Here is a 288,358-nt window from a genome sequence, read left to right as displayed (position 1 = left end):
ACCCTAAATGGGTTTCAAATCTCTGAGCTGGACTTTATTAGGATACAAGCTAGAACAGGAAGATCTCTCAGACAAAAGAAACTGGGACTTGCTGGGTGAGATCAAGGAAAGCAAAAGAGGTTGGGGGTGGACTTGGTTAACACTTTTGTTCCTGAAGGCCTTTCAGCAGCTCAGCCCCTACAACCAGGTATGCTCAGCTGCACCCGCATGTCCTATTTCAAGGTCAAAATCAACTAGAAAAGCTCCCAGTGCCCAGATTTAGACTGGAATCCAAAACATATGAGGGACGAGTTAATTTTGCCTCTGATAAAAGGGGAGGCCTGGCCAGCAGATTTTGCTGTCCTTTCAGTAGCAAGTGGAAAGGAAAGGCAAGAGCTATCCTCAGAGGAGACCTTATAAAGGTTACACAGTCCAGGTTTCCATTTGGTTGGAAATACGTTAAAGCTAATTGAATTTCCTTTGGGAAAACAGAAGCTTAAGTGAGAGGATGCAGTGTTTTACTGCACTTTTAAAGTAATAAAAACTGTTGTAGAGGCTCTGCAAAACGCCAAAGCAGCAGGTTCTCCCAAACCAACTCATATTGCAACGCGAGGTATTATGCAGGGAGGCAGACAGGTAGGCAATGCTAGAATGATGGAGAAAGAGATGGGAGGACATTTATAGATGAATAGGGATTTGTAAATATTAAATGTGAGTCTTAATGGACTTGTATTCTCTGCCAATACATTTACCGGGGAATAGGATTAGCGAGGAGGTTGGCACAAAGACCTCCATCTACAGAGCAGATAATCTGCAATTAGGAGGACCCATTCTTTGAGAAAAACATTTATTTGGGTAATCTAAAAGCTGTTGTTGAAAATCTACCTCTCACACACACATGCTGACTTCCAAAATACTTGCTTTTTTGCCTGCCACTGTGAGCAGAGACTGAGATCTGCCCCACTGGTCTGAAATAGATTCTGCCTCTATAAGGATGGTTTAAATGCTGTTATTGTGAAATGATACAGGTGTGCTAGGCTTTACTGTTGATTTCCAATAGAGATCTATGTGAATAATTGATTTTGCTCTGTTATTGCCAAAGGAGAAAATTTGAGGAGGAAGCAGAATATTAAATAAAAACTAATTTTCAGGGTTTTTTCCAACTCAGAGATGTGCTGTGCTTTGTTTTATTCTGTTTTTCCAATCGGTGTAAGTTCACAGCAAGCCCACTGGGAAAAGGAACATCTGTGTTAGTAATTGTGCGATGCCTGGGGGGAAGTCACTTTAAGGCACGAGATCTCGTTTGCATCCAGAGAGTGTCACCAGTGCCTGGGTGTAGGTTTTGGCTGGGATAGAGATCTGTTTCTTCATAGTAGCTCATATGGGGCTGTGCTTTGGATTTGTGACCAAAATAGTGTTGATAACACAGGGATGTTTTAATTATTGCTGAGCAGTGCTTACACAGCATCGAGGCATTTTCTACTTTGCTCACCACTCCACCAGCGAGTGGGCGGGGGGGCACAAGGGCCTGGGAGGGGGCACGGCTGGGACAGTGACCCCAGATGGCCCAAGGGGTATTCCATACTATATGATGTCATGCTCAGCATATAGAGCTGGGGGAAGAAGGAGGAAGTGGGGGACATTCAGGGTTACGGTGTTTGTCTTCCCAAGTCACCATTATGCATGACAGCGCCCTGCTTTCCTGGGGATGGCTGAGCACCTGCCTGCACATGGGAAGCAGTGAATAAATTCCTTATTTTGCTTTGCTTGTGTACGCAGCTTTTGCTTTACCTATTAAACTGTCTTTATCTCAACCCCCAAGTTTTCTCACTTTTACCCTTCCAGTTCTCTCCCCCGTCCCACTGCAGGGAGCGAGCGGGCGGCTGCGTGGGGCTGAGCTGCCCACAGGAGTTAACCACAACACTGGGAAATGGCATTTCCCCAGCAGCACTCCTGGTTCTCCACATCTCTGAAACAACTTGGCCGCTACCGTAGCCATCTCAGGGTTGCTGTAGCAACTTCATTAAGTTGAAGCTGAATTGAGCTGATTATGTCCCAAGATAGCAGCCACCTAACTTTGCATTCCCCACTGCCTGCCACAACTGTGACCTCCAAGCAAATTATTTCTTTTCTCAGTGGGAGGAGAAGCAACCACCCACGAGCCTCACAAGTTGAGAATTCGCTGTCTTCTTCATATGTATATTACAGAAAAGCTCAGCCTTGACTTCTTCTCTGCACAGTCTGAACTGCCTTTTTAATCAGCATTACTAAACTTTGCAGGAGCATGAAATGGTCACGGACCACAGTGAGTTTAGTTTTTCTACACTATTTTCATACATTCGGGCCCCTCATCTCTACCTGGGAGCATACTGGAACACAAACACCTCCTGGGCAGAAACAATGTTGCGGGGTTTTTACCCTCTTTCCCCCCCAAGTCAATTTTTATTTTGCCTACAAGATAAAATTAACAATCTGAAATCATCTGTTTAACAAATGGAAGCCATATATTTGAAGTAAGATTTGCTGCTTTGGTAAGCAGCAATTTCAGGTCTGCCAAACTTAAAATTTTTGAGGTATTTGGGTAGCTGTACATCATGTAGCCCTAGATGAGCACACCTAGAGTGTGTGCAGTGATCTGATCACACCCTTATCTGTCCATCTTTACCAAGGCAAAACTCATAAAAGAGTTTGTTCATGTTAGCAGATAACATGCTTTTAAGAAACCTCTCAAACTGCAGTTCCAAAAATACCAAATATCAGTTTGTTCCATTATATGAGGACATCATCACCATTGCACCAATGCTGTGTTTTGCTGCTGCTGTTATTAAGCCCTCCGATGTTTGCATAAGGTGAATTCACTGCACCTCAGATTACTTAACACCTACATGAAACCGAGTTTGTTCACCCCACCGAGTTGCTAGGCAGCCATTACCGAGCATCATGCCTTTCTGATGCGTTTGTTAGCAGGTGAAATTATCAAAGAAACTGTAAATAAAAAGAACAAAACTGAGTAGATACGTTTTTAGTCAGGCACCTGCCTAACACACATGCTTTAGTACTTGTGTAAACAGGCGACCGCATGTACTTCAAACGCGTAATTGTTCACGTGGGGTACCTAAACGTCCTTTGCATGGACAAGCATGTGTTGTCTCTGTCTCTGATTTCCATGCATGTTTATTCAGTTGCAAGCATATATAATCCTTAAGCTTTTAAAAATTAATGCAGAGCAGTGCTCGGAGGAATGCAGTGTGTTGTGGCACAGAGGGTTTCCCACCCTGGCACGCAGGGCACCTCCCGGGGCAATAATTAGGACCAGTCCCAATAAAGGATTAAGCATCTAAATGTGATTTAGGCAGGTTTAGGCACTGAAATTACTAGAAGGGAGGAGGCCAGAGGACCATCCACCTTTTCATTGCAAAATGGGCAACGAAACAGGTTAATTCAGGTTTAGTCTACTGGCTGCTTAACACAATAATGAATAAACAGCTTGAAGAACAGGAGCTGCAGCAGAGGACACCCTTCTCCTACAGGAGTGTGCAAACCATACAGTTCCTGGGCAGTGAGTTATGCAGCTAGCGAGCAATAATATACACCAGTTGCGACGCTGTTCTGAAACTTTTCACCATTTTTTTCCCTTTTGGAAATCTCAGAGGAAAGCAAGTTGCCACCCAGTTCCTTCCCACACCCCCCTAGGGAGCAGAGCCACAAGCGATCAGCTCCTTTTCTATTGCATGACATTCTCCAGAACAAGAATTTCAGTCTGGGAATCTTAGCAGTTTCAGAACAGCTCAGGTTTCTCATCTTACAAAGTGCACCATACTGGTAATTATCAATTAAATGGGGGGAAAAAAAGGGAAAATCCTTTGTACTGGCATAAGTTTTGCAAAGGCTCAAGAGCAGAGTACTGTCAGAGGAGACTTGAATTTAGCAATATGCCAGGCCAATATTATTTCTGATATCTTGTTTTGAAAAACATGTGCTGACCATACAAGTCATGATCCCACCCAAAAACTACCAGTTGCTAAGATAACCCTCCACACCACACTCTGACATAATTTACATCGATGTATGAGCAACAAGGTAGAGTTTATACTGATGAAGGAATCGGGGTCAGGGAGAAAGGTGCCTTGCTCTCCTGGGAAGAGGAGCATTTCCCTGCAGGGAGGTGGCTTGGCACTGGGTCCTCAGGGTCTGTCTTGTGAACAGCATCCTTTGCTGGAGCACTATGGGCTTGAAGAAGTCGGATTTATTCAGAATTGTTCTTCAGCTGCACAGTGATTATAATGAAGTGCAAAAAGAGATGTATGTCAGAAAATGTAGCAACCAGTCACTTCGTATTTTTTTGTTTTGAAATGTAAAATAGCTGCATTGAGCTCAGTCTGTCAGGACTGGAATTTTATCATAAATTTACAAGTTCTGGACTTGGAAGGAATATTTCATATTTATTCCAAGAATAAAAATTTAAAACCTTTCAAGAAACAGAGATTTGTAGAAATAAACATCATTCTGAATATGCCTTAACAACATGTCATTTTGTTCTGGTAGTACCTACAATAAGTGCTTTTCATCGATTTATTTGAAGATGAAAGAACACACTTTAAAGAAAAAAAGTTGGGTAATTGCTTTGGAAGTGGGGGTGGGCAAAAAATTATCTAAAGATGTGCCAGGTTTCACATGCAAATGACGGGTTTGTTTGAGTGAGTGCAAATGTCGGTGTCTGGTCGGTGCACCTCCCGGCACAGCCAGCACAGAGCAAAGCACTTTATGGTGTCCATGGCCTGGCTCCATCCTAGTGCCTAAAACAAGGTAGAAGAACAGTGCTAGAAGTGCCTGTCTCTCTCCAGTCACTTCAAAGGGAGTTTAGGGTGAGTAGATCTTCTGCAGTTGCATTTTGGAGGGGATTCATCTCATTTCAGTTCAGGTGCTGCCCCATAGCAAACATATGTGATGCATTTACCACCCTGCACCACACAGAGGTCACCCAACCACCCATGTGGGACACAGGGGCAGCTGCCTTCGGTGCACGGGGAGGCAGCGGGGGAGAGAGGCTGCGCTGCTCTGGGGTCTGGCCTGAAAGTGAATTGTTGGAAGATGCGCTCTGTCACTGCACCGTGGCCTTCTGTCTGCTGTATGACCTCATGCAGAGTTGTCTTATGCATCAGATATTTGGGAGATCTGAGTCTATTCAGCTATGCCATATAAGGGGATTTCAGCAGAGCATGCCTCCTTCATGCCTGTTGGGTATTATCTATATAACCCCTTCGGGCTGGATTATCTCCTTTACTGAAATCTGTTCCATATAAGGGGCTGGGAAAGGGCTGTGCTTCTCAATCTGCTCGTGCCTTGGAGTGGCGAAAGGACTGTGTGCCTGCGAGGAGTTGGCTCCAGCCCCAAAACATCCCCATGCCGAGATGGCTGGAGCAGTTGGCATGGGAGCTCATTCTCTCTGTCATTTGCCATCCTCCAGTCCTTCCTATGAAAGCTCTTCATAAAATGGGTAGTTTGGTCAAATAATGGCCTCTTGTGCCAGGTACATGATGCCAAAAGGCTGGACTCAGTGTATGAAATCAGCTCTGAAGTATGTTACAACTGGGAGAAGTCAACACTCGAACCTCACGTCCGCATCCAGGAAAGGGTATGGTCAGGTTTGTTGTCACGGAAATGCTGCAATTAAATTTTATGTATGGTAAATGCACTGTCTAATCTCCTTTGTACGTACTACAATTCAGTAACTATAGGTGAGATTGCTGTACCCCAGCAAAGGAGACTTTGCAAAGCAAAAGAGTTTTCCACTCATTTATGGGATGCATAATAATAAGTTAATGGCACAAAACAACCCATCATGAAAGCAACTTTCTCATCCCCCCCCATTAGTATGTGGTCTGGTTTGGATATAAGTGATTCATTATAGAATTTTACTCCCATAAAAGCTCTTATATCCTCCTTTTGTACATACGCCAAATGGCGAGGAAAGCCAGAGGCAATTAAAGCAAATATGGCTTGAATTACAGGCCTGTTCCCACAAGACCATGTGATAAAAAAAATGGGTTAAGATGTGCAATAAGGCAAAGTAGATGCTGTAAAGAGGCCAGCTTCTCAAAACTGGCATTGCTCCTGGGCTCCTTGCGCTCACCCCGCTCCCTCTGAGCCAGGGTCTCTCCAGCCTTGCTGCACCCCTCCATGCAAACCGGGTACACAGGACTGCACCTACATTCAGCCCCTGCTCCCCATCACCCTGCACTTGGAGCCACGGCTGCTCAAAGGCCAGGTTTTACCTCCCCAGACCAAATGCCAGCACGTAATTCCAAAGTGTTTTTTTCTGTGGTGCTGGTGGGAGAAAGCAAATAAAGAGCTCCAAGCTCGCAAAGCGGAGAAGAGAAAAGGAACATCAAAATAGCAAAGGATGAGGGAAAATGAAAAAGGTCTTCTGTCTTAGACCTCTGCTGTCACATCCGATCAGGAAAGGCAAAAAAGGTCAGCATATTTATTATTTCAATAATGCATTTCCTCTGGTGAACTTTTGGTAGTGTCTCCTTCTTCACTGTGATCAGATAAACGGACCAGGATCTGGGGGAACGCTGTGTCCTACACTAGCACTGAGAAAGGAATTAACTAAATGCACGCTTGCGCCTGTTCAAAGCTACAGGGTGTACCAAGTCTTTCCATTCTTTTTGGCACAGAATTGAGAAAAAAAACTTAAGAAATGCTGTAGGCAGAATGACCCCAACACAAGGATTGAACAGAAAAGAGTTAATGTGTGTGGACTGGCCTCTATGGCAGGGCATGAGGGTCCCTCAGAAGGTCAAGGAGAAAGAAATCATCTGGACATCACTGTTGTGCTTCTCTATCTCATGATAAATTTCTGTTGCACGCGATCTCCATTCTTTACAGTGTAGTGACTAATACGTTAAACCTGGTACTCGGCCCTTTCCCAGGAAATCCTGGGATAAACTCTGCACTTGGACTGTATTTCTGACGACTGGGTTAGATGTGAGTGGAGCTTGACATCACTGTGGGTCTGAGCCACCAGGAACCCTGTAAATCATCAGTGGAACTGATGCCGTGGCAGCCTGATTTAAATGGGGTCGCACTTCTGCATTTTCAGGACTATTTAATGTCCCCAAAAGTCAGGGCTTGGTCCACATCCCCTGTGCTGGTTGCTCTGGCATGGAACCATGTGAATGGATGAACTGGTAATTCCCCTCTGGCTTTTGACCAGAATTCTCCATAGGAAATTTTAATTTAGCTGACATTACTTTTTTTACAAAATCCTGGAAAACACGGTTTTTGAAAACCGGGAAAAAATGATGCCTTTGGAATAGTGTCTGTGCTTCCCTGGCTTGGGAGAGACTGGGAGAAGGAGAAACCTACAGTTTTGTTTAGCTGTCAATTAAATTTAACCAGGCAGTTTAATGTGCAAATGAAATGATAAATTTTATAATCAAAATAATTAAATTTTAAATTAATTATTAAGTATTAAATTCTATAATTTAATTTAATAGTCTAAATCAATGATATTTTAACATCTTTCATCATTTTTCCTTAAAAAGTGCTTACCAGAATCTTTCCTTCACTGTGATCTTGCTGTAAGCCTTGCACTCCATAGAGGAATGAGTCTCTGGGTAGGACACGTTGAGAAACCTGTTGCACGGTAGAGGGGGAAGGCAGCAGAGGGAACAATCTTACTTTTTTTGCTCTGTATTTTACACTGCAGCAAAGAACATCCCAGACTTTGATCAGTACCTCCACACTGGGTCAAAGTAGAAAAGTGACCTTAGAAACAGTGCAATGTGAGATTGCAAGGGTTTCGATCAGGGATTTTTATCTTTTATGTTTCCATTGCACTCCCGTTTAACACCCTTCTTTCTGCAAGTGGACTTTTCATGCATGCCTTCAAACCAATATTTGCTGGTGTTAAACGCTGACAAAGCAAGACCTGCCGATGCCGGTGTAGATGACACATTGCAAGGCTCCCGCCGAAGGGAGAAGGAAGGAGGGAGCATATGAGTATCTGAGTTAGAGCTGGCTCAAGTCTCACCACAGGCCATAAGTCTGGACAGCTAGGAAGGGGTGAGTGGGGCCAAAACCCAGTGAGAGTTATAGCTTATATAAACAAACAAATAAATCAACGTTGCTGACCTGTTTCCCTTTGCCAGATCTCATTGCTCATTGAAAACAGTCAGCAATGTTAAGTATTTAGTATACGTGCACCAATTTATGAGCCTTCCTCCACTCAGGCTGCTGCACCAGGGATGTTTCCAAAACTTTTGCTTACAGGGAAAATTTGTCCTACAAGCTAATTTGTGAGCTGGTCAACAGATGCTCCAGGTCTGGTCTCCCAAAACCTGTTTGCAGCATTAGTGCAGGGATATACTGCAATAATGCAACTCCTCCCAGTGCAAAAAATAGTGCAGTATTGTGCTGGCACACGAGGAGGTCAGGCTGTCCTCGTCTGACTCCTTCCTTTGGCAAAACAGTCTGGCTCAGGCCTGTACGACGCAGGGGTGATGACTCAAGTTATTCCAGTCTGGTCTTTAGGGACCCACCACATCTCTACTCTCTCTACCCACTCTTCTACTTCAGCAAGAAGGAAGTAACAGTCCCCCCAGGATCAGAGGTTTGTCTAGGGCACAAACAGTGTGATCCTATTGTCAATACAGCCCTATATAATCTATAGAAAAAATAAATCAATAAATGAATTGAACCTGGCGAGCCAAGGGATGTGCACTAGCAATGTTCCTGCTATTAGTACTCTTTTTTACCCTTTCAATGGTTACGTTATGCTGAGCCCCACAACGCCAATTTAGTCAGTCTCTAGTTCAGCTGTGGGTCGTGTGTGGGTCAATGCAGATTGCCCTGAGCCTTGCCATGCGTCATCCATCAGAGGTAAAACTGGGGGAAGATGGGCACCGACTGGAATTGTCATTATTGTAACTGAATGAGCCGGCACAGCCCTCTGAAGAGATTGGAAAGCATTGATTTTTACCTGATTGTTATTTATGCACATGCCTGTCTCCTGGAAATGGATGTACAGGCTTCAGCTGATCTACTCATGTGAGTAAAGTACTTCAGACCTTGCAGGCTTTGGGCCTAAATCCGTAAGAGCAAAGCATCTTGCCACATTCCCTGAACTCATCTACACCAGAAAACCCTTATTTCAGCTTGAAGCTTCCCAGACCCTCTGCCTGTACTTTCATAAGTGGATGACCTTAAGCCCTAGACATATTCTGTTGAAATGTGATTTAAAGTTCTGGCAGAAAGGCAATACTATGGGGTTTTTTTGCAAAGGAAGACACAATAAACAACCATAAGCTGCTGCCTTTCTCTAGCTCTTCACTTCTTCTAGTAGACGGATTCCTCGAGCAGACAGGTAAGACACGATTGAGTTTGTGAGCCTAATGCATATCAGTTCATGCACCCTAGACTAGCTCCCAAAACTGCACATCGCACCATCTGTCATGCATAGGTGGAGGGCAAACAGCAAAAAAAAATCTGCCTTGGTACACAGAAGTAAATCATTAGCACTGGAAAGGGGGCTGTTACCTGAAAAAAGGCAACGTGTGCCTCAGGGAACAAAAGCTCATTAGAGTGCTAGCCTCTGTTTCCTTCATCAGTAACCATCGTGGGTAAACATAAGCCAAAATGCCTATTTGAAGGATTACGATGCTCAGTCACACATAATTTTCAAGCTCTCTCTAGCTGTCTGTTCTTGCCAAAAGCTGTTCTTTCTTTCCTTCACGGCATTTAGGCTTTCCCTCCATGTTTCTCCATGTTTCAGCCTGTGGGACTCTGTAGCAACGTGTCTCTCTTTCATACTTCAGTTTCTCAGTCCACCTCCTTGGAAACCATCACCAAAAGCCATCGGCTTCCTCCCAGAACCAATCTCCACCATGGTGCAGCCAGACCCTGCACTGCCAATGCGGTGCAAGGAACAGCCCAGGCTTTACCGAGCAGGTTTCAGGGCAGCTGATATTACCGAAGGTACAAATTATGTCAGTCATGCATTTGCTAGAGATTACCTTATTCCACAAAGATTTCCACCAATTCCAGCTCGACTCCAACAGTTGAGTGACATGTTGTGCAAGGTTAGGACCGCGTTCCTTCCATACGGAACGGGGGTGCTGCTCTACCAAAATCTCCAACTGCCTGCCAGTGAGACAACTCCAGTGGGGATTATCGTTTTTTTGCGTTTTATTTTCATTCATCAGACTAGAGGATGACAGCATCCCCTTTTCATTTAAATGATTTATTTACGGACTCCTACCACTCACTCCATAATGAAGGCACTGATCAGAAATACTTGAGACCTTGCTAGTGCTGGATATAATTGAATCTTTGTTCTATAACTTGAAACGGATATCAATACTTATTGAAGCACAGAACATACACTTGCCCGGTGAATGCTTAAAAGTAACTTAGGTTATTATGTTGTGGTTGATTTACAACAAAACCACCTGAATTATGAACTGTGTGAAGAGGTAATTAGATTTGAGATGTTAAGGTCGCTGGTGCTTCAGACTGTGATAAATACTAAGTCAAAAAAGTCTTCCCCAGGGACGCTGGCATCAAGAGATGCTCAACTGCTCCACAGACATATGCGTTATAGTGGGACACATCTTTTATTGGCAAAATGGGATTTATCTTTTAGGGATGGTTCTTCCACAAGTTAAACCAGTAAGAGCTGCTACATGTTACAAAGGGAAAGTTGCTGAATGGCAAGAGAATTAAAAAACCAATCAACTCCTGCACAAGATTTATTTTTTTCCTTACATTTTAGCTCTCAGATTTACAGAGGCAGTTTTAACGAAGTGCCTACCAGCAACTTAACTCAAAACCTTAGATGCCAAGTGCTCTCTACACAAGTTTGCTGTCATTGTTACTGCTCAGCAAAGGCTAAACTTTCAAACTACATTATTAACTGAATCTAATAAATCATCAGTGGAAAGGGATAAATTCCTCTAGAGTCTGATTCATCCCGCTTATCTGAGATACCTAATTTAAGAGGGGATGAATTGTCCTTTGCGAGACACCTGCCTCTCACCACAGACTGCAAATGGACCTTTTAGCACCTAACTTTGTGAGAAATAATATTAAAGGAAATCCCACCTGGAAAGACTAACTGAGACTAGAGATAACCTCTTGTTCAGTCTGTGTGACTGGTCATCGCTCCTATCTTCCACGCTGCACACATATATCTTTCTCCTAGTGATAAGAGCTGCTAGTATATTGCCTGGTCTGTCAATACAGATAGTGGAAGAAATACAGAGGCACACGATGTGCAAGATTAATATCCTTCCAGCCTCAGTCATCTGCCATGCAGGCTCCTGCATCTCAGCTGGCAGAGCTCTCATTATAGTCAGTGCAGAGAAATAGGCACTTTGAGGACATGATTCATCTGACCTGCTTTAGAGGACAAGGTGAATTGTGCCTCCAATACCATGGATTCTTCCAACTCCCAGGCAGCATGGTCTATAAAAAAAGCAGGTGAATAGTTCAGAAAGGGATGTTTTCAATTGTGTAAAATGTTTAATCAGGTGTAACCCACCTTTACAGTCATCGCAACTGCTGACTAGGATAGATGCAAAGAACAGACCAGAGCAGGAAAGCCTTGGGCTGCTGCTCCTTGAGCAAGAGAGCTATTGAAATATCCAGAATGAGGAAGCATAGGTGTTTGCATCAGATTAATGCACTTGATGTCACATATTTATTTCAAATTTCTACATTATGGTACATACCTTCTGAAAATATCCTCATGAGGTTACTTCAGAGTCATTACACTTTTCAAACAAGTGATGGATGAGATACTTGCTTTCACTCATTTATTCTGTGTCTCTTACGCTAAAAACAAGACAGCTTTTAGAGGAAGGGAGGCTTTTGCTCTGATTCTGGCTCCCAGAAGCCCTACGCCTGGGAAAGATGAATTTTCAAGGTTTCTTTCAGCTCTATTTTTTTATGACTAGCTGATTTCTAATTTCTATGAAAAGGCACATTTGTCATAGACTTATCGCGCACAGTCGTCAAGATTGCAAGTTCTGTTCCTACTGCTTTTGGTGTTAGCAAAAATAACGCATAACTCCTGAAGAGTCATTGTTATTTGTGGACAGCTTTAAAGGATGTTTTTGTATTTCTTCCTGAATTAAAAGCTGCAGACATGGAAGCACAGCAACAAAACTTACTTCTGCAAATACATAAACCAGATGTTCTTGTGATTTCTAAGCTGACACATATTCACTTCAGCAGAGTTAAAGGGATTTCCTGGATGGATAAAGATTTAAGCCATTAACCCTGGTCATTCCCTCCTCCCAGCTTCCCAAAGTATCAGTTGTCCTCAATGCCTGCCTCCTCAAACCCTTCTGTGTTGCACCCTCTTCACCTCCGACTGGTGATCAGATTTTCCAGCTAGATATTTTGATGACTCTTACTGTAATACTTGTGCAGATGACAAAATATATCATAAATAATTTATTCTCCAAGAACCCTATCATAAAAGTATTATCGTGTGCCTGGGGATGGGTTTGTCATGCAGTGTTTCTGCCTCGCCTGGCAATAAAAACAAACTGCTGAGCTTGATGTACATGGGTACAAACTGCTGAGCTTGATGCATGGTACTCCAATACCACACGTCTGACTCAGGGTCCCCTTTGACCGTGAACCAACAGAGGGACACGTGCCCATGTCTGCAGCCTGCACCAGCATCAAAGGTGGGATTTCCCTCACCCTTATTAATCAGACTGGGATACTGGCATTAAAATCTGGTGATGGGACAACATTAACCATCTCATGCGTGAACCCACTGGTGAATAGAGAAAGGTTCAGACTGAGAAAGAAGTCCAGGACACAGAACTTTGGGGTCCGCCGCAGGAAAGCCAGTATAGATGAAGGAGCTGTATCAGATGAAGGAAAAAACAGATGGGAGAATAAAAAAGGGAAGAAATTGCAGTATCCTAAAATGAAGCAGCATTAAAGAATTGAACACCTATCTCATCACACAACTTCTGCTGAAGGAAATACTGTCTCACTGCTACAAACCACCTACTGGTACTGGTGATCTCCCTTTCTGCACCGTGGGATGAAGAGACCTGCTTGGCCTACAGATTGTTAAATATAAAATCCGATCTTCCTCCACAGGTGAATGTGATGCTCCTTGACCAGACAACATTAGAAATAGTCTAAAATGCCTAAAATGCATCTACACTCTTTGGATATTCCTGCAAATTGATCTTCCTCCAATCCTCTCCCCCAAAGTTTCTAGTTCCTGCCTAAAAACTGCACAAATTGAGGTTTCTCTCTACTCTGTGCCCATGTGCAGCTCGGAGCCAAGTTTTGCAATAAGTCTGACAGGAGAGTAGACCTCTATTAAGAGAGGTGGCGGCAAAGAACAACACAGTGATTAAATGCAAAATTGAAATCATAATGAAAATTGGGGCACTGAAAAGAAATTTTAATTAAGTAAGCAACTGCAAATCAAACAAATGTATTCATTATTTAATCAACTAGTGAGTGCAAAAATCTCAACTAATCAGGAAAGTCTCAGGGAGCAGATAAAGAAACAAATCGAGGAACCAATTTAAAAGCCATAAGAAAATAGCACACATCCGCACTATAAAAGAGCATTTGTCTGAGAAGCAGAAGGTGAGCTGCTTTTTTTTTTTTCCACAAACATCATCTTTCCTATCTTTGTAAGGCTGTATTGTTTTTTGTAAAAAAAAAAAAAAAAAGAAAACTTATGCTGGGATTTGGGATGTTGTGTCTTCTTGCATATTTACTTTTAATCTGTTCAGCCATAGAAAGAGTGACTGCCAAGTGAGGTTTTCCTTTGCCTGCTTCCACCCATTTTTCACCTGCTGCACAGACCCCCCTTGAGGTACCACGATAACGATTTGTTTGACAGGGAGGTAAAGCTTTGGGCGGCCCCAGCTACTGCTCAGCTCCGTGCACGACATGGCACATCTGCAGCGCGGGGCATCTGGGAAAGGTGGCTGGATCCACCTGGGCTGTTTCACACACGTGAGTAGGACCAGCAGAGGAATATGGTCCACTATTCACTAGAGCTTTGCCACAAATCTGACAACTTGCTCCCGCTTAAAAGACGGGAACTGAGCACCTCACCTGTATGATGAAGACCTGCATAAGACTGCACTGTTAGGCATGTTTTCACCCCAAATTTTTTCTGCCCCTGTGCATAAGGGAGCAGCACTGTTCACTTCAATGAACTCCTTGCCAAGTCAGCAAAGAGCTCAGCTCGAGCAGAGCCCTTTCAAGCCTCAGAGCTACTTCAGGGTAACCAAATGAGTCACAAGCAGCCAAGTAATCACTTTTCCAGGCTTCCTTACTTACGAATTTGGATCTGTGTACAAAAGCATGAATCCAGAGAGAATTGGCCGTCATACCTTGCAAGCATAGACTTGTTTGCACTTGAAGCAGTCGGAAGGGGCAGGAGATAAGTTAAAGAATAATACAAACAAGACATTTACTGCAGTCTTGTAAGTATAGCCTGTCTAGAGCCTGATAAAAATCACATATTTAATTAATGGCTTCATTCAGCATTCTGTGAACAGTGATTCACTGTGCCAAGCAAGAGGAGATGGGTGGCAAATAGACCTTGTACGAGGTATCTGAGAAAAAAAGATATTTTATGCAAAGAGTAAAGATCACCTGTATAACAAAGACCTGTGTGAAAACATGGTGATGCTTTTGGAACACAAGTGTATCAAACTCTTCTGTAGAACAAGCGGAAACCGAGTACATCTTTGCACCAAAGGGAAAGGAGTCTGATTTTACATCCAGCGTAGGGAACTGGAACACCAGATATTTGGTTTCTTATTCTTTCTCTGTCACTGGAACACAGCACAAACACTTTTCCCTTTCTATTTCTGCTCGTCTACATTATTTGGTTGCTCCTACTGCCGCAACTGCCAAGCACTTCATGCTTGTAGCATTTTTCACCTCATCACACCTGTTTTGCAGATGGAAGTGCCCAGCCGCACCTCCACACAGGGGTCCCGATAGCCTAAACACTGCTTGGGGCTCCAAGGGGAAAAGCTCTTGTTCTGCAGAGGCAGGGCTTAGGAGGCCCTTGAAGTCCAGAGCTGCTAATGTCTTTTTACATTAACATTTCCAGGTAGTTAAAGGTCTGCCGATAGCACTCCCCAGCACATCCCAGTCTTTGGAGGACCAAGTAGCCCAGCTCTTAGCTCATTCCTCAGGCTTATCATATTGCACAGTTAGGAGGTACTTGGTAGAGTTTGGGCTGCAGACATGTTCCAAGCACACTTGCAAGACCAGGGTTTGACGCCTCCAAAATTAAATGGTTCCCTGCTCTTCTCCTCTAGGTCCACAGCTGAGGAAGCTGGTTCATTTGTGGAAGACCAAAATTTGGTTCTGTCTCCACTCATGGGGAGCTGAACCCATTTTCTGGGCACCGTGGCAACAGAGGCTTAGGGGATACTGGAGCAGTGATGTGTGCTTCATTCCCTGATCTAGATGTTACTCTGGTCTCTTGAAATAATTAAATGGTAATTGAGCCGGGCTGGAAAGAAGAGAAAAGTGTGACTCTATTTCCATGATTGGGGTGCTCCCCTAGGAGGAGGGTAGCTGGCTTCCAGTCCACTTAATATTTTACTGCTTAATATTAAAGAAAAGGCTTTGCTCTCTACTATTCCCTGAGTGCCTCCGGAGAGACACACATCTTCCACCTCAGCCCTTTTGCCCAGCTGGGGCTCCAGCAGGGACGAGCAGAAGCATCGCAAGCCCATCCGGGTGCTGACTTGCACAGTGCCGGCCACGCCTGGCTCCAGGGGGTGCATGGAAGCATCTGCCTGTCCCGAGCCCACGGGCAGCCCCAGAGAAGCCCAGTTCAAGTTTCACATATATTTCGCTGAATCGGTGTTGACTCCTTTTAACGTGTGGAACTCGCAGCACAAAGGTAAGTTTAGATGGGTATCCTGCTGCTGAGTACTGCTGCTCAAAGCAGTCTCAACGTAGGGCATTTGATGCTTCAGTGATCCAGCATGAACATTGTTCTAATTTTATGATCAGGATGCAGCATCCCTCTGCCTTGCAAGCAGCAATTGCCCCCAAAGCCCAGCCTGCACACATGCTCTGGTGCTGGCTTCACTACCGCCAGCCAACATCCCAGAGCATCTCCTGCTCCCTCCTAACCACATTAGCGGGAGGTAATGACGTTGTTCAGATCGAAAGGAAACAGTAAATTCGATTGTGACTTACTAGCAGGATTGGCGGGCTGTCAGCAAGCACACGCACACGTATACGTGCACATGCCCACAGAGTGACCTAGGCTTACATAGACACCAGGGTTTGTCTCTCTGGAAACAAACTTTCTATTAATTAGCAAAGATCAGAACACGCCTCTTCGTCTACTATGGGAGATAATGTCATTCTGGCCTAGGAATAAATTTATCATCTAGAAACTAGATGAATAAGACTGATTTTAAGGAGAATGAGGTCATTTTTAGACTACATCATGCAGCCATGTTGCACCCCAATTTATATACTACGAGAGCATATAACAGTTTCAACTTTGCTATAAGAGCATATTTGAGTAAGCAATACCAGGAAAGAGGCTAGAAATCTTTCTATGCACAGAAAGCTGCTTTATGAACTTCTCCATCCCATAGCAAAGGAAGCGTTATTATCTCCAGAAAATCCATCTCCCCGAAATGCCTGGTTATATCTGGCGCTGGAGGTCTGAATTGTGCTTGCTAAAGGGAAATCCCACTCAGCACACATCTAATTACGTTTCTGTCTTCCAGATCCCGCACAGCAGTCCCTGATAAAAGAATAGACAGGAAAGAGGAATCAGTTGCAGCCTGGTCTCTGATTTTACATTATCAAGCCATTGGGGACTGCCAGGCAATGTGAGAGCTTAGTGAACTGAACTCTCTAAGACCTGTTAAGTACTCAGGAGGCACTATGCAAACCCACAAAACAGGAGCATTAGTCGTCAGGCAGACTTGTCAGGATACTCAATACATGAGTGACAGATGAGAATGGAGTGGAAAAGAGAATATGGAAGGGCAGAAAATAAGAGTTAGGAGGTTTCCACAAAATTTGCCTTAAAGTCTCACAATCATTCTTCAAAATTTTTTTCTTTTTTTTTTGAGTGAGACTTTGCTTTTCATTTCATAGGGGCAAATCCATGCTTTAGCACTGATTTCACTGGAATCACTCCAGATTTACTGCAGTGTAGCTGTACAGCATTGACTCTTTATAATAATATGCCTCATTAGTGGCTACTTACGGTGTAACTGAATTATAGGACGTTTAGTTCTGGTCAGTTGCTGCAAAATGGAGCACTGACGTGACACCTAATAAAGTACTTGTAAATGCCTTCTGGGAGCTATAATACTATATTATTTATGAAGTGCCATTGTTTTTTAAAGACAGAAGAACAGATGTTAAAATTTGTTTTATTTACACAGTGTCACCAAGGATTAAATCTATTGTCTTTACTGAGCATATCCCAATATATACAGTGCACATGTTGGCCTGGAGCATCCCTGGAAGCACGGAGGTCAGACGCGCCAGGGCACACCAACATCTTCTAGGGAGAAAGAATGGTTAAAGTGGATGTGTCCTGGTTTGAGCACCGAGCCAGATGTTAAAAACTTGTGCAAAAAATAATTAGGGAATGATATCCTTCCCAGACCTGACTTCCCACGAAGCTAGAAGCAGTAGGCTTTTTTGTGATAACTTATGCAGCATTTCTTGTAGGTGAGGAGTGCTCAGGGAGAGCAGGGCACCTCCTAAACAAACAGTAGTCCCTCATCGTAACTTTTGGAAACAAGTGTATTTCCACAAGGAGTTTTTTCCTAAGAAGCAAGTCTTCTTCGTATTCAAGCTCTGAATGTGTATTACAGACAATTCTGATGTGAGAAAAGCAATGCAGCGTAAACTTGAACCCCTACAGCAGTAACATGCCATAACCCCACTTGCTGGGTTTGCTGTTCAGTGCCTGAGGGCAGCACGTCACCCCAGTCCTGGAGCACATAGGCAGAGGTGTCTCCTGCCACGTAGGAAGTTTAGTCTGGTCCTACCCTGAGGCGCTGCCACCAGGCAACTGCAGCTGCAAACCAGCTGTCACATCAGCGGTGCTCGCCGGGGTCTGTGCTGCTTTGCTGCTTTGCAGCCCTGCAAAGACCTCTCTCTGTCCATAAAGGAGAGCCATGCAGAGCTTACATCGGAGAACTGACAGTGGAGCAGAAGCCTCTCCTGGGGAAGAAAAAAACCCCCAAATCTCAGAAAAGTAGATCTGGGAGGTTTAAGGACATTATCCTCCTTGAACCAAAGGGGACCATCTCTTCTCTGAAACCCACCTCCCTTCTTCCCATGCCGATCTCAAGCCTCCCACTGGCTGATCCCAAATGCTGCTTTTTCCCCAGGAAAGTACCACTGATCCCTTCACCAACCTGCAGCAAAGCCCCCCAAGGCTCTCCCAGCCATCACTGCTCTCTGAATTCCTGCTGAGGTCTCCAGGGACTTTTAAAGCTGGAAGTTTTACTAAAATAATTCTATAGGTAGAAGCTTTTAGTACATTTTCTATATGGAGCTAGTCTAAATTGTGAAATGTTTAAAACTCAAGACTGCTTTTTCTTCTACAGCCCTGGAAGAATGAAAACTAGAAATCCAGCGCTGCCTGAAAAGTTAATTTCCGTAGAGTGGGTTGCTGGGCTTAGCTCTGCCTTCCAAGTTATCCCTATGGATAGGGTTTTGGACAGGATTTCACAGTGGAAACCTCCAAAACTGAGAAAACAATCACGATAGCAAAGGCAGGGGCAGGGGTGAGGGCAATGAGGTTCCTCTCCAACAAAAAGGCCGGAGCTCCCTGCCATCACCCTGCCAGAGGCAGGAGTGGGCTCGCACAGAGAGGCCTCCTGGCCAGCTGGGATGGGCATGGAGTGGCACAGGAGCTCTGAGGAGCTTTGGATAGGACTAAAATCAGCCTGTGTTGTCAAAATGTTCCAACAGAAACACACTATAAAAATAATTGCTTTTCTGTGCTTTTTTAAATCTTTAACAAAACCAGTCCCATTTGGGGTGAACCTAAGAGTGCACCACCCTCCCATCGGGGAGACCCCTTGGGGTTTAATAAGTCTGGGACCTGGTCCCAACTATGGGCCATGTAGGTGGGATGGTCATTCTATATTCAGGATAGGTAGAGGCGGTAAATAAGTTTTTTTGCAAGGAAGATAGCTGAAGCTGCAAGACTGATCAGAAGAACATGTGAGGCTGATCAGAATTAAACTGTGTAAGAACCTGTCCTGGGACTGGATGCCAGAGCGGAAACCTGTGCACTGGTGCTGGCAGAGTGCTCTGTGTGCGTGTGTGCTTGGCTAGATGTGGCCAGCAGAAAAGGAGCAAGCAGGTGGCTAAGCAGAGCGAGGAGGCATTTACCGGATGCCCTTAGAAAAATAGCAGAGAAAGGTTGAGGTGCCGACTGGAGGAGGGAGCCTGGAAGAGGAGATATGTGCTCTTGTTTGGTTCCTGCAGCACTGAAGGACCAAACGTGTCCATCAGAGACTGCATCAGAGAAATACCTGATTATCGGCAGTTCCCATCCCTACTGGAAACAACCCGGGGATCCTTCGGCATTCCCTAGTTACTTGGCTCAAGATGAGGAACAGTAATTCCCAAGCTTCAGTGAGAGCAGTGCCACGTCTCTGATGGGTACGAAATGCTATCTCAGAGGTAACTTTGCATTTTTCAGGTTACAGCTTAACAACTAGTTACACATGGCTGTGTTATACATCTCTTTAAATACCATCTACTGCAGCGGTCTCCTCCTAGAGCCAGCTTAGCTCAGAGCCGGGACTTTCAAATAGCTGTTTGGGTGTACCACTGGCACGTAGCAGTATTTTTCTTCTGCCATAAACTCATGAGGACCTCATAAACTATGTTGGATAAATTAATCTTTGACTCAGCTCCAGTGGCAACAAAGAAGCTAAAGTAAGGATGAATTTAATCACGGGACGGTTAGTGTCGAGTGGCAGAAGACTCTCCCTTTGCCACCTTTACCGTGATGTGAAAAGCTGCCTCTGGCAATGCAGGTTGCAGGTGACATCGAAGAGATGCTAAGGAAAATGTTGTGTACTCCCTGTTCAAATGAATACAAACTACACTGGGCTCCATAGGCACACACTAACTGTTTCTGTAGGAACAGGGTTTCAGAGCAGCGATATTTTTCCCCTGAGGGTACCAGCAGGAAAGCGTGATATTTATTAGTTTCTGAAAGCAGCCCCGTTTGTAAACACAAATCGAGTTTGGCCTGGAAAAAATTTTCATTCAATTTTTCAATGTGTTTACCTTTAGAGACTGTTTTGCCATGGGGGCTTCCAGATGAGGCAGATCTTTTCCTAGCTGGGCTGTGACCCTGGGAAAGCTCATCCCCGGAGGGGACAAGCAGGAGCAGGGGGGCATGGGAAGCAGAGGGGGTATTGATTCCAGACCTACAGACTCCTGGCCAAGGGTCGGCTCCAAGGCCACGAGTGCCCTGTGCCCTGTGCCGTGCTACCAGCCGGCGTCCCCTTGCTAACCCGCGAGGCGCATTGCAGCGCTGCAGGTTTGTTTTGAGGTGGTGCGGGGGGAGGCAGGGAGGAGATCGAATTAACCTCCCTGGCATGTACACAGGGAGGAGGTGCACACGGGCACGTTGGCCCTCTCCTGCCTATCAGGGAGGGGTGTAAAAACAGCTGCCCCCATGCAGCTAATAATGAGAGCCATACGCTGTGCAACAAGCAGGAGAGGGTAGTGGGCACCTTCTCCCTCTTTCCAGACCCGTGGGTGCCCCGTGGATAGGACCAAAAAGCTGAACCTGTGAGCAGCTGTCTCCTGTGAAGCCTATAGGCTTTGTGACCCAGCTTCTGCTCTTGCTTGGTGCAGGGTAATTCCCCCAGCTGGGGAACAAACCACTTGGGGGTCCCTGCCGCAGGTCTGTCCCAGGGAGAGGCTGTGCACCCACTGTCTCCAGGGGCTCACATGGGGACTTGAGGCAGTTTTTCAGAAGAGGTGACCACTGCAACCACTCTCACGAGGTTCTCCAAACATATCTGAGCTTTAATGCGTCCAGGCATAAATCTGTCTCTCACCTCACCGAAACGCAGTGGGCCACCGCCATCACCCCACGGAGGACAGCAGGGAGAACATCAGGGACCAACTTGAGTTGCTTGTGCTCGTAATTACTATGTGTGTGCAAACACTGCCCTCTGCCTCCTGCAGAAAGGCTTTGTTGTTGCATTGGGGATCTACTGGGGGTTTAATTTTCCTCTGCTATGAAGCAGGATGATAAAACAGCATTCTCCAGCATGGCTGCATGCCAGCACACAAGGTGCTGAGAGCGAAACTTTGGCACCCCCATCTCGGCACTGATAGTGCCAGACAAATATTCAGAGCCATGGGGCGAGTGGGCTGTAAAAGTCTTCAGCCCTACAATGAATAAAATTTGGGGATTTTTCTTATATGTCTTATGAAAGGGAGGAGTTTGGGCTTGTTTTGCCCTGTAGGCTCATATTTTCAAGTATTTTTATCCCAGGGTAAAGGTTAGGAACATTTTTGTTGTTTTTAACTACGTTGAATCCCTCAAGGGAAAGGGAAGATAAAATGGCATCAGCCTTTATACCCAACCTGAGACACCTGGCCAGGCTGCTTCGGCAGGTCCGATTCCCAGCACATCCCTGGAGGACTGGCGGTGCAGGTGTGCAGAGCAAAGCCAAAGGTTGACCAAGGAGACGTAGGAGCAGCGCAGTGAAATGACCTTTCCCAAAGCAACAGCCAGCCCTGGGCATGGCCAGAAGTAAAATCTGTGCCTCTGCCCAGTCAGGGCAGCAGGATGAAGTACCAAAGCCTGCTCGCCTTGCAGATGGGGTGTCCCCATCCCTGCCCTGGAAGGGTACATCTGAGCTGTACCCAGACACCAGCGCTTCCCTTTGCCCCATGAGCCCTGAAGGGCAGCACGGACACCAGCTCCTAGGGACTTTCAGCAGGAGGGAGGCGCCTAGCTCCTGTTCACACCTTGGAAAATCCCCTTGGCCTTTTATCTGCATCGGGCCATATATGGTCCCTGATGGCTGAAGTGTCAGGGTTGAAGAGGCACGAGGGCAAGGAATCAGCAAGTCAAATTTGTGGGGAGAGAAGAAAAGGCATGAAGGTTGCACGCAAGCGGGAAACGAGCCCGTAGGAGCCAGCTGGGTCTCCCAGGCATGGCCTGCCCTTCTCCAGACTTTGGTTTCCCCATTGACGTGGCAGGTCTGCTCCTGTTTCATGCTGTTTTGGCACAGAGGATATCGCGGGGAACACTATTCTAAAGAAACGCATCCTTTTTTTTTTTCTTTCTGATCAATAAAGCTGCAGTTTGACTTTAGGGTGAAGATTTGGATCAATTCTTATTTTCTACAAAATGATTCTCTCTTATACACCAAGGAATAGAATTGAAAATGTAATCTATCTTGTTGAGAGGTAGAGTCAGGGTCATGAAAATTAACCCCCAAGTGCCTTTTAGTGTGCTTTTTCGTATGCCAGCAAATAGCAGGGAACATCTTTGGATTTCTAAACAGTAACTGAGAAAAAAATTAAGTCAGTTTTGTTCAGGCATCTGAAGGGATCCTGCCACCAAGTCACTTTTTCTCTGCAATGTAAAATAACTGAGAACAACCATTTTCAGCAATGATTCGCTAGCAAATAGTATTGCCAGGCAAAAACTGGGATCTGGGTGACTGTCTCACAGCATTATATTTTAATTAGTATTTGGCTATATAAATAGAGGCAGAACCGGGCTCCTTTATATTAAGCAGTTTCACTTCCGAATCAGCAGGATAAAAAGAAAAATAAGGAATAAAATATAATGAGCTCTTTCATGTAAGGTCAGGAAAACATGACACTTCAAAATGACCTGAACTGATGAAGAGAACAATCAAGTTCAGCTGTCCAAATGCAGAAAACTTGATGGAGGTGCCACCCTGATATTGCCTTTATACTTATACTTCAGACTTTATACTGCAAGCAGGGGTACGGGACGCAGGCCTTCAGTCCAGCATGCCACTTGTACAGTCATTACTGCTCATCACCAGAAAAGAGGTTGCAAAGGAGGCCCAGGCTGGATAAATGTGCATGGTGATCCACCAAGGTCTGTGAGAATCGCTGTGGTCCGTGGGTCTTTCCTCTAAAACTCATGGGAGCTACAGGAGGCGGTGGGAGGAGAGCACAGCGGGTGATGTGGAAAGAGTACCAAAAAAGCCAGTGCGAGGAAGGAGGACATTGAAATGGGTCAGAGACCTGGGAAGGCCTCCTCCTGGTGCGAAGGGTTTGTGTCAGTACTAGGGACCACCATGGGAACAGTTCTGCAAAGATCAGCTTGAATATTACCTGCGAGTCAGGCTGATCAGGTACCTTCTGTGAAATTCATTCAGCAACTGAGTGGTGGGGTTTTGACTAAATGTTTCTATTTATTAAAACCAAAGAGGATCTGCTTTCCATTGCTGTATCCTTTCTGTTTCGACTGATTATTTGAAGCAAGGAAAAAAAGGTCATTCAGAAATTTTCTGGGGGTGGACAGCAGGAGTTGATACCTTGTGAATCTGGCTTGGTCGCATCTCGACATACCGGTTCAGGATCAGCTTATATTCTGCATGATAACACAGGGAGAGGAAAAATGGTGATGCACTGCAGAGGTGCTTTGGGGTGTGGGTAGGGAAACATTTTTGGTTAAAAACTCAAAGTTTCAACTCTTTGCCAGAAAAAAAAAGAAATTCACAGTGGCACTGCGGACAAACTAGCTGAGCTGATGAACAACAGTCTTCAGTGATGAAGAACAAGGGTCTTCCGTTTTCATTTATCTGATGTATAAACCAGGGAGTTTTGAAAGAAACTCAACCCATTTTTATCCTCAGTGCTGAATGGGTTAGAAGTGGTCAACTCTAAATTACTATTCTTTTATTCATCATCTGAGTTCCTACAGCACTCAAGAGAGTCCAAGCTGTGGACCAGGATATCTTTGTTCTGGGGACTGTAAAAATGCCAAATAAAAAGCCCTCCTAGGGGTTTCCAACCTAAAGAAAAGACAACATTTAATAACGGCTGCAATAGATTACTGAAAATGATGAAGTGGCATCTGTCAGCATGATGACTGTGATACTCGTCCATCAGCGACTTAATCACTACCGAGGGCTCTCTTGCAGCAAAGGCAAGTTCAAAGGAGGGTAATGAGGACATTTTGCAGGTAGTTTCTAGGTGTCCTCAGGAAAACACAAAGGTGCTTGTTTGAAAATCATGTGAGTGGGAGCAGAGGCTGATGTGAGGCAGGGTAGAGCTGGGAATTAGAGGCAGCAGGCGACAGGCCACAGAGGCCGTAAAAATACAATCAGATTGCTGTGCTTGATGCAAAAGGCAAAGCAAACCGGTGAAAAGGCAAAAGCAGAGGGATGTGCCAGCCAGAGCAACGGGTTGGAGAAATGCTGTGAACAGGTATGTGCCCAGTAGGACTGTGCTTGCCAAGGCTACGGAAAAGGTTGCTGCAAATCTGTGTAATATAAACTTGGAGCAAACTTTTGGCTTCTAGCTCTGTGGGAGCATTAGGAAAGAGTGTATCTTGTGGATGGTAGGAAGAGCGAATCAGAACAAAAAATAACCTGTGCTGGGAGAACTTGGAAGGGTAGAAGATGACTCCCATTAAGGACATTGATAGGAACCCGGTTCGTGCTGTCCACGGAGACTCGCCAGGGATGGAATCAGCAGCTCAGTTTGGATACCAAAAATGCCAGTGAGATACCTAAGCCCCATGAAATGGAGGAATGTGTTTGTACACCTCCCTGCCTTTTGGTTCCGTCTTCATGCTCAGCAAGAGCATCTCTGCTCTGTTTTGCTCTAGCAAAAGCTCTCCCAGGGCAGAGGCACATCTGTATGGGAGATGTATGCACCAAGACACCCACCGACACAGCTGTAACACCCATGGGTGACAAGGAAAGATGCCATTCAGCACAAACCCATCATCCTCCCCGCGTCCCTGGTGGCCATTTCCCAAAGCAGCGTTGGTGTCAGCTTTTCCGCTCTCACAACAGCCACTAAAGTGCTGCTCTAGTACTTCAAAAGGGTCTGTTAAAGTATTGCTACGCCTGTCACCAAACAAGCCATTGCTATCTATCTTCAGGGATAAGATAAGACATCAAAGTGATTGATTCCCGGCTCTCCACGTCAGAGCTGAACATGGGGGCCGGCAGCAGCCCACACATCCCCCCCATCCCGCAGGAGTGTGGCTGCACGTGGGAAGGACTGTCAGATTCCCAGTGGCTTTATTTTTTTCCTTCAGTCAACTTTATCTCCTTCCTGTTGGCAACCAAGCTTAATTTGTGCTTTTGAAATTATTTCCTTACCTTTAAATAACAATAAGAAACACCCACAGAAAAAAGTCTTGGTGCCCTGACAAGCAGATTTACAATGGGAAATGGTGACCACCCAGCAGCAAAAAATGATAATTATAGGCACATAATCCATTCTATCAGTCCACCAATAACCGCAGCATGAAATGACCCCATTAACAGCCCCAAGACCTAATCATTCACCTTCCTCCAATGCCCTGTCAAATAAACAGCTCATGGAAACGCTTGTTATTTTGTTGGATGCAAAAGCCTGCCTGCTAGCCAGTGGAAAAATGAGAGAAAGTGGTAAATGAGAACTCTTCCCTGATTTATTTTAAATTTGCTAGCAGATAGTCGTCGATGGTCTACTTAAGAAGCAACTGTCAAGCTGTTTTGCCCTCCCTCTCCACTTTCCTCATTGCCTAATACACATGATATCATCCCTCCTCAGCAGGACTGGGAGGAAACCATATGTCACACTGCAAACCCGAAGAAAATAAGAACATCTCTTATCTGAGCTGAGCTACCCTGAGAAGGTGCTGGCTGATGGGAGATAGGAAGAGGCTTGCTTGAGGGACCTCTGAAAGCTCCTTATGGCCTGTTGTGAGGTATCCAGATATGGGCTGCAACAGGATGATCCAAGGGCTAGCTTAATTTATGACTTGCAAAGTTTTTAACAGCAGAAGGAAAGGTAAATGTGTCGTCTCTACTTCCCTCCAGAGTGTGTACTGGGCTGCCACAAGGGCCCTGGCTGATGGTTCTCCTGGTTGATCACTATTCCCACCAAGGAGGACCCAGCTTGCTGTGTTGGTATGGCATTTTGAGGGCCTCTTGTGGTTTCTGCTGCTTGAGTGAAAGTCCCCAGCCAACATTTCTTTCATATCCTTTCATTCTGAAGCCCCCGTTTCTGGGCCCCACCCGTAGACACATAGGAAACAACGCAACCAGGAAACAACTTCAGAAAATGCAAGTCTTTGTGCAAAGCTGAGGACAGAGGTGAATAGAGCTGGCCTGGAAAGCCAGAGCTGCATAAAACTGCTTGTTTTTCATCGAAGAAAGACATTGAGCTGGGACAATATCAAGCCCCCTAATGCATGGTTTGGAAGAACGGTGTGTTCATCCTAAAATCAGCTCCTGCTGCACAACAGCAAACAAATAAAAGTGAGAAATAAAGTCCTGAGGCTGATAGACTGGCAGAAGGAAAAGAAAAAGAAGAAAGAAACATTACAATCAATTAAGCAACAGAATTATTTTCCAAGGAGGCAGTCAATAAGGCAGAAACACCGGCGATACAAATAGCCTGGAGGAACACGCTGGCGGCTTTAGTGCAGCCGGCTCTTTTCCATTAGCGGAGAGGGATTGCTTAGCCGGACACGCGGGGTCACTTTCCGCTTTGGTTCCTCCCAATCAACAGCTAAACTAACAGGTGCAACCTGGTGTTTAAATTTGAATACGGATAATGGAGAGCCGCCAACGCAGTGACGAGAAAAACAGCGCGTCGGATGCCGACTGAGATGAAAGCGGGGATACCGGCGCAGGGGCTGCGGGGCTGAGCGGGGAGGAGGAGAGGTTCAGCCCATCCCCAGCGCCACGGCTGCTGGATAGCCTGTGTAACCTGAGTGGGGAATCTGAACACAATTACAAGAGGTCAAGTGTCCGCATCAGAAAGCTATGAAAATCACGGGAAGTGATTATTAATAGCCATAGCAGAGAGGCTGACGACTTAGCAGGTGGTCCTTTCATAAGAGGGACGTACCTGTTTTGTAGGGGAAGGAAAGCTCTCACCCCTTGGTGCTGTCAGTCAGACCCGTTCTGTCCAACAGCACAAGACTCAGTCGCAGGAAAAATATGAGGGGAGTGGGTAGGAGGGGTAGGTTGGGCAGGTTTCCTGCTCTGCCGCAGCCTTCCTATGTAGTCATGGGCAAAGCCACCCTGCACCCTACCATTTCCCATCTCCGACAAGTAAATAATAATTGCCTCTCCTTGTCTGGTGGCCAAGCGTTGGCCTGGGGAGGCACGTGGGAATCATAAGCTGAGATGGTTATTGAGGACCTGAGGAGCATTAGGTCATGCTTCATGCATTGTCTCATGACTCGTCAGCTCTGTGGGTAAAATCCATTTTTCTTACCCCTGAAAATGCAGGGCTGGGACCTGCTATGGGGTAGGGTTGGTCTGCGCTGAAGAACTGAACTTCCACTGTCCCCAGTAGGCATGAGATCCAGCAGCAACTCCTACTTGGGACTGGGTCTCCCACATCACAGGAGCTACCATGCCATAAGCCAGCATTTCGGTCACTAGTACCAGCAGGTTTCAGAGCTTTTACCCAGACGAGTAGGCTGGAGCACAGCGATTTTCCCTCTCCTGGTGGGTGGCTGCCCTGTGCAACAGCTTTGTGGCTGCAAATCCTGTCCTTGGCTTGCTCCCCTAACTCGGGCTCCTGTCTTTAACCTAGAATCCAGATACCTAAAATACTCAATTTTACAGCAACTAACTCTCCTGGAAGCCAGCAGAATGTAGTAAAGGCTTCAGCACAGCTCTTCTCAGTTAAACTGACTAATTTTCAAAATGGTTTAGGTTTTCGGGGGGAAGAGGACATGGGGCCAGACTCCATTCAGGAACAACCCCAAGGACGATGCCAGATTTGGAGCAGGTTGGTTCTCTGGCTAGAAAAATTCTCTCTCTTTGGGTGGAAGGGGGAGAAGATGTGGTATGTGCTTTTTTTAAGAGATTTGGGTGGCAGATGCAATCCCTGATGCTTTGTTTGAAATAACTCTCACTCCTTTGTGGAAATCGGGGAGCTCACAATATCTGCATTTCCAGTGCACCTTCTTTCTCCTGTAAACTGCAGCCCTTGACTGTTAACTTCATGTACAGTAAAATATGTAGACATAAAATGGTCAGAAAATTCCCCATTTCCTAAGCAACAAGTATGATCAGTGCTTCATTGTTCGCTCTGAGGGTCTGTAAAAAAGGGCCTAAAAATTTGACAATGTAGTTTACTAGCAAACCTTAAAGGTCATCTTTACACATAAAGCTTTTAATGAATTTCTGGAGTGATCTTTGCCTTAGTTCTTCTGGAACTGGATTATAATGATTGTATTTGCACCGTATGTTTGTTTTTTTTTTAAATAAAGTGTTTGGTTTCATTAAATAAACTAGGGACTTTGCTGCAGAAAGAGTGACTGGCTTTATGAAACTAGCTTAACTGCAACTAAAATATGGGCATATTGCTGCACTAATCATCCAGCTCCGTGATTGTTTCAGTAATTCAGATAGGCTGACATACAAGAACGGAAAGGAAATTTAGCTTCAAATTGAAGGCTACGTATGGTTGGCATATTTGACTTCAGGGGATATTTATAAGCAGGTTATTCTTGCGGAACTTCAGCAGGTATGACTAGGACTGCATTTTTAAAAGACACTCTGTACAGACGCCAAAATAAATGGTCAGTGCTTATGATAGTGCAGCCTGGAGATCCTCTGATAATGTAGGTCCAAACACTTGAAAACAGTCTGATGCAGGTCTTCCTTACACAGAGGGCATGATGTTTTTATAAATGGTTAAATCTGCACAAGAATGACCGCTAATTCCGACTTCAGAGAGCTACACTGAAAATGTGGTTATTTAAAATAGCAGTTCAGCAGTTCCTTAATTACAGTTTACAAAGCCTGAGTGCACTGGAACACCCGCTGGAAGACCCGTAATCCTTGTCAAAGGGCACAATTGAAGACATGGAGCTTTTTTCCCTGCTCCCTCTGAGCCAGCCTAGGGAGCCCATCCTTTCTTTGTGCCGCACTGAGGTATCAAACCTCCCCAGTTTCTGCATGCTGCTCCTTAGTGCCCGGCTCAAGGCTACGGGGTCCACAGGATGTCAAGGAAATAAAAAGTCAGGCTGAATATTGCAGCATTTAATCCAAGTAAGCCAGATTTCCAGGAGGATTTATGTCCTAGCACAAACTTCAGCATTTAGTCTCATAACATGTGAAGTTTCTGAAGCCTTATCTTCTTTTTAGCAGTTGAATAATATAAGCTTCTGCTTAGCCAGACAAAATGGGATTTTAATTGAATATTTCCTTTAAAAAATAAATGTCAGGAAAATGATGGGGTCAATACTGCATGAGCATGTCCTCAATCCCCCCCAAAGATGACACACGCACCCCCAAGCGCATCCATATAGGCAATTCAGCTCTGGTGTGACATGCAGACATGGCACTTCAGGCACGGTTTAGGAGACATGGTGGTGTTGGGCTGATGGTTGGACTTGATGATCCTAGAGGTCTTTTCTGACCTCAATGATTCTGTGAATCTATGATAACTGTAATTATAGTATTATTCTGAAATCTTCTTTCAGCTCATGTTTCCTTTGGCTATGGGTAGACTCACACTTGGGGACGGGGCACATAATTTTAAGTGTTGTTGCTGGTGCCCATCACGTCACCCCAAAAGCCTGGGATGGCTGCAGGAATCGCTGGGCACATTCTCATGCCTTTCCTTCACTGTGTAGAAAGGCAGATCAGATGATGGCCATGGTCTCTTCTTGTCCCTGCCCTTGCTAAAATAAAAGTCATCCTGCTCCTCACCCTGCGAGCGGTTCCCGAAGGCAAGTGCCTGCTCTCACATGGCATCTTAAAAAGCCCATGCATCGCAGTTTGGATGCAGGCTTTTGCCTGTCCTGATCTGATTGCAGAAGACAGCTGTCTGTGCAGCTGCATGGGACAGGGTTGTTTTTAAGGGCTGGCCTGGTCTTTAGTCTAAACAGAGTAAAAAATATCCCTCAAAATGAGTCTGAGGGGATGGGACTCACTGTAAGTCCTTGACTGATTCAGTGCAAGCTTTACCCATATACAACTGTCCCTGTTTTGGCTTTGGGCACCCTTTCTCTGCCAGTGACAGCCCTAATGGGACAGCATTAGTTATGGTGACCTGAACAGTAGTTTTGTGACAGTGTGCTCCCAGGGCAACTCAGATGACCCACCAGAATTACTTCTGCTCCATCTTATCTTCAGGGATGGGACGGGTATTTCCAGCTCAGCTTCTGCAGGGGCTTCACAGCAGGCATCTGCAGCCACAGGTCTCTGCTGCTGCATCTCTGGGCCCTCTCTTGTGCCCATCTTGGGCCACGGGGCTGATTCTGAGCCCACTGGTGCTCGCTAAAAGCTAAGCCCAGACAAACATGCTGTGTGCTGTAATTCTTGCTGGTTTTCCTTCCTGTGCCCCAAAAGGCACGCATCGCTGAATGTGATTTGCCACGCATGCTTTCAGCCCCTCACCGGGTTTCCTTGTCCCTCTACTGTGCACTCTTGTCTCTGCAAATCTGTCCCCTATCCTGCAAGTCCCCTCTGCATTTTCCACATCATTCCTTTCACTGTGTCCAGTTTTACCAGATTTTGAAGCTCTGGCTCAACTGGTACATTTTTTAGCTGTATCATCCCTCTAGAGTTAAATCCCTCTGCAGACTTTTCTTTCTTTTTATTTTTTTTAACCCGAAATAAGGATGTCTTTTTCTGGTTTAGCTTACACTGCTTGCATCCTGATTTGCTCCTGGCTACCTCTGAGCCACTTCTCAGTAGTAACAGCAAGAGAAGTATGTTGAGTGGCATGAGCAGAAGAGACAAAGGCTGCTGTGCAGCAGCATCTGCTTCTGGGACCACTCCATGTCTCCCTTGCCCCTTCTCACCTAAGAAGAGCTGTGCATGGATGACTGACAGCAAAAAAGATGTGTGCCCAGCACAGTCTGCACAGCAGAAATCTAACCCTGAGGTTGTGGAGTTCGAAATCTAAAGAATTTGTACCAAAATCAGGATGCAGTTATCCCTTTCAGATTTGCTGCCAATTCAGTGAGGATAAATATCAGGCATCGTCCAGGTCATTAGCAGCCTTCTCCAAGCTTTGCTTTCCAAATTTGCTTTCCAAGCCTGAGGCCCCAGGTATTTTCAAAATATTGCAGCAAGACAGATGCAGCTTCTGGAACACAGATCCCAGTTTTAACCTATGTAAAGAAGAAAACCTTTAAAAGTCAGTGTTTTGGTTGAAAACTCTGCTCTTCCCTTTAAAAGAGCAGTAACTATTAAAATCGGATGTTCTGTGGAGCTCATCGCTCTAGGATGGGCTGTTATTGCCCTATCCATGTTACAACGCATCAATGTCAGCAGCTTCAAGGCATATTCTCTCCCTTTCACCCACAGGCTTATTTTGCTTCTGAGCCGATGGAAGGAAATACAAAAGCTGGTACTTGGCTTTGGGGTGAGCTTTTGGGGGACCATGTGCTATCTGCTTTGCCACTGAGCAAAGTAAAGCTGTCGCTCTACATCCCCTCCGGTGTGTTTGGCTGAGTTGGTACCTGTGATAACCTCGCCAGATGCCCAGGCTTCTTCAGACAGTGCCTTGGCTGCAGCATCCATCCCCTCGGCTCTCCAGGGGAAAGGGCTATTAGAGAGAACACGCTTCCCTTCGACTTCACCCGGCTCGCTCAGCCTTGGAAAGCCTCCATTCACAGCTGGCTGTAGCAAAGGTTGGAGTTTTCTGTCAGGCTTTTTGATTCCCTCTCTCTGGCCTGGAAGAAAGCAGCAGAACCAGGGGTGATGCAATTCGATTAGAAGCTCCCGAGGCTTAAATTAAACAGAATTATTTATCAAATCTCTGGGCGATTAGCCCCGTCTCTAACAACAGCCATGCCATAACCACCCCCTCGCTCCTCCCACATCCATTTCCCGTCTCTTACAAAGGCTCAGCGAGATCCAATAAAACAAACAAGCAAATAAATAAATACCACCCCCCCCCCCCCTTCAGTTATAAAGAAGAAAGTAGCAATGACAATAACAAACAAGTGACCACAGCACTGGATGCCGGATGCTTTGTGCGTCGCTACGTGCCTCAGGCTGTGCTGCATCCCTGGGGGGGCAGCGCTGGGCCCCCCCACGTACGGGCCATGTGGGTGTTGCAAGGACAGCAGTGCTGCCCGCTGCTGTTGGCCATTCCCTCATCCTCTTCCTCAGCCTGCACAGCCAGCTAAACCTTCATCTGTGTAAATAAATCAGAGTCCTGGGGGGAGGTATGCCTGTGCCAGGTAAATCCGGGATGGTGCACTCGTGCATCCCCCTGATGCTCTTTCCAGGGCTGATGTTCCCAACACCAGCTTCCCCATCCCACCCCCCCACACCCCAGGCCCTGAAGAACCAAGATCTCATTGCTGAGACTGCATGCATTTCATTTTTTTTCCTTTCTAATTCATTTCTAGTTCTTTGATCCCTAGCTGATGAGAATTTAAGTTTCAAGAGAGAGGGACTTTCGCCTCAGCCGCAGCAGCTGGCCTTTATCTGGGGTGAGACCTTGTAATGAAAACCAAACTCCGCTCTGTCTCGTCACGGGTACCCGGACCACCAAGTCAAGTATCGACGTACAGTAAATCCACAGTAGCTGGCAATGTGGCAAAAGAGCTGCATGCTGCTGAAAGGAAATCAATAGACTGGTTGAGACTGGAAAATTTTACTTCTCTGGTTCTGGTATTTTATCCCATAGGTTCTGTTTGTCTGATGGTTTTTTTTCCTCTGGGGCAAAATCAGCCTGACAGACATGAAATCTGTTCCTTCCTTGTTTTCCTGCTTCAGCAAATTAAACATTTTAACTTTTAGTTGTCTCCAGCACACCTGTCCTGCATGAATGCTAGTGGTGCTATTTAAAGAGATAATGATGATGAATAAAAGAGCAGAACTCGTCCCTCAGAAATTTACATTTCCCCTACCCTTGGCTGGTTATCAAAGATTTCAGGTCTGCCTCAGTACTTCCTTCTAACTTTGCCCAGATTATTGTCTTGAATATTGCTTGGCTTGAAAGTATGTCAAGTTCAGTCTCCCCCATGGGAATCCCAGGACTTCTACTCCAGCCAGAAATACTGCGAGCGCAGCCTGCTCCAGGGAAAATAAATCACCTTCCACAAGGAAAACAGGCAGGAGAGACCCCAGAACTGCCTGTGTTTAACCTACACCAGTTTAACTGTTCCCAAATGAAATAATAACACAGTTAGATATAGTCCAGATCAGTTAGAAAAGGTAAAAAATGAGGAGGTAAGAAATCTATAGGGCTTTGATGAAGCCCTCTATTGTTATTTATACGTATAAAGACAAACTTTACATATATAAAGAAGATATCGTTTTATGATTTTTAAGGAAGCTGGGGTTGTGTTTCTTTTAATATTTAATTACAAATGTTACCCATTAAAGTCCTTCTAAACTCTTGTTTACTAATTGGAGGCCTATCATGATGCCCAGAAATATATTCAGAGTGAATCAGTGTTGAAACAAATAAATTAATATACATGATTAAGAAAAGTATAGCAATTGCCTAATTAGGTAGACAAGTAATATAATAAATCTTATTTGAAAGTATTTTCTGACTGCTTCCCGAGCTGTGCGGCAGTTAAAAAAAAGAAGAAAAAAGAATGAAAAATCCACCCAAAATGTAGCAAGCCAGAACTCTCCTTTTGACAAAGGGCAAATAAAGCTCCCAAGTTTTAGCGGTCACTTCTAAAGATAGAAAGAATTCAGGCTTTCCAAGTGGAGTCTGCTTTTGACAAAACAAGTCATCCCGTTTCTGCATTAAATCATAATCTGAAAATAAAGGGCATTTCAAATGTCACTTGATGTAGCGCTGACATGGCTATATTTCCATAAGAAACCTATCTTTGGCCAGATTTCTCTTAAAAGTTTGTACAGGACTCAGCATCCATTTGACGCTCTGCTGCAAGCACCACAGAGACAACCTTAATTCTGGCATTTCCACACTTGTGCGAGCTTGGCTGCGTAACCTTAAGACCTTTGTCTGTATGTGGCAAATACAGATCCTATTTCTCCTTTTCCCTGCATTTGCTCCAGTCGTTCATGTCCGTGCGAAGCAGGCGCAAAATGTCACGACTGCTCACGCAAATCATGCGAAGGTCGTTCAATGCCAGTAATGACGCCTCAAAGTTAATTACTCCCTACTTCCAGTGAGGGGGAGGGTAAAATTATGAATATAATCCTGAGTTTAACAAACATAAAAGAGCATTTAATTATTCTAGTTATATTGTTATCCCCAGACACTTTCTCGTTTTCGACGGGATCTGCTCCTCTAGGGCAGGAGGTAATTGCTTATTTCCTCGTACACTTCAGTGATTGTTCTGGTTTTCAGTGATCGTTAATGATTTATTAGGAGAGCTGGAAGTGTTCAGCCACTCCGCAAGTCAGCCAGCAGCGCTGTGTCCAGCACCTTTGATGCCGATAACAAAAAATTCAACAGCCCAGAATCAGGGCCACTAATCACGAGTGCTGCCAGACGGTGACATGGTGGTGATACAGGCTCTTTGCAGATTCCCCTCCTGAGAGATACCTGCGATGAGTCAGTCTCTGGGAAGAAAAGATAATTCTGGCATAGCGACATCTCTCCCACCCCGTGTTTACCTGCTGCAAAGCCTCCTCCAGGCCAGCGGAAGCACAGCTGCATTAGCACAAAGCCTGTGGTCTGGCTGGAACTCTCTCCAGACTTTCAGGTTGTTAAATTAACATTTGCATCAATTTAATTTTCACATGACTCATCATTAAGTGATTCAGTCTCTCTCTGAACAGCCTTCAAATAGAACTGACCTTTCTTTCAAAGCTTGACCTCAGGTGGGGATTTAGAGGAGGAAGAGGAGAGTGATTCAAATGCAGATGCCAGGGTCAGACAGCCTCGGCTGTTCAGGGTGTAGCTCACAGAGGAAGAGAGCTGTCGCTGCCCAGGAGACACTCACCATACGTGCTTTCCTGCCGCCTTGCATTGGTTTGCAGAAAGGAGAGCATGCATAGACATAGGGCAGGAAAGCAACTGCAAGACAGCAAAAAGCATGTACGTAGGACCCTAATGCTGAGATTGAAACGTATCTTGGAGGTAAGGCCTATGAGTTGTATGAGACTCACCCAAGTCCTGTATAATCTCTTTGCTCTGGTGTGTCTTTCTTGTCTGGAGCAAATTGGGACCTACTAGTGTTAAATATCAGCAGATGAGACCTCAGAGAAGCATCTGTAGGGGACACACTTCTGAGAGCATAAAGGCCCATCCCTTTTCAGCCTGTCTGTTAGCTTCTGCAGCTACGCGTTTTGCCTCCAGACACCTCTCTAGTGCACATAAGCAGTGATTCAGCGATCACCTGAGCAATCAGGCAGGTGAGTCCCAAGACTGGCCCCTGTTAAGGTTGCTTGTAAAAGCACTGTGTGCCCACCATTCCTAGGGAAGCACGAGGGGCTGCAGCGCGTGGTTTGATGAGGAACGCAGAAGCCAAACATGGTGCTAATATTTGTGCTTTGACAGAGGGGGAAGGCAAAGCTCCAGAGGGAGACAAACTCCAGAGCAAGAATCTGCCTACACCCAGGTGAGAAGTGCCAAGCCACCCTTCTGGAGGCATCTACTGCTCTTCCAAATCTTCGAAGGGAGCAAAGGCCTAAAATAGGTGGTTGGTCTAAAGGCTCCCCATTGCAAATACATGTCCCAAAGTGCTTAAATTTGGCTGGTCAAAGTTGGGGTCAGTGTGGGAGCTACCTGCTGAGTGCAGCGTGCCAGACTTACCCCACCAGCATCAGCTTATGGGCCACCAAATGGCAGCTTCTTAAGGATCACCTGGCAAAAGACCTGCATAAAGGTCTACATTCAAAGGTGGTCCACGGTGATCATCCTCCCCATCTCCCTTCCTTGTCCTTGTCATACATTCTATTATTTACAAAGGTGTAGTGTTAATGGTTGCTCCTAAACATCTTCTTCTTTATGCCATCCTTATAGGTTCAGAGGAAAACTCAGGTAGGAAGGGACCTCAGGAGGTCGTCTGCTCCAGTTCTGTGCTCTCCATCTCTGCTTCTTGGAGGGGACTGAAAGTCTTGCAAGGAGTAAGGAGGACCTGCTGGTTTTAGGAAGCTCCCAGAAAAAATTACTACCATGGGCCCACCTCACCAAGCAAAGTGAGGTCTCCTTTGCTCCAAAGGCAGGGTCAGTCCCCATTCTCAACACTGCACCTTCCTCACCATCTTTGTGCCGCACACCTGTAGTGCAAGTGATAATTCTGAAGACAAATGAACAGATGGAGTCTTCAGCATCTTCCCCCCTGCAGGAAGACTTGCTTGCCTGTCTCTTGTATCACCCAAAACACTTGTTCATCTCAAGTCTTTGGCTTATGCCAGTTTTGGGAGCCACCAGCAGCTGCCCAAGCTCCCTGCTGTGCCACAACCAAGCGGGGCACAAGCCTGATACAGAATGTCCTGGCTTCTCCTGAAGGCTTGCGTTTTTAGTAACTCTCCATTTTCAGAGGTTATCGGATTGCTCTTATCATGAAAGCTGCCCCTGGCAACACTCGTTCTTTCTTTGTACAAAAAACATCCTGGGCCTGAAGTTATATAAGTTGTCACATGGGTTTAAGGCATTTTTTCCCCACTCACTCATAAGTGTCAGAGTTTCTTATCCACAGGCTGGGAGTCCAGGAGCAGTTTGTGCGTCTTTGGCACCAGTATCTCATCACAGGGCACTTTTCACTTCAGAAATCTCTTTTCCCTTCTCAGGCTACTCCTCAAGTCAGGAGAAAAACTGTCAAGTGACGTCTGAAGGGGGGTCAGCCCAGCAGGAGGCTTGTTTTGTCTCTCTCCACAAAGCTGGAAGTCGGGGAGTATTTTAAGATGGAAAGACACAGGGTGCTGACCCTTTCATCTCACATTTCTTTGTAAGGGATTTGAACCGTTAATTTTCCAGTGCACCATCAAGAGGGATGCCAAGAAAAGTCCCAATTGCTAGAAACCTCATAGCAAGCTGCAAGAGTCCCCTTCCTTGTGAAACAACAGACTGTATACAAAAGGATACGGATAAGCATGAAAAATGTTGGGAAACAGATATGAAAAGCAGGAGAAAGAGAGTACCAGGCTGCCTCCATGCTAGAACACAGAGCGTCAGCAGCACATGCAGACCCAAGCTGGGAAAGCCCAGTGAGTCTTTGTCCTCTCTGTTGTGAGCACACTGCTCCGAACATGTTGCTAGAATTTCCTACAGGCCACAGCCAGAGCCACGGGTAACAGCAGAAAAAAATGCTTCCTTTCTCCTCCAGACATATCCTCTGCATCAAAATCAAAGATATCTGCTTTGGTTTGGACCGGAGCCATGTGAGACTCTCACAGAGCTGGAGGAAACCTCTCCACCCCAACCGCTTCCCCCGGACAGCTTTGTGGGAAGAGACCGCAGTGAAGTGTCCATGGCTGGAGCCCTGTTTTGTGCTTTGTGAATCTCTGCTAATGTATTAGCTTCCTCCACTAACGGCTCTTGATTTATAACATCAGTGGTCAAATTACTGTGCTTCACCGTTTGCCTCAACACCTCAGATCCTGAAACCTTAAGATCTCTTAAGTAGACACCATATGAGGGACTTCACCATTTGGCTTGCTGCTAAGATCTCTTTCTTAATACTCTGTCAATGATAAAATTCCTTAAATTGGTCATAAAAGAAACTTAGGCCTAGAAACAAGAAAAGGGGTGTAAAGTCGTGTTGGTTCCCCGTAACAAGCACAGGAAAACTACAAGCAAGAGTTAGACTCAAATTTCTCACAAACTCTACAAAATAAATAAGATGGGAAGATGTCCTCTTATTTTTTCCTTATCAGAAATAATTACATTTATAATGGTTTCAAGCAAGACTTTTTTAGAGGAAAGCACAATATTTGGATGAATATCTCTCATACCTCTGAAATTTGCCTTGCTGATCTATAAACTGTTCCCATGACTCAGCCACAAATTCCGGCTACGGTTTAATGTAGCTTTCTTTTTCCTCATGTTACATGTGCCTGATTCACCTCTCTTCCACCCAAAAAAATTCAGCTAAATACATGCAATATCACAGAAACACAGTTGCTGCCATACAAGAAAATACTTTCCAGCGCTGAGGTTTGTGCTCTTGTTCCCCCTTTCTCTGACATACTTACGGTGTACGGCTGGCAGAAAAGTTTAATATCTAAAATAAGGGTCCCGCTGTGGACCCTGAGATGTTAATGACTCACCCAGTGCACTTAATCCTTACAGCAGGGTGTAATGCATTACCTGGCTCTAGTTGAAAGAAATTTGATGTTTTTTTCTGATTCTTGGATCTTTTACAACAGCTTTACAGCCCACCACTAGGCTCTTTTGATGTGAACTGTCACTGATCAGCACTGATATAATACAGCAAAAGAGGGACTTGATGGGCTTCTTCGCATCTCAGTCATCCATATGCTGATGAGGGCAGTTCCAGATCAATTGTGTTGCTGCACATGAAACCATCTAAAATACAATATTTTCCTATATAGATTTTTTTTAATAGGCTAGAGCAATATATCTTGTTCAATATAAACTCAAAAAGAGGGGATAAATGTAGATCAAAGGAAACTTAGACCCTTGGGGCACTCACGGAATAGACAGCAGTTGAATTATAGCCTTGAGAACTTTGGTTATGTTGAAATCTGTGTCTTTAAGGTTTTGCTTTTAGGTTTTTGGTTAAAGTTTCAAGAGATTGAAATTCCCAATTCATTTTATTTCTCTAGAAGATGTTCATGGATCATTATTATATGCAGTTTATGAAGCAGGCAATAATAGCATTACAACAGGAAAAGAAGGGAAAAAAATCAGTGCAATAATTTAATCAAGTGGCTAAGCCTGCACACTGGGGCCAGGACTTCTGGGTTTCATTGACTCCACCTTTGACCTTGAGACAGTTGTGTCTATCTCTTCATTTGTCTTCAAAATCATATCCTGCATTACAGGTGTGCTGCAAATTTGCAGTCCCGCCGAGGAAGCCCACGAAGAGCATCTGATGAGCGGTACCTCCCTGGACATCACAAATAGAGTTTGTAGCATTGCTTACAGGGAAATCTTGTCACCAGAGATGGTGGAAAATAAAATGTTACTCATCCCACCCTAAAATGTGTGTGTAAAGGATTAGATGCACACACACCTCTCCACTGATTATAAATTGAGTTCGGTGTGGCTTGCTCGGCAGACGTCAGGGTTTCTTCCCTCCCTGGAAGAGCCTGCAGAGGATCCAGGCTTGATAGCCCACCAGGACATCCTCACGCTGTCATATGTAAGCCCGCTCTCTCCCAGGTGGTCCATGCACCAAGCCGCTTCGGGTGAGGCAGCTCTGCAGCAGAGGTGGGATAAGCAGGTAACCAGAGAGCTAAGCTCAAGCTGTGATTTTCTCTCTCTCAGGGCTTCATTAGCACATGGCAATGCCTGTTAAACCCAGTGAACACCTGGTTCAGACCCTGCTGTTCCTTCATTTCCATTCCTTTTAGTAAACTTGTAGCATCACCACTGATCATTCTGTTAATATGGGGCAGTAGCCGACCAGCACTTGATCAATTACCTGACCAGGCATCACACTCCATCACCTACCTAACTGCATCCCTGAAAGAAATGGTACTCAGCCTTGTAATGCTCTTCTTAAAGGTAATAGAGTTGTTCTGGAAAGCTGCTAATGGAGCTGTGCCTCAGTTTGAAACAACACAGCTGTTAAAAACTCATTTGGGAGGAAGGTACTGATGTTAGGTATTGAAAGGAGAAGTGATGTAAATCCTCTGTGTTTGCTGTTCTAATTATTAAATGCACAAAACCTGGCCAACGCTTGTCGATTATGTCTTTGTTTTAAAGACAGAGCCAGCAATGTGAGGGAAGACATGGGAAGATGGGGCCAACAGCCGCTGGCATGGGCTGGCACAGGCCCGACGGGGTCACCACAGTCTGGGCACTTTTTACATCAGCAGCAAATCAGACTCCATGCATATACCTCTTCCAAGGAGAGTGCCCTGGGGTGCTCGCAGATGGGAGACTGAGTTGACCGTAGAATCACAGCTTCATAGAATCTTTAAGGTTGGAAAAGACCTCTAGGATCATCAAGCTCAACCATCAAGCCAACACCACCGTGTCTCCTAAACCATGCCCTGAAGTGCTGTGTCTACATGTTTTTGAACACCTCCAGGGGTGAGTTTCTCAGCAGCAAGAAAAGGCTCCAACCAACAGCTCCTCTATTCCAGCCCTCCTACAGGCTGTGGGCATGCCAAGGGTCAAACTTCCTGCACGTCCAGCTCTGGAGGGGAGCTGGGATGTCCAAGATGCACCACATGTAGGCCAGAGAGATGGAAAATGAGACTGTCAGCCTACAGTGCTGGCCACACAGAGGACAGAACCTGGTCTCTCCTCTCAGGACCATTCCTGAGTTTTTCAGTCAATGACTGTCTCCTGTAAAGGGAAAAATGCGTGCTTGAAGCAGGGATCAGCACCCAAGAAAGCCACAAGAGAAGACTCAGCAGCACTCCAGGGTCACCTGGGCCAGAGGATCACCCATCACTTCGTAGTTAGGATGGCTTTCCCTGAAGCCTAAGTTTGATTTTCTTTGATGGCAAAATATGACATTTTCTTCCTGCTCTTCCCCCACAGACATTCCCCACCCTCTCAGATTAGAAATTCATAGCGCACAGAATAGGGCCATAATTGCTATTTTCCACATTCTGCTCATCATTTTCTTTAGTCACACCTCTGTGATGTTTAATAAGTCCTTATTGAATTTGACAGCAGTCGTATGCCAGAAGCACAGACATAGCATTAGTCATATTTCTTCTACTCTGGAGTAATCCAATAATGGCCAGGTAATTAAAGCCTGCCCCTTACTAAGGTGTTGGGCTTCATGCTTTTTCTTTTGTATATTCAAGATCTAGTCATTTTTCCCTGCAGATCAGCCCTGTCTTAGACAAAACCTTGTGTGCTGCATGGCAAAGGCAGTGCCACAACACCGAGGAATGAGGGAAGAACAAGTGAAATGAGAGTGAAAGAGGAAAAAGTACATGAAAAGCGGTAAGGTAGAGGGAAAAGTGGGAGGGCGACCACCTGCAAATCACAGCATCCTGGGACACTGCCCAGTGCCTTGCCTGAGACCTGCGCAAAGTCACCCCAAAAGTGAAATGGCAACACATGGTGCAAGGAAACATGTAATAGGACACACCGAACACATGTAGTAGGACATACGGACACATGTCAGGTAACATGGAATGAGAGTGATTTAGACAAGATAATAATCCGCACACAACATATTTTTGTCTATGTTTTGAGCTTCCTTCCCGTGCTCTGAAGTGAAGTGGCTGCAAGGCAAGAGAGTTACGATTGCTGGTAGACCCATGATAGCTGCGCCCTTTGTCATGGGTCCTCCTCACAAATTTCCTTTCTCATTATGTTCTTCCTCATCCTCTTTTTCTTTGACTTTCTTTTGAAAACCAAGGGCAGGATTTTCATATGTCAGTGCTTAAAATTAGGTCGTAAGCACATTTTAAAATAAATATCAGGTCAATAGCAGAACCACTTCAGGCTCCATTATCACTAAGAGCGATGACAAACTCATGCAGTCCACGTAAGTTGGCTTCTAATTATTTTGTGTCTGAGGGAGGAGAGTGAGGACCTGATCTCCCAGAGTGCCTCCTGAAAGTCAGATGAAGTAGGATATTTATCTCAGTGTACCAGCTGGCTTTTAAGACTTCTTGGGAGGCTTTACATTTTGGCTTTTACTGAGCTGGGGATCACCGAGCAGATGATGCAACACCATCCTCGGGCCATGTGCAACTGCAGCACAGACACTCCAACAGCAACTGCACCTCTTCCCCACTTGCCCAACAGCGTCTAACCTGAACACAGAATAGGTTTTAGCTGTATATGGTTCCTCATCCTCATGACGCAGCTGATGCTATGGAAAGGCCACAGATGAGCAGAGTAATTGCCAAGCTATCTCCAAGAAACGGACTGTTTAGGCAACCCTGCGACATATGACACAACAGAAGAAGGCAAAGATGTTTTATCAGCACAACATCATTTTGACATCAGATGCTTGATGATGAGAGCTCTGGGGACATCAAGACAACATCCTGAGCTGGGCTCCATGTACTGACCCTGCTCCGTTCCTACACTCGTGTTTTGTAGTGCCTGCTACAGCCAGCACTACCAAGGGCCCAAACCAGGATGGTGTCAGCAGCTGACAACCAGCTTGGGAGAGATGTAGCACCATTGGCTGGAGATGGAGGCAAAAAGCATGAAAACAGTACGGTGGGCCAAGGAGCCAGCTCAATCGAAGGTGAGTGCAGATCTACTCAACCCTGCAAGAAGTGCCTAAATGTGTAAATGTCCAAAGAACAAAAGTAACCTGGAGTACAGTAATCGTAAAAACAAGAGCACTTTCTCAGACCTCCCTGTCACAGAATACCAAACTTTCAGCCTAAATAATATCCTGAAGGTCAACAACAACCCCTTTAAATACCTAAAGTTAGGTATCTCCTTCTGTATCGGGATGCCTCAGGGCTTTTTGCACACCAAATATAGCTGAAGACAGCTAATATTAGGGCTCTAATTTTGAAAGTCTTGGCCGTCAAGCCCAATATATTAGTGCTTATATCGTTAAATGTATACCCTAAATTATATAGGTAGTGCACTGTGACTGACACAATGTTTTCATTTTCTACCTTCCCTACTCTAAAGAGGCAAAATACCTTTTTATGAAGAGTCCCCTTTGAAGTAAATGAGACTACTTGTGTGAATAAGGGTTTGTAGGATCATACCTGAAAACTCGTAAGTCATTTGGGTATGAACCTTGTCTTCTCATGCATACACAAGATGCAGGAAGAAAACACATAATCCTGTGAAATACACATCATAGTCAAGGCCTCTGTTCTGCCGTGTTGGCTCATTTGGAGCTATAATCTGCTCCATTATAAAGAGTAGGTCCTCTCCATAGCTAATAGAACTGAAAGTTTCATCTGATGTTTGCAGATACACTGTCAAATCAGAACCAGAAAGACTTCATATTTAGGAAGAAATCCTCAAGCAGGACTGTTCTTTCATGACCTTCAAGGCATGTTTAGCTATGTCTGGAGCAGGAAATTAAATAGCACGAGGCCTGGTTATTCCAAACAATGCAGAGTGGCTTGCACTAATATGTCTCTTCCCCCCCCAGCACTGACTACTGTTACGCAGGTTTCTCAAGGAGAAATGTCCTGGTCCCACGTCATCACCCTACCCATGTCCAGGCATCGAGCAGAAAAGTGCTAGATGGCACGGGCCAAGTCTGTGATAGACACTGTGCCAAATGTTGCACAGCCTGGATGTTGCCGGCCCCATACCCAGGCTCTGTCCTTGGACTGTGCATCTTCCTAGCACGCTTTCTGCTGCCTTGGAGTCCCCAGAAGCAGGTTCTCCAGCTCCCAGCTCAGGCAGCTCCACTGTCTGAGCTCAAGCCCCTCCAGCACAGAGATGCTCGGCACCCTCAGAGCCAGGCACAGAGCTGGTGTACTACCACAGAGCCTCTCGGCTGCGGCACATGCTCTTTGCCGTCTCTTGCCCTATCTCCACCAAGAAGTGGTGGACCTTTGCCACCAGGTGCCTGGAGGTGGTCTCAGGAGGGGCTGAGCAGGCGCTGCTGCTGAGTCCCAGCAGGTTGGTGTTGGCAAGCCCTGCAGGGGCAAGAGCAGCTCCTTTCGGGACTGAGCATGCTGAAACCACCTCTCTCCTGTGTCCCAGCTTAAAAACAAGATCATGCTTCCTTTTATAAGCCCACTCTTTCTTTCAGGTTCCCAGGGATTTCTGAAAGGTAGGTCGTGAAAGCTGCAATAACAGTCTTTAGTAATAGTAAAATGTTTCTTTTTAAGTATTTGTGTTATGTGTTGGACGTTGCTTACTAAAACATTCACCTGGAGGGAATGAAAACACCCCCTCAGACACACACACATACATCCCACGGATAAGAGCTCCTTCTAATTGCAGCAGGAAATGTGACATTTCAAACTGGACGGACAAAGGCACTAATCAACCCCGGGGAGGAACAGTCCTGCAGGGCCCAGGAGAGGGAGTGGGCAACCAAGCTGCTCCTTTCCAGTTCAGTGCCAATATGTTGTGAAACATATTTTCTTAATTTAATAACCAGCCCTTCCCGCCCCCACGCTACTCACTTGAGCAAACACAAAGTGGAGAGAACCTGTGTTGCAGCCAAGGTGGAAAGTCGGGATCGGTTTGACAAAGATTCTCCACTTGTTTGTGCCACGTGCAAATTTTCATCTGCTTCCAGGGTTGTTAAAGCGTCGGGTGGCTCATTGCCATCGACAGACATCTAGTTAGCTTTTAAATTTTTTTTTCTCAGAAGGGAAGAAATCAGTTTTACATTTATTTGAACACAAACATACATCTTAATTAGAGCGTACGTAAAGCTGCTTTACTGCCTGTTGTTGTCCACTCCCCCAGGCTGCCACAGTCCCTCCAGGAAAAAAAAAAGGTAAATCCAGTGTATGACCACCTATAAACAATGCCTTCCCACTTGTTGAAAGTAACTTCAAATGACACAATGCCTTGACATATGAGCACAGTCAATAAATTATCCAGCTCTGATTAAAAATAATCCCATCTCCCTTTTTCCCACCACTCCTTCTCAGGAACATGTTTGTTGCAGCATTTATATTGATTATTTTTTATATTATCATTATTATTCCTTATGCTACCTCCTTACACAGCCACAGCCCCGTGCCATGGGGTGGGAGCTGCTTAGAGCGAGGCTCGGTCCAGGTGTGCCCAGCGCCTGGAGACCCCCCAGCACCCAGCGCACAGGATGGGCACAAGGTCCATGAAAGGCCACCGGGAAGGGCTGGGTGCTGTGTGCTTAAACCTCACTCCTCCCTGAGGCTCGAACACACTGAAACCGGGACAGTATTGCCATCACTGGAGTCACAAGCAAAGACACCTCCTGTAAGCAGACGTTGGTTTAAAAACTCTGGCAGGGTGGTGCACCTCCTGACCCTCCTTCAGGCAACCCAAGAAACAGGAGCTTCATCTTGGACTCATCCTGGAAGATGCATCCTTCCCTGCCAAGCCCTCGCCGCAGGATGGAGGGGAGCGGGCAGCTCTCCCCACGCAGAAGAGCATCAGCAGCCTTTGGATGAGCGCGCTAGCACAGGATCAGGCACTAGGAACAGATGATCTCCAAGTGCCATTGGGACGCTCATGTGGAAAACAGGAGAACCTGTTCCATGGATTGAGGAAAAACTGTGCATTTCCTTCAGTGATCGTTCAGCGTGAAGTGGGTTTAACACCCAGGACCAGAAAATGCTTCACAGTTGGCACCAGCGGGCATGTAGCTCTGGGGCTTTCCCCACCCGAGAGGCACCAGTGGCAATTGGGGCAGAGGGGAGGGTGGCAGGAGGGGCGCACGCTCTCCTCTCCCCACCCACCTCCCCAGGCGGTTTGGTGACAGGCACAGACAGGGCACATCGGGAAGGGGACATCCCATGTGGGGGTACAGAGGAGGGGACCCCGGGATATTTGCCCACAGGAGATGCTCCTAGCTTAACCACGGCACCAGCAAATCTTGCCGGGGCCTGACTCGGTGGGAAAAGGGACCTGGGTGTTAAGTGGGGAGTATCACCGTGGGAGAGCGTGGCAGGCTTTGGGCTCGTGGGAGATGCACGTCTGTGCACTGGGGATAGCTCACGGCAGGGTGTCACTGCTGCCGGGTCCTGCCCTGACCCCTCTCCATCCTCACCTCACTGGCATCTTGCTTTTCTTGAGCTTCTCATTTCAGAGTCCAGCTGTACTTGAGGTAAAAATTTGTTGTCTTAGGGGAAAAAAAAAAACCCAAGTAATTTACTGTGAAGCACTGGCTGAAAATCATTTTCTGAACCACTGCACAATTTTAATCAGACGACCATACTGTATCCAATCAAGGGAGGATTTGCGAGGGAGTAGGGGGGTGTTTCACTGTGGCCTTCCCCAGAGGACAGTAAATCCAAGCTCTGCTCAGGAAGACGAGATGTCTCGGGCTTCTCAGCCTGCCCAAACCTAATTTGCACTAGAATTACATGGCCATTACTAATGTATACAGTGACTCAAATTGATTACTTTGCTATTAGTAAGAGCAACACGCTCGCTTTGGTGATGGCAGCTTCCAATGGGGGAGGAGTACAAAGGGGCGAGAACAAAGCGAAGCTGCTGCTTTGAAAGCGTGGGGATGAGGGTGATGAGGACCATAGTGGTGAGGAGGACCAAGGAGTGAGGAAGGTCATGCTCAGGGGAGAGTTCGGCATGCAAAAGAGCATGGGAATGGCCGGACTTCATGTTTTACATACTTAGCACACCTTGCATTAAAAAAATACCACCTGGCTTAGTCTTTGAGTCCCTGAAGTCTTATCACAAGTAATGGGAGTGCCTCTGGTTTTAATTCAGGACTCCTAAGGCCGTGGGAAATCCCAGAGCCCCCTGGGGCTCCCATTCATGCTTGCAGTCCCAGGGGTGCTGCTCTGTGGGAGCCCCAAAACATGCTCCTGCACAGTCCCACTGCTTCTTCGCAGCACGTACAGCCTCTGCAGGGCAGAGACTCGCACCTTGCACCACCGATAAGCTCTGCGGCGAGGACTGCATCCTCCATCACTGGCCACACAGCAGCCACAGATTCTGAGCAATTCAGGGACAGTAGAAACACTTTAGCAGGAGAGTTCCCTTCCCACTTCTTCCTACACCCCTTGGCGAATGTGTCCCCCCTGGGAGTGGGAACCTGGAGTTCAAATCTCTGGTGCAAATCGGGTTTAGGGGTGTTTGAATATTGGCCTCCAGTGTCTCTAATACATGCCTCTGCTTTTCATATACATGGTTTTTGCAAGAAGGACGTGGCCTGCCTTGGACACTTAACTCTGGGCAAGGGCTCAGGACAGGCAAGCCCAGAGGTGGCGAGGATGCTGCTCTGCTGCCAGTGGGACTTATCCTGATGGCAGGAACATCGATTTCTTTCCTGAAATCTCCTACTCGCTACAGCAGAAATTTCATGTAATGAAAACATAACCCGGGAGCCAAAACCCCTCTCCCACACAGCCACATGCCGATCCTAACTCCATGTGACCGTATGTTTTGCATTCCCACTCATGGGAATCTACCCACACGTTAAAACACCTGAAGACTGGAGCCGAGACAAGGGAGGACGGGGTGATTTCGCAGCAACCTTTCGCTGCTCCTGCTTCTCCCTGCGCAGTTTTTCCCTGTTAGACTTGCTTGACATTACAGGATGCCTGTGACAAAGACAAAAAGGAAAGGTTGAGGCATTGACACCCAGGCTAAGACACACTAAGCAATCACTCTATTTGTTCCTTAACCCTGGCAGGTATTTGCAGGGCTCCAAAGTCCCCCTGGGCAGGGGGTGGCAGTAGGGAAAGGCAGCCCTGTCACCAGCATGTCTCTTGCCATGAGGTCCTGAGCTCTAAGTGAGCTCTGCAGGATCTTCTGATTAGATTTCCCTCGACTGAAAAGGACAGTTAGTCTGATATACTAATAATATATCAATACAGTTAGTAGTAGTATAGCAATAGGAAGAGCAATACGGTTGTCTTCAAGCAGCTAAATCAAGTTAGGTGAGTCCCAGCACCTCTTTCTGGAGCTCCAGCTGCCCTACCTCACCTCTTGGGGTGAGCTCAGTTAGGTGCAACACTATGTCCCAAACAAATAAGCAGGAGACTGGTTTTGTCCTCTCCCCTTCTCTCCTCTGCAGGAATGCAAAAGGAGTGTTGCCTCCTTGCAGATGATGAAACTCAGCCTGTGCAGGTGTAGGCAAAGATAAAGATACACAAACGCTGAAGCCTCAGTACCCAGAACTGGAGGAGACTGAAAATGAAGTCACCTGTGATGAAAGGAATCAGACTGCCTGTGTAACAGATGCAGCGCCTGCAGGTGCCACCCAGAGAAGCCTGGGCAGGCTGGAGAGCTGGGCTGAGGGGAACCTCATGAAATTCAACCAGAGCCAGTGCAGGGTCCTGCCCCTGGGGAGGAACAACCCCCCGCACCAGCACAGGCTGGGGGGGACCTGCTGGAGAGCGGCTCTGCTGAGAAGGCCCTGGGGGTGCTGGTGGGCAGCGAGGTGACCCTGAGCCAGCACTGGGCCCTTGGGGCCAAGGGGGCCAACAGTGTCCCGGGGTGCATGGAAAGGAGTGTGGCCAGCAGGGCGAGGGAGGTTCTCCTCCCCCTCTGCTCTGCCCCAGTGAGGCCACATCTGGGGTGCTGCGTCCAGTTCTGGGCCCCCCAGTTTAAGGACAGAGAACTGCTCGAGCAAGTCCAGCAGAGAGCTATGAAGAGGATCAGGGGCCTGGAGCATCTCCCTTGTGAGGAAAGGCTGAGGGACCTGGGTTTGTTCAGCCTGGAGAAGAGAAGGCTGAGGGGGGGTTTAATCAGTACCTATAACTATCTGAAGGGCCGGAGTCAGGACGATGGGGCCAGACTCTTTTCAGCGGTGCCCAACGCCAGGCCAAGGGGCAACGGGCACAAGCTGGAACACGGGAAGTTCCACCTAAACATGAGGAAAAACCCCTTCCCTGTGCGGGTGCCAGAGCAGGGGCACAGGCTGCCCAGGGAGGCTGTGGGGTCCCTTCCCTGGAGACATTCACACCCCGCCTGGACGCGGCCCTGTGCCCCTGCTCTGGGTGTGCCCGCTCAGGCAGGGGTGGGACGGGGTGATCTCCAGAGGTCCCTTCCAACCCCTGCCATTCTGTGATTCTGTGACTTCTTGCCCATCTCCTTTTGGGACCAGCATATGTACATACATGCACAGGCTCGGGGCGATAACCCTACCCGTGTACCTCGCAGGGCGGCATCACAGAGCTGATGTTCTGCAGAAGGTCCTTCAGCTGCCACTGAAGCAGCTCACACTCAACCCAAGGGAACCGCTGACGGCTGAGGGACACGATTTGGCATCTTCCCCTCTAGCACTGCCATCAGTCAGGTCAGCTTCCTCGCCATGCTTTCGCACCCTTTAGTTTTACCTTACCTTGCATCTTGCAACACTCTAGGAATCAAATGCAAGCTCAAGCCCACTTTTACAGCCAGGCTGTCTAATCCAGCTATGGTTGTGTTTCACCACGCTTTGTGTCCCATTGTGGCTCCCCAGGGGTTTGGTCATGGACACCCTGCTTTTGGAGGCACTGCGGCACCAAAGAGCATGGGCTGGGTCCCAAAACAGCAGGGAGGGGAGGAAAACATATTTTTCATACTGCACGGGAGTAGAATGAGGTTGGCAGGGAGTCAGGTTGGTCTTCCCCCAGATGGATTCACCCACACAAAGATGGGGCAGGACTTCAGGGTGTTGAGCACCGGTTGCAAGGTGGGTGCTCCTGTTCCCTTCTTGGCTCCATCCTCCCTCGATGCCGAGCCCTGCCCCATCGGCTGCTGGGAGCTGCTCAGGAAGGCTTGCACGGGACTTTATTTGTCTCGGGAAATATATATTCTTTACAGAAACCAAATTTACTTCTGTGATCTGCTAAATACTTCCGCACCGTTTCTTAGGCAGAGTCGGAAGCACTTTGTTCCAGACCTGTTTTCTGCTTCTCTCCCCACCCGCTGAACGCACTGGCGGGGAAGCTGGGATGCCAGCCATTGTACCTCTCAAACCATCAAAAGCCTCGCGTTCAGCTCTTGCAAGTGAGTATTTTGGGAATATTATGTTGCCACAGCTGTTAATTTTTCACACAACAGGTGGGAAACCTGCTCTGTTTGAAGGGCACGATGGAAAAGGCCAGTTGCTCTGCAATATTTTACGACGCAGTAAGTGGGGGTTGTTTGTAGCCAGCGGTGAGTATCCGTCCCAGAGCATCCACACGGATACTTCAGATATTTTAAGCAAATACTTAAAGCTCTTGTTCGGTCTTTTCTTCCAAGCTATGGCAAAAACAGACAAGCCATTAATCGCACAGGCAGATGGCTATTAGGAAGCGTGTGAGAACTGGCTACACCACCACTGTGTAGGTGGAGCTGTTTAGATGGACCTGAATCAAAAAAAAGAAAAGAAAAAAAGAACATTTCCTACATTTCCTTTGCTGCGTGGTGAGAAAAGCTTTTCCCGTGTGACTGTAGGAGAAGACAATTCAAAAATACCAGCAAAATTGCTCCTTACTTCCCCACTGAGCCAGGTTACCAGCGAGAGCAGTTTGGGGTTTATATGTAAGCCTTCCACAGCTTCGCGGCCGGGCAATAAACTCACGGGAGCAGGATGGACACAGGAGGGTTTGGGGTTTTCTTCACACAAGCTGGCACGGGCTAAACACGTAAAGAGGCCCAGGCATTAGAGCACCAGACGTCCCCACTTCTCTGCCAAGTTGCCACCAAAAAACCCCTCCCTGTCCCTCTGCCATCCCAGCTTTAAGCAGCTCTGCTTTGTGCAGCTGCCTGGCCCTACCTGGGATGCATCTTTGGAGCTCCTTCACCCTGGAGACCTCCCACCAAAATGGTCACACAAGGCTGCCCTATTTCAGCAGCCCATTTCACCCACCAGATGGACGACGAGGGTGCCTGGCAGGCCAGAGACCTCCAAATTCTCCAGGGCTGACGTGGCTGCTTCTCTGGTGAGCTGCCCCGGGGACAGCACAGCCCTAGCCAGCCAGTTTGGTAGGGTTTGTACTGGAATTTTCCACTGGAAAGGCCATGAACCAAATCAAAGCAGGCTGTGAAAGCATGTCTGCTTAGACGCCTCGCTAAACAAGGTGGTTTAGGTAACTCTAATGGGTTTAGCCTGTCTAGCCAATTCCAGAAAAAGGCTCATGGCTGAAAACCCCCCGAGAAACCCAGTGCCCACCTCCTCCAGCAGTCACTGCTGCCCAGGTTAGCGGCTTCTGCTAATCGGGGGGTTGGTTACCTACTTGTCTCCATTTGTTTTACAGGTCACACAAGTGTCTGTCGGGGAGGTGATTCCAGTGACAGACGGACACTCAGAGCTGGGTGCTGCAGCACCTCTGATGCCCTTTGATGAACGAAACCCTCAAATTGCTGGGAGTGTGGCTTCTCCCCTTCCAGTTGTTGCCTGCTGTATCTAATACACGTTAGTATTTCAGAACTGGGACTGTTTCTCCACAAATTAGTGCCGCACTTAGCACAAGTAGCTAATGAGACTCATCTTTACTGCTTTTTATTAGTACCAAATTGCAAAATGGTGCTCTGAAGTGAACCAACCACACACAAAAAAGCAGAACTTTACACCCCCACACCCCCCCCCAAGTCGTGTTTACAGCTGACAACAGCAGCATTGCGAGGTGACAGCACAGGGTTATATCCCCACCTAGAATGAGATTCAGGAAGAAGCTGGAGTCAAAATTGCCTTTGGAGAAAATACACAGCTTGGGTGGTCAATCTAAAGGCACTTTCAGACGTTAGTGTCAAAACCCTTATCTAGGAAAAATCATTAGCTTCACTCTGCACTGTCAATACAACACTCGAAACAAGTCATTTTAAATGGATATCTTAGTATCACAAACAGAAAGACAGTTATTATGGGCCAGAGACATTTGATCCGTATCCCCCATCAGTTTTGGCCACCGAGGCTGACACTGTGGAAACAGCCTGCCCTCAAAAGGCCAAATACCAAAAGCGCACTGAGCAGAGCCGGTGGGCTGCAGCCCGAAGCAGCACCCGGCCCGAAGCGGGGTGCAGGCAGCTGCCCGGAGCCCTCAGCTCTCTCCCTGCATTCCCGTCTGCCTCCTATTTACCAACACATACACCCCGATTCAAGGCTAGCAGTAACAATGAAGAGCAGACAGTCAAGGGAATACCAGAAAATCACTGTATCAGGCTGTGGACAGCCTAGTCATCAACTTCCCTCGCGATTCGGTTATTTAGCTTTAAAAACAAGCATTAAAACAGTGGAGGAACAAAGGACTGGCTTCTCCACTTCCAAGACTCCTGCTGCTTAGCTGCATCACAGAGGTTCGTATTGTCACTACAGGCGCACGCAGGGAAGTGATTACGTGTGCAACAGGAATGACAGATGGACACGGACACGAGCACCGTTCTCACGGCGGATCTTGAGGCCATTACTTACGGAGGTGGCTCGAACAAGCGTGTGAAGCCTCACCCCTTGCTGTTACCTGTTTTATATTTTCCTATTGTAAAGAAGGCACATATGTTTTGCTGCGTGCCAGACCCCGCAGTTACTCCAGACGAGGAAACCAGTGGAAGACGAGCAGGAGAACGTACTCCTCAGCACAGAGCAGCGCTGGACGCGGTCTCACCGGTCACCACCTGCCACCGCCCTCCAAGGGGGGCTGAGGAACACCAGCCATGCTCAAGCAGACGTGAAAGTTATAAGGGAGTCTAGTTTGTGCGATAAGCCACGAGGCATGAAAATTATGGTAACTGGGGCTTGCAGGAACTCAAGGGGGCACACAAGGCCCGAGGAGGCCCTGAGTTAGGGAGCAGCTGGTCTCCACAGCAAGCCTCCGCAGGAGAGTCACACTCGGCACCTCCACTGCTGTCGTCACGGCAAGCCGTCAGCAGAAAGGGAAGGTACCTGGGGCTCCTCGCGTACAACTGGGGCTGCCCCAGAGGCTTTTTGCTATGGGTGGACACATATCTGTAGCGCTGCCATCTGTTTCAGCTGTTCACAGGTGTGCGTGAGCGCTGCGTGAGAGATCCGTAACCTCGCAGCTGAAAGGACCAAGAGGAGAAGGAAAGTGGGAGGCTGAATGAAAAAAAACCATAAATAATTCAAATAATGGGGAAAAGAGAAAGCCAATGCGAAGAGCAACGAGCAGGTACCTCTTCCAAAGGGTGACACCACCAGAAATGCCGCTTGGACTCCGGGGAAGCACACGCAAGGCCACCAGGAGGCAGGGGCAGTGTCTGGCACTTGGTTATTCCAGGCGGCACATGCTGACATCTCCCACGTTCTGCAAAGGGAGGGGTGCCTTGTTGTTTTACGATTCACTGTTTTGGCCTCATTTGATAGGATTAACAACCAAAATTCTGGGCTAAAATTGAAATGAGCAATGTCAGGATTTCACCCAATTTCTCTCTAATTTATGTGGGCAGGAAGCTTTTATGATGTCCTTAGCTGGTCACATTTCTCTGGTTTTAAATGTCTGGATTTTGTAAATATGTTTTTGGCAAACACGAAAGTGTCATGGGAACCGTAACTGCTTCAGAAAGTGATCTACTTTTGGATACTGCAACTGAACTGAGATGAAGGAAACGATACAGTTTTTAGATCACCCAGCCGACGATTCACAACATCCAAGTCACGCTCCAGATTCACCCTGTATGAAACAGCCCAGTTCAGCCTGGCACTACAGGGCCCTCCCAGAAACTATTAAATCTCACCTTAAAACTCCTGAAGGTGTTTTTATGGCACGACTCCATATTTATGTAGATTCTTACCATTACCAAAAAAAATTCTAAATACTTCCAGTTTTCACTCTTTCTTTCCAGATGAAAAATCTCAGAGGATAGAAGTGACGCTAATGTAACTCTGAAATTCGAGATGTATACACGAATAAATTATGAAACTAATGGAAAAAAATTTCATTATATCTCCTGAAGCAGATGCAAATCTGAGCAACTTCAGCGGCTGCTGACACAGAACTGGAAACGCGGCGTTAGTCAATGTTCTGCCTTCACGTACAAATTCTCTTGCGAAGTTTATAGACCAAAGACTGATGCTGGGAAAAAAGGAAAAGCAAGCAGTGCTCACCTCTCCCATCAAGCAATAAGCATGAAAACATGCTTATCCAAACTTAGTGGTGAAAGCGAAATATTAAGCTTACATTAATTTATGAAGACCCGACCTACACTGGCAGCAACCTGTGTAAACTCTGCTTCTATTGTTTTTTTTTTAAAAAATTGCAGAATTACACACAACTAGAAATCCGCTGCAAATGACGACGACTGACATGCTAAAGTTTCCAAAGCACACAAGGTCAGGAGAGGTAAGAGACAATCTGGTTTGGTTAACACAGCTAAGAAAAGACTGTAAGGGATCCAGGTTCTCTCTTACAGATCTCTAATAAAAGAAATAAAGAATTTATGAATGAAAGAAATGACTTTATAAATGAATTTATTAAATTCATGTTAAATGAAATATGTCTAAATTCATTTTTAAAAATCCCAGGAAGTAGCATTGCTTCTACAGCATCCCACTGAAAGACATTTGCAGGCGGAATTATATTTAAACACGTGCCAGCTCTACTCCCAAGGTGTCTGCTGTCTCTTTTTATAATATTCCTAGAAGGGATTCCATACAAACCCCAAGTCTGACGTCTCGCTTGGAAAATAGCGCGAAGCCTTTTCTGGAGGTCAGTAATCTATTCACGCCAGAAAGGGGTCGTTTTCGTTTCCCACATCTAGGTACTGCAGCAAACCACGTGTGTGCATCATGTTACACATGAATGAATGTTATTCCAAACTCATCGGCTTCCAAATGTTTCTTTATTGTTTTCGCAGTTCAAAAAGGAGAGCCTTGTCTTTGCGTTTGCCTCCAGCTCCTCTTTCAAAGTACAAAACCCCAAACATCTTCCCGACCAGGTACTCAGCCAGCTTTCCCCTCTCCAGCTGCTACTTGATTTTCCTGCAGAAGTTCTTCTTCCTTCTTCTTGTGAAGCTTTAGAAGATACTCGTCAGGCTCAATTCCTGCCTCCCTTAACTCTGACATAGCTCTCTCCAGCCGGTGCAATGTGCGGGCGCTCTGCACCTTTCGAGCGGTGATGTACAACGTGAATTCCTTGAAGCTCATCAGTTTACAGGTATCCACCTCACAGATATTTTTAACATCTTTGGTTTTGTCCACCTGGGGGAAGAAAACTAAACCTGACATTTTTTCCAGATCTTTAATATTTACTTGGAACTCAGTCAGCTGGTGACTGAAGCCTATGGGATTGTTCGGCACCACAAAAGCCCCCAGTACCAAGGGCTCGGTAGACCTTCTGCTCCGTCTGGCAAGGATCACCTTGTACAGGTGGGATGGCACAGCTACATCATCCTCTCCGATTACCTGTCAAAAGGAAAGTTATGTTACAGATACAGACCTTATCAATGGGGGGGGGCTGGGGGGGAAGGGGGAGAAGGTGTGACACTAATCCTGCTAGCTCTAAAAAGGAGCCACAGCACGTAACTACATGTCAAAATGATGTGCAGTGTTATCAGACTAGAATTATAGAATCATAGAATGCCCTGAGCTGGGAGGGACCCACAAGGATCATCGAGCCCAGCTCCTGTCCCTGCACAGGACACCCCAAATTCACACCGTGTCTCTGAGGGCCTTGTCCAAGTGCTTCTGGGATATGGCCAGGCTGGTGCTGTGATGCCTCCCTGGGGAGCCTGTTCCAGGGCTCCACCACCCTCGGGGGGAAGGACCTTTCCCTAATGCCCAGCCTAACCCTCCCCTGGCACATCTCCCTGCCATTCCCTCGGGTCCCAGAAGCTGAGGTAGGAAGCGCCTGTATTGGGTCTGGCTGAGATGGAGTTAAATTTCCCCACAGCAGCCCTCACAGCTCTGTATTGGCAACTAGAATGGTGTTTCACTGCTGAGCAGTTCTCCCAAGCATCAAGGCTGTCTCCAACATTCCCCCCTCACCGGTAGGCTGGGGATGGGCAGGATCTTGGAAGGGGGCACAGCCAGGACAGCTGACCCTACCTGGCCAAAGGGTTATTCCATACCATATGTCTGCTCAGCAATAAAAGCTAAGAGAAAGGAGGACAGAGGGCATTCGTTATTATATTTGCTTCCAGAGCAACCACTATGCGTCCTGAAGCCCTACTTCCCGAGAAGTGGCTGGACATTGCCTGCTGATGGGAAGTAGAGAATAAATCATTTCTCTTCCTTTACTTCTACACGCAACCTTTGCTTCTGCTTTATTAAACTGCCTTTATCTTGACCCACAAGATGTTTTCCATCTTATTTTCTCCTCTCCCCTGTCCTGCTGAGGAGGGGAGTGATGGAGTGGCTTGGTGGGCACCCAGTGACCAGCCAAGGTCAACCCACGCCAGCACCATTTCATTGCAGCTCCTTACATAGCTGGTCAGGAATGAGCTAGTTATCTGATGCCTGAATCTCTCTCTCAAAGAGGAAAAGCAAGGCAAAGAACACTTCACTGCAGGCTTGTTTGGCCACTGTTGGTAGGAGACTTTCCCAGAAGGTTCTCTGCCTTTCTCCTGTAACACCACTGACTTTACATTATACTGTTAAAAATAATGGTGCAGACAAAAGGTCCAAGATTAGTCAGTAATTGCCTACGTATTTGTAAAGACCTCTGACAAGGAGCTCTGGTAGAAGAACAAACTCAGCTGAAATCTCCCAAGCAGATGCAATGTCAGTTACAGCTGAAACTGAACTGGAACCAAATCTGAAAAACACATTTGGAAACAGGGAGTCGGCTAGGAGCCCAGCTCCCTAATCTTGGTGCAGATCTGTACGTGTAGCTGTCGTGAGGGGATGGCAGAGCTCCTTTCCCATACAGCATCACACTGTTAATGCTTGGAAAGCTGTTTTCAGCAACAGTGGCTCTACACTAAGTTCCTGACCTGAGAGTTACAAATCACATGTTTTTTAATATGCGTTTCAAATCAGCTCTAACTCTACCTTCTACCAGGTATTGTTTCTATCTCCCTTAACCCATACACAGGCTGTACGTAACAGCTACGTTCCTAAGCAAGCTTTTTTTTGAGGGGATGTGGATATCAAGTACATTCAGTGACCCAATATCTTGGAAAGGAAGTCTATCCAAAGAAAATGGATCTATTTCTTCCATAAATTTTCTATGATTCAACTTATGTACATGCTGGGTTTCCTGCTGTGTCACTCAGACCAGGACCCAGGAATTTAACGGAAACACCAGAAGGGGAGGATCAGGAGACTGAATTCATGTGAAAGCTGTTAAAAGCTCACACACGTATGTGTACTGTAGACACCCTACCCTGTGTCAGGAATAAGTCCAAGGGAATATACCTACTGATGAGAAATGTAATCTCTCCGGTATTCAAAAAGCGGTGCTCATGCACACGCTGTATTGGGCTTTTTTTTTTTCTTCACTATTGCTGAACCGAACCTGCCACGTAACAACGCGCAACAGGCTCACGCATGGAAAACCTGAGTTTTGCATAACCCTTCCGTACAGCTACGCTTCTAAAACTGGTACTTTTGTTCTAATGGCAACAGAAGGAAAAGTTGCAGACACCTTACAAAAACTACACAGGCATCTTGTTTTATACGTAAAATCCAGTAATTTGGTACTATTTCCAGTATTTGCAGCACCTGCAAAAGCAAAGGCTGCCTGTTTTGATTTTTTGACAGCTTTTGTTAGATACGGTTAAAATGCAGTTTCAGGAAAGCAGGTATTTGTTTCACTGCCACAACCAATCACATTAACTGAAAGTATTTTACAAACTAATACAGCAGATCAGTTCAGACATGTTTTACCCATTTACATATGCAGTTTAACTCAATCACATAAGAAACACTTCTATATATGCTTTATTCTGAGAGTATTCAGCACTTCTGCAGAAGAAAATGTTTTTAAAACCCAGCTTTGCCTGTGGCTACTGAACCAAGGTTCATGTCAGTCTATTCCAATGGTTAACTCATTTCAGTTATGAATCCTTTCAGTGCTTGAAGTGTGTCTTCCCCCTCTGTTGCCAGCTTTTAAAGTGACCAATCTTTAAATACACTGGTTAGACCAAAACCCTACTCCTAAAGGAAACCTCTGATAAAGAAAGTCTTTTCATGTTTCGTACAATAATTGAGTAGCAACGTTACTACTGCCTCTGGCAAACATGCTTAGATTTCTTTACTCTGTTACAGAGTATTTTCCTGCCCTTCTCTATACTAGGCTATTTAATGGCTTTGCTGTAGGTTTAAACTTTTTTTTGTGGGGATTTTGTTGTTTTTTTTTCTCTTAGAAAAGTTGTCTTGGTTATGCCACCAACCTTCTCCTAAATAAAGCTCTGCCTAGACATCTAACAGCCATTGAAACTGGTAAGCAATAAATACATGCCTTATGCCAAATCTACTTTCCCTTTCAACGACGACAGATGTCTTGATAGGGAAATTAAAGCTCCTGAGTGTCAAAGCACTTTGCATTTAGCATTCAGTGTGGGTGAAACCAGAGTTACAGCTCCTCAGGATCAGCTGCATAAATAATTAAAACTGGCTGATGCACAGGTGATTTTAAAATACACTAAAAAATACGCATCAACACACTGTTATACCTGGTGGGTTAAAACTGAAGTACAAAATGAATGGCGTTGGGAGTTTAACCTGAGATGGGCGGCACTCAAACCGGGGAGTACACGCAATGCTGGTGGTGAGAGGGAGGAAGCCAAGAAGCATGAAAAGCCCTGAGGGGGTCAGGGGGAGGCTCACATTTCCATATTCACCCAAGTGCAGGCAGCGACTGACACTGTCGAAGGCAGAAGGCTGGAGTCCCTTCTCCCCGCTGGAGCAGGAAGGCTGCAGCCAGGACTGCAACCCCACCTCCTGCACATTCCTAGGGCAGGTGGGAGAGAAGGAAGAGGCTGCGCACAGCTGCACCATGCCCTGAAGCTGCTCTGGCCTCCTCAGAGAAGGCAGTAGCGAGACTAAACCCTGTTCCCCAGATCCTCCCTTGGCCAGCAGCCTCCTGACCTGCAGCATTCCTGTGCAGTATGGCCCACACTGCCTTTTCCAGGACTCTTCACATACTTTTTCCCACTATAAATACACATATACGTACCAGGTCCTCCTTAGCTCAGCTCTCTCCCCTCCCCAACACCTCCCACACACATACACATAGCAGCATCCTCTGCCTGTTGTATAAAAGACTAGAGGAAGGGTGAATACGCAGACGAAGCTGCTACAAGTACCTCCAATTAGGGGGTGTATGGCAGATGTAAAACAAATAGGTGAGTGCGTGTTGAGTGAGAGTGAAGAGGGAACAGGGGATTGAGTCTGAGGACTGAGTGGGTGGATAGAAAGGCTGGGGAATGAATAGAGCAGCACATAGAATAGTTAGGTATGAAATGGAAATGCTGAATGCCTGAAGTGGGTGTTAAGGAAAACAGACACAGCGCTTATGTAATATTATGCAAAAATATATATTCTATGCAAAATAATGCACATCTACGCATAGTATATGTCCCTATGAAGGAGTGAAGGAAAGAAGGGAAAAGAGGGCTAGTTCAAAATTAAGGAAGGCTTAGCCTTTTGAGAAATGCAGCTCTAAATACAACTCAACTCTATACAGGCAATGGCCATACATGTAATTTATGTCCCATTCAGTTCCGTGTAAGCTCTTTTGGGGACTTAAATTTTACTTAAGTAGTGCTCAGGCTTTATAGTAGTCCTTTGAATAGCAGTAAACTACTTCTGTAATTACTTCATTGAGTTCTAATATTGTTACAGTGATTAAAACAAACTGCCAAACGGCCAGAGTCCACAAGTGTCCTTTCCTTACACAAAAGGTGCCATAAAAGTTCTATGCCGAGCTCACTCTGCCAGAGGAGAAAACCATCAAAGGAGGGGGCCTGATTTCTCTGAAAGAGCAAATATTAATGACAAAGAATATATATGGGTTTTTTTCTGCAGTGTAACGCTTATGTGAACCATGCACTGGATGCATCACCAACAATTTATGCAGCCAGTGTGACCTGTGAACTGTGAAATGCAGTCCTAGAGCATGCCGTAGTATGTCCATCATTATGCTCCGTAATACACCACAATTTGCTTTTTTGCGGGAGTAGATACAGAAGCTGCAGATGAGTGTCTCCATAGAGCTGCCCCCCTCCTCCCCCAGCTCCAGTGCCAGGACAAGCAGTAAAGCGAGATTCTGCAGAAGTGAAGTTTGCAACAGAAGCAGTAAGTAGGAAAACCAAACTCAACAATTCATTTCCTATTGCCACCTAGAGGATTTTCCTACCTAACTACATCAGGCTGAATCACTACTCTGATCTGCACCATCCCATTTATCTCAATGCATGCCTAACAGCGGCAGAGAGCATATGCTCCTAATGTAACAGAACAGAAAATGGGTTAAGATTATCCATGCACAGATGCTGACTTTGATTTGTGCTAGTCTATCCACAGGCAGCAGATGATCTTTCAGCAATCAATGCCTGAAACAGCTATCTGTCCCAGCTGGAAAAGAGCAACGATTTTTAAAAGTACCTGTGATTCAAAAAAAAAATCTTGTGTGCTAATACAAGCAAGAAAATACAGCAGTGGCCTGTTGTCTGTCCCACTCCCACGTGCTTTCACACCACGTTGATAAAAGGCCACAAGGTAAACTTTTGTATCATCCTTTGAAAATGTCCATTTTGCTATTCCTATAAAATTTTGCTTCCTCTTTCCAATTTTCAACCACCTCATAACAGGAATAAAAAAAGCATTCGAACTAAAAGCCTTCTTTTTATAGCATTAAAAATATTCCTTCCCCATCATCATTTGGGAAACCAATGTGAAATTTCAGATAGTATTTCTCTTTGTCGTCTGTATCAGTTCAACATAAAGATGTTCATTGCCGTAACTTTTTGCAGCTTATTCCTTTCACTTTCGCTTTGCTCTTGTGTTCTTTGGTGATGTGCTGCTGGCTGAAGCCCTGCAACTGAACCGGTGTCATCTAATAACGCAACATTAAGACAATGTCATTTTCAGCATAGTGTTTATTGGTTTTTATTATTATTGACATTGTTATTGACATTCCACAAGTGTGTATACATTTGTTATACTCCTCAATGCCCAATTAAATGTGGGCAGCTGTCATGAGGACGGGCCATTAAAATGTGTGCAATTCCTGACATTCAGAGATGTTTACATATTGCTAAAATAACAAACATGTTGGTAACATGAACATGTTATACAAACCTAAAGAGCTCACAGGGAGAGATAAAGATAAGGGCAGAAGCAATATGACTTCTTAAAACAGAGAGATCTCAGTGAGCTTTGATAAATTCAGTCTATAGCCAAGTCACTGGACGGGGATTTGTCTTAAGCTTGGCTTTCCTCATGACTTTGGGCAAATCATTAAACTGTTCTCAGTTGTGTTTTTTTAAAACTGGAGGAAGGACAAATCTGATCATATTTGTGGAATGCTTAAGTATCACAATAAGTAATGAAGACATTTGCTAATGGCGTCTAGGGTAAGTTTAAGCATATGGCATTAACTAATGTCACCTTCGTGGTGATAGTCAGATAAACAAAGCAGTCCCTAAAAATTACAGTTTGGAGTTTACGAGAAAGAAAACTTGATTCTTACATAAACAGGAGAAAAAGAATCTATAAGGTGTAGTGGCAGAACACCTGAGATTATATTAGAAGAAAACCGAAGCGTTACTCTTACTAGAAATTTTAAAACATGCACAAATCTTACCATATTTTCATTTTATACTGGACTTGTTACAGCTTCTCAGAGCGGGAAGAAAATTATCTTCTTTGAAAAGGGTAGGAATAATTTTTAAAAGAAAGGACTTATGAATCTAAAAGTAGTATTTTGCCACCTAGTGACTAGAAAATGAAAATCAACCGTGAAGAGAATTAGAAGGGACTCGCCTTTCATCAGCAAGAGCCAGCTCTGGATTGGCAATTATCTGAGATTCTCTTAAAACCTGATAAACAGAAATCACATTCAATCATGAATTACCTGCCAGCACACACTGAGCAGTCCCTGCATCAGAAGGTACCATCATCAAATACATTAAAATGATAGCTCCAGAAATTCCCTCTACACCCAGTAACCATTTCTTCCCTGTCTTTCTTTGTATAACAACCAGAGTTTAGAACAAAGCCATACTGCAAAACAGAACTGACTGAAAACAAGCAGCCACACAATTCTCTGTGTAACAATACCTCCATCTGCATCTGGCAATAAAAAAATTAAGACTTCTGTCACATTTCTTGATGGACAGAATTCAAGAACATCATTCCTGTCACCCCACATAAGACTGCAGCTTTTGTTTTGTTTTAGCTGTAACTTGAGGCATGATACTGACCAGGCCCATCAGGTGTTTTACTGTAGATAGTATCATTCCTGCTGTTATGGCCCCAGGTTTGACAGGGGCTTTATTATAATTTGATGCTAAATTCTGTATAGAAACAGACTTTCTGCCAGTATAAAAAATTCCTTTTGCTATCAGTATAGTTCTATTTACTTGATCATTGTGACAGCAATAACTGCCTTCACTCCAGTTCCTTCCAGATTTGTGTTAGGCAGCACTTATTCTGTTGATAGTGTTTTTTCCCCCAATATTTGGGAGAACTCTGTCAGATGGCACTGAGAAGAACTGAGGGGCGTGAAGGCAGACCTATCAATACAGAAAATAGAAAATACTACAGATAAAAATCATAATAACAATCTGCAACAACACTGCACAGCCACGAACTCCAAAATGCAAATGTGCGTACTTCAGGAAAATTTAATTTGTTATGGCTGGTCTGATTTTTATTGCCAAATCATTCGGCAATCCCAAAAAGAAAGAATTTAAAAAAAAAAAAAAGAGATGGTAAAGAAAAAGCTGTGCCTAAATACATAGTCACAGCGTAAAAAGACAGACACCCAATCCTATTTTTTTAATCAAGAGGGTGTGTATACGCAGTATGATACTGTACTTACATGATGACAGACTACTACTTCCACAGAATCCATTTAGGTTACTTAGCTCTGAATCCACTCAGTCCCTATCACCATTCTCCCTATAATAACAGAACCTTCGGGGTGGGTACAGTGCTAAATAAAAGCAACCCCATAAATCTATCCTGCACCTTTGGTGTCTCTTCTCCTCCAATCTTAAACCAGTGCCTATTATTTTCATTTGTACATCATGTCTAAATTTAGGGCTGACAGAGCGCTAGTCGCTTACACCAGCTGATCTAAGATCTGGCTCTTTGAACATAAGTTTTATGGGACAGGTATAATGGACCCAGATCCGCTAGGTGCCCGTGTAGCCTTGAGACCATTTGGAGCAGCCAACAAATAGTAATAGTCCTCAGGTTTATTTCCTCCTTTAACAAGGATTCCTTCCCCTATAGTACCTTGGCTAGGAGAAAACCTCTACTACTTCTGAAAGTTGACTGGGGAAAACCATAAAGCACAATTTGTTGTTATCTCCCACAGAAGTAGATGACAAATAAGTATATCTTCTGGTACACGTATTATGCATGTCTGGCTCAGCCTAGTCAGTCAGTTTGGGAAATTAAACAGCAGACACGGTTCCAGGATGAACCCAGTACATCATGAAAATGTACAGAAAAATGTCTTCTTCAAACAACGAACAATGTTATCCAAACTGTACTTTAATTTGCCAACCATTCCTCATTCTTCTTAAATGAGTATGTACTATGACGGCGTTGGGAATAAGAAGGGTGGAGCACTGAGCATGACGCAGTAAGATTACTGCAAAATTTGCATTTCGAGCTCCAAATCTGCTGACAGAGGAAAATCACTAAAGCGACAGTCACTGGAGAACAGTAATGTATAAAACAAGACAATGTCATTTTGATTTGATCTAGACAAAGATGAAAAACCTGGATCTGCCTCTCCAATGGCACGGAACAGATTTTTCCTGTTGGCATTCTATTTTACATATATTCTCAAAAGATGTTTTTCAGATACCAAGCACGGTCATCAATCTACTCTTTGCAATAAAAGCTTCCACTGGAGACAGATGAAATGACAGAACATATCTGAGGATACAACAAGTTCAGCCAATAGATAGAACAACGCTGGCATCTAAGGAGTTCAAGGTTAATTCCCTTTCTGGAATTAAACAGCAAATGGTACCAGAGTCCAAGCAGGAACTGGGAACAATGCCATGACCAATGCTCTGTTTTTCCTCTATAGTGATCTAAAAATAACCTTTTTGGATGTCTGATGAGAAAAACACCAGCCTGTAAAGCCATGGATACATATTTCACCACTCCTTTAGCCAAAAACGAGAAAACTAAGATTGAAGAGAGGATCTGAAACAAATCAGTGCAGACACATTCACTGTAGTACTCCTGTGTTTTCTTTTTTCCACAGTTCTAGTCTCAGAGGAGAAGAAAAAAACATTAGAAAGGAGCTCAGCCTAACCAGTCACACTGCCAGATTACAGGTTGTGAGTTTCCGCACTATTGTGTATACTGCAGCACTTCTCCTTAAACTGCACATACAAAGCAAAAGGACACCTTCTCACATCAGCTTCATAAGCCCAAACAATGGGGAATAAAAGCCTTTCACTTCTAAGTTGCTTGTTTGAACCTAGCAGAGTTCACTCGGAAAGACAGCTAAGAGGTACCTTCCCTTCTCGTTCCGCCGCCAGCTCTTAGTGTTTGTGGTTTAGGGGCAGAATCCCAGGCTGCCAAAATCAATGGCAACGACTGCAATTATATCCAAGGTATCAGTTTGAAAAGAACTTCCCTCCAGTGCTTTGACAGGTTGTGTTCACTCTTCTAAGTGTTTGCGTTGATGGAAGAAGGAAAAAAAAAAACCAATACATCGCTCCACTCTGAAGCCTCTCTCCCCAAAGGGCAACCTCAACAGCAAGCACAAGAACTTATACGTTATCAAGATTTCAAAATAATATAATAATTTACAGCCTGTATTTATTTACACCTAGGAGTGCATCCAAAGAGGACCCAAATCAAACAATTAAAACAAAACAAAACAAAACCAAAATCAACATTTTACCATTTTACTTCTCCCACCTGTAGACAGTGTTATCTGTACTTAAATACAGCTTAAATACAAATCAATTTACATAACGAATCTTGCCCTAGGAAGCTAAGTAAAGGATTTATGAATGTGGCCAAATGGTGAAATGAAAACATGAATACCATCATTCCACCATTTTCAGTCTCACACTGAACTTCACTTCAGAGTTTATATTAAGACCAAAACTGATAAAACATTCATAAAAGACCAGAGTTGTCATCAAACCCAAAGATGATGAAGACATCTTGGCAGCAGACAACAACAGAGCGATATGATAATCAAAGCAGCATGGACATTTTGTGCCACTATTATTCCATCATCGTATCCTAGTATCAAGTTACTTCGAATAAAAGCAGTAAGATGCAGTGCCTGCTCTTATTTTTACCTGTAGAAGACTAAAATTTACATTTCAAAACCAAAATGGAAAGCCAAAATCATTTTTCAGAAAATGTAATAGTTCTCTTCTAAGTAAACACCCTCTCTAGAGAAAAACTAGAAAAAGATGACCGAGATTAAAGTGAAGCAGTTGATAGATGATTCAAACGCTTCCTGGAAAATCATTTTCAGTTATAAAATGTTCAAGTCAGCTCAGGATTTTTAGTTCTTTGCAACGAATATATATTTTTAGGGTTAAAAAATAAATGCAATATCCTGACAGCTACAAGGAGGCAAATTCCAGCAAGCTATGTGCAAGCCTGGAGAACTCTCACGGTACCGTTCTGCATGACAGTAAGCCAAACGCTCAGCTCGACACTGCTGAAAGGGAACATTCCCCCCAGCTCCCAGCTATGCGCTTTCGGACGTGCCTCATGCTGGCACCAGTAAGTGCTGGACTCCTCTGTATGCTGCTCTATCTTTCTACAGCAGTAGGAAACAAGCCCAGTAAGCAAATAAAGAGTCGAGTATGAACGGTTTTCTATTGCATGGGGTAATTAAGCATCTTGTGGAAGGATCTGACAGTCATCAGCACTGGCAGACAAGGGAAAGGACTGGAAAATATAATGGGCAATAGCGAAATCAACACTCTCCCTTTGGGTGGCAAGGAACCGTTGGCAGCCTTAAGCTGGCTTTGCCACTAATTTATCACGTGGCATTGGTCATATCCCTTAACCACGGTTTATTTATCCATTTGAAAATGAGCACAGTTGTCACCTTCCTCACCAAGATGTGGTGAGAGCTGAGGTTTGGAACTGCCACTGAACATGAAAAAGATTAATTATTATTACTGCATTTGCATATGCATAACACGACTGTCTGGGAAAAAAAATAACAACAAACCCAAAACCAAAGCCGTGACTTCATCACAGTCAAGGTTACAAATGTGTGGGTGGGGACAGAAGGGACAGCTTTTAAAGAAGAAAAAGGTAAAGCGAACAGGAAAAATTATATTCTTTCACAACTGAGTTCCAAGTTCAATCAAATGGAAATCAGCTGTGTATTTATAATGGAGAAATAGTGCCTAAATTGTAGCGCTAAACAAGCCAGTGTTCAAAGCTGAACATCTCTCTCTTTTGTGTCTCTCATATCCCTCTGAAACAGGGGCTTGTTTACAGCAAGCTCATTCATTGCTCCTCAGAGAACTAGTTGGACAACCAAATCACTCGTGAGCTGAAGCTGCAGTTGATCTGAGTACTTATTTTCAAGGAAAAGTGTTTTTTCAAGAGGTGCAAAATACAGCATTTATTATTTGCATTATGCTAGCTTTCATCTAGCAACTGAAAACAGCAATAAAATCTCATTACAGTAAGGGCAGAAGGTAATATTCCCTCCCTTGAATACCTTACTACACTCAGATCTACAGATGTCTAAACACAGGCTTACAAAGAATAAGTCAGGAGAAGCAGTAATAAATTCACCTCTCAACTTGATAGCCTTTCCTACCTGTCTAGCAGTGACGGTTTCTAGAAACTGCATGATCAATCCTAAATCTGCAGAGTATTTTAAGCGGGTAATAAAAATGGTGGACCAAAAGAAGGGGGGTACCACTACCACAGGCCAGTGATTACACTGCATTCACCTAAAACCTGAATGAAGTCTGTCACTTGACTTTGCTATGCTCAGAATCTCAGTTAAAAGGCCTATTCTAAGGGATGCATATGGGATATCAGCAAATAATTGCTTCTGAAATTAATGGAGCACAGGCATTCCAATAGCCTATGTAGTTTTGAGAAACCCAGATTACCTTTGTATTGTATGGTTTCTAAAACAGATGCCTGTGCATCAGCAAAATCTACTAAATCTCTGCTTAGATACTGTCACGAATTACAGAAGTCAGAAAACAGTTTTACTGCATACTGCGAACAGACATTTAATAGATCTCTCTGTAAATCAGATTATTTTAAAATTATACTTTTCCACGTGTAGGCAAGATGTGACATTTCTACTGAACTTGTCCCACCTAATATTGGGTATTTCATACATTTTTTGCATGTTCTAGGATGTTTAACTTTTTTTTTAATCAAGCCACTATATAAATTTTAAATAAATAAATAAAGTATTACCACCACACTATTAACCCAGCAACATGCATACATACCTGGTAAGTAACACTCTTCTTTCCATCATCATTTGTTTGAGGCAAGGTCAAAGGTCCAGAAACTACCCAAACATCCTCAAATCTCTCGGTCAGTTCCCGACAATACATTTCCATTCTGGAACATATTTGTTAGAAAGGGTAAAGTCAGCTGAGAAAACTTAACGTAATAATCTTCGAAACATACTGTGAAGCACAAGATGAACTGCTGTCGCTTGGCAGCATTTTTCCAAACTCATGTGACTGACTTGCAAGCCAAAGAAGGTAAAATGCAGGCCCAAGTCACACTTCCCTCTTGTCCCAGGTTCTCTCAGATAGGCACGTGTTATCACACACATTTGGAAACGGTTTCTGTAGCCTTACCACCTGCCCTGAAAAATCTGAGTTCTCTACTCACTTCCACACTTGACACTAGAAAGATACTGTTGATGGTCACTTGGGATTAGTAACCTACTTCTTTTAAAGAGCAGGTTGTGGCATTCTTACTTTGAAAGGTTTTACCACATTACTGGACTTGTATGCTCCTCCCCAAGGAATGAATGTCTTCCAACAGACAGCTCTTTCTGTAGCTCAAAGTTCTTCGGAAAATTTCTATGTGCCATTCCCACGGAGTCTACTTATTGGTTTTTTTGTATAAAACTATTTAAAAATAAAGTAGTAACTCCAGAAATACTAACTTTTTTTTTTGCTTTTAAAACTAATTGATTCAGTTTACAGCATAAAATATTTCTCCAAATAAGAAGGTTTCTGGATCATGGCTATTTCACATAAAACAAAAGACTACAGTCCGTCTTTGACTGAACACCCCAAGAGTGATAGTAATCACATGCAGCGAGTACCCACTGGGCCTTTACTAAAGGTACAGTTGCACTTCACTCAAATGGACAAACAGACCAGAACATGCAAAATGAGCCCAGCTAATCTGGCTGCCTCTGAAAGGGGGAGGTTTCACCCCCTTCTCTGTCTCAGCCTTGTTTCTCACACCTCTCCCTTGGGCCACCTTTAGCACTCTTCATCTGTCAATAACCCTGAACAAAGCCAGCCTTTTTCTGTGCTGGGTTAGTGAGTTAAATCAGCTCACGCAAATCAGAATTAGCAGGAATGAGCCCTTTCTTCTTTGGTAATAGTGAGCTGCCATGTGACACGCCAAAGCATTGACCACGAGCTCATTTTTTTCCTGCTGTCGTCAGCTTTGCTTCCAAGCAGCTCCTCGGGCTGTCTCATGGCATGGCAATACAAACACCACCTGGCACAAGGAAAGAAGGGGAATAAATGCAGCTTGGGAGCAAACTGCTTTTGGTGGCAGCAGGGACAGAGATCAGGTTACAGGGACCATGAAATCACACTCAAAACAAGACAGAAAACGACAGTTAGACATCAGGAAAGAAAGAAACATGCATGCTGGTGGGATGAGAATGAGGAATAAATACTAAGGTGCAGTCAGAGCACACCACTGAACCAATCTAATAGCGTACTACCTAATAGCTTGCTGAAAGAAGCAGCCTTGCTCTCTCCCCTTTCCTACTGCTCCCCTTGTTTGCCCCAGCTGAACAGTCCTACTCCATCTTCCGCGTTGGCTCTGGCACTCATCTCACCAGTTGATCCAATTTTCTAATCCGGCAGAAACATAACCAAGCAAAACAAAATGCGAATCAGTTTAACTGGGTTAGCAAATGGAATTGACTTGCCGTGGTCAGACTACCAGAGCTGGAACTAGGAAAGCAGCAAAACCACATGGCTGGAGGGTGAACACCACTTTAAAAAACCAACAGATTGTTAAACTGCCTAAGTTGTATTGTCTGCCTGCACCTCAGAAGACAGTTCAACAAGCAAGCAATTACAAAAAGAGAATGGAAGAGAGTACTGAAGCCAGGAAGGAATACAACTCATGTGACACACAGTATCCTTAAAACTATTTATCATTAAACATGTGACTGACAAAACAAGTGGCACAAATACCTTGTTTGTCTATTTAAACTGTGGGGACAGGGTGCTGGGGTTGGGAGAAAGTGATAATAGCTCCTTAAATTACAGGGCTGAGTGTGCCAGGGGAAGTTTTCAAACACTGGCCACAATTTCCTGGTTAGGCAGAGATCCTGCTGAAGGGAAATAAAGAGGGTTTCCAACCTTCAGTTCGTACGAACGTCTAGCTTTGGTATAAGGAAATTTTATGCTCAAATACTTGAGGTATTAAAACGATACAAAAAAGAACTCTTAAAATGTTAGAGCATTTTATTTGTCTATAAAACAGTATAACCTTATTGAATGCCTCATATGATTTCATATGCATTCTTGTAAAACTGGAAAGCAGGGTGCAGTTGAATGATGATGCACTTCTGACAGACTTTTAGAACACTGTACAAAATTCTGCTAATCTTCCCTTGCGCGAACCTTGTGAAATTCATATTTTCCCCTTCTGTTTCTGAGCCTTAACATTCTGTAAGTCCTATGCAAGAAGCACCGGATGAATGCTACATTTATTAATGTTTTTCTCTGCTCAGAGGAAGGAAAGAATAAAAATCTTATGTGAAGAAAGTTTACATTTATCAACCACTCCCTTCACCTCAAAGCCGATCCAGCGGCGTTCACAAGTGACACAGAACCTGCCCGCCTGAGACCTGGAAGGATGCGCTTGAAGAAACGCCTAAGACCTGAAGTAGCCATGGCTCAGTGGGGAGCACTCCGTTCTCCAGTTCAAAGTGAACCAGTGTCCACATGCAGAGATGTGAATACTCTCACACTGGAAGTGCTTTTTTGAGGAAGAGATGTTACAGAAAGATCTAAACCCTTTCCTTGCTTCTACTGAGTTTTCCTTAAGGACAGAGATGTTAAGCCTGGTACCTCTACTCACATCAGCCAGAAGTAGTAATTTTACCTATTCTAAATAAATGTCCTCTACAGTTTGACTGAATAAAGAACTAAAGCAGTTTTTACACTGTTTTTGCACGGTGAGGACTGAGGTGCTTTTCATTTCAGAGAAAGTCGCTATCATCTCTATGGATAGCCTATACAGTGCTCTAGAATACTTTGATGTGAAGAAGTTTTGTAAATATAGCATTTTTGATTTATACCACTGCCTGATATTTTTCACTTAGTTTATGTACAAGTAATTTCTCACCTGTTCCAAAATCCAGCATTATTTTCATAATTCTGAGGCACAATGTTAGACAGATAAAACGTTTCAGCCATAGCTCTCTGCAGAGAGAAAGAAAATAACATAATTTCACTGAAACATTTACAAGCTGAAAACACCCTTTAGAGGTTTTTGGATCAGAATCCATTTCTAGTTTAGTCTTAACATTATCAACATGAAAGGTCAGACAAAACCTGAGTCAGAACATCTGCAAAATTATTTTGGATTAAAAGCTGCATAACGGGGGTGCAAACCCTGTAAAAAGTATCTACTGGTTTGGGTTTTTTTTCTGACAGAAATACAGCACAAAAATGTCCAGTTCTAGAGGCACAGGAATTACTATTTCACCCAGTGTCAGTTTTATAATGTCTTTGGAAGCAACTAGCTACTCTTCTTTTTGAATGGGAAGCATGCTTTCACCCATGCTTTTCAATTATTTGACTGCCTAATGGCAAGCTGCTTCTTCCCCTTACAAGAAAAGGTTTTAGTAAAAATATTCATTAATATTTTACAAATACAAATACATAACATGCAGGTGATGAAATGATTTATGAGACCATAATGGTCAAACATCTACATATCTGCTTAATTTTATCTTAGCTGTGTCACAGACCTCTCTGAACTGAAGCCCACATATCTCCAGATGCGAAGGACCTGGCGCTAAAAAACTACGCATATGCAGAGCAAGATAGGAGAAAAAAATTGCCAAGATCTTAACCCAGAATCTTCACAGGTCCTGTACTTGCCAGTATTTTTCACATACTACTTATTCAAAGTGAAGGAGCTGAGAGAACTCCTTAGGATAATGAGCAAACACTACCTGCACTAATTAAACTCTGAAATTAAATTATTATAGTCCTGTATTTGAAAGATTGTATCATCTCATTGCATTTCAAGCCAGGTACCGGATCTCTCTGCACAAGTAGCTCACCAGCAAAAAATCCCCAGATATCACAACTAAATAACCACAAAGACACTCCCAGTAGAAATAACGCGACTGGTTCTTTTATCCACCACGTGCCACTGCGCTGCCACTCTGCCCCACTGCATACTGTTCTGCCTGGCAGAAATATAAATTCAAACTGCCTCTTAATTGACAAATTGCTGCATTAGGCACATTTCACAAGAGGATCCAATAAATCCAGGGCTGCTTTGTTAGTCAGCCAAAGCATTAGGGCATGCCTTTCTTATAGCTCAAATAAATGGCAGGTGAAGACATTTTATAGACTGAAAGAACTATGGCAAAAGAAGGTTCTAATTTACCTCATACGCATTGCCAGAAAGGAAAAAGCCTTTTAAATCACCCAGGCAATCCCCTTGCCAATAGAGAACATTACTTAACAGCATCTCTGCTTTGCCCAATCTAGCCTTAAACATCTCAGCACGTGCTGGCCAGAATGAAGTCATCGTTCCCTGCCTCCCTTTGACTGAGCTTCGGAAGACACTTTCGAGGTTTGTTTGGTGAAGGTTATCACCTTCATTTTACAGGTACACAACATGACATACAAGAGGCTGAGACTTGCTTAACACTATATTGTACAAGACACACTCATATCACCTCTGCCAAACAAGGTAATCTGGGTGTCATTTAATGAAGAGAGGTATGGCACCAGACAATGCACCTGATTTAGACACCTGAAGCAGACTGAGCGCATCCTACAGTGCTCAGTCAGGAACAGACCTTGTACCTCCAAGTCCAGGACTGTGCATCAATAATGAGATCATGTTCCATCTCAAAACAAACTGCAAAAGGAACATTACACATTGCTTTTAAGGGTCTTTTGACCCTTTCTGACTGATAAACACAGAACAAAAAGAAAGAAAAAAAATCCTACTGTTGAAAATTTGTTATCTCCCGCTGGTGCCATGTGTCCTCGTGACCATCCGCTGCCAAGGTAGTCTTCATTGACAGCACTAAACATTAGAGGGATGTTAGGATCTGGTCTGAATTTACAGTGCCTTCGGTCTGCATTGCCTGAGGAATAACACACTAAACTGTTAGGTTATCATTAAACCATCAAAACAACAAGACAAAAAGAACTGGTTCTGTCATATCTTGCCAAATGACCCATGTTTAAGGATTCAACCCGTTAATCTAAATTGGGCGTTTTTCTCCTCAACCACAAAAAAGAATAATTCTGCTTAAGTAGCTGTGCTCCCGTTCTAAATTCTTCCCCACTATACGCTAGAAATTACAGCAGGCTTATTACAGAGGAAAACCAAAACACTTTTGCCTTATCATAAATACAGATCAATACTAAAGGCAAGATTACTAAAGATATAAACCAGTACAGATTCCCTTCTTAGGTCAATGAAGACATACAGATCTTCACCAGCTGCAATTCCATTTTTATGTTTGAGCTACTACAAGTATTTCTTGTTTTTTCCAAGCCTCGCCGGGAAGTAGAATGGGTGTCTCTTGGTAAAAGTTACACTTGCTAAAATAATAAACCCATTCAAGAGAAAGTCTTAAGTCATTTGTTCTTCGTGGGCGCAGAAATAAGTGTAGAGCTTTTCCTTTTCAAGATCCTCCTTCTGCCTTTCCAGACATTTGGGAATTGTGCCCCAAAATGACCAGGCCTGACGCCTTCTGGTAGACAAAAACATTTTGGGGGAAGGGTTGTGGGGGGAGCTAACTTAACTGTTGCAGAGATGGCAGCCCACTCTAAGATGTGCCTTCTTCCCTGGTTTACTGGCCATACACCTACATTTGTGTCCTTCCGCTGTGTAAAGACCCAGTCAGCTCCTTGGAAAAGAAATTACTCTGATGAGCTGCAACTCTGAGATCGCTTCATCCCAAACACCAACTGCTTCCTTGGGAAAGTGATGGCCAGAAGAGACTTGCATGAATTATTCTGGCACTGACAACCTCCAATAAGATACCATCTCTCTTAGGGAATGGCCTGGGACCCAAAAACATCCAGTTAAGGAAGGTGCTCCTGAGAAGCAGTGGAGGCATGTGCAAGGGCTGACTGTGTAATGGGTCAACAGAGCTGGAAAATAACTGGCTTAGAGCACCATCGCTCTTGTCCACATTTTTTTTTCCCCAAATGACAATATAATTCAAAGTATCTACAGCATATTGAATTTTGTTTATAATATTCAGGGTGTCATCTTAGGCACAATTTCACAGATGCACTATACAAGACCATTATATAGCCTCTTTTCAGTTAAGCATGTACACAACAGAGAGAATTTTCCTCAAACTTGGCACTTTATAAAGCACTTCCTGTTGCAATACAAAGTGAGGGGCAATTTTCAACAGTGATCACTGCTAGTTGTTAAAATTACTCTTTCCTCGAGAGCTGACTGCATACACACACAAACTGCACGCGCTCTGGCTCTTCTGTCACACCAGCTTTATGACTAAGCTCATACACACCCTGCGCTCCCTTGTGCTCCGTACTGAGAACAAAGCGTGGTACACGCTCTCCGCTTGGCACCCCTCTGAAGAGCCCAAGAATATGCAAGGACCACAGGGAAGAAGGGAAGGGAAGGGGTGGAAAATGAGTGCGCCTATGGCTAATGCATCTCTTGGAAGCCAGCACCTGTAAGCAATTTCCTCTTTGCTGGCCACCTGTGCATAGGTCCATGGAGATGACGTCCAACAGAGAGGTGGTCAGAGCATCTTTATGCAGCGCAGGTAGAAGGAGCTTCATTTTTCTGGTTTTTTTTTTTTGGTAAAGCATGTTACATGATACTTTAACATAGGATTGATGCTTAGGAAGCAACACTAAGAAGTTTATCAGCATGCAAAACAACACAATTCTTGTTTTTAAAAAATCGTATTTAATCTCAGTATTTAAGACAAAGTGTAATTTATCAATTAAACTTGAAAAATGGAAAATACATCCTCATTTAGTCTCTGTTCACTGCTTTGGTAAAAATGGATAATATCTTCTGTAATCAGATTTATACATCTCATTTCCATGTAAAGCTAATATCTTTCCACCATATTTTTTAAACATTTAAGTTCTTACCAATAAAACAATTTTTCTTTACATCACATGATTTCAAAACTCCAGCATGTGAAAGGTTTTCATGACCTTCCCTGAACAACACAGTTCCACCTCAAATCTCAGTTAGAGTAACTACTAGACATAAATCAGAGCTGAATGCCTCAAGATGCTTAATTTCAATTTGCAGGTTAATTGTATCTGATCATTTAGAAAACATTTTAACAATTCAGCAGTAAAGCCCACTTGAAAGTAAGCCAGGAATTACTGCTTTCTTCTCAGAAAGAACTGAAATCAAGGATGCTACTTAGGGGTGGGTTATAAATATTTTCAGGATTACGCTTTTAATTTTGAAAGGTAACTTGAAGACAGTGATGAAGATATATTTAGAGGGTTGCTGCATTCATAAACACTTTACAATCATCCAGTTACCTCCACTACTAATAATTTTTCTTATAAAAACTGAACTAATGCTATAAACTTAATTTACAATGGCTGTATACCACTTATATTTCATTCACCACTGACAGCAAAAGAAATCACTGAGCCTCTGTCTTGCATAATGGACAGGGTCTCTCCCCTCGTATTAGATAACGCACATCAGAAGACACAACAGAACTGCATCAGAGTAAATAATGGCTACAGTGAGGAGGTACGCCCTATCTAGCTTTGAACAATTACAGCTGTTGATGCCTTTTGCTCCATTTTTATCTCAGAAATGGACATTCATCTTTCTCCCCATTCTGAGCAAATCTCTTTACAATCTGTAGATGAAGCAGTCTGCCCACTAAAGGCTCTGACTCCACAAGCGTTCACACGCATGGGGCAGTACATAAACTGACATAAACTGGCCCGCAGAACCAGCTACATAAGCTGAGGAAGCAAGAGCAATTTTTATGCCCTTGACAAATAACACTGAACTTTGCAGGTCTGAATCAGGTTAAGAAAAGTTTAATTTTCAGTTTTTCATCTTCTCTGCATTCACGTTTAAAAGAGGTAAGTTTAGCTTCCCTCCTGCAACATGACTTACAGCGTTCACACTGACGCAGGTACGTTGATCTGGTGCTTACAGACTGTTTCATAAATTCATAACAGAAGGTAGCTCTAGCTCTAGCTCTTCTTCATTCCTCCCTTTCATACTCAGCCCTTGGGCCAAGTGTGTCTTGCAGGCCCCAGGATGTTGTATGCTCAGTACCAGACTAGTCCCAACAAGAGAGGACAGATCTCTTTTAAAGCACTGTCAACATCAGTCTTAATACTGTAATGAAACTGATACCCACCCAGAGGCCTGCTGCCTCCAGTCAGACTGGGAATGGGTGGAAAAATCCATACCTAGAGATCACTATGGCATTTTTCTCCCTGCCTGCTCCTGCGTCCACCTTCTGTGAACTGCAAAGCCCATTCTGGGTGCCATAAATGTTAAGAAAATAAATACCTACATACCCAGTATCTTCTGTTTTGAAATATGTTCTATCACCCATCTAGGCACCCGTTTTGCCTGGTCATAAGACAGTGCATGATTTGTGTAACATCTGGTCTCTGTTCCAGCTTCAGGGAATCCATATTTTTCCAGCAGAGACTCTTCTACTGGTTCTAAGGAGAAAAATAAACAGAAAGCCATCCAAAGATGAAATGTGATCAGAAACAAGACAGTAAGGAAAGCATCTCAGTGGATGCAAACATACTGCATAAAGAAATACTTGAGGTTACCAGCAAAATTAAGACCTAAAAAATTATTAAGAGAGCTTTCCAGTGAAACTTCCTTCTACTAAAAAAGCTGTGCTTTTTATCATGTCCTCACATGAGGGTCTCAGCTCCAGGACTAAATCACCCACTCTGATGCCTACACACGTCTACCTAGCAACTGTTCTGAGCTAGCCTTCAGAAGAAAAGCTATCAGATGTTAAGGGACAAATCAGTCAACACGGAGTTACGGACAGAGGAAATCAACACACGCATTTCACCCTTCAGAGCTGGAAATCACACTCCTCCGCTCAAACCAGCATGAGTCCTGTCCTCACTGGGAACGCTTACACTCTGTGGAATGAATGAAAGCTTCACTTTGGGATGATTTTTTTTGCAAGCAACATTCTTCTCTCTTGGAGGAACATTTACATCTGTCTTGTCCTCCAGCCATCTGGTCAACAGCAACTCACATTTTTAGAGCCCCTCTTCCTGTGCTTTCCAACACTTCAATACTTTTAAAGCCTTCATGCTGCAGAGAAAACCATTCATTCCTACCAGGCTCTGGCGACCCCCCACAGCCCCCTCCCCACGCCTGGCATCCCCATCAGCCCCCAAAGCCCCCACCCCACGCCTCCCACCCATGTCAGCCCCCACGGTGAGTGGGCCAGGGCATTCCCAAGCAAACAGCCACCGCTCCTGATGGCCTCGTCTCCCCAGCAAAGCGCAGGGGAAGCAACAGCTGAAATTTAGTTATGGCCTGACCGGAACTGTGTGTTTAAAACTCCACATACCTATAGCTGTGTGTTATTTACTATGCAGACGTTACCAAATCACGCAGGGCAACTGCTCACTGCTCCCCACTGCAACACGGGACATTTGCAGCCATCGTGGTAGCCACACGAAACGACTTTCCTCGCATGTCACCAACATTTCGGTGCGAGCAGGGGCAGCAAGGGAAGCTGCCTTTTTATGCAAGTTACAGCCCAGCATCCCCAAATAACCTCCTCCCGCCTCAGCCCGGCGCAGGCACTCGGGCGCTCCCCGCCCGCTTCGGGCACCCTAGGGTGCAGGCAGCGGGGAGAAGGCTGCTCTGAGGAGAGGGAGCGGTTTAGGGACTGGGAGAGGCGTCTGTGGGGATCGGGGCCGCGCTGAGGCGCCGCCGCTCCCGCCAAGCGGAGCCACGGGGCCGCCGCGCCGGGCCTCCCTTCTGCCCGCGGCTCTTACCCTCCAGCAGGGCTCGCTCAGGCCCCGGCTCCGGCTGGCTCTGGCTGCGGAGGAGCCGCCACGCAGCCCAGCACGACGCGGCGGCGCCCGCCGCGGCCCCGCAGACGAAGCCGCCCAGGAACCGGCGGTGGCGGGGGAAGGCGGCCATGGCGGCGGGCGGGGGGGAGGGCGGGAGCGGGGCGCGGCGCTGCCCCCGCAGCGCCCCCTGCCGGCCCGCCCGCGGCGGCGCGGGCACCGGGCTGTCGTGGCGGCGTCGCCTCGGCGCGGCGGGGGAGCGGCGGGCGAGGGTCGAAGGAAGCGGGGTTTGCCCGAGCCCTGGGACGAAAGGAGAGCGAAGGCCTGGGGCTCACCCTGACGGGGATGCAGAGACCGCCGGGGGGCGGGTGGCTAAACTACCAGCCCGATTATTACTATGTTTCCCTCACAGGTGCTTGTTCGTGTTCACTAACGTGTGCCCACTGAAAGCTTTTCCAACCCAGCACCAAGCGAGAGGCATTTTTGCTGAAAACAACAAAAAAATCATAGAATCATAGAATGCCCTGAGCTGGGAGGGACCCACAAGGATCACCGAGCCCAGCTCCTGTCCCTGCACAGGACACCCCAAATTCACACCGTGGCTCTGAGGGCCGTGTCCAAGTGCTTCTGGGATATGGCCAGGCTGGTGCCGTGATGCCTCCCTGGGGAGCCTGTTCCAGGGCCCCACCACCCTCGGGGGGAAGGACCTTTCCCTAATGCCCAGCCTAACCCTGCCCTGGCCCATCTCCCTGCCGTTCCCTCGGGCCTGGCGTTGGGCACCAGAGAGCAGAGACCAGCCCTGCCCCTCCTCCTGCCCTCGGGAGGGAGCTGCAGAGCGCCATGAGGCTGCCCTCGGCCTCCTCTGCTCCAGCTGAACAAACCCAGGGTCTCCAGCCGCTCCTCGTACGGTTTCCCCTCTAAAACCTTCCCCAGCTCCGTGGCCTCCTCGGGACACTCTCCAGTAGCTTTATACCCCCAATGTCCTGCGGCGCCCAACGCTGCCCCCAGCACTCGGGGTGAGGCCGCCCCAGCGTGGGGCAGAGCGGGACAATCCCCCCCTCGCCCGGCTGCGATGCAGGGCTCGGTGCCCCCCAGGGCACGGCTGGCCCCCTGGGCTGCCAGGGCACGCTGGGGGCTCGTGTTCAGCCTGCCGTTGTCCAGAGCCCCCAGGTCCCTGCAGAGCTGCTCCCCAGCCCCTCGTTCCCCAGCCTCTCCGTACAGCCGGCGCTGCCCTGCCCCAGGTGTAAAATCCGGCACTTGCCCTCGTTAAACTCCATACGGCTGGTGATGGCCCAGCTCTCCAGCCTGTCCAGATCCCTCTGCAGGACCTCACTGCCCTTGAGAGTGTCAACAGCAACAGGACCCTCAGAGTGTCTGTCTTCTCCCTCAAGAGCGTCAACAGTAAAAGGACCAGTTTAGCAATAGAATACACCAAAACACGAGGGCTGCGTTGCCATGCCATCACCTCACTGCAGGCAGCTTGCCTGGAGGGGTCCAGCCATGCTTCAGTTTGTGGCCAAGAGTATGTTCTTGCCTCATGTTGTGGGGATTACAGAGCTCAATGTGTTGCTACAAGTACAGGCATCTCAAGCTTTCTATTTTTTTTTTAATCTTTTTCCAGGTCCAGTCTCCCTGCCTCGCTGAATCTTGTTCGGTGCTCAGTTGAAGCAGGGAAAAAAACACCCAAACCAAAAACCACGGTGTATGGATGCTGCATGTCGGTCCCAGGTCTGATGCTCGCCCTGATGGCAGGTACCTCACGCTGAAGCTGTTTCCCTGACTGTGTGTTTGCTAACAGCCTCCCTTGCCCGAGGAAATACCCAGCCGTCCTCGCCAAGGACCTGGCTGTGCACTTGCAGTGGGCACACCATGAGCAGAGGCATGCTGGTTCACGCTGTTCACGGCTCTAATAGCAGCGGTACATTCAGCGTAACTTTGACCTCCTGCAACTGTTAAGGTATTAGCAGGCAAGTTTTCAGGTTGGAACCATTTAGGCAACTACTGTCCCTTGCTGCCTGCTCTTCCTCTCTGCTAGAGCTGGTGGAAAGGAAGGGCAGACGCTTCACTGCAAGGTCCTGGGATTTAGCTTAAACCCCCCCATCACTGGCAGTTGCAGCGACGTTGCTGGCCTTTGTATTGATACAGCTTAACGTGCACATAATGCTCTGCGCGAAGAGTTCTTCCCTGGGAATGATAAGCAGTGTTACCACAGTGCTGCAAGAGGCAACACACTTGAAAGAACACAGTGATCTGAGCTAATTCCCTCTTCCCTTTGGAGGAGTTAGCAAATGATGGGTAGTAGAGAGCTCAGCTATGCCTCTGCAGGGATTTTGTTGGGGATTTTGGATAGCAGAGATGCCATTAAAACACCAAAACATTGTTCTATAAAAGAAGAAATACTCCAGCTAGATGCCAAAGACAATAAAATAATGATTTTTAACGTCACACAAACAAGAGAAGCAATTATTTGTAATTTAATGTTTATTTTCATATACAAAAAGATAAACTTGAAATAGTTCTTTCTAGTTTTTTTCCTCCTATCTGTTGGGGTGTAGCTGCTTCACACAGGGCAAATACTACATTCATACTGGTTTATTCGGACACCCAGTGCAAAGCTGAAGCAGCGAAACTCCAACTTGGCAGATCTAATTTGAAACTTGAGACTCATTTCTAAAATACCACAGTAAAAAGGAACAAAGATCCACTGCAAATTCATGAACTATGATACAATGTTCTTTCCAAAATGTCTTCATTTCATAACTGCAATACAATGGATGTCTGCATTAGGCCATTTTATATATACATTTTATATATATATACTTTTGCAGAATATATATATAATATACATATATAAAAAATCAGCACACTTCAATTCAAAAGGGGTTACAGCAACGAGCTTAACTCTGTATACTTTTTTTTCTTTAACAGGATACTTTAGTATAACTTTTGTTAACTCAGTAGTACAAGCTATCTCTGTTCTACATTTTTATAGCTACAAGAGTGAAATATAACCTACAACATTTACATTTCACATATCTTGGTATACAAACAGTACTTATTGAATTTGAGCCAAGGACCAAAAGACTCTTTAAAAATTATTTCACCATCTGATAGAGCTTCCTGTAATTTACACTCAGTTTATTCTGCAATCTTCTAAATCATTTAATCTCAGTTTGAGTTTAAATCCATTCAAACTGGAAATCCTGGAGAAACAGGTTACTGCAAACTCTTATGTATACTCTATATATACAAGTTAAGTAACACAGCGTAATAAGACTTAGCTATTTATCCTAAAACTGATATACACATATTTCACTACGCTAGACAAGTCTTAGGATTTTTATTTTGTTTCTTTAAATAAAGCACAAATTTAGAAGTAGCTGGTAAAACTTACAATAAGATAGTTTAAAATGACAAATGGTTAGGGTGAGATTTCTTTCTGCTGGTGCCAAAACGTTTTCTTGTGAGTTTTGTACTATGCTGTGTTGTTTAACTGTATGTGTCTAACGTTACATGCAGAAAGCTCTTTCCACAAGAATTGACATCAAACTGTACTTAAGTCAACTTTACAGTATAAAATTTGTCAAACTTAAGGACGAATGTGAAAATATTAACAGGTGAAAGATCAGGCTTTCAACTCTATCATGAGGATCATGCAGAATCCATAAGCAGATAGTTTGAGCAGATTGACAATGGCATTGTGCGGACTTATGGCATAGAATTGAGGTCAAGAATGTTACCTAGTTTGCAGTAACCACCTCCTTCAATTCTCATCCACCAACAGATCGACTTTTGCATCATAGTTATTCCATTGGAAGGCCAGCAGCGTTGCAAAACGCCTCCTTCTGGGAGGTTTTAGGACTTTGCAAATGATTTACCAGAGATAATCATAAACCATCAATAGCCATAGAAACATTGGACAGTCGAGGAAAAAATGGGGAAAGAGAAACATCTCGTCTTCCTTCAGTACCAGTAAATTAATTACTAGCCATTAATTACCAGCAATGAATTATTTAAACTAATTACTAGAATAGTAAATTCATTATTATTTGAATTGGAAAGCCACTGTTTGTCCAAGTAAAATACAGACTGTAACATTGCATCAGCTACATCGATACATTTTTTAAAAACAGACATTTGCGAGGGGAGCTTGTACAGTACAATGTTAATGTAAAGAATGGTCCAGCTTTTTGTTTTTCCACAGAAAATATATCCTGAAGAGAATTCTCTTCAGCAAAGTACCATTAAGGAGTCACTGTGGTTGAAGGTCTGATGAATGAGAAGGTTCTTGGGAGAAGGTAGTTGGCAAAAGGGCTAGACAGGTTCTAGGTCTTGCCAACACGCTTTTTGCTATCCACAAAGGGGCTCTGGTGCTCTGCCCACCTTCAGGAGCTGTAAGATGCTCCAACCTCCTCCTCTGTCACAGCTGGATTTTTTAGTTTGGGTTGTTTTTTGGGATGTTTAGTTTTCAATAGGGGTGGCAGAGATGCCAGTGACTATTAAATTAAAATTTTAATTGACTAGGATGGTTACTGGTTAAACTTCAGTTCCTCAAAAGAGTGGAAAAGCTGAATAAAGTATGGCCAATGCCTTCCTCTTCAGAAAAACAGAAGCTACAAAGCCTTCCCAGAGCATGCTTTAGTTTTGCAATACTAACCTTACTGGAATGTTGTACACTGAGAGGTTTTTTTGAACAACTGGAAAGATTAAGAGGCCTCTGCTTCAAAATGGGCCAAAAAATGCAGAAACAGTGTTTTAATCACATCATCTGCCCCATTAAAATACTGAAATAAAAGGCTAACAAAGGAAGCACTTTTCAGAAAACACTTTCTTGATATATATCCAGCACAATGCCATTATAGAGCTTCAGAGAAGCCCTTTTGGTTTCAACGTTGGAAAACAAAAAAAGTTTTGCTTTTTTCCTTCAGTCCTTGGGGATCACTTTCCATTTACATATATATATCATATATATACGTGTATATATGTATATGATACATATATATAAACACCCACATATAGCAAGGTTCCTGTTTGCGTATGTTACAATATTGTAGTATCAAGGAGAATCCAGATAGCAACACTGTTTAACATGAGGTTTGAGGTAATTGGTTCTTGAAATACCTGGATCACAGACTGCATCCAGAAATAACAGCTGGGCAATGAAAAGTGTTTTTTCAGACAGAAAAAACTAGTAAAAGAAAAAAAAAAGCTTACAGCAGTTGCTTTTACATGGAAAAATAAAGGCACAACAGAAGAGCATTACATTGCAGAACAGCTGGATGGACATAACACAAGTATGATCTCTCTCTGTGGAAGTGTCCCGACAAAAAGGATTACTGCTGACTCAGTAGGTTACTACTTCAGTCAGGGAACCGAGCGTCACCCTAAAACTAGGGTTTTAGAAGAGAAGTCCCATGTAAGTAAGGGACCAGGTGTGTTTAGAAAGTGCTCGAGGAACACGTGCACACTCACGGTCCCACTGAATTAGGTGGCAAGTCTCCCCCTGGATTCCGCGGGGCCAGGACTTCACCAAGAACACAGATGTCAGACTCGGCAATGGCAGGAGCCTGCTCGAAGTCATCTGAGCACTAATTTCAAAAGGCACGCTGTCAAACCAGCTTCACGGTAGCGCTACGTATTGTTTGGTTTAAAGCTTTTTTTCAGTAACTCCTACCCCACTGACACTGTGCTGTCAAGGCTAAGGGAACCAAAAAGACAGGAGTGATTTTTTGGTCCAATGGGAAGAGTTAGTTTGAGTGAAAAGAATACATTTTAAGCTTTTTTTCTTTCACACTTTTAGAAAACCTTGGATTGCTTACATCAGTTTAGAATGCTCGTTTTCTAAGTAGGACTTTGGACCTGACAGTGCTCCTTTTCTTTAGCGCCTCCGACCCAGACCGTAAAATCTGACGTTGGAACACAGAGCACGTATCTGCGTGTTCTGGTGAAGCCTGATTATTGTGTCACTTCAGAGAGAAGGAACTTCTAGGAATTGGTTTTATCAGGACTCTACTGGCAACAGCTCCTTACAGATCATATTGTCAATGCAGCAGACGCAGCTGCTATAAACGGATATGGCAGCGAGCGAGATCAGCCCGGCTATTTGGTCTCGGTAAATTCTTCTTAACACCCTGACTTCACAACTTACTGCAGCATCACGGCATATGCCAAGAGACACACTGCTCACACATGGATACTCGCATGAATACATGAAAAAACTCTTCCTGGTTAAACTGAAGATGGTCACAGAAAAGCAATAAGCATCTTTAGCAGAAGGGATGTGACATGCAAGATAACCTAAACATATACTCAGTGCCGTCCTCAAAGCATGTCCAAGTACATCCAAACTTGCTCCTCAAACTGGTTTCAGGCTAAACTTGTTCTATCCTCTAGACTTTGATGTAGTGCACACTTAATTTAAACATTATATATATATTTTTATTTATTTATTTGCTGTGCATACACAGACCTTTCTCCCTTTTCCCTGCAGAAACATATTAGACATTACAAAAATAATTTGTGGTATAAAAGAATTCTCACACAATGTAGAATTTTTGTTTGTATATGTAACTAAAATATATATATATATTTTTTTCCAAAAGTAAAAAAGTCAAAATGTCCTTATTTTCCTCTATTATATAGTCTATTTTATTTACAATGTTACCAAACAATATTCTGTATGTAAAAGTGATAATAGTTAGCGGGACGCTGCCTGCTTAGCGACTTCTCAAGCGGAGTGTGGCTTGAAGAGGACTGCAACAACAGCACTGTCACGTTATCAACCAGCACCTTCCTCTGCAATACGGGTTTCTTCCATACTATATGAAACCAGATCTTTCCCATGCAAAACAGGGCAAGTTCTAACAGTCTGCCTACAAAGTAGCACAGGAGGAATACAGCGTGTGTTCTCCAGATACTGCGCTGTGATATTAAGGGTAAGGGGGATCAGGACTCCTAATGGCGAGGCCTGACCCAGCCACCCTGGCAATACCCCCCTAGCAACGCTGCACTGAGCAGACCCGAGGCTTCTGCTGCTTCTGCTGAAACCAACAACATCAAGTGGAAACAGCAGTGAGTCAGGAGACCCAAGTCAAATGCAGTGGAGTTACTGGGGGGCACTCACGGACCTTCTCTTTGAAACAAACATACACAAAGATCTTGGCATTTCCCTAGGTGTAACTTCGCCCAGCAGAGTTAATTCTGTAAGAGAATTTCAGCTGAAGAACAAGGCAGATTAAAAAGTGGGTTTCTTTTGTCTTAAATAGAGAAAACTTTATGATCAGGACTAGCTACAATCCTTAATCATAATGAATAAGCCTGGTGCTACTTAACTGATGGTTAGACTGGTTTATAACCATCTCTTATAACATGCACATAGACTCCAACATGAGCCACATACAACTTCCAGCCTTGCTGTACTAATGCAATTTCATTAGCAAGTCACAGCTCTACCGTCTCAAAAAAAAAAAAAAAAAGCAACTTTAGTTCGTGTGGTATTTCCAGTTTCAAAATGTGAACTCAAACTTCCTCTACCTAGAAAACCAGCCCAGCCAGCGTAAGAAATTCATAAAGGGAGCTACACCGGAGAGATGGGGAATCCTGGCTCCTAAAGCCAAGGAGAATTTTCACCCAGGATGTTCAAGGTTAGCATTCACCTAAGAACTGCCATACAGGAGAGGAAGGTCAACAATAAAATTCTGCAGCAAATTTTTGAAGAGCTATTTCCTCTAAGTCTGAATGGGAAGTGAAATTTAGTGCTTGGGAAGTAACGTAAGAGGTGTGGTACCCACCGCATTCAAGGGAGTGTTAAGAGGAAAAGAGCCGCAATTGCTTATTACAGCTACACCTGTGGATGTGCCCGATTGCTGACTTGGAAAAAGCCTCTGCGGTACCGAACAGAACCAAAATCAGGTTGTCAATGAGAGTTCAAATGCTAGGTTAGCGGTGAGGAAACTACTTGCTTGACAGCTCAAGTGATCAAAGACCAGTAAGTTAATCAGAGCTTGTTTTCATTAATAAAATAAATAAACACCGGTTTAAAAGAACAGCTTTAGCTAAACTGGTGCAAATTGGTAAATAAGCAAAAGTTCAGGATTTCCTTCTCTGCTGCAAAAGCAAGACACACATACCTACATACACTTAAAATTTGTAAATGAGCACACACGCAGTTTGGATATTCTTTTTAAAATCAGTTTCTGAATCCTGCTGACAAGATGATCTATAAGGAACCATTACACCAGGGAAGATGTAAAACTTCACAATCAACATTTGGTCAAAGTTTGTACGGCCGTGCAGTTCCCCGCAGTAAGATAAGCTACACGTGAGAATTTTTGTTTATGCTCTCTCAAAAGAGAAGATTTCAGAGACTGTCTAATAGGCTATCAAAATCATATGGCACTTTCAATAAATACTTTAAAGCTTCTTAAAGAAATCAGGATAAAAAAGCAACTGCTGTAATAAGCCTGTTTTAGCCACAATACATAATGCTGAAGGAAAAAAATCCAGAACAGCAAACAGATATTAACAGTTAAAAGACAGTACAGCTTTTTTCTTTCTGCAGCAATATGAACTGGCTCCCATTCCCAGGGAAACGGGCACAAGCCCACCTCGAAACAAGTATTCACTCGTCCTTAACTGCTCTCCGCTCCACCCCAACCCTTACATCGCTTCGCTTCTAGAACAGTCACATTTTTATATAAATTTCAGTGCAGAAATGTATTAAACGTGAAAAATACTGATCCTGCAAACCTTCAGGACCATGCTTAACACTAAGCGAGTGCCTAACGTCACGACACCAGAAGAGCTACCTACACACTTAATGCTAAGCATAGGTATGTCGCAGCATCAGGCCCAAAGATGCCAACCACCACGGGGGACATCGGCCGTGTCAGAATGGTATCGTTCTGTCTGGTTTTGTCAAGGTGTTCTCAACAGAAGCACATTAAGAAACAGAAACTTCCAAACCTACACACGGAAATACAGTTACATGTGGGTACGTACTAATATGCAATATACATTCAGTAACTTGAAAGACTAGGTTAAGACTTTATTCAGATAGACAAATTAAGGCAATTATCTTAATGTCTCTTCAAGATAAAGGACGGTGTCCTCATTTGTGACCTCTGGGTTTTAAAGCTATATTTTTCAAGAAATATATTTCAATTTTCTTTCTATTTTCTCCAATTAGCGATTTTGTTTGCTTAATAAATTGTACCCGTGCAAGGGTACACGCTGACAGTTTTGGCAATGGCAAGAAGTCCAATTTGTTTATATAACACAGACTTTTTACATCTTCATTACAGGGTGATGGGTTTAGGTCTGGATTTTGGCTTAACGCAAAGCAAAATTTAGAAGTTCTGGCCATCCAACGGACATAACTTTGTCAGTCTAGCAAGACACAGAATTCATGTTATATTAAAAGTCAAAAAAATAAAAATAAAAAGAAAAATAATAATAAAAAAGATGTACTGTCCTTTCACTAAAACAGACCAAAAAATAACACAGAATGGAAAACAGCCTTCACAAATAAGAGTGAATAATGCCCAGGTACCTTATATAGGCAGTTATTCTACAACTGTATACAGTTATTTACAATGGTGCTTTATAAAACAAAAAAAAAAAAATGGTAGCACTTCCTAAAAGATTTTGGAACTTTTTTTCTTTTTTTTCTTTTTTTAAAACTCCCTTGTCATAAAAGCCAACTTACATTAAAATATACTTACTACAAGACAACACAACTAACAAAATATATAATAAAACTCATACAAGTAGAAAATTCTGAGGTATTTCTGGTTTGAGGTGGTCTGTGGTCATGAAGTTTTTAATATTTTTTTTTTTTTTCAGTTTAAACCTCGGAAGCCACGTAACGTGTGTGTGTGTGTGTGTGTGTGTGTGTGTGTTTTGCGGTGGTTTTTTTTTTTTTAGGTTTTTTTTTTTTAAACATTGCATGTTTTGCAAATTAAAAAAATATTTCAATGTTGAATCAGCAGCATTAGGAACATTCACTGACTAGAGCAAGTTTATGGCATAATAAGAGTAATGGTATTTTAGAATATGCACCACTTTAAGACAAAAGAGTTTCGTCACAGAGTAGGGAGAAAGCAGCGTCAAAGAAACCAGTCGGAGAGATGCTGCGATCGTCACTGCTGCTGCTCAGCTGCCTCTGCATCCCGCAACCGGGCCCTTCGTAGGCTTCTCGGATGCTACAGGAGCCACTTGCCGCCAGTTCAGGGATTTCCACACACCCCCCAGCCCCAAATTCATAAGGAAAAAAAAATTACAGAGCCAGTTTTCACACTTTCCCTCTTTCCACCATCTGCACCAGTAGCTTGGGCCGACAGATAATCACCCCCGAGGCCAAATTGCCTGAGCTGACCCGCACTTAAAGCGAGATGCAAAAACTTTCCCATCTTCCAGTATTTTACCGAAGTGCTTCTGAGAACACACCCTCCCATCTCTTTAAATGACACCGCTTAACAGCATCCTTCTGTAACTATCTGGAGTCAAAAAAGAAAAGGTAACTCTAGTTCTGCTTTGTTCTTTTACTGCCCAAGCCCAAGATACTGGAGGAAGAAGGAACTAGCACCTTGCTTACGACCACTGGCTCTTTAACTCAGCTTTCTCCATACGCTGCAGCCGTTAATACTCTGCCCAGAAATGTCTTGCCCCTCCTCTAATGGTTACCTGAGAAGTAGCTCCATAGCAAATGATGTTTCCCCAAATGCTGCCAAGTCCAACGTGACTCTCCCCACCCCTATTCTATGCTCCCCCCTTCAATTCTACCATCAAGAATTAACATTCTCCGCCCAGTTACTTTTTTTTCCATGTTACAATGACACCCGTTAGATCCGTAAAAGACACATCTGCTGTTTTTTTTTGAAGCTCACTTCCAAAGACAAAAAAAAAAAAGGAACTGAACCCAAAACCAAAACAAAATGGGGAAAAAATTCCTTTTGAGGAAGGTGTATTCTTTATATAACAGTCTTAAGTTTCCTCCACAGTTTGCAGCATTGCGTTTTCTAAGATGGTAGGTGGTTTTCCTTTACGTCACAGATGCTCCGCTTAGAAGACAGACCGATAAAGAGAAACCCAGAAAACTGAATAAAATAAAAACAACTGAAGTGAGTTTGTTGAGGTTCTGAGGTACCTGCACCTTTTCTGCATTCATTAGTCGGCACCTGAATGCTTGCTGAAATGTCCTTTTTTTTAATACAGTAGAGCAATGTGCTGGTAAAATTGATCCAATCCAAAAAATAATAATAATAATAATAACAATAATAATAAAAAGTCAAGATAAAATAGCAGCTGCATTCATGTGTTTGTTGGATTTTTGTGTTTTTGTTTTTGTTTTTTTTTTTTGTGTGGGTTTTTTTTTAAACTTTTTTTCTTTTTTTTTTTAAATCCACTGAGTCTGGAAAGACAAAAGTGAACCAGGACTTAGATACTAGACTCTTTGGGCGGCAAGTCCACGTTGGTGACAGACGTCACGATGGAGACGAGGCAGTCCGAGGTAGTGCCGTTTACGGATTTGCGGATCTGCGCAATGCGCTCCTCGACACAGCCCGCCGAGAGCCGAGCCTCCGCATCGTGGTCCCAGCACTCTTCGATGGTCACGCAGAGCTGCGCCAAGCCCTGCGGACAACAAGGGGGAGAAAGCACCTTCAGCAACAAAGCCTGCTCCGGGGACCGTCTCTGCAGCAGACGAGGCGGTCCGCTTAACACAGCTTAACGCTGTAAAGAAAAACTAAGAATGTTTTCTCCACGTTACGCAAATTATCACACGATTAGCTTCAAAAATTACTTTAAATATGTATTTTTGGGGTTTTTTAAGCTTCTGCTTTCTAAGGCTGTAGGGCTCAGTCAAATCCAGCTTTTTTTCATAGCCCTAAAAGTACTTTTTAAAATATCGACATACGCCCCAAGATTCAGCAGTTAAAGCTTTAAAAGCCAAGACATCAGGTATTACGCTTCCCATGATAAAGCCATGAGAGCTGGCCGCATTGCATCAGTTACTACGAAACAGCTGCTTCGTCTGCAATCGCTTCTGTAGATATCCCCAAAATAACCGAATTCGACATCGCTGGAAGAGTACAGCTCTTACTTGAACCCTCGTTTGAACGGGAACGCTCATCTTTATCTACAACCCGCAGCTCTCCTTGACTTCTAGGCAATGCGTTAGTACACCCGAGTCTAGCCAAAACCGTGGCAGCTTGGTCAGAATAGAGGCATTTAGCTCCTTACTGAAGCCCTGTGAGATTTCATCATCTGCTCAGCTTCCCAGTCTGAAAAAAATCACCTCTTTTATTAAAAATGCAAGCCTGGAATGATCTACCTCTGGGAAACCCAGGCTGCATTTTGCTTCATTGTCTGCTTGCCTTCACGTCTAATTAATTTTTCCTCAAAAAATTGTTCAAGTCTTGCATGCTATCGAGCTTGTGAGGAACGCGTCTCTAACGGTATGGATTGTTTGTCTTAATGAAAGGGACGTCATTTTCCATTCTTTCACCGTATTAAAGGAGTCCTACTAAACAACCACACGCTCCGTGTTCAGCACTGGCTGACTTTAATCAGCTGGTTTACTCTATAAATACAAGGGAAAAATGGAAAGGGGAGCATGAAGGTGTTGAGCAACCCCTCATTCCCCAGCGCTGACTCTCTCTAGCACTGGGGTGGACTGGTTAGTTTCCCTCTGAAGCTAACGAGTGACGCAGAACTGCATCCCTTGCTCCTGTCACACAGGAAAACATTTTCCACCATTAACCAGGAGGGACGTACGGGATGTTTCAGCCAGTGATCCTTGAACACAGGGCGCATCTTCTTGTGAACCACCACTTCTTGCAGGTCCTCAAGGGATGGGTGCTGACCTATTTCTTCTTCAAAAGGCAGCATGTATTCATCCACTGGACCTAAGGTGCACACGGAGAACCGGGTTAGAGAAATGTCCTCTGCAGAGCCGTGTCCTCCCCAGCCATGAGCGAGCCGCAGCTCCAAAGCAACCTCAACCCACCGCAGCAAAGCCCGAGGCTCACGTCATTGCAGACAAATGTGATTTACATTCCTGCTGCACAATGGACTTTGCTGTCCCTGCTGCTTGTCTGGCCATGCATTTTCCACCTCGTGGAGTTACGAATCCAAACCCTCAGCTGGGCCTCCCAATCCTACTGCTCTCCTTCAAGGAGGCTTGCTGGGTAGCCCATGATTTATTTTAATAGAAAGATCAAGTCAGCCCATCCTCCTCATGTTTTGGCATAGCAATTCAACACACAGTAACCTAGAGGAAGGTTTCAGCATGAGAATAATTTCATTTCAGGCACTGACTAGCAAGGTCAAGCATATCCAACACTTATAATTTCTTCCTTTGTGATCTGGCTTGTTCATAGGTTTGAGCCAGCCCTGGCACGCTGGAGCCAGATGCACTTGTCCCAGGTACCAGCTCCTAAGCGCAAAATGATTTCTGAATGCTTTAGTTATACCAGTTATGGCTGTGAACTGCCCTGGGCCATAGGAATGAGACAACTATTACGAGTATCAGTGCAGATGTCGCATGGTAGCAATAACTTCTGCTTATTGAAACGTCATTTGGCTTTTGGCAAGGCGTAGATGCTTTCACACAAACGGCAGCCCAGCTTAACGGATGGGCTTTCTCAAGGTGGTTTGTGGCGTTGCTTATGGTTTCTCGGTAGCAAAGAGTGGAGATATGTCGAGAGGGCCTTTCCAGAATAAAATAAAAGAACTGACTACTTTAGCTGGTCATGAACTGTGACACCAACAAAATTATGTTTAGGTACTCTTAAAAACAAAAAAATCACTGAAACAGCTTATCATTATTATTGTTGCCACAATGCCAGTCACTAAACCCAGCTGAAACACCCGTTCCAACGGATGGCACAATAATGCGCAAGACCTTCCCTTCCTCTTCCTCCAAGAGGAATCAAGGCTATGAAGAGCTGCACAGGTGATCTCCAAGCCAAATCTGCTGTTTACGCATCACTTCTGAGCTAGAAGTGCAGATGAGGTTCCGCGTAACGCCCCATCATCCCAAAGGAAGCCTTCCCTCTGATTTAACGGTGCTGTGTATGGCACCAGGAGCATCTTGGCCAGCTGCTGTCTGAGAAGAGTTGGAAGGCGATCAAAGACATGACAGGCAAAAATCCAAGCGGATATCTGGGGGGCCTCAACAGCGAAGGGTTATTCCTACATGAGTGATCTGGGTACCACCATTTCACCCCACTGTGCTCCCACCTCTCCGCTCCTCCAGCATTTTATCTGGATAAAAGACCTCCCCTTACCACACACCTATGCAGACATCCTAATTATAATCAAGCTCCTCAGTCCTACTGTATCACTAACAAAAACATTTGAAGTCAAGGTGAGGTACTGTTTATTTATGAACTTGATATTCAGTCCAGAGCACCCATATCTATACAGGAAGAAAGAAGATGGAGCAAGCAGCCTTGGAGCTACTACAATGAAATGATTGCTTCCCTGACCAGGAGCAAGGTCCTGCAAATGGCGAGGGTGTCACCAAAGGGCAGATGTCCTATTTGGACAGAAAAGACGCCCCATTTTGCAGCATTGTTTTAGGATTAAAAAAACCTGAAAAAGGAGACACCATGAAAGTTCATTCTTTTGGATCATTCAGGAGAAAGTGAGATCCTCCAAAGTTGCAGATGGAACAACAAACTCAGCCCACTGCTGAGAGAGGGCTCGGTCAGAAAAAGTCAGAGATTAAACCTAACAACTTATGATAGCAGGGAAATGGCCTTGCTGACCCAAGATCATCTTTCCAGCCCTGTGTTCCTGGTATTTCACTGAGGTGCTTCACTCCTGGGCATTCTGTTCAGGCCACCACACTGCCCTGCCGAAGCGAGGTGACAGCCGAGCCGGAGCTGAGCGCGGCTCTTCTCCAGAGCTCAAAGCCTGCCTCGGTCTCAGGCAGGAATGCAGTGTGCCACGGACAGCAGCACAGAGCAGGCTCAGGACTAAAGGACACCCAGCACTGATGGAGGAATCACCTACTCCTCTCCCTCTGAGTTCTCAGCCAACTTGCAACGTAACCAGCGCAGTTAAAAGCACTTTGAGACTTGAAGACTTACAAAGGTTATTATCTACAGAGAATGACAGCTTGTGCTAAAAAACAAGCAAGTGAAAAACTGGTTAGCTGCTTAAAAATACGTCATTGATTATTATTTTTTAAAAACAAAACCAGGCCCATTCTCTGGACCACTAAACCATGCTGAAACAGAGCGCTTCCCAGGGAAGGGACAATCCTTATTCTTACCATCAACTGCTCTGCATCTGGAGACTAGCTCCCACAACACCAGCCCCATTGCATACATGTCTATTCTCAGGAAGGCGTCTCGTTGGAAGTTGATTGCTCCCTCTAACACTTCGGGAGCCATATACCGCCTCGTTCCCACCTACAGAGATAAAAAACAACTCAGGTTATGTTCCAGTTGGGCCCATCAGCCTCTGCTGGTTGGAGATGAATGACAGCTGGTTTCATTAGCCTTAAGGCTACTTCTGCTGAAGTTGCACCTCACTACAAATACATGCAAAAGGGGGATGTTTTTTCTGACACCGACCGTCATTAAGATCACTCAAGTATAGATAAGCTACCTGAAGGAAAAAGCCGAAGTGCACGGCTACGTGTGTGATAGTCACGCAGCGTGCGCTACAGGTCTAATTTAAATGAGGTGCGGTGCAGTGAGTATGGATGAAACGCTGCCTACTCTGTGTCCCACCACGTTTTGCTCCAGCAGCACACGCTGCATGAGAAAATGCTGTCTTTGGAGACACATGAAACACCCTGAGGTCAAGTCAGGCTTGGTTATCATGGTTGTTGAAAGTTCAATCCCCTTTCACTAAAAAAAGAAATTCAATATATATAAAAAAAGAGAAGAGTAAAATTGATATATCCTGAAGTGGTAGGAAAAGGTGTTGGTTTGACAGCCCTGGATAAAACAAGTCTCCTGCATCCACAGGAGTAGTAAAGCGTGAACCCTGCGAAGTTTACCCTGCCCTGGCTTGCTGTGATCTGTTCGGAAAAGATCCCCTCTCGCTTTGAGGGGATTCAGTCCCCACTACAGCACCTCCCTTGTTCTGTTTAGTCCAGGCAGAGCCATACCAAGCTCCTCACATGGTTGTGGTTACATACATGGCAGAATTATAGCCTGTAATGTAGGACAGTGGAGAGCAGAGCAAGGAAAAAACCCCACCTTTTTCAGATGAGAATTGAAATGCCTTTAATATTTTCCTTCAGGAAATTCTCATCTGTTCTTGCTGTTACCTGAGGCAGTGGGGACAGGGGGAAGCCAGGATGTGAAAAGGCATAGAAAATACTGGAAAAGCCCAAACAAAGAAGGCAAAAATTAGGAAAGCCAGGGGGTGCTCACCCAGAAGTGTTCACTCCTTCTGAAATAAAGGTAAAACGGGAGCCTGTATTGGAGATGGGCATTCAAAAAACCCCGGAGGCACCCGGAGGGGATGCTGGCCTTGCTGTGCCCCAGCATGAGAGCAGGACGAAGGGCCACTTGCCACGATGCAAAGCAAAGGCAGAAAATTAAGAGCCCATAAAAGCACACTAAATTGTTTACGCAGCGCACAGCCTGCTCTCAAGATCTGCCATTGCTAAAGGTCACCCAAGCAGCCAGCCCAGCTGAATTCTTAAAAATAAATGAATAATTTTAGGAGTATTAATATTTAATACCCAGACAATGAAGAGTCAGCAAGTCCCATGTTTGAAGAAGAAGCCGTCTGCCCCCGGGGCCGGGAGGACTCCACCTGCACAGCAGTCAGGAGGGTCCGAGCACTCTCCCCTCTCACCCAGATCAAAGCAGCTCCTGGAATTTATGTCTGAGCACAAGCTTTTATGGAAAATACATATCTCAAAGAGAATTAAATGCATCTATACAAACTGACCCCCACTCCTGAGGAGCTACGGCAAGCCCAACTTTTTAAAATGTTATTGTTAAAGATAATGATTACCTGTCCATGAGTGTCCCCTGGAGGTTTTCCAGGTTCAAACCGTACAGCTAGTCCAAAATCGGCTAGCACTGCCGTCAAGTCGTTCTTCAGCAAGACATTTTTACTCTTGAAGTCCCTACGGACAAGCCAAGAAGCAAGTTTGGGAAGGGTTTATTACGGCACACATCTAAATCACATTGCAACACGTTTTAAGTCTATAGGCTCAGCAGCCCCCAGTAAATCAGCTCCTTCATTCCCTCTCTGGCACGGCCAGCCCTGGCAAATTCGGCAGCTTGTTGCTGCCTGCGTCCCTAAAACACAACCAAGCAGCCCTGTGCTGCCCGGCACAGAGTCGGCTGAAGCCTACAGTGAATTAACCTCAGAATAAAAGCAAGGGATGATATAAAGCAGGTGTTTTAATTAGAGCAGGCACTATAAGGCACCATTTCTTGCTCTGAGTACCAGCTGTGGACCCCCACCTCTGGGCACTTCTCGCGTTTCTCACTCCCAACAACAAATGCAGGACAGATTAAGGAGGTGAATTTACTCTTTGTCCTAGTAAGGATGTTCACTCCTGTCTACAAAATTAGATCTTTCTGGAAATTAGCAGATGCCGATGGGAATCTGTTCACCCTGACTACGCACTTCAACAGACTTTTGCCATAGTCATCTATTACACTTATGTTTTAATTGCTGGACCGATCTTCCCCAGAGAATTGGAGGGTTGGAAAGCAAGCAGGGGATGGGGTGAGCCCCCACTCAGAGGAGCTGGCGGGATGGGACCAGGCAGCTGACGGGCAGGTGTAAGCGTTTGCGGTAGAGATGGTGGGTCTGTGCTTGGTGGCGGCTTTGAGGGGACATTTGTGTCAGTCCTGTGCTGCAGCGGGATTGTTTCAGGGCAGCTCAGGTAAATCTGCAGGCGCTGGAAAGTCAGGGTGGAGGAGGGTCAAGATGCCTAAGCAGTCAAGCCCTGTTCCCTGGGCTTCCCGCATTTTCTTCTGAAAATGAACGTTTGGCAATGTAATTAAATTACAGACCTTAGACAGCAGATGGCAATTGTCCTGTATGCTCAGCATTATAATTTCCCTATCATCAATTCACTCGGTGACCCTGCTGATTGCAGGACATTGCAGGCCTGCACAAAATAATTAATGAGGGCAGATACAATTGTTCCACACTAGAGGGACCTGTCAAAATTCTTTGGGAAGAGAGAAACTGCTGGACCATAGAGAAGGGCTGCTCCCTGCAGCCTCGGATGCCAGAGCACCAGCTCGAAGCAGCGTGAGCAAAAAGCATCCTGTACCACCCAGTCCCTGACTCTGAGCTTAAAAAATCAGAAGAAAGGATTTTTCCTTTCTAAGCTAAACATTATGTGATGGGCATTTCTGCCTCGAGGATTAAGATGGGGGAAGTGGGTGTGAAGTTGGAGAGCATCATACAGCCAGGGAACCCCACCAGAAACCAGCCTCCATCAGCTCAAGGGGACACAGAGTTTTGCAGAGCCTGCCAAACGTATGTAACACTCCGTTACACAGAAAAACACCATTTACCTAAATCATGTCATCTTAGAGACTGACTGTTTCCACGCTATAGCAGTTTCCCCACAGGCTTAGAAAACAGCCATCATCTAATGACACAGATAAACTCCTTTGCTCGGTCAGCATTAGGGGATTACGCCCTCCAGGATGGTACAGATTGTGCATGAGATTTCTGCAAAACAGTGGCTCAACGAGGACCACACAGAAATTATCAGACAGTCTGCCTGAACAATACGTTTCCAAAGCGAAGCGAGATGTAAACCTATATTATTGTATGGGTATTTGCTGCTGCTGGTGACCCATTGGGCATGCAACAGTTAACTGCTACATCTTGGTACATGATGCAGGGACTTCCCTTTGCACTTCCTGTGTTTTTTCCTATTTCCATACATTTCCCCATTTTTCCAGGCTTTCCTTCCTTCCACAAACCACCTCGAACTGGCGAGTGTGAGCTGCAATGCAAACATATCCAGGGCAGGGAGAAAGACCTGATCCAAGCCGTGTCAGCTAGAATTTCCGCTAACACCGTATGCATTAGACCATCCTAAAATGGTCACTGATACAGGAAAGTGGCCTGAAAAGAGGAAAACATCTTTCTCCGTGTAATGCTTCAAACGAGGGAATAAGAGTGCAAGCAGACTATGAGCGATGGGTGCGTTAACTTGATTCAGACACCGGAGATTTTATTTTCAGCTTCCACGTGGGGGCACTTTCGCACCAACAAGCGATCCCATAACCTTAATCCTCCTTGTAGTGCCAGGGGCCAGTAAGGAGTTAGCTGTACCCCTGCCCAGCAATGACTCGGGGAGTCCCATCTGGCAACTCCAGCATCTTCACACGCATTGTGTTAAGCCATTCAAAAATACCACCCCCTCCCAGATTTAAAATGTATTTGGTGTCTTCTTTTAAAACCAAAATAAAACTAAAAGGAGTGGGGTAATCCACGGGAAATCCCCTGTGTCCTGAAATCCCTCTTCCGTAGGTATGTGCTAAATTCACACAAATGGTGCATTCTCCATCTTTTATCATTTGCTAAATGGATGGGGACACTAATGAGCACGATCTGTTGCTTTAAAGCCTTTCTATAGCCTTCCTCTGTTCCCCACCCTCAGGAATTTTCATGTATAAACCACTGCCTTTATTCCACAGGGACAAATGTCAGGGACACAGGGGTCAGCTCCAGGAGAAGCACAAAGGCAGCTGCCTGCAGTCTTTCAACAGCCCCCAGCTCTCAGAAACCTTCAGGTCTGGGGAGGGGGGTGGTTTGGGGGGCAGGGACACCCTTGCAAAAAACAGGGATTATCTTGCTGTACATGAGGAGGGCCCTGCTAGATCGGGTACAAATTGCTGCAGCTGGATGTGGGGTTTAAGTCCCTCCTAGATGAAATGCGGTGGGTGGTGGGGGAGTACAGCCGCGGATTACGGCGTGTAGCCTGCGTAAATCCCTTCTGGAAAACTCCCCCCACTCCTGCGTGGCAGCAATGCTTTAGTCCGGGGCAAGCAATATGAGACTGCGGAGAAGGGCTAAAACAAGTATTGTTGCAATAAGGATGGTTTAACCCACTGCTTTCTGGATTCACGCTGTCCCCATGGTGCTGCCACCCAGGTGGGTTGAAGCGTGTGCCAGGAGATCTCAGAGGGACCGTGGTGCCTGCTCTGGCACCTCTTCTGAGCATCCTGGCACCTCTCCTAAGCACCCTGGCACAATTTGGGCACTATAAAACTACAGTGAAAAATAAACAGCAGCCATTTTCTGCGTTTCTACAGGTTCCCCATTTCTTACCTAAAGATCAAAAGCTCTGTGGGAAGACATGCAGTGGAGTTATCAGTCTAAAACACTTAGAGGAAAAAATAGGGTCCAAATCTTGGTATGGCCATAGAAATACACGGATTATAATGTGATTTATCAAGCACAGTCCTTTCAAAGAGCGGTTCTTCAGCACCCAGATTTGCCTTCCCACTACCTGTCAAGAGGAGAGTTGATGGAAGAGGGAAGCACCTACCCTTCAGACATCTGCCATAAACCACTACCAACCACACTGACTGTTTCACAGACAAGACACTCACTTGCCCTTCACCATTTCCTATGTGGTTGATAAAAATCCTTACTTAGCATAGGATTTGTTGAGTTAAAAGGCATTTACTTCCTAAACGCACAATCTCCTCCTCCATTCAACAACATAATTTTAAAGAGGCTGCGAACATCTGAACACAGTACTTGAATGGTGTCAACGAAAGAGGCCGTACCTGTGTGCTATAGCAGGTTTGTGTCCTTCACCTTTGCACCACGGGACATCTTCATGAAGGTAGGACAAGCCACGGGCCATTGTTTCTGCAACGTGGCAGAGCTCATTCCAGCTGATAATATTGCCCTTCAGGTAATCCGTCAGAGAGCCCTGCGAAACAGGACATCGTATGTTCTTAATCGCGGACCCTGCTACGTGACAGATGTGTCAACTGATTTAGAAAACGGTTTTAATGAGTAGTTGAGAAATTTGAACCTGATTTAACGGCGGGGGGGGGGGGGAATCACTGGTAAAAGTAAAAAGGAAGACGAAATAAAAAACAGAAGTGTTCTTGAGTCTTCAGCCTCTGACAGCACAGAAAGTATATGGATGTCTAAAAGGAGCCTACTAATCTGCCAGGGAAGGGGAGGGAGGTAAGGAAGGGACAAAATCATCTCAAAACAGAGCAATTCATCTAACTTAAGAAAGAGGAAAGCCTTCCATGCAAGAAGATGATGCATTGTATCAGCTGGTTGTGGCGATGATTGGCTCAGTAGACCTTGGATTAAAGAGAGGGATAACACTGCTGGCTCAACCCTGGATTTGTGAGTGTTTGTTTTAAGTGTTAGTCATGTTTGATAACTAAAGCAATCCATAAAATGGGAGACATGCCCCGAGCTTCAAAAGCAAACACAGAGCCCATCTGACAGGGGCGAGTTGGGACTGCAACGGTCCGTGACACCCAGCTCCCACCTGCTCATCTACACACGGTAAGAGGTGGTGACCACCACATACATGAGCTGTGGCACAAAAGTGCTTGCCTCTCTCCACAGCTCCCACCTTTATTAATCCTACGTTTGCACAGGAAAGCTTTGAAAGCTAAAGGAAGGGCTTCTGAAGGAGGGGAGCGGGAGCACTTCTCCACTGCCACTGAGCCATGGCTCGCCAGGGACAGACTGGATGGATTACAGGGGAGCTTCTGGGAGAATATTAAACACCAAATCCTGCTGCTTCACAACCAGCCGCCTCTCTGCCTTCCCAAAATGTATGTGCAATGATACGTTACCTTGTCGTGGAAAGCTGTGATCAGCCAGAGCTCTGTCTCTAGGTTTGTCCCTCTTTTCTCTGCTGCGATAAATTGCAAAAGGTTTTCATGCTTCATGCCAGGAGTATTGAAAATCTCCCTCTCGCTCTGCCAAGATTGCTTATCCTAAAGCACGGAGAAATGCACCATCAAAGATCACACTTCCCTTTAAAGCAAACAGCTCCTTCAGCTCAGTCAGAGCTGCTCATGTTCCTCCTAATATCATCCTCTAGCATTCAGGTGTGATGCATCCCTTCAAAATGAGGCTGTTTTCCTAAAGGGTAGATGCTGGAGAAAGACTGGAAGTTGCTGTTCTCAGCCCCCCTCCTCCAAAATTATCCTCAGCTATTCCTAAAGCACACGTGTGGGGCGGGAGGTGGAATCCAAACCCAACCTTGCTGAGAAATAAGATTTGTCAAGATTTTCTAAGGAAGCTTGCAAGAATAAAACCTGTGCATACAGCACCCAGATCTGTATCGCAGCTGTAATTGTTACGATGGCAAAATCTAATCTAGGCTCTATTGAATATTTACTAGTAGGTCACAGCTGGCTTGGACAGAAGTCTCCTACAAATCTCCTTTAGCAACGCTATGACAACAAATACGGGGCAAAAAATTAATGAAGAAAGAGATAGCAGAGGAGCACAAAGATGTTTCAGTCATTCTTCTTTCATTTGACTTTTGATTGCTTTTTTCTTTCCATCTGCAATTCTTAGAGAGTCAAGTCAGGAATGTTCAAAGGTTTCCTAGAGCGGAAGACGTGAGCTGACAGAAATGCTGCGGTGCAATTAGCTTTCACAGCGCTGGGGCTGCGCCTCTGTAAGCTGTGAACTGTTTGCTGGGTTCGGGTCCGGATTTATAATCTACCCAGGCAGAACACACAAAGCCAGGGCTTCGGTCCTTTGTGTGCACTTTGGGCACTGCAGCTGCACACTGCCTCACTGGACTTCAACAACACATTTGCAGTGACGTTAAAATACCCCGTAGATTTCCAAACGTGCTTGGTTTTGCCCTTCTTGCAACAACTACTACTACAGGAGACATTTGGCAATGAGATAACACTGAGAAACGTGTAGGAAGGGAGGGTCCTTGAACTTCTTCCCCCAGCAGAAGAGTCCAAACGCATCTTTGTTATTATGGTCTTAAAAATACCTCCATAGGCACTTAGAGCATCTCAGCACCGGTGAGGAAGCCCGGCGAGTGAGAACCTAATGCAATACCCCTCTCACCTGAATAGGGAAGATTTTCACTGCTACGTAGTCATTCATCAGCTGAGCCTTCCACACGCAGCCAAAGCGTCCCCTCGCCTTGATCTCCAAGAGCTGCAGAGGCTTTAGGCCAACCAGGGGAGAAGGGGGTGGTGGGCCAGGGTCCTGCATGAGAGAAAAACATTGTCACCAGCTGAAGCTGGACTGTAAAACAAAGGGAGGGGAGGAATGGGGAGACTGCATATGGGGAAAGAGGCATAAAGAAGTGACATTTTATTTAATACAAATTATTTAGATGTACTGTTTGCAGCCCAAAATTCCCTATCTTGCTTTCTAGGGTATTTGTATAGAACATATACAACAGTCTATGCCTCCAAGTGTCACTTTGTGTGTCGAACTACTGCCTGCCATCCTCTGGCAAATCCCGAATTCTTCTGTTTTCAAAGCAAGAGCTATTTTGGGATGTAAAACAACAATGACCTCAAGGCTACCTCCTGCCAAAAGTAGGAACTTTTTGATCTTTCTGACCCAAGAACCAACTACACCTAAAACCTCCCACTGCTTTGCACTTCATTAGGTGTTTCACATAACCCTAGCAATGGGCAGTAAACAGGTCTGTCAGCATCATAAAGATCATATCTGTTGAAACTCTGCATTTGTCCAGAACAATGCAACCCTGCAGGATGCACAGGGTTGGAGCTCTGTCCTATCTGCTTTCAGATGGGAAAGGTTCACAGTATGGGTTATAATGGGCAGAGGAGGGAGGGAGAGGTAGCTGCTCGGCTCTTCAGAAGAAACCAGAAGGCTCAGGGCGCAGCAAAGCCAGCAAAGACCAGTTCCCGATGGTTTTGGGCCATATGGATGACCTCCTGCATGCATTCTCTGATGGCTCATAAAAACTGAGCTTCTACAGGGAAAGCATCTCCCCTCACCCCATAAAGCTGGTAGGAACTTTATCATCTCTCTAATCTCTGCTCCGCCGCAAAGCTGGCTGAAATCAAGCAACAGGTTTGAGAGTTTATGGGGAAGGGTAGCCACCAAGCAGGGCTGTGTAACTCCATTCCTCAGGAATTTCAGACATGGTGATGACCCCATCGAAACCCACCAGCCTCACAGGGGATGCTAATGCTACCATGGAGGCCAGCTGTACCACCAACTTCAAAAAGATAGAGAAGAAAAGTTAGGCCACCTGAAAAGAGTGAAGCGAAAGTGGATGTGAACATATACCGAGCAGCCTCCGTGCCTTTTGTAAGGTCCAAATACAGGGGAGCGACTCCCTCACCTCATTAATGTCGACGTGGCCGTAGGGAGGCTTGCGATGACGGTACATCCAGAAGGCCAAGAGGATGGCCATGGAGAGGACAGCGATGGGGAGCAGCGAGTATACCAGGATGTTGAGCAGGGAGGGCGTTGGTGGCGGCGGCTCGTATATGACTGCAAAAAAAGAGCAGGGTAAACGAAGGAAAGGACCCTTCAAGCATGCAACAACACTGTTAGCTACATGTCCAGGTGCAACCAAACCCCATCCTTCCTTCTGCTCCAAAGTTGACAATGCTTAGTGGCATGTCCCATCACATCCAACATTATTCGTGAGGCTCTGCAGTTTACTCTTTTCCATATGACTACTAATAACAGAGTTATGATGGTCCAAACCACACTCAGCAAGCCGAGCCTCCATCTGACCTTTACTTAAGATAGGTATTTCTTGCTGGGATACATAAAAACAGAAAATTTCCTCCTCTTAACCCTTCCAAACATATTAAACGAGCATGAAATCCCTCGCAGAGTTGCTTTGCCTTTTACAGTGATTGACAAGATGTCAGTTTTTAGTAAAATGCTGCCGGAGCCACAATCAAATGCACTATTCCCACTGTAGTTCTTGTTCCAAATTACATCAGTGCAGTTGAGACACAAACAATGGGAATACTAAATGGAGCCATGTTGCTATGTTGGAGACAGGGAAGGAAAAAATAGCAAGGCTTGCCAAATTAAACAGAAAACTGTGAGAGAAGAATATTTGCTACTAGGTTGCTACGGGTACATTAATAACAGGAGATAATAAAACCCATGTAAACAATTAAAAACCTAACAGGAAAGCCCAGGAAAATCTGATCAAGGTCTACGGGAACAGCTCAGTAAATGCAAGTAGTTGATAGCAAAAGAAACCATCCTAAGGAAAAAGATCCACGTCCCTTAATAATTTTTATTGAATGATACTTTAGCAAGCCTACAGCTAAAAGAATCATCATTTTTCTATTAGCCTCTGAAGAAGGACCTGCTATTACTTTTCTTCCTTGAAGTATATCCACAAACTCTGAAAGCTGACACACACATTCGCTTTCAATCCCCAGACCAAGAAAAGACCAATCAAATGCAAAAATCCTTGATGCCTAAGATATCTGGAGACCTGTGACTTAGGAAAATTAATGAAGAAGGTGTCAAATATCTTTTAAGAGTTTGAGTTGATCCATACTGTATAAATCGCACTGCCCTCTTCCCCTTGTGTGGGATTTTGCTTTGTAAAAGCCCACTGTGAACGTCCACCATAAAGAAAATGTAATCCTTACTGATGGTATACAAGGTGTTGGTACAACACACTTTACCCACAGAATTCAACAACATTTAAAAACTATTCTTGAAGAATCCCAGCAGAAGGATTTCTGGACTTTGTAACCCAAATGGTACTTCGTGTCCTGTCAGAAGTACTTTTTTGCTCAAGATCCAACAGCTCAAAGTCATCACAAACTGGGTCTAGAGGAAGAGATCCCAACTCCCCGCCCAAGCAGTCACTCACCTTCTGGGCCGGTGACTTCAGGCAAATGGGTAAATTTCTCATTGCAATAGTTGCCCTCGCAGCAGCAGAAAAACACTTGAGGGTTTTCTTCTGTGGCTACGCACTCCTGTCTGCATCAGGGAGGGACAGACGTGGCAATGAAGGGAAAAGAGAAAAGGTCAGCCAACTCCTGCCTCTTGTCTTCGACCTGCCCCGAACTGTCTTCTCCACGCGCCCTCTCCTGCTGCTGCGCTGCACAGACCGCCAGTCTCCACTTACAGAAAACAACTTGGCACTCAAATACCCCAGTGGATAGCAAAGATCCTTGAAAAGACCGTAAAGGAAACAAATGCTTCCATATGTACCAGAGGCATTAGATAGCGAGTAATAAATAAAAGCCGCCGCCGCTAACTGAATGAGAAGCAGAAAAACGAAGGAGAGATGCCTCCTTCCCTAAACAGTGTCTTTCCCACAGCCCATATGTCTGCTGTCAGGGGAGAGCAGTGTTTGATCGTGCAATTAAAGATTGTGCCGTAAAGCACGTATGACGTGGGCTGAGCTCAGACTGCTCTCACAGCCTTAAGCATCACTATATGCACTAGCAGGGCAGCAGACACCAGCAGCAACAACAGCCCTGCTGCAGGCAGGAGGAAGGCTGCAGGGTTTGGGTTTGGCTTTGTTTTTTTTTAAAGTTTAATTTTCAGGTGCCATCTCCTTCTCATTTAAAAAACTTATTCCTCCGCAAAAGCCTTTAAAGAAAATCAGGTTGCAGCTCTCATTTTTTTTGTATTTGCCTCTTATCCAGGCAGCGCTACAGCCTTCTCAGCACGGAGGTTTCCTTCCATGCTGTGCGTTAGGGGCTTCCACGGATGAGACCAACTCCACTTCCACACATCCTCCCTCTCCCACAGATCAATGCCAAAAGAGACATGCGGGGATTTTTGCAGTGCTCTGGCAGTCATTCCTTTCTCTTTCTTAAATGCCTGCTTCCCTTCCCTGCCACCGTTTGCTAGTTACACTCTTTTAGCTACTAGGGTTGCAGAGCTGCTCTCCACAGAGAACTGTATCAAACTATTTCCTGAAGCCCAGCTAAATTATATGCATAACTTCCTTCCTTCGACCACGCGGAGGAAGTAGCAAAACAATCATATGTGTTTGACATTATTACTCATTTATGAACCCGTGCCAAGCCTCCCTTCCTGCGGTATCACTGACATACTGCCACGAGAAGAACAAAAGGGCTCTCTTCAATTGTAACACAGGGTAGTTTTCAGTACTTTATTCATTTTGGGTTAAAAAAAACCCAAAAAGCAGCTATAGCCAAAACGTCTCTTGCAAGGTCTCAGCTGGGAAGCACTTGGTTTGTTTTTCAGGCTTGTATTTTTTTAAACTTCAAAGAAAAAAAGCAGCTATTTGACTTATTCAAATGAACAAAGATGTTTCAACAAGTTAAGCAATGTTTCCAGATGCTTTTTCGTGAAATCAGATAACAAGCCGTTTGGATTTAACAGTATCAGCATTGGAGTCTTCAATAGAAAACACATCCTTTGCTAAATCTGTTGGTTAAAAAATCAAGCTAATGAGTGAAAACAGCCTGCTCCACATCTGCAATTCATTATCCCTGTCTTTGAGTTGGTGTGCGCTCGGGGCAGCCATCCAGGTACATATGACATGTTATACTTAGCAAATATTACAAATGAGACAGTCGGAGAGAATGACACATTTTTCTATGGCAGCGAGGGCACGTTCGTGGTGGTTCACATGCTCTTCAAGGGACCGTGAACGCGACCTCTCTGGTGGGGCTGTGTAAATAAATGAAGAGCACACAAGTTGATTTTTAAACACTACCTTTTTCCTATAGCCTTAAATGTACATGTGCCACGTCCTTGTTTCCTTAAGACAACGAACAGTAAGGAGCCATCACCCTCAACATCCCAACCCTTGCGCTCCCGAATTTTTCACCTTCCAGCGACAAGGAGGCAGCGCTTGCCGCAGCCCAGCATGTGCTGCCTGCGCTAGGAGAAGAGCTGCAGCCTGGCAGAACAGGACCGTGCCCTGCATCCAGGGCAGATACAGGTACAGGTGCATCTCCTGAGGCTGCACCCAGGAGCTCAGCATCCCAAAGGTGCTGAAGCCAGAGATGGAAAGGGCATCAGCACAGCACCGTCAATCAAAAAATCATCTTTTTAGCCATTTTTGCCATCTTGGGATGCAACATTACCTGCGTGAAAGGCTGCCGAGCGCACTCAAGGGAAGGGAAAAAAAAGACGACTCCATTTAAACAGCATTTATTTAATTAAAGGTAACCTTTATTTCAAATGTTGCTTTCAACACTTGTACTGTTTGTTAATTCTCAGAAGATCTTTTAGCTTTGCCCTGGAACTGCATCTTTGAAGAATCAGGCTGCAGGATAATGGATGCTCAACCCCAGGGCTGCAAAAAGGCTGTGAGAAGCCCTGGAAACTTTTTACTATTGTAACAGAGCAACACATTATGACAAAGTTTAAGAACCACTACATCCGTGCACAGAGACACTCAGTGACAATACAAGTGTCACTGTATACGAGAGCAGGCACTGAAAGGAGAAATCTGTTTACAGTAAACACTTCTGCTTGGAAGTAGGAAACTAGAATGACCTTCTGTTCTCAGAAGGATCGGCATTAAGATGACTAATGGGCCAAGGAGGATTGATTTATCGGGAAGAATAAAAATTTAGCTATATATAGAGCTCAGCTATGCAACTCGCAAGGGAATAGGTGTGGTGGGAAAGTAACCCCAGAGCTAATAGTAGAAGGAAGATGAGGAACAACTCACCGTTGGGATAAGCTAAGACAACGGGCACAAAAGCAGGGAGAGTGTACGGCACCGAAGGGGGAAAACTCTCCAGCCATGGGACAAATCTAGTCCCAGCTTAAGCCCCACAGCTTAGGACCTGATGTCCTAAAACTTCCGGAATGAGAAGCTACAAAGATGCAGGGCTGGGAATTGCACAAAGGTGAGGTCCACCTGCACTGGTGTTGTATCAAGGGGAATCCTTGAATTTTATGTTCTGTTAATCCGTACTGGAAGGGGTGGGTTTGGGTTGGTTGGTTGGTCATTGGGGGTTTTTTAACAGAAACACTGAGCGAGTCCAGAGCTACTGAGCATTGTCCTTTTAAACTGTGAAACTTCCGAGGGTTATTTTCTTTACCTGTAATTCTTTTCCTCTTTGTAGAAATGCATCAAGGAAAATGAGAAAAGACTAGTTCATTTTCTCATCTATTTAATCAGGCTGGAGCCTTCACGGTACAAAACCTTACTCCTTTTCAGCTCACTACAGGCAGCGATACACAAACACGCGTACTGCTTTTGCTGCCCCACTCTTTCTCCTGGCCCGTCTCTTAACTCAGCCGAAGAACAGTGAAACTTTTTGCAACATCACAAATGCCAGAATATCTCAACCTCTAACCACCCCCAGATATCTGTGCTTTTCTAGAGAGCTCCTAATGATTCCAAGTTTTCCTTTGTATCGCCAAATGCTCTTGGAAGAACATATTGCTCTTCATTTGATGGTACAGGACACGTTTTTCAACGCATGCCAGAATTATCAAAGCTTTGCTAAGAAAAAAAACCAACACACAACAAAAAACCCTAAAAGTGCCTTTTGCAGCTTCTATTTAGAAAGTCAAGGCAGATAAGTGACAATTCTGAGAGCTGCATTAGCAACAGAAGTAATTACAGGGGATGAATGGGCCAATTGACTTGGACTTGATTTCTTTTCCTCCATGCAAAAATCATAAGTCTTTGCACTTAGAGGAACAATTAAACCTGTATTCAGGAAAAAACAGTTAGGTTATTACCTGTCATAACAGTTGAAGTCATCTAACCAGCAGCCTTTCTTCACCAGCTCGATGGAGCCCGAGTTGTTTCTCCAGGAGGCGTAGCAGTGGAGACGCTTGTCCTTCTCCCCCTCGCAGCGCTCCACGCCGCTCTGGTTGGTCTTCTCCAACTCCCAGTTGGCGTTGTAGTAAATGCATTCCCTCGTCTCAGCCTCCCCATGGCCTGGTCCTGAAGGAAATTTCAAACCCCAAGTACGTTCATGCAAAATCAGAAACAGATCCTGGAAGACACATCTCCACATGGCTTTGCTTTAGGTGATGCATACATTTGCCTCCCTGGAAACTAAGCAGCTCATCAATGTGAGCTTCAGCATGGTGCAGAGGGTTATTCTCCTTTGCTGGTGTGAGGTGGTGAACAGAGAGGTCAGGTTTGCCTGGGCTCACAACAGAGCTCAAGGTAAAGCCAAGAGCCCAGCTGAGAACCACCTCAGGTCTCCTCTGGCCACAGGACCCTAACAGAGGGATGTACAAGGTGACCCATATCCAGCATTTTCTAACCACAGAAACCGTATGTAGGAAAGACAACCTCCCAGGGTGCTACTTGCTGCTTGCTGTAACGCAATGGAGTTACCCTCCCTCTCCACCACTATTTTGGGAAGCATCACCTGAAAATAAATGGTTTCTTATGTGGGTAGGATGTAACTGAGAACAGATAATATTCGTCCTGCAGAGGAGGGCCAGACTAGCGCCTATTCCTCACTTAGACCCCAGTTCAGGCTTATTTCAGCAGGTGTCCATATGATAAATACTGTGATTTTAGCTGTGGTTGGCACAGCTCACGCTGCCTCTCCACCCAAGCAAGACCTTGAGCAAAAAGCAACTCTGTTCCCCAAACAACTCTGGCCATCCCAAACGGACGTTTGGCCACCACAGACAAAGGAGTCTCCGTAGCCTGTGGGTCTTGACCCCTTTACAGCCTTGTACCAACGGACCATGGAGTTGCTACTGCCCCAAGTGAAACAATTCCCCCACAGCCACCATGGCGCGGAACAGAAATATGATTACAGACACGTGCATTAAAAAATGGAGTCAAGGAAGGGAACACTGATATCTGCAGGTGACTTGTTTTGTCCTAAGCCCTAGAAATCTCCTCTTCATTTGAAAATATTCTGCTTTGTGGGATTTTGAAGATTAGTTTAAAATGAGAAGAATGAAACAAACACACGACATGTAAGCAGACATCTACAAAAGGTACCATGAAGCTTGTGACTGCATAAATCCTGAGAAGCCCTGCAGCCACCTCTCTTTGGGATTACCCAACCCAAGGCAAGGTCAGACCTGGCCATTATTTTGACGGATTGCAATCATGGAAAATGTAGGTATCCCAATAAAATGTGTTGACAACTGGGTAGAAAACATGAATGGGTCCCGCAGGATGGTGAAATGAAAGTGCTGTGCTCCCAGAATAGTCAGTCCTTTGCAAAGCACAGAACCAAGTTTCTGGCTGGAAAATTTTGCAGTGCTTTCATGACTATCTTCTCCAAAGGCCGTGTAACCTTTAATGTTGAGATTAAGGCAGTCAGGCCATGTCTGGAAGATCTAAATGCAACCCTGCCTGTGATTCTCACTCAACATGGCAAACCAGCCACTTCTGAAAGGTCTCTACAAGGTGATGCAATTCAGTCTTCACAAGACAATGGGCAGCAAGTGGCTTCCAGCCAGCAGCGAGAACACCCAGCCTGGGCACAGCCACCAGCTCCAGGCCCTGGATACCTCCTGTAGCTTCACCGTTTCCAGAGGTGAACACTCATCCACTACTCATGTATGTACCCTCACAAACCTGACTGGAGAAGGGGTGTTACTCCCAAGTGAAGATCCAACCTGCCAAGATTAAACATCTCGTACCAAGTGAGTGGGATGCTGGGGGAAGCCTGACCTGCCTTTCCACAGCCCACAGCTCCTCCAGTTGCCAAGACTCCAGCCTGTTACCTCGTGGCAGGATTCACCTCCAATTTTGCAGTCCATGAACAGCCCTTTAGAGATGGCGCTTGAGCTAGAGATTGCATTCATGCTGTTGAATGTAGCCTGATCTGCTGTAGGGAACCAACCTTCTGCTGCCAATGGTCGTCAAGCAAGGAGCGCAGATGACCTGGCACGGTGCAGAAGCAGAACTGCAAGAAGGTTAAAGGAGAAACCATAGTTTCTGCACAAACTAGGGATGATGTGTCCAACCTGCTCCTGATACCAACACCTGGACTCAGCAACAGGTAATTTTCACGGCATGGAGCAAGCTCATCAGACTAGTAAGATCTCTTTCCAAGTTGAAGAGATGTTCAATCCTTCAGTAACGCTTTTTTTTTTGGAAGAAGGTTTAATCTGCATTGTGGGAGAGACTGCAAGGGAGGAGGGTATGAGAAAGTCATAAAGCTGACTTCTGAAACTGGAAATTATATTCAAAGCACACACGAACAAGAGCTCGATTTCAATAGCACCTGCAGATTTTATCGGCACTTGCAAAGCTCTGAGTTTTCCGCTGACAAGTTGCTTACTATAATAAAAACAACCCACCAATATCCCTCAACACAGAATAGTGTCAATATTGACACTCCTCGTTAAAGCCTTGATATTTGTTCGCTTGATACTTACACCACACTATGTTGGGGTAGATAAAGCATTTTTGCTAAATACTGGTTAAATCAGCATTGTCTTCTGTGCAGGGACGACGATATCTTTTTATTTATAACGGAATATCTAAATAACTTCAGTGTAATGGCTTCCAGCTGACACCTGATAGCTAAGACTCACTATCACCTTCTGGTCCAGTCCTTGAAATACATTTTGTAATATCATTTCCATCATCCCAAACCGAATCCCTGGATGGAAAATTCCTCCCCCTCCCCAACCCCATCTCCCAGAAATCAGGAAGGTTTAATGAACCATTTGCCTGGGAAACAGCCCCAAAATCTAATCCTGGCTCAGCCACCTCCGTCTGTAACCTCGAGCAATTTTGTGTAGCCTCTGTTTTCTCCACCCGCAACGAGGGCCAATGTAATGCACAAAGCTGTGGTGAGATTTGATGTTTCCACTGTGCTTTGAAAAGGGAATGTTAAAAAGATGTGAAGCAAGAGCTATATCGGCTCTGGGACCAGCAAACCGAGCCTGCTAAATCCTGTGTTGAGCCCAAGCTCCCTTCCCCCAAGACAGTTGTCTTTTCTGGAACAAGTTTCAGCTGAAGACTAAGATCTGCTTGCAAACACGCAAACCCAACTCGGCAAACAGCAACCGCGCCAGGAAAAAGGCCTTTCGCAGTTTTTTCCCCCGCTGTCAAAGTTTAGATGAATTGAAAAAAGCATGTATAAAGTTTTGGATGACAAAATAAATACATGTTTCCTTAAAACAGCTCCTAAGGATGTGTGCATTAAGGAGACACTTTTAAAACCTGCGTGTTTGCTACCTGCCTTCAGATCTTTTTTAAAAGCCATTTGGTAAGGACCCTCATCCTGCTGGGTGCTCAGGACTGCAAGAAACCCTTTTGTTTGTGCCCAAGACGGACTCAGCAGGAAGGGGCATGGCTCCAGGACTGGGTGTTAATTTACCTGCTGCTTTAGCTCATCAAGAAACACTCACACCTTGCTCTGTAATGGATCATGCAGAGACGAAAGTTTGCAGCTAACTGCTTTATCCGCACTCACTGTGTTAAAAACCTCAGCTGAATGGAGGAAGGGGGAATTGAGACAGGGTTTTGACCCTTTGAGGGAGAACGGTGGGGTGGTTGTGACTAAGAGAAGGGAATCTGAGCTCTGCTCCTGCATCTCCAGGGCCCCACGTAATTCTTCCTGCCTCCTCTTTCCCCCTTGGGCAATGGCTATGGAAGTGCCTGCTCCCCCAAGGCCACCGGAGGTCTGTAAGAAACACTGAGCTGGACACTTCTGCAGAGTAACACAGGTGGAAGAGGTACAGATCACCCATGTCCTGCTCCTCATTTCAAGTTGCAAGAAAAATTGAAGGGTATCGCCCCTCTGGATGCAGGAGGTGCTTTTCTCCTTCCACTGGACATAGCTGATGCATTAGCGCAACAAGGGTTGGGCTGGACTTGAGTGAGCTTCCCTCAACCCACAGCAGCACAACCTGGACTAAGGGAGGTTTTGAACCAAACCTGAGCAGTTGACGAAGTGACAGGATTAATTTTGGCAACAAAAAGCTTTTCCTAAAACAAAAGCCTTTGGGTGCAGCCACAAACCACAGTTTGAGATGGACTAAAGGGGCTGTGTCCCCCCAGTCCTGCCCTTCCCTCCCCATGATGCTCTTGTCATCTCCCTCATGCCAGCACTGGCGTGTGGTATGAAAGCTTTTGACCTCCTTCACTTGGTGGCATTGCCTGGTGAGGACACCCACGCTCAGCTTTTGGCGGAAAGTCAACAGGACTTGGGAGTAATGAGACATAAGACATTTGCTAAACGAGTGTTGGAAGACTGATATCGGAACTTGGTTTAATTCATTGGGCCCCCGTTCCCCTCCCACCTAACCCGCCTCTGCCAGCCACAAAGCAAAAGTTGGAAAAAAAGGTGTTTCCTACCAGCAGGAACTCCCAGGTACAGGAAAGAGGTACAAATGCAGGTGGGATCTGCTGGCCCCTGCCACACGTATGCATTTTGCAGGGGAGATGTTTCAACCACGTCTGCAGGAACCAGCACAGGCAGAACCGCCTCGCTGCATAGGCAGCGCTTTGCAAAAAATGCTGAGCAAGCAAACTGGGAGCACGCATGTCGGGCAGGAGCATGGCATCTCCAGCAGCGCAGCCTGCTATCAGCCCCAGTCCTCTCCATGGAAAAGAGCCTCATGTCAGCAGCCAGGCAAAAACAAAAAACATTTTAATACCACGATCCACAAATATTTAAGGAATAAAGTCTGAAGTCCTGTTTGAAATCAAAGTCTAAGGAAGAATCAGGCTTTCCAGGAGCAGATGGGTTTCTGGCATCCCACTGCATCCACCCAGCACTTTGGGGATGACAGGGAGTGGCTTCTCCCAACGCCTTCCTTAAACAAAAGCCACACACGAATACCTTTACACAAAACACCACCAAGCCCAAGTAACTCCCAACACATCATGAAGGCAGAGGGAGGCTACCCACCACCACCCATTTTTGGGGTGGAAGTCAACTTTTGACCTCAGTCCTGAGAAGCTATCATTACGCTGATTCGTTTGGGTCAATTTTCTGCTCCAGATGACTGAAGCATCACCAGGATTTTGCCGAGCAAGACCCCCAGCACCTATCTGAGGCATATAATGATGGGAAGAGCAGTTGAAACACTGTGTGACGCGGGAAGACCTCTCTCCTCTACTTGGGAGTTGCAAGGCACAGAGGGGGCTCATTAAAAAGGGTCCTCTTGAACTGAAGGACTTCAGCCTGCTGAGGCGTGGGACCTTGCTGCTGATCTGAGACTAAACTCTGCTCTCCTAATTTGGAGCTGCCGACAGATCACCGAGGCTGTGTCATTATCCAACAGCTGCTAAATTATAGCCAAGATCCAGTGTAGCAACTCCAGGTCTAGGTGTTAGCTGTTGCTGGGCTCCTAACTCATAATTAGATACACAGGGAATATCTTCCCCAAGGCTGAAGGCTGCTATAAATCTCAGCTCTTTATCTCTGCCTGTCCCCTTTTTAAAACCTAAAATGAAAGTATATACAAAAAGATGGGATGTGTCAAAATAGTCTGCATAAACACTGAGTGATTTACCAGACAGTCTGTTTGCCTAACTGTCAAAACCACCGGGCTTTACACATGAAACTGTGTATGCAACTGAAGTTATTTGCAAACACTTAGTTATGTCCCTATATAGCTATTTGTACATGTAATTTTATAATATAAAATGACAGAGATTGTACACTGAATTGGGGTAATTGCCCTCTAATTTGGAGGGTAATTGCATGTAGCAATTAAGCAACTGCGGATGCATTCTTGCATGTGTGATTATGGAAGTCGGGCCCTTTGTTTGAGGTTTGGGTTTGTTTTCAAGAGCTATCCCTCAAACCACGGTATGGCTGAGCAGAGCTGGGGAACGGGAGGCTGCTGGGCGCTCACCTTGCAGCGCACCATGTGCTGGGGTGAGCCACTTCAGCAGCAGCTCGCGCCTGCCCCTTCCCCTTGCTCAGCGCCTGCAGGGACGCTAAACCAGCCGCCTCCAAACCCAGGGCTGAATTTTGACCCAACCTTCAGTGGGGGAACCACAATCTAAGCATGAGTAGAGCACACTGGGAGGCACTGGTGGGGCGGGAAAGGCAGGGAAGGGCTGCTGCCCCCCAGCTCTCCCTCTCCCAGACACCTGCCCAGAAGTTACGCACAGGATTGCAAATACAAGAAGTTCAAATAGTTATTGCCAGCATTTTGGATCCCAAAATCAAGCCAGAAGAAGGCTTGCAATTGAGAAAGTTTGGAAAATGTTGCTCTAGAGAGACCACCCAGTCGCATCTCTGCAGAGCCGATAATGAATCCGCAATTAGTAAATGTTGCTCCAGCACTTATTCCCCAAGCGGAGTGATTTCATTCCTGCTGTACTTAAATAAAACGGTCTAAATATGTTTTTAGGCAAAGCATCAAACTAGCGATGACATCTGTGGTTAAGTACGTAACTGTACATGAGGATTCGAAGACTCGTTGCTTGTATCCCTGTTCTTTCACAAAAGCCTTGAAACGGCGGAGCTCCACGTAACAGAAACGGGCCCCATGTAACAGAAATGACCCCCTTTCTCAAGCCAAAACTTCATCCCACTTTTGGGGACCCCCAATGGCCAGCATACGCCCAGGCACAGAGCCTTCCAGTCGGCTGGATGCAGGGATGGGCAGTGCCCTGGCTTATTAAAAAACCTGGTGAAGCATCGACTATTTCAAAACGTTTTGGTTCTTAAGCCAGATCAGGTAAAACCGGGCACATGCAGCACCGAGAACAGCAATGGTGTAATGCCAAGGGAGGATATTACTTTGAATTTTGTTTTCTGTCAATACATTTGGCATATCCCACGATAAAAGAGCTCTAAGTTTTCTAGTCAATCAATGGCTGTTAATCTATTATCTCAGCATATATTGCCATGGTAACCTGCAATGATGCCATTGACAACCAGTCTCAAAAGGACAGGAGGCTTTAAGTCATTTTCTTTTAAAATTAAAAAAGGAACTTTAATATTAAGAAATACATCCTCCCTGCTCACCAGGGATGACAACTCAGGGCTTCTATATTCACACCATGACTCACGCTTCACAGCGTCCACGGACATCTGTGTAGCAATCCCCCCCTCCCCCCCCATATATCTCTTTTTTAACTTGCACTTAACTCAGTAAAAGATAACAAGGAAATTATTCAAAAGAATTAGAGCTTTATTGCAATCTTCCCCCAAACTGCTAGTAAAACCTGTTTTGTAAAATATAGGGAGCATGTTTTAAGAGTCATTACTGCCAGCTCAGGGAAAGGATGCAATAAAGGTTTAATTCTTTTGAATAATTTCACTGGTATTTTAAGTGGAATAGGGTGGATAGAAGAAGGCTCTGGAGAAGGACGTGTGGCATCCCAGCTCCTTACAAATCCATAAAACCAGACAGATTCCTGTTTAGGGAAGACGGAGCTGAGTGAGATGACAGCGTTATTCGATTTAGTGAATTACTGAGTGTACACACACACACACACACACACACACAGAGCTGATGAGATTAATCTCCTGGCCCAAAGGGGAGGATCACTCAGGAAAAGGTTTAGTAAATCATTCCTCTGGCCAGGCAGAGCGATCCAAGGAGGTTTGGCCAGGTCACCGGCTGGACTGGTGCGCGGCAGGAGAGAACCGTTGCCAGCAGTTAATCAATTTTTGGAAGCAGTGCATTTTTGACTTGAACTCAGCTGGTCATTTCTATATTTTATTTAAAGAAGAGATCATTTTAGTTATCCATTAGAAAAATCCTATTTTGTAGCATTTCAGTTAAGGACAAAGCCAAAATGTAATTAGATTTCTCCCTTCGCATCACTAACTGTATCTGTCTCCCCCAAAAAAGGCTTTAGTTCTTTAATAAAACCATCAGGGAGATCAATCAAAAGCATTTAAAGCCGTGGTGCTTCTGCAGTTCATGTTTAAATGCACTTTGGGTCACAAACGAGGCAATTTGGACAGCAGAGCTCAAACTGGATTAGTAATAACACACAAAAAAGGCCCAATTTCTTTTTGTAATTTTTTTTTTTCCTTTACAGATACACAAACCTCCGCTACACCCAAGAGGATAAAACCAAAATCAAGTCAGCCTTGATTAACAGAAAGCTACGCACCCAAAAAGGGCACGGCCACCGACCGCCTGCTGCACGCGGGGCGGAGGAGAACGCGCGAAGCCGCAGACCGCCCGGCCACGCTTCCCGAGGGGCTGCTGCGCTCTGTCCATGCGTGACTGTCCCCACGCGTGCCACCTCGTGCAGGACCTCTGCCACAAGCGTAGCAGGAGAACGCCGACTGCTCCTCCATCCACCCTGCTCATCTGGAGACGCCGCCTGGCTTCCTTTCCATCACTACACCAGGAAAATGCCTTGCTCCGTACAGGACTTCCACTGAGGAGAGGCTGTGCTTTCCCCCCAGGCCACGAGTTTTCAAACAAGCATATAGTTACTGAGATTTATTTATTTTTTTTTTCTTAAATATGAGGTGTGCATTTATAAAAGCATTAAGCAGACCATTTATTTGGCTTGTAACAGCAATGAGTACTCTCTGGCATGAAAAATGGACCCTTGTGGGCTAAGCACTGTGCAAATAAGCTACCGAGAAGGTTGTCTCACCCCCCAAACTTCGCAGCCTCGGTGAAGGAAAATACTAAGAGTTTAATTACAAGATTAAGATATTTCCAACTACACTCCTAAAAACCAAACAGAGGGCAGATTTTGACCAGATGCCACAAATCACTAAGTAAAATATGCAGCAAATTCTGAAATGACATTTAAAACACAATCATTTGTTCTCTCCTGTTCTCTTCGGGAACCAGCATGAGGTCTCCAAAGAGCATGGGAGGAGGAAGTGAAATCGCGTATGTTCGTAAATATTTCCCTCCCCTACACAGTGACGTTTTGAAAAGCTTTCAAAGCAAGCCTACAAAAAATAATTTCCTTCCAGGCAAAGGGATGAGGATAGGGGAGCATCCCTCTGTGGAGCGCAGAGGTTTAAGGAATAGCAATAACCACGTGACAATACCTTTCCCAGCTCTCTCACCTGTGCCTGCTCCATCCCTGCATCCTCATCCTCCCATGCTGCTGCCAGAAATGCCTTTCATAGCTCCTGATTTCTAAGGTCTTCTCCAGGGAGAGACCGATGTGTCTAACACACCACGGCGCACCTGGCAAGCCACAGAGAGCTTCGGTACCCAAACACCAGCACCTCAATTCATAATCCACACATGGTCCTCTAAGATTTATCAGCAGGGCCATTTCAAATATGCTTTAAAATGTGCTGAGTCTACTAAGATTGGGCCCCAAGTGGTTTTCTATTGATTCTGCTTGACATTTCCAAATACCACAATTCCAAATTTAATTCACTGGTAATTGGAAAAACTGTAATGCATGTAAATGGACATGAAGATGTTGGAAGTCCAAAAGGTCAAGCATCAGGAAAGCATGTCCCCAAGAACTAAATGATGTTTGTTTGTCTTCTTGTCACCCTCTTCCACTTGAATAATCAAAGCTCGGAGTTGGGCAGTTTTCTCGGCAGGATGGAGGAAGAAAGGAAACAAAACAGCACACTCACTCTGAACTGTGGGACAGGGCTCAAAACTCTGTCACTGACCAAATTTCACAGACCATTGAGATGACTCACTTCAGCAGCAGATTACATGAGCAAGCGGGAAACTCAGGGAAGAATTAATCTGATAAATCTTTTCAGTAGAAGAAGATTCTCTCGATTTAGAAATCAGATATCTAAGATTACCTCTCTGCTACTCCGTGGCCTTACAGGCACTGAGCTTCTCCTTGCCAGCCAGTTGAAGGGGAGGCACTGGCCAAGAGAAAAACTTACCAGACGTAAAAGTTCAAACCTCAGTTGCGGTGTGATGATGGATGTTTGTTGGCTGATCCCAACTGGGGTCTTTACTTTATTCACCTGAGAAAACCAAACTTCTGCTTCAGAGGAACCAAGGGCTTTAGCAAGAAGAAACACTGCATGCAGGGGATGCGTGTCCAGGCCTTTACATAGAGCCCTGAGTTGCAGCAAAGCCCACGGCTCCCTGTCGCATGCTGGAGGGTTCAATATTTTGATGGGTAATTAAGTCCTTTTGGGCAAAGGCCATTCTCATTAAACACAATATCACAAAACTCCCATATTTCCCTATGTTCCGGAGAATAAAACGCGCAAATTTTAGCTGCCAGTCCAGCCTGCATTCCCCAGCACGTGCGCTATCGCCGATGCTCTGATGCCCTGGTGCATTATAGCTCTAAGAGTAAGAATAGAATCAAAATACAGCGCACAAACAAGCACTAGCACAGTCTATAGCCAGTGTTACACTGGTGAGGGACCAGTATGTGTTACCACATCCCAGGCAGAGATTCCTCAGTTCAGCCCATGGCAGTAGATACGAAAATACTTGACAACTCCTTGAAGCAAGCGACATCTTTTACATTACATCCAAGATCTTCAGACCTTTCAAGTTTTGCAAAAGAAGAAACCACTGACTTTTCAAGGCCTCTTTCCCAGAATACATTGGTACTTCAAGAGTTAACAAGCTTCACTTAAAGCACAAGAAGGCGGCTGAACCTAGCCTGAAAGAGAAGGGAGGCAGGAAGAAAAGCAACTCTCTAGCCCTTGCAACCACACACTAGCCTTAAGCCCTCCAAAAGGAAGTGAAGACATTCCTAAAATTCTTTAGAGGATGAGAAGCAAGTTGCCAGCCGAATCAGAAGTCCATTTCTCCCGTCTTTACGCTCTTAATGGCAAATCCCACATGAGCAATTTTCAAAGCCTCTTTTACAATGGATTTTTCTCCCAAGTGGCTACAGCACATCTAGGACTTGTCTTGTGTTTACAGAAATGTACCTTTCTCCTTCGGGTCTATTGAAAAAAGCTACCGTCAAATGACTTGAGGAAGGAATGTAGCACAATCCAATACCATCATGCAATTTCCAGTGATTGTTTCTGTTACAATAATGAAAGGCATGGAAGAAACGGCTGGATAACTACAGTGCTCCTCTAAAGACAAGTTGTAAAAGAGATGCTGAAGAGGTATTATGTAAAGGGAGGGGAGCGGAATAAAGTCACCTATTAGCTTTCATCTTGATTACACGTGCTCACCAACGAAATAAAAATGTTTCTCAGCAGTTTGTCCCAGAGAGTTGAAACTCCGCCTGTTACACAGGTGGAAAGCAATAAAATAACTGTGTGCAGGTCTTCTCCTTCCCGGTGTTTTCTAGTTTTCTCAAGCCACAAGGAAGACTAAAACTCTTTGGACCACAGTGAGCACGTGGCATGGAAGGAGAAGCACTTACACGGCATCCATGTCTGAGCTTTCTGGATATCATGAGCTCAGCAGCTCCCGCCCAGCAACTGGGTACATCCCCTTCCAGTTCAACTTTCTATTTAGGTGCCCATTCTCATGGTGACCTGGCTCCAATATTAAGCAAAATGAGAGAAAGTACTGTACTCTGAGACAATTTCTTAACCTCAGACAGGTGGGAATCTCCACAAGCCCCATCTCTGATGCCAATCCCACGTATTCAGATGCTGATGTACGAGAATGAGGAGATGGAGGTACCCTTGTCTGGGCACTTTCAGGGACACCACAAGTATTTAGAGGGATTTACAACTGGAAATGCAATGAGAAGCCAAGAGAAGAGAAGGCTCTGGGGAGACCTTATCGCAGCCTTTCAATGTATAAAGGAGGCTTACAAGAAACATGGAGAGAGGCTTTTTTGCCAAGGCCTGTAGCAATAGGACAAGGAGCAATGGTTTTAAACTGAAAGAAGGTAGATTTAGATTGGACATAAGGAAGAATTGTTTTTATGATAAGGGTGATGAGACACTGGAACAGGTTTCCCAGAGAAGCTGCAGATGCCACATCACTGCAAATGGTCAAGGTCAAGCAGGATGGGGCTTTGAGCAACCTGGTCTAGTAGAAGGTGTCCCTGCCCGTGGCAGGGGGGGTTGACTAGATGATCTTTAAAGGTCCCTGCCAACCCAAACTGTTCTGTGATTCTATAATGGAGACAGTCGGATCTCTGAAAGAAAAACAACAGTATATAGTCGTCAGCCTCTGTTACACAACTGTTGTGGTGACAAGAGGATGTTTGATCCCTGGTGACTGTCATCATGTTGAGTGTTACCAGCTGTGACCCAGAGCACACAGCACTGCTCTGCTGCCAGTCACCATCCTGATTCCAGTCACCCCTGACTTGCCACGCCTTCATTTCCCTGTAGGTAAAAAGGCATCGACATATCAACAGGCATCGACATCTGAGGCACTATATAAGATCTAGCTGAATTTCTAAGCAATAATTCTATATAAATCCTCCCTCTACTAACCTGAACACTCAGTGGAGAGACCTTTCCTGGTATCAGAGAGTAGGTCAGGCCTTGACCTTGAGAGAGGAAACAATTTGAAAACTTGAAGATACTCTACATTTCTTTCTCTTCCTTCTCCTCCAGATTTCAGTAAGAGGGCAATCAAGGATCATTTCATCCTCGTTTAAACCACCTTGCAAAAAATCTTTCAAACACCCCCTCCATAACCTGCACCATGATCATTTTAGGCTGCAGCCAAACCCTTTCCCTTCCTCCTCAAAAGCTTCATCAGCAAGATGCAACAATCACTTGTTTACCTTCATGTGCATGAGTTGTAAGATGAGAGAGGTGCCTGCAGGAACGTACACACAGAGGTTTGGCAGCTACACAGAGATGAGCAATCTGCAACCCTGAACACATCTTCTCACCGCCTCCCCCTGCTCAGGTATAACCAGGGACACAGGCGTGCAAACTACTCCCACCTCTCTAATAAAAAGGTGCAGTATGAGACATTACCGTACACTCCTGCTAATCAGCAGGAACAGAAATGGAAGACACATCACCCATAAATTCAATTTTTCTCTAAATAAAATAATAAAAAATTCCAAGGCAATGTGAAAAGTTTCACTGAGACAGCAGCTGGTTGAGCAATAAAACCACTAAGCTATCCCCTAGGTTTGAACACACGGGTCTCAGGGCCCTTCAGCCAATTTTCCTGAACTTTGGTAAGGTGTTGCAGCTATCCGAAAAGAGCAAACAAAGCTTTCGATAACTTTTCAGAAAGCACAGGACTGTCCATCTGCTTCCCCACCGACAAGCAGGTGAATGCACCTGCCCCAGGCAGGGCTGCAAAACATGGCCAGGAAACTCTCCACCTTTTACATCTTTCTTTTTAAGGTCGGAGCAAAGATAAGACTATAGGAGGGTTTTAGCCCACCAGTACATGTACACATTTCCCTTGGGTATCACGTCACAGTTCAGGCTTTTAAATATAAATATTCTAGTCCAGGATTAATTTTCTTTAATAACCCCAGCAAAACAACCTATCATTCTAGCTATCCTGGGACTTCTGGTGAGCACTAAGAGACGAACTCTTCTTAATGTTGAATTAAGACCGGAATTATTGCGGATCGGTCTCAAAGACGGCCCCTACTTCGTAAGGGTGAGACAACTGATGAAGGGCGAGACAGCTGATAAGCTACAATCACAGCTGGTGAGATTCCAGTTCAAAACAAACCTGGAGAAGGCAGTTTGTCACACAAAGGGCAGGCGATTTGGGGAACCCCTTCTCAGAAGATGCCCCATCCTGTTTTACGAACAACCACATGCACTTGCTTGTTCTGCCATTCCTCCCCAGGTGCCTTTTGGCTTTAGATGGGGACAGGCCACTGGCCTGGGGGGGCTTTTGTTCTGGCCCAGTCTGGCCGTTGCCCACTTCCTATATTGTCCACTTTCCTTCAAACTGAAAAACATCATTTAAAGATACTTCAAATTTTGCAAGACCCAAGCAGCTACTGGTGAACCAAACGCAATATGTTACTGGCTGCCACTTCGCTCTTGATTTCCCTTTGACTACCCAGACAGTCTGCATTTCTTTTCATGTTGGGATTCGAGGAACCCAATCCCTTCAAACAACTGCCCCGAGCCCAGTTGGAGCCAGCAGCTGCTGGGAGAAGGACAGAGCGCCTCCGCGAGCTCCTCCCTGCCAGAGCCCATCCCTGCTCCCCTTCACATCAACCCTTGCAACTGCTTCCCAACGGGCAGAGATTTTGCAAGGGATTTTCATCTGTTCAGTGGTATTTTCCATCTTAACAACTATTTAATGTTTTATGTAGCAAGGATGCCCCTGCCATTTAAAGAGGGAAGCATGCAGTAGTAATTATTCATTAACAACACATCATAAGTGACCTTTATACTGATGCAGAGGAAGCTGCCGTGCCTGCCCGGCTGTATTCTGGAAGATGTGGGCCAAGAGTTTCAATGGGAGTAAAGATTTTCATGCAGGGTAGCCAGCGTATGCTCTCTGGAAAAGGTGCCCATTCTTGAGGGGACGAAAAATATTTATAATGTCTCAAATTAAGTATCCACAAGCCACTACACAGTTTTGAAAAATCTAAGCAGAGAGAAGTCACCATAGTGCTCAGTCCAAGCTGGCATCTCACAACCACCTTTGATCTCGGCACAGCAATGAATTAATGTATTGTCCTCCTTGCCATGAAAGGTGCGTTTCTAGCATGGGATAACTAATGGGGTTCAGCTATTTCACAACAAAATCTGAACGATACTGATGTTTCTACTGAAAAGCAGTTCTATGGATTGAATCAAAAGCAAGGGCAGAACTACAAGCCTTGCAGCGAGAGCTGGAGTCCCTCGTTTACAGCAGGCTTTTCTAGTGGGATAGGGACTACATGTTAGTTATGCTGATACAAGCCACACGTCCCTAGCGTAGTAAAAATGCAACTCCTGCCCCTGCGCCACTGCTCTTTTCAGAAGGAGATAATTAAGCTCTTTTATTCTTGGAGGAGGGCTATTCCCATCTTACGTTGCCATCCCAGGCGCACATGGATTCACATAGGAAGCAGAGCACCACACACACGAGTGAGAAGCAGAGCCAAGACACACACTCACCCAAGGTCCAGGCACCAGCATCGTTTGTGAATTAAAAATAACATGCAACACTTTATGCACAATTACATTTTCAAAAGCGAAAAGTGCTAGGAGATTTTTTTGAAGACAGCCAGTAACGTTTTGCAAGGATCGCTGACTCAAGCCCTCAATCTGGCTGTTTAGCTGATGACTGGAAAACAGCCCTGGCTATGTTTATTCTTTAGACAAAGTCCAGCTAAAAATGCATCCAGGCTTAAATAATCTGTGTAACAATGACCTCGAAACCCCAAATACAACATTGCATTGCATGCAGGTTTCCCAACAGGATAAAGTATTGTCAGGGCTCATACCCAGCTATCCCCTTTTGACACACAGTCTACCAATGTTTTCATCTTTATAACCACCATTACTGCTCTTGGAAGTAATACATGGTTTCATTTCCATTTGCATTTCAATATGGCCCCAAGGGCTTAACATGCATCTGGTCCTCACTGCGCTAGCCTCTTCCCAAAGAGGATATTGCCTAAAGAAGGTGAGACAAAGGATGTACTGCATCGTGAGCAACCTCATGCATCGGCTTTCGGCTGGAACCATGAGCGGGCCCTCCTGCATCCTAGCCTGGTGAAGAATCCCGGTTTACTTTGCAGCTCTCCATGCCAGCATCACTTTACAAACAGCAGCAGATGTTGTTAGAATCACAGAATCACAGAACGGTTTGGGTCGGAAGGGACCTTTAGAGGCCACCTAGTCCAACCCCCTGCAGCGAGCAGGGACATCTTCAACTAGACCAGGTTGCTCAGAGCCCCGTCCAGCCTGACCTTGAATGTTTCCAGGGATGGGGCATCTGCCACCTCTCTGGGCAGCCTGGGCCAGGGTTTCACCACCCTCGTTGTAAAAAATTTCTTCCTTATATCCAGCCTAATTCTACCCTCCTTTAGTTTAAAACCATCACCCCTTGTCCTGTCACTATAGGCCTTGCTAAAAAAGTTACCCCCATCCTTCCTATAGTCACCCAGTTATCACAGGTGGGGGGAGCTGGAGGAGGAGGCACAGCTCCAAGCCCAAGGTTATACATCAGGTCAGGAATGAGCTACTAGGAATACTTGACTCATCGATGTCAGAAGATCCCAAACTTCCCGTGTTACCTAAACAACAAAAGCTTAATGTAAGACACTATAACAGGTCTGATGAGCACAGCTTGGGAACTATAGATCTCACATGCAGGCTTGTGGCTTTATATCCACCACCTCACTCCCTCCTGCCCTGCACAGTCCAGCCCAGCAGTGGTTTTGCTCCCATCATGAACGCTACCTTCAGTGGCAAAGAAAGACTTCCTCTATTTTTAAGACATTCATACGTTTATACAGTATTATTATTTAGGATTTGTGAGCTCTTCCGGGTAGCAAAATACTGGTTTTATTCTGCCAAAATACTATTTTTATTCACACACTCAGCGTCTCCTGCCCCGATGCTGGTCCGAATCTCCCTCAAACCCACCATCCTGCAGCTGGGCACAGGCAGAGATGATCAGTGAGACCAAGTGCCTCGGACCAGCCACACAGCTGATTAACCCTCTCTCCTCCTTGGAGAGCTTGAGTCGGTCACATCGATTTTTGCTCGCGCCATCCGCTGGATCGGCAGTGCCCACGTCGGGCACGGGGAGACGGTCCCTCCTGCCCAGCGCAGGGTCAGCCTCCGGCTGCTGGCAGAGACCTGCAGACAGAAGGACCCTCGGGCCTTCTTTAAAGTAATCTTAAAATAGGGCGATGCCTCTCAATCGAGCAGGCAGCACAAGCCTTGGCGAGATGTTTAAGCTTTCAGCCGCTCACTCTTCCCATCAGCCGCGCACGCGTTTACTCCTACCCAACCACCTGCACGTCCCAGCCCATCCCCAGCCTCGACCACAGAGCTGCTGCGCATTTTTTGTACCACATGTATCTTTAGCAAGGGCTCGGTGACACGGAGTATAACACGTTTATCTCTCCATCTAAAAAATAAATATATAGTTTTTTAAGCAAGGACACATATCAAAGAGCACAGGATGCAGTGCAGTGACTCATGCAACCAGCAAAGCACAGAATTGGCTGCATGCATGCCCACATAGGGCATTCTGCAGCTCTTCCTATAATTAGTCCTTCAAATGCTAGAGGGGAAAGTAACAAATTCAAAGAGGTTCCACTTCCCAATTATTCACATATTTCCAAATCAAATGGTTGTCTGTCAGAGAGCAACATGCCATTGCCCTAGGATATCAAAATGCAAACTGAAAAGTCTCTCCAGGAACAGGATTTGCTTTCATTACATTTATATCACCTAATTCATTTTAAGATTATATATAATTACTCTCCCTCCATTCCACTACCCCCCCAAGTTCAATATTCTCTCCTAAGCAATTTCAGAACACACCACACGTGCCAATGGCACTTCTTCTAAGGCAGCAGTCTCTTGCCTTTCAAAGAGTACAAGGAATTTTAATTTCTTTTTTTTTTTTTAGCATTTTCTTCCTTTGAATTGCTAAATCTTTGGGTGCGCATTAGCACCAAACTGCTTCCACAAGTTGTTTGGGGTTTTTTTTTAAGCAAATACCTCTGAGGAACTTTTTATCTTTACTTTTGATTTGCCTTCTGACTGCCTGGAATTGCAGGCTACCCTCCCTAATGTTTTACAGCCGTTTCCCAACACTGCCAGACCCAGCGCGCTATCTTCATTTGAACATCTCCGCTTTCCTTTTAAATCCTCTTGGTTCCAGCAGGTAAACCCCCTGTAAGGTTTAATACAAGAGGAAACCAAAGTGCCCAGATTGCTTCCTCATCAACACGCTATTACAGCATCGCTCCCAGTGAGGATGCAATTTCCCTGAACTAGAAAAAAGCCCTGCATCCTGAAAAAGATTTTCAGCAAACACATAAGGAGACTCCGGAGATGGGCAAGTTATTTCTGATCAGCTATGAGTATAAAGGAATTATTTCTTTATTGTTGATTTTTTAATAGGGAAGGAGGTGGGTCTCTCCCTTTAAGGAGAGATGGTGTTGGCTGCCGTTTCCTGCTCTGCTCCAACCTTCTGCTGAGATTTCCTTAATTTAGTGGAAAAACCACATTAATCATCAGCCATTTTAGCACAGATGATGTTGGAGCTAGATGAAAAGCATCCTATTTCTACTGGAGGTGAAACAGCACGCTATCAAATACAAGGAACATAACTGACATGCCACCGCCGCCATCCCAGCACAAACCACCCAGTGGGTTTTGCTAAGATGAAATCAAATGTTTCCCTACAATAAGAAGACGCCACAGGCGTGTGACGACTCTCGACAGTCCAGGATCCCACAGCATTTCACTGCCTTGCTACCACCACCCGCAATCTCAGCTGCAGCCCCGTACCTGCCCTCTTCCCCCTTTTGAAGCGATGGGTTTGTGGGTTTTTAAGCAACAAAAAAAAAGAAGTTTTCAGAGCTTCTTCCAATTTGAAAACCCAATTTAAATGAAAGCTCAAAAAGCAAAGAGATGTTTCACCCAATTCCCTCAGGCACCCACAACCCCAGGCAGCCAGTCCTTGGATTGATGCTGTTTAGCACCAGGGCTTTGAATATCTCTATATGACTAAGAGAGAAATACCATAGCTCTGAACTCAGATAACTCACAGCCCTGGAGGTGAAGCCAGGGTGAAGATGGGCTCATTTTGTCACAAAATAAACCACGTGAAGGCAACCTTGAAGGAAGGAGCTGGGCTAGGCTAAAGAAGGGACCAGCACTAGTGGGCAGGGTTGTCTGGATGTATAAATAGCTGAAGCAGAAAAGCATCACAATCCCCCATGAAGAGAGAAGAAAATAAAAGGGAAAAAAAAGGAAGGAAGAAGCACTATTGAACTCTATCAAGGACAATGTGGCGTCCTGCACTGCTTCCAACCAGCCAACCTAGGGAAGTGCGGTGGCTGGGGGAGCCTCGTGGCTGCACACCCCGGGTACCACCAGCACCCATCATCCCAACCACGCTGGGTGCAGGGACACCGGCACCGGGGCTGACCAACCTGCCTGGGACCACCAGCACAACGCCAGTGGCACAGGCAGGGAGAGGATGAGAAGGCAGCCCAGCGTGGAAACCTCTGCTGGAGCGAAGGCATCCTGAATGCATCTCAACCCCTGCGAGCCAGGAACTTCTCTCCCTACCCCAAAATCTGGCCAAAGGGGTCAGGGGGGAGTTTCTGGTTTGGCACATCCCGAGCCGCACACGCAGGCGAGCACCAAGAAGGAAGGGGGTGATGGAGAGGTGGGGAGCCCAGCTCAGGTATGTTAAAAGGGAAAAATACAGTGACCACTTACACCCACCATAGCTTTTTTTTTTTTTTAGCCTAATGAGTTCCCAGAACCACCTTGAAAATTTCCCCATCCCCTCACATGACCCTTGGTGCAAACGGCTCCTGCGGAGACACCTCCTGCAGAACCAGCTAACTTAGAGCAGGCCTTGTGCGAATGCCCCGGAAAATGGTGGTTGGCAAGAAATTTTCATCAATGTTTACTTCACGTAGGACACTGATCAAGAACAGGAGCACCCGCACCATGTCTATTTTTTCAAGTGTTTTACTTCTTACTCTCCAGCATTACAACTGCTTGTACGCCACACTGCAATTCCCCATTAAGTCCCAGCAGCTTATTTCCAGCTTTACTCGAGGTTTTTGCAAGCTGCTTGCCCTCGACTGGGAAGCAAACGTGCTGTTATCCCTCCCTTCTGGCTGATCCTCAGGTATGACTGACATATCAGCTGCAAAGGATTTTCCACATCATGGGTTCCCTCTTAAAATCGCAGCAGACGACTGCTGCCTGCAATCGGTTTGCTGCTTGTGCGCACACGGCGCTGTTCCAGCAGGGCTGTTCAGGCTCCTGTTCCTCCTGGATACCCACAGGCGAGCATGTTTATCCTGGAATAATACTGTTTTGTTTCAATTTAGCTTCGTGGATATATTGCAATGAAATATAACAGATTAAAAATTAATCTCTGCTCCAGATTAGGAATACCTACATGCGCGCAGCCATTTAGGAGCAGCTATCTCACAGGAAATTCATATTGTGTTTTAATTTCCATGGCGTATGTGACCAAATCTTTAGCAGCCACTTCTTAAAAGTTGAAGCGCTCAAGAGCAGGGAAGCTTATGAATTCCTGCAAATAGTTTCTGTATTCAGGAACTAGTAACACTTTAAACCGGGTAGGCAAACACAGGGTATGTTGAGCGAGAGCATTACAACAGCAGTCCAAAGAGCTCTTCCCGATGCAGCATCCAAGGAGCTGTTGGCAGCAGCGCGAGGCAGGTTTGTGCCACTGGAGAAAAGCCTCACGTGGATGTGGTTTCACTGGTGAAGGACAGAGCAACCCACCTTCCCTGCAGAGACTCAAAGTCACGCGAGGACTCAAAGAGCACAGCACTCAGACAAGGACATCTTCCCCACTGCACCCAGTGTTTTGGTACCAAGACTTCCTGGCTGCATCCAACTTCCCCAAATTCCTGTCTCATCCCCTTCTGCAGGGTGACCTCTTGCTCATCAAGCAGGAGAGTCTGCAAACCAGAAAGGCACTGCCCTGAGTTTGTCCGTACCAAAAGCCGCACTCGCAGCTCCAGCGATGCCCTCTGTGTCTTCCAGGCCACAGCTGAACTGGATGGGGGATCGACACCATAAAGGCAAGACGTTCCGAGAGCTGCTGCAGAACAGAAGTTAAAAGTCTTCAGGAATCCTGACTATCTTCTCTCCACAAAATCTTTGTTTCAAAGAACAGCAGACAGCAAGATCAAAGGACACATGGAAGTCCCCACAGACCTGAGAACTCCAGGAGGGGCTTCCAAGTGCCTCAGCAGATATTTCCCTTGTCTCCTGGAAGCAGCGCTGAATCAATACCAAGTGCTCTTGGGAAATCCCACCTCGCAAACCATCCGCCTAAGGGATGGCAAGAACAGAGCACGCTGCAACAGCTCGAGAAAGCAAGCGACTCTTCCTTGTGCATTTCAATGCACAGGGAAGCCTGATGAATCCGCAAGATGTTTTCTGGGGCACAACAGGAATCCCAAACTCAGGGCATCCTCGGTGGGAGATTAAGGATTGACAAATTATTTTTTCAGAGGAGTCATCTGCATCAGCCAGATGTGCCTTCCAGGTATTTTCTCCTGATGCTATATTCTCTCATCTCATTATCCTAGGATGGAAGATTTCTATCTCCCAAATCTTATTTCCATCTTCCACTTACAGATGAAGGACACAACTCGACAGTTCCCCTTGGAAGCACACAAACTTCTCATGCTGGACTAGCAGGAGAGATCAAGCAGATGGTTTTCAACTCAAACACCAGGGTGTATATCAGATTTCATTACAGTCAGATTTCTTGGTCCCATTCCTTCGGCAGAGCTTTCCGTTGTAGCAACAGCCTCTGCCACATCATGGGTATCCCCGCAGGATTTGGAACTGATATACCCAGTATCACTTTGCTTCTCAGCTGACCGTGCTGTTTCCAGCTCTACTGACTGCTAAGCAATCTTAAAGGCTTAAGTAGACTCTTCTCTTGGAATGGGTTTTAAGCCTGAAGCGTACCCCAGTAGAAAAAAAGACAGGCTGCGGGTACCAGCTGATAGTTACTCTGTCCGTGCTATGTAGAAGGTTAAATTAGACCACCAAGGCCTCTTCAACAACTTTAGTGTCTACAAAATCTCAAGCCCATCACACCAAGCTTCTGCTGGGTGACTCCTTTTGTCATCCGACCGCTTCCCTGAACGGTCAGCCTCTGGCTGGGTATCACATAGCATCTTCCAAGCACACAAACGCATCATAAATCCTGCTGAAGATAGCACCTCTCCAACTCTGACCAGGGGATGGAGTGAGTTTGACTGGTTGAAGTTTAGCCCTGTTTTTAAAATGGACTTGTCAGAAAGAAAGCACGAAATAGGCATGCTGCCCTCCAGACATGAGACATTTTGGAGAGTAAAGCACACGGCTTGAGTAGAAACTAACTTCACCTCATCACAAAGCATTTCTCCCCGCTGGCCTTGTAAAATGTCATGGTTAATCCAGCCTCATCGCGAGTGGATATTTTTTGATAATGAATCAGGTGCAAAACAGTAATTTCCGGAAGACAAGGCAGAATTAGGAGGGGGCTGCAGCAAAGGCAGCTCCAGCGGAGACAACCGGGATTTCTTCCCAGTATATCCCCCTCCGGGGAAGAGGGATACATGTCACAGATTTTCCACATGGTCATTTCATGGAGTAAAGATTGTTCCTTGCCCACTACAAGGGGAGAAGCAGACCATGACCTGCTTCTTCGGAGCCATCGCTCACAGAAGCAGGATTTCCCACTGCTGCCTCGTGTTGCACAGACCTGAGCCCAGCTCTGCCCTCTCCCAGGTGTGTGAATAAGGTAAGAGAATGGGACAGAACGGGAGGTGAATAGATGAGTAATTACATGAATTTTATATGTTTTTTTCCCCAACCAAAACAGACCGCCTCCATCATTAGTGGCAGGTAGGGATGAGGATGTACTTTACGTTCTCCACTGAACAATTGCTCTGTTTCGAGAGGATGAGAGATTCAGAAGGTGAAAGAGATACGGTCCTTGTGAAAGAGATACTGTCCTTGAAGCAGTGGTTGCGATGACGTGTGCGTGCGAGACAAAACCTACTTTAAAAGATACCGTAACAGCGGGAACCCAGCGAGTAACATGCAGTGACACAACAGCATTTCCGTGACAGGACCGAGCCGCACCAGGCATGCCACCTCTGTAACTAACACAAGGCAGAGGTTTGCATGTCAATTTGAATAGTCAGAAGCAAGACCCTTTGCAGGATTTCCCCCCAAAAGCAAAAAATCTGCCAGGTTTCTGGCTGCCTTTAATTAATGCAGCATCTCTGCTCCAAAGCCAGATTGCTTAACCTCTACCCTAATAAAAAACACTTCTTTTTTCCGTTAACATTAAAGCATTCGTGACCACGAGTGCCCGTTCTCCATTTCATTTATAGCATAGTTAAATTGAGAGTCACTGGCCAAACAAAAGCCATTAGTAGTCTAGTGTTCAAAGCATGGCTAATCTTTCTGCATATTATGAAATACAGATAAATCATTCACATACACTTATTTTAAATGCAATCTCCTTCACCTTCCACCTTTTTTTTTTTTTTTTTCTGGAATTAAATCCCAGCGGCAGGTACTATTACAAATGACATTTCACATGCAGCGATCAATGGCTGGACGCTGCATCAGTTCACCCTCCATCACTAAGTCCGCCGACCCCAGCTGCGGCAGGACTGCGTGGCAAATACACCACTATGAAGGGTCACAAGTGCAGCGTACGCATCCCGCAACACAAATCACAGAAACAAAAGATTTTCGCTAATTTTTCCTTCTACTGATATTTTTCATCTTTTTGTTGCTGTTCCTGTTTTTAAATGGGATGGCGTCAATGTAAAGCACCAACTCTTTATCAGAAGAGCCTCATCCTATGCTTACAACCAACCTCAATACACTAGGTAATGTAGCCTAAACTGCAGAAACCATTGGAGGAATTAATGCAAAGGCAGCTCATATCCGTACTAGGGGTAGAAAAAGCCCGGATAGAAGCAGCACATCTGCTCCTACCATCCTCAGTGTATTCTTCAAACAATGGGAAGAAAAGCCTGGAGAAGCACTGACCCTCGCTTCATTCAAAGAGTGCCCCTGCTCAATTCATGAAAGTTTGCCTTTCCTTTTCAAGTGAAAAGGCCAGAAGAATACTTGGGAAACCAAAAGATTGCTTGGAAAAAAAAATATAATTTTAACTGCAGGAGACTTCAAACCATCAAACCCCATAAACTTTGTTTAAAAGATTTACACCAAACTAGTGTGCTGGGGATTTAATTTTTTCTTTCTGGTTTTTTAGGGGGGGGGGAAGTAAATATAGTTTTTTAATCAATCCTTCCATGAAGAGATTTACAAGACTAGTGTGCTGAAGCATAAACTGATACAGTGACAAACCCCCTTTCTCCTTAAATGTGCTAATAAGGTTGATTCTTTCTCCAAAGCTTTGTTCGTGGGAGGTTTCTGCAATGGGTTCACGTCTTTCACCGGCACAGAGCCCTGCTCATGTGGAAATCATTGGGCTGAATACATTCGCTGCCTCATCTGCCCCTCAGCATCAGGGCTCAACTGGGATTTGGGGCGGTGGGCGATGACTGTCCAACAATGAAAGAAAAAAAAAAAGAAAAAAAAAAAGAGGGGATGGTTACTTTTACAATGCAAAGTAAGGCAAAAAATAAAATGATCTGTCTGGGAGTGGGAGCAGCTAGCACAGGGAATGCCAGTCCTTGAGTGCAGCTTCCCAGCACCTTCATGATGAGGAGCAGCAGCGTCCACCTGCGGTGTTAAACAGCCGGCAAGGAAGTCCCATCCCACACTGAGAATCTATCGAGGCAGCAGTAACCCCACACTATGGGTTTAAGACTGGAAACACTAAGTTGAAATTACCTGCAGGGGTAAAAGGCCCTAAAGTAGAAGGTTAAGCCAAACATAAGAAATCCCACCCCACTGAGAGACACACGGGAGCGGTTTGACTTTTCAAATGCAGTGAACTGATCAAAGGCACGCGCGGTTAGAGGAAGACAGTCGATTCACGGGGTCAATATCCATTTTACCCGTTAACACAGCGAACCGGGTGCCTCGCTCGATGAGGAAGGTTCCGTGTCACGGACTGATTCCCATGAAAAGTTAAGCTGAGACACCTCTCCTCGCCCTCCACCTCTGTGCAGCAGCAGATGGTCACACTGAGGAGCAACCTCAGAGATGCTCCATCCTGCAGCCACCCAAGTGCAACTCATCCCAGTGACCTCCAGGTTTCCTGCTCTTGCAGGTAACTGCAAACAAAACCAACGGCCTCCTCCAACCCACACGGCAAATAGCTGCCAAGAAGTCCTAGTCCGCGTCCACCCTCGGACGCAAAAGAAGATCAATGGGGACTTCGGCTCCTCTAACGCCCCACGACCACCACAGCATCACTTTGAAGACAGATAAAGTTTAAATACAAACCAAATCCCCACGACACACAGCTGCTCTCCCGCATCGGGGCTGTGGCCAAGAAAGGATTCCTCCTGTAATATTTTTAGCTGAACACGTGCTATGTTTATTTCTTGAAGAAACCTCCTCAAGGCTGTGGCGATCAACACATGTGAGGAGACATTTAACTCTTTCCTACTGAAGAGCCCGTGAGACAAATGTGAGGATAAATGTCCCTGCAGACATTTTATGGGGAGACAGGGATTTTCTTTAATACCCTGTGGGTTTCAGCTCCTGCCAAACCCTTTTCCTCCACCTCCGAACCAAGAGGCACCTCCGGACCCCTTTTACTAGTCTGAGTGCCCAATGGCCAGTTCATACCTATGTCCCGAGGAGCAAAACGTACATTAAACAGTGCTTCCCAGGGACTTCATCAGTGGGATAATTGCCATAGCATGCCAGGGCTCGTATAAGCACGCCAATCCCTACTTTAAAAATTATCATAGGCATGAACCTGTGACTGCTCCCAGCCCAAGGAGCCTGTAAATCTTTCCAGTGCTTAAAATTAAATTGCTCAGGGATGGAAGAGGGAGGCTGGGGACACCCATACACGTGTGCACATGGATGCCCTAACCTCTAACTCAGGGCAGGACTACCTGTCTTCACATCACCTAGCCCACTGCACCCTCTTAGCTGTCATATGGTGCAGGATTCAGTCCTCGGGAAGGGGCTGTATCCCATTTAAACCCCACTCCCCAGCCAGACTCCTCCATCCAAGCTGAACGCTGTGCCCTACGGCCACCCTCCGTTTGCTGCTGACTGATGGTTAGAGGAGTATTTATGGCAGAGGTCTTTCTCCAGAAAACAAACATAAACGACTTAGCAGCACAAACACAGGCTGGGCACGCAAGGCAGAGTATAAATAACCTGCTTACCCTTAAAACCTTTTTCCAACTCACCTATGCCAAGGGTTTCTGCAGAATCCCCGTCTTAATTTAGAAACCAAATGCATTTTGACCAGGAGCTGGCACTGAGCGTCCCCCGCCTCCAGGCGAGCAAACGGGCCATGGTGGCGCCGCTGACAAGCAAGAAGCCGGTTCCTTCCAGCTCATGGTTTCACCTTCCCAGCAGGAAGATATTGCAGGAGAATGGTTAGGAATAAAATCAGAGACGAATGCAGAGTCCACTATTCAGACTTGCTTTTTCCTTCCTTTTAAACAGGACCTGAAAGCAGCATGGAAAGGCAACGCCCAGCCTGGGGTGCTGGGATTTGCAGAAGTGGCAACGCTGACCTCCCGGCAGCACTCAGGTGAGCTGGCCAAAAGGGATTTGAGGCTTTGCCCCAAAGCCGGCTGTGTGCGTGCCAACTGCCTCTCAAGTCCAGTGCAAGTTCGCATGTAACCAAGGCTCTTAAGGACCAAGTTCAGCTAATCTGAGCTCATCGCACCCAGTGCCACCCCACCGCTCTCAAGATGCTGAGCCTGCAGCACCGCAGCGCAAGCCCCCCACTCACCCCTTAGCAGGGGCCTTTTATTCTTTAATTGGTCTTTTTCATCTGTTTGAAGCTCAAAGCGTCAGTCTCTGGCCAGAAATGCTTCATTTAAAAAAAAAAAACACAACAGTTACTGGAACAGAGCCGAAGCCCCGCAGCACCCACATACACCTCCTCCTGCGGCTGTCTAGCTGTGAAACGCGGTCCCCGCTTGACAGAGTCGAGGAGAGCTCGCTCGCGGCCAGCGTGAGTTGGCACCGGGCTCCATCGGCTCAGCCCCTTCTTGCACCAGCCCGGGGTGATGGGGCTGAAGCTCATCACGGCATGTTTGAATTTTCACCTCTGGTAGCAACAGGTGGAAGGCCAAAACTCAATTTATACAAGCTAAAGTTGTGTTTACTTATGCAATAGGAGATGAAGGGGGCAAGATTATCGCAAGATAATCGCTGCCTTGATTAATTATAAAGTAAAGCCAGCTGCTTCCAATTCTTGCACAATATAGGCTGCTTCCCAAGGAACCAGCCGGAACAGGGAAGTTTCAATTGCTTTCCTCCTGAACTGTTTAATTCCAAACTTAAGAAAATAATCACACTACAAACAGTCCCACATGCATCCCCCAAAAGTACTCACTGCTTAAACTGAACAGATCGCTGCTTAAACATGAAAAAAAAAAAACCAGTCATACAAACACCATTCATTCATCTGCGCTCAATTAAAGAACACAGGAGCAGCTGATGAAAACATTTACAAGACATTATTAAATCTTACAAGGGTGGGGGAAAGCCAAGAGGAATCCAGACATTCAAATCCCTATTTGCCTCATTCCTCAGTGCAACCCTCGGGGACTGGCCACGATGCCGACGGGCAGCGCATCCCCGGAGCAACCCAGGGGCTGACCATGTGTCCCCCATCTCCTCGGGGTCCTGCTGGGCACCGCTGCTGCCCCTTGAGCCTCAGGAAAGAAACGCTCCCAGAGTGGACAATTTAAGCAGATTTTTGTGACCGCGAATTCACCCAGGAGGCTACATGACACTTGTATGAAAGGGAACCTGCGCCACAGAGCTGCTGCGACAGGGATCAGGTGAGAGCCATGCAAGCATCCTCGCTCGTGTTTCCCTAGCAACTCCAGCTCCTGCCTCCCCTTACACATTCCCTTTCTCTCACTTCAAAGTAGGCCAAGACTCTCTCCATCGCTCATCCTCACAAACCAGAGATTAGCGGAGTCCAACCAGCCCTATTTCCATTTAATACAGACATTGACAGGGGATGCATTTGACTTACGGCATCACATTCACATTAAATCCTGTCTCTGCACAGGCACTTAAGCTCCCCTGCAAATAGAGGAGGGACCCATTTGGAGAAAGGGTGTCTCAGCATCACACCCAAAGCCTCTTGGCGCTCGGCAAAAGAACAATCATGAAGGTGGAGGACGGAACTCCAACACCTGGTTGCAAACGTGGGCACGCCTGGGCAGATACCGCCTAAACCCATCAATCACGCAAGGGTTCCGATACCCTTTGGAAAGCCAGCTCTAAGGCTCGCACCTGCCAAGACACTAAGATGCTGAAGTACTTCAATTATTTTCATGGCTGTGGTCTACAACTTCTTTCCCATCCTGGAGAACAAAGTGCAGCCAAGGTGGTCACCCGGGTCTTGTGGCCGCCGTGCCCCTTACTCCCACACAACACAACACCAGCACTTCACCAGTTAAACCAGTTCACACAGCTGCTTTTTTGCCTCCCCCATCATAAAAATGAAACTTGGAGTTCAGGCATGAATGCCCAAACTCAATGGCAGGCATTAATCAGCCTCCATCCACTCAGAGCTATCCCACAACAAAGGAATTAGTTCAAAAAACAGCTATTTAAACATCTGATGTGGCACTTACCCTGGCATTGAGGCCACCCGATCCCTGGGTGATGTAGCTACAGCAATAAAAGCTCAAGTTTAGGCACAGTGATATCAGCGAGAAATTCCAGGTACTTGGATGGTCTCATCCAAGATACCTCTGTCTGCACGAGAGTTATTGGGTGAAGTTATGGAATATATTTGGTCCTTTAGGAAAACACTGAGCTCTTTAATTACTCATGTCACAAGCATATCTGAAAAAAGCTGGAGGTTTGTGTTAAATTTTCAGACAGATTCTCAGGGAACAGGCAACCTAGAAAGTGGCAGTTCAGGACTTAAATCACCCCCTTACTTGAGGCACTGCACAAGCATGTGCTTAAACTGAGACTAAAAGATGCTCAAGCTGCTGGGCTTTATGGAAGATGCACACCTAAACATAAAAAAGGACAAGAAACGGAGCAAGAAATGCTATGGGGGAGAGGAGGCAGCCAGCTTTCTCATTAGGAGAAGACATACCAGATTGCAGCTATATCTAAATCCACACGGCAGGAACACATCTTCATCCCCACTGAAGCCAAGACCGATTTTCAGCCCCATGGATTAGAAGGGAAAAAAACCTACCCCAAAACACCCATCTCCCAAATTAATCAATCTCGGGTTATTTATCCTGCTTTTGCACCAGTGTAGAAAGAAGGGATCTAGCTAAATTGTTTTGATATAGCTGGCATTAAAAGAAAACCCATTGTAATGCCGGACAACTCGGTGCTGCGTGCACACATGCTTTGCCGACCAAAAAGCCTTGCGACGTGCTCAACAACACGCACTCGAAACTCAGCCGCTACAGCTAAAAACCACACACAGCCAGAAAAAGAAAGCACTCCTGTGGCGGAGGAGAGGCTGTCAACGAGGTACCTTTGAGTGGAGCTTCTCAGTTTATCTCCTCAACTGCACAAAATCCATTACAGCCAGAGATGAAGTCAAAACACTATTAAACAAAAAAAAAACGCCAACCCCAAAACACAGAAAAAGGCAGCGACTGTAACAGTATGCAGTCTTGCACCGGTGCTGGGATGCCCCGTCGGCCAGAGGTTTGCTGAACAGGTTGCTGGCGAGCTGACCCACGGGGCAATCCCTTCTGCAGCTCCATCAGGCAGCTGGGGTTTGCACCCCAAAACCCCAAACAGTCCAGATGGGAGAAAACACCCGGCCAAGAAGATGGCAGAAGCACAACTCTTTCAACCCAGCAGCTTTTTCTTGGGATAGCTGTAGAAACACATCGCCTTTAAAAACTTCATCCATCGAGATGGCACCAACGACAAAAAGCTGAGCAGGAGCGGGGTGGGCAGCCACGCAACGCTATCACCTAACACCTCCTTCAGGAACAGCTGGGATAAGAAGAGCTCATGGAAAGAAAGCCCAGGCTTTGAGATAGAATTTAAACAATTTCACTGAGTAATGGTTAAAACCAGAAACTTTAATCTTCACCTGCACCTGGACATAGAAATGCAGACGATGAACAACTGCGTCCTTAAGTGTCGGAGAAGTGGAGCACGACAGGAGCTGCCACTCCTACCTTCCATCTACGTACGTCCCCGCAAAAGCAGGCTGCCTAAAATCTGGTTAATGTTATTAACAACCCCAATTCAGCTAGCATTCAGACAACAGGCATCAGTCCATAACTTTCAGCAAAGGCCTTAACCATGACATTAAGACAACATATATAAATATATGATGGGTCTGAACAGAAACACTGGCCAAAACTGGGACAAAGGAAGACGTCATTCAAAAATTTGTATTCTTTGAGTGAATTGATCAGCTTCAAGTGGAAAAAAATGAAGAGAGCGCGATGTTTTGCTTTGGGAACATCGACATGCTTGGCTCTACCCTGCAAGGCCACCACCCCGCTGCCCCACGGTGAGGGACTTCACTTTGGGCACTGGAACCTGGAGGCTGCAACTCCAGCTGCGACAGGAGGGCAGGCAAAATATATTTAAATTGAATTAAAACACTAATGTACCATCAGTAGCACTGGCAGTGAATATATGGTGATTTTATGTTCACGTATTATATTTATGCGTGCATGTGTATATACCTGATATTTTAAAAATTCAGTAGTAAACCTTTCACTGGCCACAAATCCCTTTTTTTCTTCCACAAAAATGAAGTATTGCCTGGGTTAACTGGCTACAAATCTCCCCCAAATTTTTTATTTCTCTTCCCCAAGAATGAAGTATGGCGCAGGTGCAGAGATGAGCGCCGTGGATCCAGCTCAGCTCCATCACATGACTCTTCCTCATGCTGGGGAGCATTTTGCATCAGCCCCATAAGGTTATATAAGAATATAATTAATAGGGTGACATATCCCACATAAATAACTTATGAGAAGCCTGCCACTGGGAGAAGAGATGGTAGCCAAAAGGTATCCTAATTCACTCTAATAATATGGAGAAAATACAAATACCTGGATGAAGCATCCATCTTGGCACTGTCAAACACCCTTGGCTAAGAGGAATCTGTGCATCTGCCTGGAAAATATTATTCTTGTTTTTTCCTTTCTTCCCCCTCAGCCCTTTTTTTGGGGTGAAGGGTGGCGCCTGGGGCACGTTACAGTTTCAAGCTAGCATGAAAACAAGGCAGAACTTCTGGACAAGATGGGCTCTCTATTATCAAATGTCCTGCAACGAGTTTGAGGTATCGCCTACCCTTGTCCACCAAGGGCGTCTCTAAACCACGGCCAAATCTCAATGAGATGCCAACTGCCGGCCAGGCATAGGAGAAGAGCTCATGAGGACTTTCCAGGAGCTGCAGATCAGCTACTGAAAGGCAGAATAATCTATAAATCACTCCTTCAAATAAATGGATTTGCTTTTGAGCACAGTAATGTGACAGTCCAGGTACACAAACACAAATCCCCCCAGAAAAGAATTTTAATCCTTTAAATATTCCCAGTAGTGCACGTTAAACAATTCTGAAGTAATTTAGTTTATACTAGAACTGACATCAGGGCCATCCTCAGGGGCATCCTCTTCCCTCCCTCTGGAGCCCCTCTCCTTTCCCACCTATGCTATGACTGCGGAGCTTTTCCGCGCGTCCTTCCTTTCTCCCTGCAGCCTCCTGCCTCGGAGCTGCCGCCACGAAGCCACTGAAGCTACCAACCACCCTAGGCCACCCCAACACCCGGGTCTTCGCCCCCTTCTCCTGCCCTCATGACAAAGCCAACTTCTTCTGGTGCTTTGCAATGCTTCTGCGCTGAGCGCTGGTGGAGAGGGCATGGGGAAACCACCGCGAGGTCCACCAGAACGTCGCTCCTACTGCCCCTTATGAAAGGGCACGGAGCATTTCAGGCGATGTATTGAAGCTGCAGCTATTACACCCAACAGCTCAAGGTTATCTGCTATTTTATAACAAGGGAGCACGGGATGCTCTGGCATCGCTCCCACTCTTCGAGCGTAACTAACCTCCAAGACTACTCAGACTGTCAGGAGGCTGATTACATGAAATAAAACACTGCATTTGACTATTAATTAATATTGACTTCACTGCTTGACCCCCGAACATGTAGAAATTTATAGGATCACTCTCCAGGTTTATTAGGGCACTATTAATAATCTGAGGCGTATTTGGAGTCAGTCACCTTACGGAACTAAAAGGAGCTCTTTGGTATGATGCATAGACATCATCTCGGGCTACTTTTGGCTTGGAAAAGCATTTGGCTAATTTTCAATTTGTCAAGTGAGTCCCTGACAAGTTGGTAACGTATAACAGAGCAGATCTTCAGGAATCTCCAGGCAAGCTTTTTCTCAGCCGTGGCCGGCCACAACAGCGTGGCACAAGGATATTACAGAAGCAAGATAATAACCAGAAGGAGCAGAGCTATCATCTAGGCTATTTTGGTAGATCCAATGCAGATGAACAAGATACAAAAGCCAATTAACTCCAAAATATCTGACATGTAATACAGTTTCAAATTGAAATTCTTTTTTTTTCTTCCACAATTTTCCCCAAATGCTGGGACATCTTATTATATTATATTATATTTTCTTCAGCAAACACAGAATTAGCCTTTTCAAAAAAATTTCAAAGGACGCATTCAAGTACAGAACATCTTAAGTCTGTAAAAAAGTGGAAAAAATTAACTACTTCTCTTAAAAACTTGGGTTTCCTAAAAAAGAAAAGAAAAAAACGCACCACAAACCCAAAACACAACCTCCCTCTGCTATTTTCAGGCTTTTACTTGAAAACTAAAAAGCATCTTAGTTTCTTACATGTAGCACGTAATAAACTGTTACCGGCTATATTTCTGGGTAGTTTATTCAGTGACAAGGAGGACACTTAGCTGAAAGTCTCCAGAAATCTTGCTTTTAAGCCATAGTGTTCTTTACAAAACCCAACGTGCTTTTTAGAACGGCCAAATCTGTGAATATCAATCTCTAAATATTACAAAGGGTACACTTAGCAAGTGTGCTCCTCCTCAAAAGAAATAACAACTAAAGTATGCGCTGGGAGAGCTAATAGCCTCCAGCATTTTACCTTCTAAATCTATTTGTGACTTACGGATGCTTAAAAGCAGTGGTCCAAGGCCTGGGAGCTCAGTGCCTGAGATGTTGAAAGCCCTTTAAATCCTTTAGGCTGCTTTGAAAAATCTCCGCGTCTTTGCCACGTGCGGATATTTTGCAGTGCGGAGCCAGGAATCAATGCAAGCATTTAAACTTCCTTTTGTCAGGAATGACTTAAACCGAGAGAGCACAGAGGCTCGTAAACAAAACTGCTGACACCTCCCGCGTTACTGAAAGCGAACCATGATGCAGCATTAATTGAACGAGCACCTTCAATCTGTCAAGTCAAACAACACCCACTGGGGCCGTTCCTGGCAGAGCTCGGGTTGACGCTGCAGCCATGAGGACTGTGCCATTAAACTGGGGATTTTTCGTGATACCTGAACGGCCGTGACAGTGCTCAGGTCATCTTGGGAAGATGAAAGGACCAGCACAGCTGCTGAGACCATCTTCACGGAGCCTGGGCTTGATTATCCATAACTACGCGGCCCCTGGGAGTCTCACTCCACTTGAAGATTTCTTGCAGTCCGACTGACTGTAACCCCCACTAGCAGAATGCCACCTCCAGAGTCTCCGCTGCTCCTCCAGCCCAGGAAAAAAGCTTCTTCCCGCCTCACACTGCTTCTCCAGCCCAAGAAAATCAGTTTTTTCCTCCTGCATTGCTCCTCCAGCCCAAGAAAACGGGTGGTCTCTGTATCCCCACGCATTCGCTTGTGCTATTTCCACCATGGAAAGTATCAGCTGCAAGGGGACAGCTCTGTTTTCTCACCAGGCAGAGAAAGGATCAGGTACTCAAAAATCAGGTACCAACACAAAAACCAAACAGGTTCCTTCCAGCATTGCAAAGTCAATGCAACCACGGCGCTCAGTTTTGCTGAGCTTGCCGAGATGACACCAAATAGATACAGCAGACAGGAGCTTTCACAAAAACATAAAAATATCATCAGGAGGAACATAACATCCAGTGAAGTTCTGGGCCACCACATCTGCACGATTGCTCCTCTGGAGCTCCTGCCCTCTCCAGACCAGCAGACTTTACTGGTGTGAACGAATGATGTGGAGCCAAAGAAACAAACAAAACCAAGTTCTAGTTTAAACGGCTCAACTGCTTAAAATCAGTGGGTTTTTTTGTTATAGTTTATAAAAATAAATAATAAGAAGGCATAGTCTGATAGATACAGCTGTATCTATCAAAACAACCACCGAACAGCCAATTATTATCAACACCTCCCTAACAAAAGGAACGTTTTTACCTTTCCTTTTAATCAAACCCCATCTTCTCCACTTCTTTAGGCCACAGTATTTTGCAGCAGGAACTTCTACTTGGCACTAGAATTAATTCTCCCTACTGACTCATTTTTGCTAAAAACCTGTTAGTACGAACACTTGAATTCAACAGACGCTCGCATTACTCGCTCTTGCAGCTCAAGGTACAGGACCCCTCTCAACTCTCTCTTGGAGCAAAATTACTGTTTTTTTCTTAATTACACCATTGGTTAATGCAACCTCTGACAGAGGAAAGGTTGAACATCTAATTTGACAAGGTTTAGTGCCAATCTGCATTAGGCCACAGTGATTTAACCTGTATCTCCATGGCAGTGTGCCTACATCATTCTCCTAATAGCACGTGTCCCTGCCCTACATATTTCATTGGGATCCCTATGGCAGCACTGCTGGAGTGCCCTGGACCAGCAGTTCTCAGTGCAGTCATTAGGGACACTGTGTAATGCCATCACATCGATATGAGTTCTTCCCAACCACCAGGACTATTTTGGATCTAAAATCAAGGCTTTAATTAATTAGAAGTCTAATTACACTGCTAATTACACTGTACACTCAAATACACTGCTTCGCATGTCTCAAAAACACAAGTCTGTACAATCTCATACTCCAAAGTTTCAAACAGAGAAAGAAAACATGATCTAGCAATGCTTGCAACCCACTCTCTCCAGTGACTACACGCTGCCCAGAGAGGCTCCGGAGTCTCCTCCTCTGGAGACATTCACACCCCGCCTGGACGCGGCCCTGTGCCCCTGCTCTGGGTGTGCCTGCTCCAGCAGGGAGTTGGACGAGATGATCTCCAGAGGGCCCTTCCAACCCCTACCGTGCTGGGATTCTGTGATTCTGTTTTGCTCCTGAAATAACCCTGCAAAACCCTCTCCATAATTTCAATGCATGTATGTATAAGTAAACACAAGAAGTACATAACAGTAGCAACAAAGAAGAGATTTGCTGGTCGGGGATGATGCATCTTGTTCTTCACATACTGAATGCGCTTGTCATGACCTGGTTGGGCCTTCAGCCCAACCCAAACTGATGCAACTTGACCACCTAGGAAAATGAGTACCTTACACACTTGTGGTTTTATCATAACTGCAATTTCTTGTACGCATAACCAGGAGGCAATTTCAGCATGCACGTACTGCGTGCATACATAACCACCGCCTGACAGGTTGAGTATCCTACAAACCCCGACGTGTCATTTTCAGCCTCCCAGCATTTCCTCTGGTTACAGATGGGGGTTGGGACACCGAGAGGCAAGGCGACTTACCAAGGACCACAGGGGAAAGCCTGGCGAGAGAGCGGAGGATCAGCCCGGGATTTCCCACAGGCCCAGAGCTCTGATGACTCCTTCATCCTTCCTCTCATCAACAGGACGAAGCAGAGTTGGCCCTCAACTATGGCTATATCAGCTATATAACCAATATGGCTATACGTTTTTTTTGAAGGGGAACAAGTTTATCTTCTTATCCCCCTTCTTTTCTGACTGAGCAGAGCAGTTAAAGCATGAAGTCTCATGCTTTTTTTAGTCCACAGTTCAGACAAGCAGTGTGGTTTCTATCAGTCTCTTTCCATTGATGCATGCATGACCTTCTCAGCTGCACCGGGAGGTGTGAATCCCTTCTGGAGCAGTGAAACTCGGGTACATGGCATCACCCCAAGCAGAAGGTCTTCTGGCTCCCTTTTCTATGAGCATTAGGTGCTCAGAGTACTAAATACTGTGTCATTCTGGGAGATGTTTTAACTAGAAAATACACTTAATACAGTTTAAAAAAATCAGTGTCAAATAGAGAGGTATTGTAGCACAATTAGCCAAAGCAGATTTTAGCCTCAGAGCTACAGTAACTTCAACTTCCTAACAGCCTTTATGCTGTCCATGAACTGCACCAAAGTCCGCACGAAAAGGGAAACACTGCCAATGGCCCCCAAAGCGCTTTTGGTGTTTGTTTCTCATGCGGCATCTTCCGTCATTAACGCGTCCTTATCTGCTATTTCTCTTTTATTAGAGGACAACGCTTCTCCATCAACAAGCTACGCTGCCACCAACAAGCAAAGGCCACTGAGGAGAGGGAGTTCACAGGGACCGGGTAGCAGCGCTCCAAGTGCCTTGCTTGGCTCTGTCTCCTCAAAGCATCCACCCCGTGCAGGACAATTCAACTCCTCCAGCAGTTGTGACTCTAAGGGGAGAAGGCTATTCGCCAAAAAAAACCCCATCAACAGCATTTTATTGCAGAGATAACAGCGGTTCCCTGGATAGCAAGGTCTTGCTGTCAGAAAAGGCTCCTCCAGTGACCTTCCGATGTGGCTCAGCATCGCGGTGATGCCGGGGAGCAGCTGGACAGGCAGCCAGTCCCTTTGTACCTCAGCTCAAGTCTTTACAGACCTTCATACACGGAGCGGGGAGGAAAGGGACAGAACCACAAGTTGGTGATAATTATCTGCTTCAAATAATCTATATGGCATCCGCAAAGGAAGAAAAAAAAAAAAAAAGGAGGAAACTTTCACCATTTTAAATGGATTGTATCAAACCAGAGCTGCTCACTATGGGGCCACGGTCTCTGACCCAGTCCCAGCACTCGGCAAAGATCACTTTGCCGGCTGGCAGACCACAGACATACATATTTTAGCAAACCTTCAGGGGGAAACACCCAAGAGCAGGTTTCTTAAAATCACAGCACAACAGGAAGGAAAATCAGCAGAGATGTGACTTACCTGTCCGGACGGGACACCATACACCCACAGCAGCAATTACAGCGGGGTCCAGCCACCCCGGGCTCGCTCCTCCCACTGCGCTGGCAGGGCACGGCGCAGCTCCCGGTTCTCCTCCAGTGTTGCCTGTGCAGAGAGCACGGCTGGGAGCCTCTTCCCTGGCTGGGTAAGGGCTGGGTTGGAGGAGTCACCCACTCCTTAATGCAGGCAGAGACATCAGCCCTGTGCCTCCTTCCAGGGCTTCAAGCCACCTTGTTTTCTTGTCATTGCAAGTTATGGCTGGACAGTCAGTAATTGCCAGCTACCAAACCCCTACCCTAAATCTGGGTTTGCTCGAGTAGCCGGAGCAGCACCACTAGGAACCTCCCACATCCACGCACAATGCCCGCACCAGAGGGAGAAAGCACAGCTCAGGAGAAGGATTCAAACCTAGTATTGAAGGTGGTGCTCCCACGTTCACTTCTTCACAGACTTCCCAAGCTCCCGCTTACAGCCTCCCTGCTCAGTCCAGCATTTGATCTCTGACCTGGGTTAGCAAACACCACTGTGCAGAACAAGTTACCTAGTTTGGAAACGTTTGAAAGCCAGCCCTCTGTGTCTCAGTTTCACCTGGGAGCAATCCTGCAGCCTCAAAGGCGAAGGTGCCCCACCAGGACTGGGGGTCGCAACCTTCGCGCTTGGGTTTAAGAAAGGGCTCTGCCAACCTTCATTGCTCAAATTCCCCTAAAAGCATTTCCAGCCTACATGCCCCACCCCATCCTGCTCCCTCCGGAGGGTCACAGATTCATAGAATCATACAGTCATAGAAAGGTCTGGGTTGGAAGGGACTTTAAAGATCATCTAGTTCCAACCCCCCTGCCATGGGCAGGGACACCTTTCATTACACCAGGTTTCTCAAAGCCTCATCCAACCTGGCCTTGGACACTTCCAGGGATGGGGCATCCACAGCTTCTCTGGGCAACCCGTTTCAGTGTCTCACCACCCTCGCAGTGAAGAATTGCTTCCTTATATCTAATCTAAACCTATCCTCTTCCCATATAAAAACATTGCTCCGTGTCCTATCACTACATGCCCTTGTAAAAAGTCCCTCTCCAGCTTTCTTGTAGGCCCCACTCAGGTACTGGAAGGTGGCCATAAGGTCTCCTTGGAGGAGCCTTCTCTTCTCTGGGCTGAACAACCCCAACTCTCCCAGCCTGTCTCCATAGGAGAGGTGCTCCAGCCCTCAGATTGTCTTTGTGGCCTCCTCTGGACTCACTCCAACAGGTCCATGTCTTTCTTTTACCATGGGCCCCAGAGCTGGACACAGCACTGCAGGTGGGGCCTCAGGAGAGCGGAGCAGCAGGGCAGAATCCCCTCCCTCGACCTGCTGGTCACGCTTCTTTTGATGCAGCCCAGGATACGGTTGGCATATGGTCCCTCTCTGATCCAGCCACCTCAAGAACTGAAGGGGGGGGGGAAGCCCCCTCAGTCTCCGTTTTGCAGCATCTTACATTTCATCATGGGAGATCAAAGCAGCCCCAATATACCGACAGCGCAAAAGAAACTTCTTCTTTTGCGTTCTCCTGCACAAGCTCTCCATATCCTGCTCCGAAAGCAGGAATTACAAAACCCCAACCTAAACCTCTATAAAAGAAATATCAGCAATTCAAATGAGGCAGATTTTTTTCTGGTCTTTTTACTGTAGCTACAGAAATCAGATAGTGAAAAAGAAGACCGTGACACAAAAGACCAATCATAAAAATAGCCCAATTAATTTTCCTCTAAATAGTTCAAATAAATAGAGTGCCGTTTCTGCATTTTGAGATTCTTCCATTACAGACGAAAAAAAAAAAAAAAAAGATCCAGCAATATAATGCGGCTATAGCATTTGAACAGCTATGAAACCAAAAAGAGGGAGATTGATTTATTAAATTAATGCTGCATTATCTGTATTGCCGGACGACCAACATAATTAGCAGGAAGCTTCAAAAAAAGGGAAAGTTCCCAAAACGTTGACGAGAGCAAACCCCACAGCATATGGTTTTTCTGAAGCAGGCTGTGCAGGATCTGAGGTTATTCTGGGTGGCGATGGGTTACAGTAACGGCTCATTCATAGCACGACACAGCATAGATGAGCATAAATATCTGAATATATTGTTCCGCCATATAAGCAATCATTAACTCATTAACATCACTATTAAAAACTAATGCACTTCAACAGCATATCAGCTGAACCCTAAAGTCCTGCTTACTTTCTTGTAGAGCTAATTCATCAGTTTTGAAGTTTGAAGAAATCTGACCTGGTTAAGTAAATCAGTTATTGTACCTTTTAAAGAATATAATGTGTTTTCTTTAGCATAAATGTTTCTCACTGAGTTTGCAAACAATTTATGATAGGGAGAAGGATGAGAGAATAAATTCCCTAAATATTTCTACTTCTTCCCCCTGTTTTTAGTATCTCATAACTCATTGAAATACTCAAGTTTCAGACTCAATTTTAGCAAGTTCAGACTATACTGAAAAAGGAAACTTGGTGGTTTTTTTATTGTTTTTCTTTCTAAAACTGAAAGCCAAAGACAGCAAACTCACCCCTCATCCTCTTTCCTTCCCACAAACCTGACAGGCTCTCCAGGCTGAGCTGCGGCTCTTCCTAGAAAGCTTTTCAGTGGAGCTGAAATAACTGGACAGAGGAAAGTCAGGTTTTCCCCATCCAATTCAGGTTTTATTGAAAAAGTGTCTCTAGGTGTTCTGCTAAAAACTCATTTAATTCAACAGTAACAATGCCATTTAATCCATGCTTCTACATGTAGCACTTAAAGGCATTTTTTTAAAAAATATATGTAGAGACAAAAACTTCTCAGGCAAAGTCCATGATTAAAATTAAGTTACCTATGCATTGAAGGGAAAAATATATATGTATCAGGTGTTGATTTTGAGTGTTTCCTCCTAGTTTATTTGCACAGCACCAATTGCACCGGGGCCCACTCAGTGCTAGAGTAATGCAAGAAACCATCGTCTCCCCCCAAGAAAGAAGAGCCTGCGTGCAAGGAAGTGGATTTGGGGTTATGGGTGCCCTTCAGGGTGCCCAACTGGTGGCTCAGCCCCATAGATGATGGGAGAGAAGGGAACGATGCACGACGGTCCCACCCTCAGGTTGCAGAAGGACCATTGCCATTTTCTAAGCTCAAAAGTCCAAAACCCATGAGGATCATGACCTGTCATGAGAAGCGCTGGAGATAGGACACCCATACACATATCCAACACCCCGGTTCAAATACGATGGCACGTTTCCAAACCAGAAGAAAGGGAGAAGAAACCTGACCAACGCTAAACACATCAGCAGCAGGGGCAAAATCACAACCCAAACCTACCTGATTCTCAGCCCAGCCCTACCTCGCCAGGGATCCTCCAAGACCATCCTCACCGCTCTGTCCATCCCAAGGTTTGCTCATTTACACCTCGAGGGATCAAACCCCAAAACCTACCTGATTCCTAACCTGATACCACCTCGCCAGGGTTCCTCCAGAGCATCCTCACCGCTACGTCCATCCCGAGGCTCGCTCATGAACACCTCGAGGGATCAAACCTCGGCTGGAAGCCGCTTGCAGCCCGCAGCATCCCCGCCAGCAGCACCGCCCTGCCCGCAGGCAGCCATTCATAAAATAAAATCCCAACAAAAGACACACACACAGACATCCACACACACCTCTAACCGGAGAAAGACCATCTTACTCACTGCTCTCTCCTTCCCACGCTACCTCAAAACACTCATCTGCTGAAGCAATGCGCTGCTTGGCCGGCAGCCAGCTGGAAGCCAAAAGGGGCTTTTCCTTTCCTGCCGCTCAACCTCATTCAGGCACTTCTTGCTTGTACACAACGCTATTTATAGCTGCTGGCGAGCAACCAGGCGCAACCCAACCGCAGAGCCCCAGCGGTTTAAAAAAAAAAAAAAATTAAAAAAAAAAAATAATAACAACAAGAAAATAAACTCAAGTGCAATCGGTTTGTTGTTCTGTTCCCGCAGACCCCGTCGCGTGCGAACGCGATGGCAAGAGAGAGGGGAAGCGCAGATGGGCTGTTCTGAGTTAAAAATAACCCAGCCAAAAAAGCCACCGCAGGGAAGCGTGACCTTTACTACTACTACAGGAAGAAAGCACGCTGCACCCTGCGTCTGGCTGGGTAGGTAGCACTGCTTTGTAAGGCACAATTCGAAATAAAAGTGGTGGGGAGAAAGGGAGATGGAGGGAAAAAAATACGTGCCAAGAAAAATCTTTAGATTTAAAAAAAAAAAAAAAGCCTTTTTCAGGAAAGGTCCATTTTTCCCACCTTTAAGGTGCAAAACTGTCATTCCTTTGGACACTTCTTCCCAGGAAAAGACCCTGAAATATGGAAGAAGCAGCTTGGTTTCCTGCAGACTACTGTTGTTATTGTTGTTGTTATTATTATTCTAATTTTGCAAAGAAAATATAGTAGAGAGGACGCAGTTTCTCTCATAGGCAGAGCTGGCCCCCAGGCGAAGCCGCAGCCTGGGGGTTCGTTTTGCCACACCATCCCAGGGTGCTAGTGGTGATGCCACGGTAAAATCCACCCCTCAATCCTCCTGGTTTGCACCCGTTTTCCTCCCAAATGACATTAAATCCCAATGAGAAGATGCCACTGCCCATGACGGGAGACTTCAGCTGCTGCTCACATATAGCAAAAACATCATTTGGCCTAAATTGACCACTCAGCACTGAACTGTCCCTAAATCGATGGCCAGAGGAGAGTTTCACGGCCACCACTTTGCCCTCCCTGAGGAAAGTGACTGGAGCTGAGATTTTCACAAAAAACAGTGGCTTTTGGTCCTTTCCTCTCTTCCGTGACCTCCCTGGGCTCAGCACATGCATCTTAGAAAGGACACTCAAAATTCCTCAAATTTTGGGGAGTAGTGGCGTGAACCGGCAGCGGCGTGTCCGGAGCACGTGTGCACACATCGGTGCAATTAAACACTTATAAATCAGACAGTTATAACGAGAAAATGCTGAGCGTGTAAAACCAGGGAGCGACCCCATGGGCCAGCAAACATCAGCGAACCCTGACCTCGCCCTCTCCTTCTCTCCCTCTCCCCTCTTTTTTCCCCCCTAAATGAAAGCACTTTGATTTTGCCGAGACAGGTGTTTCAGATACAGCTTGAAAACTAATTAAATCATATCTGCAGCTTGAAAACTAATTAATCCTTTATTCCCTATTATAATAGATAATTACAATGCATGATAGGAAACGACTTGTCAGGTTTTCTGCTTAAAATGCTTGCACTTTATGGAAAATAAAATGGGGGAAATGGTTACAGGGCCTTCCCATCCTCCTGCAGCCCACCGATTGAGCCTGCTAAAAGGGTTTTGTTTTTTTTAGATGTAGCACAAACAAAAACAGCAGTTCCTGAAAATAGCTTTGAGAATGAAAGACAACAGTAGGTCAGATTTCTTGGGTCATTCTTATTCATTTGAGTGTATGGTCGAGGGGCTCCTGCTGGAGTCCAGCCCCCATGCAAACAAAAGGATGAGTAAAACATTCGTAATTAAAACAACGAGCAAGGCAGGATTCGATGTGCGAGATGGGCAAAAGAGCTGCTCCTCCCGTCCTCCTCCAACACATTTCCCGCACCAGGATCGCATGAAGCAAATAACCCAGCACTGCCAGGGAGGTGAGCAAACACCCACAACCACCCACCAGCAAAGGCACCCCAGAACCCACTTCCCCTCCCCCCGATTTCTCTTAAATGATCCAGCATCTTTCCTCCCACTGTGAGATAAAAAGTGTGGTCATGCTGAAAGCTTCTATAATGCCTTTGCAACAAAATAAAGTTTCCCGTCTTGCTCTACCTTTTAGGAAAATAAAATTTAAAAAAGAGTTGAACAGCTCTCAGTCTATCAGCTGAAGCACTACCATAATTTAAGGAATTAAGAGTTTAAATGAGATGGACAGACCATTAAGGATCCCAGGACTACTTGTGAAGGGTCTAGGAAAGCAACCAATAAAAGCAACTCTATTGCCAATATTATTAAAAGGTGTTCTCCAAGACCTGTAAATCCTTAGTAAAAGCGTGGAAGGGTCTGCAAGAGGATGAAACCCACCAGGTACCAAAAAACAAAGTCATGCCAAGAGCCGAATAAAATGAGTTGACTCGAATTGTACTCAACAGACAGCAGCCTACCACCGAAACACCCTGGACAACCATTTTCCCCCAAAATCCCAAACTAATCCCAGTCTTTCTGTGTTTGCTTTTTCTTTCTCCTCCACCCGGTCACGATTCTGCAAACTTCATGACCTTGATGCAGCTCCACACTGTCATGCACTCCCATGTTGGGGAAGCAAGGAAACAAATCAGGGCAGGTGATCCCCCTCCTTGCTTCTTTTGCTTTACATCTTCAGTTTCGGGTATTTTTCTTTTAGAAACAGATTTTTCTAAAGCACCCAAAGGTGAGAAGCACCTTTCAGAACCATGCAGCTCTCCACCGAGTTCACAGTCCCCCTCCAAACTGCCTCCACCTCCTCAAATTCCCCCAAGCAGCATCAAAAAACAACCGCTCCCATATAAAATGATCAAAAATCCAGGCAGGGTTGTTTTCTTTCCAAGGAAACTCTTTGCCTTTCAGGAAAATCTCTAGAACTGTGTGTACCTGGCAGCGGGGAGAAGGATGACACAAGCAATTAGCGCCACGGACAAAGATCTTCGGCACGTTCTGGTGCCAAACACACTTTTCATATAGGCCTTTAGCAAGATATCCTTGGGAGCAATCGCCCAGAGATTGATTGAGATCCTGCATATCATATTAATGAGGTTAATTATAAACTCTGTTACCAGCAGGGGGACTAAAGGGTGCGAAAACAACTCAAAAGGGCCAGCTCCCCTCTTCCCTGCCAAGGGAAGGTGTAATCCAGCTTGGTTTTCCTTTTACCCCGTGGGGATGACCAAAGGTCCCACACCCAACAGCAGTTTGGATCACACCTCATCCCAGCAGAAAGCATCCCCTGCCGCCAGCGCATCCAAAGCAACTCCTCCGCCTCCTCCTTCCTTGCTAAAACAGCGCTCACCCTGCAAGCCCCACCCTCCCGACCCAAAAAGGCCAATACATTACCCAGTTTCACAACCGACGGTCTGTCACCGACAGGGTGAATACGGGAAAAGATTTGGAGACGAGGAAGCAAAAAGAAAAGAGGGGAAATGGGTTTTAAATCAACACAATTAATTGCTTCGGTATTTGTTCATATATTAGATTAGTAGACTTGGAAGCAATTAAGCATCTTTGACAAGAGGATGCCCCATGGCAAAGCTTACCCTGCCCCTCCTGACGCTTATGAGATCGGGAAGGGAGGGATGGAAGGGAGGGAGGATACTCCACTATTTCAGGTTATTTTGTGATAAAAGAAGAAGATATTTAGAAAGTTTGCACAACAGTTTAAAATATTAATTTGGAACTGATCCTTTGCATTTATCGCTTTCCTTTAGAAAGATGAATTTTAAGTAACAAAACTAATGCTGTGTATGAATGAAGAATATTAGAGAGAAATTAAACCCTCTGCCTTATTTTGCCTATATTGATTTATTTTCTAATTTTCACCCAACCCAAACTGATACTCTTCTAAAAATATTTAATGAAACCTATAATGGGCAGATGTGTTTCTTCAAGCATTAAATCATCTGAGGATACTTAAACTGACCTTTTAGATATACTAGACCCCATCAAAAAAACCCCAAACTCTTCACCTGCTTCTGACTTTGTTTTCATTGCTACTGTCAGCATCTCATGGACTTTTCCACCTATGCAACAGATACATCCTCCAAAGCCACTGAAGCATTCAAAACACAACTGAGGTTACCTCCCAGTTTTCATCACTCAAGCACAGCTCTCCCTCCACTTTGGTATTACTTAATTTCCACTACAATCCTAAACCTGTTTTTCACCCAAACACTCATTTCCTACTCTTTCAGTAACTAAGGTTGCAATGCAACAGCCTGACAGCACTTAATTCTGTTTTTATTAATGCTGTAATGACTCGAGTTACAAGATATTGAGCCATTTTCATGGTTTCGCAAATGAGGCTAAGGGTTCCCCCCGCTGTGGCGGGGTTTCTGGTTCTCCATATTCCTATTCAACGTATCTTTTAGATTCCAGAGCGACGCTGGCATTTCAAAGGAAGGCACAGTCCGAAAGGCTTGCCAATCGAGCTACACAGTCTTGGCATAGAGAAAGATTTTTCAGAACTGATTATATTACAGCCTTGATTTTACTTTTTGGTGTCTGATTTGCCCAACCTCAAAGGGTTCCAGTTTTCTAAGAGAGCACCAGCTCTTTATACACTGAAAATAAACCCCTTTATAAAGACACCTCTCCTTCCAAGCCTCTGAAGGCACTGACCATACTTGCAAGGCACTGGCCCAACATCTTGCTGTAACACCGAGATGCTCAGTGGCATCTCTTTCGGTCAGTAGTAGCAACATTTTCCTTAAGGAAACTTTGAAGTGGTTTCAGGCAAGTTACAAGACATATTAAAAATGACACGCCATCTGCTTCCCAATGTGATGTTTTGCATTGTGTAACTAAACCAATTTAAGAACTGAAGTCTATTTGACATCTAATTAGTCTGTTTGGTAGCCTGATCACTTGTAGATGTTTTGGAGGGGAAGAAGCACTCTAACAGTCTTGATCTTTTTTTATAAAGAAAACAATTAAAAATAATTAGTCACAGAAGTGTTTTTCCTTCCTAAATATTTTCCTTTTTTTCCCCATTTAGGAATCAAAGGACATGTTTCTCCCATGCCGCCCTCTATTTCTGACAGAATGTAAATCTAGCCATCCTTTTTTGGGTACCACAATCACAGAGCTTTACCAGGGCCCTGGAAAAGGAAGAGGAACGTTCACTGGGTTGTACAATCAAAGGCTCCATCATCAGTGCCCAACATCCCACGGCGATTTGCCAGGTCATTTGTTTGCTTGCTTAAGTTAACAGCCTGTCTCAGGAAATGCGTGGTCACCTCAAGAGTGATTTATCCTGGCAGGGTAACACTCGGGTATAAAAGTGGTAGGCGCAATCCAAACAGAAACAAAACAACTCATACCAGAGCATTTAAAATTCAAAGTCTAGGCTCCAGCGCACGTCCTGCTCCAGCTTCCTCACACGCTACACCAGCGCAAAGAGGACTGCAGAGAGCTAGCAACGTGCCACGTCTTAGAATACCTAAGCGGGTCAAACTCAAAATCGGAGAAGTACCTGCTGGCATCCACTCACCATGGATGGGGACGTTCAGATTCACATAGCCATTGGGAAAGCCCAGCAAGAAATAGTTAACGAGCATCTTTGATAGGGACAACCTGTATGGTAGTCACACCAAGGAGAAATGACTATTTTTCACGCGTGAGTGGATGATGGAGAAGGAAGTGCACACGACATCTCCAGAAGCATTTCAAACATGTCTTGTAGAAATCAAAGACAGTTTCCAGCACTGCAAACTCACTGCATGCACCCACACACAAAATGCGGACGCATGCCAGAAGACCAGAGACATTTGATTACAGCGTCAGCCACGAACGACAGCATGCAGAAGCACAACGTGTTGTTCCACGCACCATTCCCCCAGGGAAAAAAAAAAAAGCACGGGGAGAAATCACAAGCAGTTTTAACCCATGACATTTCTGTCAGATACATTCGTAACCTGATGGCTCAATTGGGGAAGTTAATGGCAAGATCTGGAGCCTTTCCCAAGAGCAGTCACCTCTAACCACGCTGAGAGCTCCCACACCACCTCTATTTGAAGACAACCCCATCTCCAGCATCCTCTGCCCACAAACCACACCTGCTGCAAGCCCTAGACTTATGGGGTTTGGAGATATTTTGGGTAGGGAGGGATGATAAATGAATGAGAACCACAATTAGGGAAGGGTAACAGTTGAAGGGAGGGTCAGATCAGGTCACTCACAGAGGATGTTGTTCCTGGAACCGCCGGAGTTACGGTTTGCAACGTTTATCGGCTCCCACAATGAAATACAACCACTCTTCTGGCCTGTCTTGTTTTCCAAGTTTTATTTTCTATTGTTCTGTACTGAGCAACTGCCGGCCCTTATCAGCACCGCCCCATCCCACTTGTTTTCCTGTTACCTTCCCTTGTATCACACCGGTTTTTCAGCCTTGCCTGGACAGGCATTTTGGAAGGTGTGATGAGTTTGATCGCCTGATCTAATTAACCCCCTTCCCAAAACAAGTCAAAAAGAAGAAAGAAGAAGAAAAAAAGACCATTTCAGTTAGTTAAACATGCTGCTACCCAAGAAAGGAGCTGGAAGGAGACTGGGGAAATTTGCTAACTTTCACTCAGCGGCGGAGCAGAGCTGCTTTCAATATGCCATATTGACTTACCGCTGCTGGAGGCACAATAAAGGCAGGCCTTGGAGTCAATGCGGGCTCCTGCGGCTCTGTGTAAACTCCGCTTAAAATGTATTTCAAGGAACTTGATCTATTGACATGGCAACTGTGAAAACTTGAGTCCATTTGAAATTTAAATAGCATTTCCACCCCTCTCTAAATGCCAGCCGCGGGGTGGGCCCCACTGCCGTTGTGTGGAAAATGCTTTCACTGGAAGACATCTCCCCCAACAGAATGCCTCCAGACACAACTGCTCTCCTCAAAAGCAGCCAGCACAACTGATTGGGACCCCTTTTTGATGCAAATTCATATTATTCTGTTGGGGAACAGCAGGTGTTCAGCCATGCTTTCCTTTAGAAAAATTGGGACCTTGCTTTCTCCCCCTCCTTCTTGCACTTGGCTCCCAGTTAGCTTCAACCACTCTCACCCTCGGCGCACTCCTGGGTGCCTCCCGGTCTTGAAGTACAAATCAGTGCTATTCAGGAACGGGACAGTGCCCGCTACCGACCCGTAAATATGACTTTTATTACGCACGACAAAAGCTACACGGCAAATGGCCGCAGCAGAGCGCGTCGAGTCTTGCCGGCGTGGTGAGCACAAGTCCTCATTCCCACCGCACGGCCATTGAGACCCAGCATGGCATGACTTGAGGTTAAAATACAGGGGAAGCACTTCACAACCAATTCCGCTTAACTTATGGAGCTGGACTACCAGGAGTCTTACCAGCAACCACACCACATAAGTAATTTACTCCAACTTTGGGAAGGGGTGAGAAGAAAATGAAACGGGTTGTTATCTCACGGTCACTGTGGTCTATATAAAAGACACGTGAAAGCTGCCTGCCCACACAGGGAACACAGGCTAGCCCCAGGAATGTGGATAGTGCTGTTGGGGAATTATACGTGTCATTCAACAAAAAGGTCTACATTAAAGTAGTATCAAAAGGTACGAAACAGAACCACGCTCTCACTGTGGCAGGAACCATTCAAGCACATAAGGAAAGGTTCCTGCCCTGCCTCCCTCTCTGCCATCCCATCATTTGCAATTTAATTTGAGAAGAAACAAAGGAAAGGGAGAGCAATAGAGATAAGAACAGAAATCCACAACAAGACCCACGGATAATGTGATTTTACACAGGCACCACCTAAAATTCGTGGGGTTTGGAAAGCTAAAACCCTCAGCCTCCTATGGAACTGTATCTCCAGGATTCACTGAATTATCTCTCTGAGCAAATCAAAAGGGCCTTTCTCCTAGCATGTGTGAATACCAACTCTCTGTAGGATCCCTGGAGTCTTAAAGAACAATTTAGAGGAAAAAGAAGTGTCTTCATGGACCCATTTAAGGAGCACATGAAAGAGCAGCCGAGGACGCCCGCAGGAGAGCCAGACAAACGGATGATTAAGGCTGGCATCGTCCGAGTGACGCGGCAAAGCACCACATCACCTAAGCAACCGGAGAGGGAGCTGCGAAGAATCTTTAAAGATGAGGAAAAGGAGCTTAAAAAAGATTGTGCGATACTGGGGATGGAGGAAACATTGAAAGGAAAGGCTGGGGGATGTCCACAGAAGTGATGCAGTGGGAATGGCAAGAGGGTTGGTAGATGAAGAGGAGAGGCCAAAGGAGCAAATGCCAGCAGCTTAGACATGGGAGAGTATATAGCATTTGCCCATCACTGCAACTTACTTTAAAAATTAAAGAAAAAAAAAACACAACAGAAAGTATGGAATCTATGTCTGACACATCTTCTACTCAAGCCTCAGCTCAAACCTGCTATTTGCAGTTGAAAGCGCCTATTGAAAAGTTACATAACCAACATTTCATCTGACCACATTTCAAATACTGTCACTTCAGTCCTCTTCAACAATTACAAGGGAGGGGTATGAGTGATAAACTGAAGTGATTGTATTTCAGCTCTTCAAAGGCAAAACAAAAATAATTATATCTGTGGGAATATTGGTCTAATTTAAGCCTTAAATTTCTAATTTGAGAGACCCATTTATTTAGGCATAATGTAAGATAGACAGCTAAAGTTATAAAATCAGAAGACACTTCCAGCAAATTTGCCGGTTTTTATTGACGATAATGATCACTGTCTCTATTATGTTGTAGTGAATGGAGCTGAATCCAGTTGGCGGCCGGTCATGAGCAGGGTTCCCACAGCTCAGTATTGGGGCTAGTTTTGTTTAATATCTTTATTAATGATCTGGACAAGGGGATCAAGTGTGCCCTTCACAAGTTTGCAAAGGACACCAAATCAGGTGGGATATCTGCTGGAGGGTAGGAAGGCTCTGTAGAGGGACCTGGACAGGCTGGATCGATGGGCCGAGGCCAACTGTATGAGGTTTAACAAGGCCAAGTGCCAGGTCCTGCCCTTGGGTCACAACACCACCATGCAATGCTACAGGCTTGGGGAGGAGTGGCTGGAAAGCACCTGGCAGAGAAGGCCCTGGGGGTGCTGGCTGACAGCATGAGCTGGGCATGAGCCAGCAGTGCCCAGGTGGCCAAGGAGGCCACCAGCCCCCGGGCTTGTGTCAGCAATAGTGTGGCCAGCAGGAGCCAGGCAGGGATGGTGCCCCTGTGCTCGGCACTGGGGAGGCCACACCTTGAATGCCGGGCTCAGTTTTGGGCCCCTCAGTACAAGAAGGACATTGCGGTGCTGGAGCGTGTCCAGAGAAGAGCAACAAAGCTGGTGAAGGGTCTGGAGAGCAGGTCTGATGAGGAGCAGCTGAGGGAGCTGGGGGTGTTTAACATGGAGAAGAGGAGGCTGAGGGGAGACCTCATCACTCTCTACAGTTACCTGAAAGGAGGTTGTAGCGAGGTGGGGGTTGGTCTCTTCTCCCAAGTTACTATCAATAGAACAAGAGGAAATGGCTTCAAGCTGCATCAGGGGAGGTTTACATTGGATATTAGGAAGAATTTCTTTACTGAGAAAGTGGTCAGGCATTGGAAGAGGCTGCCCAGAGAGGTGGGGGAGTCACCATCCCTGGAGGTATTTAAAAGATGTGTAGATGTGGTGCTCTGGGGCATGGTTTAGCGGTGGGTCTTGGCAGGGGTAGGTTAACAGTTGCACTTGATGATCTTAAAGGTCTTTTCCAACCTCAGGGATTCTATGATTCTATTATGGTCTCCAGTTAATACTTTACTATGCTGGACTCTTCATAAAATACAATCCGCACCGTTAAAAGTCTACCTGGCTGGTTTACAGCAGTTGGATGATACAAAGAAGGACAGCTAATAAATAACTGAAAGAAAGTTTGAAAGTCTTCTCTTTATTTTCTTTAAAATAAAATCATTTTAATCAAACAGATCATTACTCAGTGGTTATAGCTGCAATGCTTTTTTATATATATTTTTATCTATACATAAAAAAATTTCCCCTCATTTGTAAAAAGTTCAGGCAGGTCTTCTTTGGAGCAGCTTGGTGCAGACACACAGCCTGAGCCCACCGAAGCAGTCCCAGCAGTTTAGCAGAGATGAAGCACACTGACTGAGGAATTAGTCCACCGAGAGCTGCTCAGAGCACTAAAGCAACAACCAAATGCTCAGTGGTGGAAGCTGAGATATTTTTCTCCCTTCTTCTCAACCATACAGTCATAAAGCAAAAGCAGGCATATGCTGATGCAACTAACCAGCTTTAAACAATATCCAACTTTTAGCTCTTGTTTTCCACCAAGCGATCAACGCTCAACCCTTCCACAACTCCACTTGAAACTATATATTCCTGTTGCAGCAAGAGAAGACCCATCTCTAATGGCACAGCACTTCAAGTGAGGAAAAAAAAGGCAGGACACTAAGTTTAAAAAAAAAATTGAGGACATATGAAGAGCTATGCTGCTAATACTCTTGAAGGTGAACGGATATACAGCATTTCCAGTAACACCCTGGTCTGCCAGGAGGATGGCTGCTCCTGTGACCAGCACGCACGGAAAGGATGTGGGAACAAATTCAGATTACCAGAGAGAAACTTGGGAAATAAATGCAATATTGAGAGGAGAGCTTTTACACTGAATTAAAAAAAAAAAGTGGGAAAAATACTTATGTAGCCTTCATTTTATATGCCTGGCTAAGTAGCCTTTAACAAATTAGAACTCTAAAAGACACGCTGAATCAAAGTCAATGTCAAAGCACAATGCTTGACATTTGTTTTCCAAAAATTAGTTATTGGCAGCATCTAAAATGCACTGTCACACCAGAATTACAGCCATATAATTCACTTTTTAGCCACTCAGAAACAGGGATAACAAAAACGTATTGGCCAGTCACACCATGGTTCATACCGACAACATTCCTGACACCCGATGGTGCTTCATTCTGCCTTTGGCAGAAGTTTGGAGTTTCATTCTTGAAGTTGTATAATAGATACTTTTGCTTTGTGATTGAATGGGAGATTATAATCAACCTTGGGACATTCACTCACTTATGGAATAAAGCCACCCAATCCACTATAAATATTTATAATTTTTTCCACATTTGTTAGTATAATTAAAGGGAATGAAATTCAATGCAACAGTTGGGGGAGGGAGGGAAGTAAAACCTGTTATTTACTGTGTCCTTTAAAATTAAATGTATAGACATTAATTGCTTATTATACACACTGTTATTCAACCAGCAACACACAGAAAACTGAGCCAAAGAGAAGAGCCTGCTGCTTATAAACACCCTGCAATAATCTGTCCCAACCGGTCATTCAGATGAGAAAAGACAGAGGGCATCCTGTTGGCTTCGTTTGCGCCAGCAGCGAATATAAGATGCTACTGCAGCAGCACGGTATCGTTTTACACACCACCGTACCCATGTGAATGACTGTGCAGTGTCAGATGCTACCAGCCCAATTTAGGAGTATTTTATACTGCTACATCCCAGGCGAGGTAAATACAATCAGCCCCATTATCACTATATATAAACCACCTACAAGTGCGTGGCTGAAAAGCAAGGGCACAGAGTGGTTAGGAAAACGCTGATTCCAGGTCCATTCCTGCTGCTGCTCCTCTTGGAGAGAAAAAAAAAACCAAACGCTCCCATCACCTGGGAACTAAATTTGCGAAAGCAAACAACCAACTTGCCACAAGTTGAGAAATTAAAAAAGTTTACATTGCAGTTCCCAAGGAGTTGCTCCTGTTTTCAAGAGGGTCAAATATTTTGGCTTAGAGGTTTTTAAAGCTTGTCTTCAGTGAGAAGAAGGGGGATTTTATTCTGGTTCCCTCGCCTGTTCATTCTTTCTTTAATAATACATGCTTCTGTTAAAAAGGGCAGCACACTATTTTTAGAGTGTCCCGTAACATATAAGACAGCATCAGCTAGGATTTTTTTAAGCCTGGTACTGCAAAGGTTTGGGAGTCTGGAAAAATGGGGCGCAGGTAGGAGTTGGTCCCAGGTTGCAGGGAAAGATTTGCAGGCTAGGTGAGAAAGCACCAAAAACATGCCCCTCTTCCTTCAACTCTTCTCAAACCTGAAGTGTGCCGACAGAAAAGTAGGGAGAGAAAGAAAGAAAACAAAACCACTGAAGTGCTATTGCTTGGAAACCACTTTAATGAAAGCCACTGCAGAGTATGACAAGATACCTAACCTACGCTGACAGGGAAAACAGGCAAATCAAATCCACACAGCCACTTTTACATGCCCTCTGCTATAAAAATAGCTGGATAATAACCATTTTGCAGCTGAAGACGTTTGCAGGATCCAACACCTCTCTGGATCTAAAGACTGCTGTTGTACACGGAGGAAACCCTTCTGGAAGCACCAGCTTTGAGGCAGGAAGATCCTTCTTTACTGCCGCTGTAAAGGACAAAGAGCTTATTGGAATTAAGGGATGTCTCAGTCCCTTCTCAATAAAATACTGGTTCTTCTTATTTGCTTTGTTACAAATAGGCTTAGATTTCTTTCCCAGCGCCACTTTTTTCAACACAGGAGCATGATGGAAAGATCTGTTTCTGAAGGACACTGCCGCCTCTGTACTCATTTTAAGAGACCTGTGGGGAGCAGTACCACCTTGCTCCCCAGCCTCCATCAGTTCAGCGCCCTGGGCAGGGGACCAGAAGACAACCGCAGCCTCTCTCAGTTCCCTCAAATTTCATTCCTCTGGGAGGAAGAGAGGAAAAAAAAACAAAAACAAAAACAAAAAACCAGTTTCTCCTTTTGGCACTGAAACTGAACTCCTGTCCTGGGATTTGATAAGCAATGCTGAGTTAGGCTGATAAAGCCCTGACTCCAGCCACAAACGCAGGGCAGTCAGACACCAGGCTCTAAGTGGGATCCAATCCAAAACAATACACGTGGAAAAGGTCAGTGCTCCAACCTTTACTCATTAAACCCCTCCTAGAGCCCGTCATAGTTTGCTTGCTGGATATAAAGGCATCCCCCAAAAACATGTCAGTGATACGTGAGCTTTAAAGCAAATCTCTGAACCCAAAAAATAAATGCCAAGTCAGATATAGCTACATATGCCAAGGGACTTTTTGCTCAGATAAACCCAAATGGATTTTAAACCTGCTCTGTTGGAAAACTGTGTCCATCCAGCACTCCAGACCTCCTGGCCGCCTGTTTGAATGTATTCCCGTACCATTACAGGTAACGTCACTTATTTCTTTCACAAAAGAACAGTGAGAAGCTAAAATGGATGATATCACCTTTAGAAAGCACAATGACACATGGATAAACTGAACACACACACCCCAACAAAATCCAAGCCTAAAACTAGAATGACTGCTCTCTAGCCTAATATTAAAAAAAACCCAAACCAAAACCAAAAGACCTCGCTGTGCAGGCTGCCCAGGTCACACAGCCAAGCTACCTTGAGATTTATATCCTAATCCCGCCTCTATTCTTTTCAGGCCATACATTATTTTCTAAAGACTTCTGAGTTCAGCAGGCCCACGCTTTATAAAGCACAAAAAGGTTATCGCTCTTTCTTCCAGCAAAACCATAAAGTGACCGGGCCAGGTACTTACACTTGGGACCAGCAAAGCCCTACAACTGAGCATCACACCCTGTTCGCCAGAACATTTGCAGGTACCACTGCAGTGCAGTGGCTCTTCCAAGAGACTCCACACACACATGCTGAATTTCCAGTTCAGAAAAGCACATTTCCCCCCCCTCCCGCTTTTGTTTTTTCAACACCCAGTGCATGTCCCCTGCTGTGGTCAGCCCAAACTGGGAGTCCAGGTAACCACCCTCACTCTGACCCCACCAAATTCATCCACAAGAGTGATGGTCAGGGACAAGGGCTGAGCTCCCTGAATTTTTCTGTATCCTCAGATCCCTCCCCTCCAACGCCAGCTGTTGCAGCATGGGGACAGGAATAGACCCCCCATTAATCACTCCTCATTTCAGAGACAACATGTTCGCCTGTCATGAGAAGCTATTCTGCGACCAAGAAGTCACTGTCATGACAATCTCCACCTGCTAAGGAGAAGGAAGAGCTCTGCCCTCTCCCCCTTCTCCCCGAGCAGCAAGATTTCAGTACCTTATATCCTCTTAGGAGCCACCACTGCTCCTCACCCCCAGGAGACTTAGAGAGCCTCAGCAGGAATATGCACAAAATCCTCATCAGCTGATCAAAAGCTTTGCTTACTACCACCCTTTATGCAACCAGCTAGCAGCATCCTAATTATCCAGCTGAACATAATGAATTCAATTCGCTTTGACTTCACGGACTTTCACTACCACACTAGATATACATTAAGGCACAGGGCAACTCACCCCATAGCACTTCAGTAAAACTCGAGAGTTTGGGGATGTGGAAATGCTGGGTGAAACCATCCGCCAAGTCTATAATTGAAACATTAACCTAGATCAGGACCAGAAAAAAACTGAGTATACCCAGAGGAAAGCCCCATTTACTGCTCTGGGTGGAGTTTTTCAGTGCTTTTTGCCCGGCCAGAGATGGAAAAGCAACAGAACAGCTGCAGCAGAGGAGTAGATGGATACTTTTTTTTTTTTCTTGGTCCAGTTCCCTATCACACTGCAAGTAATCTCTGCTCTCATCATCAAGAATGCTTGCAATGACCGCAGAATATAACCCAAATTTTCTCTGTTGTGACCCTCTGCCCTGACTTGGGTTAATATCTACCTTAAGCTTTCATTTTTTAAGCCTGGGTTTTCAGCTTTTGGCTTTGGGTTTGGTTTTTCTTCATTTTCTTTTTTAATTGAACCTCACTGTACTCCATACAAGCCTTGCACGTAACGAAGTAAACACCACCACAATGCATTCCTCAACACTAGCTGAACCACTAAATAGCTGCCTGGAGTTTGTGGCTGAAGCAGCTGGGTGTTGGATTACAAACGCAAAACAAATGCCAAGGCATGGCCATAATATGTGCAATACATTGATGACCTACTGCACTGAAATAACTCCTTGGAAAGCAGATCAGCCATTCAAAATGTTTGGGGTATTTTGTTTGTTTGTTTGTTTTTTTACACCTAAGAGAGAAGTAATTTGTGCTCATAATGCAAAGGTGAAAAATTCGAGGCAAAATTTTTTATGTATAAAAGTTACACAGGCGAGAGGGGGCAGGGAAAAAAATTCAACCTTGTGGGGTCGGCACGCTGGGAGGGACAGCATTTCATGCTACTGAAACTTTTCCAAAGGGCGATATCCCTCCCCACCAATGCCAGGAGCAAGGCTTTTGCTCAACATGGTCCAACAGAGGATTTCCGAGGCCAATCGCAGCAATCTGAGCCCTCTTAGATCCTCGTTTTTCCTGACTAGAGGAGACCAGTGCTTTTCAAAGCACAGGGAGTCCACGACCAAAAGTCCCAGCCAAATAGCTCACACAGCATTTTAAAGTAGTGTATCAGCATACCGCAATCTCAAGTACACCTAGTAAAACTATCCATGGAGTTCGCTGAGTGCTTTTGGGTTTCAGAGGAGGTATGCAGGGTCTCTGACCCCATGCACAGCAGGATAAAAATGGGTGTTTTCATTCAAGCTACAACACAAGTTAAGATAAAACAGCTAAAGAGTAAAATTCTCCCCCCCCCCCCATTGTTTTTTTGCCATAAAGTAACAATTGCATGATAGCTATACTACTCTGAAATCGTCACGAAGGCAAGGCAGGGACGTTCTCACCCCCAGTTAAACAAGGTCCTGGGAGGTCACCAAACCATGTCACTATGAACGTACTTGTGTCTTATCTCCAGTAAAATTTACAGCAGAGGAGTGAGGACGCGGTAGCTTATCTCCCTGCTGCAACAGGCCTACTCAGCCACAGAGTCACAGCTCGCCACTGCCTTGTCTTCCCCAAAATCAGAGCGTGGCCTAGTTTCAAGCCGTTGTTTAAAGCCACGTGTTGCTGGACCACAAGCAACATTTCAAAACCTTAGTTCGGTGCTGCAAAGTTGGCTGTGGGAGTTTGCACCATACAACTGCTACTCTGCAATGAGAAATGAATTGCCAACGTTCCCAAGCATCATGATTTTGCTAAAACACATCAAAATGGAAGCAAGTCTTTGGCCCAGGCAGACTGCAAGGAATTGGAGGAAATGGTTCCTCCTGTAGCACTTCCAAAGTTTTGTTTTTAAATGCTATATTCAGTGCAGAGCAGGAACATATCAATCTGCAAAGACTAGTTCAAGTTATTCTAAGGGAGTCAAAACTATCTCAGCAGCAGGTGGGACGTAACCAGCAGCATCTCCCCAGTTCTGCCAACCTCTTGGTCAACAGGTTAGAGAAAGATGCAGACTCTTGAACACGATGCTTTAGAAGTGTTTAGGGTTTTTTCCCTTGGCAGGCTAGGGAAAAGGTCCCTCTTATGTTCAGAATCCCTGACAGCAAGGCATCAAAGCTGTATTCATTCAGAAACCAGCAGTAGCTCACCCTAGCCAGCGGTGGCAAGACTGTGTCTGGATTTTGCTGCTCCTGCACAGGGCAGGACGGAGTAGCTGGCTCCGGCTGGCCTGGCTCAATACCTGACAGCAGACACCAAGCAAGCGCAGCAAGAAAATAAGAACAAAATTCCTATCTGTGTGTGCCTGTTTGAAAACCTGATGGGTTAAGAGGTGACCCAAACTGGAAAGGGGAAATATTTAAGAAGGAAGTAAAAAAGGACATATGCTTCACAACCAAGCAGCAGGCTGAAGAATTTGGCTCTCTGCATTTTGCTTGATGATAACATTCCTTCCCATGAAAGAGAGGAGATGCTGCTGGGAGAATTTTTGACTATGCATCCAAAAGAAAAATAACTCAAAAACCACTGGGTCTGCTCTGTACCCGATGCCCATCCAGCCTGCTGCACCTGCCCAGGCAGGGAAGGGGGCTCGCAAGCCTTCGTGCACAGCCAGAGCCCTAAATTAAAAAGTTGGGATATACTCTTGGGACGGCAGAAGATTTCCAAGAAACTAGATTGGCCCCAAGAACATTAGACTGAGGAAGATGCGGAGAGACCAGCTTGGATTAAGATGAGCGCGGGTCTATCTGTCCCAGACAGACCCCTCCTGCTCCCCGCTGGATGCTCTGCTGAGTTATCTCAATTACTGCAAACTCTCCCTTCACCCCCTCTGCCGCTGGGCCACACGTTGAGCAGCAGAGGAAGAGTCAGCTCTTGAAGGGGGTTGGAAAGGCAAGGAAAACTCTGCTATCGGAGGGAAAAAAAAAAGCTCCCTCCACTCTGTCCCCTTGCACATGCTGTTGTCTCAGCTCACCAGCCACCCGATGGAGGCGGAGAAACCAGCTACCATGCGGGAAACAACTGCCCTTTCCTGCTGCAGACTTACAGCCCTCTCCCAGTGCTGAGACAGCTCAAATTTTAATTAAAAAGTGCAGGATTGAGCTTGCAGTGGAATAAGAGGGGGGTGGAAATGACCATGGTAAAATACCGTTTCTTTTTTGGGGCCCAGTGTGTACAAAACCCTGGCTAGTTTTGCCAACAGCTGGTCCACAACCTGCACAGTATTTCCAGAAGTGCTTCCAGTCCAATCTATTCTACTTAGCTAGAATAACTCACTCATTTCGTAACGGCAGCTGGAGAGGTTTGCAGCCCTGCTGCTTTTAAAGAGGAGAAAGTCTGGATGATTTTTAGGAATGCAAACAAAACAAAACAAAAAAATAGGAGCAAGTCCTGGTTCAGCTGTGATTTCGAATTAGAAGGCATTCTCAAACGCAATCCTACCAGAACAACAGCGGCTTTTTCGTGCAGGGATTTTCACCCAATGCAATTCCTTCTAGGAAGGAAAATCCTGAATAGCTAAGTACACACCACCGCCTGGAAACAAGGGGGATGGGAGAGCTGCCACATGCATCCTTCAAATGGATGGAAGCTAATGGCCCTTGCTCTCCTGGGATGGCTCGCTCTGCTGAGGATCCCCAGATGTCCTTCACCTTCCCACTGCAGCCCGCATCCTGCCATGTCCTCATCACCCCCTGGCCCATCCCCACATCCATCTGGGGCGGGACGGCCATGTGGACGTCCCCAAGGCCGCGGCAGTCACCCACCTGCTCCCACAGCAGCCGGGCTGGACCTCGCCTCAGAGAGCAGCTCCCATCCCACAGCCTGGCCGGTGGCCCACAGACCACACGGAGCCAATGTCCGGATTACAGTACGTTTTAAAGAGCACCCAGCGGGGTATCTCAGAGACGAGTGCTGGGCCAAGGAGAATCAGGAATGTTGGATGAGATGCAACTGTAGAAGGGGACGTGGGCAGAAAGCGTAACGGCAGAGCGCCCGGCTCGCTCGCGGCCGCAGCCCTCGCTTCCCTATGTCCTCGCGGGACAGGGACCATCAGATCATTCTTCTGGCTCTTCCCACTCTTTACCTAGACCCAGCGGAGAGCACAGTGAGAAATGCAACCCCAGCCCAGCATGCTGGTGCACCAAGCGGGATGTGGATGGGACAGAAGAGCAACCACACTGCGAGCCAGCTGCTGGGTGTTGGGAGAGAGGCGACGAACAGAAAAGATGCTGCCTTTCCTCCTGGAGACATCATACATGCCAATCAAAAGTGAGAGAAACACAAACTTCCAGTAACTTCTGTTGACAACGACAGGCATTTCATTGCCTTAAACTTCTCTGCAGCGGCTACACCTGTTCTGCCAGTCCAAGTACCAGTAGCTGGAATAAGGGCTGGAGTAAGGGCTCCCGCGCCAAGGCAGGACCACTATGACCTGCTGCGTGCCAATGGCACGCTCCAAACTGTACAGTCATGGAAAGCTGGATGGCAGGCTCGAGAAACCCTCACCCTGGCACAAAGTCAACAGAAAGTATTGAGATGCCTCAAAGCTAACGCTGTTTCACAAAGACGGAAAAAGCAAGCAGAGCAGCAGTCTAAATTTCCTACCCAAGCTTATAAATTCTAGACCCCATTTAAAACAAAAATATTACAGTACAGAGACGTGCTTTATTTTCTGTAACCTCTAGCTGAATACTTCCTAAGGGAGGGGATTGCATCTGCCAGAGAGCAGACAGGCCGCAGTACTAACTCCTCCATCTTTGAAGCACGCTGCAAACTTTCAGCTTCTCCAGGAAGGAGGGCTAAAGAGAGAGCAAGAATATATTGGCCCCACTTACAAGTAGGGAACATGTACCATATCATCCATAAAACCTAAGTAGAGGGGTAATTAAGGAGGTTTTAATTTTACAGAATTAACGCACATGTATACAACAGTTTCTCAACATGTTTCAAGTGAGGCGTGCAAACGTGTCAAGGATCCAAGCAGACTTAGGTGGCCTGTGGAAGAAAGTCTTTACCACAAAGCAAAAACCTTGTTTTATAAGGCTGTTGTAGTTCACCCTGAAGATTAACATGTCGTGAGGGGCTGCAGCAACTCAGAACTTGTCCCGCCATTTCCATAAGAAACCTCCTCTTTGCAAATAAGCAGAATGTCAGATGGCATCAGGTCAGCCTCAGACGGGATTTCTCTTTCCTTGCCCTGACTGCTAGCCACTTACCCAGCTTACCTTGAAGGACATGTGGTGCAGATCAACTGAGGTGAAGCCCGAAAGGACAGAGGTTACGTTATTCCCTCCACAGATGGAAGGTTTGCATGTACACACGGAGACCTTTGTGTTTTGCGGAAAAGATGATTTCTGACTTGAAAAATACGGTTTGTGTCAGCCACCACAACCACTCGAGGAGGAGAGGTTGCAGTGTCCCCTGGCAGACAAGAGCCAAGAAACCGCTGCTGGGTTTTAGAGCGACGACGCTGTAACAGAAACTGCCCCTGACTGGTTTTTGTCTTTCCTACCCCAACATGGGGGTAGGATTTCCAAAGTTTGTATTTTCAACAACAAACACGGGGAATTAGTTCATCAGTTGATTCCAGAAAGTCTCTCTCTTGCACCAAACTCTGATCTTTGTTACCATCAGCACCAGCCCCAGCTTCCAGGCCTGGCTTAGTGCCACCACAGCTCTAGTAAGAAAAATTTAGGTAGCTACAGGTCATAAAAAGATACCAGCCTGAGACTCTCAAATACCTTCCAAGGTATTTTTTTCCCCACCTATATTCTCCTGACACCAGGGATTTCTAAGTGGCGCTCTGGGACCCACAGGTGCCCCACTGCAGGTCTGTGTTCTCAACTACATGTCTGACAACAAACACGAATGTCTCCATGAGAAATTCGAAGGGGGCATCAGCGCCGAGAAAGCTCAGGAACATTTCCCCATTACTTTATATCACTAACTCACATCCCAGGGAACCTGCAATAACCACTGGGCAAGCCGGCCCCCAGGAGTGTTCGCACCCCGGCGTGTGCCACTACCTTCCCGCACCACCATACGCCCAAGTGCCACGTGTCCAGCCCCGACGGACAAAAGCCAGCACGCTTTAGACAGAAGGGGTTTAGCAGAGGGACAAACAGATGTGTAGGAGACGCTGGTATCAAAAGAATTAAGTCGTGTGGTACCAAGAACTGGAGGCAGGAGAGGTGCAGAAACAAAAAAAGTAAGAGAAGTGGTGAAAGGAAGCACCAAGAGGCCGCCTTGCCTCTCTTCCTGCAAGTCCTCCCATTACCCCACTTCTTCCTCTCCGAATCGTGTGAAAGGTTGACATTCCCCTTCCTTCTCTTCCCTGGGATCTGGTCCCTCCACAGCTCCAAAACCAGGATAATTAAACAAAACAAACAAAACCACCACAAACACACACCCCCACCCCCCACAAAAAAAAAGAAAAAAAAACAACCCACCAAAAAAAAGTATACCTTTTATGCCTGATCTCTTTTAGGAAAAACTCTTTAGAAAAAGCTACTGCAAACTGTAGCACTATTTTAAACATTCCTTTTCAGCCGCTGGCTCAGCTTTGACAGCACAAAGGAACCGCTCCTTTTCCTTTCAGGTTCATGTCTGGTAAAGAAATACCAAAAAGCGAGGGAAACAAGCATTTCCTAGCTATGAGGGTATTCGTGGGTGGGTTTGTTTGGTTTTTTTAAGTACCATTAAAATAAGAAACAAACGAAAACATTACTTTCATGATGCTGACCACAACACTTTAAGCCAGCGAGGTCTCAATAAATATTTTTACAATGAAGCCTGCAAGAAAAGAGAATACTTAAGACATTTATAGGGCCTTCTTTTTTTCCTTTGTAAATGTATCATGAAACTTGAAGTGGAAAAGACTGAGTGATTATTTCTATTCTAACTTCAGAAAAATTAGGGAAGAGAGGAAAAAAGATGCCTTAACATTTTACTAAGAGGAGTCTTTCTGAGGAGATGTCTCTCAGGAGCTCCCATTAACTCATTCTTGCAGCTCCTCTGAAGCAACATCAACAACAATAACTCAATTTACAGTCCAGATAAAAGGCATGTCCAAGGATATGAGGGGAGGGAGAGGGTGTTTAGTAGGGCATTACCACTTTAATTTAGTCCAGTTACCTGCTGCCTGTTTGCGATTTAACTCCTGACAGTTCATCCTCCACCGAACAACAGAACTGCTGCAGATAACGGCGTCCCAGATACCATAGGGGAAGAGGGGGAGGGATGAGTGTCAATGCCTGTACACGCAAAAGGGCCCTGTGACATCTTTTAAATTGCAGCAAAAATGCATCAGATCACATGGGGCACTGCCCAGACTTTGCAGAAACTGGGCCAAGCGCTGTCGTGCTGGGATCGGGAGCTCACCCAGGGGTGGGGGATGCTCCAGAGGGCCCCCTCTCCAGGGCCCTTGGATCATAAGGAGCAGGAGAAGAAATATGCATAAAGAACTGCAAGCATCCACCCCCAAACAGCCACCTGGGAGAAAGATACATGAAAAGACTTTATTGGGGCACAGTTTTAAGGACTCCTGACTAATGGCAAATCATTTGCCACTTGGATTCCAAAGAGCGTGTCGGAGAGGACCTTCCCCTGGATGAGGAAAGGGCAGGGGCAGGTTTCTCCGTTTCTAGTTGTGAGGAGCAACAAGCACAAGGGCACAGGAAGGGAACAGAGTTCATTGAGAAAGTAGAAGGATTAACAGGACTATCACCACAGGACCTCTCTCCGGCAATGGCGAGGCTCTGAGAGGGCCCCTGTCCACAGCAGCCATCACCCCTCTCCTCCGCTAGCGGGCCCGACGGGTCAGTTAGCAAAGGCATGGCTTGAGTGGTGTGGTTACAGCCTTCTGCTCTACTGAACTGTCAAGAATGACTTCAGGCTACCCTTCCCTGCAAACTGAAGATAAAAATCTGTAAAGATACATTATCTGTGAAGGAGCCTGACTTTCCTGGCCCAGCCGCTGCTGACAGGCTCGGCAGCAGTGCCCGTAAACACCCTGACACATTCCCAGCACACACACACACACAGACAAAAAAAAAAAAACCACCGGGCTGTTTTTGTTCTGACAAGTGAGAAAACATTTACTTAAGTCAGAACAGACAATTTCTTCTGAAGAAAGGTGGGGAGAGCACAACCAAAAAAAAAATTCATAAAAAAGGTAAGAAGAGAAGTAGGCAAGTTGCGTCAGAAGTGATAAAAGAAAAAGGTTAATAAAAAACCACAACCCAAGCCCATATATCGCTTGCTACTGGCCGTATTTCCCATTAGGAGAATGCTCCTGTAAACACCACATCTGAGCAGTGCACAAACCAGGATGGACAGAGGGATGAAGAGGCGACCAACACGAGGAAAGGACAAGTCCTACGGCTTGTAGGAGATGCCTGACCCTGCAGCCTCCTGGGCCTGGAGGCCGATGAACCCACGAGGCAACTGAAGGGAATAAAGCTGCGCTAACTGCTGGTGTTTTTCTAGCACAGAATAGGGGTGACAGTTTAGAGCTGCTGTAGGAATTTACCTTTCTGGGGAAAATTTCACCAACTACAAAGAGCACATCGACCATATTCTGCTCTTCACAGAAACCCCCGAAGGACCAGAGCTACTCACATAACCCATCCTCTGCGTGTTACCTTAACCTGCAGTACTAAGACTGCTGCTAGTAACTAGGCTGTGCCACAAAAAGACAAAAAAAAACCTTTATCTGAAGAAAGTGTGCAATGACAAACTTCACACACTGTCACGTCCAGCTGGCATGAGCCAACCTGTCCCTGCAGATATGGTGGCATCAGTTCCTGCCCTGTTCTTCCTTCCCGGGATTTCTCACTAGCTGGATTTCTGTCTGCTACAAACTCATCTTTCAGAGACAATTAGAAGACGTAAAACATCGCTTTCCATTTAAAAAAAAAATTTTCCACCCCTCAAGAGACAGGAAAAGAAATACAAAAAGCACAAAAATGCAACCAACACGCATTCTCACACCTGAAACCCCAGAAAGCAAATAAAACAATCCAGTTATACTTGTTGTTTGCTTTCAATTCCCAATACCCAAAGCCAAGTCTGCAGGTTTTACTGAGGGAGGGAGGGAGAGAACAGGACAATGAACTCATCACTCCTAACATACTAAAAATAATCTGCTCCTCAGACCTGTCCGTCCAGCGTGGTGATGGAAGGGAAAGAACAATAGTATTTCACACTATGGTCTACACCCACAATCAGCTCTCCAGCACCGCCACATGCTTCAGGAGAAGATCCAAGCAGATTTATAGGAGGCTGATTCTGGATTACAAGTCCCCAAGGAAATTTTCCTCCCAACACCCACAAGTCAGAGGTTGATTTATACCCAACATATAATAGACTATATTCCTCAGAGACAACTCCTTGTCTTCAACCCCGCTGCCATTGCTGCAACTGGAGGCTTGGTTTGTTTTAACAGTTGTAGAGTTTGTAAGTACTGAAAGCAGCACTCAGTTTAGGCTGGAGACAGTTAAACTCGCTTAGACCAACAGGACACCAAGCTGTAAGGATCTGTAATGAGATGATGACACATTCATAACCTAAAGCTTTCATTAAAAACTTACAGCGCCTGAAAGCTCGCCCCTTCAGAGCAAAAACATTCAGTTCTCATAATTGCTCAAAGAGCAAATTTTTACACTAACCAGCAAAACCTGGGGAGAGCTCCTGAAGAGCACATGTATCTGTTAGGCAGAAACCGGGGAAGCACCAACGGGGGGTTGTAAATGAGGTGATGCACAACCCATTCCAAATGCCATTGAGCACTTGGGTGTGCATCCACACAGCAAGGAGCCACTAGCAGTGGTACTAGCATGAGGAAGGGAACCCTCAGTAAGCGGATTCAAGGAAAAGCAGGATTCCTGGAAAGAAGTTGCTGGTTGCCAAAAGTCCCTGGACAGAGCTTTCTTCATCCGCAAGCACAACAGTCTCTTTTCCAGTTTCTAATTATTTTTAAAGCCATAACATGTTACTCTGAGCAGAGCCACAGCACATACACCGAGTGACTGCAAAACCAGGTGTTTGTCACAGCATCTGTGCTTGAGGTGGAAGCCATCTACACGGTACGTTATTAAAATCGTAACAACTGTAGGTATCTACCTCCCAGCATGGGAATGTTGAGATGATCTAAAGGCCCACATACAAACCCCTGTCTTTGGGGACCAGGGACCACAGACTTTACCTTGCCAAATGCCACCAAGGCTCTGAGCATCACTTCTGCAGAGGACGTCTCTCTGCTCCAGTCCTCATCTGTGCGTGAGAATAACAGCGCTTCCACGTCCCACTGGGGTGGGACTCTCAGATTACCATGTTCAAGATGTATGAAAGTGAGGTTGGCAGGGATATTGCAGAAGACAGTCCTTTACAGAGAGGATCTGATAGTGCTGTTCCTGCCTTTACAAGCATTTCTAACTCCACCGAGTGCCTCAAGGACACAGGCACTTCCAGCACATCATCCACCCAAATATAGGTGATGGAAGGCACCAAAATTTAGTGTCTCCAAAACCTTGCAAATGAAGCTATGCCAAAGCACAACTCTAACTTCTACAGCTGCACAAAATCAGATCTGACTGTCCAGTAAGCAGCAAGATCCATTTATCTATCCAACTAGAAAAATACCTGCTGATTAAAGAAGCAGCAATCAAACAAAGAAATGGTAAGCGCCAGCTGTGTTTTACAAGGCACAAGCCACAAAAATACGTTCCTTGGAGTGCCAACATCCTAATGAAAACAAAACCCAGAATATGAAAGGGGGGCAAAGAAGGCCAAAAAGCCACTTTTCTTTCCCCCACAATTTTGCCCCATGACCATGTGCCAGAAATCTGGTTTGGGTTGGGGTTTTTTTCCCCTCAAAAAAAAAACCAAACAAACCAAACTTTAAACCCTTTTGTTTGGGTTTAATGAAAGAGAAAAGTTAACACCAACAACTTTTTAAATTAAACTTTGGTTTCATGAAGTTTTATATATTTTTTTAAGTTCAACAGCACAAACCAACACAAGTGCCTGCTCTTTCCAGGATGGTGGTCTCCTGGTTCTTCACCACACAAGAATATGAGAAGAGGAGGTCGAACATCCCAGCTCTCAAAACCACTGTCACAAATGGGAACCTCCGGGGCAATGAACACCCTGAAAAGGGGAAACCAGCAACTTTTCATCCCACCTCATCTTCAGACCCTTCCCCTTCATAGGGTTCGTGGAGCAGGAAAAGAAGGGGAAGGCATAACATAAATTCACATACAGAAGTACGTTTAAGAAAGCAAAGCACCAAGATTGATTAGAGTGTTCCGCTGCTTTAATAAAGAGCCTAATGATGTCCAAATTATAGCAAAGCTCAATTGTGTAACCAAGGAGCCAAGATTTCATCCTTGATAAGGACATGGATTTCTGTCTCGCAGGAGAAGCCTGCAGTTCACTAACAAAGATGACCTTTTATATTATACCCTTCAAGGCCACAATTAGCTGGAGAAATACTGTACTAACTTGGCAACATGAGTTTTTGTACACTGTGCTAATTTTTAGCGGAATCTTGCCAAGACCATTACCGTCTTCTAACAAGACCAAAAAAAAAAAAGTAAAAATACAAATACAAAACCCACTGCTCTCCGGACCCAAATTACTTTCCACAATTCAATGCAGTTTTAATTAAGATGATTAAATTACAGCAAAAATGATTAAGATTATATCCCACAGCAAACCACTAAAGGTATAACACCTTAATCCAGAAGAAGCTAGCATACACATATCCATGATAAAGTATTCATGAAAAGCTAGAATTTTACACATGAACCAATTTTACATCACTCAAACAATACCTTGGGAAGTATTTGTCACAAGTAAAAAAACAGTGACATCCATCAACAGAGCACAGTTTTTCTGAGACTACACAGAAAGAAATCTACACAGAAAAAAATTGAAAAGGCTACAATTACTTTGACAATGTTTCTACAGCTCAAAGGAATTTGGGGGTTGAAATAAATGGTTTCCTTCTCCTTCCCAGGGCTCCCAAAATAAATTTTATATATAATTCTTTTTTTTTTTTTCCAACAGACGTTAGATCAGAAATGCATGTGAAATCAGGTCACTGCAATAATCATGTACATGGTACATTTCCACTATTGCCTATTAACTATGAGGTTTAAACGAATGAGGAAAGTCTCAGATCCATATTTCACCAGTGGAAATTATTAATAAAAACATAGCGCAGCTCAGATTTTAACCTTACCATCCAACTGGGCCTAGTCTCCTTCGGAGCAGGGTAAATGGCATTAAATTAACAGACAGGGTTCAAAAGGCAGCTACACAGAGACATGTATCCCATTAAGATCTGGGAAAGCATCCTGGCATGGGAGCCCTGGGCTTCAGGTAGCTTCTTGTGGTGCTTCAGCACTGGATAAATTCAAGCCTGTGATCTTCAAGGAATGGAAGCTTCAGCACATTTTTAAAAAAAAAAACAAACAAAAACGCTGTGCCGCTGCGATGAAAAAAAGTTACAAACCAGCTATTTCCAGGTGCAATCTTCTGGAAACCCTCTGCAGGAACAGAGGCAGATGACAGAAAAAGGTAGGAGATTTGCGAAGAGGAGGAACAAGTGGCACGGCTCTGGCCAGTGCCTCCCCAGCCCATGCCCAGGGGATCGGACAGGACAGGGACAGGGCTTGAGCATCCCCATCCTGCTCGGGTGGGAGGAGAACTGAAGCACGTGGCACCCGTCGTGCCACGCCGTACCACTTGGCCAGGGACTGTTTTATTCTGGAGTGCAGGTGTAACCCCAAATTGTATTAAAAGTTGTGGCTGAATAAGCAAGAAGGTACTGAGTGACTAAGCTTTGCCTTGCTCTGGACCTCTGTGACTCCTCTAAGACTGACCCATACCAGGGGGTTTTGCAGAGTCAACTACATCAGAATAAAGTCCCACGATGTAGATCCATTCCTGAAACGCTGCTACACTTTGCATGTGGGACCCCTTCAAAGCGGTTCACTTGTTCACACTAGCTGTTAGCTCTCAAAATGGGAATTGGGGGTTTGGGGAATGGGAATTTCCCCTAAAAATAAGGGGAAAGAGGAGAAGAAATCTGCGTGTCACCTTACATGGCCATACTAGGGAGCCAGTAACAACCCTGCAGAGTCCCCCAACTTCTCAGGGATTCGGGACACAAAAACTCTGAAGAGCTCTTTAAGGACAACTGCATTACTGAAACCTGGAATTTGTTTTTGGTTTTGTTTTGTTTTTTTTTTTAATATAACTCAATGCCCAGTTAACAGCTATCTCCCTCCCAGTAGTAATTAGCTGGATCTGACAAAAAGCAAGACCCGGTCCAGGTGAGAGGTTAACTTTGAATTATTCTTTACTGGATGAAAAAAGTCTACATGGAAAAAGATAAAATTCCAACATAAATCCTCCACCAAGGCTCCTATGAAATAACTCTTTTGTTTAATTATTATGAGTTGGATGGGCAAACACTAGATCCCAATGGACAGAGAGCAGCTGTTACTATAACAGAAAGACATTTATCTTCCCTTCTCGGGACCCTGAAACTCTATCAACAATGCCTGTAAAACAACCCTCGGCTCCCCCCCCCCACCCCCCGAGTTTTCGCCTGGCTTTAATATTCAGACCTATTTTTAGCTGGCTTTATCTTGTCATACCGCACTTCAAAGTTTTGCACGTTAGCTGGTTCGAAATAATTTCCATGCGCAAAAAGCGTCGGGGACATCAACGGGGCGATTCTCGAGCGCAGGCTGCAAGAATGGCACGTCCCTCGCTCAGGGTTTCTCCTCTCATCAGCAATTCACTGAGAAGGAGCCCACAGACACAGTTACACAGCCAGATACGCTTGCATCTCACTTATCTAACAGGGTAGGAGTGATCTCATTTACCTTTGGGGCTCACAGTTATCTTGGAAGGGTTTCTTTTAGCTGCTATTTACATAATCAATAGCCAATCTGTACAGGATTGTATGGGAAAGGAAATTCTGTTACCAATTAAAAAAAAAAGTTTCTCTCGTGTGCTTTTAGCAGCACTAACTCCGTCCCATCAGACGACAGCAGAAGCTATCTATGGAAAATTATCTACAGCCATAAAAATTATCTGTAAAGGACTTCCCCAGTTATCTCAGGTACAATATAAATGTTAAAATACCCCCCTAGGAACGGATGCATCGGGCCAAACTCCCTGCGACGCAAAGAGGCACGGTGCCAGGGCTTCAGCCAGGCGACAGCCGCCGGGACACGCACTTGCAGGGACGGTACCGTCAGTGGGATGTGGGGTTTTTTTTTCTTTTTTTTTTTATTTCATCACCTTCAAAATTCAGGCTGAACGAGCTTTGTGCCACCCAGCCACATCCACAAGGGGACCCGCACAGCAACAACGAGCGCACTCATCAGAAGTGCTCCATTGGGCTCTGCTTTTCCTTACCACCTGTGCAAAGAAGCCTGCAAATTGAGAATGAAGGGCCACCGTCTTGCTTCCAAGACACTAAAAGGTGATTAAAATCTACACAGTAATTTCTTGCTAGACCTAAGTGTGCCAAGCCTGCCCCTTCTGCAGGCCCCTGCTTCACACTTTCACTTTAAAAAGATGCTCCAGAAGCCTGAGGAAGTGACTACGGTCTGTTTTAACATCAAGGCAGTAAACCAACAGTGATCAGATAAACAAAAAAAAACTAATGGAGGTGAACATTTTTAAGTATGGGTCTTTGGGCTATTTGGAAGGAAGCCAAGGGAACGTGGATGAGGTGGCTCCGTGGCAGGGCACACTGCATGACAGCATCCCCACCCAAGGCTCCACACGCAGCATTTCAGCCGGAGATGCTACGGCTGCGGTATCTTCACCGGAGTCGGGCGCTCACGCCACCACGCCACGCCTGCCGGCAGCCAGGGCTCGCACCCCGGCAAGGCAGCGCCGGGCATCACACGCACCGCCCTCCCCTTCTCCTTTGGGTTGTGCTAAGCTTTCTCTCCCGCGCATCCCAGGCACCTTACTTAAACGGGAACCTCACGGCAGGGAATTACTTCACGTGTGTCAGAAACAGTGCCTATTGCCACCCCCCACACTCGCTTTTTAGGACCCAAGCAGGTGAGCGTTGTTATCCAGCGCAACTGGAGTAGGTATTTGGGAAAATGCCTTGCCCCAAGCGTAAGAATGTGCTCTAGCACAGACTTTCCTATAAAAATAAGAGTGTCTGATAAGTTGTGGGTGCATGTGAAAGCGAGGGATTCCGAGTTCAAACTTCCGTGCACCCGAGAGCTACCCAATAGCCGCCAAGCTGTAACTGGATACTCCCACCACGAAAACCCAAGGACAACAGAATTTCTCAGCCTGCACATATATAAGGGAATTAGCATTCTTAACCCATTAATTACCCTCAGGAGCTAAAGCAGGAATACAAAAGCCCACTGTGTTTCTGTTTTCATACTGGGGAAAGAAAAATAAAGACTTGGGAGAAACAAGCAAGCCATGCGCCCACAGGTTGCACCGCCACGTCTCAGTTGTCCCAAGAGTGGATTTGCCAGGACAAGGCTACCACCAGGGTAACTGCAAATCGGCATTTTGCTCAGCCACCACATCTCCAGTCTACCATAGTTTCCCTCTGATGAGTACAGGGTCTTCTGCAAATCCAGGCAGTAGCGCACGGGTCTCAAACAAAGCAACTGCCTTCTCGCACTTGAGCGCCTACAAAGCTCGCAGGCTCTTCCAAGACCGGTACCATACTCTCCTTACAGCTTTAATAGTGAAAAGCTCAGCTTGCTTCCTCAGAGAAAGGCTTGGACATCAACTGTGCAAAGCTTAAATGCCCTCATTTCCCCTGAAAAAAATAAAGTATCGTTGGCAAATAGAGCCACTGGAGAGGGGAGGCTGCAGACAGCTCAGCCAAACTGCAGCACCAGCCACCAGTCCGCAGAAGCAAGCCAGAGACTGCAAATCAGGAGAATAGCGCTAAAAGGGCTTAAAAAGCCTAAAATAACCCCACCTTATTAAATGCTTTTAAAAAGTCACAAAAAGGAGACGGAGCTTAATTGAACATTTCTTCACTTCAGATCCACGGTTGCCTTCCTCCCTCCCCAGGAATTCAGAACTGTCTGCAGAGGTAAATTATGTATAAGCAAAATATTCCTAAAAGCCAAATTCTAAAAGCTGCACACATTACACAAGGCATTTTAAATACATAACGTTGGAGAAGAGAAGGGTTAGCCACCTAGATTGACCATTTGATAGATCAGGCACAAATGGAGCTAACTTTATCCCTCTCATCCACTCAAAGGCTTATAATCTCACACCTCGGAGCAATAAATTAGGAAGAAGCATTACATTAGCACTACAGGCACCACACAGGAGATGTAAACTTCTGCTACCAGCTGGAAAACAAGTTCCATAATGGGAAAAGCTTTAAATAAGAAAAGGTAGAGACAGTCACAGCACCTAAGACGCTACAGGGCAGCGTCATCTACCATAGACTTTTTAAAAGTGACAACCTTTGCTGCCGTGGTTTGGCAATCATTCAGCACAGGCCTGGGGTTTTGTATTGGTCTGAAGACACACTCACCTCCCCTAGTTTTTGGTTCTTTCTCTATAAAAGTGACAGCAATACATTCCATTTCCAGCCTTACTGGAGGAAGATTAACGCGCTCCCTCTGCTCCCGTGAGCCCCTTTTTCTTCTTCCGTCATCACACAAGGGCAGATATTAGACGTGAAGAGTTGAGTTCAAAATCCATGTCTTAATTTGCACAAGTATCCACTTAGATGGAAAATTAATGTAGCTCAGACTGTAAGGCACTGCATCTTTTCGTGACATGCTTTATTCTCTTTATTTAAAGAGGAGGAACTCATATATGGATCTATTAGCATGAAACTGAGACAGGAGAAGGAAAACAAAATGATACCTCTAGCTTCATAAAATTAACAGAATATGCCATTTTTCTGAGCAAATTTAATTCCAGGTGGACAAAAACGATAACAGGGTGGGCAGAACACCAGCCGCAGACCCAAGAGGATGGGGAGCAACACTCTTGCCCTGCCACTGACTCCCAAGACCTGAGAAGTCGCTCCCGCCATAGAAGAGCTTTTGTTACATCCCGTAGGTTATGCACTATAGGAATAGGACGCAAACATCCATAGATAAAAGTTTTACTTCTAACAGCTCCTCTGCAAACATTTTAACAGGCTCACTTCAGCTTGTTAATACACCCCTGCTTCCCAAACCCATCAGTGAGCCAAAAAATGGTGCTTCAGGTCCAGGCTGCCTCCTGCCCAGCGCCTGCGAGGCAGCCCTGCCCGCACCCAGCCCCGCGCCCTCCTCCGAGCAACCTCCGGCCCGCAGAGCTCCCTAAGATCCGAAACCGAATCTGCGATGAAATGGCACACCAAGCTGGGGATTGCAGAATTATTAATGAGAAACAGGTAATTGGCATCTTCCTCGAGCCGAGCTCCTTCCCCTGTGTTTCTTTTATATTTAACTTTACAAACCTGTATGCATGAGCCGGTCCCTGCTTGCGGGCAACCCAGCCTAAGGGGAAAGGATCTTCTCTAAGGGGAAAAACACACCAACCACCTCAACAAAGTCACCAAAAGAAAAACGCATAAGGTGGCCTTATATAAAGCCACCTTATAAAGCCTGATTTTACCCAATACAGAAACACTTCCTCATGCAGCTTATTGTTTTAGTACAGGTACAAAATATTTGGTGTGACCCTCGGTGAGCCCCTTCACGATGCAATGGGGAACACTTGCAGACGGTAACATTTGCTCTTGCTTGGCCCCTCTGCTCAGTGTTTTTGGGGTAGGTACCTTCTCTCTACAAAAACAGCACTTTGCAAAAGAGGAGCTGTATTTTTCCAAGGCACCTAGACATCAGTAATGTATTTTTTTTCTTAAGTAGCATGACAGACCAATGCCACATGCAATAACATAATCAGAGCAACAAGACTCAAATACTGGCAAAATAAGAGGCGCTTGTGTGCTGGAGGGAAGCACACTATTATTTTACAGTGTACACTGACAATTGCTGCTCTTAACTTTTAGTTTGAATCAACGCTATACCATTAGTAAAGGAGGAAGATGACAGAGAGAAAAGAACATGAAATTGGTGAAAAATACCAATGGTTATATTCAAATCTAAGCACAAAATGTGCTGGGTCAGCAGAAAGCAGGCAGAGTGTTTCGTCTTTAATTTACTCCTCTGCCCCCCTGACTTCAGTGGCTCCAAGAAAACTTACAAGGAAGATTGTCAGGGAGGGGGGAAGTGATGTATATTCTTTTAATATACCTTAAAGGAACAAATGACTAAAGAGATACAAAATTATTTCAGAATGAAGTAATAATGAAGAGAAGAGATTAGACATTAGTTGATCCTCAATGGTTAATGGAGGGGAAAGGCAGGGGAGAGGAAGGCTTACACTGGTGAATGCTGCGGCCACAAACACCTCTCTTAAACACATCCAATTTCACTGATGTGAAAATCTCCACATGAAGGAACAGGCGAAAAAGAGCTTAAGTGGGAACAGGGTGCAGAATGCCAAGTGCTACACTGAATAATTCAGATCCAGGCAGTGCTATTGGCCAGGCAAGAAAATCACACCCCCCTGCTAGTTTTAAAATCAAAGGCCAAGGAGGGATAAAAGGGAAAGACAACACCTCTTTAAAGCAGAGATTACGCTCTGCGGTTCCCATTTCCCAACTTCCCACAATGTTTTGTTACAGTGAGTGCACCGGAGCCGTGGCAGTGCCAAGGCACGGCACCACGCTGCCCGCACCGCTGCCCGCAGCTCCCCAAGGAAACTGGAGAACGCTGACGCCTTTTTGACACCACCCCTTCAGTCCAACGACGAGAGAAAGCCAACGCTGAAGTAGGCACCGACCAACCCCACTTTCATAAGAGTCGCCTTCGCAAGACTTTTTCAGCCCATGAGCAGTTCTTCAGTCGCTGAAGCTGAGGGTGAGACCCCATCAGGCCTTCCACTTGGGTCTTGCTTACCACTGAACTCAACCAGGCTCTCTCCTCTGCCTCCACCCTTCCCAAATTACAGCAAGGCTTCTTCAGTGCTGGCTGACGGCGTTGGATACGCGGATTCCCAGGCAAGGGATGGGAGGCACCGTAAGGAGAAGCGATGCCCCCGGCGCTGGGCGCGGCGCTCCCTGGACAAGGGGCATCCAGCACGGTACCTTGCCTTGGCCACGCACAGCGAGAAGCAGGGGGGTTATCAAGTCACTCCTGCAACTTTTAGAATACAGCTACTACATTAAGCCCAAAATAACTGTCCTGGGTGTGTTTGGTAGAATGGTGTCATCTTTTACAGGGCTTAAAAGACGCAGTGCTACTGAAATCCCATCTAATTCTGACTATTCTAGTGCGGCTCCATACAGTCAGCTACTATTAACGTTAAATTTTAGAAACGTTCCTAAAAGTAGGCCCTGAAACATGACAGCCATAACACCTTCCACTACGAGGCCCAAAAGTAGAGCAACTTTGACTTCTTTTTATTTTATAGCTGTCCCAGCTTTCTAGAAACAGGCATCGTGCGGACAGAGCACACAAGTACACCCTTGCTGGGTGCCCAGCCTGAAACCACCTCTTCCATCCACCTCCTTCGCCCTTGATAAATTAAGATAAACATCCCTTGGTTCGTTTTACACCTGCAACACTCCGCCAGAGGAAGCCAGTCCGCGGACAGGCATGATGCAAACCACCGCGGCGGGATTCCTGGGCTGGTCCTAACAGCAATGCCATTCCCAGCGCTCCAAAAGCTGCCCCTCTTCCATCTGAGCCTGTGTCCCGCTTCCCAGAACCAGTGAAACCAGGAAACCCCTTCTCGGCTGATCTGCAAAGCGCATGGTGGGGAAGGGGGGAAAACGTGGTGGAGAAGGGGGAAAACGGTGGGAGGGAGAGAACAACAACAAAAAAAAAAAGGGTGGGGAGAAGGAAAAAAGTGGGGCTGGCCTGTTTCTTTCTTCTCTACCGTCTATTCAGTGGCAGCAAGGGAGGTCTACAACTGTTGCGTCACGTAAAGCACAAAAAAACTGACAAGCGTGCTTTAGCTGATGGAGACCAGAGTGGACAGGAGGCTGGTGACAGCTCGAGCGCGGGGAGTACGAGACCTCCGCTTTAATTGGCTGTTTCTTACTATCTCATCAAGCGAGCAGGAGCGTTGCAGCCTGGATGGGCTGCTCAAAGACACAAGAAATAGCAGAAATTTCAGCGCTAAATAGTTTAGCTAACTACCCAGGCTCAGGTTAGACGCTCGCTCTGGTCCAGGGATACTGAATTTTTAATCCTGACCCACCAAAACCTGCACCCAAGGGAAGGTGCAGAAGGTGCTTTGAAATGGGGGGAGGAAGAGAGTGGGGGAGTTAAACCACAGACTGGGCAGGACCTGGAGAAGTGTTTATAAATAATGACACTAAAAATAATGCACTGCGCACTCGCATCTCTAACATAGCATTTTCTTCTCCACAGAACTGTGACAATGGTTATCTCGGTGGTATAATTATCTAGATTTGATGACAGATTAAAAAAAAATATATATCCCAAACACCTGTTCAAGAGTTTTGTGTTTTTAAAGGCCACTGCCATTAACCTTGGGCCATGCACTTCATTGTGTTTAATTAGCAAGCTAATGAAGCCAGTTTTATTCCCTTTCTCAAGCACAAGAGGATAAATACAAGACAGTGAAAGAGGAGACCAGATCCATTTGCAGCACAGTTTATTGCTGCACGGCATTAAACTCGCACCAAAATAAAAGTAATGTAATGGCTCGGGAAAACGTGTCAGCAATGCATTCTGCAAGACAAATCCTTTTACACCTTCTGTATTTTCTAAAGCTCATAGATTAAAACATGATTTCTGAACATTTGGGCTGCAGAAAAATTTGCAAACAAAGGGCTAAAAATGAACATAATGTTTTCCTCAATGAATCCTCAGTATTCCAAAAATTAAGCATAACAGATTTTTATTTTTTAAAAAGAAAGAATAGCAGCCCGCGCTTGCTTTGTTACAGCCAGCCAAGGTAGCGATGAGAAGCATCAACAATGGAGGTCAAGCGATTTTCGAAAAGCCCACCACTTTCGCACAGTCCTAACATGCACACACACAAAAGACATACTTCAAGCAAAGCCCAGTGCTGTGAACCTCGGCAACACATTGCAACTTTGGGTATTTGAGGTTGTTTTCGCTTTTTTTTTTTTTCTTGTTGTCACTGAGCAGCTTTAGGAAAAACTGGACAATAAAGATCACGTTGATAAATACTCATAAATATCACAAGAAAGGCAAAAAAAGGCTTTGAAAGAGAGGGAGGGTTTTACAGAACTGCTAATTCACTGATTTAATGATCCAAGGGGACAGTTAAAAAAAAAAGATTTCTATTAATTTTGAGGGGTTCTTTATCATATTTTCAAGGGGGGAGGAAAAGTCAGCGTAGGTATGCCCTATCAGATTATCCTTTTCATAACACGATACATTTAAGAAGCTTTCAGGGTTAATTTTTTTGAAAGCAATTGCATTTTTTTCCCTCCAACTTAGATTTCTACCACTGCATGCACAGAGCCATAGGATCAGGTTTAAAGAAAAAAACAACCCCAAACGCAACAAAAACCCAACCCCATACCCAAAACAAAACCAAATAAAAAAAAAAAAACCAACCCCCGGAAGCCATCGCTTTTATTGAATCACCCGAGATAAAAGGATTCCAAGATATATGGAAAGAAAATACATTGACCATAAATCTCCTTTATGCACATAATAGAATTTTCTAGCCAAGAGAGCTGTTGTGATGATAGCAACGCCAAGCACCAGGAATACTGATGGCACACACACACCCCCCGCCTGCTCCTTCCAAAATACCTGCTCTCCCTCAGCACTGCTATGTAAATACAAGCCCGCACAACCCCCTTCCTAACACATGGAAACAAAGCTGCGTACAAGTGTCCCAGCGATCAGATAAAAAAGCCCAGGCTGGCTTTGCTCACCATCAAATTATTTTAATTTATTATTATTATTATTTTTATTGCCCGCTCCCCTTTTTATCGACTTCCCCCCACCTCTACCCCACCCGCCGCACGCTTTCGGTGTGGCTTAACAAAAAAAATAAATAATAATAACAATTAAGCGATGGCACTGTTTATAATGCCAAAGGCAGGCAGTGCATATTTAATGGGCACTCGGAACAAAGGAAGCCCGGCTGCAGGAGCGCCCCGGGGCCGGCTCCGCCGCCCGCTCCCCCCGGCCCCGCCGGGCAGCCCCTTCCCCGGGGCGGGGGGGGACCCCCCCACCACCACACACACACCCCCGCGGGGAACCCCCCCTCCCCACTCCCACCCGCTTTCCAATACAACGAAGCCGCGATGGCAAAGACGAGGGGAACTCTCCGGCTGCCCATCGCGGAGCGGGGAAAGGGCACGGCTGCAGCATCCCTGCCTCCCACACCCTGCCCCCGGGAAACCCGCGGCCACAAACAGCCCCCCTCCCCCCCCCACAACGACCACCCCCCCGCCCCCCGTCCGACCCCGACCCCAGTGGAGGTAACGTAACAAGTTACAGCCCGGTGCCGGGGCGGGGGGCGGCAGGCTCAGCCCCCCGGGGCGGGGGGAGGAGGGGGTGTGGAGGGGCTGTGGTGTCCAGGCCGGGGGGGGGGGGGGCAAAATCGGCTGGCGCCCCGGTTTCTCCTGAGGAATATGCGTCAGGAATAAAAAGGAATTGGGGGGGGGATAAAATAATAATTAAAAAAATAAAAACAAGGAGGGAAAGTGGGGAGCGTGGGGACTTCAAGCGTGCCCGTGTTTTCAATGCTTGGGGCACAGGGGGTCTGCCCCCCGCCCCCGATGGTTGCGGGATGGGGCACCCTGCGGACACACACACACCCCCCCCGCCCCGCGGGGCGCTGCCCCGGTGCCCCCCCCCCCCCCCCCCCGCCGTGCCCGGGCTGCCGCCGAACTCCCACCCCGCGTCCCTCGGCAAAACGCGCACCCCGCAGGCTGCAGCTGAAGTTTGGGGGCCAGCCCGGCTCCCTAACATAAACGGCATGAAGAGCACAGAAAATAAACACACACGCCCCCCCCCCGCCCCAACAGCCCCCTCCCGGGGGATGCTCCCCCAGCTCCCCCCCCGCAACACACCCCCTTTTTCCCAACTTTCTCCCAGCTCCCCGCAGCGCCGGCCGACCCCAAACCGCTTCGTTTCCTCCTCACAGGCAAACCCCGACGGGACCCCGGCGTCCCGGGGGGGGGGGGGGGGGGGGGGGAGCTGAGGGAGAACCGGGGGGCTCCCGTCGAGGCGGAGGGGGGGGGTCCCCTCCCCGCCTCAGGCGGCCCGGCGGGAGCGGGGCGCACGCATGGCCATTACCTGAGCGGCTCCCCACCATTTCGGAGCAACCCCCAGGTTGCTCCCAACTTCTTCCCCCTCCACCCCGTAACCTCCTCGGCTTCTCCCCCCCGCGCCCCCGACTCCGGCAGCACCCGCCCAGAAGTAAATGCCCATTTTTGTAAAGTTTCCTCGATATCGCGCCGTGTTTACATTGCCATTAATTCCCACAGGCTGCCTGAAGGGAACAAAAAGCAGCACGGGAAGGCTCGTCCTGCGAGCGGGGAGAAAACGGGGGGAGGAAGGGGGGGTGTGAGGGGGTGAAAAGAAAGAAAGAAAAAAAAAAAAAAGGAAAATAATAAAATTAAGCAGCTCGCAGCGGTGGGGTTATTCCCCAGTTTGCAGGCTCGCTGGTTGCTCTGCTCTGTTTTGGAGGGTGGCTGCAAATAATTGCATGGCCCATTCAATTCTGCATTTGGAGAAGCGACCGTAAGCCCGAGCGGGAGGTAAACACGCAGAAATGCACTTACCTGCACAGAAAGTTCCACAAAGCAAGGCGAAAGTCAGCCACGAAGCAATCATATTCCTTTACTTTTTGTTTTGGATTTTTTTTTTCCCTCGCGTGCCCCTCTATCCCCAAGGGAAACAAAAATAAAAATAAAAAGATCGAGTGAAAGAAGGGGGGGGGGGGGGGGGGAAGAAGCGAGGCTCTGCCCTCTCGCTCTCTCTTAAAAAGAAAAAAAAAAAACAGAAGAAAAAAAATCCTGAAAAAAAAAAAAAAATCGGATTTAATTCCTTCGCAGCTGCAAAATGTATCCAGTGGGGAGGAAGAGCCCCGCAGCGCCCGGACGGTTCGACCTGCTCCTGCCTGGCCCCGGCGTTTGCTCCGAGCTTTCCAAGAGTTTCTTTCCCTGGGCTTTTGTGCTGGGAGCGCGGCGTGCACCACACACCGACTCCCCCTCCTCCTCCTCCTCCTCCTCCTCCCAACCCAGCCCCTCCGGCTCCCCCAGCAGCAGGGGCGAGCGCACCCGCCCGCGTGCGCGCACCCTCCCCTCCCCGCGCAATGCACGCGCAGCCGGCGTGCGAGGCGCGCAACCCCCTCCCCGAGCGCACGCACACACACACCGCCGCGCACACGCACACACGCACGCTCCCCCGTGCAACGCACACGCGTTCCCAGCGCCGGCACCGAGCGGGGCGGCGGCGGCGGCGGCGAAACTTTGCAAGGTTACCGACCCCGCATCCAGGGCGGCTGCGGGGCGGCGGGCGCGGGCCCGCCGGGGGCGGGGGGGCGCGGAGCGGCGGCGGCGGCGGCGGGGGGCCGGCGGCGGCGGCGGCGGGGGGCCGGCGGCGGCGGGCCGGGGCATCGCGGGCTGCGCGGAGCGAGGGGGCGGCGGGAGCAAGAGGCTGGGTCGGGAGTTGCCATGTAACGGGGGAGGGGGGCGGGAAAAAAAAAGATAAAGCCGAAAAGAAAGAGCGGCGGGGGAAGGGAAGGTCTGGGGGTTTGTGGTTTTTTTTTTTTTAAATGATTAAAGAAAAAAAAAAAACCTGAACCGAGTCCAAAATGGCTTCTAAAAAAAGGGAGAAGCCGAAGCGCAGCCAGCGGGGGAAACCCGGATGTTTGATACAAAGAGGCTGGCGGGGGGCGGAGCGGCGCGGGGGCTCCGCGGGCGCTGAGTGGGGAGCGGCGCTGCCCGTCACGGCCGCGCCCCGCGCAGCGCCCGCGGGGAGCCCCTGGGGTGGGGGGGGGGGGGGGGATGGCGGGGTGCGGGGCCGAGCCACCGCGGCCTCTCGGGGGAAAGGGGGGTGGTCGCTGGGGAGCCTCCCCCCCCCCCCCCAGTGCCTGCTGTTTTGGCGGGGGGGAGAGAAGCGCGGCCCCCCGCCCCCCCCCCCCGGGGAGGGGGGAATAAACCGTGTCCTTACCAAAAAAAAAAAAAGGAAAAAATAGAAAAAAATAAATTCTCCTCTTCCAGGCTGGTGAGAATGTGTTCCCCCTGCTCTTGTCCCGCCTGTCCTGGAGCCCCTGCACCCAAAAAAGTCCCTCCATCCCAAAATCTTAGCACAGGAGCGCTCAGCTCAGGGAAGGTGTCCGGGGGTGCCAGGGCTGAAATCAGCAGAATCAGTTTTCAGCCCGTTTCAGGGTTAATAACGTTTTCTCTATCGCCAGGGTTACACAGGAATTGAACTTTCTCCACAATTTATTTTAATTATAACTAAATACGGCATTAGGGAGCACCGAAGGAATCTTAAGGGGAAGGAAGAGGAAGGGAAGATGCTGAAGCTGGGTCATTCCCAAGACTTTGGGTCTGCGAGGTCCACTGACTCATCGGGAGAAAGGGCTGCAGCGCGGACGCCGTGCGCCGGCGGAGCTCCTGCGCACAGCCCTGAGTCGCAGGTCGGCTCTTGCTAATTTGTCCGATGGGGAGTAAGGCTGAAAATATTTCTAAAACCGTTTGCTTTTTTTTTTTTCCTGGAGGGAGATAAGAGTAAATATGAATCATTCTTTTAAAAGTTTCAGAAGCGTTTTGTTCCAGGAAGGAATAAGTGTATTTTTTTTACAGTAAGAACCTCACAGGAAACTTCAGGAGGTTTTTATAAGAGCTTGTAACCTCTTTGAAGCTGGAGACATTTTTTGTACGCGTATAGCACTTGCATAACAAGGTCCTAACTGTGAACGGGATTCCTAGGTGGAGTTGCAATAAACTGAATAGTATCATTCATGGGATCATACCCCATTCATATGTTGGCTGAGTAAAGAGGAGTACATCGGCAGGAATATAGCGACTGCGACTTCAAACACGAGACTCTTGGGGGAAAAGTCGCTGCCGGCGCGTGCGCCGGTGGGCAGCGCAATTGGTAAAGCTACAAAAAACGCTCAAGAAAATATTTTTTGGAGCAAAAAGCAGCAGAAACAAAGCCACGAGAGCTGCTGCTGGGCAGGTCTGGGGCATGGAGAAAGGAAGGTGAGTAATGTCAAATCACGGATGGAAAATAAGGAGACGTGTCTGCCAAGGGGTGGGTTAGGGATCGATCCCTATTTATTCAGAAACAAGACTCACAGGTAGGGTTTGGGGTTTGTTTTTTTTTAAATCTGGAGGCAGCGGGGACTGATTTTTGTCACTGAATGCTGTGGGACACACCGCTGAGAAGGCCACACGGGGTGCAACGGGGAGTGTAAAATGTGGTCAGAGGAGAAGTGAATGTCCTGGCCGTGAGCTGCAGCAGCTCGGGGTATGTTCCGAGCCTCAAGAGAAGAGACAAGTAATGCATCAATATTTTCCTTAAGGCTGCTTATTTCGTTTGAAAGCAAATAACGGGTCAATATTTCTGCTTATTTCATTCGACGAATAAGTTCTTAAACAGCTACTGAATGGCTGAAGTGCGGAGAGGTATGTGGGGTGATAAAACGTGATCCAGTGTTTCGCTGTACCAGCACCCCCATGATTAGCTAAAACAAGACATTTAATTCATACCAAGAAAATACGAGTCCTCGGGAGCGGGCGGCGTGGCTAACGTGGCCATCGCTTGGGCTGCGTCCCTGCCCAGGCTGAAATGCCCCCTGGCAAACGCCGCTCCTATTTTTATTCGCTGCTCTATGAAAAGCCCCATTTCACCGTACCTGAATTTACGGGCAGAGACCTGGGAGCACATTAATCGCGCTGGGAGCACGTTAATCGCGCGGCTGTCATCATTTTTGAGGAAGCGGGCCCAGGGCGCTTGCGATGTTGCCCTAAAGCCCCCCAGTAAGGAGGGCGTAGCGTGGCCTTTTGCCTGGTATTTGCCCAGGGATAAATGATACGGTGAATTTTCGTTTATTCAACTCCAGGGTTACAGTCCCTCCTGCTTACATTGTTTCACAGGGAGACGTTTACCCTTCTGAAAAGCTAAAATGTTTTCTCCACTTGCAACATAAAAGCCCAGGAGTGAGTATTGTCACTGGAGATAATGTTACAGCCTGAGCAAGATGACACTTAAAAACTTCGTCAGCCTCCAAGAATTTCGGAAATAGCGATGAAGGAAGGTAGCAAGTGTTAAGAGCAGGCAGTACTTGCAAGAAGTGCCCTTATGAGCGGCGTTTTCAAGAGCTTTTTTCTGTTTCCAGTTATCATTAGAGTCGCACAGCTCAGACCATTTTTAAATAATTATACTTAGTAAAAAAACCCTCCTGTGCTGAAATAAATTCTAGCTAAGATGGTTTTATGCTTTGCAGCCTCGTGTGACACTCAATCTTTCTTGTGTGGCTGTTGTAACAAGTCGAATTCATGTATTTTGATACCCCGCACGTGATAAAGATACTTGGATCACTTAAGCCTGTATAAAACTGCAGTGCTCGCATGTCATTTATCTTAAAATCCTATTGTAGCTCTCATGAAATGTAATTTCTTCAGTGAATGGAAATTTATACTGACAGAGGTGTTATAAAACATAGAAAATACTGGGGGAAGGGGACCCAACGGTTCCTTTATCTCTCCATGCATTCGCTAACGGGGATTTATTTTTCAGCTCGGCGTTGGTTCGTTGCAGGTTACAGAGCTCTGATGCAATTAAAGGGACCCGTTTCCAGTCATCTTAAGCAAAACTTGCATTACTTGCAACAGGTGAGAAATGGGTGCTGAGGCACCGAGACAGCCAACCGGTTCGCAGGCTGCAGTTTCCATTTCAGTTCCTAAAGGTGCTTGTAGGAAATCGCTCAGCCTAAAGAAACCCCTGGGATCCCAGCCTCTACCTTCCCATTTCAAAATGCACGGGTAAGAAAAAACAATTTATATTCATAACCTTGAGTAAATAAATTGTCAGTTTAACTACGCATTTTATTGTAATTAAGTGCTTCCCAGTAATAACCAACCCACACTATGAAGCGGTTTCTTAATATAACAGTAAGCTAAGTTCTCGGTTGTGAGCAGAATTAGGAAGCTTTTAAAAGTATAGACCAATTAATATAGCAGGGTGGTGTTGCGCAGTTCTCCGCATGCGGAGAAGGGTGGTTTTGCTAAAGAACTTTATCCTTATTTTCAAGAAATGCCGTTGCTGTGCAGTCGGTTTCTCACCTGCAGAATTTCCCAGTAGGATTTATACCCAATATTAGCCTAACTCTAAAGGGAGCGGAGCTAAGGCAGATTTAAACCTTCCCCAGCTTTCTAAGGACTCTCTGCTGTCACCTCTCCATAATGCAGCTACAATTAACTTTGCTGGAATTTCTATATTTGAAGCAGCTTTAAATTAGAGCCTGAACTTCCAGACGCGTATGCAGATGGTCTTTGCTACTGTCTGTACGAGCCCTTGGTTTTCACGCTATAAAAGCCCACCCACGTTGACAAATTTGCCCTTTGCGGTCTGGCTTCAGTGCGGCCGGTAAAAATAGCGAGTGATACGGCAGACAGAATGGGCCCTAAACTATATGAAAGTATTTTTTGATAGCTTTTCTTAGCTGCAGACTAAAGAGCAAGGCATCAGATGTTGACAGATTAGGGGGCAATATACCGAGCAAAGGGATCTCTTACCAGGGTGCCCGTAAACCCACAGGTTTGCCGTCCTCCAGAATTTAAGCTTTTCCCTGTGTTTTTGGGTGTATTTTGATTAAAGTGTAAATACCAGCTACTGGCACGTGTCAGAGCTGCATGCCAAAGCTTTGTTCATGTTGGATCTTCAGTGTCGCTTTACTCGTCCATGAATTTTCTTAGGACTTCTCGGGCAGAGCTCATTATTTTTACCACCGTAGCCAGCAGAGTTGTCGTATAATTATTTCCCTTTAAATCCAGGAGAACTTATCTGGCCTATTGCAGGAAGGCTCCGGAGGACAGTCGGCGCTGGATGGTGGCTGTACCGTTAGCATGTTACCCCTCCCCAAAAAGGAGAATCCAGGCTCTAATCCGTACCCCCAAACCATGCCAGCTCGCTGGGAACCAAAGCATGCCCACACTCGAGTTGGAGACTTCTGTGCTCGGGCAAGGAGGATTATGGACATCATATGACTAATTCTGCAATGACAGGATATGCTTAATTGGTAAAGGGCTACATTTTCTATCTTCTTTTTTAACCCAGGACATAGTGTCAAAGGTCTGCCTGATGTTTGAGGTTCCTTTCAAGTATTTTCTTCATTGAGGTTCACTGTACTTAAAGTTACTGCGGCTGCCGGCTTTGTCTTATGCCCTTGAGCGCTACTATGCTTTTTAGTAGCGCATTCAAATTCCTCTGCAATGCCAGGCTGTGCCGCTCTCGCAGCTCGCAGAGGGACCTCCCTGAACCTCAGGTACAAAAGCTCCGGCTGTCGCAAAAGCCGGTGGCCTGGAGTGGGGAAAAGCAGCGTATTTCTCTAAGCGGACTATGGGACCAAACTTTAGATATTCCTTTCAATGTCCTGCTTTTGAGCTCTCTGCCTCTCAGTTTCCCTGTAAAATACAAATACAGCATGGGTGATGCTTAGCTCATAAAAAAAAAAAGTATCTCTCTAACTTCCAGGAGCGCGTGTTGCAGTGAGCTGCAGTCAGTGCATCTTAAATTCAGTGGTAGGAAGATGTTTCTACCAGCTGATGACACTTAACCATTCAAACAGATTACCAAGTGCCATGGCAGCAAAATCCCTTCTGTTTGAAATGTTTAAGACTGTTTGGATGCCTCTCTGGAAAATGTGCTCCTAAATTGGTGGTAGCAACTCCGGAATGGCTTCCTGGTGACAATCCTGATGACTGTGACAGCCTCCAGTAATGGGAATTCGTTAATCTCTTGCTCTGTGCCTGTAACGCTCTCTGTCCTTCTTCCATTAAAAGCCAAAAGTAAATAAATGCAGGTCCCATCATCAGATCATTTTGCTTGCATAGAGATTATCTATGTGACATGGACAAGCAGAAGGGCAAAAGAAAACCTCCCCATCCTCAGTGTGAGGCTAGTTTGGGTGCAGCACCGTGAATTCGGGGCTTGGGAGTCGCCAAGTCACCCTGAGCATTCCGCTTCGCTTTGTGCAACAGCCGACGTTGCTGGCGCCGGCTGGGGGCGGCAGGCGGAGGGCAAGGTGTTAAACCTCCTCGTGCCGGGAGTGTGTTTGGTCCAGGTTAGGGCAGCCTTAAGTGCTGCGCTGTTCTGGGTGGCTGCCAGCAGATCCCACGGAGTTTTGCAACACCTGAAAAAGAGCCTAAGCACAGGAATACAACAACCCTTGAATTTGCAGAGTGAGAACAGCGTGTTCAGTCACTGCCCTTAGACTGTTCCCTAACCCTATCCATTTAAGTTACCGTACTCTGTGAGGGAAGATGGTAGGTTTTTACGCACGTTGCCTTCAGCTGCTGAAAACGCAGTGCAGGTGCCTTAAAGTGCATATGGTGGCTACAGCAGCCTAGAGTCCAGGCCTGTCATCTTTCCACCTTCCTCATCTTCCTCCCTCCCCAGGTGTTTGGTTGGCAAAATGTCTTTCAAGTTCCAAATTTTATTTAAAAAGCTAGACTTGGGTTTTTTAGACTGGTTGCAATTAAGCTTTAACAACAGGAAAGTTCATGCGGAGGTGCCGTCTCTCTTTGAAGAGGCTCTGCCTAAGAAAAGCATCTGTATCCCTCCTGCAGCCATCTGGACCATGCTGGAGGGTTTATTTCACTACTCTCACCTGTGGCTTTGTGTCTCTGGATGCACTGAAGGCATGTATGGAGGGACCAATTGAATATGTCCTGGAGTGTTTGGTGTATTTTTAGAGTTTGTCCCAGATTATTGGCCTTTGTCCCAGATTTCAGTGGTTAGGGTATAAGAATGCCTGGTGGGATTGTGGTGCTTCCTGCATTGCTCTCAGGAAGGCTTTAATCAGGAAAAATATCCTCTCAAAGAAGGCAAATAATTAAGTTTTTGTGGCAAATACTGTACTGCCATTAGCCAGAGGTGATAAACACTGGAGACCACAGTATAAATAGAGCAAGGCAGATGCACTAAGCTTTAAAGTGCAAGATTATTGCGTTGTGTGGTATTGAGTAATGAATTGGGCACCACTAGCAAGGTGGTTTTGCTTTTGTCTTTATTGGGACCAGAGGTTGTTTTTACACCATAAAGTGTTGGTCTCTGCTGCTCGTCGTGGGGGAATGCTGGTACAAATTGCCTGGAGGAAACTTGTTTCCATGTGCTGGCAGCTGGCAATGTACAAGTGGGGAGCTAATGTTGGAAGGGATCTTCAGGTGTCATCCAGTCCATCCTCCTCCCTTTGGCAGTGTTTATTCGACCTGTGTCATTCCTTGGAAAGGCTCATCTGACCTCTTCCTGCAGAGCTGGGCATTGCACGGTGCTCCAGGCTCCCAGGGCTTCACAAGCTTTGCCTGCAGAACATTTTCCTTCCTGCAAAACCTGCCCTTCCCTGCTTCAGTTTGGTCCTTGCTGAGCTCATGGGGGACGGATTGCTCCTTTTCTCTGGGCTCCAGCCTTTACACATTGGAAGATTGTCTCTCTTCAGTCTACCAAAGCCAAAACAGGCCAATCATTTGTTCCTTCCTCATATTTCTGGCTGTGCAGCATGACCCTCGCTCCATCCCTTGGGCTGCTTAACCATATCTCAGGGCTGAATTCCCTTAGAATCACAGAATCATAGAACGGTTTGGGTTGGAAGGGACCTTTAGAGGCCATCTAGTCCAACCCCCCTGCAGTGAGCAGGGACATCCCCAACTAGACCAGGTTGCTCAGAGCCCCGTCCAGCCTGGCCTTGAACGTTTCCAGGGATGGGGCATCGACCACCTCTCTGGGCAACCTGGGCCAGGGTTTCACCACCCTCATTGTAAAAAATTTCTTCCTTTATCTAGTCTGAATCTACCCTCTTTTACTTTAAAACCATTACCCCTTGTCCTGTCACTATAGGCCCTTGGGTCGCACGACATTCACCGTACACATTTGATGTAGTCCTAGACTCCCCATGCCACCATCTCTGGCATGCGCTCCTCCGCTCTGGGGGACTTCTCTCGGTTCAGCCCTCCTAGTTACACTGCGGGTCTTTGGGATGCTGAAGGGGCTCACTTACAGGCTCATCCAACCAATTTCAGGGTTTCATGGACTTCCACCTTGGTCTTACCTCTTTACCCTCCTATCAGTTGCTTGCTGCCCAGCTGCCCTAATGCCCTTTCTCAAACTCTTTCCTTAGCTTCATAGCATAGGACATACCACATGGCATAAAACATACAAAGCATGAAAACCATTCTGTTAAGAATCCAATCACTGGTCCATCAATTTTGCAGAGAGGCAGGAGTGACACATTGCCAATACAGATGCAGGTGAGGTCCTGCTGCACTTGGCCGTGTCTGTGAGAAGAACCTGCTTTCCTTCCCAGCACTCCCTGGCATTCAAATCTTGGACATTTTGGCATGTTATGAGTGATAAAAGTATTCACAAGTGAGAGCAGCCAGCCCTGCAGGCTGTGATGCCAGGGTATTGTGGGTTCCTGGCATGGGCAGTGCCTTTCGATGGATTTCAGAAGAAAGAGGCAGAAATATTTTTTACAGCCAGCCTCAAGTTTTTGTCTATTTGTAGGTGTCTTTGTGTCCCCTAAATTGGCAATAGGTCCTTTGGAAAGAAGGCTGCACTTCATGTCTTGACTGTCCTGGCTCCGTATCCACTCAGATTCTCTTGCTCCCAAAGGCCACAGATCTTGTCCTTTATTTTTGCCACCAAATGCCACTCATTTGTGTTGAGAAGCAGGAACTGGCGGCAGGGAAGTTATCAATCATCCAGCAAGCAACTAATCTGTTTCCCTTTTCTTGTGGCCATTCCACGCTGTGGGATAGTGCACAAACCTTTAATTATTGACCCACAATAGTTTAAATGGGTGCAGGTAGCTACTAGCACCAGGTTTGAAAAGAATTCAGTAATAATGGAGGGAGAAGAAAGATTTTAAAAAAAAAAAAAAAAAGGATAGCATGGGACAAGGATGCAAAGGGTGAAGGGCATATGGCAGAGGTGCCAGTTGGGGGTATTCCAGTGGCCTGGGTTCCAGCTCAAGCTTCTGCAGGATCTCTGATAGGCTTTGCTTTACTCATCTCTTAAGTCCTGATCGGAATGGGAACAACCGGCTTCATCCCCAGAAGTAATTAAAATGTTGCGCTCCCTGGCAGGGGAGTTAAAATCAATTTCTCAAATACAAGATGAAGAGCAATTGGCCAGGCTGCTGCTGTGCGGAAAAAGATCCGGGGCTGTGATGCTTGGGAGCACATCAGAAGTCCCACGCTGGAGTAAGTCCTCCCGGCATGCCTGTTCAGAGGGACACGCTGCAGAAGGCTCAGGACAGCCTTTCCATTCAGCCTGGCAGTGGCAGGGTCTTGGCATAAGAACAATTTCCACACCTTGGGAAAGACACGGCTCAGCAGAAAAAAGCCCAGAGAGGTGCAAATAAAACATTGGAGGTGTAGAAAACCTGCTTTTGGTGAAAAGCTGAGAGAGTGTGTGGTCTGAAGAGGGGACCAAGGTGAGACAAAGCAAGTTGCCAAATACATGCGCAGCTGATGCAGAGAGGGGTATGGGTAGTTCAGCACGGGGATATATTCCCCTGGGCTGCTGTGGAATTGTCACTGCCGGAAGGTATTAGGCAAAGGGATAGTTCAGGTATTGTTGATTGTCCTCTAAGGTCCTGGGGCCTCTTAGAGGGCTTTATCCAACTTTCTTTTTCTTCCAGTTGCTGGTGAAACCATTGGAATTCAGCACTTCAGCGTTTTAGAAGACCTGCCACAATAGCAATCCCCTGTTTGCAATCAAGGAGATTGCAAGAGCAGCGCCATGCATATTTAGCTGGTGTGCAGCTCCTGGGGTTGTAGGGGTACAGAAACAAGCTAAGAAATAAATGTGCCATAGCTGTAGAAGTTGATTATTCTAGAGCATTAAAAATCCAGCCTTTCTTTGCCAAGGAAACGCTGCACATGAGCCGAGCTTTTCCGTGTCAAACATTGTAAAGAAATCTCAGTTATGTTTGGAGTTAGAGAGACACAAAGGAAATCTCATTAGGACCTACAAGCAATGACCTGTTATAAACAGAATGGGAATAATTTGTGAGCTCTCAGAAAAACAGAGTGCATCTCTTCTGCCCCTGTCCTCACTGTCTGCTGCTACTCTAGGACACAGGTTTCCTGAGAGAAGGATCTGTGCCTTCTTGCTCAGCTAGCCCTTATACATCACGTTTTATTTGCTAGGAGACTTGAACAATGAGCAGCAAACACTCTTGTTCCTATTTTAAATGTGCGGAAACTGCAGTACAGAGAAATAAAATTACTTGCACCGGGCCACAGAGCAATTTTGTGGCAGGGCTAGGACCAGAACCCAGCTCCCTTGCTCCCAAACCCATGTGCCAGCCTTCAGCTCTTCATTGACCCTTAATTTTAATCGCCTTCCAAGGAAGTCTGTTGGCCTCTTCCAGTTTACTTCCACGGGAGTAGTGCAGGTGTCAAATGAAGTCACTGGGAATATCAATGCAAAAGAAGCCAGTATTAGATGCAGAGAAAGAACTGATGGAAGGGGAAAAAATAGATTTTATATAAAAAGGAATAAGTTCTAGTGCCACTTCCATAATATCATTCCCCCTTTAATTTGTGCCTGGTCAAAATTAAAAAAAAATAGATTGCTAATATTAATAAATGAAATGAATCTTGAATTTTATAATAGTGGAGGAAATGAAAGGACCAAAGTAATATTGTGTTGTTAACTGAGATTTTAATAATGATTCTGTCCTCAGTTGGTGCATTTATTCCACAGAAAGTAAATCATTAATGAAGAGGGGGGAAAACAGTTTTATGGTGATAGATTTTTTGAAAGAGAAGTTTAATTTTGCTTAACTTCTGGAAACTCTGAAATGTGCTTGCAGCTCCAAAACTAAAAGACAAACACCTCAAAAGCAGTCCACAAGGCTGGGGTATAGCTCAGTGGCTAACGCTGCCGGGGGCAGGATGGAGCCGTGTCTGTAGCTCCTCTCTGAGAGAGCTGAGGTGAGGGGAAGAGATAGCTTACAGATGCTGGTTTTGTTGGGGGAAGGAAGGTAGGTTAGAGATGGTTTTGATGGAGGAAGGAAGGTTTGAAGGTTTCCCGTTGGTTCGATGCATTCTCATAGTTATTTCTGAATGGCACCTGGAGAGCAGTAAAGAGATCATTCTTACCTTAAACCAAGGGAGGCCAAACTAGGCTCTTCCTATGGCTTCCGCAGGCTTTTGCAAGATCTGCTTCTACCATGTCCTCTGGATGGATGGACTCAAACCACTCTCAGTGCTGGGGGGGTGTTTGACTTCTCAGGTGAAGAAAGAGCCCGCCGAGGCTAGTGTGTGCAGCTCTTGACCTACCCACTGGTATCTTCAGCCACCTCCAAGGAGTCCCAAGAAAAGGGCTCCCTGGAGTAGCAGCCCATTTCACACCAAGTCCCCTGGTTCAAAATGTCGAGCACAGGGAGGATCACGGTCTCGCAGCGCTGGAGAAGAAAAGCATCTCTGTAGGTGAGATCTGGCGCCTAAGAGAAAGCAAATATGGAATATATGTGCCTGCGTGTGCATGAAAGAGGGAAGAGACAGAATTCCCCTGATTCCTTAATGAGCGCAGCACCCCTACAATGAATGTAGAAATTTTCAAATTAAATTACTTTTTTGTATTTAAATTATCAAATCAATAAAAAGAAGTAAACATTAAACAACTTTATATGAGAGCCTGGAGTGTCACCACAAAAATTAAGACTATGTAATTAAAAGTACAATGCAATTTATTTTTATATCGTTCTTCCTTCAAATCAACATATCTTATTACTTACCCAAAAATGTAAAGCAGGCTGCAAACTCATTCAAAAGATGAAGACAAAGTGGCTTTTGAAAAACCTATGTTTCTTGGTCCCTTAGATCTGGCAGCAGTCATGATTTAATATTTTAACTAATAGGTTATATTGCTGAAGAAAAGTACATTAATTACTATGGGAAACCTAAAAAAAAACCTAATTAAGAAGAATAAAATCATTCTTATTGACTGGGAAAAATAGAAGTATGTAAAGGGAAACGAAGGGTGAAAAAACTGGGGACACAAATATTAATAGATGTGCTCTGCGCAGGGTGGAAAACACTTCTGCACTTGCAGGGGGTGTGGATTTGAATCTGGCTGGAGATCACAGTTTGCCGTGGCTAAAGCTCTTCTCCAGTATCTCACCCACTGGAAGCACTTCTAATTAGCTGCCGCACAGGCAGTTGAGTTTGCTCTAAATTCAGCTCAACATGTCCATGCAGAACCGGCCCCACTGGCTGTGTCTGAAACAACAGACTAAGAGCATGAGATTGCACTGCATTTCTGGATATAGTAGGGTAACAAAATCATTATCTCAGTAGTTGCCATCCTTCCTAAAATGTCACAGAGGACGTGTAAGAAAGCAGCCCTGTGTCCCAAGCCATGCAGAACATCATGCCTGGGGACGCCATGGGGATGAATCACCATGGGCAGATGCAAATCTCCCTTTCTACCAGCCACAGCCCTTTAAAGTAATGTAAAAGGAACCTTTCGGTGTGAAATATCCACCACTTTGTTTGCTCAGACCCAGCTAAGCTCATCTTTTGACTTTATCCCCAGGTGGCCTCCGTAAGGCAGCTCCTGCACCCCCATCGCTGCCTTCACGGGATCCCCAGGGATGCAGGGCTGCTTTGGGAGCAGGTGCATCTTGTATCGGCCAGAAACAGTGGCCAAAAAAGTTAGGAGGTGTTCAACCATTTTTTCCAGATGTGAATCTAGATGGGACCATGTGTGATTTTGTCATTGCAGGACTGGATTCTGGGGCTCTGACTTTGAGCTTTCATCCCAATTTGGAAAAAGTGTGTTTATTTCATGATCTTGAGCATTCTTGTGATAGTAAACCTTATTTTCTGCCTGCCTTTACTGCCCTCATTCCTAAAGGTCAAAATGTCTATGGATGTTAAAAAGAAGGGAGAGGATACCGTAAGGTGAACAGCTACACTAAGTGTTTAAACAAATACACGCATTTTAATTACTTTAGCTGATATTAGTAGTATTGATGCCTTTGCAAGCCAGAAGTTATCCCTTGATCACTTGTATTTACTACACATGTAAAATAGACTACAGCAATTTGGCCAGTTATCTTGTACTGAATCCAGTAACTTGTACATCATTAATACCTCCAAATACAAAAAATTAGTAGTATAAGTTTTCAACAGCCCTTCCAGGATTACAAATCTTCATCAAAGGCAAGAGGAATTGTCTGAGGAGTGAGGTCTTCAAGATTCAATGAGTGCATACTGTGCCAGAGAGGAAGAAACTAGGTGAAATATTTGCAACAAATGATGCTATTACAGATATGTGCTCGCACAGAAAGCCAGCAAAAGGGCACTGCACCACCGCGGGTATATTTTGGTGGTATAATTGACACCCAGAGTTGCACAGCTCTTTGTTCAAAAGTAAGCATGTTCTCTTCCCCACCTTTACCCGCAGAAAACAAGGTTGCAAAGCAATAAGCATAGGCAGGAATTGTTTGAAGGGGGGATTGATTGACTGGGGGGTATTTTGCAGCACAGAAACATCTGAGCAGTAATGCCTTTTGACTAACAGAATTTTTACAGTGAACCTTGCAAAACACACAAGGATTACTCATGAAGGTCACATAGACCATGTGTAAGATATCTACACAAGGGTGGCAGAAACAGCCTTCAGTTATAAAACCTAGAAATAAGCAGAGATTAAATTCACCCTTTGAAAGAAAGAAGAATTTTTTTTATGTGGTGGTATCTGAAAGCCATTGTATTGGGACCATGGCATACTGTGCATGCTGTACTAATCTAGGAGCTGTAGACATAAGAACTTTGTATAGTCTAGCCTGAGCTCCTGCACAACCAGACACCCAGGGCTGATGCAATCCCAATGCACAGCTCACATGCTGCATTTTGAGTCATCTGGCCATGACTCATGAGTGGGACTGGAGGGTTGGGGTCAGGGGACATGTGGGAGGGCCTGGGGCTGTGGGCTGTTGGTCAGGGGTGGTATGTTTTAGCCAAGTGTGGGACTGCTACTCTGCTCTGGCATCCCTCAACCCAATCATAGAATCATTGAATCATAGAATCATTAAGGTTGGAAAAGACCTCTAGGATCAAGCCCAACCAGTAACCCAACATCTCCATGTCTCCTAAACCATGCCCTGAAGTGCCACATCTACGTGTTTTTTGAACACCCCCCAGGGATGGTGACTCCCCCACCTCTCTGGGCAGCCTGTTCCAATGCCTGACCACTCTTCCAATAAAGAAATTTTTCCTAATATCCAATCTAAACCTTCCCTGATGCAACTTGAAGCCATTTCTTCTCACTCTATCACTAGTGACTTGAGAGAAGAGACCAACCCCCACCTCGCTACAACCTCCTTTCAGGTAGCTGCAGAGAGCAATAAGGTCTCTCCTCAGCCTCCTCCAGACTAAACAACCCCAGTTCCCTCAGCTGCTCCTCATCAGACCTGCTCTCCAGACCCTTCCCCAGCTCTGTTGCCCTTCTCTGGACACACTCCAGCCCCTCAAGGTCCTGCTTGTCCCGAGGGGCCCAAACCTGAGCCCAGCATTCGAGGTGGGGCCTCCCCAGGGCCGAGCACAGGGGCACCATCCCTGCCCTGCTCCCGCTGGCCACACCAGTGCTGACACAAGCCCGGGGGCTGGTGGCCTCCTTGGCCACCTGGGCACTGCTGGCTCATGCTCAGCCGGCTGTCAGCCAGCACCCCCAGGGCCTTCTCTGCCAGGCGCTTTCCAGCCACTCCTCCCCAAGACTGTAACTTCTTGCACTACAGGATACAGAGTGAGCTGCACCAGCAAATGCCTGGGATGCACAGAGAGCATCAGGGCAGGGGAAGGTTGTGAGGGCAGTGGTGGGATTAGACTCACCTCATTTCAGATATTTACAGAAGAGAGTTTTAAATGCGAGCTGTCACACTGGGCTTTCCAAACAGCAACAAGATATAAGTGGGTTTTATTATTATGCAATTCATCTGCTCTGGTTTAACCATCTACTTTAAGAAGAGATGAATCACTGTAGACTCCATCGACTGTATTGACTGGCTCTCCATTGACTAGCAAGGAAGGTATGGGTGACTAGCTCAAGTGAAGATTTCTGCTTTAGATGAGTGAATCTACTGAGAGCTTCGTGCCCATAGCGTAAGGCTTGGCTGCTCTGAGCAGCTTAGACTGTGGCATTTCAGTCAATAACTTCTGCGGCAAACACAGTATTTTTGGAGAAGTGACACCCATCAGGAGGAGTTTGCAATGTAAGCAGACAAAAGAAATAGCAGGTGGGAAACAGAGGTGTCCCGTGATCAATAGGAAATAAAGTCTGCACCTCCTGCTCCTGCAACATGTCCCACAAACCCTGCATCCCTTGTAGAGCAGGCTTCCATGTCTTCACAGAAAGATTAGTTCAGCTATGAACTAATCATACTGGTGATTAGCTCCTGATGATTGCTGTCATCTCTCCCCCTCCAAACAGAAGGGGTCCTGCCGAAGCCATATCTCATCCCCTGTGGCTATTGCTGCACTTTTTCCTCAGTGCACCAGCCTCTACTGAGAAAGTCTTGGGTCACCAGGAGAGAAACTGGCTGGGTCATCAAGAAAGCATACGCTTGAAAGAGAGGAAAAAAAACGCATCAGTCTGTAGGAGCGTATGCCATTAAAAGCAAAAACCAGCCTACACGTGTAAGAGCGGCAGCCTCTACAGTGTGGTGTACGTCCACACACTTAGCCCGTTGTTTCAGAATCTCCGTCTCCCTTCGGTTGTGATCACTCTCAACTGTTTGCAGTCTGTGCATGGTGACGTGCATGGAATATTACTATGAAAATGTGCATTCTTGTTAATAGGTATAGTTTAGGATGATTGTTAGCAGAGCATAAGGCCTTATTGATTGAAAGTGGCATATGGCAAGGATGTATAATGATTCGCTTTGGCTGCTAGTTTGAAATCCTATTCATGGGCAAAAAATACCCCAGTCTCCTTTGCAGTCAGGCTTCATTCTCTCTACAGCGTGTTTTTCAAACTGGGCCATTTTACGAGTGATCCGTAGGAGAGATTTCCTGCTCTCCTGGGTGTGTGCTCAAAGCTCTTTTCAGTCCTGCAAGGGCAAGTCACAGGAACAAAAGCTGAAGTTATCAGACGCCTCCCTTTGAGGGAAAGGTTGGTTATCTTGCAGCTCTCTCCTCTAAAACTCTTTTTCAGGGAATTTAGTGTTTATGAAGGGTGGTGGACTTGAAAACCTGACGCACAGGGAATGCCAGGGAGGGGTACAGCCCCAGCGATGCCCCTTTTCCAGCAGCGTACCTCGGTGCCTGGTGGGAGAGCACATGAATCCCCACCTGCGGCAAACAGCCTCATGGATGGTTTTGACATTTTTACCAATCGCATTTTTGAAAGACGAAGCTGCCGGTGCTCTGTCAAGCTGCACTAGAGGTGAGCGCTTCTCCGGATCCAGCTCCTCTTCACCAGGGGGAAAAAGTGCGTGTTCCTACATGGCATTAGCAAATACAGAGTAATTAACCTGAGGAAAAATCCCAGTGCAGGCAAAGCAGCCAAAGTATTAATACATGTGAACTGACAGAGATAAGCCCTGAGGACCTCATCCATCTTCCGTGTGTGTTAGCAGGTCCAAGCGAAGCTCAGGTTGTCTCATCTGGTTTGCCATGTGTAGACTGACAAGGTAAGCGCAGACCTTGCATCTGGGTAAAGGTGGCACCTTGTGAGTCCTGAATGCCCCTCCACCACATCACTGGGACTTCTGAGGGATGTACTGAACCTCAGGAGAGGTGGCCTGAAGGAAGGCAGCTCAGAGTGACACTGCCCTGGTGCTCGATCACAAACGCCGCTACAATCGGTGCTAATGCTGACCCCAGCACCCGCTCCCCGACCACTGCCAGGAGGGCAGCGCAGGGAAGGGTTTTGTAGGTTGGCTGAGCGAAAGGTGATCCCAGCAACCCCTCTCTCAGAGCTCTCTTGCAGCCTCCACCATACGGGGAAGACCTGCAGGGACTGGTCCTAACCCACCAAGCGATTAGCTCATCCGGGAAGATAACTGATGGAGACAAAGAGCACGATCTCTGCCCGTTCCTACAGCCCTGCAAGCCTCCCTGACCTTTATCTGGCTGATCTAATAGCAGTATGATGTTCAGTGATACCTGAACTCTTTTCTTGGCAACAGCACCACAAACGATTCAAATGGTATTCCCCTCACTACTGGAGGTACAGCCCTTGTGTTTCCCCACCAGCAAATAAAGAGCGGAGCCTTCATATATGTGTCTTCTGGGAACCGATGCTTTCTAGGAATTGCTTACAAAGAACCAAGTAACCCATTTGATTGTCATCCAGAAGCCCTGGGCTTACTACATGATCTTGCATGATTCTTTTTTCCAGGGAGATACTTCTTCAAGAAGGTCTCGAGGATTTGCCTGTGGTAGGCAAAACAGGGCTCCCTTGAATAAAATAACTCTGAACAAGCAAATAAACTGAATGCCTTTCATTATACCTGTCACCAGTTTATTTGCTCCATGGCCTCTTTCTGCCATAAAAGTCTTGAGTGATTTCAGCATACTAAAACATCTGCACTCATTTTCAGAAAATAACAACAACTGCCAACGTATGAACTCACTAGTTTCTCAGAACGCCTATTGTTCAGCGTCCGACCCTTATTGTTTCTCATCTCCTGTGAGTGGTTTACAATGAAATCCACTTTATTTACACTGGAAAGCAAAATATGTCGGAGCAAGACAATCGACTATAAGCCTCAGTCAATAACAGCTTATTTTTGTGCATGCTACAATGTAGTCATTTCTTGTGTTCACTGAAATCGGTGGCAAAATTCCCATTTGGAGGTGTCTGTTCGGTCCTGTGCCAGATCCCGGGCTCCTGCTAAGCGTAAGCTGGTATGCCTTACCATGCACCTTCTAAAACTGGATCCAGCACGCACCAACTATCTTTTCATAGGCTCCATAAGCCATTCTGCAGTGAGCACTCACAATTTAAGACCTTGTGTCAGGACAATACTTTAGCATCACTCAACTGGTTTGCTGATCAAGAACCTTTGTGAGAAATTGAGCTGTTGACAGGTGAATCATCTCTGTCCCACAGTGTCTCCGTCTTTACTTTTGGTTTGTGGCCAACATCAACTCCCACCAAAGGCCTTTCTTTTATAGTTTTCCAGTGAATGCTTTACATAGGGTCATCACATCGCAGAGATAAACACTGAAAAGCTGAAGCACACTATTAAGCTTCTTAAAACATTAGAAAGACAATCATTATGACAGAATAGATGTTAATCACACTTACATAAAAGCTTTTCATCTTCAAAGCATTTAGCCAACATTAATTACAAGTAATTGGCTTTTCCACGTACGTCACACAAAATGCACCTTTCATGTCAGTTGTCGCTGCTACCTTACCCAGGATTACTGAGAGAAAGCTGTGCCTCTTCAGTGCAGCATGGCTTCCTGAAGCCACCTGAGGCCTCATCTTGCAAATCACAAAGGGCAACATTTAAAACAGCAGTTGCACAGAATAAAGACACCTCAGCTGAACTGAGAGATCTGTGAAAAAAATATTGCCATACCACCTTGGTGCCTGCAAAGTTGTAAGTGTCTCCATTTCCCTGGCAAAAGCTTCTGAACAGACTCTTTGAAATTTTGCTGTTTCCCATGCCTGGGGATGTCCCTGTCTTCACTAAGCCCAGCTGGGTCCCATACCCATGCTCCAATGTCCACAAGCACTGCTGCTTGCCTGAAATTCCCGGGATGGCAAGGTGCTCTATGGACTCCAGCAGTGCTGCATTGGAAAGGGTACAGCGAAAAGAGAAGGGACCACATTTCCTATAGTAACCTCAACTTCAAACACTTACCCAAGAAGATGAAAACTTGGGTCTGTTCCCTTCCTCTGTCTGAGGAGGTCTGGAACCCTGATCTGCCACCACCCTGTCATACTTTCCTTGCATGACCTTTTCTTTGAAACAACTGCTACGTTCAGCCACAAGACACTCAAAAAAGTTAAGATTTTTATTCTAAATTACAGCATGTGTGAGACAAAAAAAAGATTTCTTGCTCAGTGAACTGTCAGGGTTCAGCTAGGAAATATGAGTTCCATGTGGCATGGAAGAGCTGGCTAGTATTCAGGCTCCCTAGTGCTCAGGGCTGAAAAGAAAGGATTTTGGAAGCATTAGTCACAAAAAAAATAAATTCCACCAACAAGAATAAATCAAGAAAATTTCCAAGAAAATAATAATAAAAAATGCATACAGGGACTGGATGACAGGGAACGTTTCCTGGACATGAGCACTGGATGGATGATAAGGTTCAAAACAGGTAAGAAACCAAACCCAAGTACTATCTGTGATCAACAGCACCGCCCAGGTCAGAATCATAGGACCTTTCCTATCAGTCAGAGATTGGGGAAGGTCCTGATAGGTGTCTTTCCTCTGTTTGTCTTTCAGAAGGTAATACTGAAGGTGGCATTATGCTTGGTTTCATATTGAATGTAGTGCTGGTTACAAGCTGATTATCTCTATCCCTGTTCATATACATAGCTAACAGAGCTAAAAAATGTGCCGTTAGTTCAATGGCTCATAAATGGATGAAAGCTCCATCTGGCATTCCTGCACTGTGTTGAAGCAAATAAAGGTGCTTTCCCAAAAGGCCAGGATTTTCTTAACTTTTATTCTTCAACCCCAACTTTAATTCTTAACCCTAGGTAGCTACAAAGGCCAGAGACTGAGTTTCCCATGGAGGTGTTTGGGTCTGAGATAATAAGTTTCAAACCTCTTGAACTGTCTTGCACATTGAAGGACTCTCCATCCTTCATTAGCATGCGTTAGGGAGAGGGAGACCTGCGTGGTACGGCCAGGATGAGCTGAAAGCAGTCCTGCTGTGCAAAAGAGAATTCAAGGAGCCCACGGACCTAACCCCAAGTCATAGGGAGGCAGATTTTTAGAAAAGCATTTAAGTGGCAGGTGCCAGAGCAAGCCATAATTGTGCTCGTAAATCAACAAGATCCTTTAAAAATTCCACACAGTGTCACCTGCCCTCGGTAGCTGAAGTGGCTGTTTATTTTGCAGACATCTTCACATCTTCATTCTCAAGATTATAATTCAGTTATTGGTACACAGTTCTGTCAGACTACTCCCACCCTCGAAGTTAAGTAAATGCTTAAGTGTTTTATTGGTTCAGAGCTAGAAGACTCTCCACCTTGCAGGATTGAGCCCCGTAATCTATTTGTATTTCCTTTTCAACTTCTGCAAGTAATCCCAAACGGGCTGGGAACACTAAGTGCAAAGTTATGGGAGATGACTGTGGCAATTTCTGAATGACAAGAGCATTTAAAAGAAATGTCAAGAGTCTGTGGGCTGCAAGCTTTTATGTTTCAAGGAGAAACAAGAAGAAAGGAGGGACAATAAATCAAACGCAACAGCTTAGCTTGCTCCATCTCTGAGAGTTAACCTCTTGAAAGCCGTGTCCCCTGCACAGCGCGGGCCACGCTCCTTTGATGGGGTCCATTATTTTCTGCAAAGTGGTGGAAGCAGCAGGGTGGGCTCCTCCATGCACGGCCAGGGGCTTTGCTTGACATGTGCTATGCATTTATGGGTTAACATCAAACATGAGCTGATTTATAATTTTTAATCAAAAAAGGATTATAACCTAATAAATCCTAATAACATATTCTGTCTGGAGGTTATGCAATGTAGTCATATAATATACTGGTAGCCTTGCTGTCCTGGGCCTGGAAGATGGGGTGCAGTATTTTACTTGTCAGTAAGTTGTTCCTTGGAAATGCTTAAATGGATCAAGACCCTCCAAGCACCATGATGCAAATGGTCGTCCACCTGGATGGAGCCTTTTCTGCTGTAGCAAGTTTTGAAGTACCTAGAGAAAAGCTTGCAGCATCCTCTGTACTACATGTCTCCTCTCAGTTTCAAAGGCCAAATATTGCTGGTTAAGGGCTAATTATTGGTAGTTAGCTGGTTGAATCGAAGCATTAAACATATCAAACACATCATTGATGACAGTCAGAGCCCTAAGGAGCCCTCAACAACAAAGTGGTAGAGGCTAAGTGTTGGTTTGTAAGGTTTCTTAAGTTAAAAAATTGTGACCACACAAAGGAAGATTTAACCCTCTCTATTGGATTTCCTGGATTGTGGTTCTCCCACCCAGATAGACAGGTATTATCATGGGGAGTCTGCAAGTAAGCCAGACCTGCCAATTATCAAAGGAGATTTCTAAGCCTTCTGTTCCCAAAGAATGATCATCTTCCCTCCAATCCATACTCTGCCTCCCAGCAAAAGGCTGTCCTGGAAGAACATTTACTTCCCAGGAGACCTAATTAACATTACAAGACTAATGGAGGCTAAGCGTAAAGAATTTTTAAAAAGTTCTTTGACTGCAGTGCCATTTTTAAAGCTTCCCCTCCCTGCTCTTTGTTTGCACACAATAGCTAAAACACCACAGTGGGGATGTGGTAGGGGTCAAGAGGCCCAAGGTATTCTCAAGCTCGTTTTAACTGTCTTGCTGTGGCCTCATGCTTCCCTGCTATGTTTGCGCCCATCCGCTTTTTTTAGCGTCCTCCTATAGTTGCCTTCGAGCCAGGGATGCTCTCTTTGTATGCATGCATGTGCATGGCATGATGAGGCTCAATGGGTTGTCCATGAGCAAGACCTCAACAAAAACTCCTAGTCTTGCTGCATCTTTACCGCTACTGGAGAAGAATGTCAGTGGGAGCCTGACTCAAGCCATTGCAATCTCAAAAGGAGTTTGAAACTATTCCTTTATGCACTGATTTACTAATTAAGAAAAGATTTTCAAGCCAATCAGACAGAGAAATCGTTCAGGATTAACCAAGTGTATGACAGTAGAATTGCTCTCATTCAGGTGCTGAGAGTGTGGAGAGGACAGTTCTCAGAGGCAATCCACTTAAAATTCTTTGGAGTGGAAAATTTTTTCAGGACAGCTACAGTCCTGAAGGTATATACCTAGAAAATGCAACTCTTTAAGCTTTTTTCCACTAGGCTACAGTTAAACCCCCTAGTTTCTGCAAGGCTCGGATAAAAAAAGCCTGGGCTGACAAACCTCAGTTGCGATCTTTTGTAATACTCGCTAACAGTGCTTTGCAATAGGTCTTAACATGGAAATTCATACACTTTGTCTTAATCCATTGCTTTTCAAAGAATCCTAAGGCACTGCTTCTTCCACCAATGTTTGTGGAAAGAGGACACACACAGAGAGTGTCTTCTCTCTCTCCCTGGCTCAGAGGAAACAGTTGCCTTTAATTTTTGTTGGACTAACACTGACTGTATTACTATAATAAAAGCATCTGCCCAGTATTTCCAAACTCCTCTTCTGGGAAACAATAGCTGTGCTTTCAGAGTCTCATTGAAATTCAGGATGAAAAGGGGTGTCTGTCTCCCCACCTAGGCCCAGACACCTTCACCGTTTCTTTCCTTCCACAGTTCGAAAACATCTTCTGCTCTTCATTTCTCAACTTGTCAGAGCATTAAGGCTCTGGTATAAAAGCAGCAAACGCAGCCAGCACACTGTTTCTAACAGCCCGGTGAGCCAACCAGGCTGTTCACAGAAGAAGACATTAGATCCAAACGCATTTCCTAGAAGAGAGGGATGACTGTGCGAACAAACAAAAGCTCAGCCAACTTCTCAAAAGAGAAAGTTTTCTGAAACCAGAGTGAGATTTATACGAAACCCTGCCAAAAAAAAACAGATTTCCAAGAACAGGACTTGTTGGACCTGACAGAACCCACCCAAAATTCCTCCAATTAAAAAATTCCTGTAATTAAAAAGTAAAAAAAAAAAATCCCAGCTGTAAGCAAAGTCCAGCTACAAAACAAAGAAATGAGAAGCAGAGAAACGTGCTCGATTCAGGCGAAGCTCTACACAGAGCAGCCTCGCTCACTGCAGTCATTCCCCTCCCCTGGCAGCTTTCTGGTATGAACAAATTGGAGTTTGGAGCACAGGTAATTCACGGATCCAAGGCAGCTTTTAATTCTGCTTAGCTGTTAGCGAAACTTGACTCTAACCCTGACCCAAAAGAGTAGAGATACTAATGGATGCATTCAACAGGCAACTTCCTCATCTCTTCTTTCCCTCCAGCCAGCCTTTCCTGTATCTGCAGCATCAGACTGTGACTTTAATAGGTAGCTTGATAAGTCTATCTATTATGGCCACAATCTTTGCCAAACCTGGAGGCTTTCAAGCCTAAAATGGTGAGCTGCCACAGCTTGGATTAAAGACACCAAAGGCTGTCTGGATGGAGCTGCAATAGATCTTTACTCTGAGAATGAGATAGCAAGAGTCATGCAACACACCCCTATGGCTTGTATCACCCCGCTTCCTGATTCAGCCTCTTAGAGGCATTGCACAGCCGGTGTTTCGGGGAGCTGGAGATGCAGTTCTAGGGTGCAAAACGATTGCTGCAATCCTGCTCAGTGAGATGGGTTCTGCACCTATTGAGGTCCCTGGCTAAAGCACCTGCAGGATTTATTGCTGCAGTTTTAAGTTCATAATCAAAGTCTGTGACTGTATTGCAGATCTTAAGGACCGTATACCTGGTTTTATAAAGGCAAACCACCCATCAAGGACTTCTTTAATTGCACATAAGCCCTGATTTTTGCAGCTCCAATTTTATAAAATCTGTTTAGCTCTTATTGTCTTAAACCATCTGAGGCTAGAGAATTGTCCCCAGTTTTTAAAGGCCCTGATTTTTCACTCCTGTTTTAGAGTCTCCTGATACTTTTTGGAAAATTGAGATTTTAGTCTTCCTAATAAAGAAGCAGTAATAATTAGAAAATGTCTTGCTAAGTGCAGATTTTATAACTCCGCAGATACCGTGGTATTAACATTCTGTTTGTCCACCTGTTAGAAGAAACAGATCTGAAGAGTCATAACTCTAAAACAGTGGGTGACAATTTAATGAAAAATTGAGCTCTGCATTTAATTTCCTTTTAAGTTCAGTTGAGCATTCTGCAAGATCAAAGGGGCTTTGTGGTTTGCAAATGATCTATGATATCAGAGAAACAGATTATAACCCAGGCACAGTTTGGTATTTAAGTAAGTATCCACTTTTAATACCAATGTTTAAAGTAGGCTAATGGAACTAAAGCGCAAGTATAATTTCCTATGATACAAGTCTGTAATCCGGTTTAATATATCAGTTGAACACTAAAAGCATATTGTGAATTTATTTCAATGGTTTGGCCCCATTTGGAAAGCGCCCTGAGACACCATAAAACACTTTTAACAAAACAAGCAGTCCTGCCTTAGTTTATAAGCTTTTGGGATAGGGACTGCAACTATGCACTTGCAGAATGCCTGGGAAATGGGGCTTTTGGGCTTAGCATATGAAGAATAGTTAAGCAACAGCAAGACTATGTGTCAGGGAGGACTTTCTTTTAGTGTGGATGCTGGAGTTCTGCCTAAAAGGCATTCTGCAGCCGACACCTCCCCCTTTCATATCCACGCAACATTATTGCGGGCAGCGGACTTGCAAAAGAAAAAAATAAAAAGGTTAGTCCGGGTTAAAGGGTGCCTCTGGGTTTTTTGGGGGTTTGTTGTTGGTTTGTTTTTTTTGTATCAAATCCCTACAGCGGCAGATTCCATATTTCCCCTTTCAGAAATGATCATGCTCCAACTTAATCCTAACCAAGTTTTTCCCCTCCGTGGTTCAGAGAAGAAGCTGCTACAGACTCACTTCTCTTGTCGCTTGCACACTTCTTCCTCCTTACTAGCTTAAATTTATGGCCAATTCATTCTTGTTTATTCTTGTGCCAATGTTGTCCTTCAGGCTAATAGGTCTATCCCCCACTTGATGTTTACCTCCCTGATACGTTTATAAGCAGTCATTATATACATTTGTCTTTCCCAGGCTGAAGGAGTCCAATTTGTAATCTCTTCTTGCAAAGCAGTTTGTTTGTTTCCCTGATCAGTGGTCCTTCCTGTTTCAATCTGAATTCATCAGTTTTGAACACCAGTGATGGGAATTGTACATGCTGTTCCAGAAGAGGCCTCATCAGCCACCTGTACGATGGCATTAATATAGCTGTATCTTTGCTAGGAATGTGCCTCCTGATGCCTCTCAGGGTTGTGTTAGTCTGACGTGACGTGACATGACGTTGGTAGCTCAGACATGCCATGATTAACCAATCCATCTGGGTCTTTCTCCTCTGCAATCTCAGCGAGACCACAGGATTTCTGATTATGGCAGGAATTGATGCAAAGCGCAAGGTCGTGCATTCAGGATTTTAGGTTTTCATCCCATTTCCACTATTCTAATCTGTGAGGTCATCCAGGCTTTCCTGAAGGATATCTGGAGCCCCTTCAGTACTGATAATGCTTCTCAACTTTATGCCTCTAACTGTTCCTTTTCCTCCCTTCTACCTTTGGGGCCAAGCTCGATCTGTACCTTTTGCCCCATGGAAAGACCACTGCTCAGCACAACTGATGGTCGTTTCTCCTCAGGCTAGTTCCTGGCCTTTCTTACAGCCCACTGCTTATTCTTGTTTTCCTCAACTAACTTGCTATTTCCCATGTGTCACTGCAGAAAAAAAACAAGATGAGAGGACGGTTTAGGTTGATGGGGAATGCTGGAAGCCCTCTGATCAAAACTCCACTCAAACTAGCACCAAATTTGGAGTTAGATCCATTTTACTAATGCTGATAAGAACTGGTCTGCTGCACGTCACTGGTCTAGAATATCAGTTGCCTTTTCTATGAAAACAACAAAAAAACTCACATCTCCCTGAGTAGAGGTAGATTAGAGATTTTTATTTCCTTATCACTGATTTGGAGAGGTAAACTTTGTTGCTGGATTTGTGGCTAAAGCAGCTTTTCAAGACTGTCTCAGGCAAGGCTGTCATGGCCAGTTTGGGATGCCATGCTGCCGATGTTATGTGCAGCGCTGCTACCTGTGGCCTTGTAAGGAACGTGGCTGGTGTTTTCAAACAAACCCAGAGAATACACTGGAAGTCAACAGGAGCTGATGCTTAGCTCCTTTGCTTTGAAAGTCTGAGTTTACAGCCATAATGCTTTCACACACCTATTTCTTTTTCTTGTATCCCAAAGTGAAGGAGGAGGCACCCAATTAAGCACAAAAATACATGACTCAGCTGCCAAAAAACAGGTATGTGGTAAATCGATATAGGGATATCCAGGACAACTGTGACAGGTAGATATGATATAAAATCTCCTTATGCTCCTCCGTAGCAGCAAGTGGGAGACGCTAGACCATCTCAGATGGCACTAGACACCTATCTTCAGGCAACTGAATCAGCCCAGCACAGCCGTGACTCACTTGCTTCCTCTGGCTAATGGAAAGACTTTGTTTTGGAGGAGTGTTACTGGACAAATGAATACAAACCTGCTGCAGAAGAAAGGCTGAAGTTTTAGAAGAAGCTAAAGACTAAAGATTTGAGGTCTGCAGAGAGCCTGTAATGCAGAAAGACGGGCAGAGGATGGGGTGCTGGGAACAGGGCAAGAAGGAGCAAGAGTGAGAAAGACCCTAGACTGCATCCCAAAGGCTCCTTTAATATCATTAACCCTACTGACTCATTTTTAACTGAGTTCCCTGTTCTGAAGCTGGACAGACTGAGGTCAGCAGCTTTGCCTAGGCAGGAAGTGCAGGAGAATCACAAGGCAACAGTGACTTAGAATAAATTGGAACACCAAAGTATCAAAACTAGGCCATCAGCTGTCATATAATGGAATAGGTGCTTCAGTTTTCACCTTGTTAGTCCGGTTGCCCCACTGGATAAACAACTCTGCCTTGTAGTTAATCTTCAAATAAATATGCTCTTAAAACCAGTGAGTATTTCTCTAATATAGGATAACTGTCTTAGTGAAGCTAAATTAAATGCTTTTGGGTAAACTTAATTTAGCTTCTTGCTGGAACAGTTTCTTGAATGAGGTGATGGAGAAGAAATTCTTAACTCCTGTCTGGAGCAAGGACGGTGACACTGAAGGCAGCTGGAGCTTGTTGCTGAGAACGAATTTGTCCTGTGGAGCTAAGCACATATTGTGTGATAAAAAAAATATACATTATTAGCACACGTGGCATCTTTTAGTAGGAGATCATCAAACTTTTGAGTGTAGTCAGTGTCACTACTGCCATTTCACATGTGAGGAAACTGTGGTGTGGAGAAGAGCACCTACGGAACCAGCAGTGAAGCTGTGAGCACAGTCCAGGGCTCTTCTTCTTCATTCAGAGCTGCGGTGCCAAGGTGCCTTACTTTCTTCAAGCCATGTGGAAAACTATAATTGCATGACAGCTGACCTTCTTGGAGGACAGCCCTTCTTATACCTGCTGTATCTCAGGAACAGGCAGCTGGCCACAGTAAAACCAACCAGGCTGAGTGCAAGACCACGTTCTTCTGTATGAAGGTGTCACATCAACTCCTGAGAGTTAGGAGATGGTGTAATCCCTGGAGCTGGGAAATGCCTGTTTGCTCCAAATAGTCTATTCATGTCCACTATGGCAGTACTGGGTTTTAATTCCTCACAAGAATGGTCAGTCCCTCTTTGAATCTTGTTAAGTCCTTGGCCACTTCAAAATCCAGGGGAAATGAGCTCCACAAGCTATCATGTTTCCTACAGTGGCAGTTCTTACTAATCTTGGATTTCCTGACTTCTCTTTTATTTTATGCCTTGTGTTGGGAGACATGAAAAAAAATGCTGAGCCAGCCTCCTTTTCACTGTTTCTGATAGTGCATAGAGTTAGGGAGGGAAGTTTTGGCAACCAGTGTGTGTCCTTTCCCCTTTCCCTTTGGAACCCAAGTAATGTCCTCAGCCCTAGCAGGATTTCTGGCTCCTTCCCGATGCCCCCGGCTCTCCCACCAGCCTGCCTGATGTCTTCCCGAGCAGGCTCGGCAGCACCTCTGCCCGCAGGCTCAGGCATGCTCACACCTCCTGGGTTCCTTTTCGCCATTCGCCCTCCTTCCCCTGCCACAGCCCTGACAGCACGAGGTTTTATCACAGCCCATCTTATTTAGCTCTCTTCCACCGTAAACACCACTTATCTTTTCAATCTCTCGCCATATAAGATTTTTTTTTTCCCAGGTCTCAAATTATTCTTGTCATCCTTATCTGAACATCCTTTAATTCCCTTGGCAGTGACATATAGCATTCCAGATGAGAGAGAAGCCTTAGTTTTATACCACACTGAAATTTACTCCATCCCATTTCTTACACATCCTAACCTTTTCTTTGCCTGTTTGACGGAAGCTGTACCCTGAGCCGAAAACTTAAGTGAGAAGGGTGCAATAATGATTCAGAGATATTTTCTGCAGGTGAGTGCTGTTACTAAGATGCTTCATTGTTTCTCAAGTTTTCTGCAGGTGCATTTCCCTTTTGAGTTCGTGTTTCCTTGTGCAATACCCCAAACAGGGAGCTGCTAACTACCTTTCACTGCTGACAGCAGCCCAGGTCCTCTGGGGTGGAAGAGGAAGAGGCACCTGTAATTAGTGGCTGAAGAGATAAACACTTACTAGACCCCACAGAGGGCTTGTATTGAGCCAATGTAAGTCAACATAACTCAGTTTGTTTTGCCTTAATTAATATTTTTTTAATTAAAAGGAGATTTTTGTAAACCTTTTGAAGTCCTTTTAAATTATCTGGAGATCCCCTGCCACCTATCATTGCAGCAGACTTACAATAGTGCTGCATCTGCAACTAATAAGCGTACTCAAATTTCTTTCCACTCTTTTTATATGGATTATTCTACATTCACCAGCAATGGTTTAACTGAAGGATAACAGGGCAAGGACTCTCACCTTGATCTGGGTTTATATTGTGCCTAACAAAGTAAGACCTTGATCCACATCTAAGCCCACAAAATAATACCACCACTAATACTAACTTGTCATGTACAGTCATGCTGTCCACTCTCCTAATTCAGTTATGACCTTCAGAAATTCTTTATCACCTATTCTGGACACAGGAGTGATGTTAGCTATAAATTTTACCACCTTGCTTGTCCATTATTTCTCTGTATCGCTCCTCTTTCAGTTTGTGTCTTCTTGCCTGTTGATCTTAGATTTCAAGCCGTTTTGGACATGAATGTTCCCATGTTGAGTGTATAGTCTAACACACTATTCACTCTTCCAAAAATAAACACAAATTAATAGTATCTTATCACATGAACCATCCCATTGAAGTTAAGGGAGTGCCTGGTGGGAAAAGGCACAAGATAAATAACAGTAGTAGAATCTGTCCCTAAGAGTTTGTCTTAATTAAAAGTATAGCTACACACATTAATAATTTACAACCAAAAAGGTTATGAATGTGTAATGTTTAATAACAGTAATGCAAAAAGGTGATATTTAGTTTCTAGCACCCTCATGAATGCTCAAACAGTGAATTTAGAAATAACTGTGGCTGTGTGGTTTGGTCTGTAATTAAGATTTGATTAATCCCTAAAGCTCAGTTTAACTTATATAGACCTATATTGATTTGAATTTCTTTACTGTTACACTCCTAGTACAGCAAACTTACCTGCTCATCATGATGCTGTTCATAGTTCTAGGAATGGATTCAGGGAGTCTGTCTGATCTTTGACCTGGGTGTCACTAAACCTCCTATAGAAAAAGTGTCCACATCAAGGAAAGACATCCAACTCACTTGGTTATGCATGCCATAATGAGAAATGATTGATGTGATATGAAAAGCAAACATCATTTCTTCCAGAACTACCTTTTTCCCTCTTGGGCTGCGTGATATGAAACACAAACCAATGTCCATCCATCAAAGCTGATGAGAACTCTTTCCCCTTAATCACAAACACACAGCTGTGGGTCGCGCCATGAGTTTATCTTCTCACAGAGAAGGCAAAAAGCCTACCACTGCACAAGGCTTTAATTGCCAATGAGATGTGGTTACAAGAACTGGAGGAGATAAGGGCACAGCTGTATGAAGGTAAGTTCAACCCTGGGACTTCACAAGGCAGGAATAGACCAAAAGTCTTCACGGGGCCTCTGTTGAAAATCTCAGTGATGGATGGTACAATTCCCGTGGGGACTCACATCCTCTCAGTCATTACAAGAGCAGGAAATCTTGAACCTGGTTTAAGCAAGTCTAACTTTTCTGACTTTAGCAGAACTGCAGATGATTGTAATGGCTCTCCCCCAATGACCTCAGTACTCAATCATTCAGAATAAACATACCAGGATGCAGATGTTAGCTATACTAAAAAGAAATAGTGAATGATGCTGTGTTCCTCCTAGAATTTACAGTAATCGTCCCATGATAAGAACAGGGAATCACAGAAAGGAACTTCCTTCTAACCCTGACTGAGGACTTGGAGAGCAGCACTGTCCCCAGAGTCTGCAGCTGCCTCTGATCTACACCTTTGTCCCAGGTCTCCTCTCCCATGCCTAACCTTGCTGCCACAGACTTAAAGGAGCCCTCCATACACTGTTACTGTATCCTGTCCTCTTCCTAAAGTCAGAGATCTTCTCCCTGAACACAAGTTGCACTGTTCCTGGACTTACGTAGTTCCACAAAAAGCATTACCTTCACTCTTTCAGGCTTAGTGACTAAATCCAGAGATGTGCTGAGCTGGAAGGCTACCTGAACACTCAAAAACTCCTCACACGGCTGCTTGTCCTGTTTCTAACAAGCAGCTCTTCTTATCCAGCTTCCAAAATAAACCATCTGTTAAAGAACTCCCCAGATCCACATCAGCTCTACGGGCGCTCTGGAATTATGACTGCAGTGAACCAATGCAGCCAGGCTTAAAATGCATTATTAGGAGGATTCATGGTGACTCCATAACATCCAAAGAAATTCTGCTTTCTAGAATTATTTGTCTGAATATTTATTTTTCGGGACTTGCTGGCTGCCTATTAGCAGTGTATTACCCTAAAGAGGCACTTTTAAATAACCAATTAACCTCTACAGGGCAGTCAGCATCATGCCCACAAGAGGACACCTGGAAGGTGAACAACATTTGTTTCACATGGAAGACTGCCTGGTAATGAATGACAACTGGTTACAGCCATTACAGCCGGAGTGGCCGAGAGTTAGACTCACCCGTCTGTTGCAGTATCTTTTTTCCCCTAATTCTCTCCACATTTTAAGGGAGGTTTCAGAGCAAGGTAGCAAAAGTCAGAGTCACTGCTCAGCAACAGCAGTGCAGTTGCTGGGTAGGGCTGGCCCAAAATCAAAATCCCAGGATCCAAACCCCGAAGTGTAAGGAGGGGAGTTTGAAAGGCACCTACCTGAGACTGCCCTGGCTTTGAAGATGTGGCAATGCTTATCTGTCACTGCACATGCAAATATGAAAGATGGACTGAAGAAAGCCATGATTCCCCCTTTTTAAGTGTGCGCTGCTTTCCAGACAGAAGCATCTCTGCAGGTGGAGGTGATGGCTTTCTTGCAGGTCACCAGCTCCTAGAAATGGGAAATGCTGTGTAAACAAGACCTGGGGGGGCTGCATCATGTGGCTTCCTGAGGTCTGGGCTCTTCATTTCTATTAGTGCTTATAAGGAAGGGGCACATCTGCAGAAATGATGAACAAAAAGACTATAGCAGCTTCTTCAGTCTTGCTGGTGATTAACCCAGTGGCTCTGCCTCAGAGACAACAGGAGAGATGGTTCTAGGGTAATCATATAGACAATATGTACTGTCAGGGTTATAAAAGGAAAATCCTGGTTACTAGAGAGGAGTCAAAGTAGTGTGCACAGTGTAGCTTTATAACTAATGCAGCGTGCCATGCAATCCGCTGCTGTAGGTGGGAAGGGGAAGGCTGCGTGTGGGGTAGGACTGATCCCAGCTCACTGCCCACGACCTTAACCGGGGCAGGCAGAGAGCTATGTCTCCAACAAGAGGGCAAATTTTTTTTCTTTCTTTTCCCCCCTCACATGATACCCAGCAGACATGGTTATCAGGGTATCAGCACACATTGCCTTCCAAGCTCTTCTTCACCTCAAAGGTCTGTTCTGTTTGGGAGGATGATTTACATGCTCCCAGCTCAGGGTATGTAGAGTCCTGTGAGGATCAAAACATTCAAGCCTGAAGAGTTTCAGCTAGGGTTCCCTCTATTCCTGTGGAGTCTGAAAATGGTGCTGTTATAAGGTTGTCAGTTTATGGCTCCTGCTGCTTCAGGAGTCTGACTAAAACAAGTTACCCTATATGCAGATGCAGCATCCATGGTTGCTTTCCCTCGCTGATGTGGTCTGCAAGGCTCACAATTTCTGCTGCTACTCAGGACAGAGGAAACTGGGGTCCTAAAGGGATATTTAGCATTCAGAGAAGAGCAGTCAGACTAGGTCTCCAGATATCTCCAAGCAGAGCTTCCCTGAAAACTGTCATCATGTTATATTAAACCCAAACTTTGGTCCATGAGTTTTGATCCTGTTGAATTTAAGATCCCTTTAGACACTAGCCTTGGAGGTGGCCTTTAAGGCTTGTACACCTTCTTGCTCTGTGTGAGCTCTGATGACCAGCTTCCGTAGACTTCAGAAACAAGAGGAACCTTCCCCTTCACCAAAAACACTTGCATACCATCAGCAGAACTCCTGGTCTCCTTGACAGTATGAAAGCTAAAGATCATAATGTTGTGTTTTAACAGCACGCCTAAGCCATGTGCATACCTGACACAGCCACACCGTGATAGTTACAGACCTGCAGGAACATGCAGCTACAGGTAGAAGCATCCTGGAGATGTGAGTAACGTCCTTCCAGAGAGACCCCAAAACTTCCACATCTTCCCCTTGACCTTTTGTTATGCATTCTGTAAAGCCCATTCACTGCAAAGAGTTTTGCTTACATAGTACTTCTCTTTGCTTATAGTAGTGCCCTTTTTCAGACCCTCACTTGAGATATTTCAAGGCCTTTCTTTGATAGCTTGTTGGTGATATCCATCATAGGAGTCCAGCCTGGAAGAACAATGGACCCTTGGATCGTAGCTAGATCTCCACCAGTAGAAGCTTCCCTCTGACTCGATTGCCCTGACTGGCCATGGATATTAACTTTCTGTTCTGTTCAGGGTATTCTCCGGTGTCTTTAATACTTCAGATCAAGGCCCCCACGCTTGCCAGAGCAGTTCAGATCAAGAAAGCAACATTTTTGCAGATGTGAACACACAGTGTTGTTGGTAATTAAAATAGCATTCACCAAAAAAAGTGAGTTTCCCAGCACATGTTCATGTGCCACAATCACGAATATCTATGCTGACCAAAACAGGCTCAGAAAGGGAAAAAATGGACAACCTGGAGGTTCCATTCCTGGTTCTGTCTCTATGCCCTTTAAATCATCAAAACTTTCTTACAGTGTGATGAATCTAGGAGAGCAAATGGATAAAAAGCCATTCCTAGGAAAGGGGGACAAAGACCATCCAAAATGACAAATTCCTCATTTTCTTATACTCATTTTCTTATTGAGAATTTGGAGCTCCAGAACATGTCTCTGTTGGTCATAAGAGAGTAGGTAATAAACACTGCCACGTAACCTTGGCTGTTCCCTGCAAACAGCAGTTACCCAGAAGCCCAGTCACCTAACATAAAAGGAAACTATCCACTTTAATTAGCAGAGCAATCAAAAGACTCTTACGCAGGAAAGCATTTATCACCAAATAGAAAATGAATGATACTTTAAAATTAGAATATGCAGAATTCATAGCCAAAGGCACTCAGGGGAAAAAGAGCTTTGCACCAAACCAGACGGGGATTTTTTTTTGGCTTCAGTCTAATGAACTTTAACAATAGATATCAAATTCTGTCTGGCAGCGTGTTTTAGCAATGGATCTGATTTTTCAGAAATACTAAGCAACCCTCACCAGTGACAGGAGGAGGAGACTGGCATTTAGGAACCCCTAATGAACATGTATTCAGACCTTAAAGACAGATCCTTGAAAATCCAGTTTGTAAAAAGAATCATCACCTATACTTTCAAAATACAGTACAAATAAGCAACAGGGTAGTTTTATTTTAATTGTTCATGTTGATGAAGACTTCATTGCATCCCACCTATGGCCAGAAATGCTGTGCAGGGAGAAACCAGACAACAGTGCGTTTCATTATCAGGAGGATGGGCAAAGCTTGAATTGGAAGATGAGAGCCATCTTCTCTGGGTCTTCACTGTACTTAAGGAAAAAATTGAAATGCCCAAAAGTCAGGGAAAAGCTAGAGATAAAAATACCTTCCTGTCACCCTGGATGCTCACAGGGATTTTGAAGTATAGGAGACTGGAGATGTTTTGAAGAAGGTATGAGATGCTGTCACTAAGCGGTCAGTCTTCCTAGAGATCATTAAAATGCAAAATGCGGAACTTTCCACTGTGTTTACAAATCTCATCGTGCAAGGAAGCTGAAAGCCGAGAGGACTGAGGTTTAGCTCAGCCAAAATACTTCCTACCAAGGAAGTTCCATAATTACTGCAAAAAGGCAACTGTAAGTCAGCCTGCTACAGACTCCCAAGTACAGATGGGATTATTTGATTGTAACATTTCAGAATGCAGAAGCTTCTGTTCATGTGAACACAAACTACACAAGTCGTCTTAGGTCTGCAAAGTTAGGATCCCACAAGTTGCATCCAACAGGAAAGTTGGTCTGAATGCTAAGTAAGGCCATAATGACAGATTTACTCACAGTAGCTATTCAACCATTTGATGTATAAAGAGAATAAAGGGAATGAGACAGGGTGTGGGCCCTGATAAACAGGAGGGAGACAAATCAGAAAGTCAACCCATATTCAGCCTATTTGTTTCTGCTTTCTTCAAAGGCCTTCCTCTGTTTTAAGAAGATCTATGATTTTATAGACACACCGGATTTGCTATGATCTGCAGACTGTAACTTCTAGGCTTAAGATATATTAAAACCGCTTTGTCCAGGGAACGTAAGTTGGGTCCCCAGTGTATTGCTCCAGCTGCATATTCCTCAGATACAGCAGTTCTAGGAGTGCTCAAGGGGTATCAGTGCCCTCGGTTACTGCTGAACTCTTTCAATTCCGTTTTTACCAATTATTATAAGCAGGCGCACATGTGGCTTTTGACAACAGATTTGCTGGATCAGAAAGAGGTAATGCAGAACAGTGTAAACAAGAAAACCACAATCCGACAACAAGAAGGTCCTTGTCTGAACCCAGCCTCGCTTCACATCTCCACACAATTAAGCAACTCTAATTCCATCTACTTCCAGTTGGTACTTGCCTTTTGCGTTTGATATCCGGGCTGTTCTGCGCCTTAAAGACACAATAACCACCGAGGTAATTTTTGAAGCTCTGTGCACTAAAGAATTAAATTTGTCTGCAGAGATTTTAGAAGCACTTAATAAAACCTGTCTATTATCCTGCCGTTTGCCTGAAAAATCCTCCTAATGCTGAAGCACCCTCGGATGTCATAGTAGCAGGGCCAACACAGATATGCACAGAATGGTACATCCCTTCCTCATGGCTCAGCAGAAGATTTGAACAACTTTGTTTACCTTGCTTAAGAAATGTGGCTCCCCTACTAGCTGGTAGCAGTCATAAGCTAATGTCCTGGAGTGGAGTAGGGAGGGTGGTGTCTGGGTGGAGTCTTGCAGGTCAGGTCCAGTGTCATCTGCCAGGGGTGGCCGCAGAATTGCTCAGGGTGGTAAATCCATCACCATTTTCCTGTTTATGGTTTCAATGGAAGTGGAGCTGGAGGATGCCTTTTGGATGGTCATGCTGTTTTTTATTGTTTCCAGATCTAGATTTAAATACCCCAAGCAATAGAGCTGCCACGGGAAATCACTACACTTCCATAGTGTAAAAGATTTGCTGGTTAAGAAATTATCCTGATTCCAGGATGCCATTCATTTGGCCCAGTCTTAGCCCTCTTTAGGTAGTCTTATAAACACTATAGTAGGACATTTCGTGTAATGTGAGGTGCTCGATCTATTTCGGAATAGCGTGGCTTGACTGTGCAGCACTGTGCTACACCACGTTGGTGCACTAGCTTGAATCAAGCTTACAGTACCCGCAGGCGCGTGGTGGTCTGCCCAAGCCAATCAGGCCTCCATCTCTGTTACAGTCACATCTCCAGGTTTGGTGGAGACACTCTTTACCCTTCCAAACTTCCACTCTGACTTAAGAAAGTCTCCGAGGTTATCAGCATAGAGACATTACAAAGGACATACCCTTGCAGCAAAACTAGACGCAATTGTAGCTTGAATGATTCCTACCTCATCGTAAAGTGTTGCATGTATCTCCATTGTGAGTTCACACTGATTTGATAATGGCCTGCAATAAAGAGAATAGAAATCCATGAGACCGATATTTACAAAGTATATAGGCCAAACACAGTCACGGAACTTGCAGCCTGTCTATTTATAGCATTAAAGGAAACACTGAGCTTCTGATGATGGTTTACACACATGGAAAGGAAAAGAGAAAGCCAGTGTTCAGGAAGGACTGGAGGTAGCTGGTGGTACAGGCAAGGCTTGAGTTGCCCATATACGCAGCCAGCACAGCTCCTGCAATCCCAGGGAACTGTGCTCCTAGGAAGCAGGCACCTCTTGACAGCCCTCAGCACCTAGCCCTCAAGCTGGACCTGTGTGGAGAATTGGATTAGCAGTTGCAGCGAACCCGTATTTACCTTGGAGCCTGCTATTTCTTGTCAGGCCTGGCGAAGGAACACAACCCTGAGCAGCTTATCTGGGGTTTCCACTGGAGATATCAGTAGGTCCAATAAAAAATTGTCACCCCCACCTCCCTCTTCCAACTTGGCTGTGCTAAATTCTCCTTTGGGGATTATTTCAAGCAACACCCTCTCTGCTGTAAATCTGTCCGAGCTCATCATCCTCAGGTCCTCCTGCACTCACTGCCAATCCAGTTGGTAGAGCCAAGGGAGTCCAGGGCACTCTTCACTTCATTCTAACATTGGCCAGAAGAGTCACTCTTTACAAAGGCTTTTTTCTCTCCATCCACGATACATAGCGACTGGGTCAGGCAGGCAGCAGCAAGGTAGACAACTCTGAAGGCAGTCTGGGTGGGCTTCACCTTATCTGTCACCTTGGAGGTAGGTCTAGAAAAGGATGGAGTCTGAAGGTTTTAAGGATGAATTCCAGGCATAGGGAAGAAAGGAGACTTTAATAAAACCAGCTTCATGTTTTAAAACCCCATTGTTGTGTTTGCAGTCCAGCCATGGGTGAAGCTTTTGGGCCCTTATAACATTTCCTTTGAGAAAGCTACAGAGCTGAAACAAGTGATTGATACAGAAAGGAAAAAAAACATGATTTATTAAAGGTACTCACCCTGCAGGCAGATGCACTTGGCTGAGTGGTGTGGGACATGTTGTTCTTTGGCTTCAGCAGCTCTAAGACCATTCTGCCCATTTGGTCTCACCTCCCTCATAATGTAGGCTATAGGCCCTCCCTGCAGGAATCATGCATCTGGCTCTTGACTTTCAGCTGATTTAGAGTATATTTTCTAGGAATACATCCAGACTTGATTTAAGCTGTCAGATGATGGGGAATTTAGGTAAGTTGTTCCAGGAGCTAAAAATGCCTATGGTTAAGAGTGTATGTGCTTTTTTAGGTTGAATTTTGAGAGACTCAGCTTTCAGCTACTATATCTCATCACGTTTTTGACCTCTTCTCTGGGGGGAAATCAACCCTATCCCAAATGCAACTCGTAAACATATAACATACTGTACTAATGCTCCTTGTAGTAACTCTGCTCATGAAATAAAATTTACTCCATTTTGAAAGTGAAATGGCCCACCTTGTACTTACTGAGCCAGGAGAGTTAACGCTCCCTTTTTACCTCACGGTGCAACAACTCCAGATAGCCTTTAATCTGCAAGATGACAGAGCTTTCTAATAGTGTATCAGGAAATTTACCTGCACAGTGTGATTAAGTCTCACTTAAATTTCTGTCTGTAAGTTAAACAGAATAAACATTTCTTCTCCTCCCTCTCCCTTTATGGCTAGTGCAGAAGCTATGGGATGTTCCAAATCCCAGAAAACTCTGATCGTCTTCTTTCCAAAAGGCATCTAATTCTTTCTTCCTTAAGTCAGAAATTGCTAAAGATGTACATTTTAAGATATGCTGGAGACAAGGATTATTATTTTTTTTCTACACTACATAAAATGAGGAGGCATGAACAGAATGTCTATTAGGAACCCATCTAATATGAAAGCATAAAAACCTTGTTGTTAAAGACTTCTATAAGATGCTGTAGGATCGCAGGCTATTTACTCTGACATCTCTGTAAAAGTTGCTGAAGCTGCCAACATTAAAAAAAAAAACCAACTAGCAAAACCAGTGTCTTTAGGGACTTCTCCAATGATAGTTCTTTATTTATGACTCCATTTAAAAAATTTAACTCAGCGCATTTGTTTACTTATGATGGGACTGGCTTCTCCCCACCCCACATGCCTTTGTAGGGGAACAAAGGAGTGCCAAGAGCTAGCCCTATAGCAAGCGGCCCCGTGGGATGCCTTCGTGCTCTCTCTCCAGCATTTTTCCTGTTATGCCCAGGGCAGGGAGAGAGCTGCAGCTTGGCATGTAGGAAGCTGAGAAGAAATATTAATTCCTTGGGCTGATCTGGGGGGTCATAGCCAGCACCTGTGACAAATGAGACAGCACTGAGTGGTCCTGTATGGGTAAGGTCAACTTTCAGCATTGGAGGGGCTCTGGAGAAATTTCTGCAAGGGAAAGAACCACAGCCACAGCCTGAATCCCCAAAAAGGTGCAAAATTGGACCCTACCAGCACCCCGGAATTAACACCTCCTTTTCAATCACACCCTACTGTGGATACAGGTCACTACCACAGCCACAAAGAGATGGCTGGCCCTTCTCCTTGCCCTCAAGCAGAAAAGCCTCGGACCATTTTGGGGGGCTTAGAGCTAAAATTCAGGCTGGAAGCCAAAAGCAAGGCAGTTCGGGACAGGGAACGACAGAGATGTGCTCGGTCAGCAGGCAGCGGATCACCGAAACCTGCACCACTCGGATTTCCACATCAAGTAGTCAGCACAGAAAGGTCTGGTTGCCATCATCATTTGGTGCTTGAAACATCCAGGGGTGCTCAAGCAGAGAAGTCCTAAAGCCTGTGGTTAGACCTTCCTATAACTTAATACCCCTGCAGTCTGTGGTAGTATATGGGTACACATTTTTTAAATTAAAGATGGAGTGAAAAGGTTTAAAACGCACTGGATTTCTGCTTAGCTGCAGGACTGGATTGTGCTAGAGAAACACAACTCCACAGCACTTTAAAAGGGGTTGTGTAAGGCCAGCCATGCCCCTCCGAAAAATAAATGTCTCTCCGGCCTGAGTTTTGTTTCCCCATTGTCTCCCTTCAGCAGCCCAGTAATCCCACTGCTTCGCTGTTTTGCTTTGTCCTATTCAGAAGGAAACCCCTTACACAATGAGACCCCTTTGGCACAGGCAAAACATCGGGGGTGTTGAGCTGTGAAAAGCTGTCAGCTGTAAGCCTGGTCAGAAGCAGCGCTGGGATTTTTGTCCCCAAAATGGGATAGAAGCAGGGGAAAAAAAAGAAGGAAAAGAAAAAAAATGAAGGCAGGGGCCAGAGGAGTATGTGCAGGCCTCCTGAAGTCTCAGTGATAGTAGGAATGCCCCACTCCCAAGTGCCACTTGCAAGCACAGCCATGCGTATGAGCAAGGGGAGCTGGAAATCCCACTGCCCGCTGCCACGGGCAGGGTACAGCCGCGCAGATGCCTCCAAGGCTCGCAAAGCCCCAGGCTGCAGGTACTGGAGGATGCTGAGCCCTGCTGCAGCCTCCCACAGACCCGGACATGCTGTCACCAGGGAAAGCATCAGCATACGATGCCCTTTTCCCATCCGTCCTCGCTGGCAGTCCTCTTTGAGGGTGTTGTTTCGCAAGGGCCGAATGTGAAGCGTGAATGTGTTCTCAGAGCAACGATGATTTACCATGTTGGAATAAGTCTGTAAAGTGGCTTTTACAGAGCAGCAGGCCCCAAGCCAAGGGGCCATTTTTTTTGTATGTTATTTGTGAATGGCAGAAATTGGCATTCATCTCTCCAGGCAGGTTTCTGGAATGTATACTGTCCTTTAAATGATTCCTTAATATTTAATATCATGGTAGGATGAAGTCTGATTTTATGGTTAAAAATGTCAATTTTCACAGCTGATTGAACTTGTTTAAATGGCAAGCAGTTTACTTGTATTGAAAACCATATAAACAGATCAACTTATTTACTGACATTAAAAGAAGAGAGTACTTTATACTCCAAAGCCTTTCAGTTTTTGAAACTGAAAATAAGCTCAGATGACTAAGTTCATTCTGCATTTTCCCCCCCAATGGCAGATTGATTGTAGTTTATAAAACAAGCCCGTGTATCTGGCAGCAAAAGGAATTGCTTAAGATGCTAAGCCACCCTTTCAAAAGTTTTCTGTAATTAATTTTCAGCTGCTTGCAAGTCCATTCTGTTTTTCCTTTTGTTTGTATTATTTTAATGGTGACTATAATGTACGTATAATTAGAAAAGCAGCATCTTATAAACATACAAATAAATCTTAAGACTTTAAGCAGGATTAGGCAAGCTAAAAAAAACCCACCCTGAAATCCAGATGCATGGAATCACAGAAGTCAGCTTTGTTAATGATTTCCTAACTCCGAAGCCAATTAAAGCATTCATGGACATGAAGGAACCAGGGTTCATACTGGCACAGATTTCCTCTGCCTCTTCTTAAAAATAGCAGCAACATTCAGTCCGATGTCTGTGCTCTTAAAAAAAAAAAAAAAGGGGTGTTTTTTGATTCAAGCAGGGGATAGAAAGTGGCCTGGATGTGGATACCAAGTCTCCTGCCTCATTAGCGGGTCAAAGGATCATACGAACAGTTCTGGTCTGTTGAGGAGCTCAGTTTGAAATCTATCCATTAGAGGGCAATGCACTATCCATACTGATGTCCTGGAGACAGAGAGCAACAGCAGGACTTTGAGGAGGGGGCAAAGAGAAGGGCAGAAGCGATAGCTGAGGAATAAACCTAAGAATTAGGTGTGTGATTTGGGTGGTGCCTGGAAGAGGTGCAGGAAGGTGAATGATGCAAGGCAAAAGCGAACGCAGACAAATGGAGGGTAAGTGGAGCACCAGACCCCTGACAACATGTGGCTGATGGGATCCATGGGTTTGTCCTCAAAGGAGAGTAGGCCAAGAGGGTACTTTTTCACAGACCAGTTGTCATCACCAGCTGGGTGACCCTACCTGCTGTATCCCTAGGCAATGACTACTGGGAACTTGTGGTTCAACTGATAACTGAGATGAGTCTTTAATACCAGAAATGCCTTAAAAAAATTGAGCTTGCAAGGGGAATCACCATCTGTCTCTAAAAGCTGTAAACATGGTGAAAAAAGTTCATCTCTACCAAAGTGTGCCCAGAGACATAATGTTTTAAAGGGCATGTTTGCCTTCCAGCATTTGCCCCTGAGGCAACTGCTGAATTTGTTGTCTGAGGCAACCCCTAAGGCTTCCCCTGAGGACATCCATTCCCCGTCTCCTTCCCACAGTGCTGATGGATCTGCTTCTCTGGAGCCTTTCCTGTGAGCAGCCCTGAGGTCAGGGAATCAATCCACTCTGCTGCACCTGGGGACCCCCTCTGCCACCCATCCCACGGTGGACACAGGACCAGAGCCTAGCTCGAGCCCCAGCTACGCGATGTTGGCACTGTCCCCGTGAGCATCCTCCGCAGCAGGGATTTGGCTAGAGCCAGCAGGGCTGCTCTCCGTGGGCAGCTGCGATGTGGCCACCCTGTTTTTTTCAGAAGAAGAGGGTTTGTCCATGTGGGTGCCAGCACGGCTGTGCCAGCTGGCAGGAAGATCAGAGGATGGATGGCAGCCTGCTGCGGTCACTGGTACAGGCATAGCCTTGGGATGCGCTGGCTGGGAGCTAAGGAACTGCGCTCTAATTCTTGCTTACCGATCACCTCTTTACTGCAAAAAGCTTTGAATGATGGTGCAGAAATTGTTCAGTGAAGAGAGTGTGAAGAAGGCTCTTGGATATCACTGTGACTGCTGCTTTCAAGAGAAGAGTAATTTGTCTAATATACAATCTGTCATCCTCCATTCGTGCTGAAAAAGTGAGGAGCTGCTGGAAACTAACTACACATATGGTGACATGGCTCCATCATTAGCTTGGGTAGGAGACAAATATCCCTGCATCGCTTTGGCATGCTGTATTGGAAACACTTATCTCTTGGGCTCGTGTTAAAGACTGGCCAAGACAGACCCTTCCTTCCACCTGCTTTGCCTCACAGGCTGTGTTGTCACCACACAGTCTCCATCAGTAAATAAATGTTCCTCATAACTCAAAGCAACTTATCTATAAGTTAACCAGTTACACCAGGGGCCTTTATGCCATACATAAGATGGAGCAAACCCCAATGTATATACATACATATAAATCAACAGTTTCAGCTCCCAGTGTAACTCCTCCCTGAACCAAAATCTTCTGCAGTATTTTAGAGTGTGCAGAAATTGCCTTCTGGGTGAGTGTGGGTATTTCCTCTGGTTCCTCCTTCACTGCAGTGTTTTTCTAATAACTATCTCAAAATGGAGCTCTTTCCCCTGACTGGGATTTCCTCAGGCTGCATTTTGCAAGACCAAGGAGGGAAATAACTATTTGTTACACCAATAATAATAATAATAAATAAATAAATACTAATACAATTACTATCTCTAATAATGATAATAACAGTCTGCAAATTGTTGTTTCAGGGCCCTCCCTACAGCAACAGAAATTTTACGGTGACTCTTCCAAAGACGGCAAAGTGTCCCGCATAAATATTAATCGGAAAGGAGGTCTAGGTTTTCCTGACTGAAATGCTTAGCCTTGCTGGACTGAAGCTCATACGCACCAGCTTTGGGGTGGTGTAACTCTGACATAAGGAGAGTTATTCTGGATTTACACCACTGCAGTTGTGAGCAGAGTCAGGCTATGAATACTTAGCAGAGCCTATAAAATAGCAACACGTACACCCGACTTACCACGAGCCTTGGCACCTTCACGTCAATATTTACTTCCAGCCCTTCTCACTTTCCACTGGCACTCAGATGTATGGCCAGCCTCTGCTAAATATTTTATTTGCATTGCGTGTAGCTGAAACAAGTTTATGTTAGGTGAGAAATGGTGGCGTATTTGAAGACACGCCATCTCCAAGGGCCTTCTGTGCACTGTGGTGGGTGCTGGCTCAGCTCCCCACCGCCAGCTGCAATCCCAGCTGAGGATGCGACTTAGGTGTGCACAAATGCACTCGCACGGCGACCCCATCACACCCATCTGCCAAAGCCAGCAACAAAACTTTAAAAGGACCGTGGGATGCAGACCCCAAATGAGAAACCCCGCAGAAGGAAACCTTTCAGGAGGATTAATTGGCTGCTATCTCCTGCAGCCACCAGGTTTTTGCTTCTGAGGCGGACTGTGTGGAAGGTGTGAAGGCACAGGACCACTCTGGAAGATAAATAATTTTCAGAACTAAATGAATGATGTTTTTTGGAATAAAGGACCAGGCATGATGTGATAAAATACCATCATTTTTCTGTGCCCCGACCTTCTGCCAGCCTCTCTTCTTTCCCAAAGCCCAGGACAGCAGACCGCTTTGGTTGCTGCCTATGAACACCAGGCCTCAGGTCGTTACCCTGGTGCACAAGCGCACTGCGACGTCCATGGAGCTGGCTCGGCTACCTAAGTCATGGATGAATTTTTATTCCAGTGACATCGAGGCAGGTTTCTCTTTATGCTAATCCCTTGTGCTTCAGGGTGCCACAGTGCACGGGAAGCACAAAATCATGCTTTATGAGTATGATCTGCCTGCAGATTCAGTATCACTTCCCTCCCAATCTTACCTGCCACTAGTCAGCTAGAGATCATAAATACACCCCTAATGCCACAATTAGCATGCCCTCTTGAAAGAAAATTGTGCTTGTAGCAAAAGTCCCCAAGGACCAATATCAACAGAGAGGCATTACAGAGCAAGAACTGAAGATCAGGGCTGAGCTTTCAAGTCCGTGCTCCCTCACTAGGCAGCGGTCTCTGCAGAGATGATTCCTCCTTTTATCAGGAACAGGCGATGCAAAAGGACTGCATATGCTAACTCTGCTTTGATTGAGGGTTAGACCATCCTTTTGGTGCGGCAGTAACCAATGCCAGAATTTCAGCTCCCTGCTTCACTAAATCTGGCTGAATAATTGAAAAAAAAAAAACCAAAACCCAAAACAAACAAACAAACAAAAAACCCCACCCAAAAAACCCACAAACAACCACCCTAACATTTAGCTTCATTTTTTTTCTTGCTCTTTTCCTTCAGTTTTCTAAGCTGCTCCTGGCAAAGAGGACCAGTCCTCTTGCCAGCCCTGATGAGATAGATTGACAGGGTTCCTGCACGAAGCAAGAAGGACAGATGAAGGAGACTGTTTAGAAAGCAAAGGTAACGAACAAGGCCTGCTCCTTTGATTTCTGTGTTTGTCTTATCAAAGCAGGGCCCCATCTTGCAGGGACCTGCATGCCTTTTTTCCCGGGAGTAGAGTTAAGTGCCTGCCTATGGGTTTGCAGCAGGGGTACGGTACACTGCAAACCCTCCTGAGCAGGGTTGAAAGAGTATGGGTTTGTCTACTGCCTGCTCCAACAAGCCTTTGATCTTACTGAGACTTCTAATGGGATCCAACTGCAACTGTAATCATAAATAAGTGAAAAATATGAAATAGGTAAGAAAAGCAACATTGCCGCTTGACGATTTCGAATTCCTCTTTTGCTCAGTGTGGTTCTCTGAAATAAATGGAAACAGCAGACCTGCTGAGGAGGGATAGTGACATTTTGTGGCGCCTGATTTGTGATGCAATGGGAATGCTGGGGGGCGGTGGGGACAAATTTTCACTTTATATTCTGCTCAAATGAGACAAAGATTACAGTTAGGAGTCAAGTACTATCAAATTATTTATTGAATTCTGTTGGGGTGGAGAGGGTATTTGCTCTTTTCTCCAGAAAAAAATATTGATTTTAAGGATGGCTTTGATATCAATTAGGCTCAACATGAGAGACAGGCAGTCACTTTGTATAGGGAATTTAATTAAAAGCTCTGTACTTAGTCAGAAGAGTGTTCTAAGGATAAAATTGTTTTCCCCCTTTGGGTCAATTTTCTGTTATGTTTGTATAATGCAATTAAAGAAGGACCCATGCCAAGCAATACTTATGTCTGGTATAAAGCTGTCCATACGTAATGACTGGCTCTTTGGACTTCCAATAGATTAACAAGTGTTAGCTGCATTTGGATTTGGTTGTCTTTTGTTCCATTGCTACAAGAACACATCCTTACAGGCGTACATCTCTTGTAAGGCTCTCCAAGGGCCAGGTAGGCACAAGCAAAGAAATGAAGAGAAGGGTGATATTCCGCAAAGCTCTTTCCTTTTGAAAAATTAGATGTTACAACCTACTTGACCTGAAGCAGTTGAAGTTCATAGGTGGTTACTAATGAGAAGTTGGTGTCAGAGCCTGTAACTAAGATTAGTCTTTAACATAAGGGCACATGAACTAGCAGCTTTTCAGGAAAGAGCTCTGAGGGGCACAAAGCTAATGTCTATCTGTCATCCTGGATCCGAATTCCTAGCCCTGCTTAGATGAAGATCTTGCATAGAGCTGGATTTTAGCCCAAGACTCCCCAGTGCTTCAGCGGGTTTTGGAGCATCACTTGTCTGGTTTTCCCTGCAAAGGAGCTTGGGAAGGATCACAGCAACTGGCTGGCAAGAGGCTGAACATGGCCTAGACCAGAGCTGGCCTCAGAGGATCCTGAGGTCTGCAAGTGCACAGTCCTGTGACTTCTCCGCAGCCTCTTCTTGGCACTCTGAATGTGAACAAATGGATTGTTCCCTTGACTGACTTATATACATGGGATTTTGGGGCTGTGGATATGATAATAAATAAAGTTTTGAATACAGCTAGTTTCCTTTTTGTACATAATATTCTGTTCTCAAAAAATATATCCATCTCAGGTATTTTAACTCCTAATTAGAGATGCAAAAACTGACATTTAAGCCTGGCCAGGTGGAAAAGTATCTGCAGGGTCTCTGAAGCCCTCCTGATTTTCTGCGAAAGTCACGGTCCACTACCTTTTGTCTGTCAGAGGATACACTGCAACTCCAGGCTCCAGGCTATTTCTGCTGTACACAAAGAGCAGGATGCCCAGTAAAAGTCAGCCCTGCTCTGTGGCTGCTCCCATTGAAGCTGGCGGTAGACCCTTCATCTGAGCAGAGTTAGAGCAACATTGTAGAATAACTGAGAATCCCAGCCATAACTTTAGAGGAAAAGTGCAAAGCCAAACATGCACAGGAAAGAAGCCAAAAGAAATTGGCATTGTGGAGGATGATTCCTGCCTTATATATTGCAGTGGTGGGTACTAGGGAAAATAAATACATAAGACAGATACGTAAACAGCTAGGAGAATTACTGACAGATACACGCGTACACAGGGCCGATGCCAAACCTGCTGAAGTCAGTGAAAAGCCAAAGACGGATGTACCAGATGACTCCAGAACAGGTTTAGATAATGCAAGGGGGTAAGAGAAAAGACCCTGCTCAAAGTTAGTCTTTCTTATTCGAGTAGCTGCTCAGACGACTCGAGAGTACTGAGCCACTCAGAACAATGCACAAATGTCTCTTTTATCCGTTTCTGCTCCTGCTGTAGCACGTGCAGTCCTCACATGTCCTTCTAGTAAGATAGAAAGCCCACACGAGGCTCCTGCATCACTTAAACCCTCCCTGCACGGCGCGCAGCATCCTCTGCAATTCCTCCGTGCCGGAGAGGGTTTCACTCAGATGGAGTTTATTATGCATGATAAAGCCGGCATATATTTGCTCTGATGTAATTATAGTTTTACAGCAAGAGACTGCAAATAATTCAAAAGCACTCAGGCCTGGCTTCTCAATGGTGCCTGAGATTCCAGGGGCAGATAGGTAACTAAACACCTTGGGGGGTTGTTCATATCTCTTGTCTCCCCCTCCTCCTCTGTCAGGGATTTTCAGCCTGTGCTATACCAACCCCATTCCCCCGCTGTTACAGCAGCAACAAGTTTCAGGACCCTTTGCACCCATCAAAGAACGTATGGAGGCTGTGACCCCACAGGAGGCCCCGTGTTCCAAGTGATTTCTCACTTGAATGCCATATGGATATGCCAGCACATACAGCCTTTTTTTTTTTCCCCCCTCCAATTTCCATCTGCTAAGAGGGAGCTAGAGTGTAGGGCTTTGCAAGTAGTAGATGAAAATGTTAAAAGCCTGAAAAAAAACCCAATGTTATTCAGGGGACATAAAAATAACGTTGTTTATTGGATCTGAGTTTTATGTTGTACACAACGAAAATGGCTTTCTTTCTCTCCTTGTACCTTGTTCTGCAAATCTTTCAGTCTAGCAGAAGCAGTTGCCTCAGGGACACTCCCAGGCACACACAACTCCTTTGATTTTAGTGGGGTCCTTCCAAACGTGGCCTTTTTGAGGGCTGAAATGTGGTTTCACTGGCTTCCACAGATTCCCCTGGAACCTCAAGCTGGCCTCTTGTCCTGGCGACCCAGAATAGCACAAACCTCTCAATTATTAATATTTTGCTGTTACTTTCGGTTCCCAAAATCATTACTTGTGCTCACTTAAATTGTTTTGCAAAAAAATATGAAGTAGATAGCCTGGCATTACAGACTTAAGCTTTCTCGTCATAATATGGATCCTGCAGCAAGCTTAAGCCATGGTTTGATGACACACCATGTCTGGCTTTGGGGTCAAAGTGCTGGATCTAAAAGACCACGTAGTATACAGCATTGGCCGTGTAGGGGCTTCCTAGTTGTTCAAGGCTATTCACAGATTCACCTCATATCAGGAACTGTTCTGCCAGATCAAGTGTTTAGTCTTCCCACAAGTGGGAACATAATTTCTATCCTGTCCCATTCCTTCCAGTTCATGGAAGTGCAGATATGGGGTTGCCCAAACTCAGGTCAGTAGAGGTGGCTGGTCTGGCCACCAGTGACCTGACACTAGTGATCACAGAAGTGTGGTTTTAAATTTGTGGCAGTAGAGTCCCCCCTCACAAGATGCACTTTCAGCATGCTAAGTTTCAAATATCTTTTAAAAAGAGAGGTGTGGGAGCAGAGGCAGCACCTGAAGGCATTTGCAGCCACGTGCACTTAACTGGCCTTAGAAAAGAAGGGAAGATGAGCAGATTTCTAATGACAGGCAATATGCTGAGTGAAAAAGTGAGATGATCCGCTACGACCCAGCCTGCACTAAAGAGTGAAGATGCCCATTGCTTACCGGAAAGAACAGACTCATTTACCTAATCATCATATGTAGTTAAGACAGCAAGAAGGAGGTTGCACAAGACAAAACAGACCAATGCAGAACTCCTCCCTGGTGGAATAAAGTTCAGCAATATAAATGGAGTGTTGTGTTCAGGCTTTCAGTGCATTTTAGCTGTGCCCTTCAATCAGAGAGCTAGCTAAAAGGGAAAACATCTCACTACCAGTAATCTTGGGAGCTAGGAATTCCCCACAATGATCATCGAGCATGACAGGTTAGTACTAGCTGGCAGGTTATCCACTGTAGGAAGCAGCACCAATGGCCTCACCAGCCCCTTTGCACTGGGACCTGCCCTATCCCTCCCGTTGCTATTGTGGTAACTCCTCGCTGCTGAGCTCATCTTTAGCCCAGCTGCACAGCAACGATCCCTTACACACATGGTCCTAATCCCACCGATGGGAAAACCCATCCTTTTTTGCTATCTAACTCCTCCACACATGCAGCTCTGCACAACTCACCCTCTTAGTGTGGGCCCTCCCACACCAAGGGATGGAGCCACTGACACACAGGTGCTTGCAGAGCCCAGGCTGCACCTCTACATCCATTTCACCCAACTCCCAGACCCTTTCTGCTCCCGGAGCCTGAAACAGCGTTAATAGAGGTACCCTCCTCTTGGCAACTGGGAGGCCACCACTGGTAAGGGAAGCCCCGTAATGATGTTTTAAAAGGCACATTTCTGCCAGGCTCACATGCTACCCTGTATATTGTGTCCCCTCTTTCTGCTATGCAGTGAGAAATCCTGCAGAGACAGTGATGCCCCCTGTGACTTCAAGTAGTGCAGCTCCCGCTGGCAGCAGTACCGCATCCAGCATCCAGCAGAGCATCCTTCCCGAGCCCTGTACCCACCACCCGTGGAGGGCTCAGCCCCGCTAGCTCTGCTGCTACCCGCCTCAGGGTCACACCAACACCTCACCCCAACATGAAGCACTGTGCTTGTCATATGGCTATGCAATATTTTTGTCCTCTGAGTCTGCAAAGACCGTGTTGGGAAACAACAGCAGGGCTCTCCTCAGGCCCTGTCCAAGCCCACGCAAGTCAGTGGGAGTTCTCCCATTAAATTAGGTCCCCGAGGCATATGCCTCAATGGCCGATAACCTTGCAAATGAATTACTTTCCTGTGCTGGTTTCAGAAGGCCCAGCTAGTACAGTTATTTCAAAAGACATTGCTAGAGGCGCGATCTTAACATTTAATTACATAACATTTTAATAAGCGCTTGAGAGCATTTGAATATGTCTCCCACCCTTTCTGATTCTGCCAGGTTTTTTTCTCTTAAAAAAATTTTTAAGCAAACACAGTGTGAAGCAGGCTATAGTTGTTTCCAGCCACTAAAGATCTCCTTAAATTTCCCCAGTGAGTACAGCCTCTCTGCATCAGACAGATCCTCATTCATTTTGGGAAGAAACTGGGAGGGAGAGAGTAGGGGAGAAGAAAAGACAGAGAGGAAAAAAAGAGGCTTATGTTTCAAAGATCACTACAGGCCAAATATTCTCAGGCACCCCGGCTTTTACAGAGAAATCCTTAACAGTATAAAAATGGAAACACTTCAAAGATAAAATAAATAATTTAATAATAGTCTGCTTCTCCAAAGGGTTTTGAACAAGTTTTAGATTTGCCAGTGAATGTTTCCCTTAGGCAGTAGGCCAGTGGAAAAAAAAGGCACAGTATGCCTCTTCTTTCGTAAGATGTACTTTGTGTTATTTTATTTCTTGAAAAGATTCAGAAACAATTCTTTCCCCTCTCACCCTCCCTCACAAAAAAAAAGCCTTTTTTTTAAAAAAAGAAAAGCCAAAGATGGAGCAGATGCAAATGATCTCTTACATATAACACACACCAAAAAAAATGTTGAAATAGATCCAACACCATCCAGATTGCGTCTTGTCCTTTCTGGTTCTTTCACTTACTATCACACGCTGAGAAGCACCCCAAATACTACAGGGAGGTATGTTTAAAGGGAAGCCATTTGAAGACCCCAATTGCCTTTTGTGTAAATAAGACTCTACAGTATTTATAGGCTTGTAAGGAAAATGCACAAGACTAAGCTGTGGCATTAGTGGTTGTAACATTCTTGATAGGTCAAATGGCCTGCTATTCTGGTAAAAAATCATTTATTTGGCAATCAAGTGAACACTAGGAAGGACTGAGCTGCATTAGGATCTTCTTCAGCTTGGCCTTTACATGCTACCTAGTTTCATCTCAGTTTATACACCATTTCTTGTAATTATTGACAAGGAAAAAAAGATGGGAGGCTGTCTTGTTATTTGTTGCTGGATGTTGTACTGGTTTTTACTTGTCTTTACTGTTAAGTCTTGCCTTCAGGAATCCTAGGATCCTGAGACCTGTATCAAAGTATGGCGCAAGGAGTCTTGCCCTCAGTACAGTAGGATCATGTTAAGGAACATTTTAAAAAGCTGAATATACAGAAGCCCATGGGACCTCATGGGATGCACCCATGACTGCTGAAGGACCCAGCCAATGGCACTGTGAAGACATTCTCAATTATTTTTGAAAGGTCATGGCAGCTGGGAGTGGTTCCTGGGAAATGGAAGAAAACAATCATCACTATGGTCTTCAACAAGGGCAAGAAGGAGGGTCTGGGGAACTACAGGCCAGTCAGCCTTACCTTGATCCTTGGGGTGATGATGGTGCAAATCCTTCTGGAAGCCTTTTCCAAACACATGAAGGACAAGAAGGTGATTGGGAGTCATCAGCATGGAATTCCAAAGGGGAAATCATGCCTGACCAAACTGATAGCCTTTTACAATGAGGTGACTGGTTTGGTGGATGAGGTGAGAGCAGTGGATGTTATTTGTCTTCATTTTAACAAGGCTTATGACAATGTCTTTCATAACATCCTCATTGACAAAGTGATGAAGTACAGGCTAGATAAGTGGACAGTGAGGTGGCCTGAAAGCTGGCTGAGCTGCTGAACTCAAAGGGTGAGCAGCAGCACAAAATGCAGCTGGAGGACAGTCACTAGCGGTGTACGCCAGGGGTCAACAATCTTCGACATCTATTTTAATTGCCTAGACAGAGTGACACTCTCAGCAGGTTTGCAGATGATGGAAAACTGGGAGGAGCAGCTGACAGTCATGCTGCCATTTAGAGGGAAGTCAACAGGCTGAAGAAGTAGCCCAGCAGGAATCTCCTGAAGTTCAACAGGGGGAAACACCAGCTTCTGCACCTACAGAGGGACAACCCATGCACCAGTACATACTGGGGGCCAGCCATCTGGAAAGAATCTTTGCAGAAAATGCCTGGGTGTCCAAGTCAAACATAAGCCAGCAATGTGCCATTACAGAGAAGAAAGCCAACAGCCTCCTGAGCTGCATTAGGAGGAGCACCACCAGCATATCAGGGGAGTTGATCCTTCCTCTCTGCTTAGTACCACTGAGACACATCTGGAGTGTTGAGTCCAGTTCTGGGCTCCCCAGTACAAAAGGACATGGACATACTGGAGTGAGCTCACAGAAGGGGCACAAAAATAATTAAGGGATTGGAGCAGATGACATAAGAGGAGAGGCTGTGAGAGCTTGGACTGTTCAGACTGAAGAAGAGAAGACTCAGGGGGATGTTATCAATGTGCCTAAATACCTGATGGGGTGTGTAAAGAAGATGGAGCCACATTCTTCTCAGAGCTATCCAGTGACAGGACAAGAGACAGCAGGCATGAATTGAAAAACAGATAATCCCATTTAAACTCAAAAATATCTTTTTTACAGCGCAGGTGGTCAAACACTGAAGCAGGTTGCCCAGAGAGTTTGTGGCATCTCCTTTGGAGTTATTAAAACCCAGCTAGATTAGGTCCTGGGCAACCTGCTCTTGCTGATCCTGTTCTGAGCAGGGGGCTTGGACTAGGTGGTCTCCAGAGGCACCTTCCAGCCTCAGCCCTCAGTAGTTCTGTGCTGGGTGGGGGTACAATGTCTCCATCCAACACAGAGCACAACTCCACCACAGTGGATGCAGGGAGCTCTCTCACTAGAAGTGGACCAGCTGCTTCTGTGATTTTGGACGCTACAGGCTGTGGTACAGACTCCAACAATGACAATAATAAAAGCAGTCCTTTCCAATGATCTCACCACCTCTTTATTTTATTCTGTGGTTTCCCCATGTTATCCAAACACAGATGCCTGTGATTGCTTTTCCTGTTCCATTATCCTCTCTGTGTTAACCTCCTCCCACCCAGCAGCTTTCCTTTACCAAGGTGTGCTTGGAGACACCTGGGAAGTAAAAACTATAAGTCAAATTATAATATACCCAAATTCAAGGGCAATATTTAGGTCCGTACTTTGGCCAAAGGAGTAAGAGTGAGAGGATATCAGGGCAAGAAAAGTGATGAATGGTGAATAAGAGGTCCCTCTTCCACTGTGATGCTTCCTTCACTGAAGTTTCCATGGACCACAGCGTTATATTCAGCATTATGCACATTGCCTTTGAACAAGATTTTTGCAAATGGGATGCTGACAACCATACGTGGGGATGACTCCTTTCTCAGGGATGCTAATGCAGTGCAGGAGGACCTTCCCGCAGACAACCAGTGCCACAGCATCAGAGATCTCAGAGCAGGAGGCCCACAGGCTTCAGCAACAGCAGCTTTGGGAGGGAAGAGGTTAGATTATGGCAAAAGGAAATGAGAGGGCTGGACTAAGAAATCTGGATAAGTGCTTGACCCTCTTGAACCAGCACAAATCAAGGATTATTCTGTTGCCTTCCAGTAAGTTATATGGCTGTAAAACTGGTATGAGTGGAGAAACAGGCTCTACATCTTGCTGACGCTGTGTCACTGAAAAGCATTTTGAGTTATTTCTTCTGTGTCACACTGATATTTACCGCCATAACTGCTTCCTTTGACTTTTTTTATTTCTAGTTCACTTTAAGCTGTTCTATACAGATACACAATATTACCTTTAATGTGCAAGATCATCCTCCGGTCAGTGCATCTTTCACCGGGGAGATGACATACAGCTAAAGTGGGGAGTTCTCACTTCTCTCTTTCCTGTCTCTTGCTTCCTACCAAGCACGGGATATGCGTGGAGATAACACACTGGGCCCAATCCTTATCTCTGTTGCAGCCTTGGCATTGATCCGGATTTACACGGATGTAGCAGAGCAGAACTGAGCTTGCCGTCTGTCTCTTCTTCATGCACGCACATCACGATTCAGGATTTTGTTCTGACTTCAAAGCAAATGCGGTATGTAGATTAATATGCTCTGCCTCAAAGGAAGTTGTCACCAGGCACACAAAGTGCTTCTTCTTTTATGATAACTCATAATTTATCAAAGAAAATCAAATCAATTTGTTAGTAAAAGAAACATGCTTTTCATGAATTTAGACAACACCAAAGGTTTCGATGACAAAACAAGAGAAGGCTGTATTAATCAGATGTAGCATCTAACACTTAATGGGGAAGAGCACAAAGCTCAGCTGGAACATTTATTCTCTCGGGACCTCAGTCTTCAGATGGCAGCTTTGTTCCCTGGTGTCACTTGCCCTCTCTGTGCATCTCCATTTATAACAGAAGAGCAGAGGGCGGCTGCTCTTTGCCCTATGAAGATCAATAGCCATGTGTGTGGATGTAAAATGCTGGTACACCCTGGTGCAAGTAACTGCTCAAGGTACAGGTCATTGGGAAATTAAGCCAGAAAGCTGATGTACACGGACTAGACTAGTCTCTGTCCCTGGGCTTCCGAGGCGGTCTCCTTGCCACAGGCACAAAATTGAAGGCCAATTTCATAACATGTCCTAACAACCAGAAGTTGTCGCCCAAAGCTGGGCAGAGTTTTTCTCTTTCTTCCCAGTGTTTCGGATGCAGGGTTTCCATTAGTGACCTCTCTATTCAGTTCAGAATCAAGGAATGTTCCTCAAACACAAAACAAACAAAAAGCTGGAAGAAGAATAGGACAGATGACGCCATCAAATGAAAGGAAGAGCAGAGCAGCATCCTACAGTTTGAATAGAAAAGTGATGGCTAAAATAGTCATGTCTAGTACACATCCAGTACCAGGGTTGGATCCCAAAGGACACTGTATGCAGACATACAATACAAAGATTGTTATGAACAAGGATTACTTCACCACCTCCTGCAGCCACTTCAGAAGTGAGTTAAAGGCAGGACTTGAAAAATGCCTAGAAAAATTGTATCAGGTCTTAGGGCAAGAACTGATATATTTATAAACTAACAGAACTGAAAGCATTGGGGCTGGAAGGAAGATACTGAGTCCCAGTCCCAAGGCAGGGTCAGGCAGAGCTTAACTATTTCTGATGTTTTTAACTTGTTCTCTAAACTTTCTAGTAAAGAAGATGCTACAACTTCCCCAGGACAGATCAAGACAGGGATTGCCATGAAGCAGCAGGAAGCAGACCCACCTGTTTTGTTGCAGAAGAAGAGTTTAGCTGTACACATGAAAGCTGTGCTGGGCTACCTGTCCTCAGGGCCCTGGACCATTTCATTTACTGGCACAGATGTAGCCTCCTTGTAATAAGGCTTTTTTATATTTGTAATCATCCTTCTCACCCACCATTTTAGTACCATTTATTTGTAGTTCTAGTGGTTCTTTCTCAAGATGGAGGGGATGGAGGGCCAGAGCTGCACACTGTAGAAAAGATGTAGTCAAATACCGTAGCTTCAGCATGCTATTTTTGGAAATCTTTCATTTTTCTGTCTAGAGCGCACATCTGAGACACCTGGTAAGTTGGCCACACCAGACAGTATTGCTGGAATCTCGATAAGCTTGAATTATTTAATGGTTTAGCAACTGGGCACATTCTTGGGATCTCTGTATTGAAAGAGTCTGGTTACAGCAACCTAAGAGGAGAAAGGAAGATTTTTCCCTGCTGGCATGGTTTTATGTTTTTGTATTATTAGTTGTTCCTTTTTGAAACTAAGTCAAAAGAAATGTGCCCTCTCATGATGCATTTTTAACATGCTGATATAATTCCTTAAGTACAATATTCAAGGCACCAAAATGCTCTTCAGCATTAATTACTCTGACAGCGACATAGACTTTTTTTGTCAAATGCCTTCACAGCTTAGCTGGTCAAGGCTCCTTTTAATCATTCATACTCACAGTAATTCCTGCTAAGCTTGTGATGCAGCCTGAACTCAGCGGATGGGCCAGGTTACATCATGGAAGAGCAGAAATACAGAACTCTTTAGCTCTGAAGCCTGCTCTGGAGACAGACACGATGTAAGAACCTTGTCAGGGTGAGCAAAAACCACATCCTCTCAAATTTGTTCCTGTTAATAAGAAGTAACAAGACCAGCTGTAATTTATATGCGCTGGTTGGTCATGATTTTCTTTATACAAACAGCCAACATATGCTTTCAGTCTAACATCACATAGTTCAAAGAAAACAATAAAAAAAGGACAAACGTCATGAACATCAGCTCAGCAACAGTCTTGTCTGTAGCAGGCAGTGGCCATGCCAAGGTTCAATGACAGCCTCTTGCCACATAAGCAGTGATCTTGGAGAAGAAGAGGGCTGGTATGTGGAAGAAAAGATGCTGCATTTTCAGCCAGAGCCTGGAGCAATCTCTCTCTCCTTCCATCATGAAATGATAATCGCTACCATGCAGTTCTTAAACTTTAGGCAGTAATAATAAGGCCAAGATCAGTTTTGTGCCAAGATCAGTTTTGTTTGTTTTTAAATGGGAGTGCAAGTCTTCTCACTGTTTGCCTTCTGTGAGATCAAGCCTACTGATTGCCTTTCACTTGTCTGGGCTTGGGACTCCAGCCATTCACTTTTCGGTTCCCCAGTGCAGGCTTCTAGTCTGTGTTTACTTGTGGCAAGTCTTCCTTCAAAAACATCCACATTTACAGATAGTAATAATAATGTTTGTATTATTTCACCTCCTCTCTGGGCTTCATTTCAATGCTCAAGTCTTGTTAAAGCAGCAAACAAGTTGCAGGTATCTTAAAAAAACCTTGGGTCTTTTGTCCTGCTTTCCTTGTGCCAGCGTTTGTTTGCCTTGTGAAAATATTCATCTCTTGATTTTGTCTTTCACCATGTTTAGTAGTGTCTTTCAAATTGCCCTGTGTGAAGGTGCAAGACAATCTTTGTCCTATTAATGCTCAGATCTGTCAGAGGGGTCTCTTTCCCTCAGCTGAACTAGCCGATGTTTTAAGAGGCAGGCAGCACCCTGGGGCATAGCAGTGAGGACAGAGTGAAATTTCAGCATTGATGTATCTAAGAAGTAAGTAAACAACAGGTTGCTCAAATAACATGTGAAAACCCCATTTTCTCAGGCTTATCTTTGACTGTGCCACTGCAAGGCACTACTAGCTTTACAGCACAAATGCCAGGCAGTTCAGGAATAGCTACTAAGGGCCATCAATGTGAGCACAGTTTTAAGAAAAAATCTGGGTGTTGCTATGCCCACCATTTCAGGCTCTGAATTAACAAGATCTTGAAGTTGCACTGAACTAGTCCTTCTGAAAGTAGGCAGAGTCATGCCAAAATGGTTTCCAGAGATGAAAAATCAGGAGATAGATAAATTTTAAATAAAAGCCATAACGTATGTTAACATATTGCTCTTCAACCTTCACCCTTTCTTGTGTGCATTCCCTTTAAAATTTTTGTTCCTAAAATATATATGCATGTAAGTTACTAGATCAGCTCCTGCCAACTGCACAATGCAATCCTGTAAAATAAATACTCAAAAAAAACCCAAACCAGGGTAAAAATATCAAATTTATTATTTACAGCAATGACTCTTACATACCTCTTGTACCTCGTGTACTCTATACCCCTTTGTGCCATCCATCTTTCCCTCAAGAAGACAAAATAAGACATGTATGTAAACACAGAGTGTAAAAGTCAAAACCATCGAACAGCTTTTCAGCAGTGCACTCCTTGCTCCAAGCTCAAACACAACAAGGTTTTTTGCAGTCCTCAAGCTTCTGAGATTATTTATGAAGCAACAGCCACTACACTCATTGTACCTCCTGCTCTCAATGGGACTCATCGTTCAGAGCTGTTGAGCAGTTGGGAACAACTACAGAGGATAAACTGAATGAAATATGTGATGCTGTGAATGTGTCAAGATTTTGACCAGTGGAATTTACATACATGAATAAATATTGAATATTGTTTAGTAATGAGGCTCCTCCATAGCCTCTGTACTGGGCATCCTGCAATGCAAAAATAATTGTTACCTTTATTATCAGTTACCAGCTTTAACAGCGAGCAAGAAGCAGCTTCAAGTCTGTGAGGCAAAGAGGGAATTAGGAGATGTTTCTCCATTAGGTTGTGCAAATAGTAAAAGCTCCCTCTTAGCCTCTTTCTGCACCGAGAATAAGTGAACTGCAGTTTTCTCTTTGCCTAAATTTAGATTATGACAAACAGAAACATAAGCATGTTGTGGATTAAGAGAAATTCCCCAAAGATGTTGTTGTAGAATTATTAGGACAAAAAAGATGGATTCCAAAAGTCAACTGAGCAAAGCTGTTATTCACGGAAGAGAAGAGATCTCCAGACACACATGATTTCACAATCCTGGCTGGGGCCTCATGGTTCAGGGAGGTTCATTTCCATCATGACTCAAGCCCCAAATAACTCTTTTGCTCAGCCAAGCACTTCCTTGGCTCGCTGGACCCTGGCTAAGTGTCCAGTGGGTACGAACACAACATCTGAGCTGGAATCACCCAGTTATGTGCCAGGAAACGCAGCAAAACTTTGCCCTCCCCAAAAAGCATGTGGTTTGTAATATGGGAAGCCTTGTGGGGTCTTTAAAGCTCATGGCTTTTCAAAGGGTAGCATTTTGTCTACAGCTCCTCTCCCAAACTGAAGTGGCAATGGATGGCTTTTCATTTCAGGCTCACTCATGGACACAAGTTTTCCTGACTCCTTCCATCACAAGCAGGGAAGGAGATTTCTAACACCATATGAATGTGTTTGGTGTCCTAGCCCAGAGTGCTTCTCAGCAGTGTAAGCTTAGCAATAACAGGAAGGAGAATAATATCTAAAAGAAAAGGACAAACATGAATCAGAGAGATTTTTTGATAAAGATCACATAGTCCCAACTCAGGGCAGTATCGTTGTCCAGGGTATGAGACATGGCCAAGAATGGAATTAAGCAAATATCCAGTGGGCCTGAGATGGCTTGAAACCAGATTCTGAAAGAGGTATGGTCACTTAAAAAGGCAGGGAACTACGTTTGCTGTTTCTGAGTTCCTAGGATAGCTCTTAAGCATTTGTGGGGAACCACAGCACATGTGTAAAGTTAAACACTTGTCTATAAGTTGTCCTAAATGTGGAGCTGTGGGTTCAGTTCAAGGCTCTGCCATGCATATCCTGAACAAAGAGGTGCAAGTTCATGCATCCCACTGGGAAAACCATACTGTGCTTCTCCCAACCCATCCATCTCTGCTGCTTTATCTACTACTGCAGGTTCTTTGGCGCAAGGTTTGTTTCCTGTGACATGTCTTAACTCTTGTAGGAGCTCTCCTCTTTGCCCACGAACCTTTCCAGTTCCTGAAAGGTAAGGTAAGCTGGGCAGGTGGGAACATTTGCTCTTCCCTGCTTTTCTTTCCTTCCTTTCACATTGCAAAGTCAGTCATAAGGCTCTGAAAGCCACGTTATTTTCTCCTGATCATCTCTTGCCAACTCATTAATTCATCAATTGCTATTGTTTGGTCCTGCGATTAGCTGCAACTAATTGCAAGAGCTGATGAAACAACACAGTTGAGTTCCCCTTCCCACAGCTGCGTCGGTTGGTACAGACCTCGCAGGAACACACCAGCGCAGCCTCTGTGTATACACCCACCTCTCCTGAGATGTTTCTGCCCTGGCAGCAACTCTTGTGGAGGCAGTAAATGGAGAGCTTACAGGTTTTCTAGACACAGACTGTAGTTTATTATGAAACTGGGCTCCCAAAGGCTGACCTGACAACTCCTGGCCTGTGAACTGGTGCCCTAGGCAAGGTGAAAAACACCCATGTTACCACTTTGTCTATCAGATGTGCCACCTGCAGGTTTAAAAAGTGGAAGCACTGGTTTAGCTTACCACATCTTGTATTTAAAGAGGATATCCTCATCAAACCTCTGAATAACAATTTTGCCATGTCATGCAACCTCTCTGTTTAAAAAAAGTACTTTTTGCCCTTTTTATTTCCAAATTGAGGGTGGAGGTGATGGAAATTTTCCCTTTCTCTAGTTCCCAGAGGTAGCTATAAAGTAGAGAGATGGATATATATGATACATGCATACATATACTTTGCTGTGCACCCTTCAGCAGCAACAGCATGGACTTGACCTGATTTTTGGCTCAGTGTTACACACTGGATCAATGAGAACTGATGAGGCTTTGAACAGTTTTAAATGTCCCCCACTTTGACAAAACCAGGAGCAGCAGAAAAAGCACCCAAGCTACATATTTGACTGATGAGCTGGGAATATTATCAGGTCCCAAGTAATTGTTCAGGTTCGAAAAGGACTTCCTAGCAACCTGGGGGTCTAGGGATTTATTAACTTTTTAATGAATGTTTTGTTGGGTAGAATCCAAAGGCAATTTACAGAGAGAAACTTCCTACTTGCCACAAGCTATTGGCATCTTCATGGCCTGTTTGTATGTAAGCTGGATACTCAGGTTAGGTTTTGAGGGAGAGGCGTGCTCATTAAGAAGCACAGTTTTCACAGAGGAGGAGTGCTCCATTCTTTGCAAAAATCAGCTCTCTAAGGTGTTTCAATTTGCACACCCGGAAATTATGGCATCCAACCACACTGAAATCATTGTATTCATAAATCTTGGCCAAGTTTTTGCTTAGTAATTATTTTAATACAGGCTTTCTTTTTTTGCCTTTTTTTCTTCTGTAATCTGGCACGTACAACCACCATCTATGTTAGACTATAGAGACAAAAGATTACATGGGCCACACATTGGATCTTTCACTCCACATATTTTCTTTCATCCCAGTCTGGTCCAAAACAGGCTTGAAACATATTAGCATGATGATGTCTCACCCTGCCTGCAGTCTGTGCTGTCACTATTCTGGCAACAAGTAGAGTTGTCAATCTGGCACTTTATACCAGTTTGGAGTACACGTAAAAATGTATAAACAACAGCAAGATAAAGAAACTTCCTTTAGTATTTATTAACCAGATAGGATGGGAGATGACCCCTTCATTTCTGTAAACAATATACATTTTATGACCTTCTCATGACTGCTTTATGCCTATTATCATCAGTTTGCCTTTTTTATTAAATAAAGAAAATGTAAAAACCTAACATTCAAATAACATTTAAAACAGAGATAAAGTCACAAAGCTCTGCTGAGTTGAAGTTATGACTGACGTTTTGTCTTTTGTGGGGGGTGGCAAAAGGATAGAAATGCAAGGAAAAAAAAGGAAATAACTTTCAACCTTCCATTTCATTATCGGGGACTCTGTCAGTTAGTGTCACAATTCGTCATTTTAAGGGTAGGCCTCTAAAACTGCAACAGCGGTTCCTCTCTGAGCATTGCTGTGCTACTGTTGACAACCTCCTCATGCTGCAAGTTGTGAGTGCAGCTTGGGGTTTTCAGCAGGGAGGATTCGGGTCCAGAGGCTCCCTGGGGTGGAGGGGATGTTTTTTAATCATAGCACAGTGTTACTGTGCAGTTTTGTAGAGTGGAAAAAGTTAACCATAGTTGAAAACCTCATTTTTATCCCTGGTTTCTTGGACAAGTCACTACTCCTGTCCTTAAAATGGGGATGACAATCCCTGGCTAAGAAAGGGTAAAATAAGGATGACACTAGAGATATTGATAACTCTGGAAAAAGTTATATTGATTCATGCATTTTTCCCTCCTCCCCTGCTTTCATAATTGAATAGTTATGAAATAAAGTGTTCTTCCCCCCCGTCTGTACTTGGAACATGGTGATTTATCAACATAGACAGTCTGAGGCCCAGCAGATAAAATGCAAAGCGTGAACTGAAGTAAATAACTGAAGTTCACAGCATGAACTAAATCATGTTTTATTACCTTTAGGATTTCAATTGCTTCTTAGAATGAGAAGCAGAGACCAGGGTGCATTCAGCAGCTCACTAAACCTCCTTTTCCTCTGCATCGCTTTAGCCTTCCTCCTCCCTCTCCCAGGGAGCCATCCTTCGCTGCATGGAGAAGCAATGATCTAAATTCACCCTCCCCAGGAACCAGCTCTGGACGTGGCAATTTCAGGATTCCTCACTGGGCATCTCATTAGGGTATCTAAGTTGGAAACTTAATCACCTCAGGCTGCTTCTGTAACTGAGGGTGACAGGACTCTCCAGCGAGGCATTCAGATCTCACATACACTAAATTTTTCCCCGGCAGGTGCATTTTTCTCTCTGACATTTATGGAGAGCATCTAAAGCACTTTGGCCACCCTACCAACAACTCTACAGGCTTGGCAAGATCAAAAACCATCTTTTCTCATGCCATTCTCCCAATAGTTTATTAACTAAGATCAGCTGTGATTTCCATTTTGAATCTGGTTGAGCCTGGATTTTCTCTCAGTGTTTTAATATATTCTTGACTCTTCAGCAGACCATCTCTTACATGTTCAATCATCTTCAACAAATCAGTGTCTCATGGATGGGCTGATTCAGACTGAAGTCTGCAGCTGCATGCAGGTTGAATGACAGCAGATCTTCTCACCTGGCTCTTCCTTAGTCCCTCAAGAAAAAATGAAACTTGCAGGAAGTAAAAGCATGCTGGATTGAAACCTGTAGGCTGTAGCTCATTAGGAGGGACCATGGTTTGATTATCTGCTAGAGGAATTTAAGCACAGAGCAGTGTGTTGCAGAGCGGACCACTCTTTCTTCATTCTCATTTATTAATCCTTCTTGAGCCAGCAGTGCCCAGGTGGCCAAGAAGGCCAACAGCATCCAGACTTGTGTCAGCACTGGTGTGGCCAGCGGGAGCAGGGCAGGGATGGGGCCCCTGTACTCAGCACTGGGGAGGCCCCACCTCGAACACTGGGTTCAGTTTTGGGCCCCTGAGGACAAGAAGGACCTTGAGGCGCTGGAGCGTGTCCAGAGAAGGGCAACGAAGCTGGGGAAGGGTCTGGAGAGCAGGTCTTCTGAGGAGCGGCTGAGGGAGCTGGGGTTGTTCAGTCTGGAGAAGAGGAGGCTGGGGGAAGACCTTATCGCTCTCTACAGCTACCTGAAAGGAGGTTGTAGCGAGGCGGGGTCGGTCTCTTCTCCCAGGTTACTAGTGATAGGACAAAAGGAAATGGCTTCAAGGTGCATGAGGGGAGGTTTATATTGGATATTAGAAAAAATTTCTTCACTGAAAGTGTGGTCAGGCACTGGCACAGGCTGCCCAGAGAGGTGGGGGAGTCGCCTTCCCTGCGGGGTGGTCAAAAACCATGTGGATCTCGCCCTTCAGGAAATGGTTTAGGAGACATGGTGGTGTTGGGTTGGCGGTTGGACTTGATGATCCTAGAGGTATTTTCCAATCTTAATGATTCTATGATTCATTTTTGTGTTCTACCACCACCAAGTCAATTATTGGGTTATTGGATCCATGGAGAAATAACCATAGGAAATATTTATTAGACTGATTTTCACCTTACAGCACCTAAAAGAATCACTGCATTTAATATTGGTATATGATATCAGGACATAATTTTAAGCACTTCTGCTCCAATATTTTCCATTATTTATGTTTAGAAATTGGGTCAACTCTAGCTCTTAGAAGAAACTGTTTTGGGCAGACTAATTACTTAAACATCAATTTTATCAATTACTTAAAATGACCAACTTTTGGACCAGGAGGAGAAAGGGGAGGAGGGGATTACAGCACAATGTATTTGGGAAAATTCTCTGTCTCACAGAACAACAAATGCAAACTTCAACTGCTCTCTCAAAAGGCTTTACAATTTCACACACAAGTATATTGCAGTCTCTAGTGAATGAATATGAGGATAATTCTTTTTAAAGAGTTTCTTGGAAAATGCCACCTTTGGTTGATATTCTTCTTTTCCAGGAATGCTGAGTATTTACACAAAGGATGCAGTGGAGCTATACAGACACAGAAGCAAATGTATTATTATGAAACCACTCTGCTGCTACTTTCTCACCATTTTAGGCTTTTTACACAGCCATTCCGATCATCTTTTCATTATCAGACAAATCCTTAAGAATTTCCTCTGGCAACTTATCCACTGCAACAAGAGAATGTTTTCCTTAAGCAGGGATGAATCAAATTAGGTATAAACTCCAGGATTTCACCAAGGCTTTAAAAGGCTGGAGAGTACCAGGCTAAAGCATATATGTCTTTTGAGCCTCATTCTCCTTTCACCTACCATGCTTAATGCAGTCCTCCTGGTTTTATATCCACCATCCCAAGAAGCAAAGCTTGAATCTCTAGAGGTGCCAAGTGTTTGCAAATCCAGCCAAAGTCATTAGGTCGGGGGATCTTAGCAATTCTGAAATTCAGGATGTGCCTTTAATTACTTCCTTTTGCTTCCCTGATTACTAGAAAGGGGATCTTCAGAAAAGTAATATCTTCATTATGCACCGCTCCCAACCCACAGGCTGGTACCTTGGCACTGCTGCCACCTCCCAAACCTGGTGCTCCTAAAACAAGTGCCATTGTTTGGGGCGCATTCTCATTCATGAACCCTTCATTTTCATGGGTTTGGATAGTTTAGCAATGAAAGCCAGTCAAAGCTCTCCATTATCCTCTGCAAAAAGCAGGTTTTCATGTAGGCTGGTTGCCAGCACCTACTGCCTGGGCCTCAGCACAGGAGGAAGGCAGCAGCACCAGAGCTGTGGGCATTGCAGCAGGGACCAGGCAGAGGACGGGTGCTGAGTGAGTGTGTCCACCTCCTCCTGACTGTTGTGTAGCCAGCTGCTACAGAGGGGAAATGCATTGCCAGAGACAGATGAACTCTTCTCTGGGAGGGTTCCTTTCTGTTCATGTCAGTGGCTTTTTTTTTCCTTACAAAATCACTCATCCCTCCAGTCCTAATGTGTATTTTCTTCCCCAACTCACCTTTCTCCAAGGAGAAAACTATTGCAGTGATGAAGTTTTGCCAAGCACAGGTATAGCTGAATACAAAAGTCCTGGCTGAAAAACTGCATTATGCATTAAGCATTATGTTATTTTAACAGTGCTCAGTATTGCTTTGCTTCCAATCAGCCAGAGATCCAGCTATTCTTCTGCACTGGGAGCACCGGTAAATATTTGATCTTTTCAATCTGCAGCCAGCCAGTCAAACAGGGACTGACTGTTCCACCAGTCTCCTTATTTTCTTATCCCATGCTCTTTGGAGGGATTCTTAAGTCAACAGACTCTCTCTCCCTCCTTCCCTCTCCCCTCTCTCTCTCAGATAATGCCTCTCAGCCCTGATTTCACATTGCTGTTAAACTCCATCGCATGACAGAAAATGCCAGCCACAGATGTTGCCACAATGTCATTACATTGCACGAGCATAAGGAATTCCTCACCAAAAATTTCCAGGGTTGCATTATAACTTATCACAGAACATAGGTAAAGACTTATTGCAGGGGCTGCCGGCTCAGGCAAGCTCTGTGGTACACATACATCCCTCTGCGCAGACCCTCTGAATTGTTTCTTAGCCTGGAGAAGCACTCGTACCTCTAAGTTGTGGTGGGAGTGGCAATAATTTCCCACAATACGAATTCCCCGCAGTACAAATTTAGCAATTCATTCTCCTTTGAATGGTCAAAAGAAGCTCACCAACTGTAAGATTTTATAATTAAAGAGCTAGAATAAAATTTTGAGAGAGCTAGGCTGATTTATCTTCTTCAAACTTGCACAGTCTTGGGAAGCACTTCATGTTTTCCAGACAACGCTAGCTGATACAACTAGTGATTTTGAATGTTCCTCTTGACAGACACAGGTTTTCAGAAGCTGCTAAGCACCTGGAACACTAAATCCCTGCCTGGCCTCCACAGGGATCTACTATGGTAAAAACGAAGAAGTTCAAAACATCTACCTACTGGAAAAGCCACACCACCACCACAGCGGCTCAGTTCAGCAAAGGATTAAATGTGCCATTGAATTAGGACCTGTGAGGCATCCAGGCTCCATGCACACTCATAAATAAAATCATGGCCTCATGCACTGGGCTGGCCTGCAGTGACCCACGTGGCCGCACCGTCCCTGGAGTGGTTTTTGGCTCGTGCTCTCTGGCTCTGTCCCCGACGTGGCTCAGGGGTTCATGCACCCAGCTATGGGTAGGAAGCAGTCTGAACACAGCCACCCTGAGGCTCGTGGGAGAAAAGAGAAAAAAAAGAGAAAAAAAGGGTTTATCAATACAGGTATAAAGTATGCCACCCCTCCTGGCTTCAGCGAGAGGGAGCAGTCCCTTCTTGAAATCAGCTTCAGCTGCAGCCACCATCCATGAGGCTTGGGCACAGATTCCTGGGGCCAATGGGGTCCCAAAGGACATCTAAGAGGGTCTGGATCAGGACTTTCTCTTCAAGAGAGCTCCTGTTGCCAAGCAAGAAGTAGAGAGGTCAGAAAATACATTTGACCCAAGACCAGCGTTTTAAGGTCTTTACCTTCCTGGGAAGGTACTTTAATGTTCACATTTCTGCCATCCCTCTTCTCCTTCTCTATGAATAAACAAATCCCAATAAATAAATAAATAAAGTTCGCTTCTGATACTTTTTGTCAGGAGACAAAAAGTTAAAAAGCTGGGAGATGTTACACGTACAGACAGCTGGTACATTCTTTCGCTGTCAGTTCTCTCCGGCAATCAATATTATGAAATGTTATGATTATTATCAAATATCATTATGTTAATTTTGAATCTGTTATGAGTCCCATCTACTGCAGTCATTACACTTTGAATAAATGATCTTCTGAGTTTTAAAAAATAAAAGATATATAAGACAAAACTCCCTGCCTAGCTATTAACCAGCAAGGAAGATTTAGGTAGGCAGACGGATCTGCTCCTAGTGGTGTTCAGCTTGATAAATTGTGGCTTTCCTCCAAATAGAGGCAGAGTTCAGTATTTCACACCATGACAGGTTCTCTCTGTACTTTGTGGATAAGGTTGCTTGGATCAGAACCAAACTTGCAGCTATTCACGGAGGTGGTAGAGTTTCTAAAGGAGAGTGTCTTTATTGTATTATGGTGCTGCTTGCTAGAGGCTCGGCTGAGACCCCAGCCCTGTAGTGCTAGGTGCTGTGTAAACACGGAGGAAGAGACACGGCAGCTAAAGAGTGGTAAGGCAAAGAGCTGTGCCGAAAAGTTGGAGAAAGACTGTAGCTGAGCTCCTGCTGCCCAGTTCCATGCTCTCTATCTAGTGGACCAAGCTGTTTCATAAAAAAGCTTCTTAGATCTCTAGTAGGCAAACACAGCGATCGTTGCAAGGGTGACAAGAATATGCCAAGTTATCTAAGCGGCTACAGTTTTTGAGATCAGGAATAACTGACCACAGGAACTATAAGAGGGAAATTTTAGGAAATCATCAAGAGCAAAGGCTGCTCTCCCAAAGCTGCATTTCTCCACCCTTAGGGATTCAGACCTTCACGGGGTTGTTTCTGCAGCCCTCCAACTCAACCTGGATTTTATTTCACACTTGAAGCTCAGCTGTGTTTTGTCAGGAAGGTGGTGGAACCCAAGGGCTGCTGGTGCGTCCCACGGCTGATTTATGGCTTTGCAGTGCAAAAGCCAGGTGCAGACTTGCTTGGGGGTTAAAGGTCTGCCTGTCCCCCATTATAGGGCTTGATGCAGTGGGCTGTCTCCTGGCCATGTGAGGCAGGAATGCCTGCACAGCCTCCTTGCAGATCTGTGCTGCATCCATGCTGCATCCACTGCTCATGAGCTGGATTAATCTTGTGGTTTCCTGGTATTTGCATGCCAACGCAGGAAAAACACAGAGGGTAGAGCTGAGATGTGCTGCAAGTTTGGGATTTGCGAGAATGCCAGATTCAGAGACGCTCCGAAGGGCAGACAGAGGGCGAAGGCACAAAGGTTAAACAAACAAAAATAAATGCATTTGCACCAACCCCTGCAAACAAAAAACACCCAGCTAACTTCAGCTCTGAGGTGCAAGCATGAGGCTTGCTTCCCAGGATTAAAAAATATACACTCTGCTATTTCAGACAGAGAACTAAATAAAGCCACTCTTGCTCTTCTCGTCTCAGATGCTAACGAAATTAATGGCAGCATTTTGGGTTTTTTTTTGGCCAATCATTCATTAGCCTCTTTTCCCTGCTCCCTAAACCTTCATAAACACAAGCCGAAATCCTTCCTGAGAGAGATCTTGACTACAGTCAGGTTTTGCTTCTCTCCAGGCTCGTGTGAGATTATAATGCTTCTCAAGGTGTTCCCTTCCTCATAATGAAGCTCCATCTGTTCTACAGATGGTAAAGATCACAAGAACCAGCACTAAATATCCCTCCCCCACCGAAGAGTTTTTACCTTATGGTAATGTTGCTCTTTGTTTTCCCTCTCTTTCCCGGGAGCAGAGGCTCGTGTTGCAGAGCACAGGGACTAATCTATTGCCCGAGCTAGTCTGCACGGTGGTGGTTGCTCCTGCACAAGGAGGGGTTCATAGATTTTGGCTAGGGGAAAGGAAAAGCTTTTCCACTGGCTTTTCAGGAAACTGTGCACGGGCTACCTTTGAATACTCCAGCTGTATTTTTCATCCCATCTCCTCTCAACTGCTGCTTGTACCAGTCCCAGCTTTATCCCCCAGTAGACAGCTCCCTTCCCCTCACTGTCACATACATTGCTTCAAGGGCAAACTGAACTCTGTTGGAGTGAGGACCTGCCAGTTGAGACACAAAGGGAATTCAAGAGCTCGGGTCCTAAAGGATGAGAAAGAAATGTGTAGGTGCTCACTGCTCGTTCTTTGCTCTACACATTTCTGTGTGCCTTTGACTCATGAACAGAAGCTTTTTTCCAGTGCCTCCACGAGAGTTTGAGCCTGTAGAGCCCTCCGCAGGGTAGAGCTCCTGGGTATGCTGCCAGCCTCCAAATTCTGGCCTCCTCTGGTGTAACCTCACTGAGCACCCAGACACTGAAGCACAAAAAATAGAGTAATCTTTGATGATTTGCCCTCCATACATAATCCAAATAATTAAATTCACTTAGCTAGATAAACAAGTTTTAGTTCTGAAACAGGATAACCGCAGTGGATCTTTAAACAATCCTCTAAGGCACCTGGCAATGGACTAACTTCATTTATGTGGTTTAACATTTGCCTAACAGAAAATACTACTACTTTTCTCTTCTTGACAGGTAGATAATCCTAAGAGGTTTGACTACCACATTAACATCCAAACCACAAATGATGGGTAATGTGAAAAGCTGGATTTTCTGACAAGACATACACCCTTTACATCTGCTTTCTACATCAGAGCCAGAATTAGTTCTAATGTTGTGTTTGTATTAAATATGTGGATTAATGGAGCTCAGCAAGAGTGCTGAATTAGCTCTTCCTGTCTCCAGTGGATTTGGACTGCATCTCTCCATGCAGAGACAGATGTGTAGCTTGTTATATTTTGTGTTTTGCAGTTGGAAAAACTGTGGCTTTGTACTAAATCAACACTTGCTTGTTCAAAAGAAGTGATCCAAGCATCTATTCAAGCTTAGCAGATCTGGGCTGGGGGAGGTGGCAGGGGTGAAGTCCTACAAGGAAACATTTGGGGGCTGTTGGCTCAGAATGGAGCCCACCAACAGTGCCATTGCTCATGGAGAGCCGATCCCTTTCATGCACAGTAAAAGACCAAGGTCCTGATCCAGGAAGAATTGATGGTACTGGCAAACCCAGACAACGAAGATATTTTGCTCCAGTATCCTGGATCAGTCCCAGCTCAGGTAATTATGTCCCACTTATCTAAATGTCTTCCTCAGTTTTCCCTGGAATTTAGCAATTTTATTCCCTTCCTGTCCAAAACAGCAGTCTAACAGTCCAGCTGGCTGCTGAATAGTCACCATCCCTTGAATGATGGCTAAATGTCTCCACTGTGTATATATATATGCAGTTTGCAAGGCACCTTGGGAACTTATGAACTGGGGAAAGGAGAGAAGCAATATGAAAGTAATGGTGGGTTTTTTTTTAAATTGGTCTTGCAAGTGGGAGCACTGTTGGCAGAAGATCTTAAAAGCCAAAAACAGGTAAAGCAGCATTTCCCCAAATTAATAACTCTATGAAAATAAAGCCAAATCCCAATAAACCATAACAAATTGCATCTGGTAGCTACTTTGTGGGACCCAGATAAGCTCTGAGACCAAGAAAGGATGTGCATGCCCACAACTGAGGTGCATGGAGACACGCTTCAGGGTACCTGGCCATGGTGTGGAAGCCACAGCACAGAGCTGGGCTCCAGCATTGCTCAGGTTGAGCCTGGAGGTACTTCAAGCTCTGAACAGATGGAGTGGGACACCATGAAAGGAGGTCTGGAATTGCACTGGGCAGCAGATATTGGTGCCTGAATCAGGGCTGAGGACAAGTCAACAGCAATGCCACCCTCTGGACTGTATTTCTAGGGCTGGCTGTAGACTTAGAGACTGAGCTGAGAAGGACCTGCAGCCTGGGAAAGGGAGCTGGGAGAAAACCTGGCTTCCAAGCCTTGTTCTGCAAAATTGAGCCTGCATCCCCCTACAGCAAGACAAGGGTGATGGCCTCTCCTTTTTCTTCTTTTAAATATAGACAAGTGTATAGGAATCACAGGATCAAGCAAGAGGGCCTTTGGCTTTGTAGCCCAACAGTTGGGAGGGACAGATCTGCTTTGTCATGACTCATTCCCTAAAAATACCTGTGTCTCTCCATTGACTGTGCAGGGAGCCCAGGGTGACCAGCTTGATGTAGATGTGTGCTGTGGAGATATCTGAAATTAGACGAAGTGAATCCCATCCCTAAAGCCAGCCTGGGTAGGAGGTAGTGTAGGATGGTGCAATGCAAGAGTCTACATGTGAGATGGAAGTCTGCACTCCCACTGCCAGCACCGGGGATCTAGTCAACGTGGTCGGCGGAGCCTAGGAAGCGATTTGTCTCACTGTAAAGCAGACTCCTACGTTTGGTCAGTGAATCACTCTCTATACACCCACATCTCAGTGAGATGGATCCTATCCCTGAAGTTAGGAGAGATGAATCTCACCCCTAAGTCTTTTTCCTCCTTTTGGTATCTGCTGCTAAGTTTCCAACGCGCTATAACACTAAATCAGTTGCTTGAGTTAGCTATTACTTCACTTTTCCTCCATCTTCAACTGAACCATCATAAACTAATACAGTTTGGTGTTTACTTTCCAAATTCTGTTTCCAAACTGGAGTCAAAGTCAAAATCTTCCAACCCTTTCTCAGTTTCAGTCAAGCCCTTTGGTATATAAGTACCTCAGCAGCGCATCAGGACCATCTTCCTCCTCCAATTTCCATATAAAGCTTTTTAAACTTGTCATTAAAGCAGACAGCTCAACCTGGCTGTCTCTCTCAGACTGAGATGGAAATATCCCACATCTTTCCACCATTTTTTTTCCTTTCCCATCCAGATACTGTGAAACGTTGCAAGTGGAGGGTTTCTGTCAATAGTACTACCAGTGTGGTTCTCAAAACTGCATGTCAGGTGCACGAATTACAGAACTCATACAGGCTGTGATTACGTGGGTTTTCAAGGCATATGATAATGAATATTAATAGAAACTATTTCTCCAGTAAACTATTATTTTCTCAATAGTTGGTACAAATAAAACCACTTGGATATGAAACAGATTTTTTGACGTCTATATCACAAATGCAATGATGTATTTCCACAAGAAAAGGCACACCTGCAGGTATATATTAGTAGAAATGTAAATATTTGCAACTTTTGCAGTAATTAAATCCAATCCTCCAAGGCCCATCTCACAGCCTCCGAACACAGAATTTAGGTTCATTAGCTAACAACAAATGAATGAAGTAGCACAAAACCAGATAGAACGAAATTGAACTTCAGAAATCAGTTAGACAAGGCAGGGTCTGCCTTACCAGCCTTCAGAAGTCTGTAAATGGATGGCTGCAGGTGAGTCAGTCACTCAACCAGTCATTCCCTCATAGTCAGTGGAGACAAACGGCACCTAAGGCACGATTCTCTCATCCATTTAGAGTATCTAGTTTAGGATGAAAAGAGTCATTGGCTCCCTGGACTAGATCTCCACTGACTGCAGAGGGAGCTGAGGGTGACTATCTGGGATTCAGAGGGTTACTCAGATGAACACAAGGTATAACAACCTACCTAAAAAACATACTTTTTAAAATAAATGCACAGAAAGCACGTGTTACCAATTTTAAAAGAAGGAAAGAGCATAGACCGCAAAGTTTGCTTATTTATCCATTTGGAAAACTGTATCACAGTCAATTTCATCCACCCTCTGCCTTTTATTCCACTGTAAGGTTAGAGCAGCTGGAGCTGTACCCTCCTCTGAATTGCTACACTTGGCAACCAAATCTTGCGTAAGGATGGAGTTATGGGTAATGGGCAACAACATCAACTTCATGAGGATATCAAGAGAAAAATTCAAAAAGGGAAGACAAGGCAAGGCAGGGCAAGGGAGGAAAAGGGAAGGGAAAGGGAATTTGCCTGTAAACACCTGTGCTTTTCTTCCAAAGTGGAAGTCTTCTTCAGGAAGCAGATGTTATCCCTAAGGATCTGTGTTTACTGAAACATGAAAAAAAAAGGAGTTTTGACAGATTTTGTCTGGCCTCCTACGGTTTAGTTGCAGTCAAATCTGTCAATAAGAAGTGGACAGGGGACTTGAGGGAATATCTGCAGACATCCATTCTGAGGAGATCAAAGGGAGCTTTACTGATGAATTTACTGTCCTACTGACTTATTTTTTTAGAAATTCTAGACACCTGGAGAGGTGTTAAAAAGATGAAAGAGTAAAAAAAAAAAAGAACAACAACATTCTGCTCTTCAAAAAAGGACAAAACTCAGCCTATTACATCCTCCCAACCTAGCTTCAACACCTTTTAAAGTCAGGGGGCAAATACTGAAAGAAAAGAAATAGCCGTTACAGATCCATCAGCTCTTACACTATTTATATGTGTTTGTTATGGCTTTTTAAAAACACCTAACTGTCCAGCTAAGGCACCATGTGTTCTCTTCATTCTCTCAGTGTTGTTTCTTTTCCTTTCCTTCTTTCTTTGCAGCATCTTTGCTGCATCATCTTCCATTAGACCATAAGCTCTTCAGAGCGGGAATCCTCTCAGCCTTTGTATAAGCAGGAGAGACGTCTGTCATGACCGAAGCCCTGAGGTGCTATCACCTCAGGGCTATCATGAGACAGAAGAAGAAGAAGCAGGAGAAGGAGTGAGGTTTAACAAAGGAAAATAAAAATCAGCCAAACTGTTTTCGTGGTTTTTTTTGTTGAATTTCAATGTTAAAGACTCTGACGTGGATGCTGTGTGGTCACAAACTCTCTGCTGCCTATATCTTTACCCAGCTCAGAGGTGTGGGAAACAAACAAGCAAAGACACTCCAGTTTAGGCTGCTGTTTTTCAAAGGGATTCAAGAAGCTCAAGTGAACTTGCTGTAAAACGAGTTCGGCTTTATGAGTAGAGAAGCAGAACACCACGGTCCCAGTTTAGCACAATACTTAGACACATGTTTAGATTTAAGGCTGTGAGCAGCACCTTGAGGTTAATGGGATTAATCAGAGGCTGTGTACACTGGGCAATGCAAGGCATGTCTTGCTTGATATCACTGTAAAGTGTCACAAAGATGAGGCATTCTGAGAGAAAACATTTCCATTCTCCATCACATTTCTTTTTGTGCATCAAAGAGGAAAAGCAATTGCCCTTGGCTTGCTCAGACCCTGAAGAGCCTTTCACAGTCACCCCTCCCTTTTACAGAAGTGTAAATGAGGCAAAGAAAAGCAGAAACCTGGACTCAGAAAAGACATCTTAATAGCAGATGCCTGTCCCAACCCCACTCATACCAACAAGCACTGTTCTATGCATACTGCTGGATACCTACCTGGCCCTGATTCATAGGTCTGAGTATTCCTAATTGAGATTAACAAGACCCAGACCCTCAAAATTAAGGCAGTTTATAATTATTTTCTCTCAAAGACAGTGACAGCAATGGGTTTGAGGCCCTAAATGGGAGCTGTGTTCCCTCCCTACTTGGGGTGCTGGGATATGAGTCCACACATCCCAGGGAAATGGCTTGAAATTGGCCACTTGTCAGGAATGTATGTTTCATGAGTCAAAAGGAGACCCTTGTTCTGCAGTCTGCTGGTTAGGCTACTCAGGCAGAGGTGGGGTGTTTTGGGGTCCTATCCTGCTTTCAGTCCTAGTTATGCACTTGATATTAAATGGTATTTCATAAATGCACACAACGATTTAATGAACAGGAACCCAAGCTTCAGTGGTATGATCTTATTTTTCCAGTTAAATTGTGCAAAAGGAGGAAAAGGAGAGAAGCTACATAAAAGTGATGAAGCAAAGAGGAAAATTTGGCCCAATTTCTATGCCATTTATGTGTAAGATTCAAGGAGCATGTTGTTTTGGGTTGGTAGGAGAGGATTTCAGCGATACATTAGCCTTGGTGTCAATCGTCTGAAAACACAGCTGAACTTCACACACAGCTCAGTCCTACTGCTGCTTAATTACCAATACAAAAGATATTATCTCTACTAAAGCATGAACCCAAAGCTCTGATTTTCAGGAATTGGTACGCAAAGCTGTGGGAAGAATAAAAAAATAGAAAGAAATAACCCCATCTTGTTTGCTAAATCAGTTGGTGGATGTGGCAATGTAAGGGCTGAACTCACCGAAAGCCATGCTGGAAACTGTATAGTCGCTTTTCCCCTAACTGAGCTCAAGACTGTGTGGTCTGTCCTGTGAAAAGTAGATGAGAAATCCAAAAATAAAACAGCTGACAGTAAGTTGCGATCAGCACACTATACATATGTAAATCATTGCTGACCCTGAGAAGAGCTGCCTCCGCATTATGATAAGGTCTGAAACCTGATTGAAATTTTTCATAAAGGGCATTATTTTGGAGGTGATCCTTAAATGAGCAGAGCAGTAAAATCATCAGCCTCTTTCCTCAATAGTCAGAAAAATAGGTTACTGATGAGAAGGACTTTGGCCAAATGAGTTTCTTTAGAATTCAGCTGCTGGATTTTTCTATATCTCAGATCCCTCTTTAATGACAGCATAGTTCTGGGGCACAATTATATAATTATTATTGTACTGATAATGTGCAGGCATTTCCTAGTGTTACCGCCACTCCTGCTCTAATCTAGCTGATAAAGGCCTTTCACAAAGCAATATTAATAATACCAGAGTATGCTGGATGCAGTATTGCATCACAGGCCCTTACTGCATCCTTTTAGCATCAGCAAGATGATGGAGCAAAATTACACTAACCATCTCCACAACACATGTATTTAAGCCATTAGTATTTTTACTTATTGATAAAGATAACTGACACAACAGAAGGACTCAGAGTTTGTTCCCACATTGCTCAGCTACGAAAAGGTCTTTTTAATTTTGTAAGAAATGTGAGGGTTTTCTAGAAATGGAAAGCCAAAAGGATTTCTGTTTTGCTGTGAACGTGCCAGGCAGACAGCTGGAAGGGCTCCCTCTCTGCTCTACATGTGAACTGTGCTTGTGTAGCTTGGAGGAGAAAGGGGAAAACTGGGGGTTCAGAGATGCTCTGTTTGTGCTGGTGCCTCTGCACTTCAGCTGCTCAGCAATATTCAAATCAGACCCATCTTCCTAAGATGTCTTTCTTTTGACTCCTATTGCTTCAAATCTTTGGCTCAACCACTTCTTTGCTGTTTTTCCAACAACCCTGCCCATCTGAGAGGCTGCAGATCTTTCAGTAGCAGCATGCCCCCTTGGAAGGAGGATCATAGCAAGCTTCAAGGCTGCCTTTGCTGTGGCTGTGCTGCTCACTGTGCTGTGCCAAGTGCCCCTCAACAGCTGTGGATGTTACCTGTTTCCTTTCAAACGTCCCATATATGCAGTGGGATGGGCCAGTTTGCATGGAACAGACTAGCCAAGATGCAAAGGCCAGTCTTCCACCTCTAATAAGCAACTCTTCCTATTACACATGCCTTCAGAGTCATCTGAAAAGCCCACTGTTTCGGCTGCCCTGTGCACCCACAGTTCTGCCTGCCTCCTTGCCCAGCAGCTAGACCAGCTGCCATCCCTCACCTTAACCCTGTGTCCTCACCTCCTACTAGTAAATCCTATTTCATCTCCCATCAGTTATGCCCCAAACTGCTTCGAGATCCCTTCCTCTCAAGAAGCCTCACATCCCATCTCCCTGGCTTCGGACAGATGCAGAAAGGTCATCCCTTTCCACCACCAACCTCAGCCTCAGCATTGACTCATTGCTCCAAAGAGAAGAATGGGAGAAGCATATCTTATACCTCCCTGACACATCCTAACTGCTATGGTTTTTTTAATCCCTCACCCACCTTAACTATTACCCTTAAAAAAAAGCCAGTTGGGGTGAAAGTGGAAGATGGCTGAGAGGGAAGTACTGTAGGTACAGAGGAAGAAGGACATCTCTGTGTCCTCACTCACAGTCCTGTTCTGGAAATGCTCTTTTGAACGCGCTCTCTATTCCACCCCAGGATGGTAAATGTTTCCACATGCGGTCCCTCTGAGTGTTTGTATGCTGTGCTAAGTAAGTCATCTTTCCTAAATTAGCTCTGTAGATTTTCCCCACCCTGTCTCCAGGTACATCTTCTTCCTTCCCATTTCTTTCTCCCACCTACAAAGAGAGAACATTCCTGATTTAGTAATCTCTGTGTTTCTGCCTGTGGGAGTGTGTGTAAGGCTCACAACTCCAGGACACGAGTACTCAGACATCCTCTCTTCCATTTTCGGGACAAGACTGCTGCAGGAGAAGGAGGGAGGGCTGGTTTCAGGTTCAGCTGGGAGCAGGCAGGGCTGAATTTATCATCTGTTTATGACAAGGGTTGCAGCATCTGTTGGTGACGCAGAGCTTCCCTTGGCTTTCTACAAAGACAGATTGTCCCCAGCCCCTCCTGTCACCTGCCTTAACTCCAAGCATCCACAGTCTCACTTGTCCTCACAATGGACAGACCAAGCACCAGCGGTCTATAAATCTCACCTAAGCTTGCAGTGTTGGGATGGTTCAGAAAGACTCTTTTTGTTGATGTCTGGCAAGTAAAGAGGTAGACGGGGGTGCCATAGATGCTGCATCCAGCCAGCTCACTGGCAACACCAGATACACACGCGCACATAGTATGGACCTGAGTTCTCCACTCCAGTACTCATCAAGCTTAACCCACACCTGCAGAGCAGGTCCTCACCAGTGTCTGTGACCATGCAGTGCACTGAACTGTTGCCCAGACCTGCTCAATACTTTGGCCACATCTTAACTCTATTTTTGTTAAGCTATAGAAGAATGTACAGGAGGAATCAGACACTGCATTGGTTACGGTGAGGAACTGCCTCTGGTAACCCCAGTACAAGCAAACCAAGCCTTAGCTGGTGCTCTAAAGAATCAGTTCCAGACACCATCAGTGTGAGACCTGTATCTGCCTTCAGACAGGAATTAGACGCACAGTCTATGAATTTATACAGGTGATGAAAAGCAAAAACTTCCAAATAATCCGCTCACTGTAAAAAGACTTGAAGAAATTCCAAATGAAAGCATTTCAAGGTGGAATATAGCTTATAATTAGTTTTTATAACAACTAGCACCGGGGTAGTAGATATTTAACACCCACAAGAATTTAAAGGAGTTGTTTTATCTGCTGAAAGAAACCTGTACTATTCCACTAGTATGACCGAAACAGAGTGAAGTTTATAGGATGAAGGAAGCAAGCTATCTGAATTGGATGAAAATCACCTAAAAGTTCAAAAGGGTTGTACATACAAGATATATAGGAACAGGACATACAAAGATCTGAGTTTTGATGTTTTGTGTCAAACAATGTGAGACCGGAGTCTTGACAGAAATTCTTTTTTTAAATCAAATATTTTTTTCGTAAATGTATCTATAGCTGGTGCGTGTAATCCGGTAATATATTCAAGTAACATTAGTTTAAGAAAGTTTATAAAAAAGCACTCAACTGTTGAAGTTCCATTGTCTCTAGACAAATCTTCAAAATCCTTACCAAATTCAGTCCCTATCATAGAGCATATGTAAGAATATCAGAGCTTCTTTTACCCTGGCTTCAGGTAACTACCCAGACTTTCAATCTGAGACTGATTTATTTATTACCTCCAGTTAGACATATTAAGCCCATTGCTATTCTCATTAACAAACAGTGGTTTCCCTGTACATTACTTCAACGGCCAACTATTTTTATAATTACCTTGCAAATTTTAGCTCAAAGTAACACTCTCCTCTCTTAAGCTGTTTTAACAAATTCAGCCCCTTGGGCTTGATCCAAGTGAAAATCCAGTGAAATCAGTGGAAAGACTTTCATGGGTTTCAACAGGTTTTGGAGCAGCTCCTATGCATATGTCATAATTTGTACTTAGAAATGTGGTTGTTTGTATTCTCATCCATGGCTAAACAATATCATTGTTAGGGAAGCTGACACTGCCTACTCTAATCTAAGCCAATGCTTTTTATCAAAATATTCTGCTTTCCATTTCTTATAACTCTGCAAACTTTGGTGGTACAAGAAAAGGTTTTCCACACCGAGTGTTTGCCTCAGGTTGACTCTTTTCAACATAATCAAAAGCATTCCATACTTTTCTGAGAACACTCCTGGGGAAAAAAGGGCGGGGGGAAATGCCCAGTTTGCTGACATTAAATATTGGTATCCTTTTCATACTGGACTCCTCATCACCCCTTTCCTTAGGATGAGAGACTTCACCTTTGGGAGGAAGGGTGGTATTTTTGCTTCTTTTCCACTCTGTAATTGTTAGTGATTTTTAGATGTGCTCTTGTTTCTTGATCCCCTGTTCCAATCTCTGTCTAGAGAAGTGTAGATTTTGGGAGAGAAAGAATCCTTTTTTATTTCACATTTTGTTCATTCAAATGCCACTTTGTAGTTTGGTCTAGGTGGATCACAGATCTGGCAAACACTGTGATCCTCATGCCTTGGAGGGACAGCACAGTCTATGTGGCAGCTGAGGCCATCTTCCTAAAGGGCCTGCGAGTGCTCTGAATTCCCTTCCCAGGGTGGGCTGTATGTTTTAAGAAGCACTAACCTTTCTGCTGTTTTGCCAGGTGTTTTTCTACCAAGCAACATATTTTGATACCTCTTTGGTTGTGGTACATTTTTTCCGTATACTTTCATGGTAACTCAGCAAGCATTGCCTTTCCTGTATCAGATCTTCACATCAGTATGTTTAGCCATGACTGAGACCTCGTTAGGTCTTGCAGGGAGAAAATTAGGCAGGCAAAAGGCCAGGTAGAACTCAACCTGGCCACTGTTGTAAGGGATAACAAAAAATGCTTTTACAAATATATAAATAACAAAAAAAGAATCAAAAAGAATCTCCATCTTCTATTGGATGTGGAGGGGAACGTTGCAACTGAGGATGAGGAAAAGGCTGAGGTACTAAATGCCTTCTTTGCCTCAGTCCTTTAACAGTAAGACCAGTTACCCCCAGGGTACTCAGCCCGCTAAACTGGAAGGCAGGGATGGATCGCAGAATAAACCCCCCATAATCCAGAAGGAAGCGGTTTACGACCTGCTGAGCCACCCAGACACTCACAAGTCTATGGGGCCAGATGGGATCCACCCGAGAGTACTGAGGGAGCTGGCGGAGGAGCTCACCAAGCTGCTCTCCATCATTTAACAACAGTCCTGGTTACCAGGGGAGGTCCCAAATGACTTGAGGCTTTCTAATGTGACGGCCATCTACAAGAAGGGCCAGAAGGAGGATCCGGGGAACTACAGGCCTGTCAGCCTGACCTCGGTACCGGTGAAGGTTATGGAGTAGTTCATCTTGAGTGAGCTCACCAGGCATGTGCAGGACAACCAGAGGATCAGGCACAGCCAGCATGGCTTCATGAAAGGCAGGTCCTGCCTGAGCAACCTGATCTCCTTCTGTGACAGGGTGACCCACCTAGTGCATGAGGGAGAGGCTGTGCATGTTGTCTACCTGGACTTTAGTAAAGCCTTTGACACTGTCTCCCACAGCATTCTCCTAGAGAAGCTGGTGGCTCATGGCTTGGACTGGTGTACTCTTTGCTGGGTAAAATACTGGCTGACCAGCTGAGCCCAGAGAGTTGTGGTGACTGGAGCTAAATCCCGTTGGTGGCTGGTCATGAGTGGGGTTCCCCAGGGCTGTTTTGGGGCCAGCCTTGTTTAATATCTTTATCAATGATCTGGATGAGGGGATCAAGTGCACCCTTAGTAAGTTTGCAGATAACACCGAGTCGGGTGGGAGTGTTGATCTGCTGGAGGGCAGGAAGGCTCTGCACAGGGACCTGGACAGGCTGGATTGATGGGCCAAGGCCAGTTGTATGAGGTTTAACAAGGCCCAGTGCCGGGTCCTGCTCTTGGGTCACAACACCACCATGCAACACTGCAGGCCTGGGGAGGAGCGGCTGGAGAGCTACCCAGTGGAGGCCCTGGGGGTGCTGGCTGACAGCCGGCTGGGCATGAGCCAGCAGTGCCCAGGTGGCCAAGGAGGCCACCAGCACCTGGGCTTGTGTCAGCAATAGTGTGGCCAGCAGGAGCAGGGCAGGGATGGGGCCCCTGTGCTCAGCACTGGGGAGGCCCCACCTCGAATGCTGGGTTCAGTTTTGGGCCCCGCAGGACAAGAAGGACATTGAGGTGCTGGAGCGTGTCCAGAGAAGGGCAACGGAGCTGGGGAAGGGTCTGGAGAGCAGGTCTGATGAGGAGCAGCTGAGGGAGCTGGGGTTGTTCAGTCTGGAGAAGAGGAGGCTGAGGGGGGACCATATTGCTCTCTGCAGCTACCTGAAAGGAGGTTGTAGTGAGGTAGGTACTGGTCTCTTCTCCCAAGTTACTAGTGATAGGACAAAAGGAAATGACCTCAAGCTGCATCAGGGGAGGTTTACATTGGATATTAGGAAAAATTTCTTTACTGAGAGAGTGGTCAGGCATTGGCACAGGCTGCCCAGAGAGGTGGGGGAGTCACCATCCCTGGGGGGCATTCAAAAGACATGTGGATCTGGCCTTTCAGGGAATGGTTTAGGAGACATGGTGGTGTTGGGTTGGTGGTTGGACTTGATGATCTTAGAGGTCTTCTCGAACCTTAATGATTCTATGACTGCATGTTGTCGTATACCATATGGTAGCTGGACAGAAATAGAATTTTGGAAAGCACATTACTTCAGACATGCTCCAACACTAGGTGACAACTCCATGTTCAACTGATTTGAGCAGGAGACATGGGGAAAAGATGTGACCAAAGGATGTAATTTAATCTCATTTCCTAAGTAGAGCAGCAGAAGAAAACAGGACCTTTCACAGACACATGCAGTGCCATAGGACTATGATGGAAAGGCAGAGAGTTATGGGTCTGCATGGACACTGATGCTACTCTAGCTAAAATGAATCCAGTATCTGAACCAGTTTGTCTGAAAACCAGTCGTCTGTTCACTGCACCACAGTCTCAGGAACAGCATTCAAATGCAAAGGATTACAAAGGTTCAGTGGGATTTTTGCAACTCATATTTTTATCCTGCTGGTAAATTACCGCTGAAAAGCTTGAAGGAGGATATCTCTGATGCCCTGGCCAGCACTTCTCATCTCCACAGGCTCCACATCCACCAGTAAGTCCTTGCTGAGCTGACAGTCCAAGTGGCAGAACTGTATTGTTGCTACTATACCAATCCATTATTTTGCAAAGCACACAGTGAGTGTACAGCTCTATATAAAGCCAAACTATTCCCTGCTGCGTGGTGTTGAATATCTCGAAAGAAAGAAAAAAGAAAGATAAGAGAATTCCACTATAAGTGCAAAAATGCTTATTGTTGTTGCCGTTGCAGAGCTCTGCACCCAATGCGAGACAATTCCTCTCTCATTAAGTCATGATGAATGATAGATATGGCCAGCGGCTAAGACTAGTTCTTAGATTAAATGTTGTGAGAAATGTCTCTCTACCAGCAGGCAGGTGAGATCATTTCTTTTTCCCATTATACCAGTTTCTTCCCTCTGTTTCTGAGTAACACAGCATGACTTGATAGTTTCTGCCTCTAAACTATTGACGTATGTTTGCTTTGAGAGGGGCCTCCTAAAGTGTGAAGAATGGGCCAAAGAACTCCTAACTACTCACAGCGAGTGAGGCTGTTAGGCTGGAGCCTCTGTAGTGCCTAACCCTTTGCCAAGTGTTACAGAATTAGGGGACTCCAGCTGTAGGATTGTAGGATTTTCTTCTGGAGAAGCAAGAAGACAGCTTTCCTGTGTTCTGGTCTAACCAGCTGCAGTGTCTCTTGATCTCTAGATGTTATTTGAGTTATCTGCCTGTCCCACTCCAGGGCTTGTCTTTGCACGTTTCCAGGTGTAAAGAACCACCTGTAGCAGTACTATACAGTGTCCATTAGAGAGGATGACAACACTTCTTCATTGAAGGAGTTATTTGGGAGGATTTGGTGGTCTAATGCTAAGGAGAACAGAATTTTGTTCCTGCTGCTATTCCCAATTGACTTTAACCATGAGCAAGCTGCTCTGTCACTGCACTTCTCTCAGTCTATGCCTGTTCACTGGGGCCCTGACCATGGACAGATTCCTTCATATATCAAGTTTGCATGTGCAAAATTAGGCAAAGTTGTATATTTTTGGAGGATCGGGGCCTTAAGACTGCAAGGGAATGTGTACATGGTTAATCAAAGGAGGTCTAGGAAAGAAGCCAAAGTGCTGGCCTCCTAATCATCCATGCGTGCTCCCTGTCTTGGTGGTGGCACCCAGTCAGACCTTTAGAGATAAAAGTCATAGGATTTTGTTCTTTTTCATTCCTAGTTGAAAAAAAAAAATAATCAACAAATCTCACGTGCCCACTGCAAGCACCAGCTCCCTGCACTTTACTAGCAAGCAAAGCTTTTATTCCTATTTCAAGATGAGACAAGGAAAGAGAGACAGGTATGCAAAGCTGGATTTGTAAACCTTGGATACCTGACCTGGACGTGTTAGTATAGATTGCTCGCAAGTGACAACACAGTTGGAGGCTAAAGGACAAATTCTGAAACCTTATGTTATTTGAAGAAAAGAACCATTCAATTAAAAAATACCTTGCAATGCCTTGGAGAGGGATGTGAGTTGCAGAAGTTTGGTCTGGATCTCAAACTCTCCAAGAGTTCCAGGATATTTATTCTTGTCCAGAAATTTGGCTTGGATCGTTAGAGGGAAAAGTCAGCCATGAATTTTGGATCTAACTTCAGACTGTGCTATCATAAATCCAAAAGAACTGGACGTTCTCATCCAGGAATTCATTCTTTTCTTTAAAATGTGATTCACTCAGCATGACTAAGGTCATGTCTACATGGATGGACGAACAACTTCTTCCTACTCATCCCACTAGCCAGGTTTTTTCCAGGGGTCATATGGCCACCTCGGCATGGTGTTGCGTATGGGTTAGTGAAAGTACTATCAAACAGACAGAGGTCTCACAGTAACTGCTGTGAAGGGAACAATAACATTTACTTCCTTTTAGATCTGTCCCTAGTATTCAGAAATTAGAGAATTGCCTTCTAAAATGTAACAAAAAAATTCATGTTGAGTATATATGTGTGTACCTATGTGCTTTCACACACATACAGAAATATCCCTTTCACATATGCTTCGACTCTGATCCTATGAAATTCCTGCCTGTTTGAATGGGATTATTCCTACATCTAAGTGCTTTTCTGGATCAGGGCCACTGCCAGGAAAGTGGATAGTATCTCCTATATTATTCTGATTACACAGCAAAAGGGATTAGAATTAATATCTGCATTGCATTCCAGTTTATTCAATCTGCAGTAAAAACAAAGCGGTAGCAAAAGTGCCTACATGCTTTTTTTTCCAAGCGTTTTACCTATTAGATGCTTAGTAAGTCTCTTGCTAACACCAGTAAGGTCGGTTATAGAGATAGATGGAATGTATGTACAGGCTACACCACTCCCCATAACTGAAGTTCCACACTTTGAATAAAAACTTTTCAATTTAAGGGGAGAGTATCAATCACTTAAGAAAAAGAGATCATGGACAGTAACACACAAAGCTCTTCTCTCCATCTCTAATTCCAGTGTGCATAGGATTATACCAGAAGTGGTGACTGAGTGTCCTAAAGTAAACAGAGAAAGTCCCTGTGACTTGAATTAAAGCCACTGGATTTTCCTAGCCAGACATTTCAAAAGTATTTAATTTCCCAGCCCAATACTTGTGAATCCTATCAAAAGATCACATATTAAGGCAGAAACCTATAAATGAATTTTAGTCATTTATGAAAGGATCTAGCTAGCTCAAATCCTGCTTCAGCTGAGACCTAAACAATTGAAATTCATCAGAAGTCCCAAACTGCCTCTGTGTACACCAAGTCTGAGTTGCCCTGGAGATGTCTAAGTATACTAAGCCTGAAAGCTCACTGGCTGCATCGCTGTGGTCACCTACCCCATCACCAGACGTCCTTAATCTGGAAGATGGTTGCTGTCTCGTATTTTGATAGGGGTGCAGGTAGGTGTTACCTGGAACCTTACATGTCATTAAGGCTGCAGTGGAGATGGTATTAACTGGTGGTGGAGGTGTCACCAGCCTCTGGTCCATTTCTCTGGCAATTAAATGCTCACCCACAGCAGAATGCTGTAGTTTAAGTCTGCTCGGTCCAGGGGAGACTAATCTCCCTGTTTCTTATCTCCTGAGAAGGCCTTGACCACTAGGATATAGGATAGTCTAGAAGAGTCTGGTCTTGCAGTCTTCTGTTGCAGGTGGGATATTTCTGCAGGCAGCAAGGCAAAAATTTCCAGGAGAGAAAAGAGGTCGAAAGACATTTCCCAAGGACTAGGTGAAAACTGGGGAAAGGAGTGGCTGGTGGTCAAGGGAAAAGACCTAGGCTTCAGGTCCCTGCTACAGACTTCTTTTTCACTGTTACCCCACCGATGAGTTAAAGAAAATTGCACAGGATTGCCAGAAAGCTGGGCCTGGAGCCCAGTTTTGATTTCCTCCAGCTAAGAGCCCTTACGGTTAGGCTAAAGTTAGATTTCTCCTCTCTTTCTTTCTGGCCAGCCCTATGACTCTGCCAATCCTGGCTGCTCTGCAGCCCTAGCAGAGTGATGAAGGCAGAAATAGTCCCAACACCACCAGGCACAGACTGGGGTGGACAGAGGGAGTACCATCCCCCTCCTGCTGAGCACAGCGTAGAGACAACGATCTTCTTCCTGGCTGGATACCCTACTGTACAAAATAGCAGCATTGCTACCGTCACCGCCACACACTGGTTTTTTAGCTTGGCAGACCAGATTCCCGGCTGAGTGGTGGCATCCAGGGCTTCCCACTGCCTCCCAGTATTGTCAGGTAATGAGGCAAAAGCAGATTGGATTGCCCTCTGGAGCTATGTGCAGTCCAAAAGAGATCTCGTAAGTATGGAAGAAGTGTGCAGTTGTTCAGAAGGATCAGACTCTATTATAAGAAAAGGTACTTAGGTACATTACTCAACCTGGACTGTATCACCTCCCTTCTTCCTCAGGATAAGGCACTTAAAATTCCAGTGAAACAGCATACAAATCCAGCAGCCAAGCTTGCCCAGTGGCTTTCCACCCTGCTATTAAATGCTCACAGAGAGGAGAAGCCCATCTGTTTCGTGTGTGTTCTTCATGTAAGAACAACAGCACCGGCAATGAACATGGTGTTATGGAAGATCTGCACGCATCAGAGAAGCTGTCATCCCATATTAGGCTCACCTCTTTTAGCATTCAAAGGCAGGGAGCAGAGTACCAGACTCCCAGCTTCTCAATGCCACTGAGCACTAGAGGAAGTTGTTTTTCCCTTCATTTCCCAAACAGGGCAACAGTATCTGCAAGATTGCAAGAAAGGACCAAAGTTTCCAGAACTGAGCTTAAAACTGAGCAATCTTGATGATAACTATGCATCATCAAGTATCTTCACAGTGAGAGAACACCAGGTCCTACAGGGGTTTTTAGCAGAGAAACTTTATCAAGTCGATTCAGCACCTGGAAGTTTAACTTGTTTTGAATAGAAAAATGCCCTGTTCTTTTCCTTTCCTAAAAGCCAACTAATGCAGAAATTTAGCAGAATACTAAAGATAAAGAAAGATTCTCCATAGATTGAGTTATCCCAGACAAAACTAGATTTCTTTCTGGAAGTGAATTTTTAGCTGGATACACCAAAAGGACTGGTATGGTAACTATGTGATTTTTTTTTCCCCCCCTGAGATGTCTGAAGGTTTTCTGGCCTTAAAAGTGAATAAAATTTGTTCTCAGCTTCTATAGCCTCTGAAGGTTCAACAGTCTTGTAAAAATTAGGCTACTTTTATTTGATTATGTTTAGATTTTAGGGCTCTGCCAGTTAAAACCTTGGTCTTACCTTGAAACAAACCTCATAGCATTCCTAGGCTGGAAGATCATGATTTGTGCTTGGTGGGCCAGTAAAAGCTTTTAATATTCGTTTCCCCTCTTAATTAGCATATGCAAAAAAATCTCCATATTTCCTGCAGAAAAGTATTTAAAAGTAATTTTTTTAATATTCCATTTAGGAAAATATATTCAGAATTGTTTCAAAACCAAACTACTACTTATAAATTGAATTGGTTGCTTTTGTAATATTTTATGACAACTCATTAGCAGCAGTGGTTTATACCTGTCATATAATGGGGTCACAGCGCAATTATCAAAGTGTTTATTTTTATATTCTTAAAGCCCTGAAAAGCAGTTGTGATTTACTGTTGACTGAGGCATCCTATTTAGCAGCCCATCCTCTTGGAGTTGTAATGAAATAGCTTCGTTCTTTGAACAAGGAGAGAAGATGAGATATCAGTGTACTAATTAGAATACTGACTGTTTTCAGTTCCTTAGAAAAGGTTCCTGAGTATCACAATAAATGATACAGAATCGGTATGTTTTTCTTAATTAATGTAAGTGCATAAATTGTGCTTCTCTCTCCTGAGTTTTTTGGTGGAGCCATTCTGTTTTCCCTATTGACTGGGATCAAGTCAGTCTCGGCATGGGAGACAGCCTCATCCCAGTACAAACAGCTAAAAGACAAAGAAATGCTCAGGATACACCCCTCTGGGTGCCAGGCTCTGCGTTATAGGCATGGCTGGATTTTCTCATGGCTCTGCCTGCCGGTCTTACCACTGCAATTCACCCAGCCATGTTTTGACCCCTTCATAGAGAAATCCTGGAAAGTCATGGAGAAAGCCTGTGTGGGAAACTGCTAGAGGTTTCTGGATATTCAGGTCATTTAGCTAATTCCCACCCTACAATTACCAGGCCAAACGGAATCCTCTCATCCTCAAATCCTTCCTTTATTTCGAGGTTCATTCCTGGTTCACATGTTAACTATGTCTTCCTGTTTCTAGAAAAAGCAGTATTCAACTTTTGAACTGAAATCCACTGAGGTCACTTCTCCGGAGACGAATAATCTGTTCCTGAATTTGGGTCTGGACTGAAACCTGGACAACCACTAACAGGAGGGGGAGAGATGAGATGCAGAAGTTGGTCTTGGCCAACTTCAAGATGACTATTTTGGAACTAGTTAGTTCTGTGCAAGCCTCGGTCCTGCTCTGATCCTCCCAATGGCTCAGCATCCTGTAGGTCCATGATTCTGCTTCGATTCTGCCTTAATTCACGTACACCTTTGAGGAACATTAGCTCCAATAATATCACCACAATTCCCATACTGGTCATGATCAGAGAAAAGATAGTGAGTTTGTGGACCCTTGATCTTACCCAGTAGGTTTCTATATTATGTTGCAAGCTGCATGCATACATACATAATATACACAGAGAACACTAAAAGTATACTGCTACTGATAAAATAGAGCTTCTTTTCAGGATTTTCCTTGCATCTTCCCTTCCCCCTTTCCCAGAAAAAAAAAAAAGAAAAAAAAAAAGAAAATGAATTGGCAGCAAAATAAAAATCAAGATTCAGCATTTATCGTCAGAATGCATATGGTTTAGGTAGCTCCAATGTGACCTTCTACTCAGGTCTGACCTATGAAGAACACAGCTAAATTATGTATAATGGTTTTGTGATGAAATGCAATGCCAATTACAGGAGTGAGATGAGGCCATAAACATACTGCACATAAAAATCAGAGAAGGAACTTAAATCCCAGTCCCAGAACCAAAAGATTAGTGCTCTAACCACTGACTGTAGTCAAAGCTTCCTTCTGGAAATGAAGGTTAAATTTCTTCTTGTATTCCCGTTGTGTGGTCAGAAGAGTAATTTAAATGCTTTCAGTAATATGGAGGTTAGAGTTTTTATCCTTTTTCTTTAGGAGGTTTTCTACATTTAGTAAAATATTTTTCAATCAAAATTCAGGCAGTTTACTTGTAAGTCTAAAAATGGATAATGACTTTTCGGTCAATTGCTTTTGACTGTCAATATGAAGCCTGCATTACCATTCCACAATATCATTAAACAATCAATAGCAATTAGTGTCTAGTCAAGCCTGGTGTTTTAATCATTTAAATCAAAATGTCCATAATTGTTATTGTATGTAAATATTTGAAGATGTTTGTAGTGGAGATGAATTTTACCCATCTAGCCAAGAGAACTAGAATTAGTAAGAGAAACGACAGGCTTTAAGCCTCATTTCCCCTCTTGCTGAAACTGGAACAAGAAGGAATGGGAACTTTCCATATCTTGGGTAAAACCCTGTCCTATCAAGGGACTGCATAGTGCATTTGAGCCATGGGCTGAATTGGCTCTCCATATCACAGATTAGCACAGGACTTTTGTACACAGAAGACCCCCTTGCTCACAGAAGCCATCATGGAATATTTTGGACTAAAATAGCTCCAGGTCACCACACAAGGAACTGGAACTCGGCACCAGTACTGCCGTATTCAGTGTCCTAGCTTACACAGGGGTATTTTCTGTATTCACTCTCCAGAACATGTAATAGGATTTCATATTTAGGGACATTTCACTGATAGTGTTTTGTGCCTGTAGCAGTGATCCTTAAGCAAATGACAGAGCGGCTCTTCCCACTGCTGTCTTTACCCAGAGATATCTTGGCTAAGCATAGGGACCTACATGCATTGCTGCTATGAAACTCACTGAGGTCAGGCACAGGATGCATATGTCCTGTTAAACAGACCAAGAATCTTACTGAGGAACAGCATGTGGATTGCTTTTTAAGAGAGCGGACTAAACCCTTACAAGCACAGTTGCAGGAGTTGACTATGTGTCTCCCAAACTGCCACGTCTGTGTTTATAAATACAAGTGACTAGTTCATTTGGCCTGATCCATCATCCACTCTCCTCCACAGAACAACTCCCATTGACCATGGGAGGGATTTGCCTTCGCTAGACACCATTCAAGCTCCTGGGTCCCATTTTGGAAGCCATATGGGAAACAACAGCAGGAGAAGGTGCTTGGTGTTGACACCGTTAACAGTCTCAGATGGTTAAAAAGGCATTAAAAGGGTATTATATGGGCAAAGAGAAGTTTGGAAGAAGGACATAAGAGTCATAATGTTCATGACTTGGGTGTAACAGGACACAATGACAACTGCAGTATTTAATTAACAGAGATTTGCATCCAAAGATTTTTTGGAAACACATAATGGTCTTTGAATATTTCTGCAAACTAATGTGACCACTGCACTCATTAAAAGGCCAAAGTGATAAGTAAGGTAACAGTGAATACAACAGAAAACAGACCCTACTAGCCTATTGCTCAAGCTGATGTGCAACCAGAGCCGTTCTGTGATGGTGAACCAGGCTGCTACCCCCGGCAGCACATTCATTTTCCATTTAATACGAGGAGTAAAGATTAACAGAATGCTGCAGGAACATTAAAAAAGACCCCATGTCATACGGGTCAGTTCAGAATATGGAAGCATACAAACTCTTTTGTATGGATTCAGGTCCCAGACATCTAAATATTTTAAACACCCTACTTGGCATTCTAAGCTACCACCAGCAGTTTATTGTCCTGGTTACTAATCCAGGCTTCAGCCCAGGAAAGGCTTGGGTGTATGCTTAACAATAAGCTCAGGTAGTCCCAATGTGTTCAAGAGGCTAAGTCCTAGCAGAATTGGTGCCTTAGACCTTCTGGACATTTTGTCTTTGTCAGAGCTGTACCTCAAACAAAGAACAAAAGCTTTTTTGCTACCAGAAAAGCTCTACATAAATGGTAAGACAAAGCCCAGAAAGCAATGTGCACACATGTGCATAACAGCATTTAGCAGGTTGAGGCGACATACCCCAGAGTGAAGTGGTGGCAGGACATTTTGTGATTGACAATTGAATCCAGTGGAGTCCCTGTGGCTCAGATGTCCTTAATGTCACAGGGATGCTTTCTAGGGGGACTTTCTGTTGCCACTTGAATAAGCGTCCCATTGTTAGGCATGGCACTGTTGGGAGTATTGGTCCTGGCTGCCTGAGAAACCCAGTTTTGCTTTCCTGGGTATTCTGGGAGGTCTGAAAAAAACTGGTTCCCTGCCTAGCATGAATGACTATTCAGAAGCATAAAATTGATGACCAGAAGGGAGTGTCTACAAAACTGGGATTCTCAGCTCTCCCATTACACATAATTTCTCCTGGCTTTGGTAGATCATGAACAATCAGGTTTGAAATGTCACTTTCTTCAGGGTATTTTCTTGTGTAAACCATCAAACTGCAGCCTGAAATAGGTTCAGCAGAACCTATGCAAAATATCAAAGCTAGCCTCCTACACCCTCAAAGTGTTAAGAGCAGAGCCTGCATTCAGAATTTGAGCCCAACAAATTTCCAAAATGCCACACCAAAGGAAGATGCAGCACCAGGTTCCAATGCCCCAAACAGAGAGGTTTAGAAAAATAGAAAAAGCCATTTCACATTAGCATAACAACAGTTCATGTGTCCAAAACACCTCTCGGGAACTTTGGCATAGCTGCAAATATGACCTTTCCTCCTTGAATCTCATGATCCTGTTATGTTTAATGACTAACAGTTACATTCATGAGATTCATGGACTAAAGACAAAAGAAGACCAAGTTAAAGCATTCCCCCTCCACCTCCCAGCCCCACAAGCACTTTTGGCTCTTTATTTTTGTTGTCTCTTTTCCCATTCCTCTCCTTCTACTGCTCTGCAGCATGCACAGTATCTCTTTACCAATTTGGCATCCGGGTATATCAGAAATGAGCCTGAAAGTCTGTTGAATTCCTCCCAGAATTAGCTCCCTAATAGACATTTCCGTTAAAATTTTTCATCTGGTTCCACTCAGCATTCAGGTTTTTAAAAAGACAAGCCAGTGGTACTGGACAATCAGTCCTCAAAGCTAAAGGCTCTCCAATAACATGCCAACAGAGGAAGAATTTTAATAGAACCCACAGGAATTCAGAGTCTACATTTTTTTGCTTATATCTTTTTTTTTTTTTTTTTTGAAACACAGGTTTTCCCTTCTGGCGAACTCAAGCAACAGGCAATTTCCATTCATCTCTTGAGTTCAGCTATTCAGACTAATGGCCCAAATGCACATACACTGTTTTATTTTTCATTGAAGTCACCACCCGGTTTCAAGGCTGTCCATAGGGTGATGTGGAAGATTTCCAGCAGTGCCATCAAACTTGATTTTGGGACACCTCTACCTTACAAAACACATAGTGCAGCAGGACTGACATATGCAGCCGCAATCAATTTCCCTGGTCACTCTGCTGAAGAGCTTTATCATTCCTGCGAGCAAACCGGTCCCATGCAGCGCAAGGTCAGGGCCTCTACAGAGGCTGCTTCCACTGAAAAGCAAGGGGAGGAGGAGACACCAAGATCCCTTAAATCAGAGGAAAGAAAAGATGCAATGGAAGATCTTCAACAATTTTCTAATATAAAACAGCTTTGCAAAACTAGAAAAGTGGCTGTGGGAAGCAGTCAGAAATCTGCTCTTTATCCCATCTCAGTACTGCTAAATGGTGAGAAACTTGGCAGAAGGCCCACGCTTTTACTTATCTTCTAAGTCTAAAATCATGCTGCTTTTTTTTCTCTTAATTTTGTGCTAAGCGTTGTACATAGAAGGGAAAACACTGCTTTAGATGTGAAATCGGCAGTAGAGTCTGTGGCATTTGGGTATTTTATTCCATCAAAATGAGCTTTTCTTCCAAGGTGAAGTGTACAATGTAACATTACTTAATTGCCCACACTGCTTGGTGGATGCTGACATATATTGTAGAAATGTTAACTGTTTTACATTTCAATGCATTCCCTCTCCCAGTCCTTCTACTCTGCCGCTTTGCTAGGATGAATCTGGCCAGCTGCCAGATAGGAAGCTTATTTTTCACTGGTGATCATAACTCTGGCTGGTTGTAGCAAATAACGTAACTGGCGGTGTTAGGAGGTTTATATGGGAAGCCCTGCTGTGCAGTCTTAATTGGGATCACTCTGCTAGAGATGGAGTAAAAAGGTATTAAGTTAAGATAAATGAACTGCTTATTGGAAACTACAAATGTCTCCCTGCATCAAGTTCACAGATAGGGAAAGTGAATGCTGCTCCTCTCCTCTTTCTTCTGAGCTCCTCCTTCCATTATCGCAGCTCCCTGGCCGCGCATTCCTCTCCTCCAGCCTAGCAATGCTGCTTTTACAGCCCCGACCAAGATTACATGCATTTGTCCACCCTAAAGACCGGATGGCATCCTACGGTGGACTCAGTTTTCCCTTGTTCTCAATATCCTGCTGCCCTGACGGAGTCAAACTGGAGGGACTTTTCTCTAGGCCGGAGTCCCATACGCATCTGGCTTCTGGCTCCTTTATAACACCACTCTCCGGAGGGCCCTCCTCACTGCATTGCATGAAACTCAAAACACAAGCCACAGGCCCATGAAAAGAGAGCAATAAACATTTACATTGTGTGGCTCTGATGGTGCTACAAGATACAGTGACAAGCCTGAGGTTACTGAAACCAGGACCAGATTTTTGTCCCTGTATTGTGAGGATGCCTGACTTCAGAGGCATGCAAAGCACATCCCATAAATCCTTCGTGTTATCATCCCATTGTCTGCTAGGTCTCGGCAAATTGAATCCAGGGATCTGGCCAATTTTCAAGGGCAATTTGAGAAAGATATATTTACACAATTCCACAGAAGGCAAAACTTCTACATGGATACACTGGTCCAGCAACTAATGCCTGCAAGAGATGCTGCAAGCTCTGAGAAGGACTGCCTGATCTACATGGTACAAAAACCCAGGCTCTACCTGCAGTGATGCAATGAGTCAATGTTTCCAAATGGTTGGATTTAGGAAAAAAAAAACTGAAGAAGCTTCTAGGTGCTGATTCACTCCAGAGTAATTCAATTTTATTTAAGCGAGGTCCACTTCAGGTCCCTCTCACCCTCCTATCAAGCTGATCCAAATCTGCACTTGACTGGATCCATGCTGACAAAGGCAGGTAGCATCAGACACCTTGACCCATCACCAGTGCAGTTCATTGTCCCCCCTGGAGCTAGGAAATATAAGAAATGAAGAAATCCTGCTGGCATTATTCTTGCAGCAACACATTGCTTCCTCCTCAGATTTGTATCATTAAGAAAAAAGAACAAACCTAATATAGCTGATTTGGGTCTAATCACAAATACTTTAGGCTTCTGTAAACTAGACATCTGGACCAGAGCCTTCTCTTTGTGGTGGTCAGACATGAGCTTAAATGGTACAGGGGTTCTGCAGGCACCTCTGGGAGGAGCTGAATTCCCTTTTCCCTCCCCTGGCTATAAGTGATGCCTAGAGTAACTGCTTCAAACTCAGACTCTGCCTAAGTTTGCATCTAAAACTGTATTTTAGATGCATAAACTAGGCCAGACAAATCCCATCTGAAGCTGTATAGATGTAAATCCTTCACTCTGTTTCACATAGGAACTTGCTTCCCTCTCTGAGAACATCAGCCCCAGAGGTCCAGCAACAGGAGGTTTTCCTACAAGTGACCACTCTTCTTCCACCTCTGTGGGACAAGGAAACATGCTCAGCAGAGCTAGACCCAGACAGAAGAGTCCCTCAGCATGAATCTTCACCCACTTGAATGCAGTAGGAGAGAGCCCAGTGACTTCCTAGGACCAAGATTTGGGCTTCTGGAGGACAAACCACACACAGCAGAGCGTACCCATCACCCACTGTTGCACAGACAGCTCTGTGCTTTCCAGGCTGTCCCTTCTGGTCATGCAAAATATTCATACTTCTATAGGAAATTAACTTGGTCTTGATGCAAGACAAAAGCTTTTTAAAATACTTAGGAGGCAGGTGAGAGGCTGTTTCAAACCATAGCAGGCATTCCCTTTCACCTTTCTAAGTGTAATATTTTGGTGTGCTCTCTATGTCCAAGAGGCTTAACTGAAACCTGTGTGATCCAGCTCCCATCTAGCTTCCCCTGCCTCATTTCCTGGGGGCTCAGTGTACAGCTCATTTCATTCAAAGCCCACCACAGCCATAAACTGGTGTTTTACTCAGGCTATTGTCCTTTTGAGACTTGATGGCAACTCAGCATTAACTTGTTTACAACCAGCCCCACCAGCAGCCTGACTGATTTGGTGAGTGCCTCTCCTCCATTAAGGCTCCACCTATAGATACCTACAGCTCACTGCTCTTTCACCTTTCAGAGCTCATCTGCAGAGCCAAGGTCCTTCTTGCTCATACTCGAGTGCATTGGGTGAGGGGGTGAATGGTAGCAGGACACACAGGGTCCATCCCCTGCTTGCCACTTGCCCTAAGAACACTATCAGGCACGGGGGAGCAACTCGCCAAGATATGGAAGATTTGGATGAAATATCAAGCTTGACCCCATCGCAGGCAAGGACTCTGCCAGGGGGGCAGCTTCAGTCGAGCCGACTTGATCCGTGAGCACTGTGCAGTGCTGGCCACAGTCTCACCCCGTAGGTTCACCCCACATCAGCGTCCCCTGGCTGGGTCTGAAGCCTCCTAAAGGAGTAATTCCTTGCTCTTACCTATGCTTAGCTAAGGATTTAAGCTGGTGACACAAAGTCTTAAAGAACAGGGTCTTAAGAAAGGACAAAAAGACAAGCTCCTTGCATTCAGAGCTTATTAGGTCAAGGACGCTGCCTGTTCATTGCCTCCACTTTATTTAGGGAAACAGGATTTTACTGTCATTTTTTTGGTGAATAAACAAAATAATATCAATCTGGTACCTGGCCCACATCACTTCCTGCTCATCCTAACAGAAACAATCTTACAAGGCCCAAATATCTACCTGTCACTTGGTCATAACGGCAGCAGTATTATTTCTTTTTTTTAACTAGTTTTTCACTTTGACACAAAGGCAGAGAATGGGATTTCAAAGGAAAATTTTTCTCTTTGTTTTTCGCTGCAGAAATCGATACCCCTGTCTGCAATGGGTTTGGGTGGGCTGTCGGCCATCCAGTGCTCACAGCGGGGACCAGGTGCTCATCCATGTGCCGCTGTCCTATGGTTGGGAATCACAGTTCCATGGCAGTGAAAGGCTGAACTCTATCCTCTGACCCACGGGAGAGACCTGGAGCACTCGGAGAACCCCCAGTGACATCCACGTGCTGCGAGGGATGAGAAAGAGCTGGAAGGAGTCGTAGGGATATTGCCATGAGCTGTGAAGAGCAGCAGAGCAGGGAGGAGGTGGGCAGGGAAGGACACCTGCACGTCACCACCGCCTGTTTCCACCCTGACAGCATGGTGACAAACTGCGCAGTGACACTCCCATGCACTGCCTTGACAACCCATCAGCAAGGTGCAAACAGCAAAGTGTGGCATGATAAGGGGCCTGGCATAACGGCTTAGGTGAAAGCACAGGTAGGCTGTGGGAAAGCCAGCAATTCACACATATCGCGTTAAACATGACATGGGTGTTATATCCACAAGGCTCAGAGATCTCCATTTTGGCTAAAAAAGAGATACCAAAACCTTTTCAAGGACAGTAATCTCACAGCAATATTTATCCAGGATAAATCAGCAACCTCAATACAGTGTCTGTAAGTGAACTCTGACCCCTACACACAACTCCACAGCCCTTCTCAACGCACTACCCCCCCCTCAACCCCAGGCATGGCACCGCTGCCCCCCTGTGTATGACCCCACAGGTCCTGCTGTGGTCTGTACCCCTCACATCCCCCAAAAAGTCCACCCACCCCTGTACCCTCCTGCACAACACCACAGCCTACCTCCTCCCAGCCCTACATGCTACCCCATTAACCCTATCCACCAGGCCTGGACTGGGATTCACCAGAGGGATGGGGTGGGTTACAGCTGCTTCTCGTGGGTACCCCCAAGCTGCCTCTGACTGGGCTCATGCTGCCACAGCGTCTAATCCCTGCCACTCAGCTGGAACCGAGCTGACTGGTCCAGTCATCCCAGCTATGGGGTCTCTTGAAGGCATCATAAGGTAGATTCATGCCAGGAGTTTAGGAAAGACATTAGCAAAGAACTATAATGATGATTCGGGGATGGCATAATTTGAGTTGATGGTGATTTAGGGACACTAAACTTTTCCCCAAAAAAGAGAAGCAATAGAGAGTGAGGAAAGCTGTAGAAAAGAGATTTATTGCACTGAATCCCACGTGCTTTAGAGGTGAGAATGGAGAACTTGTGGCCCTTTCACAAACCACAATTCCATTTCATACAGCTCATGGACACAGTTTTCTGGTATTTTTATGGACTGATGTTCATTTCTCGTCCACCAAATGAGTCTGAAAGGATGATTCAACCCTTGGAAAAGTTTCTAACCCCTGCTTCAAAAGAAGAATAAAAAGCACCAGCCCTGCCCAACACACTTCACCACAGGTTGCCAGTAGATCCTTCCAGAGCAGACACCAGTTCCAGCCTGCATCTCCGTGATTTTTTGCCTCTTAGCAGAGCATTGCCCCATAGACCCTTCTGGCTAGCTGCTTTCCTAGTGCTTCCTCAGCGAGATTTGATCTGGTTGTTTATTGAACTTTGTCCAGTGTTTATTATTTAAGGAATTCACAAGATAGATGTGAACACTTTCAGCCTAACTGTGCTTTGGATTACCAGGACGGTTGTTTAACATGTCCCAACCTCCACGGGGCTACTGGCCAATTAAAAGAGTTCTGCTGGGAGCCTGTTAACCTCCCTGTGTATTAAAGCAAAGCAATTTCTCCCCTTCATTCCCAAATTTCCACAGAAGCTCTTCACTCATGCCTAGAGCCAGGCAACCTGCTGGCTGTGAGCAGTCTCACAAAGTCAGCTCCTTTTCCTGTTTGTGATTTTGCCACTAGTATAGGCTGATCTTTCCCAAATCCACACCTATTCACACTTAATTACCTCAACTAGCTTATACAAACCTATGCTGACATCAGGGTTGCTCACACACTGATCATCACAGCTATGAATAAAAGGATCCTGGCTCCTCATCTGCTCTTCGTGCTGCTGGGACCATGTGTCTCATCCTACCCTTCAACTGCATAAGCTGAGAACAGGGCATGGGGATTTTCACACAGCTTCACCAGTGCTTCTTGCATAAACACATGAGTGAAAGTGCTTTACCCTTGCTTTGATATGCAGAAATAATTGCATGGCTAAGCTCACCAGAATGGCAGTCATACCACATGGTAGCGTGGTTTTTCAGCTCATGTTTATATGAGCAAGGGTCTGAATGCCGGTCCTGCTGTCCAAGAATTTCTGTATAACTGGCTAGCACTGCTTGCAAAAGTCTCTGAGAGATCACCAGTTGTGCTCTACACAACCAAGGTAGCATGGAGGAATCACGCAGACATGGAAACGTCCTGACAGCAATGATTCCTCAGTGTTTTATACAGTTATGTTTTGACAGGCTCCCATATTGCCCATGGATTTTTTCCTTAAAAGTATATAGTAAAGGCATTCCATGGATTGCTACCCAGTCTTGCCTGTTTTTTCCTCTGTTTCTCTTTCCTTTGGAGTCCCCAGGGATGTGTGGTTTTACCTGGACTTCACATAGGTATCCCCCAGTCCCATAAGGGGATGTTTTGCACATATCTTTAAATGACAGTTATGGTCAGAGATCCAGCAACGATTGAGAGACACCTTAACTTTGGCCACATGAGGGCTCACGTCTGGTCACATGATGGAGGAAACAGAAGGTCGTGAAGGGAACATGGCCACTGCTCAGTTCTGTTCGGGGCCAAACCCAAAAGTCAGTCTTTAGTGGTCTATTCAGTTTCCTGCTGTCTTTTCAAATGACCCATTGCTCCATTTATAGAATCATAGAATTACTAAGGTTGGAAAAAACCTCTAGGATCATCAAGTCCAACCGCCAACGCAACACCACCATGTCTCCTAAACCACACCCTGAAGTGCCACGTCTACATGTCTTTTAAATACCCCCAGGGATGGTGACTCCACCGCCTCTCTGGGCAGCCTGTGCCAATGCCTTTACCTACATATTTCGATAACTTCATTTTTTGTTCCATTCTAAGCAACATCCCTGGCATAAGTGAAGACAGACTAAGGAGACATCCAACATAATTGTCACCAAAATGACAGTTTCCTCCACACAATGACAGGCAGGCATCCTGTCCATGACAAGAGGTGAAAGCAGACCTGCTACACAACCTGTCACACGCGTGTACCCAGGTACTACATGGTGACGGCTGGGTGCAGTTTGGTCACTCCTAGGGGTTTCTCCAGGGTTACTGGGACATAACTTTGTAGACTGCCAGAGACATCCACATGGTCCACAGTTTTAAGAGGAGCAAAAAGACATGGGAGAAGGGTAAGGGAAAGGAGGTAGGTTGTGAGCCAGCCAAACTTGCCCAGGGGCCAGTTTCTGGAGAAAGCACGAGTCCTGGTGCATCAGTGTTTGTGTCTGAGTGGTATGGGATGGCAGGCTGCACGGATACCTCCAGCCCTGCCTTTTTGCACATCCAGCTGCAATCAGTATGTCACAAGAATCTGTAAACAGTAATAAAAAACACAAAATCATGGATTTTTTTCTCCTTTCTACAAGCCACCTGCTCCTTCTCAATGTGGAGCACAACCCTTTGTGTAGCAAATCCAATAAACAAAACTGTAAAGCATCTGTCCTGCAACTGGATCCCAGCCCATGACAAAGAGCGAATCTGATCCACGACAAACAGCTGGGAAGAGCATTCAATACTCATGCTGTGCTTCACAGCTCATCCACAGTTTTCTACCAAAACCAATCAGAACTTCTGCTCAGACCCAAAAAGGAGGAGTGAAAGAAAAAGGTAAAGTAATTCTGTAACACAGTAAACTTAGGTACTAGAAGGGGAGAAATGGTGTTTGCCACAGTTTTATTATGACCAAATACTACAGGTGAGCAGCCCAGCTCTGTTTTTATTAAATTAAAATGCAAAATTTCTGAGGCCTTTTATAAGATTAAGAGAAAAACCCACATAGACCAACTTCACCTATAGGGAAGTGTCACTCTCAATGGACAGAAAGCCTTGACTTAGTCTCTGATTCAGAAGAGTTTCAAGTCCTGGTAGGCCAGGAGCTAAGCTTACAGCATTCAGGGCTAGATTTAGGGAGTTGCCATGTCAACACACCTCCACCGTTAGCAAGAACACCTCAGAGACTGGGATGTGAACTAGAAGCCCTATTTTTAAGTCTCCATATTCAAATTCCGTGCCACACAAACCTCAGACTCAAATTCCCCTGAAAATGGTGAAACCCTCCCCGCTTCATCCAAGGTGGAATTTGGCCAATGACCCTGTGACCACCTCAGGCCAATAAAGTAAAAAAAAAAGTCCTTTCAGCTGAGCAACAGCTAGAATGTCCTTCTTCCTTAGAAGCATATCAGCCCAAGGAAAAGTAAATTCACTCAGATATAACATTTCCAAGGGGGTAATTCTTCTCTCTCACTCCCAAAATGGGGGAAAGCTCTTTGCCAGTATGTAATTTCTTTCCTAATCACATTGCAGTGTCACATACCAGTGAGCTAAGGGCTCCCGCAGCAGTGTTATTCTCCAGCATATGTGACTTTGTATAACATGTGCTTCGCTCGGCAGTCATCAGCAACAGAGAGCAAGAACATACTTCTTCCTCTATGACATTATTAGGCATTAAGAGCACTATATAGCAGTGCATTTCAGCTTCTTTATTTTCTCCCAGTAAAAGCAGCTTGGCCACCTGGTGTGCTGCACACACAGTTAAATTCCAAATGTAATGTATTTTGTAGTGAAAGAGATTAGAAAGCTGCTGTAATGAATCTCATTACCAGTGTCTTTATATCCTCATCTAGTTGGAAGCAGAGATCATCCAGACCTAGGTACTGTACTTATTTAAAAGAATATCATCTTCCTCTCAACCCTGTCATTACAAGACAAATTGTTTCCTTTGGCTTGATGTTCTAGCCGTGCTTTCCTCAGTCTTAAAACATGTTAGCAGCCAGATTTTCTCGAGAACTGAAGGCCAGATTTCTAAGTGCTCAGCACCCACAACTGGGCTAGATTATTTTACAAGTGTTTGATTCCCATTTAGACACTTAAAATAAGAGCCAGATTTTCAGACATGCTCAAAAGCCTCCAAGATATTCTGAAAATGTGCACCTACATTTACTCCAGTAACTTGCCAAATTAGTGGAAATTAAAGTAGGCAGCTTTTCATCATGTTACTTGTTGCAATGATAAACAAGCAATCTTAGTGTTAGGTCCATTTCCAAGCCCCATCTCCCCTTCTAATGGCAGTTATTTGCTGGTCTATTCAAACACAGGCTGACTGACTTATATGTTAAAAAATATAAATCCAGTTTTTCATATCTTCATATGTTCTCAGAAGAAGAAAAAGATATTTAAGCTATATTTGGTCAACATTTTCAAGGCAGTTCATGTAGTGGCAGAGGTATTGCCATGAAACTTCAACCCAGAAAATGAACATTGGGAACAAAATTGCAGCCGGAGGGTTACAGCGAAGAGTCCTTTGCATCTCTGAAAGCTGAATACACGCATCTTCCCTGGTCCACACCTGGGTTATGGCAGGCAGGTCTCTTTTCCTGTCTTTCACTTATATGACTGCCCAAACCTATGTAATTACGTTACTTTTTCATGCTGTAAGAGCTTCATAAGACTGCAACTGAAATGGCAGAACCCCTCCTCCTTTCTGATCCCATCACTGTCCTGTTTCCTGACCTCAGACTTCAAGAATAGATGTGGGCCAAAACTGATTTTCCTTTCTCAGGAATGTTTCCAAATTTCCAGAAATTTTCATGAGCATGACAGGAAGCCTCTGGACTGAAAATTATGGAGACACTCAATCACAAATAGTCATGCAGGAGACTTCTTTAACCAGCCCCAGCCAGAGCAGGGTCTGCTCTAGGCTAAGCCTCAAACTCTGCCAAAGCTGCTTCTGTTTTGCACAAGTAACTTTTCAATTATTAGGCAATCAAATAAGATTTACTAGCCATCATTTGGGTGGTTGGAATAAACAGGATATTATGATTTCAGTAAAGGAGGCACATTGCCTTCTACTCCTTCCTCAGCTGAATCTTCACACATGTTGAGTTACAAGCATCGGGATTTCAGATCAGCCAGCTTCTCATTTGTGCTTCTATTTATCTATTAACTTAAACTTGTCTAACATGAACGTTCTTGCCAGTGCTGTATCACATCTCAATACAAATGAACTCCTTCATTTATTCCAAACTCTTCAGTGCAAATATAAAAATTACAGAAGAAAACTGGGAGTCAACCACAGAGGATCTGCTGACTGGATGGGGACACATTCCTTACAGATATTCTTTGTAAGGAAGTTTTACCTGTTCTAGGAGTAAGTAATGTATTTGTTTGAAAATATAGCAGATCAGGTTGATAAAACTTGTCCTATGATCAAAACTCTGAAAAAAAAGACCTGTTTTTGGTTCCCTGATCTGATGATACAGACTTTCTGTACCACCTTGGGCAACTTATTTAATCTGTTAGTTCCTCAGATGAGGATAAAGTCACCTCTTTCCTCCCAGTCTGTCTGATGGTTTGGTGTGTTGTCTTCCTATTTGTAACAACGCCAAAAAAATAAATGTAGGACCTTAGCCCTACAGTATTCAAGAACAAACATATTCTAAGGAGAGCAGAGAAGAGGAGCCAGAAAAATGTGCATGCACCATTAAGAAAAACTCAGGCATTTCAGGTGACAGATTCAGTGCCAAATAGCAACAATACCCACATACATATTCTGAAGAGAGCTTTCAGGTTTCCTCAACAGCCTGTTCTGCCAAAGCTGGCTCTGTGAACACCACCCTGCAAACCCTAAAGGCAAAGATATGCTCTGCAGCTCTTTTAGAGACTAGCAAATAGGGAGGAGATCTGCTAGAAGATGTAAGGAAAAAGCCATAAGAGTAAAAATGCCATCATTTACAGATAAACACAGAGTGCATTTTATTTTTGAATCAATGAGGTTTGGTAGGCACAACAAGTTTCCCTGCTGCTATCCTTCATCTCTTGCTCCAGTCTATCAGCATTGTAAGTCAGCATATCTGGATGTGAAGCACTCCCCATATGAATGGGCTATTCATCTTCTGACACTGCACAGGCAGAGCATGTGAAATGTCGAGAGATTAGACACTGCCAGAGTGAGAGATTCCTCGATGCAATTAAAGTGTGAAGAACACATAAATCACAGATTTAAATGACTCCATCCAAACAGCCGTCATGCACGGCCCCCTCTGCCAAGGCAGGGTGGGCTCAGCGGCATTGTAACCAGCCCCAAATCCAACCAAGGATGTTTGGACCATGGTGTGAGCACAGAGATAGAGGTGTCCGGTGTGCAGCCTTTCCTAATGGGCTGTGATTGAGAAGGCAGTGATGGGCTGCTCTGACAGGTGAGGCAGACCTGGTGAAATAGCCCGGGGAAGCAGGGTAAGGAGCAGAGGCGAGATGAAACAGTAATATTTGAATAAAAC

The 288,358-nt window shown here is 45.2% G+C and overlaps 2 protein-coding genes and 2 long non-coding RNA genes across 4 annotated transcripts; 2 read left to right on the top strand and 2 right to left on the bottom strand.

Annotated features, from left to right (window-relative positions):
• Positions 1 to 54,575: 54,575 nt before the first annotated feature.
• On the bottom strand, positions 54,576 to 77,531 carry EXOG (exo/endonuclease G). Its single transcript, XM_064445099.1, has 6 exons — positions 77,353 to 77,531; positions 75,886 to 76,035; positions 72,322 to 72,461; positions 70,472 to 70,548; positions 67,357 to 67,471; positions 54,576 to 55,156 (listed from the first exon to the last, which is right to left on the bottom strand). The coding sequence occupies exons 1-6, from the start codon at positions 77,498 to 77,500 to the stop codon at positions 54,695 to 54,697; spliced, it is 1,092 nt and encodes a 363-aa protein (XP_064301169.1). The 5' UTR covers positions 77,501 to 77,531; the 3' UTR covers positions 54,576 to 54,694.
• An 11,153-nt stretch (positions 77,532 to 88,684) lies between these two features.
• ACVR2B (activin A receptor type 2B) lies at positions 88,685 to 186,302 on the bottom strand. Its single transcript, XM_064445097.1, has 11 exons — positions 185,853 to 186,302; positions 106,999 to 107,206; positions 103,181 to 103,290; positions 101,669 to 101,820; positions 100,408 to 100,551; positions 99,162 to 99,305; positions 98,118 to 98,266; positions 94,354 to 94,468; positions 92,648 to 92,786; positions 90,142 to 90,272; positions 88,685 to 88,998 (listed from the first exon to the last, which is right to left on the bottom strand). The coding sequence occupies exons 1-11, from the start codon at positions 185,902 to 185,904 to the stop codon at positions 88,804 to 88,806; spliced, it is 1,539 nt and encodes a 512-aa protein (XP_064301167.1). The 5' UTR covers positions 185,905 to 186,302; the 3' UTR covers positions 88,685 to 88,803.
• LOC135311768 (uncharacterized) lies at positions 133,416 to 137,549 on the top strand. The gene is made up of 2 exons (XR_010371349.1): positions 133,416 to 134,659; positions 134,750 to 137,549. It is a non-coding gene; the product is annotated as an uncharacterized LOC135311768 (long non-coding RNA).
• Positions 186,303 to 187,078: 776 nt separating the features above from the next.
• On the top strand, positions 187,079 to 197,943 carry LOC135312130 (uncharacterized). The gene is made up of 4 exons (XR_010371794.1): positions 187,079 to 190,070; positions 191,106 to 191,326; positions 191,782 to 195,506; positions 195,947 to 197,943. It is a non-coding gene; the product is annotated as an uncharacterized LOC135312130 (long non-coding RNA).
• The last annotated feature ends 90,415 nt before the right edge of the window (positions 197,944 to 288,358 follow it).

This window comes from Phalacrocorax carbo, chromosome 2, assembly GCF_963921805.1.
Source record: "Phalacrocorax carbo chromosome 2, bPhaCar2.1, whole genome shotgun sequence".
NCBI classification, from domain to species: domain Eukaryota; kingdom Metazoa; phylum Chordata; class Aves; order Suliformes; family Phalacrocoracidae; genus Phalacrocorax; species Phalacrocorax carbo.
The sequence above is the reverse complement of the archived record's forward strand: the minus strand, read 5'-3'. Positions and strand labels throughout refer to the sequence as shown.

What these genes read in the sequence shown, in the direction of transcription:
- EXOG (XM_064445099.1), bottom strand. Translation starts at nt 77,500, where the DNA reads ATGGCCGCCTTCCCCCGCCACCGCCGGTTCCTGGGCGGCTTCGTCTGC. An exon ending in GAGATAACAAATTTTCAACA is followed by an intron (nt 70,549 to 72,321) that starts GTAGGATTTTTT and finishes TTCTCTCTGCAG; the next exon opens with AGAGCTATGGCTGAAACGTT. An exon ending in AGAAGAGTGTTACTTACCAG is followed by an intron (nt 55,157 to 67,356) that starts GTATGTATGCAT and finishes TCCTTTTGACAG; the next exon opens with GTAATCGGAGAGGATGATGT.
- ACVR2B (XM_064445097.1), bottom strand. Translation starts at nt 185,904, where the DNA reads ATGATTGCTTCGTGGCTGACTTTCGCCTTGCTTTGTGGAACTTTCTGT. An exon ending in TGAAAATCTTCCCTATTCAG is followed by an intron (nt 99,306 to 100,407) that starts GTGAGAGGGGTA and finishes TCCGTGCTTTAG; the next exon opens with GATAAGCAATCTTGGCAGAG. An exon ending in ATCACTGGCTGAAACATCCC is followed by an intron (nt 88,999 to 90,141) that starts GTACGTCCCTCC and finishes TGTTGTCCGCAG; the next exon opens with GGCTTGGCGCAGCTCTGCGT.